The following is a 288,358-nucleotide window of genomic DNA, read 5'->3' on the forward strand; positions in this document are numbered from 1 at the left end:
ACACATTTGTTTCTTCTATTTTTCTTGGGTTCTGTGAGAAGGTGAAGGGCAGAACTTGTTCTACTTTCATTTAAATTATTTGTCACGTTCAATAGAGCATTGCAGTTTTAATTAATCCACAAAATCCTGCGTAATTCTACTACACGTCAGGTGTAAAAAGGCCTCCACATTTGGTTATAATTCTGAAAGACTTATATTTATAAGAGCATATTATTCCAAGCTAGCCATTGACATTAAAAACTGCTATATGAAAATAATAATAATAATAATAAATGCATGGATATATAAAGACAGAATCCCCCAGTCCACCCAACAGCATTTGTGATCCTGGTGCAAACAGCCCTAATTCTACTGAAGAGCTTTCCCTGGAGAGATTTTGGCTGCACAAGAAAAGCAGATACGAACTCTTTATTACTTTTGCTAGAGATAAAGATGTTAGGTAGAATGGACAGCAACAAATTGGCTTATGAGTTCATTACTTCGCTGTTTATTCAAGTTCTTCTAATTTTTCACAAGTACTTTTGTACTCTACACAATGATAGCTAATATCCAAGTTATTTTTAAACGTAAATTAATCAAATAAAATCACCAACAAGCTGCATCTCAGACTGCTTGTTGCAACCATCCTACGCCTGCATGTCTCCTTTCCTCAGGGCATACGTCCTCATGTTTCCACTCTCACGGCACTGTTATACTCTTTAGAGCATAAACTCTCTGATTAATACCTTGTCTCCTCCAATATACAGAGCAATATCATAGCAATTATTGTATGAATCATTAATAATAGTAGAAATGCTACTCTAGAAAGCAGAATGCAAAGCCTTATACAACACTTGCTACTAAAGGATAGCCATTTGATAATAGTGGGTATATTGAAATAACTATTTTCTCCATTCACACTACATTAAAACTCTTCTCCTTCAAAAATCTGTCAAATACCACAAAATGTATACAAAAACTGACATTTCCAACATGCATCTTTCCCAGTCAATTGCCAATCTCAGTAGATGCAACTATAAAAGACTACTGAGAAATTACTCAACTACAGTAGATGTAAAAAGAAAATTAATTCCTTATATTACTTGAAAACAGTATGATTAACCCTTCATATTCTTAAACAATGAAAATTATAATCATTCTTAGGAAACAATACTGAAATAATAATTGTCAGAGGGCCCTCATACAGCTACACAGGCTTTAAATGCAGCTAATTTCTTAAACTTGATGCTTTTAAAAAGTGCAGTATTTGTATTATAAAAACCTGACAGCATAACTGTGTCTGGTTTTCAAGACATTATTCTACACAAATCTCTTTTTTCGGTAGGTACTTTAGACTGCATATCAACCTTTTACATTCTCTTGAGTAACCCATTAAATCAGATTTTTAAAATAATTTCAATATAAAGTACGTTTACAACGCACAGGAATAGTCTTGTAGTTGGTTTTTGATCTTTTATTTTTTTCCCACACACTTCTGAGTCCTAACAAGAAAAGAGATATTCTAGCAATATGCTCCACACATACATATTGCTTGGCAACACCACCATCTTTCCACAACTACTACTTGATATTCTCTACAAATATTGAACATATTGGTCATTTCTGATCTTCCCATCATGTACAATATTATGGTATTGCCACATTCTCTTTTTTATTTTGTTTGATTGGTTTCAGATATGATCTTGCTTTTGACTCATCTAAAATTAATATTGCTAAGGTTTAACGGCATTTCTTAGAAATGATATATAACTTGTATCTTGATGGCATGATTTAGCTTTCATTGAGACTGTAATTTTCTACCAGATACCATCTCCTTCATACAAAAAATGTTTTTGGTTATCGTAAAAAAAAAAAAAAAAGTTTAGTTCTCCCAACATGTGCAACATACCACATTAGGAAAGTTTAACATATGTTGGGAAAAAACAAAGGCCTAATACCCTTCACGTAACAGAACTTCACCTGCTGAACAGAAATGAAATGCCTAGTGATACAAGAATACTTTGTCTAAAAATAAACAGAAGCTTTTTTCCGTGGGGGAAAAAAAAAAATCTGTTTTCAGTGAAACAGAAATTAAATTCAAGGACTCTCCATATCTCAAGGCTGAAAGTGAGAAGACCCTGAGAAGAATGAAACAGAGAAGAGCTCACTGATTGATGCACTTCCACGGCTGTGCAACTCCAACCTAAAAGGATTTGCAACCTTCATCATCAAAGGTAAGGTCAGGTCTCCTACTCTTGAAGCAGAAAATGAAGAAGTGCATTTACAACAACTGGTATACAGTAGTTTATCATAAGAGTGTGTCTTTGAAATTGGATGTGGGAAGCGTGTTTTTTAAATATAGTTTTAAGCATAAGGAATTTTAACGTCTTCACATAGTTTCTGCAGATATTTACTTCTACAACTGGATGTTCTTGTCCTCACACATGTTCCTTAACAGCACATAGCACTGCATTATAACTCTTCTAAGCCTATGGTTGAAGCACAATTTTTCCAACCTACTACTGGAGTACATTTCAATATGGAATCTTAACTAAAAATAACTTGGTATTTATATTTAATGATTGAATGAAAAAATATCTATTTAAGGTACGGGTTGTTGTCTCTACAATGTCAGCAAATAATATTATTTGAAGTGGAATGTTGTATTTAATATTTAATAACACACATAATGAAAGTGGGTAGAATATTGAAATTTCAGAAATGTCCATCATTCAACTGGTATTTCAGATCAGTGATCTATGTTATCATGATTTAGCTTTACCAAGGAATTAAATAACAGTCAGGTATCAATATACTGTATATTATAGATGGTGAATTTAAATTTCAATTGTTTGTGTCAATATAATCCCAAACACTCCAGTGAAATAATCAACATGAAGAGGATGCTTGATGAAAATCAAGTCTGGAATAATCCAATCAGTGTTGTTTCAAAAGTTAGTGAAGTAATCATTTAGTTCAAAGTCAGAAGTTATATCTTCTAACTCTATCAGCCAAGCTTCCGGTTCATCACAAATGAAGTCCTGCTATAGATCTGATTATCCAAATAAGGACTTTTTTTATTTCCTTAAGAGGTAAATTAGAGGTCAAAGGAGATAAAACTTATGGTATTATCTGATCATCCTTAACATACAAAAATAGCAAAACAATGGTCTTTTAAGACCTAAAGCTAAATCCAATTCATATTAACTTATATAACAAATATATTACAAAAGTAAATTACAAATTTTACTGGATAGGATGGCATCCAAATAGGAAACCGGTGTTAGTAGGCCACTTATTTTATAGGTTACTAAGTAGCACCTCTTAGTAAAATTTCATCAGCAAAGGAGAATACCACAGAAGTCTCACAGTATCCTGTTTGATGGGTTCATAGTAATTCCATCAACACACAGAAGTTGTACTGCATGGATGCACAGAAGCACAGGTTGCAGGAAGAAATCCAAATTATCTAGCACAAATCTTCATGGTGCTTGCTCACTGCTTATACTGTCTAAATGCAATACAGTGGCCTTTCAAGTAGCTTTTTCTCCCAAGACCAATTCATTATTTAAAATCCATAAACATTAAATTACCAGGCTATCACTCAGATGTAAATATTTACTTATTAACAAAGGTAAGAGCTCATTCATAAATTCCTGGATTAGACATTACATAATGATATCAGTTTATTTAAGACCTAGCTCCTAGCTACAAACATTCATGCAACAAATCAACAGACACAGAAATTTAAATATCATGAATTCTTAGGCTAGTTAAAAAACTTACTGTAGACTAAACCAGTAATCTGACTTAGTTTTGTGAAACCAACCCCCATAAAAACATGTCTTTCTTGTCTTTCTCAATCAGCAATCAGAATTTAGTCTGTCAGAGTTCTGAATTTAATCTAGAGGGAATATTTTAATTACATCAAAACTATAGTTTAAAAAAAAATAGTTATATTCTTTTTAAAAAGACGTCTTTTTATTATAATTTGTGACATCCACTCATCTAACTTATTTTACCATTTGATGTTCTATATTACATCCCAATTAAAAAGAAGCAAAATGATAAGAAAAATGTTTTCTAACAGTCTTTTCCATTTTATTTTTTATTTTGATATTATCTGTCTAGGTAGCTTTCTGGAAAATGAAATTTTAGGAAATTATACAATTATATAATGATAAATTGTGTTTTAGAGTTTAATAGCAGCTCTTAGCTTGGCTGACCTCCCTCTTGGGTTTGTTTGAATATCTTTGGCCTGAGGGGTGATAACTTTTTTCTGTATAAAAGTCCACTTTGAGTTGGGTTTTCCATGGGGAAATTCTTGTGAGTCATCTTCTTTGGAGGAATTTTTCAGAGCTCGTCTTATCTTCTGCCGTGAGCCAAGATTGTACTTTTCCTTCATGTCTATTCCATGAAGAAAACGTTTGATGATACGATCTTCTAGAGAATGAAACGAGAGGGCTACTAGGCGACCTCCAGGTTTTAGAAACTTCTCAGCTGTCTTCAGCCCTATAAAGAGCTCATGAAGCTCATCATTTACAAATATTCGCAGGCCTTGGAAAGTTTTGGTAGCAACATGTGTAGGTCTCTGAAGCAAGTCTTTTCGTGCATACAATGCTGATGCTGGAAAAGCACCTGTAATACATTTGAAAAGGTATATGTTAGTATTTTGTTATTTCTACACTGCTAATCTGACATTAATCCACTCATGTATGATGAATTGAAAGGAAAGCATACTTACAACAGAACCCTGAGTAGTGAGCTTCCTTCTTTAAAAGATACATTTCCTGATTTGAATCACCTTTAAAACCCTATTAAACTGAGCTGGCTTGCAGTTGGAGTGTTGTTTTTTCCTATAGGAACTGCTTCCTGAAATGCTTCACAAAGTTAAAATGCAAAATGATAGCTGAAACCAAAACAGGGAAAAATGAAGATGGGCCAGATAAATCCTATACCTTACAACTCAGTATAATCAATGCCAATTAATTGTTTGAGGTGGTTTTATTTATGCTTTTAAGACAAGGAAAAAAAAAAAGGTGGACACAAAATTTTAACTTTTGCCTTCTACATTATTATGCACTTATTCACATGCAGAGATAAAATGAATGTTTTACATTCATTTACATAGAAAATACAATGTTTATCTAGTGGTAATTATCTTTCAATTAATTACTGAAAGCTTAAAATAGATGTCTTATTTTGGAGATAATAATTCTTGACCATTACACCTGTGTTCCTTCAAATGATCACAGAAGTACCTTGAGAAATTTAGAAAATGCAACCGATATTGTTGATTTTTCACGTGTTTGTATAGCAGAATGTGTTAAGGTATGAGTTTTTTGAAGAAAAATCACCACCTTAAATAATTTTGACTGGTGGCACAAAATTCCCTCCTCCTCTTTCCCCAAAGTTCCTACGAGTTATGCAAGTCTCTTTAGAGACTGAAATTTTCATGGAAACTTTAATATAGCATTATTTTATGTATTTTATTCTTGAGTCTTCATTATCGGAGTACAGAGCAAAGAAGAGATTTGATGAATCAAAGGGACTAAAGTGCAAGAGCCTTACAAGATCTGTGAAACCCGAATAAACTTGTAATCTATTATGTAAGTGAATGCAGACATTTTATAGTGGCACATAAATGGAAATAATTATTTTTTGAAAGAAGAGAACCCATTAGAGATAAGGCAATTCATCTGGTATATGTGTATTAAAATGCCTTAATACTATGCCAGTGCTAAACTACAACATAATAAGGCAATGGTTTGAAAGAAATGCAGTTCAAAATCAAGTAATTGATATTCTGCATAGTGAAGTAAAAGAAAGGAGCATGATGCCTCTGAAATAAGTTGATTAAATTCACATTTACAAAAGTGATTGAAAAAAATAATAGAAATATCAAAGTTTTTCTATATTTTTGCCAGTATGCTGGCACAAAATATTGTATTGGTGGAATTCTTCAGAATTTTAAAGGTGAGATTCTACTTATGTCAGAAAACATATGTTCAACATCACAAACACAAGTGATCATCACTGTTAAGCAAAGGGAGAAGCCACTAATGATATATAAAATTGAATCATTATTAACAAAGTTATTATCACGTATGCGATGCATCCAAGGTGCATTTCTGCATACTCTATTTTCCCAAGTACATTCCTTCTGCTCTGACTCTAATGACAAAAGTGCCTGAATTAATTGAAAAACCCCACCGTAGCTGTTCCTTCTTACTGCTGAGTCCTTCAAGACAGAAGAGGCACCAGGATGCACTTCTCCCAATGCACATTACTGCACAGGGATGTGTGGCTTAAACTCTGCTTCACAATTAAAATAGATTTAATCTCTGGGAACTTGGCTTCTCTATCAGGTGCGGACTCTAGGAAAAGTTACATTAGCTACCTACTGTCTTTGAGACCACCGTGTTTTGTAACTTATATAAATCATAAAGGAATACTTACTGATGCCCTAGGAAACCAGCTGACACACCGAGTTTGTGCTACCTAGCACAATATCTATTTCCATATTTTTCGTATATCTAAAAACAGGCTCTGATTTGAAAATGAAACGCTTCAAACAGCCACTGACTACCATTTATGCGTGAAGAAAATTGTCTCTTCGTGCATAATATAATGGCATGCCGTGTGCTGAGCAAAATAAACAATTTTCTTTATACACTTAACCAACACCTACAAATACAAGTAATTTGCTCAGAACAGCCATGTTTAAAATTAGTATGTAATGTATCAAAAGAATACCACAGGACATGCGTATTTCCATAGCATTCACTAAGTGACTAAATCTACATAGCTTCATATTCTCCTTAAGCCCCGTCTTAGGTTTCATTTAGAATCAAATTTTTCTTCAGGAGAATTTCAAGTGGACATATCAGATACTTGGGTATCATTTGGATTCAACTACAAAAGCCATGGATTCTTGACTAAAAATGACAGTTCGTGAAAACAATACCACACAAGTCTCTTTCTTCTTCCAAGCATATGTTTTCAAAAAATGAAAACATACCTCTCTCTCCTTCCCCCCTTCCAAAACCAAGCCTATTGCCATCATGTTCACTCTACTGAAAATAGCTGTAACTGGAATGAAAAAGCACTGTTTCCATACAAAATATTTCCTACTAACAAGCTAGTGGGTTAGAAAGCAGTATGGCTGTTGTTTTTGTTTTTTCCCCCTCCACTTCAACTGGTATTGTTCTACCAGCTTTATGCAGAACCTCCTTTCTCTTGCCACCTGCTGCAACATTTACAGTTGTGATGTCAAGAACACCAGTTTTACACTTTCAGTTTTGGGCTGTTACTATCAGGAGCTGGTGTTCACCTCTCAAAGCAGATCCACAGAGTTTTTAACTTTATTAAAAATTCATATTTTAGCAGCCTAAGCATTTAAGCAGCCTAAGTACTTTCTAAAAAATACCACTGGTTTTCCGTGGATAAGCTATTTCTGATATTCTAAGAGTATTCCAGCTTCCAAAAGTATCACAGATACAAATGAAGCCAACCCACAAGAGTACAGCATGAAATCTGGATACAAAACTGACTGTGCTTATTTATTGATTGGAAACCTAGAATGAGAAACATTATTTAAATTTCCACGGCCAATCTCACTGGAACTTTAGTAAAATAGTGAGTTTTATGTTGTATGTCATCAGAATATCTTTTACTAATCTGAATGGAGTTGATATAAATATCTGTTCTATTTCCAAAATGGTTTTGTAAAACCTAAATGCTAATATTGGTCAGATTTTTAGCAGTTCTGATCACACTGATATTTTGCAATTGAAACACTGAGTAAATAAGCTAAAGAAATTAGATACTCAGGCTACCAGCATGACTAGAACAGTGGCAAGTCTTAAGAAAGTTCTTTCAGGTGTCCTGCCATGGATGTTGAGTGTAAAGTCTTTCTCCAATACTCTTCTATGGCAATTAACTGTGCTTTGAAATATCTGTAAAGTAAATTGGAAAAGTGAGTCCTTGTAATACACATTTATGAGAAACTCTGAAGAGAATTAAATAAAAACCCTAATATATTCTGCAAGTATAATAAAACCTTACACGCCTCAGGTGAACGTGAGAAAACAGCACAGGAGGACATATATAATGGTACCAAATACTGGTAAAGGATACCTTAGCACTGGTAAAGGATACACCAGGAAACTGGTGTAGAAATACAGACACTGCAGTTTTATGCAACCAAAAAGACTAACTAAAACCAAAACATCTTCACGTTCAATGGCCTATTGGTCTGTCTTTAGAGACTGCTATTGACTAATAAATGTAATTTGTGATAGGGATTTCTGTCATACGGGCCTTCATCTTTTTATTAAAGTCAGTAGATACAACCTATGTGACAGGGGTGAAAAATATTTCTACCCCACTCTCAGCCCTCTGGTATAGTTAAATAGAAACCTACTTGTGCTTACTGATGAGGCACAAAATCTATCACCCAGCCCCCTCCAATTGTTGCAACAGTAAAAGAAAATCTTTACTGGTAACAGGCTGCACAATGCACAAAAACATATATATATGTATAAATCTGTATGGGAAGCTTGTAAAATGAATTTCATTCATAAAAACACCATGCTTCCAGCTAGATGACTGGTTTGAAATCCCAGAGAGAGAAATTATCATTTTTAGTTTTGGGATGCCCTTATGCTACTTACACTTTTAAAAATCTAATAGATTCACAAGTTAAAATGTATTGAAATTCTTAAGCTTGTGAATGAAATTAGCAACGTGCTGTGCCTGTCAATATGAACTATTAAAGTCTCCAGAGTGTACAAGAGTGGGAGAGTTTAAAAATTAATTCAGATCGTGCACCTGTTTGCAGGAATCCGTCTGTTGAATTAGCATTGCATTTAATAAGTTTCTGTGACGCATCTAATGTCCTTTTGTCTAGGCTCCCTCAGTACAGTGTTAATTCACACCCATCTGAATTTCAGGCAATATTACAAATTCCAAACTGATAATTAAAGTATATCAGTGTGGAACAATCTGAACAAGACTGACTTTACCCATTAAAGTTTTTTAAATTTTTCACAATTCTTTAGTATCTCACCATCAATTCCTTTCAAGTTAAGTCCAAATGACTACATAATCTCAAAATGACCTGTTAATAGATAACATATTTCAATGCCATTGAGAAAAACAAAACTGTGAAAACAAATGAATAGATAACAAGGTATATTACCCACTAGAAGGAAAAATTGAGCAGTAGTACATAAAAAACATATTAAAATTACCGTCTAAAGAATTTCACTATTTCTAACCAGTTTTCCTGCACATCCAGTTAATACTATCATTTCACAACAGAACTCAAGGAGCTTCAGCAATAGCCATCAGGAAGTACTTCTTAATTGACTTCTACACATCTATTCACAGATCTTCAGTAGAGAACCACTGATCTTTAGTATTTACACAGTGTTCATCATTACAGATAGCTGTGTGAAAATTGTAAACAGTGCGTAGAGTTTGATTGAGCTACAGGAAGAGACGATATTCGCATCAGTGAATTAAAAAATAAAAAATAAAAAAATCCTCCTTTCCCCCTGTGTAAATTGCAGGATCCACAGCTTACTCAGAGAGCTCCTTATTTAAATGGCTCAAAAGCATTTTGGAAAACATTTAGAAAAAAATAAGACAAACCTTTTTTTTAATTTAATTTTATTTTGTAGGACTTTATTCAATGGCACGGTAAATTGAGAGATGACTTTCAGGCTTTATGCCAAGAGTTAGAAGGAATTCTTTCATTGAATTGGAACAAAAGACTGTTCTGTTTAACTAAGAAATCACTTGGATACCTGAGTTAGCCCTAAGCTGTTGTAGGCAATCTTGACATACTAATCTATAATTTTTTCAAGCTGTACCTTAAAACTTTTAACTCTCTCCAATACAAACTTTAGAAATGTCTGAATGATCTGTGACTGTTGTAGAGCCTTTTGTTTTACTTAGTTTTGTTATACTTTATTCTTATCTCCCAATCAATTAACAGCAGCAATACACCTTCTAACTCCCTTTATTGTTTGTTTGTTTCCTGGATAGCATTTCCCTTTTCCATTCCAGGCTAGTCCAAATCTAACCTGGATTCATTGGGATTCTGGTTATCAGCTGGAACTTAGCACAAAAGTTTAGAGTTCTGGAAAATCTTAAGCCATAGTAAATCATAAGATTTTAGAGAAATACGGATAATATGTGAATTTTCAGATACTCATATCAGTAAAGAAAAAGACACAGATACCCAGCTTCATTGGCTAGACTGTTTACATGTTTTCTAGCTATCTAGCCACAGGCAAAAAAAATGATCCTGTTCTGGAGAAAAAATTATGATCATATAGAGTCTGTAAAGTCTAAAATGCAAGATTTTATTTTTCTAATGAATATATATACATGTATATATATATATATATTAAGGACTTGACATTTAAGTAATAGGTCATAGAGTTTACTCTGCTTAAGTCTTGAATTAGTCATGGCTTTTTTGTGCTGTCCTATCAAGAGGATTCTGTAGCTGTGATCTCTGGCCCTGTAGCTATGACTTACCTCAATAACTTCATGGATGTAAGTTTGTAGTAGAATATATACTGATGATAAATTGAACAAAATCTATTATAGTTACCAGAAATTTTCTTAACATATTATCTGTTCAAAAACTAGCAAGGATCCACCCTTGGGCTCCTTTACAGGGAAATCAGATTAAAATTGTAAGAAGTTCCACCCAAACAGGGATAAGTATAATAGTCCTAAAATTGTTTTAACTACTTGCATACTTCAAGAAGCACACAAAATACATATTTACTGTCTTAGCAGATATATGTTGGATTCATTTTCTTTGGCGTCTTATCTGATGCATTCCTGATTCACATATCAAGCTGCTCTTCAAATACATCAGAGTTTAAAGTGAGAACAAAAATCCCCTGTTGTTTTCACAGAAAGTGACCGTTAGGTGATGACTCACATGCAACCCATTAAACGTGAAGGGATCTTTGATCAATCTCTTTTATACACTAATAATTTTATTTTTTGAATTCAAGCTAGTTGGCAGAATTATTTTTGAGGTTAGCATGCTGCTTGTTTACAGCATACAACACGTTACATCTTTAGCATAGCAATATGGCTGCTTTAATCTCAATAATGGTATATTTTTAATCAATAGTTGTTTCAAAGAGCATGAGATACATCTGACAACACTAAATTATTACTTCATAAAGTTGATGATAAAGTTGATAAAGTTGATGATCATTTTAGAAATGCAAATTCTTAGGTTTTATTAAAGACTCATATATTCTTTAATATTATTTATTCCCCACATTCATTATCTCTACTACACATTTACAACAGGGGCTTATAATAGCTAGCAGTGTCTTCAGGTCCTGTAATCGTATCAGCTAGACTTTGGGCCTGGTTTAAAGTGGACATTTTGCTCAAGTATTCTGGTTTATACAACTCAAAGCCTTTTAATTTCTTTGTGATCCTAAAGCCATTAAAAGTAAGTCCCTATTAAACTTCTTAAGCTCACTAAGGTAGGCAATAAGATATATTAATCACTAATTATCACAATTATTAATCACTATTCTATTAGTTATCACTAATTATATTTTTTTTAAATAAAGTTACAGTTTAAGTAGAATAGAATAGTTTAGTTGGAAGTGCCCTACAAAGATCATCTAGTCCAACTGCTTGACCAATTCAGCGCTAACCAAAAGTTAAGGCATATTGTTAAGGGCATTATCCAAATGCCTCTTGAACGCCGACAGGCACGGCACATCAACCACTTGACTAGGAAGCCTTTTCCAGTGTTTGACCCTCACAGTAAAGACATTTTTCCTAATGTTCAGTTTGAAGCTCCCCTGTAGCAGCTTTTGTTGTACTTGTGCTTCCTGTCATCGATCACCAGGGAGAAGAGATTGGCACCTCCCTCTCCATTTCCTCTTTTCAGGAAGAATACATATTTTTATGAAAACAATATATTTTTAAAGCCTTCAGGATACAGATAAAATTTGTAACACTAATCTTTACTAAATGTTAAATTAGGATAGCCATCTTAAAGGTCTATAGCTAAAGGAGTCAACAATTTAGGGTATTTTGTGACAAGACCCAGTCATTTTCATTTCTTGGTTAAATTAAAAATAAATAAATAAATAAATAAATAAATACAGCCTTATATTTTAGATTGTTAAGGCACAGTATAAGTATCTTATATTTTTGTTTGAAAATTTTCACTCGAGAACACAAATGTGAAGGTTCTCCATGTGAGCACAGCTCCTGTCTAACTAGATTTTGTTCAAGTTGTTTACAGTGAAGAGCAAGTAAGATGAAGTGTTTCAATAGGCGCTTCAGGCTGATCTAGTTGGCATTCACAAGGTGAAGCAAGCTACGTATTGCTTTACTTTTTGCTTCCTCATTCTTTAAGCAGAGAGAATGAATCTAATTTCATTCATAACTGGAAACTGCCATAGTACTTCCCCTCAAAATATTAAAATGTAGAAATTTAAAACAAAGAGATGCATATGACGTATCTATTTGAATGCTTATCAATAGCTGGGACAAAGAATTCCCTAGGCTGCTGTCACTCTGTGTTTCAACTTCGTTGACAAAATGATAAATCACTTCATGTAAAATCTATTATTAAACTAATCGGTGAAATACAGTATAAGAAGTGGGATATTACGGGGGAAAAAAAGGAGAGCTGACATCAGAGCAGAATAGGCAGGATTAGATCCTGCATGATTTCAAGTACAAATAGATCCCTCTGGGACTTTGGGGATTAATATTTTTTCTCTCTCAGCCACTGTGAAGAATTAATGAGGCTACCTGCAACAATGCTTGCAAGCTGCTGAGTTCTGGTGATGGGATATATGCTGCGTGCCTGAACGATGGCTGAAGCGATTTTCTTGGCGTGCCTCTCCTCCCCGTATGTTCTCAGGATGGACGCAAGTGCCTGTTGATCTAAAGCATTCACAACATCAGCAGCAGTGGGCATGTCAGGGTACCTACGCACAAGAAGAGCCAATTAGTTCACTGACGTCAGTTTTCATTGACAAGAGGTGAAGCTTCATAGCACTGAGACATAAAGTCAAACACACACACTGCATACAAGTGCCTTTGAGGTTTTCAAGTAAGAGACAGCAACCCTATGAAAACAGATCTCGTTTGTACCTTTTAAATCCTATTTTTTGCTACTTTAAATAGTTTGTTCCTTAACATCAATTAAAACAGCTGAAACTTCTAAGTACAATCATAAACTATGCCTAATGAGTTTACAGGAATAAATACATTTCAGTATCACGTTAAAATGGAAATGCTGTGTGACTGTTCCTATTTAGACATCTTTAGAATATAAACTTGTCCCTTCTGGGTTCATTTAGTCACCTTGCATTATATGTTGTTTTTTATTTGGAACTGATCTCAAAGATATTTTCTTTCACATCTCCTGCTATGAAAACAACTGCTTATGAAAACAGTTTAACTTTACTTTTCACGAAAAGGTGTAAGAATTTATATCCAAACATTGTTTTGAGAGAATTCAAATGAGATAATACTGCAAATGAAAGGAACTGTTAGAATTGAAATGGTATAAGTCGTACATATTTATTTATTTTTAAATTGTGTCACTATGCTATTGAAACAGTTCAAAGTATTTTATGAAGATCACAGAAGTGTTTACTAATGTGGAGAAAACATATAACCTACTTAATAAATTCTCTTCTAAAAAGACACTAACATGCAGAATATTTTTCAGGCATTCATTACTCTCCTGCAGTATCTTATAAAAGATAACAAAACTTAGAAATCAGAGGCAAGGAGTACCATAGCAACAACTGTAGCGGAAGGTTTTTGTTATGCCACAAGTAGCCTTTGTTCTTATATACTGTTATACATATGTATCCTCATGATGCAAATACAAGCCACAAGTTCAGACTTTTGAAATCAGAGGGCTAAATCCCAGTAGGATCACGTGAGCTTTTTATACAAACTGGAAAAAGGCAGCATCTTGAAATTTGCTGTGTTAAGACTTAAATGTTAATGTGTTAAGACAATTGCTTAGAAACAGAGGCTTCCATAGTCTTCACATATGCTCTATGTGAATAATGAAAGATCAAATGACATTTCTTAAGACTACAGGTTCATCAAAACACAAGGCAAAGAAATGTTCATTCTCTTAGTAATGCATTATACAATTACTGCCATCATCTATAAAACACAGGTCTTTGTCTTTTCACATGAAAACCACAATGCTATATTAGGCATATATTAGGCCGTTAGAAGATGAAAACTGCTGCATAAGTAGAAAATAACATTATGCCATTGAAATTCGTGCTCTTCAATGAACTCAACACCAATTCTGATCATTTAAATAGAGATCGTTTATTTAGCAATTGATAACTTCACAATTAAGTAAGCCTGATGTGCCTCCTACACAACGTGAAAGGAAACCTCCAAGACTACTAAGGCAAGCTTGCAATACCTAACGGATTTTAACTGGCAGCTGCCTTGAATGGGATTTCTGGTTGCTCTTTTGTTTTGTTTTGATTTTTTTTAAAGTTACTTTATACTCCTTTTGCAGAGAAGTAACTGGGTCAGATGGCCATTGCAGAAAGGAGGGAAGTTACTTCTTCCCTGACAGCGCAACCGAACACGGTCAAGCAGACATTCCACAAACAGAAAGTGTAGCAAAAAAGGAAAGTGATTGCAGTAAAGAATTGTGAGCCTGCAGATCACATAGTCAGAGAAACTGCAGAAATAGAAGGAAGACAACAGGCCTCAACTTAAAAAAAGCATGGTAGGCTTCATAGGAACCATGCAGACCATACCGGTCTTGAGGCAACCCAGCCACACATCGAAGAGAGAAAAAATATATTTAACAGTCTGCCTTTTGCACTCGCTTCCCAATTAAGGGAAAAAAAATTCTAATTAATATTCTAATTTATTTTTTTTTAAGCCTCTGATCTTCCTTGTGAAATTCAATACAGAAAGAGAACAAGGAAATATACCTCAAGGCTCTAGGTAACTCGGTGTCCTGTCAACATATTTGGCAGCTTTTTTTGCTCTCCACAATGTTATCAGAAATCTATGTCTTACAGTAAAAGCTGTCCCTGTAACTGTATACCATACACACTAAAAATGTAAAATTTTAGTGATAGAGTTAAGAAAACATTATTGGTTTAATTAGTTTAATCATCACTGTAACATTCCTCTTATCTAAAGAAGAAAAAGAACTTAACCAGGATTTTAAGTATTAAGACTGAAAAAAAGCTTTGTGGCATAAGATATACAGTATATTTGTGCAAAATTAGATGTGGTTTTATGATGGCCATTCTCTAGCTTAAAAGGAAATGACATGCACACGTACCTGTCACCATCCATCCTCATGTCCAGAGGTCCATCCTTCTGCAGGGAAAAACCTCTTTCAGGTGTATCAAATTGCATAGAAGAACAGCCAGCATCCAAGAGAACTCCATCTAGAGTCCCTGGCTCAACTCCAGATGAGATTAGCAAAGCCTCTGACTGGCTAAACTGTCCTAGAAGAGCTCGAATCTGTTTCCTGTAAGAAAATCACAAATAAAAAGCCTCAATTTTAACAGTGCAGTGCTCTCCTCTTGTATAGCAGCAATTAGATAGTAATGCTCACTTGTCTCTTAAGCAATGGGACTATTCCCAAAGTAATAGTTTAGGTACATTTCACATGCCAGCACGCAGAACCGATCCAACCCACTCATCAGTAGCTGCTTAAGTTTGTCTTCCTTCCTGCTTAACCTCAAAGTACTCCAAATGCTCACAAAAAAATCAGAAACCTGACTTCAATTTCATTTCTCCACATGGGGGAAATCAAAGTGACGTCTTCAACATTTGATGGGAATGCCCTGACCACCCTGGAATCTCCTGCTCTGGGCATGACTCTTAGTTAAGTGCAGAAAAGAAGGTACGTTGCTTGGACCTACAGGAAACGCTGACAAGATGGAATATGACTGCCAAGCCTTGTGGTTAATACTTATTTGCTAGGAAAAAAATCCTTGGTTCTTGCTGTGGGACAAACACTTGTTTAGGGAACATGTTGATTCAAAAACAGTTAGACAAAATTAGGTGCACTGGATCATAAGCAGATAAAACATTTCAGTGTAGGCACCTGAACACTGGTTAGAGCAGAGTTTTACATATGTTTTTGTGCTTTGCATTCTTCTTTCTTAACCTTTAAGGTGTTTCTTGCTTAATATTTCTGTACTGGAGAGAGAAAGTAAAAAAAAAAAAAAAACATCTCTGAGGCGCCCATCTCTTTCTTGCAAGTGTGTCTAAGCACGTGCTTTTGATTCTGGTCTATTATAAGGTGACCTACAATTAAACCACTTATTTACTCATACATTGTCAAAAAAACAATTTCACAAAGATTTAAGAATGTTAACCAGTATGCTACTGCACTTTTAATCAGTACCAGGAAAAAAAAAAAAAAGGGCAAAAAAACCAAACCAACCAACCCACTGACCAAATACATTTCTGCCCCTAAAAAGAAGCCACTGACTCCACATCAGAGTTTTGGTAATAGTTTGAGGACCTGGAGCTCCTCAGCCCCATGGACTAGTGCTCCAATTATTACAAGGCCAGCTAAGTTAACTCACATCATTGTCAGAGTTCCATGGGCAGCAGAACGGATGGAGAGCGCAATTCTTTGCTACAAAAGAACAGCTGCCTCTATCTCTTTTGAGATGTCAACATTACTGTTATTTTGGAAAACAAACAAAGAAACAAAAAACAACCAACACGCTTTTTCAAAAAATCAGCTTCAGTCTAATCCTTCTTTCAGGTCAGTTTAAGATTCACACAACTGGCCTTACGACAACCTAGTTGACTCCAGAGACTACCGTTTTAAGAGAGTGCATGAACAGAGAATCAGAAGTACTTTTGCACACATCCAATTGGAGTAAGTAAGAATATGCTATGAAGGAAAAAAGAGAAAACATTCAATTCAAAGGAAGAAGCTATGAGCACACAACCATATGAAGGAACATTTAGGTATATAGTGGTATCCTCGTTAGAGTAGAAGGAATCAACTTAGCACAGAAACTGGGAAATACCTTGAGTGAATGAATTTCATGAGGGATATCATGATCACACATGCAAATGTCTGAATTGACTACTGCCCAGTACATAATTAAATGCAACTATTCAGCTTAATAAGAACTGACAGTTCCTAAAAAGCACTATTATCTACTTAACATAGTTTAATTTTAGCCAAATAGTTACAGCTTTGAGACTACATTTCCCTTCAATACAATACAAGGAATTTTCTTGGAAATCTGCACTTTGTCCAACGGGGCAGTGTTTCTAACTTTATAACTTGAATGAAGAAATGAACTTTACAATTCTGTATGTGGGAGATGAAAATGAATGAGATCTGGAAAAAAATATAAATTGCCATTGTCTAGTTCCTCTGACAGTAGTCCATATTGGTGGCTATGAAACAGTGCTGTATTGTGCTACTAATCATTCTGAAAAATTATTTTGAACTACATTCATATCTTGCTAGAAATTTGGTTATATTTCTTTAAAGAAATCATGCATATGTGGACTGCCAATCCTTTGTGACTACGAAAAGGTAATTAAATGGGCATATTTGATTTAAGTTGAAATTTACAATTTAGGAGATAGATGCTTCATCTGGAAAATGTTTTGGCGTTCACAAATAAAGACAGGAAAAAAAAAAGATTGACATTTTGATGTCAGCCTTCAGCTGCATGAAAATATACCCTCCTGTTTGTTATACACTTCATTTTGTATAAATAGTGGATACAGGTCTGTTGGTCAATTTAAATCTTTACTAAAAGCAGATGCTTTTCATGACATTATAATGACTATATTAAAACAACAGGTCAGTTCTCTGAATTCCTCTTACTTTGTGAATCCAAAGAAACAACTTTAAACACCTTGGGTATCTCAAAACATTTTAATTAATCGAACCAAGTACACGGGTATGAGCAATCATTTATTACCTTATGAAAACAAATACAGATACCAACTCTTTTTTTCCATAGGATGGTAACAATGATGATAGTAATGATAAGGACTAATCTATTAGATGATGAGCAAGACATTTATTTAAAGAACAGTATTTCATCAAGCACTGAGAAGCATTTATTAGAACATAATAAAGCTCTTCCCTTGTCTACCATGCCTCTGTTCAAATCATAACTACCTGCTATGCACAATTTTCTCCAAAAACGTTTGATTTTGTCAATTCCTTCTACCTTCAGATTTTTGTTTACATAGCCTGTAAGTTTTATTTCCAAAATAGCCTCAAATAAATATTCAAACAAATAAAACTGCATACACTACTCTAAAAAGTGTTTCCTACAGTCACAGGCCTTTGGCTCTCCCAAGGAACGAGGAAATTCTTTACACTTTTTTTTTTTTTCCAGTGGTCCAATGTTTAGTTTGTGCATTAGTGGATTTATATTCCATGACCACACTTACCTAGAGTGCAAATCTGTCCATTATCCCCTTTGTCTTAATATACTGCAAAAACAGTGCTTACTGGAAATAGCAGGAAAGGTAAAGTAAGGAACATCCCTAAATATCAGATAAAATAGCCAAGTTCATGGTTAAGAAGCCTGAGAAAAGTATGCATATCCAAATATTACAGACCAAGACTGAATGGAGTGGGGGAGATTGCAGGTAGTCTTGGGGATACTAAAAAAAGCTGTCAAGACAACAAGGATCACAAAGAGAACATTTTAAGCATTGTAAGTGATCTTAGAAGGTTATAGTCTAACCAAAACCAATTGTCTCTTGCTTAAGAGAAAAATATTTAAACTTGGTACTTGAACACCACTTTACATATTCCAAGTATTTTAGAAACATAAAATCACTATGAAGAGCTTGTAGCCCCAACCTACAAATGGAGAAATAAGATGTAAAAGGTTTAACACTGAGTGACTTGAGTATATTTAGAAAGCAAAGACAATTAGATTGTGGTCTGAGGATGTAAAAAGCAGACAATACTCATCATTTTATTATTTTTTTTAACATAATTGTAAATTTTGGTAAATTTCCCACTGTTGCCATCAAGCAGTCTTCTCAAAATATTCAGCATGCTCATTCTCCAGGAATGTAAAGGAACACTGGGGACACGTGGACAACCTAAGTCAATTTTAAAAATAATAAATTGTTATTTCATCTGCTATGTAAGTTCTTGGGGGCCCTAATGGATTTTATTGCATAACAACCTCAAGAGCTTTCAGATTTCTTGTACTGTTTGCAATAGTTTAAAAATAAGACACAACCTCAGGTTCAAGACCCTTTGTTCAGATCATAACACAGTATTTTATTATTATTTATACTATGACACATAGCATTGTAATTCTGACAGACGGTACTGGATTCACAGTTCTCATTTCTATGAAAGAATCAAATCAGAAAGAGAGAAGAGTTCAAAGACTAACGTATTTCAGGCTCTTCCGCTTTCAGTTAATCTCTGGCATTTTACAATGCTTTATAAAAATATTTCTTATTTCACTCAACTGAGAGGGATGTACGCAGAAGAAAAAGTAAAGCATGAATATAACTTTTACAAAATAAACAGAGAAAATCTTTTCTCATATCTAGTTTCTCTGAGTTGTCCCAGAGGTTGCTGTGACATCAATCACAAGTAATTTCACAGAAAACCGTGATTACGCTTTCATGGTGCTTCAGCAGTTTTTTATGTGCATATAACAATACCTGCTCTTGATCTTTCACCACTGCTACCCTTACAAATTCTACATATGAATACACACAATGGCAGGAAGTGATGAACCCTTGCCTGCAGCAAAAGCTACTGTCTACTCAACCAGAGTAAATGGTTTCTTTGAGAGAACTCAAAATAAATAAATAAATAAATAAATAGATAAATAAACAAACTTTTCAGCTAACTCTCGCCAATGCACAACAGTTGAGGAGACCAATCCGGTACTTTGATTTACTAACTCCACTGAGACTGCCAGCAGGGGTACCAATTAGCACCAGCTGTAATGAGGACATTGGTACAGACCTGGTTTGATAGCATTGACTCACTTCACCTAGGTCACTCAACAGCTGTCAGACAACTGTGAATGACTTCTACTCATTGCTGCTCTGAACCAGACACTTAGAAGCAAAAGATGAAGCACACCATTTGTAAATCCCTGGAACTTTCACCATCCCACCTAGGAATTCTTATGAGTGCTACTCTGCTTCAGTGCAACCCCCCTCTCTGTATATGTGTCTCTATATTCTCTAAAAAAACTTTATATTAACTTTGGAAAATGGAAGTTGACACAGTGTTCATGTTTGCAAACAAAAAACAGTAATTAAAAAATTACATATAGCAACTTATAAAGGAACCTTGTCATTACATTTCCAGCTTTATTGTGTATCTATTTGAGAACTAACAGTTCAGTCTAGGTTGGCTTTTGTATTACAAAACTAAAAAAACAAATCACCACCACTGATCTAACAAAGACCTGAAAATGGGAAGAAGCATGTGTGGAAAACAACTTGCATAGAACCAAGGAAGTTCATATTTTCAAATTTCAGAGAGATAATCACAATTTTGTTGTGCATGTGGTGATCACAGGAATGTCGCTTTTAAGTTTTCAACAGCTAGTGAACATTTATATACCATTTGCTCTGACTTAAGATTTGGGAAAAATTAAAAGATGTATGTACATTGTAGAAGTTAAATACTTCTTTCCATATACATTGAAGACATCACACAGACAAAAGCAAACAAAAACCCCTTTTATGTTAACCTGCAGAACACTCAGTATCTTACACTGTCAAAACTAGTATACCAAAGATGATTACACTTGCTTTTCTCTTTCTTCATGTCAGTTGCCCTTCTTCCACCTCTCATACAGCCTCCTATTCAATCCATTATGAAACTAGTTATTTGCTGCTTTAATTGCTCTCCTATAGCTTCCAACAAACCTTCTCTCCTTCATATCTAACCAACAGATTCCATAAAATGATGTTATCTTGGCTCCTCATGTCTCATTTAATCCAGACACCAAAAATTGTGTCTAATGTCCTCTCAGACATACCCGTAAGAAATTTCAGGATGCCTGAAAACAGATTGCTCATTATTTTAAGGTTCATTTTTACTTTTGCCTAAAGTATCCATTCCACTATTGTGTCCAGCAACACATTTTTAGTCAAAAATACTGCCCAGTATTGAAGGAACCATTAATACTGCTTTAAATAAAGGAAAATATAAATATATTTAAACAAAAGTATATCAAAGATGATTTCCATACAATACATCAGAAATCTTACCATAGTAGACTTTTTTTTTTAAATGAAAGATGATTATATTCAAACCAGTCAAAACAAAATATAAAAAAGTAAATTACTAATGAACAATGTTAATCTCTGGCTAAATTAAAGATTAAGGAAGTAATTTCTTTCAGGGCAAATGGAAAACTAATAGAATAAGACTGGTGATTATTTAAGCAAATTTCAAAATCATATGCCTCACCAAAATTTGAGAAAAATATTTTTATGTTTCTTAAGTAACACAAAGTTTTGCTGAGTAATAGGAGAAAACTATACTATTTTATGCAATTTGCAGCTAGCCAGAGGTAAAATCTTTGTTATAAGATATGTAACTTTTTGTTATGCACGCCACCTTTATTACATAATATACATAAAATATGTAATACGTTGTCATCTTTCAGATGTGCCAAGGAAACCAAACCATTAGAACAATTTGCCTTTCATTCATGGGACCTGACAGTTCAGAGAATAAACTACCAGCCATCAGAAGAATCATAAATCTTTCTCTGACTTTACATTGCACTACCTGGGGGATTTTATTTTGAGATATACTTCAGGTTACCATTCACATCAATCAGACAGCCTAGTTTACAAGGTTCACTGGACATAATGTAAAACCAGTTGAATACCTCCATCATCATCTCAGATCTACCAAACACTCATTGTGACCCTCAGCTTCATTAACACTGACTTTAAAGCTAACCAGCTTCCTTTACACTTCTGCTGCATTTTGTACTAGTCTTCATTCCCTCTCCTGTTTGCCTCACATAACCTCCATGGAACACAGTGCAGCACAAATAAAGAAAAAGACAGAACATGGACTTGAAGTTAGAAACCACTGGCTGGGCAAAACAGTGAATCAGGTGGCCAAAACACCAGATGAACTTTCAAAAATGCTCAGCCACCGTGGTTCTACTTCCATTCCAGCACAAGTGGACAGTATAAAGCATAATTCTGAAATAAGAAAAGACTTACCATAATAATTTTAATAGCCAACAAAACCACACCAGCCCATCAGATCCAATAGGTATTTATTACATAAAACAGTCAAGCTGACTCTTATTTCAGATCTCCTGATAACTATAATTACTTTAATAATTACTGCAAGAAGATTTGATGGTCTTGCAGCATTTCTACTAGCAGTTTACACAATCACTTTTAAAGGGCGAATGCTCATCTCATTACTCAGTTCTATTTCCAAGAGCATTTTTCACTTTAAAAAAAAAAAAGTTAGTAAAGTAACATTTGAATTAATAAATCATCTTACACATTATTTCCCCATTCACTAGAACCTTAGAAAGATATTTTTATAAAACTCTCCTGTCCAGCCCCACAAACCCACACAAAAATTCATGCTTTCATTAAAGACACAATACTGCTTCACTGAACCGAAACAAATTTTGCTACTGGCCTTAGAATGAAGAAAAGTTACATTTAATTCAGTTGCCAAAATCCTGTAGAACATGGAAAGAATTTCTGCATGTATTCCAGAATATCCTGTATTCTGGATAGGGTGATAGGTACAAATCAACCTTAGAAACATTAGAGCTGTGTAGAAACATTTTTTAGCTCATTAATATAAGAATATTTAAAACTGTAGCAAGAATAACTGTAGATACATTTTTTTCAAAATGCATGGAATGAGCAGATCGTATCAACTAGCATTCCCAGTGCTAATGCCCTATCTCTGTGGAATCTGAACCTATATTCAAGGTTTGAGACTAGGGACAAGGGACAGAAACAGTTTTATCACTCAGTGAGGTTTACTGATCAATTACTTACTGATCATTTGGGATCAGCTAAGGATAATGACCAAAATACCATATATTAAATGTTATGGTTTTAAACAACAAGAACTTCTCTATGTTAAACAATTTCTTCAGAAGTGTACTTTCCCTACTAACTGCTTTGCCTCCATGCAATATTTTGGTTTGTGCTGTCTAAATATATTTCTACCCTACCTTACAGTAACTAACTGTTCTCTGCATAAAAGGGATATTAATGAACAAGGCATTTTTACACATAATAGAATATGAGATCAAGTTATTTTTTCTAGCAAAGAAAATTAAATCATTAGTGTTCAGTGCTTTCTCCTCATAATGTGCTCATAATTTCAGAAATATATAGTAATCTGTTCATAAACAAAAGATTATAGAGAAAGTGCAGAATAATTGTGTAGTCAGTTTATAAGATTAGAATATAGCTATCCAGCTTCCAAGAGTATTCATTCATTAGTTGAACAAAAGGTTTTGTTTTTTGACATTTATCTGCATATAAAACATGAACTTGAAGTTAACAGGATGTACACTGATGATTTAAAAAGCAACATCCAATGAACTGTCAAAAAGGCTACTCCTACCTACACCCACACATTCAATTGTTTTAAAATGACTCCTATTACAATTCGATTTACATTTTGTGACTGTTATAAAAACAGAGACATACAGCATGTAAAAAGTATCTCTTTATCCTCCCTGCAGAACCAAATCATAAATGTAACTATTGTTAAATTTTCTTTAGCTAACAAAGCAAATTTACACAAAATTTTTCCACATCATAAATTCTGGCATTCATGGAGAGGGCTTGCTCAAGATTGTGCACAATTGTTGCTTTGACAGACCTGCTGCTACTGATACTTGGAATATATTTGTATAGCCTTTGCCTTGTTAACAAAATATGAGTCTAGACCTTGAGACTCCATGGTAATACTATGACATAATAAATGGAAAAACAATCTGAGCCACAGAAGCTTTTTATTTTATTTTTCTTAATTGTTCAGCAGCTGACAGTATTGGAGCAGCGTGATAAAGCCTTACAGAATTTTTATTTCTTTTGACAAACTATTTCTTTGTTTGACATGGTAGTTTAAACCCTAGAACACTAACGGTGAATACATCTGGCATCAAGAACTGATTACAAATGAAACAAGTAACTTTTTCTTCCCACCTGTCAGTCTTATCTAAGCTATCTCATATAAAAGCATGTCTGCATTCCTAATTGACTCCCTCCTTAAGCATTAAACTGTCTGCGCATCATCCAAGCACTTGGACAGTGAGTGTCACATCTCCCCACTATATATGCCTAATTGTGGGAAGGAGAAATATGAGGAGCATAACCCAAGAAGAATGCAAATAAGGACAGAAGAGATGCAGGGGCATCATTCAACTGGGAATCACAGAAGTCACAAAGCCTTGCTCTTCCATATCTTTGCATGTACCAGATCTTAACCTTTTTGAGACAGGGGAACTACAATTGTGCTTAAGAATAAAAATACAATCATATGATTAAAATGCTGTCTTAAAATACAGCTTAGCAGCAGTTCGTTTTCCCAGAACCTCAACCTTTTCCCCCAATTTAAGAATTTCAATTGCAGAATGTGATCATAAAAATATAACTAGTTTGTTTAGGAACTTAAGATCTTATTGCTCCGAAGATAACACTTGGCTAGCATCCATGTAGAATCTTAACAACAATTCTGTGTTAAATTCTAATTCTGTTGTGTCATGTAGGAAATATCTTGTAAAAAATCTGGCAAATTCAACTAGTGCATTTCGCTAGTGACAATCTTGTCTGGCAATTGCTGTTCCGTGTATTGACATTTTCCCTTCACAAAAGTCATGAGATGCTGCCTTCAAATGGACTTCCCTCCTACACAATGAAGAACCAGAAATTCTGTAAATTATCTTTTAATTGAATATAGGAAATAAGAATACCTCATGTTTTTGGTGAAATTTCATAGTTTCAACCACTTTTTATGTATAGGAACTACATGCACAGTCTAGTTACTCACGGCTTCAGATGACATCACAAAGTCTAAAGTTGTGAGTATTTGGAGAAATACGAGAATATTCAAACTGAATAATATTTAGTCCTGAAAGTATATGTGCAATTTTAAATTACTGCTCAGTTTCTCCTTAATGGGAAAATATATGCAGTTGAGTGGTTTTTTTTTAATAAAAAAATTGCACCATTTGTGAAACAAAAGACATACAGAGGTAAATGAAAGCAGGGTATCACCATCCACCAAGTGTAACAAGGTAACTAAACAATTACACAATCAACAAAGATTTTTTAAGCAGCCAAAATTTATAGCTTAAGTTTAAAAAGTACCACAAAAAAGAACCTGATGTGGAATTATACAAATGTGGTAGCCAGAAGCTGTTGCATAAATCCATTTATACTATCATGAAATATGGTCCTTAAAAATGAATAACCAAAGAAGTATTTTTAGTCAAGTTTCAATTAACCTAGAAATACTATATCAACTTAATTAAATTCATTATAAGTATCCCAGTAAAGGATGACCAAATTCATAGGGAAACAACCAAAGAGAAATGGATGAGTTGAACAGAGTAACATGCGAAACCACGTACTGAAGTGACAGAAGAGAAAACTTGTATGAGCTGAAGCTTGTCATCTGGGCATGACCATGAGGACAAGGAATGTGAAGTTTTATTTGACCATAAAACGAACAGTAAACAGCAGTGCGAACATAACCATAAAAAGGGAAACAAGAACGTACAAGTCAAAAGTACCTTCACTAGAAATAGAAAAGTATTAGCTGTAAGACTTCATCTGGAGTACTGAATGCCATTACGGGAGCCTTACCAAAAAGAGAGCAACTCAAAGTGGAACTGGCACAGAGAAGCTCTTATAGGATGAGTAGAATGAATGAGAGCTATGATTATAAGATGAAACTTAAAAAAAAAAAAAATTTGTATGCAAAACAAGTCTAGAAGGCCAAGAATAGACATCAATATTCTCCATTGAGTATTTTAAGCGCCAGGGAGAGAGAAGAACTAATAGATATTAATCAACTATTAGTTAATTTTATTTAACTAAAATTAAATTAGGTAACTACTATAACTGGAAATTTAAAGAAAGTTTCATATCATGAAATATTAGACTCTGGAATAGCTGGAGCACTGCATATAGAACTCCTAATTACATTTTAAGATAGAGCACAGTGAAGGAGATTAAATTATGCAGTGGCTTGTAATACCAAGCAATTGGATTCATTGATCTAGGAGTCTCTTACAGCATGTTTATATTTGAACAGTTATTGTAATTCTCCATTGTAAAGTTCATCCCAAAAGTGTTTAAGATGATCAGAATACATACACATCACATTTTACATGTGTACAAACATACTCCAACATAACAATAAAGCACCCCTTAGGCATAAACTTCTCATTTTATATTTAGAGAAATGCATAAATACAACACTGACAGTGAAAAGGCTTCTTTCTATTTATTTTTCCCAATCAAAGTGATGACCAGGGATTTTTGAACAAAGCATAAAGTAGATATTGACTGGAAACTTCTATTTTCTGATAACAAACTCAAAAAAACCCTGATTCCAGATAAAATGATTTTCAGTGTTTTTAAATTCAGAAAAGAAAGCAAGTCCCAGAGCCCTCTGTTGCTAAAAAGGATGATTAAAACCCCAAGGTCACCCACTTCTGTTCATTACTGAAGGAAAACCTCAGTATCTTTTTCTCCATAGAGAGCAATAAAATAGTTTAAAGGCATTAACTTAACAAGATATAAAAAGAAAATTCTGCAGTACTCAAAACCAACAACAACAAAAATAATACCCCAAAGCAAACAAAAAGAAGCACCAAAACAAAACCACCTTACTCCAGAAGTAGTTTAATTAGATTTCTTTCCAACTAGAATTAAGGAGGACTGGCTGATCTATAAAAGAACACTTGGAGCTTCAGTTTGATGGCTTCGTATTTTGTAGGCTGTACTTCTCTATGTTTTTAAATACATCTCCATGTATTTCATGTAGTCGCCTGTTCTCCAATTTGACTAATTTTCTTTTGCACTACTAGCTTTATTAGAGGCTAAGATCTTAAAGGTAAAATGATTACTGGTAATTTCCATGTGAAACAGAACGCCCTTTGAGACTGCCAGAAAACAAACAGCATGATCTTGGCAGGCTTCATAAAACAAGTACAGCCTACTTCGGTATTTATTTAAACTGAAGCATTTCAAAACTGGAATTACGTAAGAATTCATTTCATACGCAGATGTTCAGACTGTTATGGAGAACTTTTTTCGAGGATGTCATTGTTTTACCTGAGAACCACAGAATCTGAGAGCGATATGTCAGAAGAGACCTCCAGATGCCATCTAGTCCAATCCCCTGCTCAAAGCAGTCTAATCAGATAGGATTGCTTAAGGACATGTCCACTTGAGCCTTGAACACCGCCAAAGACAGAGATTCCACAACCTCTTCGGGCAACTTGCTCCAGTACTGCCACCCTTATGGCATTTTTTTTCCCTAATAACTAATGGGAATATCCTGCCTTTTAACTTGTGTTGCAGAAACTCTAAAGGACTCCAGCTACATGGTGGCCCTTCAGGCAGGTGAAAAGATTTAATGCATATTGTGCATAAAGTTGGTAAAGGGACTTAAATTATTTAAGTCTTCGAGAACACTATAGATCACTGATCCTGTTTTGTGAATATTTTTCTCAGATATTTACAGATAAACTCAGAATTAAGATAAAGCAATCTTTAGTCCAATTATAAAGTAAGTGTAGTTTGACGCATCCTCTGGAACACTAATTGTTAACTTTGTTTTGTCACTCACACAGCTGAAAAGCTAGTCCTGAATCATTTACATGTACCTTTCAAGCAGGTCTTTTTCTGTATCTGTGTGCTAACTAATAGAAGAGTTTTTGATGTGGAATTCTTGTCAGGATATTTCTCATCATTACCTGAGGACATGAAAATATTAAGAATCAAACTGTACAAGGTCTTACAACCTGTAATTTTGCATATTCTCAAAATAACTGAATTTTACTTAGACGGCTTATCTTTGGAAGTTTCAGTAAATGGAGTTTCATTGCTCTCCATGTGCTACAATACTCTTTCAGCGGAAAATCTGTTACCACATAGCACATTTCCAACTGGGAAAAAAAAAAATCATTTTTGGTATTATACAAATATATTTCTGTTCCTGTTCACAAGCTGAGCTACTGACTCCAATATAACTACAAATACCTGCACTTCAAGGGAAAAAATACACACACACACCTTTTTTTTTTTTTTTGAATAAATTTATCTTTGCCTTGCCAAAACCATGGGTAATCCATTACGTTCTTTAAACGACACTAGATGGCTCCACTGGTGTTCCTACAGCGTGCTCTGGTACAGTTCCAAGTATCCCTTAGGAAATGCTGAATACCTTACTATTTTGTTTCTGCAGTATAATGTATTACTTATTCTCCCCTGAGGTTACATACCATAACATTAAGTATAGCTCTATTTGAAAAACTTCCACAAAAGAAACTTAAAAGACACGGTATTTCCAATAATGAAACATCAAAGGAAACTAAACAAAATTTAACCGAATCATCAAGCAGATTTCTTGAACATTAGGACAAGCATACCTCTGATTTTACTCTACAAAAGTCATAAACTTGGCATCGTAAATTCCATCCCCACCACATATGTTCTGCAATATCAATGACTTTTGTGTTATATTTACATTATGGATATTAGATTTGTTATGCAGCTTATAGTTTCATTTGATTTATAAAAGTACCCCCCAAGCAATCTAGAAGCTATTGTTCCATCTTACAAAAGATTATAAAAAATTTTGCCCAAAGAATTTCCTCTGCAAGGCCGATTGCTCAGCATGCATGTATGTGGACAGACTTTCTACATAAAGCGGTGCTGATGCCATGTTGCTTTTGTCCATAAAACCAATGAGTTATCTGAAAGATGGATTAATAACACATCACTATGAAAGATGCTGTCTTGTGAAATGCAGCTAGGAGGAAATTCTTCACTCAGAAAGCGGTGAGGCACTGCCCAGAGACAGGTTGCCCAGAGAAGCTGTGGATGCCCCATTCCTAGAGGTGTTCAGAACCATGTCGGACAAGGCCCTGGGCAACCTGATCTAGTGGGTGGCATCCCTGGGGGTTGGAGCTAGATGATCTTGAAGGACTCTTCCAACCCAACCTGTTCTATGATGCTGTGATGCTATCAGATGGGTAGGTAAAACACATGCACATTTTGTTACAAATTTTTTTTAACCATTCTTCTTATACAGGAGGAGCCAGGAAAGCATATTATGCCAGACAATGGCTTAAATCATGTCAAAAATGTCTTGGGGTTTTCCCAAAATAAGCTCCTTTAACATTTATCTTTATTGCCTGTTTGCCTGATACTACCTGTTTGTGGATCACTCAGAGGGATATTAAGATCTTGTCTAAAGTTAAGTGAAGAAAAGAACAGTAGAATGATACTCCACACAGTGAGAATCTGGCACATCTTCAATATATATGTATCTTTTATATGCTATATTAACTGACTGTTTTGTTCTGTTTTGTTTTGTGAAAAGATGGTCTTTTGAATGAAATGGGAAGGTTTCTGCTGATGAAGTCAGGGATCTGAACTGGATTTCTCTCATAGCTAGGAAGCTGTTACTCCAAGCCCCCTTATCAGGGGCATATGCATGTGGCAGTTATACACAAGTGTTTTAGACAGGAAAGAAATGATGCTTTTAGACAATCATCTGATCACCTTCACTTACTGGACTTTGGTTTGCATCACAGAATGGTTTCAGAGCACATGATTTGAATTCCTGCCCAAAGACATGAAGATGAGTGCTTGATATGCCCTGAGCACGAAGGAGCATACAGCGCTAATCATAAAAGTATTTGACAGCAAAGATTGTGAAATGAACAAAGTCTGGATGCCAGCTTGAAAGCACCTCCAGTGCTGTTGTGTCACAACACAGCTAACACAGACATGGCTTACCCATCTCTGAAATGTGGATCTGGGAAATCATATGAATAAAGATTTCACCATCAAAAAGATGGTGATAATCTAAGACTCGAGTTTCCAATAGTAACTGGCTCACTTTATGAAACACCTCAAGCAAAGGACATTTTGAGAGTGCATCCTTAATGCTTCCTTGAAGTATACCAATGTATAAGGACCAAAAAAATAACAAAGATATGTACATAGGAACTTTGCTAGAAAAAGTCTTATGAAGCCTGTATTTTGACTAAGAGATTTTTTTCTTTTTATTTTTTGACAAAATTCATAGACTCTTAAGTGTTGGATATACAGCATAATTAGTGTTAGACCTTGACTATTCTACTGAACTATACAGCAAACTAGGAAATTATGGAGATAATTTCTGTAAGCTGCACAAATGGTTTAGGAAACATCAAACCAGTCTGTAGCCAAACTAGACAGTAACCCAACAGGATTTTTACAGGCACCAATCCTGGGCCTGATACAACGGAATCGCTTGTACTTATGAAACAGTAATTCTATTTTATTTTTTTTTTTAAGTTCCAGGTGGCTCTATTCAACAGGATACCCTACATTAGAACATGCTGCTGTTAGGAAAAAGGCAAGTATTTCACAGTATAATGAACAAAAGTCAGATAAGCAAAATGAAGAGTCAATTATTCCACTCTATGCAGAACTAATTAGGTCTCACCTGAAGTACTAGGCTAAGCTTCACAGCGGTTTAAAAAAAAAAAAAAGTATTACACAAACTGACAAAGATCCAGAGACCAACACAAAGGTGGTTAGAAAACATGACTCACATGGAAACACTGAACGTCGTACTTTGTTTTTTTCTTTCTATAAAAAGAAAGCTGGAGGGGATCAGGATACTTATCCCTGTAAGAAGTTGTTAAAAAGATGGCAGTATTCAGTCATTCTGCATGCCAGAGTGAGACCAAGTCAAGGAACACTTTGCAAAAACTGGCAGCAAAGCAACTCTGAACTAGATATTAGAATAAATTCTTCATGTGTAAAACACGCAAAATCACCATTACTGATTATTTATGCAATTCCTGTTACTTTAAGAAGATTTCTAAGAAAGGGAAAGGAAAACATCATTTTAGGAATTCCATCAATATATTTGATTTTGCTTTATATCAAGAAAATCAACTAGATAGTTTCTAAACATTGTTTCAAACCCATGTTTTTAACATTTATCATTTATGTGCTCCAACTTTCTTTTTGGACATCACTCAGGGTTCAAGTTGTTTCATTTCTCTGTTTGCTTAGGAAACCTGCATTTAAATTTAAAATAGGTAACATCTGTTTTCATGTCTTAGAAAAAATGACTGATCAAATTTTTGCCTATATCATTCCATTCTCTTTTCTGTCTTATTTCCTGATACTTCTGTTCAGAGTGCATCAGGGGGTTTGATTTATCCCAGATTTCTCTGTACTAATATAAGTGCCCCATCTCCTATGCCTGCAGTCAACAAGTATGATTTGTAAAGGCAGAGATCACACTGCCCATTCTTTTCAGTCTATGTATTAGTGAAGTGGTACTTTGCATTAATAAACTGGATTTTGGATATATAGAAAATCTTCTGCTCAAGTCTATAAAGTCGTCTTTGACTCTCCTTTCTTCAGTCTCATGAATGCCAAAGTATTCTTGGTTGCTCTAATAAACTACAGTTTATATAAAACATATGTATAAAACCACCTCAGGAAATCACAAGGAATATTAAATAATTATTTAATCTTGGTTTTCATTTTTAAAGAGCTGTAACTTATAGAACCCATATTTCTTTTTTTGAGAGTGTTATTTCATTACTTATCACAAAACTACTTCCTGAGAAGCAGTTATCCCAAGTTACTCCAAGTCATTACCCACAGGACTTGAAACATCCTTGTTTATTTTCTTGTGTGCACACAAAGTGGCACGGGACTTTTTTTCAGAAAATCCTGTCTGGTCAAATACAACCAGAAGTGTTACACAAGATCCTGTAAATGAAAACAGTGGTATGAAAATCTTTAATGTTATCAGACATAGGCAACTATTTCCCATTTCAAATGAGAAACTAAAAACTTTATCTCAAAGCTGGACACAGATGTTACCAAAAACAAACACCCCTCCCTCAGATCCCCCCCCAAATAAAAGGGTGGCTCATTTGCAGGAGACTCCAGCCTGTGCAGAAGAGCCAAGGCTGAAGTGAATTGCGTATGCTGAGAAGTGTTTTCAGTGATCGATTTCATGCTGAAGCGGACAAAGAGGTGTAAAGCTACAGTACTTTCCATGGCAACTGTAAGAGATGGCACATATATTTTGCTGTAGAGCAAAAAATGAAGCAAGACAGAAATGCACTATCATGGAAACAATTTTCTTTTTTTTTTTTTTTCCCCTCTCTAAAAAACAAATGAACTTATCTTTCACTCAATATTTCCACCCAGAACTAGATATCCTGCAGATATATCCTGTGGGCTCTCTAAAGCATCTTCTTGGCTATCTTCTACTTCCCCACAAATTTTAGCTAGTGATGTTGAATGGTCAATCAATATTTAACTTCTGTTCTTTGCCATTTTGCCTGTCACGTTCCACATTTATATCTTTTCCATTAATTTCACCTCTGACTCATATTACTCCTCCTAAAAATGTCCTACCCCCTTCAATCGTGAATTATTCAACACATTTGAGTTTCAGTATACTTATGACTTTGCATTTTTCTCAGCAAACCTTGCACACAGTTTTTGTCTTATAGACTTCCTTTTCATTCTTTGATTGCTGTATTTTTTCAATTGTCCTTACATTCATTATTTTTCTGCTCTATGTCATTTTCTTCCCCAGTTGATCCTTGTATCAATACAAGCCTATAGGTATTCTCTAGAAATTGCAATTTCCGTGTTCCCTGAACAAGGAATGGATGTTTACCACAGGAAAAAATCACTTCAAAAGCCTTTCAAATTTTCTAAGGGAAGGAAGTCTCTTTTAGGACCCACTTCTTGACTTCATTTCTCATTTACTAAGAGATATAAACCAAAGAGTTATGAGCCATACTTCTTTTCCAGTACATCATTACAGATAGAGACTAAATGAAACACTGTCATGTTCAGTACACACATATTCCATTTAGGTAATATGAAATCAGCACAGTTTCACAATTCTGCACAAATGAAGATCAACAGATGAAGCTAATTACCCTTAAATTACAGTTTTCTCAAACTGCAATTGAAGTTAGAGGGCTGAAATACTGAATTGTGGATATGACTCAGTTCTTCGCAAAAAGCTACCGCAACAATGCCTCACCAATCAGACTTTAAATAATCATTTATGTACCTTGCTTCTGTAGTCAATCAAATTCATGATGAAACCGTGAATGTTAAGAAAACAAAAAACTGAAATTAATTTGTGGATCCTGAATATTCTTCTGTTACCTACTTTGTTCATTTCTGTGACAATCTGAAGAGTATACTGTGACTGAATTACAGACATTCAGTTACAAAGGTTAATGTAAGTGAATATTCTCAAGCAGACTGATCTAAAATTCTAATGTACCTGATGTTTTTTGTAAATGGAATACTGAGAAAAAAGGAATTACAACTGTAGTGAAACTTTGCAGCTATCGCCTGTATTATAACAGCGTCTGAGCAAGGAACACAAATATATATATTACAGATAGGGCAATTTCTTTGTGGATTTTTTTTTTATTGAAGAACTTTATTCCATAATTAATAAAAACCTGCATATCAGGGATATCCACCTTGCAGGCATCTAAATTTAGTGGGTTGTAACAGCTTAAACATGAATTTATTTTCAAAAGTTAATCAAAGTTACATTAGTACTTTTCAAAACATTACTCTAATTTCCTTATTCACTGGAAGCTCTCAAATGGACAATCTTGTTCCTGAATCTCACACGTGAAAGTAGAAATTCTACAATCACTATTCAAAAGTGACTGTTTCAAATATCATTTAAATTGAAATATTTGTAAATTACTAGCACTCAGAAAAGAGCATTTTCTTGTAATTTTAAAGCTGGATTAACATTACAGTGTAATTCTTAAATTTGAAATTTGAAGTAGTTTTTCATCTTGTAAAAGTCAACTGAAGTCAACTTGCTACATAGTGAAGATGGGATTGCAATTAGTGTATCTACTTATTCTCATGAACTTTTTTTTTTTTTAAGCAGACTAAGGCTGCAAATCTTTCTTTTAAAGCTAAGTGCTCACATTTATAGTTATCCCTCTGAACAGAAACAACTAGCTATCAAATGGCTTCAAAATGCATATAACCCAATGAAGATAGTAAGACTTAACCACCTTCATGAAGCACACAAGCATGAACAAGTGACCTGTCCACCACAAAAATTCTTAGAAGAAAAAAACCTGAAAGGATTGTAAAGGAAAACAACCGTGTTCTTTGATGGTTCTCACTCAAGCTTCAAAGTGTGGATTCTGTTATTTCATGTCAGAGTGTGCACAGTTCATAGAAAACATTCAGACAGATGCAAACAACATGCACACAGGAGTAGCCAAGAAGGCTGTTCATTTTCTGGCAGACTTAATGTCTGCTTTATACAGCCGCCTGGGCAATAAAACCCTTTCTCCCTCTGTAATTGCCTGCTTGCCTTCCCCAAAGTAACTGGAAACATCTCATGTAGCTTGCTTTCTCTTCCAGCCTCCAGTGTAGCTTTTATCCTTTTTGCATTGATGGCCTCCAAGTCCCTCCACCTCTTAGGCAGTCTTTTTGTCCAGCCCCTTGGGCAAACAAACCACTTCTTTGTCAGTCCTCACAACTACTTTCTTCTAGCCTGTATGTTTCAATGATTTTCTCAGTCACTACACTGAAAGAAGGTTTGTCTCCATTAACTTAATAAGGTCACTAAAGCGGAGACTGATACAAGACAGCAGAGCCTCTGACATGCTGCCTGCTCTCCGGCTGCACAGCACCCAGGACACCCACCCAAGACACAGCAGACAGCAGGCAGGCCTGTCAGCAGCTCCACGCCTGGCCAGTACAACAACTGCAAGCAGAACTTGCAAAATACTCTTTTTCCCCCATGGCTGCTCCTGAGATGGCAGTTCATCCACAATATTGCCCACATTACAAGCAGAAAATGCCTGATACTTTAAGATAAAGCAACCTCAACTCACTTGGAAAACTGGGATGTAGCTGCTGAAGTTATGGAACTTGAGTTTGCAACCACAAGCACTTATCCAACAAATTAAAATTGGTCTTTTAAAAATAAAAAGCTTCAGGTAAGTATTTTTATAGGGAACTTACAACAGAAGCACACAATATTTCTACTACTGATCTAAAGAATACAAGATCATTAATAAAGCGCAACAGCAATTTCTTATATAAAAGCGCATTCTCTTCAAAATTTACAAACGTACAGTGCACTAGTAAAGCAGCACATACGAACAGGTGTTTCTTAACTCTTGTGGACAGGTGACTTCAACATACAAACACCCAGTGCACATTGCCAAGCCCTAGGAGATCACCACCAAATATGACACAGCAAGACAACTTGTCTGCTCTAGATGACGTTTGGACACAATGCCATTTCGTACTTCTGAACACGGACAGGGATACTAACAACCAACAAGGAATATGATGAGATACTGTAACACCCTCTTACCCAGTTGTGCCATGACACTGTATGTAGTCCATGCAAGCACCCTGAAGTCTATTATTGCCAAACTTCGATTTTTTGGGAAAAAAGCCAGCAACAGAAGCCTCGACTGAAATTTCTCTATTACTTTTTTTTTTGGTGCCCCCTCTCCCTCAATTTTCTTCCATTCCCCCTGCATCTCCCTAATTTTCTCTACCTTAAGTTTTCAGCCCCTTTTCACATCCTGCTGAAGCTGCCAGAAGGACCTGCAAGCATGACTCAGCTGTAATTGCATTAAATTCTAATAAAGGCTCACACATTTGACAAGGCAGCCTAGCTTAACCCCTGACTCTGAAATACACACGTACAGCAAGCAGTCAATCTGAAGTGTGGCTCAATAGTATGTTTTGTGAACTCTGAATGCAGTAATTCATATTTTTATGCTGTTGTTTTTAGAAAGCTACATTTAGTAAGATATAAAAAAGATATCTTCCCTTATTTCTATATTGAGAAAGAATCCTAATTGGCCAGAACCAGTCATAAAAATTTAACCATGTTTCTGAAAACACGAGTGCCAAAGGGTAATGCATTGCTAATGGTTGCCAGTGGAATAAATAGCAGTTCTGACGTCAAAACTTTGTTACACTCCAATAACTGGCTCACTTGGGGTTTCAGGTACAGCAAGTTACATGCCAGTTTTAAATAAAGTTATAAAAATAGAATACATGGTGAACCATATTGTCACTATGCAACCCAAAACTACATGATTTATGTCTAATAAAATGTTAACAAGGGTGATAGATGGCATAAAAATAGTATTTTCTGCCTCATAATATCCTCTTACTTCGATATGAGAGGGCAAAACAAGGCAGATGTTATTTCTCTTGCGTTCTTCAAGTGTATGGCCAAAACCAGAGCACACAATTTCAAGTGAAAGTGACATTTTTTAAACATTTACAGTACCTTTACCCAAAAGACAGTCTAGTAAAACTCAAGTTGTAAAAACCTGCACTACAATAGATCTTTGTATTCCTTCTCTAATAACCACACTAAGTAGCAAGTGGCTTTTCCTTGCCTTTCAACTCCTTCTATAGAGCAATTACTTAATAAAATACCTTCTCTATGTTTAATTTTATAAAAGATAAAAATCATGGGCCACACTAGTACAACTAATGGTTTACGGATTCAGTGATGCAGCCACCTACATGAGGGACAAGACCACGGTGCACACGCAGAGCTTAACTGAATGAACAGAAGCTGGAGTTTGCAAACTATGGTTGCATTCACAGACTGGAATGGATAACATGCTTAAAGCGACACACAAGGCTAGAGATGGAAAGACTGACCTGAGAGCAGGTTCCCCAAACTTCTACCTGGGGTCCCACATACATAAGGCTAGCCCAGCCTGATAGGCTAGCCTTAAACATGCCTCGTCTTTTCCTTTCTAAACCAAAGTCTGATCATACAACCTTGCTAAAATATAACCATAAATGACAACATTTTTCTTTTTAGCTGAAATGCTTTGAGGGACTTCCCCAAAAGACATCTATCACATCCAAAAGTAGTTTGAAGAAATATGCCATTTTACCAAAAACTTAAGGATCATCTAATGGAGCACATCCAGCAGTTCACAGTTCTGGAGCTGGAACTAGATGTGTGATGACAGTTTTGTTGACTACTTGGAAGGAGGTAAAAGCTGTCCAGCAATTAAAATCTGGATACAAAATGAATGCTATCCTGAATTCTGCTAGGAGGCCTTCAGCCTCGCCTAGAGGGAACCTGCAGTTTCCTTCTTGTGCACATGGTTCAGCTGTGGCTTACACACTTAAACTGGAGGGACAGGGCTGTATGATCTTCCCCGAACATACTCTGAACTAGAAGTGGAAAGGATTTTTCCTGCCATTATTCCTCATGGGTTTTTGTGGTCAATCCATGGTCCCATCCAAATGAACAAGGAGGCTGGTCATCAAGAACCACTGACGTGGTGCCTCCCCTGTTCCTGTCTGGCAAAACCCCATCAGCTGTTCATCTAGTCACAAGTAACTGTTTTCACGAGAGCAGCAAGTTTTGTTCTTCTTATCTTTTAAAGGAAAAGCTACTACTATATGCTACTTCTCTTTCTATGCTACTAGGTACTCTATGTACTCTACACTTCTGTGCTACTTTGCTACTTCTATTTTCCCTCAGAAAATTTTGGCAACCAATCTTTTATTATAAGGTTTGGGAAACAGAGTTTTAAACTCCGAATGTGCAATCATTTCAACATTAATTTAGATGATAGCAAATAAAAATTGATAACCATGTTAGCATTTAACTCCTGTTCCATGTGAAAACAAAACACATTAGGACAGTTAGTGTTAATCTGAAAAAAGTAACCTGCAAAAAACCTGCCAAAGGGAATCCTTACCTATTGATTATCATGAGCACCCAAGGGGTGGCAAAAATAGCTTACTACATATACTTGAACATTTTCACTGCTCAGTTGTCTAATCCATTTTCAGTACTTGATCCTGAGTGAAAGAAAGCTACTGAGAGCAAAAATCGTCTCCAAGTACCTTTTAAATAGTAAATGGTATCCTATTTATATATCGCAAACATTTTTTTTCAGCTGCAAAATAGTCCTAATTTTCCAGTAAGTTTTTCCCCTCCAGTAAGTAGAAGCAAATGATAAAGAGAAAATGAACAAAAAGCAACAACTATCAAAGTACAATGGACTACAAACACTAAATTTCTTTTGTTAAGATAGGGCAGCTGTTAATCTTTCCAATAAAGTTCATCATTTTACTTGCCTTATTTATCTAAATTGCAGCACACAGGACTTTCTAACCTTATTTTATTTTCTGACACAACAGAATAACCATTACATTATAAACACAGCATTGTCCAAAACCAGGGACCTAATGTTTTTTCTTTGTTTGTTTTTATAAAATCAGCTGGTGCACCTGTCTAGGCTGGCAAAACAAAATTCATCTCAGGGGGGAACAAGTGTGTTTCAGCCACAAGTTTTTGTGAAGAATAAACAGCCAGACTGGTGACACAGTCATCTAAGATTTAGCTTGCCAGGGGCAATGATGAAGCAATGCACATTTGCTGCCTTGGCCATGTCCCCATTTCTATCTGTATCTTTAATCTTGTGCTGCATTGAGATTTCTACTTTTTTTCTTCCCACTGGGGAAATACATGTTTAAATTCCTTTCTTATATGGCAGAAGTGGCAAAATATCCTGTCACTATGAATGACATGGCAAATACTTCATCTGGTTAAAAGCCACTACACAATTACCATTAGAGAGAGCAGAGGAAAGGGAGCTCTGGAGAAGCACATGGGCAGGAAAGGGAAGGCGCGAGTGGCAGCCCTGCATGACACATGTCCTTCCACTGCCCAGTTTTCTGCATCTTTTATGCCACAGTGCGATGCCATCATGTGATGCCCTCTTGCCATCACCTGACGCAGCCCAGCAAGCACTTCTTGCAAGCAACACGGGGCTCAAGAGTAGGAGATTGGCGGTTCCAATCAATGCTTTCAACTCCCCCCAAGTACTTTCCAACAAGAGCCAAAGAAAATGTGTAACAACTTGGGACACTCACTCCTTCATTCATTCATGTAAGACAAATACTTACAACTGAAAATAAAAGCGTATCTTAAAACTCGAAGTGACTCCACAAATTAGACCATAAACAGAAATAAGCAGTATAAAAGTTGACAGAACATCAACATGCTGAACAAAGGAACAGTCCTCTTCCAAGCTGCTCCACTTCAGTCTGAATTCAAGTAAAGATCTTATGCAAGTAGTCCGTATCCTGTTCAGTACATAAAATTCTATAAAAAAAGAGGTTTATTTCTGATATATTAAACAAGAACATCTGACCAGTAGTGTCTGCAGAAGGTTACAAGAAGGTTACAAGATTTTGTGGACAACTTCCAGACTTTTGCAACTTTTCCACGTGCTATAACCTTCTATCACAAATGTAGTTTGTTCGCAACAGTGTATTCTCTCAGATTTATAATATCTTTTAACTATAATTAGCAACTACAGATTCTGTGGATGGGAAATAGTCCTCCCACAATTTCTTTCACATTCTTTGTGAACATTTTACTAACAAAAACAGAATACAAACACCACTCATGTATATATATAATTTTCATTTTATATCTTAGAGAACTTTCACAAGGTAGGAAAAAAAAACATTAATTTTGTTAATAAGATATCAACATTTCATTATCTTAGCATGTTAGCTTTAAGTCAAACATTCTTACATTTTACAAAGCACATCCTGCATCAAGAATTCCCAAAAAGTTTCTTTTTTATTTTTTTTTTCCTGGTAAAAAAAAATCCCTTAAAAAAATATTGACCAAGTTTTCAATACTTCAATACCTTGTCAATGTAAACATTTACTTATAAAGTTATTCTAAGCTAAACAGAATTGAGGGTTTTTTTTTATGTATGTATTCTATTTTAGAGGCCCTACCTTTAGGATAAAACAGGAAAAACATTATTTGTATACTCTACTCCCAAAATCTGTTAATACATAAAAATATTAAGTGTAGCCCACATCTCTGTAATATTTGAGGACAGATGACCATGGAAGTTGATATCCTCAATTCCAGCACTTTCCTTACATTCCCCCCCCAGTGTTATAACCCAATAAATTTCTGTACATCTTTATATAACATCTTTTAATGCTATACTAAGAGGAGAAAGATGTCTGAGCAATTAGAAGTATGATATAGGCACGACAGTACGAAGTATAAAGGGTAATTGACTCATCTCTTGCTTCCTCACTGGGAAAATATTTAAAGAGACACAGGACATTAAAAGATAATATGAAAAGTTATAAAAGATTGCCTCTAAAATTAACAGTGACTTGAAATCCACATCCATCCAGGCAACCTATTTCATGTTTCAATGCCATTATTATTTTGAGAGGTCTTTATGTGATCCTCAGAGCAAAAATAGCGTTACACAATCTTAATTAAATGGTTGTAAGATAATTATTTTTCCAAGTATGGAATTTATGACATTTTACCACTGTGTCTGCACAAGGCCTTAAAAAGAAATAATAAAAAAAAAAAGTCTGAAATGAAAACAGACTTATGATAACATGCAAAGTGTTTTTAAAAGCAGGAAACACTAGGGAAAATGGAGAATTTTCTGCTTTACAATCCTAAATGCCAGTATAACAAGAATCATGAGAAATTCCTTAAAGTGCAAACAAGAAGATGGACCAGAACTTGGTGAAGAAAAGAAGACTTAGCACTCTCTCCTGGAACTGTTTTCATGGCTCACACAGCAAGGATGGAGAACTTGAACAACAAATTAAGAGATGAAGTTTACAAAAACTGAGGATGGCTAACATCAGATTCAGATGAAGAAATTAAGTGACTAAACTGAAAAGATAAACTCAGATAAAGGCAATAAAGGAAGATCTTGATTAATAAATTTAACATAAAATTCAGTTTTCTGCATTGTGCTTTTCTTTGGTAACTACTTGTGCTGTTGGAAAACTCCGTTACGACTCTTGATGTTAATATGACAAAATAATGTGTTTACTTTAAAATCCAATCAAGTAATGCAACTAATTTTCTGAGGGAGGTGAAGTCTTGCTGTTCCATTTCTAAGGGGCAAACGTAAGTGTCTTGCAGTTATTTTTCCATCAACAGACCTCCCATACAAGTGTAGGCCCTCAAGGTCTGAAATTATGATTTCAGTCTGCTAATGTAAGTGCTGGGTTAGCGAAAAGAGTGGCTTCTTGGCAAGCAACAGGAAAATAGGGAAAGATTCTCTCAATTTGTTGAACCTACAAGACTCCTAAAACTCTTGAGCAAAATCCATGATTGACAACATTGTTTTTCTGCACAATAGCATAAAAAAACATAATTTTGCTCATGCTGAAGAGTGAATTTTCACTCTTTTCACTCTGGTGAAAATTCCAGGACCAATGAATCCACATAAATACACAGTAATAAGCCTATGTTTAATGCACCTTTCCCAATCTTTAATAAATGTAAAATGGAACAAAATGATCTATTACACCAGTTTATCTATGATGGATAAAGATAATTCATTAATGAAAGTTACCTGAGCAAAGTGCTGGGAAGCATTCATTTTACAGTGATGAGCCATAGCATAAGTAAAGAGCAGAAGAAACCTTGCAAACAAAGCTCACAGGGTGAGCCAATCCAGCTAAGAAACAGGAACTCCTTTAACTCCTAACAGTATTCAACATTTTAGCATGACACCAGAATGAAAAATAAGAAATTACTTTGCTATGCATTCACTTGACACAAAAAAAAATCATTCAACATATTGAAAATAAAAAATTTGAAATGTATTTTTTTCTAGAAAATCACACAATGTATGATCATGATACATTTGGAAGATGATGTGAAATCATAATATATACTGCATACACAAAACCATTTGAGTACTACTCACTGCATGCAAACTTTATTAGACAGTTCCCATTTGCTTAGGATAGCATGCATCACATTAACAATGTATGCATTTTCTATTAGAGCCACAAGAGCAATTTTTGAAAAACAATGATTGCAATCAGAGGACATTTAACTGCTATACTTTCAACTTCTTTCCTTCTCCTAACTGAGAAAAAAAAAAAATACCCACTGGTTTAGCATTTCAGTCATCAAGACTTGCAACAAGTATAGCCTTCAGAGAACTTTAAGATCAATCAGCATGAGGATATGCCTTTCCAGTGTGCCAAAATCACATTAACTTGAACCTACTTTAGGAATAACGATAGTTGTCATTTTGACCTGTAGGCTATCCAAAGTTTAGTTCAACAATATTAAGACATTCATACCATTACATACATCTCCCAAAGCAAAAGAAATTCAGCTGCCTTACAGCACTGTAGATTAAGGCTCACATACATGAAGACTTCACCCTTGTAAGAGACTGGTGAAAGGCTTAAAAGACACCTACACTGCATTTAAACTTCCAGCAGAAAACACTTAAGCAGTATAGGAGCCTGTAAAAGCATGGGAGAAAACTCAGCACCAACTGCAAAAATCAATATTTATAATCAAATTATATAAGTAACACTATAGGAAATCTGTGAGAAAATTTTGTAGTAAGAGATATGTTTGTCAAAGTTTTGTTCAGGAAAACAGGAATTGCCTATGCAGGGGCATTCTTGGTGGGGGGGGGGGGGGGAGGAGGGGTGGTGAAATGATGAAAATAATGAAAATATATTCCATCATTTCATAATCATCATCATTTTGCCTGTTTAGAAGGTTTTAGCTATTATAGTTAAAAGGTTAAAAGAATAATCTTATTGGTAAGGATCCTGAGGTTTAAAAGGAACATAAGAACACAAGATATTATACTCTTCAGACAGAAACCTTCAACATGGCCACAGAAATTGTGTTGCTTTGTTGCTCTTCTAGTTTTTACAGTATTTGAAGATACAGTGCCTTCCTGCTCTGATGACATCCTTCAAAGAGACTTATAACAGAAAGAAAAAAAAAAGATATATTAGGACTGATAACCACTTTAGTGTATGATCTTGAGAAAAAGTCATACAGCAACATTTGATAAATTGAGTAATCACTGCATTATATAAAGAGGTACGTTTAGGTTCTATATAAAATTGCAACAGAAAAATCATTATTCGAATTGGCTCTTTGTATTCCTTACAATAAAACAAATTTGTATAGTATCAAGTGCAACCAATAAAACAATACTTATTTTGACTTCTATAATTTATTTTTGTTCATCAACATCAATTACACTACAGGCTCCTGCTGTTTATTGTCCTGGTCGATTTTAAGCCCTTAGGTGACTTGTTAGCAAATGATTTGGAAATAAAAAGTGACGCAAAAAGCTGTGTAAATCCTTATTAATCGTTAACTCACTCTACCTTCAAGCCACCTGCAGTACCTCTTAAAGTTGATTATGGGATAGAAAGACGTCAGAAAGCCAAAAGAGTGAGAACATTCTGGTTCTAGTTAAAGGGTGCACATTTTTTCATATAAAGCTCTATTGAAATTGTTGTTCAAGCTTAAAATATTCAAAGAGTTTGGCTGAAGCGCTTTAGAGATGTGTTAAATCTGTAACACATTGTGACTGAAATGAGCATTGCACCAGGGAAGAACAAGCAGAATATCTTATAAAAGATTTTGTTAAATGCAAAAATGATTAAGAAGCACTAGTCTAATAACTTTCTTCCCCTCCATCCTGAATATCATCGACTAAGGGTATGACCTAAAGCAACCAAGGTCTACTTGAGTTTTTTCTTTAAATCACGTAATTCTAAAATAAAGTAAAACTTAAATATCCAGTCCTCTCTTACTCACACAGCAAACTATCCAAAACCACGTGCTACTTTAGACAGGGACTTCACTTCCCAATACAGCACTGATTACCAAGAAGCACTGAACCTTGAACCACTATTTTTTTTTCTCTGAATCCTGCAAAAAAACTTGAAGAAAAAATCTCTCAGAATTTGCTGTTTGAAAAAAAAATTAACTTATAATAATGTCGTTTAATATTTAAGGATGAGGATTTTGTTTGTTTTGTTTTTAAACAAGGACATATTCAAAAACACTTCAAATCTGTCATAGTCATTTGAGGATTTGCTATCCTTTAAGACCATAATGCAGCCAACATTTTTTAAAGAAATAGAGTAATTCCAGAGTCCAATGCCAACAAAAACAAGTATAATGCTTACTGGTGAGTTAAAGCAAAGTTGTCAAGACACAGTTGACTTTAATTAAACTTAATAGATCATTTCAGTAGCTGATATGTTATGCAGGTCACACCATTTCTCCTCAGCAATAGCTTTTAAAGACAAAAATATAAACTACAACTCAGATTTCTCAAAGGCAATTTAAATGTTTCAGTTTTAACTATCAGAAATTACCTCAGGCTACTGGTACAATAGATCAACGTGTGACTTGCACCTCAAAGTCTGGCGACTTTTTCTCCGGTTGCACTGGAGCTTCCTTTCAGAGGGAAAGCTCTGCTTGACCCACCAAAGGAATGGGCTGACAGAAGTCTGGTCAAAGATAAATACAAAGTCCTGGACCTGGGATGGGACAATGCCATGCGCTGGTACCACTCATTCCAGATTTGAGGAATGACTGTTTAGGTGGCAACTCTTCAGAAGAGGACCGAGGGCCTTGGTGGACAATAATGTAAACATGGGTAAGCAATGAATCCTGGCAACATTAAAGACTACTGGGCTGCATTGTGAAGGCAGGCTGAAGAAGTGATTATTTCCCTCTCTTTACTCAACACTTGTGGAAGCCACATCTGGAATATCGTGTAGAGCACTAGACTCCTAACTGCACAAGAATGAAATGGGACAAAGCCCAGCAACGGCCAAAAGATGGGTCTGTAATGACCCATGTGAGATGAACCTAAGGGAATCACGTTTTGTTAGTAAACAAAAGAAAAAGCTGAGGGGGTATCTAAATGTAGTCATAAGAAGTTGCCCTTTATATTCTTGGAGCCATTATCCATGATGTTCCCCCAGCTCTCTCTAACTGAAACAAGCTTTCTTGCAGTGCAGTTTCACAAAGTGACAACACACTTTTTTTTTGGTCTTGCTAGTTGGAAAAACTTCACATACAATTCTGTTGTGACACTTTTTTTTTTTTCCCCTGCCCTCCGGAACATTAAAAGGTACTAGCATAATTTTGTACATTATTAGTTTTTGGATTAAATATTATTCAAATTACCAGAGGGTCACATTTTAATACAGAGCTCCTCAAGTGCTAACATCCACTTCTTGTGTCAGACTGTTGAACTGGGGTAAGCGTGCTCTTCTGTTCCATACTGGGAAGGTCAAACATTGCTTCCCCTTACTAAAGCTGTACTGCAAAGAGTCAAAACGCATTCTGATGCTCAGTCAAGTAAGTTAAATTTTTCTCTTGACTATAATGGCAAATTATTGTTTATCAGGAACAGCTTGCAGTCATGAATAAGTTGAAGGATGATGAGATACCACCTCAAACAAGCAGAAAATATGGTAACATGCATCAAATCTTAAGAAAGGGTGCGAATAGACAATGGAGAAATGGATTAGGCTTTCCCTGGTAACAGAAAAGATTTTTAATGACTGCTCCCTCTGTTTCACAGGAAATAGGTTTCTAGTTTCTTATGAGGGGCATAGGTACAGGTTTTCAGGTTCCCATGTAACCACTGGAATTTTTTTTTAAATATTAATAATAATTAAATAAAATAAAGCTTTCCCAGAGATAAAAAATAATGGTTTAGGGAAAAGGAGTGCTTCTTCTCCTCTTCTTTCCTTCCCCAGCCTGCTTCAAGCCAAGCGTAGGTAGTAGGAGGTAGGCACTGACCACCTTGAAAATTAATGACTAACAGGATTGTCATTATCAGAAAGAATTTGGTTCTGTTTTCTGACTCAATTTTAAAAATTTAAGATTCAGAAGCCTCTAACTTTCTGAGAGAAATCAATGAAATAATGTATAGTAAACAATACTAATATTATAGATAACTTCTGCTGTCAAGACATGACGTTTATAATAGTTCTTAGAAATCTGTGTGCATCAAGAATTAAAGCCATTTAGCAGTCAGTATTGGTCTCAAACATTTGCACCGTTTGGTGGTGACAAGGCCACAGGTAAACTGCATCTTACGTTTTTTTCACCAAGATTTTTAACAGAAATTCTGAAATCTCTCTATCAAAATCTTTACTGCTTGATCAAGCTAAGTTGCTGTATTTTTCAGGCAACCAAACACAAAGCCAGCAATTAAATGTCTGATTTTACTTTCGGGCCTTTGAATATTCTGTACAACACTTGGCACAGCTGAGTCACAAAGGCCAAAATCAAATTAAAATGCAAATTATGTTTATTATTATGACAAGAAAAAAGTAGAAGTACGTAGTCAATCTCAAAAGTAATTTGTTTTAATGGTCTATGTCACTTATATGCATGATCCTAATCTAAGGTAAAAATAATAGTATTTAAAGTACAATGACTCAAACAGAAAAATAATCCCAAGTACAAATAATTTCTCCACATGTATTTCATATTTGGTTAACTGTAGACCTCAATACTGATACAAAAATGTGTCAGCAGATATTTTCACTTAGTTACACATTTTCCTTTTTCTTTATTAAATTAGAAGAAAAACTCATGAATTCCAGACTATCAGTTCTGTTGTTGTTGCTGTCATTACTTAATAAATGACACGTTTAGCTTAAATATCAAGAGAAAGACAAGATTGATTACTGACAAGAATCTTTTTGTCCATACATGCATATCATCTCCAGCTTTATAAGAAAGCGCTGGAATCTTCTGCTCTCAAAAATTATTATCTACCAATAAAATATATTTTTTTCTTTTGTCATCTGATACAAAAAGAAGTATGTCAATACAGTTTGTGTCCTCTAGTCTTGTAGAAGTGCCTCAAGGCTTTCTATTTTAAATATCAAGAAAACCAAGATAATTATACAGCTCTTGACAATTAGCAAGCTAAAATACTGCTGCTGATAAATCTGACGATACCATCATCTCAATAGGATGAAAAGATCTGTAGACAACTAATTACCAAGTGCACAAAACTTCAGATCAGAATCTATGTTCTCTTTCTTCCTATCACTCGTTAAAAAATAGAGAGAATCTGGAGTTTGCTGTTATAAAGAACAAAATAGTTAATTAATTAAAAATTAATGAAGTACTCATACTATCAGTTTCCTTTTTGAGAAACTATTTTAATAAACACCAAACTGGCTTGTTACTCTAAAGAAAACATGCCTGACACAGAACTGTTCAGCTAAAATGCTTTAAATGTTTATAAAAGGTATTTCTAAATATATTTGCTTTGACACACAGTTCAAAATGTTGAAATGAGAATTTAAGTTCAGCAAACAGAAAATATTTTACATGTGTTTTAGTAATGCACTCATTACAAAAATAATAGAAAGTTACCCTAAGCCATCTAAACATCTATCAGAAACTTTCTCATCAAAACCAAGAAGACAGAAAACTGGCTGAAAGGAAAAGTCGATGTCTACTTCATAGATCACGTAAACTCAAAATTTATTTCAGCATCATTATGATTTACTTAAAATACATATATATATGAATACATTTGTTCCTTTCAGGAAAAAAAACTACAACCCAAATAAAGCTGCACAGAACTGTCCTCAGAAACACTCTAAGCATAAGAGCTGTAACATTAAACTTTAAAGATGTTCTGAGCACTTTTATATCACACTGATATAAATGAATTAAGAAGAACAATATAACGTACATCTGAAACTACTGTTGGTTAAAGTAACAACTGGCATTGTACTCTATATGAAGTTGAGCTAGCAGATAGATATAATGTCCATAAAAAATAAATATATGCATATTTGTACTGCAAAGAAATGCAATTTACTCACATCCAGCTCTGTATCCTTAACTAATACATATATACATGTGTTTTGTGGTTTTTTTTTCCCAAAAGCTTCTTATCCCTCTTAACCTAAGAAATAAAGACCCTTTCCCTCTGTAAGAACACTTAGCATTTAATAGTATTCCTAGAAACACTGATGAAAAACTGTGATGGAAGAAAACCCACATTCAACAGAATGTCTCTTGGTTTCTTGATCACTATCTGTGGTCCAGAAACTGTTGTTCCTCTGGCCAGAAGCATAGTCTGCTGGGCCTATACTTGCGCTGTCTAACAATGTCTAACATGATTCAGATTCATCTGCAAGTGATCATATTGACTGCCGTGAGCACAGAGTACCTAAAGCACAGAGTATGAAAACTGATAAAGGGAAGCAGGAATGAATCACCAAAACAGAATCCTTTCCAGTACATTTTGGACGAGGATCCATCATCAAGAACTTTGAGGGAGATGACAAGATGATGCATCTCTCAATTTTAATTTAAATTCTGTGAACAAAAAAAATATTTTCAATTCTGTGAACCAACATAAAACACTATTTTATGGGATGTGACATCATGAACTACCTTTGAATACTCACTACTGCCCACTACTTGGTCGGCACACGGATTTTTCGTTTACTATTACAACACCATAGAAAAATAGAATCAGAAAGTGAATGTATTTCAGAATCCTACTGTGCCTTAGAAATATTCAAGACCACCCACTCACATCAGATTACAATATACAATCTAAACATTCTTTCTATCAACTCTGCCTGAAGCAGGAGGCAGAACTAGATGACCTTCTAAGATCCCTTACAATGGCAATGATTTTGACATTGTGCAAAAAATTGCCTGAACCAAAACTGCCATCCAAATTGGTAATTATCAATTATTCACAAAACTCTAATTTCTGCTTAATATTGAAATGCAAAATGATTCAATAATAGTATCAGGGAAGAAAAAAAAAATTGAGAATAAAGGAGTTCATCATTTTAAACCTGATGCTTGGAAACTTTCTTTCAAAGCTTCAAATTAGCCAACATCTCTTATAACATTTTCCTACTAAATTAATACAAAGATTCTTCTTCTCTCAAGATTACTCAGATTAAAGTGGCATCAACTTGTTCTAAACTAGGAAGATATAAAAGGACTGTCCTGACTTATTTGACTGGAAGTCTCAAAGTCTAGCACTGGCACATCAGATGTTAAAGATCAAAGACAAAAACCCAAGTTTATTAAACGATGTTGAAAATCATACTAATAATTAATATAAACATCAGATAATTTTGCCAGGCTAAAAGAAATAAGCATATATAGTATAAAAAGGATTGATAGGATGTAGTAAACAGAATGAACATTTTCGAGTCATGCTCAACCTCTCCTATGAAGAAACGCTGAGAGAGCTGGGGCTGTTCAGCCTGGAGAAGGCCCTGGGGAAACATCATTGCAACCTTTCAATACTTAAAGGGGGCTCATAAAAAAAATGGAAAGTGACTTTTTGCTCTGAAGGGTAATGATAGGACAAGGGGTAATGGTTATAAACTAAAAGAGGAGAGATTTAAATTAGATGTTAGGAGGAAATTCTTCACTCAGAGGGCGGTGAGGCCTTGGAACACGTTGACCAGAGAGGACGTGGATGCCCCAGCCCTGGAGGTGTTCAAGGCCAGGCTGGATGGGGCCCTGGGCAACCTGGTCTAGTGGGTGGCATCCCTGCCCATGGCAGGGGGTTGGGACCGGGTGATCTTTAAGGTAGGAACCCAAGCTGTTCTATGATTCTATGATTCTCCGAATGTTTCTATTGCTAAATATAAGCTTCAGAGGAAATACCAATGTAACTACAGGCCTCAAAAGAGTGCCATTTTACATAAACATAAAGGTAGCACTTGGACATAGTTACATTCTTAAAAGACACCTTACTACTTTTAAGATTTCAACAGTGCAAATAAGGACTTCGCTTATATAACCAGTACGTGAAATTTAAACTCAGCTACTAATGTTGGAAATGGCCCGTAGCCATCCCACCTCAATGTGAGACAGATCTTGCAAATTAAGTAAGAGTCAGGTCAGGACAGTATTTGGTTGCAACTGAGGCAGAAAAAAAATAGAGCTCTGAAGTGATTTTGGTAAAATTTATAGTGTTTAAATCCAGCAGATAGAGAGAATTTCTTGTCATTCAGCATTAAAAATCTTGTATGATACAGTGCTAAAACAATTCTGTTATGTATAGATGTGAAATGTTGGTACATTCACCAGATCATTAGTCCTTAACATCCTATACCTTGAGCATAAAAAGCTCTGCACCAGCCTTCCAAACATACATATTACCAGTTTCAGTCAATATGTCCTGCCCTCGCTGACAGTTTAAGGAAGAGCTGTTTTCTGGCTTCCTGTGCATAAAACAGTTAACAACTCCTCCTATTGCAGCTAAATACCAGTTCTGTTACTGAACTACATGGACAATACTGGCACATAGCAAAAAAATAATAAAAAAAAAACAGTTTAGCACCCTGTTCTGGTATTCCCCGAATGATGCAGTGGCAACTCACACTTTCATGCACATGACTACTCTGTAAGTTTCAGCATATGAGCTTATCTCTTTTGAGGAAAAGGATAAACATGCTGGAAACTGAATCTGGCCAAAGAGACGCATTAAAACATCACCACAGCAAAAGTATGCTTACTACAACCTGCTGGACAAGGACATGTTCTAGAAGGAAAACTATCTAAAGTTTTCTCACTTAGATTTGGTTACTCTAGAAACAATTTTTCCTTACACCAGAAAACTCATGAACTTGCTTTCCCTTAGGCTTTCCATTCCTCTCATAAAAACATCACTTTTATATTTTAAAGACTATGGATAAATACACTTTTGGCTGAGTAACACAAAGACACCACTGAAATGGCAGGGAGAAGATATTAAAGCATTTAGATAAACTGTTGCATCCAACTCATTCAATCTTCTCAAGCTTCAGGTTGACACCATCTTGTCTGCTAAACCAGTACAGACAAAAAGATTTGTCATCATTTTATGTTACCATCTTCATTGCCTTTTCCTAGTTATGTCTTCCTAAACTTCTAAAACTGAGCTACGTGTTTTTAAAGAAACACATGAATTTCTGTGCTGTTTCTCTTCCACCTCCTTTTCTAAAGAGGTTCTCTTTGCCTACCTGGTTTCAAATCACACTACATTTTGAGGGTGCTTGGGAAGTTTGCATGTAAGTTGATGTATGACACTTTCCAAAATGAAATGTATTGTTCTGTTTAAGCCAAATATATGTATTCTGCTTATGTGAACAGACATATAGACCCAACAGGTGAAAGGTATTCTCCAGAATGCACCCTATTTTATTTTCTTAGGTGACAATCTCACTTATATTTCAGTTTTTCAAATATCCTTTATATAAAAACCATCGACAAAACACAAAAGAAAAAAAAAACTGATTATACAACACAAAAAAACATTGTACTACTCAGTGACCAAACTTCAATCTCTACCTTTATTCCTTGAGCAAAAAAATCTGTTATGCATGTTCCCAAGGACAGTAACTTCCTGTATCCACACAACACATCACAAAAACTTCTGCTGCCCATAGGATACTAGGAATTACATAGGACCAGGCTATGTAACTATAGCTTTTAAATAACAACACAAATTGTTTCTATCTTATTAATAGGAGTTTCTCAAATGAATTGACTTTTCCTGAGCCACTCAACAATGTGTAAAGAGACTAACTGTGGCTGAGGATTCACTAACCCTGCCTCTCCTCTCCTCTCCCATATATACTCTACACTGCACTTCCTCTCTACAAAAACATTTAACTTTTTTTTTTTCCCCGGAAGTAAATATACTCTACCATACTTCTGTATTGTAATGCTCATGTTTTCTGCTGCATGTTTTTACACTATAATTTGGATTTCCCATCTTTTCGCTGTTGTCTCAATTAACATATATAAGAAGAGTTGACAGTAACTGAGGGCAGTGGTATGAGCATGCCAGCACCTTCAGTTACTCAGTGTATATTTACACGCATGCGTATTGTTTTTAATATAAAATTTCAGATACACATTTTTAGAAGTTTTATAAACTATTTATATTCACAGCAAACAACAAATTATTCTGTTAAAAGATTAATTAAGAATATGGTCTTGGTGAAGAAGCATCAGCATTTGTTCCATTATCTCTTGATCTAGCCAGGAAAAAAACAACAAAGTATTAATGAACTGGTCTTATCATTGCACGGTATGTTAGTCACTCCACCTCAGCTCCCTGATCTAAGATCCCTAATGAAAACAATAAACTTGTATTTCACAATTCCTTGGCTGAGATGTATTACTGTTCACTGTGAGTATGACTGCAATAACAATTCAGAGTATTACCACAGGAATGTTAAGTAAATTAAGAAAACAATCCAGTAACATCTAGTATAGCTAGTTGACACTTTCAGTTACATAAGAACTTGATGCTGAGCATAAAATACAGAAACACACATACACACATTGTGATGAACATTTAAAATAAACACTGAACGTTGTACTATGTGTTTCTTATGGAAATGGTTGTAAAAAAAATCCAAAATTTACCAAATTTTATATATATATATATATATACACACCAAATACCTGTATAAATAGATACATATATATATATATGGTGTGTATATATATATATATTTGGTATATATATACCTGTATATATATATATATATACACACACACATGTGTGTATATATATATATATATATATACACACACACACACACACACACACCAAATACCTGTATACCAAAGTTGCCAGGAAAAGAGTTCCCCACTTTTCTTTTTTTGTATTATTTACTACTGAGTATTGTATACTCAAAAAAGAAGAGATGCTGTCCTTGTTAAGCTTACAAGGAACAGACTCAGATACGTTAACTAACAAGTTGCTTCAATGGGAGAAAAAGAAAGAATTCCCTTCACTACAATAAATTTCCCTTAAAGTCAGGCAACCTGTTTTCCTCCTTTGCTCGATTTTAGGGAATATTTACAGGAAGAGGGAAAAGTGGCACTTCTCTTAAGAAATGGATTCCACTATTATGGCTCAGCTGGCTTCTTCTGTCAGCTTGGTTTTATTTTTGCCACAGTACAACCCAATGCCATTGCCCAGTTTTGGATAGAGGGTTTGAGATGCATATCATTAATTTTCTGCTGGGACCACTGAGAAGGAGTTTATCTGTGACAGCAGTACTTACTCTTACGTAACAAAGACTTTATGAACTATCTGATCAGACCACAGTCTATACCTGGTAAAGATTTTGCAGACCATAGAATGATTTAAATCGCTATCATGTCTGCAAGGCAAGAAAAATTAGGAAGTGCACACACAAAAGATTTACCTGCAGTGATGTGATGTTGGCAGTAAAGTATCTATAAGTACGCTACATGAGAAAAGACTTACAACTCAACCTGACAAGAAAGCCCTAAAAAGCCAAGTTTTGAAAGACTGCAAAGAATAAAAAGGGGGTTGGGGGGTGGAACTGTTAAAAGAAGACTGCTGCAAGTGATTTTATATGTCAAGGTAACTTTGAATTGGGCCCAAACTTAAACCAAGAACTCAATGTATTGAAGGTTCAGAACATGGGTATGAAAGCAAAAGTCATTCTGAAACCTGGGCAGCTTGAGCTTCAGCAACAAGAAAAGGAACTTTTATTCCTTGTGCTTTTGCAAGGAAATGTACGTGTTATCCAAACCAACCTTTTAGGGAACAAGCTAAATGACAAAAATGCACTATTCAAATGCAATAGGATCTAAAGGTCTTTTTAGCTCTCTCAGTGACATTTCTCCATCTCCTACTTCAGACAACTCATTTATCTCCATTGCCTGCGTTTAAGAGGCAGCCACATGTTGGCATACATGAAGAAATCTTTAGAAAAAATTACAGCTACAGATAGCTTTTTCTTGCTTACATACAGTTAAGGCATAGTTATAATGAATATGCCTTGATTGCACGCTTAATTGTATTCCTCTGATGCACCACAGTCAAAGTAAAATAGTAACCTATAAAAATAATATGTAACTATAAAAACAATGTATTATACACTCAGTTACAATTCACAAGCACTTAAATAAGTTTATTGCAACTAAAGAAAGTTCTATTTTCCCTAGAACTTAATGAAATCAATTCTATTTTTCCCAGAACGAAGATACGGTTGATGATGCTATCCCACTTTATCTGTAAACTTAGTGTAACCCTGAAAGCAAAACCCATAAGCACCAATTCAAAATTACTTTAGAACTACAGTAAAATATATTACAGTTTAATTATATAAGATTATTTTATTTTATGATTTATACCTACTTATGGGACACGATTGCTTATTCTGTGCAGAGAATTACAAAGAGCATATCATCTCCTATGTGTAGGCTTTGCGTAGGTTTCTCATACTTAAAAGCTTGCAATGATATTGGTTAATTGCTAGATTTCAGCCACCTCTCTAACCTCTGCCTTTCAGTGGGTGTGAAAGGGTTTACTTGTAATATATATTGCTACTGACTGAATTTTATCTTGTTCTCCTGGATTCTCAGCAGCAATTCCCAAGTTAGAGGCTTCCCCAGAAAGCACGTCAAAGGATTCCCACCCACACACTGAATATCTAACAGGCCCTGACCTATTTTCTCCGTATTAAAGCAGCACTACATGCTTTAAAAAATAAAAATAATAAACAGAGAAGCTAAATGAATGCAAGAATTGCAGTGGGAACACTATCCTCTTTGGATTTTAGTTCTGACAAAATCACTACCAAGAAGCAAAGAGACATTTAAAATACAAACATCAAATATATTTTTCCAGTGTTCTCATCCAGTGACTTATTACTCCAACTGGCTTTCAGTGAAGTACAAGGGGGACTTCATTTATTAGTTACAAACATAGAAAAATCTTCTAATTTAGCTATAGTTATGTTTTCCAGCCATTTCTCTGGGCGTATTTCTTGCAACTTGAGCTTTAATAATCTTGTAACTCAGTGACATAAGACATAGGATATTTAAAAAAAATTAAGCCCCAAAGAGAGTAATAGTTGAAACTATACAATTTTACTGAGATTCATGATATTGCCTAACCAGAGTAAGCAACGGCAATTATTTCTGTATATTTATAATTAAAGGTTTTTATTTTTCTTTAAGTAGGATGGACTATAGCAAATGCTACAAGACCGAAGATAGATCATGTAGTTGATATGTTGGAATATATTAACATCCTCAAAAGATCAAACAAGTATGATACTGCATTTGAAGTAGTAACAAAATGACAACAGAAAATTCAACTGATGCACAACTTTCAAATTGCCCACTGCACTCACAATTTCAGTCATATTGGAAATCTGATTTTACTGCTTACAGTTGCATAACAGCCTTTTTTTTTTTTTCCTCTTGTGCTGTCAGCTCCAAAGGAAGTGAAGCACTTGAGTAAGTCAAATAACCTCTCCCAAAACAGAACTGTTAAACAGAGACTAAAAACAACCCTAGATAAGACAAACAATGGAGAAGCTTATGCTTCTGTACTGCAGGTCTTCAGTCAGTTATATCTTTGGCTGTGCTTCTTACAAAAGGGACAGCCCTACTTTTCTCTCAGCTTGCAGCTGCATGCAGCCATTACCATCTTCATGATAGCAAAACTATTTTTGTGTCTGCCTGGTAAATCAAATGAGGGAACTATTTTAACTGACAGTAAACCTGACCAGATAAAGATTTCATTTGGATGAATTACCTGACCCTTGGTGCCAACACAGACTTGAATCAATCCTCTTATCAGAATTTTATCAATTTCTAAAATAGTGCAAAAAATACACAATAAAAAAAGAAAAAGATTAACCATCATTTAATGAATACCAAAAATCAACTTATGAAAGCTCTGAATCTTTTAATATAATCACAATTGATTTGTTAGTAGACCCTAACTCTTATTTGTTACCAGTATACTCATTCCTGCTCCTGCCCTCTTTAAACTTTTTATGCAATTGATATCTCAGGGAAAGCAAATTAATAATGAGAACATATTTCAGATAAAAGAATGTTCCTATCTTAAGATGGTTAATTTAACTTTCAACATTAGTTATCATAAGGAAGATATATTTACCTTTTGAAAATCAACCCACCTGTTCTTTCCAGTGGGAAAGATGCAAGATGATGGAAAACAAGAATACAGCTCTGTATCTTACAAGACACATTCAAGTAGCATGGATTCATCTTTCAGTCAGTCTAACAACAATTTTTTCTAATTTTTTTTTTCTAATTTTTTCTAATTTTTTCTAAGTTTTCTCTAACAACAATTTAACTCTCATTTAAGAATCCACTACCTTTTAAGGTTAACTTGCATCTGTAAAGGCAGATAACATTTATATGTTTGTAGTCCAAATGACCATGTTTAACACGAGTGTACGAATAAAAGCAGGAACTTGAAGAACTACTTTGTTTATAACACCATAGTAAGTTATGTCAACTGTAATAATATATCAGTTAAAGCTCATTTTGCAAGTAGAGAATTTACAATGCCAATCACTGGCAGAAAAATATCTAACATGGAAAATCTTCATCTGTCTGGAAAATACACTTCCTTCACATCAGGTTTGCATAGGACACTTTACAAATACATATATAGAGAGACAGGGAACTGTTCAATATTGCGTTATGTTGTGTGGATGTTTCTGAAACTTTTTACATACAATATTAGCTTTAATCTGGATTCTTACTTTTATTTTTCTGTAACAAAATGAAAAAGGAGGCTTATTAGAGAAGATGTTACAATTTCAATGGCATCCAGTGGAATCTATTTGCAGGCTTAGTTTAAAAAAAAATGGACTTTTTCTTGCATATAATCTCCACACAAATCTGTCAAAAACAGCATTCTCCTGTAATGGGGAAAGAGGAATCCCACAAATGTATAAGTAAAAGCTATATGTCACTTCAGCCCACAAAGAATTGAAAATTTGGAGAAATACATTTAACTGGTCTTACAAAGTCAGATGACTATAAAACTATCTATGCTTTCTTGTCACATGCTTGAATTTCTCCCACTGGGCCTCTGACAATGGCACATGAAGAAAGGAATGCACAGTTAAACCATTCTTAAGAGAAAGTAAAAAATACCTTCTACATTGCTTAAATAGTATTGCTGCCTTAGAACCCCTTTTCATGCAGGGAAACATGACTAACCATGTGTTTCTTTATCCACCTCTTTCACTTTTCTTCTTATTGGAAAGATTTCCCTCGCCTTATGAAAAATCTCTTTTTATATAAATACTCTCGTTACTACTCTCCCTAAACTTAAGTATTAATTCTTCTATATCATTTAGTTTTGTATCTACATATTTTTATTTCCTGGTGAAATTTAAGCAATAGAACTTCCTGAAAAGTATATTCATCTCTACATATAGCATACTTGTGCATAAATGCACTCATGCTCTGACTGGGTTGTTTCTTGAACAAAATAAAGAAACAAGACCTTTGTATAGCTAATAACTGGAATTTAGTCATTGTTCATTTAGCACATTCAGCACTATTTAACAAGAAAATTGAAGCACGAACTAAAGTCTTTATACAGAAACAGTGGCTTATTAAATTGGTTAGTAGCTTTTGAAGTCAGTAGCACAATTGACGCAATATTCAGCAGATCTAAAACTGAATTGTCGTTTAAAAAAATTAATATTCATAGTTATCTATATAGAAATTAAAACATTAACTAATTTTAAAGTATATTATTCCCTCCTCTTTTGTGAAATATTTATTTATTGGCAAAATAATGAAGTATATGTTTTTGCACAATTTTGCCATCAGAATAATCTCAAAGGAAGCAGAACATATGAATTCTTTTTAAAATATAAATTTTATATTTAAAAGTGGCCACTAGAACCACAGTTAAAATTAACAGAGTACAAAATATGCATTTAACTCCAAAAAACTCAGAAAGATTTGCATACAAACATTCATAAATAAATTCAACTGAATCTCCTCTTTAATGAGGTATATACAGACGTAATGTTATGATACAATAATGGGTTACAAACTATATATTAAAGCTTTAAGAATATTGTATATATGACAACACGATACGTGTCAAGCTTATCTCAACCATATTTAAGGCAGGAAAGACAACTTACGGGTAAGCTTCTGAAAGCTGCTGAGCTATTTTATAAGCTGTGGGGTCCCTGTCTAGTGCATACACTGTAATATCGCTGGCTTTCTCTAGAAGAGCTGTAGTATGACCTCCGGCTCCAAACGTCATATCAAGGAAACACTGTGGAATACAAAAGACAATACCATCACCTTAGAATAGAACCATAATAAACTGATGATTTAAAGCTTCTTTTATTCATCTTTCTCATATGCTTGAGGAAAATATACCTTTCAATAGTCCCAAAATGTCTTTTTGGAAATACTTGCAATTCTGCTCAAAATATGAAATCATTTCAAAATAACCTTTCTGGTTGGTTGGGACCCCCCTATCCAACCATAACAAAAGGACAATAATTTGGTACAACCAACTACAACTTCATGCTCTTTGCACATCTTTCCAGTCTGAATTAAGAGGAAAGCTGCTTATTTCAATGCTTCATTGAACTTGCTCGTACTGAAGCATGTAAAGCTAGGTAAGACATGGGGCTATAGGAAGCAATCAGCACCATCTGCTTTGTGAGTCTATCTGAAAAGAGGACTTATGGATTTGTGTACCAATAAAAAAAAATTACACTACCATAGTTTTATACCACAGATTAAAGTGTGATGGCAGTACAGGCGCACATATATCCTGACTGGGACTGACGTGACCAGTGCAGAAAATATCAGTTTTGAAGGCAGTATCATTGATTTCAGGTTCACTGTGCAAGGACAGGGCTATGTATTTAGGTTACCAAAATACGCTGAAGCCCCAACCTGCTTTAACTTGACTACCATCATGACATGCATTAACTAAACACAGAGTAGTACGGGAATGCTTACCTGAACAGCAACCACATTTCAATTGTCAGATGTGAAATACTCTGAGGGCTTAAGTTACACCTTTTGATAAACAATGTCCATTACTGTATTTCTGAGGAATAACTATCATATACCATACTCTTTTTTTTTTTTTTGAACTTTGACTGCGCTCAGACAAAACGATGCACATGTACAGAGAGCCCCAAGTTCCCAGAGAGAAATACAGATTTCATATTTCCACCATCAAAATTTGACGAAAACCAGCAACAAGAGACTTGGTCTCATATTTGAGAAGGGTGATGCTGTCATCAAATCTCACACAGAGATAAGATGACTTCAAAGAACTGGCTGACTCTCAGCCACACTCACAGAAGAGAACATCTGGAGAAAATCATTTGCTTGCAAGGAAGGGAGACTGCCCTACAGTTTCTGTAGACTCACTCCAGAGAGGTTCCTGAAGTCAGAGTCCATTTGACCACTAGGCTGACCAGGAGGCTTTGCAAGCTGGGACACGGCTAGCCACCTTGTAGCAAGGCAGGCTGGGCTATCGGACCCTGCTGAAGTGAGAAATACAAGAAAGCAAGCTAGAATTCAATGGTGTTCTAAGGTTTTTTTGATCTGTAAAACAGCAGTACTGTTTTTAGCAGCTGCCCCATATGCTTTACTCCTTTAGGCTGACAACACTGCTACTTATCTACTTAGAAGTCAAGAACTATTTTGTTGACAGAAATAGCTGGCTCTTCACTTAGCAATTCAGAGGTTATATGACTGCACTTCCATTTCAGATGTATTTATTTCCTTTCTAAATTACTAGGAAAGTATCTATAATTCTATAGTCTAGGGAAAACATACTGGAGTTTAGAAGAGAAAAAGATTTTTATCGTTTTATAACGGTGTATTTTAACCCAAGTAAGAATGAGAATAAAAACATCTTCCCTGGCTTCTCCATCTCTGAATTCCCATAACTGTCTCCTCTCAGTTGATTTAACTGACCTCTGCTGAAAGGGGCAGAAATCCGACTCCATGCAACTAAACTAAACTAGAATAGATTCTCCATATCCTCCAATACAAATTATGGATTTTTTCATCTCAAATTATTTTTGAATACGAAACAGTTTTTAAAACTACTTGTCGAGCAAAATCATATTCAGTTACAAAGAATTCATGTTAACTAAACTTATTTACAAAAATTACACACTCCAAAGCCTTTAAGGGAAATTTTGTGTTCTCTCATAACAAGATTCAACCACAAAGTCCCTTTGGATAAAAAGGGAAATTCAAAGGCAATGAAGACCAGAACGAGGAAAAGCACAAACATTTTTCCAGAAACATTTTTTAGAAAACATATATAAAAGCTTTGTTTAAGGAAATCCCTTGATCTTTTTTTATGGAAATCCCATAATAATAAAATTGACTATTTATGAAATTGTATATTTATGAAACTAACAACCGATATTAAATTGCATCATTCATATGAAGAACCAAAGAATTGACACAGAATATCTTTATTTTTTTTTCTGTGAGCAGTATGTATAAGACAGTTCTGTTGCTCAAGCACATCATTTAATCCCTAAATTTATTGCCACAAGAACTTCAAAATCTGCCTTTAAATGTTGCTCCATTAGAAATAAGAGTAACGGGTTAAAAAATATATCTATTAAAGCACTAAAAACACAGACAAAAAAAAAAACAGTCAAAAAAGCCTTGAACATGATATGCACACACAACCTCCAGTAACTTCAGGTGCAGGGTATCACCTCTGAATTTTCAATCAACTCTGACTTTGCATTACACCAAAGCTAGTCTACCAAAGGCAAGCACCATGGTATTAACAAAGTCCATTCCTTTCCAGAGGCACTCAAAGAAGTTGTCACAAACAACTTCCTGAAGTCGTTACTCTGGCACCCAGTTCAGGAATAGTCTGACCCCAATTCTCTCTCCCCTCAGCTGTGACTAAGGATTACTGCTGCCTTTGCACAGTTTCCAAAGTCTTTGCATGCAAAAAAATCCCAGTGGCGTGCAACAAATTTTTCGAGCGCAAATATGTGCTATGACTACATCTGGCTGCCCAGAGAGGTTGTGGATGCCCCATCCCTGGAGGTGTTCAAGACCGGATTAGATGAGGCCCTGACCAACCTGATCTAGTGGGTGACATCCCTGCCTATGGCAGAAGAGGAAGAGAAAGAAGAAATACTCTTATTTGAAATCATAAGCTAGAAGTTTACCACATGAGTTTCTGAAAACCTCAGCATTGCCTTCCTGAAAGGGAATTACAGTGCTGTCAAGGAAGGCATAGGAAGCGATAAAAGCAAGTAGATATTTATGTCTTCTTTAAAAAAAAAAAGTCTGGAACAACAGTTTTATTCCACTCAAAGTCACAAGTAAGGTGAACTTCGAAAACATACTCTTTCATATTCTTTTCACTGATGTGCTTACCAGTTTGCTTATTGTTTGCACATCTGTTCTTTTTCCAAATATCAAACTGTTCTTTGGTGAACTCTAGAAAGTATTATATCAGTTTGATCCTTTGTGTCTTTTCTCTCACTAGCACGTCTCAAGGTCCATTATTTTATCAAGTTTGAATAGCAGAAAGCACGACAAGTTGGAGCTGGGGGCATTTTTGGCAACTATATATCGAGACAACTTAAATATTCCCCCAAATGAATTTTTGAAGATCTTGTGGATCTTGTGTCAATTAAGAATACTTATCTTTATTTTTGCTTAACAATCTCACCTTTCCTCACCAACATCTGCCTCTGCTTTCACTAATTCTAAATTTGACTAACTTTAAGCTCAGTAAACCCCTTACACATGCTGAATACTACTGAACCATACAGAAGGTCTTATGCAGAAACAGAAAATGAATACTGGGAGTGCAAAGGAGAAGAAAAGAGAGGATATGGACTGTTGTACAATGACACAGTGACAGGCTCTCAATATTGTGACAGCATCTAAAAGCTTTAGTTAAGAATTCATGCAAGCATTCACTGCGAACAAACACATGCTCAAATTATATTGCCCTTTCTTAAAAAAAAAAAAAGAATATGGAAAGAAAACCAAAAACAAAGAAAAAAGAGAAGGAAAAAAGAGATGGGGGAGGCAAAGGGAGACAAAACACAAACCTTTTAGAGGCAACAGCTGAAAACAGTAACAATCTTTAAACTGAGATCAGGACATAAAAAAGGAAACAGCTCTGATTCAAGTGGAAGTGACTGCAGGACTGAATACACAATGCTAGATAAAACACTGCATCACCAGCATTAATAGAATAGTCTCAAGAATTTTTGGCATCCCAGCAAACCTAGCTAAGGCTAAATTAAGTACAGTTTGGCATAACTTTTCAAGGTAAATAAAGACCTTCTATGGATAATCTTTGAACGGTGACATATATACCTACACTAGCAAGCTAGAACTCATGAAGATGCCTCAGTCAAGTTGTTCCACTCAAAAGCAACATTTTGCATCTAGAAACTAAAAAAAAAAAATCACATTAAATAATCAAATAAATTAATTTTACTAGTAACACAAGTATTTTGGAGCATTGATCAGATTTTAAAGTAATCACTATAGTATACTGCTTGATAATTATTTTTAAATATATTCCAGCCATCTTTCATGCCTGAGACAGAAGAAAAATGCTTCATTTTTTTCTTCTCCTTTCTCACCTAGTAGTTTTTAATCAAATAAAATTAAATGACATTTTATCCTCATGGTCCTATAAATACCAGAAAAGATTATTACATGAATTCCTCCAGCGGTGACTCACCATTCCATTGTTAAGTTATGATAGCCCCATCAGAGTTCCCCTTGGGAATTTTATAATCAGTTTGTGACTGTACATTTTAGAAACCATTCGGCTCCTCCATGACACACAGATAACAACAAACAAAAACTTTATAGCCCTCATTTTACAACTAGCTAGCTCGCTCTTGGATAGTTACATAAATACAAGAAGTTCATCTTTCTTATTTTTCATACAAAACTTTTCACTGACAAGCTATCTCCTAATAAATATCTTTTAAGCACTTCATTTTCCTATGACTGAAGTCATCTGCAATTGTACTTCTGATTATGTACCGATTCTAAAAAAATGTACTCCATTACATCTGATAGCCTTTCCAACTACTTTTCCTGTGCAACAAAACGAGACTGGAAAAATATTAGGAAATGTAAACTCAAACATGACTTTCATAAATTGAAACTACATGAGACTTCCCTTAAGAATATGTAAAATACTGGAACTAGTGAGAAAGTTTGTAACTTTTAGTCTGTTTTTTTAAGGGAAAGAGCTTTGTCATGTTCTAAAAGTCGTCTGATCCTTTAGATATATAATTTGTATTTACTGCTAATAACCTTAATTCTTTCAGGCAGTTCATGGTGATGCTGATCTTTCAAAAAATGTTTTGTTTTGTTTTTCTTTCTCTTCCAAAACTGAAATGATCTCAAAGGGACTTGGGCAAATTGTACAAAATATCCAAGATGAGTTGGAATATGGTACAGGAAGTACTATGTCAAGCAGTCTTCTATCCCAGGTATGAGCTCTTCATTAGCAATCTCTCTCTTTTTCACCGACATGGCAGACCAGCCATTTGCCTTTCAGCCCACACTCTCTCAACTTGTCAGTTGACGTGTAGATACCACAGCAAAAAGCTACAATTAACTGGTACACACATTACTGTTTCCAACAGATAACACGAGTTTATTCTAAAAACTGAAAGCCCGTTATTCCCAAAAGAACGATCTTGCAATGCATAATTTTTTCTTTAACCCTCCAGCCCTGTTTATCCCCTTTTTTTAATCTAAAAAACATCTCTGTCCCCTAATGACAAGGGACCATTCTCTCTGCCATCAGCAAGTGTTATTACTTGAACATCTTAATGCCAAGATCACCGATAATAAAATTCCAATCTCAAATCTCAAATTTTTCTTTAAGTGGCAGTCATTCAGATAGAGCAGGATAAAGTGCTTAGCAGAGCATTTCATAGAATCTTAGAATGCTTTGGGTTGGAAGGGACCTTAAAGACCACCCAATTCCAACCCCCATAGGCAGGGACACCTCCCACCAGACCAGGTTGCTCAAAGCCCCATCCAGTCTGGCCTTGAACACATCCAGGGATGGGGCACCCACAGCTTCTCTGGACAAACTGTTCCAGAGCCTCACCGCCTTCATAGGAAATAATTTCTTCCTTATATCTCAACTAAACCTACCTTCTTATGGTAAAGCCATTCCCCTTGTCCTGTCGCCACACTCCCTGACAGAGTCCCTCCCCAGTTTCCTGTAGGCCCCCTTGAGGTACTGGAAGGCCGCTATAAGGTCTCCCTGGAACATTTCAGAGTACATGTGTTGTAGTACCCACCTCACAAATTAAATGCTCTTAAAACTCAAACACAGCTTCAGCATATCACTTGGAAGATTGTGAAGAAAGCTATCATGTCAATAAGAAAGGTAGGCATGGAAAGACATGCTGCTATTACATGTTATTACTGTGCATGACCGCTATACAATACAGAACCCACTCAACTTTGCCATTTGCATTGCACATACCACAGATGGTACAGAGGCAGTTCTAAAGGGAAAATGCTACTCACTGGTAATCCAAAAGAAGGCAAAAGAATCCCACGGAAGTCGACTCTTTAAGCTAACAGAAGAATATACTTCCTGATTTGTAAAAAAGCAAGCCAAGACTACTTGTTTTCAGGATAGAAAACAAGATGAAAACAAGATTTAAAATATGACCAGAAGAAGAAATAACTTGGAAGTGATACATACTTTACAGGTTCGTATCAAAGCTATATATGAATATAATAGTTTAACAGTGATACAAGTCTGCCGTAGGACTTAGCACCCAAAACTGAGCTTCTCAAACAATAAAGAAAAATCACAGAAGTTACCTGTGGGAGGTACAGAAGCGAAATAGATCCACATTTCCTACTGCCACAGCTGGGACCATAGCCCTAGCCATAACAGTCCCTCACCCATCACACTCTACATCCAGAAGAAAGAATAACAGTTACCAAATGAGCATCATTTTAGTGCTTACACAGCATGTTTGTTCTGAAAGTAAATGGCACTCTCTCCACTTCTTACAGTCTTGAAACAAACAGATACCACAAAAAAATAACAGAGTACTGATTTATTTGAAACAAACTACGCAAAGAAAAAGAGAAGAACAACAACTGTCTAGCATCCAAACTATGCTACCTGATTTTTCAGACAAAAAGAAAATGCCTGCTATCTATGGGTGAAGGAAGAAAAATAAAATGAATGAAGGCTTACATGCAATTGAGACATCAAATGTCAAAATCTCAATAATTTTTCTGGACATATTGTTATACTGGCTATTATAACAAAAGTAAGTTCACAAGAACAAATGGTTATCTGACAAGAGCAGTGACATTTGTCCGATACGAAGGGCACCATTCACTAGTATGTTCCAAACCAGTCATGACTGGGTCACAACACCTCTCTTGGCTTCCACCCATCTTCCCCTGAGGGATGACAAGCCAGCATTTGTCACAATAATACAGTTTCTATATTTGAAACGAATGCTAGTGTTTTCTTTTAAATAAGAAAAAAAGGTCAAGCTCCTAGTATGCTTATATTTTGAACCGAGATGCTTGTTATGCCTAACAATAAATATTCAATTTATTGCATTGGCAGGCACTGTTAGTAGGTATCTAAGTAAGCACCTACTCTTCTTTTATTTGCATCTACCCGATCACTTTATGAAAAAAAAATCCCAAGAAAAGTAATATCATAAACAAAATAACCACCACATTGCAAGACATTTTTGCCTATTAATTCTCCTGGTATTTCTATGATGAGTCATGTTTTCTAAACTTGTAGATTTCTGAATTTACCTGTTATTCACAATAGAAATCGTTCATTGTCACAACACAACTTGTTTTCCACTCTGCTTTATTTTTCAAATATCAACCCTAAGTACATTAAAGTACAAATATATCTGACCTCTTGTTCAAACATCTTGAATTTGCCACAGCTTACAATTTTAATACACTGTCAGAATACAAGAACTATTTCATATACATGTAAGGAGAAAAAAGTGAGGAGCGATGAGAAGGAAAACTACAGGTATGTCTTGTTCTAGCAGTATTTTTTTTCAAGGAATAGCTGATCTATTGTATGCTTTCATTACATTTTTAAAACTAATCACTGTAAAAGTATAATTAATATAAATATACTAAAAATAATCTCTGGAGTAAATGCTTCTTGATATAAAGCATATAGACAACTGTTTGGGCACATGTAAGGAACACGGTGCGACAAGGAAGACGCTTTTCTCAGTTCCTTAATCTTTTCCTTCCCTTCCACAAAGTTCAAAATCCATCCCAACAAATCCAGCTCAAAATTGAGAATTGCATCTCAGATCTGATGTTTGTTAATAGCAAACTCATTGAACCTGCAGTTGCAATAGACACAGAGAGAAAATGATTCAGAAATACAGATCTACAAAACGATGCTTAAAGGAAGGAAAAGATATATCCAAACTTTACTGTATTCCTTTCCAAGCCTCTAAAAGGAAGGGTTCTGAGAAACTAGAGCAGAACTTAATCATCCTGGGGAAAAGGACGGAGACCCATCATAGAGATACAAGCAGGCTGGACTGAGAGCATGCAAAATCCTCAGCGGGCTTCTGGCAGGAGCCTGTGGCAAATGCTGCTTTTAGAAGATAGCCTTCCCAAAATGACAGCTCACTCTATATCCAGCCTCTACTTATATAGAATTAGAACAAGTTGTAAGGCTGGCACAGAGAATGAATGGGAACCTCTGGCTGTGAAAGTATCTGTCCTGACTACAACAGGACAGCTGGAGCACACTCACACATAAATACACATACGTATACATATCTCTAATAGCAGGTGTAAGTACCATTTAAAAATTACACTGTCTAATGAAACAACTTAAACACTTAAGATTTTAAATCTTAAAACTATTCTGCTTTGTAGCTTCCTTCTTCCAAGCTAGAAGTATTAGCTGATGAGAACAAACAAATACAGCTAATCCAATACCAAATCATTTTCTGATTGTTAATTAAAGACCAGTTAAAACTTCAGTGAATGGGCATACATTTTCAATTTCAAAATGCAGCTGGTCAGTATTTCAGAACATGGGAGAAAAGGCTCTCTTGCTTTCAAATCTTTAATACTTACTGAAATTATGGAGCAAACACTTCACTCAGACCTTTTTTAAAAGCTATTGACACATTCTTTGAGATACAATAAAAAAAATCATCACTTGTAAATTGTTGAGGTTTTTCTTTGATTCTAGTTCATTTCTGCATGATTTCTTCTATGCAACGTGTAATTACCGTGCACCTTCAAAACCCAGTAATTTATGGGTATGTTCAAGTGCCTTAATTTCAAGGCAACTGTCCAACTGGATCAAGAAACAAAAATGTATTCAGAAAATATATAAAATCTATCCTAATTGAAATAAACCTCTCATGTTACAACACGCAGAAAAATACTGCACGGTAATTCCAGGAACGGAAATGTATTATGACTTTCCCATCCAGCCAACACTGTTTCCTAGAAACATGTACACACAGCAATGAACTATTGAAAAGATACAGTTAAATAATTTTATGTAAAATTATTGCAGTAATGATAAAACTAGCCTTCTGAGTCAATAAAGAACAATTAATCCATTCTATCCAAATTAATTTACAATCATCTCCAAAAATTGAAGTTAACAGTCTTCTCCCATGAACATGCCCACTCTTTACTGTGTACATATATATATTCTACACTGTACAAAGAGAATTAATTCTTGCAGCCAAAGCAGTATCATGGAGTGCCTTAACATGGTGAGGAGTTAGTTTCATAGGCAACAGTTGAGCTGTTTCTGGGACCAACACAATTCAAAGTATTCTCACACTGTCAGAACCACGTATTTGTAACGGAATGTGATTTTTAATCAACAAAAAATATAATTACTTTAACACAACATTATGCTCAAATTCAGATGTTTTTGTAAGAAACCCAGTGAAAGGGGAAAAAAGCTGTTCCATGCAGCAGGGCATTTTAGAAGAGGATAAAAAAGTTTTATTTTCTCTCCCTCAGCAGTGTCTGACCTGAATCTTAATGGCTACTGAAACTGTTCATCAACAGAACATAATCAGTACAATTCTCCTACCCTCTTTCTCCATGTCACCACCTAAGCACATACAACACAGGTCTATAATAAAGATTTCCACAAACCATTAATATTGAATGAAATTATGTCCGTAAACAACCATGCTAAAAAATTTGTTTTGATACACTGACTGCAGTAACTCAAACGGCAAGCCAGCCATGTTTTTATATTCTCCTTTGTATTTATTTTTTTTTACATTACAGAAGGAAACACCTCTCCTAAACATTTATCACGTGTTCAACATTTGCATGTTTTACAGCACCTACCTTTAAACCACTAAATATCTGCTGATTATTTTTTTTATACTAAAGCAGACAATCATCATGTCATCTTCTTTCCCATGTGGGCTGTGACATCTCTCAAAAATTTTAAAATTATTTTCTGTGAAGTACAACAAAACTTTGAACATGAACCTTAAAAAATGTTATTTGAGGTATATGCAGAAAATCTTTGCTCTGCAACTCATCGATTTTGAAGCTCGATGTCAACATCTGTTTGAGTAGTTTTGATAAGATTGTGTTTACTACCAAATATAATGGAAAAGCAAAATGAAATTTAGGACTGTCTTTTCCTAATACACATTTTCAACAACAGTCTAAAAAATGTTAATAAACACCAGGAAGCTAAACTTTTGAATAATTTAAAAGGCACTATTGAGGTATAAGATTGTAATTGGCAACAAAGAAGGAATTTCAAATCTCTTCATATAGAGTTTATCGCAAGTAGCTTTTGGCATTTTAATTTATTCTTACAATTATGTCTGAAAAAGTTATGATAATCAATATGTGAAAGAAATAAGAAAATATCGCTCAAATGAACTTTGACCTACTTCCCTTAATTCACTATGAAAATGTGAATTAAAACAAAACACGTTTCTTTAAAAACTTATTAAAATTGACATGTACAAACAGGAAAAAAGAACTATTAATAGCAGTGCGATTGCACATTTACCCATCATACATAGGTAAAGTCACTTACACCTGCTCAGTTACACAAAACAATCCAAAATGTCGGTGTTGACTTTGGAACATCTTATTATGGTAACAAACAATCTATTTAAAAGAGACTAATGGAAGACAGATCACTTTTCGACTGAAAGACATACGGAGTCTCTTTCCTGTCAACTGAAGTTCATGGCAGGACTCAATTTACAACTCCGTTTGGAGTAACATGCTTAAAAACATGCAGCATGTAGACATCTCACAGATGATCTCCTATCATTAGATAATAGATATGTAGCTTTGCAACATTATAAATAACAAGCATTGGTAACAGTCCTTCTATTAAAATATAACATTATATCAAAGTAGCTTAATGTAAATACATACTCAACTTGATGGTACAACAACAGTCAATATCAAAAAACCATACCATGGTATTCTCAAGGAAAAAAAAAGTATATTGAAAAATGAAGTATTTATTCCCTCACCTCAGGTGGAAGTGTAAATATGAGATCATGAATTGTACACAGCTACCAATTCAACTACACTAACAAAGAAAATGTTTTTTATTTTCATTAGTATTTCATTCAGTATTATTTCATGTACTATTCCCTACTGATTAAGTAATGGATACTTCAAAAGAAATTATACCTTTTCAAATCCATTTCAAACATGTATTATTTTCTGTAAGAGGAATTCAAAAGGCAGCGATCTGAGCATAATCTCCCATTTGTTTTTAACATTATTCATGCAGTAAGCTCATTAACAATTTTGCCAATAACCAACTCAGAAAGTTCTCTGCTCTCCCTCTATGAACTATTGCTTAATTCCATCTGTTGTGGCTCGTATCTGAGCATATTAAAATCAGGTTTCTGAAATTCGGTACTGAAAGCTTTACGTTATATAGGTAACACAGCATTTGCAATCTCCTAAGGATGGTTAGCCCCCAACTCCATGAAGTACTGTTTTCTGCAACGCATATCACTAAAAGTCCATTTGATAAGAAAAGCTTAAAAACAAAATACCTGTGTTCCATATACTCCCTGTCCAGAGAAATCCACCATACTGTGGTATTAGGAAAGTATCTAAACTGCAACCATGCAAAGCATATTTAAACACTCTGAACAAACCTATCATGAAATTGAAGTCTTAGTCAGAGTATGCATTCTGGATAGACTACATTGTTTGTCCTGCCACCTTGATGCTTTCGTTTTCCCATTTCCAATGATTTCATGTGCATAAACTTTAAACTCCTTAGGGTGTTTTTAATTTTTAAAATGCACGCACACATGATGGAATTGGGGAAAAGGAAATCAATGTGAGTCACAATTAATTCTGGTCCTCAGGATAGTGAAGCTCAGCTGACTTGCAAATGAAACATTATATACTCTGTGGCTATTTTTCTTCACTTGTTAAAAAATTACACAGCTTGCCCAGCAAACTCAAACTATTCATCATACTTCTTACTCCACAGGCACCTTAACACCACCACCTGTATCCTTCAGCTCTACCCTGTTACCTGCCCTTCATTTTTAGCAGAGCAGTGCTCTAGAACTGCGGGCTGGGGGTACTTGCAATAAAGCATAACACATTATCAGCTTTCTTTTTGTTGTTAGTGAGCAAAGGCACAGGGGTTCCAGCTTTAGGATCAGTATTTCCTTGAAAAGGTCACACCTGTAGACTTCTTGCTTCCTGCACAGGGTATGTACTGTTCAGTACTGTGTCACACTGGGATACAGCACACAGAGGTGCCCGAGGTGGCCTCTAATAGTAGATGCTTCTCTACTCGGAGCTGTTTGGGTTGATGATTCGAAGGGATCATTAGATGCAGTATTTGAGCCATTGTACAACACATGCATACCCTCACCATGCCAGCTGTTAACCTACCAAGCAGCATTTTCTCCCCTTACAGATTTGTTGAAAACTGAGTTCATGTTGCCCACTTGAGATCATGCAAGTAGGTGGATGAAGTGTTATGACAAGAGATGTTCTACCAAGATACACAGACCGCTGCAGAGGCTGCATTGTCCAGGGATGGGCTCTAGCAATAACAAGGTAGTGTAGACTGGCATGCCCTAAGAGCCAAAGGAGTGCTGGTATCTCCAGACAGTAGTTGATGCTCTGCATCTTTGCACTGGATGCTAATTATGTCTGCTAATATTGTGACTTAGTAAAAGTTTTGTTATGCCATTATGGTAAACTATTTCTGCATGTCATTTTTGTACCATGTTGGCCAACCACACCATGTTTTGGTCAACCACTCCATGTTTTGGTCATGTGAAGATCTACCAGTATCCACAAGTAGATATCTGAGTAGAGAATTGAAGTATCATGAGAAGTCACATTCCATCAATTCAACCATCAGCATTACTTACAATGCTTTCAGAAAGAGAGGAAACTGTGCTGCCTCAAATTACTACTTTATATCACAGCAATATTTGCAGTATGGCAGCAAGAGTGCTAATAAGGTTTATCATTTAGCTGTCACCGCTGAACAGCAGTGAGTTCTTGTACACCTAAGACGTACATCTGGCAACCTAACCCCGGTAAAAGATACTTTCTGAAAACGTCTTGTAGAATTTCTACAAATTTTACAGCATTTTTAGCAGAAATAATCTGCCTGAAGAGAGAAAAGGTAAGTTGGAAGTGGCAATGGAAGAACAGAGAATGCCTGTTGATTTATGATTGAATGCTGGTTACGTTAGTGATCTTTTCATGACAGCAATACAGTATTTTTTGGAACCAGAGTAGAATTCAGGTGTATTTATGAACTACAAAAATATTCTCAAGTTATTATAATGTTTGATTTTGTATTAAAACATCTCAATTCTTTGCAATGATAGGCTTTTAAAAACACTTGTCATTTTATGTATATTTTATGGCAATTGCATTCCATACTTTCAAAATCCCTGTGGAGTTGCTTACAAAGCTAGAGATTGTCTTTCTGTAGCTGAACACAGCCACTCTAAACCAAGCAGCACAAACATAGTACATTTTTCAAGTAATTAGAAATGCAGTGCTACTAAACTTCATAGAGCAGAGAAGATTTAATGACCTCCAATACAACGTAACTTGAGATGCTCACATTCTCATCTACTATGCAGGTACAATACTCTAATACATAATTAAAGAACAGGCAGTTACTGATTTATATTTATGTGAGATCAGCTTTACAAAAAGGAACATACTTCAAACTCATGGGCAATTAAAACCAGATTAATTTCCTACCACAAATATGAGTTCAAATTCCTAGTGAGAATAGTATGACTTACCATTTACTTTAATACTCCTTACTACATTAATACAGCAATCAAAACACGATACAGATGCTGAGAAAATTTCTGTCATTCTCCACTGGCAAAAATAATGAGTTTAAAAACCTTGTACAAATATACCAATTTCATACAATCCATTGATTATTCATGCAATCCATTGATTACAGAAGGCACCTACTCTGCTCTTCAGAGCACATAATCGAACACCAGGAACTTCCAATGTTTTGTTGCAACTCTGCAGCTGGTTCAATACTAGTAAGAGTCTTAATCAGCAACATGTAACTACAGTAATAAAACATGCTTCAAGTGTTTGCAGCATTGACATCAGTCACTGAAAAAGAACATGTATCCATAACTCGTGTTCCGAATAACCATCACTTCCTTTTTTAATGCAAAAAGCACTCTCAATTGTATTACTGAGTTATTTTAACATAACACGCAATGCTGGAAAACATAGCATACAATGTCATAACTAAGCTAGGCAGATTTGTTTTAGTTTTTCTTTTTTCTTTTTTAGAAAAGACTTTCAGATGTTGATTACAAAAAGAATAAACAAGAATATTAAGTATAAACTGTATTTTACGTTAAAGTTGTTAAACTAATTGCTTGCTTTTCAACATGACAGTATAGATACTATCACAAGTTCTTGCCAAAAGCTGGAAAGAAGAGAGGCAACATACCAGACTTCACATCCTGACAGAACTGTATGAGCTAAATACTACCTGTGCTAGCATGTTACAAGAGTAGGAGCTGATTTGTCTCACCTCTGTTGGTTCTTTTTGACTGAATCACAATGCATAAAGCGACTCCATCTAATTTAATTAGCTCTAACACAGTATTAGTTCAAAACAGGATTAAAAAAAAAAAGTAGTGCTACTTAACATGCCATTATCTATTTTTTTAAAAAAGACCTAAAATACACACAGGAAATAAAATGAATTTCATCACTAACAGAGTGTAAATACAGAAGACTTTATTGGTCCCCATTGTCTATGGTTGCCTGCAAACAAATAGTTTTACTCCGTTTGGGTGTAACAATGCTTGCATACCATGATCATGTATTAGAGGCCAAAGGAAAAACCTTTATCAAAACTTCTTTGTTTTACAAACTTTACACACATACAGTTCTTTTCAAAAAGAAAAAATCGCACCTTATTATGAAGTTAAGACAAGATCAAACAAATGAGTGTGACAGACAAAGTAGCAAAGACCATACAGTAACAGCAACAATTTCACATAATTACACAGATTAGTAGTCATCTCCCTCAGAGCAAAGCAATTAAACACGTTTATCTCTAGTTTCATTGACCTCCAAAAGACTACTCATGGGTTTAATGACAGAATCACAGACTGGTTAGGGTTGGAAGGGACCTCCGGAGGCCATCTGCTCCAACCCTCTTGTCTTGGCACTGGGCACCACTGAAAGGAGTCTGGCTCTGTCTTCTTGGCATCCTCCCTTCAGGAATTTATACACAGTGATGAGATCCCCTTGATCCTCCTCTTCTTCAGGCTGACCAGTCCCAGCTCTCTCACCAGGTCATAGGAGAGGTGCTCCAGGCCATTGATCATCTTGCTAGTCCCTCTGCTGGACTCTCTGCGGTATGTCCATGTCTCTTTTGTACTGGGGGGTGCAGAACTGGGAACAGTATTCCAAGCACACCTTCACCAATGCTGAGTACTATTTCATTGTCCAAACTGTTAATGAAAATGTTAAACAGGACTAGACTCAGTATTGACCCAGCACTAATGTTATCAACATGCCAGGAGTGCTCAGCTGTCTCAGAATCCACATGCACAACTAGATGGTTCTCTAAGTTTGACAGTTGTTAGTTTTACCACGCATTCCTATCAAAAAGTTAGCTGCACAAGAAAAATAGTAAAGCAATTATTTTGAATCCTCCTTCCACAAGCACGATTTGAGCCACCAAAGCCTCTTTCTGGATCTTTCCAAAGGAAAGAACTCATTCTTTTATATAGAATATCCTGCTAGCCCTCACTTGTTTTGTTCCTTATGCAGAAAGGCACCAAACGCGTATACGCTGAACACAATACCAAAGAAAGATGGAGTCAGTTCCTGTATCATGTAACACACAGGTCAGGATAACGTAGTCAAGACTGGACAGAAGCAGAAATGTCTAGAAATCCTGACTGTCATGTGAGAGGCTTTTCCAGCAATAATCAAATGCTCAGCATTCAGGCTGTGAATACAGCATCAATAGGTGAAGACAAAACATGCTGCTGAAACAACTGGATGATTTTCAAAACTCCAGTTATTTTCTCCAGTGTTTATTGGCATTGCAATTTTCTTAACATGACGGATCAATGCACTTAGCATGGTCCAATTTGCACCAAACATTCAATCACTCAAACAGAAACAGAAGTAAAAATAAATTATGTTACTGATGCAATTTATTTTTTTCCAAATACCCTCTATATGAAATCTTATGTAATTCTTCAAGCTATTAAGCTTATTTTATACAGGGAGAATTCTTCTCTTTTAAAAATGCACTATATTTAGCCACATACCATCTTAATCCAGGCTGACACACCCCATTACTCTATCACCATACAAACCCCAAAATACAAATGAGAGCACACTAAGCAGCATAGCAGGCCAATCTAAGTCTTCCATTTTTTTTCCAAAAAATGGAATCATTGAAGAATTGTGGTATCTCCTCTAAATACCATAGCTATGTCATCACCCTAAAAATCTTTATATGGAAGAGTTCAACACCTTAATGCAAACCTCAGCCCAGTTACTTCCTTTCTGTCCAATGCTATGACAAACCATCCACGCTACCTTGTATGCCTTATTCAGTAGCAACTAGTAAGATCACAATGCGTCACGGATATTGGTGAGGTCAATTGTACAACAAGGGATTAGAAACACCTTAGAAGTTGTACCGAAAGTTATCAAAAAAAAAAAAAAGCAAGTGCTATTGGGAAATAGAAGGGGACTATAGCAGATTACAAGATCAAGTAAATGTATTTATCCAAATGTAAAGGCAAAGGATAACTCCTACAGGTCCACTGACTATGTCAAACTCCTAATACCTCTGTGTGTGAGCTTTTCTAAAAAGCAACGCAAAAAATAAAGATGCTTTTGTCACTACAGCACAGTCATGACTGTCAGTTTACAGGAAACTTTGGCCATATAAATAATTTATATGCCCATTTTTCCTAGCAATATAACATTTATATAACATTTCTACACACTTCTTTGAGCACGGTTTATTTAAGAAAACTGGAGAATAACCCAGTTCTTAAACACTGAGGAGTGGTATTATGTGCACAAGTGTTTGAAGAATATACTTCATTGAGTTCTTTTTGACACAAACTCTTACATTTCTGGGACTTCTGATGACTGCATTAATCAGTGTTTTGATACAAGCATGCATTTGGCAAAACTTTATCCTGTGCAAGATTTTATATTCCACTAATAAGTAGCACACTTCAAAAAAAAAAAAGCGTATTTTTTTTTCCATTTACCAATCCCAATTTGCTTCCTAAAAATCTGAAACACAAATCTAGCAACAGAAAAGTTTGAAAAAAAAATGAAAATTTTATTATGATGCCTGCACTATTGATGTTTAGACCAGAAAGCATTAAATAATATTTTAGTTAAAAGGTAGTGGACTGCAGGACCTATTTCCTGTTGCAAAGCAAAACAGTCCTCAGGTTTAAAATATGACAATGTACAGGATATCAAGTAAGAAAACTGGATAAAGACTATCAGAATTCTGTACAGAACACAGCATGGAAGGGAAGTAGCTTGTCAATGTCACATGGATGTCATGACATTGTACACATGACTATAAAGGATTATTACTGGTAACAATTCTTCGGAAGAAGTCATGTCACACTACCAGAAAGAATCCACATCCCGTATCACCCCAAACTCTGCAAGTGATTTTTGACAGCTTCAGCCATCAGAAATTTTATTCTTAACTACCTGTTTGAAAGCGGCTCAGTGACAACAGAATGGAGAGAAGACAATTTCACCCTACTCTATTCAACAGATATTACACTTCTGCTACGAAAGTACTGAGTTCTGTGCCACAGTGCAGGATAAGAAGCAGTAGAGACCACCTAGAAAATCCAAGCAATTTGATACAACTTCTGTTTAAGAAATCGGGGAAAATTTTAAAGCTATTAGGTAACAACAAAGACTTCAGATCTCCATACTTAAGTAATATAGAAAATGTGCCTTGCTTTGATGAAGAAATAGGATGTACAGGCACTGCAACTTTATATATCTTCCTTGGGTGGGACAGACTGGTACACTCCCTTAACTGGTAGATAAGCACAAATACCTTCTTTAAGTCTTATGGTCAAGATTTGCAGACTTTTAAGCTAAGTATATAAATAGCAATATGCAGTCAGAAAGGAACATCTCTGAACAAACTAAGTCTGTCAAACTCCTAAAATATCAGTGCATATAATATCCTTTCAAAAAAAGATAAAAGTAAAAAAGAACAAAAAACCTCTGAAACAACTGGTAACAAAATTCAGGAAAGTGCAGAATACAGTGGGTAAATATTTACACCAAAACTTGTCAGCCAAAGAACTTATTCGATGTCACCAATAAAATTAAGAAACTGAAAGGCATTTACAAAGTAAATTTGTTTGAAAAGCAACATCGTGTTTAGTCTTGCTACTCTTTCAACATTAAGATTTGCTCTAATTTCAACACAGACACCAAAATTTAGTCGTTTTTACACGTAAGATATAATGGTTGCTTCCAATAGCAAGGAAAACGGACAGCATGTTCTCACACGTGTCTGATGATAGACATCTCTGGTTTTGATGTTCAGACCTGGGTGCCTCACGTACTGTAGAGAGAGTCTGACCAAAAAACAATTGCCATTACCATCATTTATAATTATTTATATTCTTTTACACAATTTTTTTTGTCATCAAAAATACCCTATAAACATCTTAAAGTGTAGTTTGGCACGGTAACTAGTAACTACAACCTCCAACTTCTAAAATGACATGGATATACATTTATTGTGATAATAATAATCACTGTTCTACAAAATTCTTAATACTTGCTTTGAATAACTGGATGGTTGATTTTTCTAACTTGTGCCTTGCATTCCACTGCCTTGCTGTTAACACATTTTAATATACTATTCTAATCAACGGAACCTATTGCAAACCATCTGACTGAGCTAGGAAACCTCTTTACAAAACCATAAAGACCACGGGGCTGAAAGCATGTTTCCAAGTGTACCTACTGAACTGTTTGTTATATTATTTTAGCTACTATAGCCTCCAAAATTATTCTAAAATTGGTACCTTAATTGTTTGTTTCATGCCTCAGTAGGTGTTAAATTTAATCTTCTGGATTTTCTAAATGCCAGCTCTACCAGGTTCTGAGCACTTACTCTTGCCCACTCAATATAGTCAGGAGAACAAGAGGGAACTTTTGCATAACATTTGCTGAAATGATATCTTAATTCTCCAAATATACTCTACCAGCAGCCAAGAGATTAACAAATACTTCAGGACTGGTGTTTCTGATGCCATTTAATGATTTTTTATTTTTGCCTGCCTGGAAGAATTATAGTTTTCTGGAAGAACTTTTTTTACAACAGTTGTAAAGAATAGCCTTAACCTTAATCTATCATAGCAAGACAAAACCTTCAGCTGTAGCATGCAACATGCCAACGCATGCAGAAGAAAATCCACAAATATTTCACTTCCAAGTTGTGAAGGAAGCATTGTGTCCTACATTAAAAAAAAAGGCATGACTCTATATTAAACAGCATATGAAAATATTCCTGAATATTTTCTCTACCAAAAGCAAATCAAATCCCCACTACTGGTACAATGTTCTGGACTTCTGCACTGAGAAGCAGAAATCCCATTAACAGGTCATAAATCTCACATCTTCACCTCCACTACATCAGTTTGGAATAGAGAGATTTTGACCAGCAATATTCTAGCCCAAAATCTGAGTAACTAAAAACCAAAAACATTAGTACATTTGTATATAAAAACAGCGTGTGGGAAACAGGAAGAGGATAAATTGGAAACTATCACCACCTTAACTCTATAGCCAAGACTGTATGAAGAGCAATGCACTTGTCCAAGAACAAGCCATTGACCAGATATCACATCACACACCTTTGTCACTGAAGATGCTACTACCACTGTTAATATACAAAGAGTATGGCAATTCCCAAGTTAATGAGTTTAAAATCCAAAGCTACAAGACTCCATAGCAGAAAACTTTTCCCAAGTCTTCTTCATGGTGCACTCAACAAACCAAAGCTCAAGCAAAACCAAATCAGTAGATACTTAGGCACAGATTAAGAGTACAACTTGGGGAACACGAAGAGCTGCTAGAGAGGGAGCAGAACTGAATAAATTCAAGGTAAAGAAAGCCAAGAAATGAAGGAAGGAAGAAATCCTTAAAAAAAAAAAAATGAAGACAGCTGAGAATGACCTGCATCAGTAAGCCTTGCACTCCGAGGAGAAAGTTGATGCAAGGGAAATTTACAACATAGAAAAAGAAGAAAATAACAGTCAAAGAACAAATTTCAGAGCTAACTGTATGATCATTTCAGAAGAGAACAGAACACCTTCAGTTGCTGTCGCTTCATAAGAAACTGGGCTTACATGAGGACAAGAAGATAGGAAATGAGCAAAAGGAGTCCCTTAGGACACATCTCTCCGGACCAATACGACATCCAAAGGCTGCAGCTATTTTCTGTGGAGGACTATTAACATTGCTTTTATACAGCTGTAGCAGATGGTGTGATTCACTTATCTCAAAATACAAGAGCTCAGGGAACCTGATGATATTATCAGGCATCAAGTTAGAACAAATAAAAGAAAGTGCTTTTCATGCAAATATTGGAACTATGGGTATAATGTTGAAGGGAGAGGGGTAAAATTTAACACTTTTTTTAAAAAAAGATCTAACATGGAAAAAAGACTTTGACAGTGATATTACATGAGTGCAACCCTCAACTTTTCTCTTCCCCCATGGAACTCCTTAAACTGCTGTCAAAAGCTAAAAGTTGCAGGGTGGGAAAAATTATTTGTTACTGTGCCTTTCTGTAAGACTTGCATTAGCACCTCCTGTTGAACTCTGCATAGCTGGCAGGTCTACTTTGAAGTTGAACCAGTACTGTACTACTGACAGTCTTGTGGTTTAGCAAGATCTTCAAATCTAAAGATGTTAAGAGATAGGACAAACTGATCAAGATAAAAAGAACTAATATGAAATCAAAACATCTTCTACCTCCTCCTCTCGTCTCTAGAAATAAATTTCTTCACCATCCTAGCTTTTTTTAAAAACAGTTTTAAGAACAAACTCAGTCGCACTGATCGCCACAATTCATTCAAGTTTTCCCTCCACAGTTCTCAGCTGGAGAAAGCTGGAGTCGTGCAGAAAAACAGCAACATTTTATATTTTAACAGCGCAAATGATGAAAAATAATATGAAACAAAAAAAAATAAAATCTGCTTTTCTCCCGAGACTCTGAGCAGACTCTGGTCAACCCTTAATGAAAAACAGCTTCAGGACACCACCCCTCTCCCCCCAGCAAAGCTCTTTCCATGACGCATCAAAGAGGCAAAGCAACTGAAGGAGGGAGAAAGGCTCCAGTGATCATCTGGGGGTGATGGCAGGCACTGGGACAGAGAAGCCAATTTTTATTACAAAGGAGGGTACAACAGAAGATCAACATTAGAAATGAAAACTATCAAAATTGAATATAAAACCTGCTAGTCAACACAAAAATAGTATCTTTTAAAAATTTTTTGCATCATGCTTACAAAAGTTTGAGAAGAGGAAAAGTGAGAAAAAATATTCATCTGTGCTAATTTGACAGTTCTTAATGATGAAAACTCAAAAAAAACCTCAAAGGACTCTAAACATCTGTAAATTCACAGGCATGAAAAAGAGCATAATTACTGAATATGTGACCTAACAAGAGAAAAAAAAAAACCTTAATGTTGGTAGTATACAAACCATAAAGAGCATGGATGCTAACAGCAATGGCAGGTCTATTCAACAGAAACAAGATCTTTAAACACCCAAATTTTAACAGCAGAGAACAATTAATGTAAGTTGCCAAACACAAAATACTTTACCAGGATGTCAATCAGTAACACAGAGCTGACAACTGTGCTTTAATTAAATTTGAGACTGTTACCAATTAGTTAGTCTAGAGCACTACAGGCTTCATGCTGCCTATGACTCAGTGCACTGACTCATCCAGTAAAACTTTTCTTACACAAGAACTATCCAGGCACCCACAAGGATGCAAGATCAAAAGCAAAGTAGTTTCATTGACCTTCTTAGAGAAAGTCTTGTTTTAAATTTAGATGACCAAAGGACATACTGACATAACTGTTCAATAAGTTTACCAATGAAAGAATTTCAGGACTAGTGTTTTAATTCCATTTTGAATGAACAGCTCAAAAATCAAACTACAATAAATGCTTTGTACAGGTTGAAGCTGAAGCAGCAGATTTTAAATTTGCTTTTTTATAAGCTCCTCTAGTAGCATTATTTATTATTCATAAAATATCTATCATTTTTCATTGAAAGATCCTGTTTTCTGCCACATGAAAGTCCTGAACAGTAGGAGGCTGAATTTTTTCCGATGTCAGAAGTAATGTCTTCAGCCAATGGGGGATGGGAGAGGGGGGTGACAAGAAGTCCTCAGCCAATTCCCTGGGTAGGGAAGAAACAGGATTGTTCAGATTTTGAAACTCCTACAGGAGTTCTGCCATTGCACTAAGTAGTGCTGGTATTTTCCAGTTCTAAATGAAAAAAAAAAAAAAAAGAAAAGTAAACTAAGGGAGGATAATCCTAGGAGAAAGTCTACTCTATTGCTATTCTTGTGAACATCCAAAAAATTAAGCTAGATTTAAAAACAAGACTTCCCGATGGTTCTTTCTGAAATCTTGGCTACAATGTCCGAGCTGCTAAGCCTAGAGTCTCGGAAAAGACCAGCTCTCTTGCTCTCTCAGATCACACTCGAATAGCATTAATACAGAGGGAGCAATCAGTTTGTGCATGCTGAAGAGCAGATAAGAAGTGTCCTGAACCAATGCATGCAACTTGCTGACAAGCCCTAGAGTACATTTCTATAAACAGACTGACAAACCTATCGCTGTTTGTGAACACAACATGCTGTTCACTATCATCTCCAGCTGTAGCTGCACATTCCTGACACTGCCTTTGCATTGGTCCTGTTGTCATAGGCTGTATCAGCTCACTTATTCACCTAAAAACCACTTACAAGTAAAATAAGTTTTGGTATCAGCACACTCCGTGGCTGCACAATCAGCAGAGCAAGAGAGGAAGCGAGACCATACAGCCAGCAGCAAGCAATGCACAGCCATTTGAGGTCTGCCAAGCCATAAGAAAGGCAGCACCAGACAAAGGTTAGATTTTTAGGACTGGAACACAGGCTGAAAAAAGTACGGTCGGAGGGTTAGAACAATCATGATTCTTGCAATTCAGTAGAAGAGAATCTTAAAGCATGTTTTCCCCAGAACCTACGCTAGGATCTAGAAGTCCTAAGACTGAACATGAATTTTTACCTACTGGAAAAGGCTCTAACTCCATGGGGAACAGGCACACTTCATCTCCTTCTCCCAGTTAAATCAGAATGACAACCTACTGAAGATCTGTATTAAGGTATGGTTTCACAGGACGCTAAGCACCAGGGGCAGTGGGAAAGAGTTCTACAGTAATTTCTCATCAGCAAGTCTTTGCATCGCTAGTGCATTTCTCCCAGAATCGGTGCTTACATCCATAAGCCAATTTAGCTTAACAGCACAGCACAGAAAAATAACTCAGAAGAAATGCTGTGTTGCTTTATGCCATGTCACTGTCAAAAGCAGAACAGGAACACGCAGAGAGATGGGGATGCACGTGGAACAACAAGGCAAGACTTGAGTGGCAGCAAGCCATTTTGGGTGGCTTACTCCTTTGTGCAACCATGACCTAGACAGCCTGGCTCTTCCAGCAAATCCTGTAGCAATCGATTCCCTCGATTTGAAGTTTATCTTCAAAAGCTAAGCGACAATGGAAACTGCAATACTAATACCGGTATTTAAGGCCCGCACTCGGCTGACAGATGAGCACGGCTGACAGATGAGCACTGGAACCTCTACCACACAGTTCCTGTACAACGCTCGAGAGGTCACTGCACCAAGCAGACAGGGCACGTTACTGGCTCTCATTTTTCTGGCTGTCCAACACATACTAAATCTGCTTTCCAGACATGCTGTGGCTTAACAACTGTATGTGGATGTGACTCCAAAGCAATAAACCAAATACTGAAATTGAGATGTTAACCTCTTTGAAAAAGCAGCAAAGGGGCACTTTTGCTTGGACACCAAAAGATCCTTGCATAATTTTGACATTGATGCTTCAGTAACTAAGTTCTTACAGGAGAAGTAATAATACTCTTACTTTAAAGGAAGCTATAAAAATAAATCCTCAGTAATGAATTTGAATAAATATATCATTGAGGATATATGCAATGACTATCTATGAGGAACTCAAATATTGCAGGGACATAATTCACAAAGCAAAACAAAACTCTGCATTCAAAGCAGCTTTTGAAGAGTGAACAGCAAATAAAGACATGTGGCCTTGTGCAAGAACAGAACAACATAAATAGCTTATTCATTCAGCATCCTCTGGCCATGCCTACTTTAGCAGGCCACTAGAAGATTCTCAAATGGCAAAACAACTCTTTTGTCTGAGATGCTACACACATGCCAACGCAATTTATTTCAGATCAAATCTACTTTGGTTCTTTAGGCTGAACATTTTAATAGTTGGAGAATGAGGTGCCCCCCTGGAATACATCTTCCGGCTTCGTCTGAAAGAAACAGTTTATATACTACCATGTGAACCAAACTACCAACAGAAAGAATCTTCCAACAGAAAGAATCAATACACTCTCTCAAAAACAGATACTTTATTACAGAACTAAAATGGTAATGCAGGTAGACCCTAGTGCTAAAAAAAAATTACCTGTAATATTACTGTATATGAATTCAGACATAGCAACCCTCAGTATCAGTTGACTTCAAGTATTTTCTAAGGGGATCACACAAAATATAGAAACAACTGATGCAACCTGGAAAACCTCTCGATGCCATAATTACAACTGACAAAAATTAAAGAAGTTAGTTATCCTCTATTGCATTATTTAAACCCTACAGATGGGAAAAAACAGATTCAGAAAGAAAGACAATTTCATTCCCAGATTCGAACTTTGCTCACATTTAGAATTAAATTAAGACAAAATGTGCCTGTAATTCCCCTTAAAAAAAAAAAAAAAGATTCATGAAATAGTGCAGAGGATTGTATATACTAATTCTTGACAAAGCACATTGCAGAGTTATCACCACTCTTAAAGGAACTATTTGTTCAGCAGATTCTCTGACAACTTTTGCAAAGTCAATCATTTGGAAAATTGTCATGGAAGTATCTGCTTTTCAGTATACCTATCCCAAGTCAACCAGACTCAATTCCTTGAAACTCCTTCACCAGTATCAAACACGTATGCTTAATCATTTAGAGAATGCTTTACATATATTTGATCCATCTCAAACGATCAGCAGCTTTTCTGTGCTACTATTACTGTTGTCAACTCACGACAGATTTTTTTTTTTCAGACTACAATTTTTCTTTTTTTTTTTCTTTAATATAGTGGTACTCTGATATAGATAAGTCAGAGGACATAAATAGTATCTTTTGTGATAAGATACATTTTTCATATACTTAGTTTTATATGTCTTTTGTAATACCTGTAGTACAGTCATTACAGTATGACTGTATAACTCTGGTCAACTTTGTGTCTCTTGAAAGAGTTAAGATCAGAAATAAAATACAGGCCAATGTGTAATTCAACTTTTTTTTTTTTTTCCTTTAAGTCTGCATCTGTACAAATAATACCTATTCAGCTGGAAACCAATGGTTAGACCAGCAGTTGTATAAATACAGAATATATCCCTGATTTTTTTAAAAAAAAGTTTTATGTTTTTTTTTATTTACACGTTTGCTTGAAAAGATATACTTTATATCCCAGTATACCAACTACAGAACTCCCAAAATACTGAAAAAAGTCACCTTACTAAGCACTGTGCTTTTCTATAGGCCAAGAAAACTCAACGTAGTTTATCAACCTAGTGCACTGTTTATGTTTTTATTGTACTAGATCAAATCTGTCTGCAATCCGTAACGATAACTATACTAAAGCCAAGCTCAAAACCGATGAAGAAATTCATAAAGAAAATTATTTATGAAAAATAAGGTAAACTTTTTAATATCTCTCACCAAGAAGTAATTAAAGAAGTACAGCAGAACTTAATTATCTGACAGAGTTTGCAAAATTCCTCAAGACAGGAAATACAACCTGATCATGTCACCACCATAAAATAATCTAGATGAGCCTGAAAAAATTTTATACTGCCTTAAAACACTACAATGAATCACATCTTGGACATCACCCCTAAATGATCCGTGCAACATGAAGGAATCCCACTAGTGTTATTAAGAATGTGTTTATTAGAAAGCTCTCTAAAAAGAACTGTAATATTCAGAAAGAATAAAAACTAACTAATTAAGTGGGAGTTCTGACCAAGTAGGAGTTTAGTACTTCAGAAATAAGTGGTTTACATTCTACTAATAAGAGCTTTTCAATAAGATACAATTTCCCACTTAGAAAAGTTCACTTCGTCATCTGCATACCTTCCCTTGAAAACTGCCTGCTTACAAATTCAATGCCAGTAAAGAGGTCTGCATTCAGTCCTGTTGAACAGTTAGTCATCTGCAAAATTCTTTATTGAAAATAAACATTCTCTACTCAAACAAAATATACACCATCTCCCCCCATTTCATAACTTTCCTGATTTCAGAGAATGATATCTTAAAATTAAAAGTGTTTAATCAGATCATATTTCTAGAACTACCAGAAATTTAGAGCTATTTTTGGTTAAAAAAAATCAATAAAAAGGATTTATCAATTTGAGATCATTTTTTTCTCAATGACATCAGCAGTTCAGTCACCAAAATACTAGCATGTAGCAATTACCCATGAGAAAACAGAAGACTTCTATGAATCTTTCCCCTCTTCTCCTGTCAGTGGGTACACCTGCTGCTAGAAAGAGTGACATCTGTTATAAGAACATACCTCATATAAGCAGAAAGATATACAGCATCTCAAAGGAAGAACTTCAGATGAAACTTGAAATGCGAAGTACCAAAGTCTAGTTGCCTATCCGTGATTAATCCCAAAGCAAATATCTATAAACTTTATGGTTTTTTTTCAGTTCTATTGAAAAAACTACTCTTCAGTTGATTCAAGTTTTAGCTTAAGATGGATAAGGCTCTTCCATCTTCCTAATTTACCCTAAATTTGTTTACTTCACCTACCACTAATACACTCATAGCAAGGATTATCTGGTTTTACACAATGACCTAAGAACTTACGTCTTCAATTCCTGTTAAATATACAAAAATTAAAGAGGCATACTTGTTTTATATGACTGCCAAAAGGCAGGGCTTTTAACATTATTTTAAATAAAATGGATTGTTAAAAAAATGTTGGCACAGTGAGACATGCTATAAAAGTTGGTTACTCATGGGATCATAAAGATTTGTTAGTAGAGAAATTTACTTTTAAAGAAATGCTAGAAGGGTTTTAGTATTTCTCTAAACAAATTAAGAGAATGCACATGCTTAAAATCACAGCTGAAAAAATTATTAAAACATACATTTCCCTGTTATCCACATGCAAATAAGAAAAATTACCCTAGAACTAAGAAAATGAGAGGTCAAAGATACTCCTGCATTTTTATCAGGATCTTTTTATACCACTGCAATTTACTGGGAAGTATTATTTAATCTTTAGCATATTAATAATCTTTCCTTCATCTTATGAGAATATAAAACATTTCACAAAGATATTCTGTTTCATAAGGTAAATCAGCCATCTGTTTTTAACCTAGACAGCATATGTTTTGATTCTTAACTTTTGTTTCAAAACCTGCGTTGCCATACATAAGGGAAAACACTATTACAAAGCTAGAGAACCACACAAAACATAGACACCTAGATAATCTGAAGGCCTTAGCCCCAGTCTTGAAAAAGCTGCACTTTGCATTTGCATTCTGTTACTCCTATGGGGAACTCTAAGAATGAAACATGACTTAGTACTTGAGTTCTAATATCATCTCATCTTCAATAAGAAAAAAAAAAAAAAAAAGCTGTCATCTTTATATAAAGTTATTCAACAAAAAGTGAGAAAAAAGAGCTTCTGAAAAATAAAAATATGTGGCAAAAAGTGATCAAGGTCACCCTCTAGAGTAAAGCAGTCAATTCCAATTTTCCCTGCAGCTGCAGTTCAACATGTTGAAAACATGTGCAATATAAACCAAGTTCTCCAAACCTTTGCATGCACTACCATGAAAGTGATGTTGATGACACTGATATGAAATGTATGTGCAGCTACCTTCTATACACTACACTAAGCCACAGATCAGCAGAGGCGCAATTTCCACTTCAGCCAAATCTTGCTCAAGTACAGAAGAGCTGAACTTGACAGTGAAAGTAATATAGAGGGTATAAAAGGTTTTATGCCTCATGGCATCACCCGTTGAAAAATAAAGATGACCAAAAAAATCTTAGTGTTCTGTAATCTTGCAAATGGCAATATACTGTACCATACACACGATTTTTTCAGTATCTACTGGGGAGAGGAGAAAGAAGCAAATAAAGTACACGGCAAACACCAATTTTAGTTGCTAGCAAGAAACAACTATCATTTCTACCTAGCACAAGTCTTTCATCTATGTACAACGTTACGAGTAACTTCAAAAACGTAAGAACTGATACAACTGGACTGCAATTTTCTTTTTTCCAAAACCACATTATATGATGGCACCTATGAGAAAACGTAGGAAATGATAAAAAGTGGTTTATACTGCAGATCTAGCAATTTACACTACAAAAAGAAATCCAAATAAATACTTGGCACGTTGTAGGAAAACAACGTTCTCACATAATACATCTTATTGACTGCAATATAAAATGATTTTCCAGTACCCGTCTATTCAACAACCCAACACAATGCTGCCATTACTAGCCATTTTTTAAATTCATCTGTTTGGTACATTAACAGAGGATACTACTAAGCTGTACTAGTATAGAGTTGAAACACCTGCAAGATCACAGACTAGGTCTACATATTCAAGCACAACAGTAACTTGCGCTTTCTATCAACAACATTCCAACTACATCATTCCACACAGAAAGGAAAAAACGGTATTACAAGTACGGTATTTTGAAGCTCTCAATCAATCAATCATTCAATATCCTCAAAAATAATTTCAAATATATTTTCTTTGTAAGGGTCCAATCATAAGGGATTGCTAAATAGGAAACAGCAATTTCATAGGCAAGACAATCCTTTCTTCACTTATGAACATGTTATGCATTAAAACAAGAAAAGGCAGTTTACCTCCTCTTGGTTATTGTTTAACCTTCTTTACTAATTTTTAAGACTCCATACCTTTACTTCTGATCTCGATTCTCCAGAACATACCAGAATATTCCACACGCAAATATCAGCAATTTATCTTACAATACGTTATGGCTTTCACGGTCAGCAGCCACAAGTCCTTCGCAGAAGACCAACAAGTGTCCATTAAGTGGTAAACCACGCTGATCCTCAGAGGTTGAGAAGCAAAGAGAGCTGTGCCGCAGACCCTCTGTTGCACACCAAGTGGCATTCCTTGCACAGTGCAAAACCTGACAGCCAAATTCTATGTTTCATGTAACTGAGTCAAACATCCAGCAAGCCACCAGATCTAGTGGAAGGTGTCCTTGGCTTGGGTTGGAACTAGACAGTCTTGAAGGTCCCTTCCAACCCAAGCCATTCTGTGATTCTGTTACTGGCAGGATTTTTTTTTCCCCCCAATGTTGGGAAAAAAAAAAAAAAGAGCACTTCCCCCTTAAATTGGAGGTAAACCAAGCAAACACAAACCACAATCACCTGCCTTTGTCACCTGCTTTTAGAGAGCTCAACTAGGCCTCACTTCAGTATGCATTATTTACTTTACTCGTTTTCCTAAGAGTAATGCTGTCTGGAACGAGATTTAATGACATTATGACTCAAGCACACCATTATTAACATTTCCATATGAAATTAAAATTTGAATCTCTGAATGACTTCAGCTAATCACTAGACTTAGCAAGGCAGAGTTGATTTCCTCAGCTGTCTTGGAAAAAAACTTCTTTCCTCAATTATAACAAAGGAGATATTTAAGATGCAATGAAAATTTTACAACTGCTCAACTGCAAATCTAATCTGTTCTTTCATATTTATGGTCAGTGACTCCAAAAAAGTCATGTAGACATTTTGGATACATCTTGGCTCCAAGGTGCCCACGACAATTTTACCATAGATAATATTAGATAACACAACTTGTTATAAAGAGGGACCCTGGAGCAATATTAGTTGATTTCAGTGTTTTTAAGTATACACTTTTAAAAATACTTTTTAAAGTGTTCTTCCAAGGTGCTGAGTACCAGCAAACACCACTTGAACAAATAGAGATGTGCTCAAACTCTGGGAAGAAGAAAAAATAGTAAGAAACAGACCACACATTCAGATGATTTCAGATACCCATTAATTTTACACATCAAATTTGGTAGTTTAACCTTTGAATTATTTCTTTATGCAGAACAAGCCTGCACAAACCTAATCAAAATAGAATTATCTTAAATAGAAATACAAGAGAAAAAAACTGCAGACCTTTCCCATACTACAATTATGATCTTAAACCCCTAGTAATATTTTGTGGTAGAAAGTCTGTATTCCTGTTTGCAAACCAGAATTCAAATGTTTAATAAGAAAGCTTAGCCAAAAGGCTGACTAAATAAGGCACACAGTACTAGATGGGGAGGAAATGAGTAGCTACATATATTAATTATCACCCTTTCTGGGATCACAGGCTCACTCAAGTTAAAATTTAAAGGGCTTAGATTACTTTCTGGTGAATTTTATTAGTTTTCCCCAAGAGGTGCAAAGACTAATGCTGTCACAACAGAAAAGGAGAGCACACCCAGCGTCATTACAAGCTGAGTCACCCCAAAGCATTGAATCTTGCTTTATTATAACACAGACTCTTAAATAGTCTCCTGAAACACTATCATTCGTTATGCGATAGAGTGATAACAGCAAGCTAACTCAGTATTACAATAAAATGAAATCTGGCGCATCTGTGGAGTTGATCTCAGTAGGCAGACCAAGTTCCCTTGCTGGTCTCTTTGGAGACAGCAGCTGCAGGCTTCCCTTCCCCTACTGCAATAGAGAAAGATGCACAACAAAGTTGGTGAGAACTGTCTTTTTGTTGTTGCTGATGATAACATTTAGATTTGCCTGCTGAGAGCCATGCTGCAGGTGGGAAGAAGAGGTGGTTGGGCGGACATCCAAGAATTATAACCAAAAGACTCTTCCCTGTGCAGCTGTAGCCATCAACCTACTCTTCCCACCCTACCTCCCTCAAGTTTTTGAATTAGTTTCTCTCTGCAGTGCAAAATCTTCAAGTCCTATAGAAACTAAACTCTGAGGGGACTTCTTGACTGTGCCTTGTTCATACCTTGCCATTTTTCAGCCCCAGTACAGGAGTACTTTTCACTTCCTGATGTCAAGGGTCTAAGCACACAGCAGTACCAGCTTCAAAACAGAACAGATGTGCAGCCCTCTCAAATAAATCATGTGTTTTAATTTGCCTGTCATTAGGCAAGTTATGATCCCTGTATTTTTTCAGGACCCACTACAGTAGACAGCAAAGCAAGGAACTCCAGATAATTAAGGGTATGACTGGATTTTCTCCACCTCCTCAACTAACAAGTTACTCATAAATACCATCTCCCAACTTGTTTTCTTCCCTGTCCCCATTTTTCCTCTCAGGATGGAACTCACCCAGATCCAGATACTGCAAAACTTGTATGACATCAACTGCCACTAGATTTTTAATATTCATTCCATTGTCTTACTGCCTTCTTTAAACTGCTCTTCACAGCAATGTGAAGCACACTTGCATCAGTTAAACTTATGCAAATGAGGTCTGTTATTTCAAATCCTTCTGTAAACACATGCTCTATAAGAACAGGCATTATTATTACACAATAACAGGTATTTGGAGAGACTACCTTGTGCATATCTTAGTAGAAATCCTTGGAAACTATTTTCCATTTTCAAACGCTACCTTCAAAAGTGGTGGTTTTTTGGTGAAAGGAATGTTTTTGGTGAAAAGAATATTTTCAAGTATTTTTTACTTCTTGAAGTATAATTTTAGTCAAATATTTTCAACAGTACTCTCAACCCGAAATAGAGATTCATTTAGCAAGTTTCCTATTACACATCGCAGAAAATGTTTCACAAACATACGCGCTCTACACACTTTTTATCACACATTTCCTTACACAGCTCTGATCCAAAACCTGGCTAGTTTTTTTCATAAATTCACAATAAACACAACCAGGAAATCAGGCAAGATAAGAGTGACTGAAATGGTAGATGGTATATAGAACTACACGATCTGCTAAAATAAATCTCAATACCCACAGTAACACTGAAGGACCACAGAAAAAGCAGTCTGTAATTTTAAGAATATTTTCAGAGTATCTCAACATTACATTCCTTGTCTTTTGCAAATCTCAGTGCCTTTTTTCCTGTTTTACAGAAACTTGTCTATATAATCGCTATATACATCATTGTGCTGTTGCCACAGGAAAATTAACCATACAATTTGCATGTGGCAAGATATTTTCAGCATGCTTCCCATGAAAAAGATAAAGTAGGTCTACTGCTTTTTGTCAGTAGACCTACATTCATTTCACAATTCAAGGGAAAAATGGGTTTAAATGATAGAAACAGTTACATAGTACATGGAATGTTGTGCTTTTCCAAAACAAGCATTTCAGCATTTATCTCATGATGTAATGAATACTTTATGCCAAGCTTGGTATTTTGGCTGCACCCTACAAAATGCCTCATACAACTTGAGAACTCAGAATTCATTTTTCCAGGTCCCTTTTCAAACTCCTATTTATCTTGGAGGCACTGCGAAACACTTGAATTTTGGGAGCCTTTACTGTAAATGCATTGTTCCAGCCAAATCATTTGCAGATGGCTTTGGAAGTACTACGATAAGTACGCTGGCCACCAACATAGCCACAGAACTATTTATACACCGTGACACTTGGAAACCCTTCGAACAAAACAGAAGGCCACACTGCAGGGTGCTGTACAGAGGAAGGTTCTTTTTTGTCCTTAAGAGCTTATATTCAGTATAAGGCAAAAAAAGAAAAGGAATATTATCATATGGACATGGATATAAAGAAACTAAGACGACAACTTCAGAAGAATAGATTCTGCTTTTGCACACCAGCAGTCCATCTCACCTTCATCTGATTGACTGTCACCCATTATTTGGCTAACTAGCTCCACGCATTAGGAAGGAAACAACGATGCTCTGGGTCAGCAACATCCAACAGTGGCAACAGAACTTCAGAAAGGGATAAACTACTGTCTTCAAACCAATTACAGAGCTCAAACAACACTTCAGAGATAAAAGATGTATATGAGACTGTCAGCAGTATTTGATATTTCCTTCTTTACTTTAGAAGGCCATGCTCACACACGTTCTCAGCTGAAAAAATATTTTGACATTTGGATGCATGAAAATAGAAGCTGTCACAAGAACAATGAAATATAGACCTGAAAGACTGAAAGGAAAGCTCATGGCAAAGCTGGATGTTTAAGAAATTTGTCTTTTTCTAGAAGCTAGATGTCCCTAATACATTATTTCAACAACAACAACAAAAAGATAGCCCTTCCACGCAAGCTGGGTAGTAAAAACATAAAAATCAAAGAGGGTACCTTAAGAAGATGCAAGCCAAGATCTGTTTGAGGAATAACAACTTTTTTTTTTTTTTTTAAGGTAAAAACAGCATAATATGCTAAAAAGATCATCTAATATTAACTGTTTCTGGTGAGTCACTGAAAGACTGGAGAAAAGGGAACAGGCTCATTCGTTCTTTCTCACCACCAGTTTGATCACCGACCATTTCATTTACAGACATAAAAAGGAAACACTTCCAGAATTGTCATAACTTAAATGATACTCCTAGAGCTTACCATATCTCCGTTCTAGACTATTGTATACAATTATATTTAATGTAACCCCATAGATGTCACCAGATTACAAGTTCTGCCATTAAATCTAAGTAGGGTACGATATTTAGTTTTGTTCTAGCTGAAGTTTAAATATTATACGTAGTGGGGTGTTTGTGCTGGACTACCAAAATAGTTTCCTAGAGTTTTGCAGTTCGTAAGAACCCTTGTTAGAAGACACTCATAAGGATGATTAAAATTTTGAAGTTTCATACTAAAACTCACTACTGTTGAAATCGTCTTATCGCTACAGCTTTATGACGTTAAAGACAGTAGCTAGCAACTGTTGCAAAAGAAAAAATAGGAAAAAGGTGAAAATGAGAAAAACATACTTGCAGATGTACATTTTGAAGATGTTCATTTTGAAAAGGTACGTTCAGTTCTTTGCTACTTTCAAAGCTCAAGAGAACAGGGAAAACTCAATCTGCCCCAAGAACTGCAAGACCTGTGGTCAAGTACGCGTAAAGAATGCTAACAGACTGAGAAGGCTAAAATGTAGTTTAGTCAACAGAGTAAGCTTAAGAGGGAAATTACTGGTGTCTGGATTTACTGCAACAGACTTTTCATTGAGAAGTAAGGTAGATCAGTAAAAACTAATTTGTATAATGTGTTTCCAAGAAAGGACTACCAAACGGACTTTGTAGAAACAAGATCTAAAGCAGTAAAAGGAGACGCAAAGCTAAGTGGAACTACTATTGCTTAAATCCCTGACAGATTCCACAAAGATGTCAGTCAACAGGAATATTCAGTAGGAGGGTACTATCTTGATCTCACTTGTGACTCACTCTTAAAGTAACATTTACCCTCTTAACAATCCCGTAACTAAAATGAAAAACCCATTCACTGATCAAAAGCATAGGGAGAATGTTCTCTTTCTAACTGGACTTTTTATCTATTGGCAACTCCTTGCCTTAGGACATTACAAGAAATAAAGGCCCAAATCAACTTCTTCTCATAACAAAGAATATAACTGTCTTAAAACTGAGTAAAGGAAACCTTTGTGTATGTAGGAGAGAAGGTAGAAAAGCAAAATCCAGGATATGAACATTATGTTTCCTGCTCAAAACAGCAAAAACACATTCATGGCCTTCCTAGTCATGACTTCAACCGTAAAACATAAATTGATGCAACAGTCACAGTTCTACACCCATGTTAACGTAAATTGTACCACCATTTGTGCAATGAAAAGCAGTCTCCATCTTTGTTTAGAATTGCTCCAACGATGCTTGCTTTAGCAAGACTCAGTTGACACACTGTGCCCTTTTGCACACTACTTATTTTCAAGATTTCACTCTTCATAAAGTGCTGCAAATACATCATTTAGTGTCTTTTTTTAGAAAAAGAAAAATTGAAGTTAGGTTTTCATTTTCAATTATGCTAAAAAGGTTAGTCATATTAAAAATACATCTGTTCAAGATAACACACTGGTGTTCTTATGACTGGCATTAAGGGTTAACCACTAGCACAGGAATCTCTGCAAAGCAACATATATACACGTGAAAAAATCCCACCCCAATAATAAGGTATTTTACATTCATAAATATTTAAACACTCAAAAAGCCTTCAGAGACCAGTGTTCTCTAGAGTTTATAAACAGGAACAGTTTCTATTGTAAGTTCAACTCAAAAAAAAAAAACTGTTTTTGTATCAACAACCAAATTTGAATAAATAGTCCCTCCATTAGCATTAATTCTTATTTTAGTACAAACTTACACAACTGAAAAACCTTTACATGTAACGTCACAATTTATACGTTCCTTGTGTGAAAATTTCGTCATAGTTCTAAAGTTTAGTGATGGGGCGTGATTAGTCAGTTTGGTTCTTGGATTCAATGATCTTGGTGGTCTCTATTCCAACCTAAATGATTCTATCATGATTTTTTTAATACCTACATACTTTCTATATCTCTTATACAAAAAGAAGAGAGCTCTTCACAAAGTGACGATATAAGAATTCCATGCTACTGTTAGTAATTAACGCAACCCTCGAAATGCACAAAAACAATTTAGAAAGATTGCTTTTTTGGCCCTATTGGTTAAATGCAGGCATACAGATTTCTATTATTTTAAATAGAAAAACATCATTCAAATTGCAAAACAATTTAGACACTTCAAAAGGTGGAACGGAGTCTTAAAGAGCACCCCTTTATTTCTCTAAACAAGTTATCACTATACTGCACAGATCTTTCTGCTGGATAACTACTGAATCATGGATGCTAATCAATTATTTAACTCACCTGGCCTGACTGTGGGGATAAACAATTAACAACCTCCTCCAGCATCACTGGTACGTGTAATCTTCCAAAATTTTTGCTTTCTGTACTTTGAGACAACCCTTCAGTTTCATTTTTTTGTACGGCTTGGTCCTTTAACTCACAGTCTGAAAAACGTTCTGCTGAAGAATGGATCCTTCTGGTTAAAGTAGCTACCTTTACCGAATTCGCTTTTACATTGCACAGAAACAAACATCTGTAAACTTGGCACAGACGCTGGGATAACATTTTGGAGTTGATCGACCTAGAAAAACAGCAGACGTTGGGAGTTACTTTCAAACAAATATTTAAAACAGAAGGTTTGTTTTTTTTTAAAAAAAAAAAATAAGGAATAAGATAGGTGGCTTTGCAGAAATGTCATGCCAGCAAAGAGTCTTGAGAATCCCTCACTTCAACTTTTATCAGAAGTTTGAAGCTCATCTGCCAATCAATCATATCTGAGCAACAATGGTTTTCTTTCCATAAGGAGCCCCTCCCTCCTTTTCCCTGACATTGCTAGGACTCTAACGGTGTTCAAACGCCTCAGAGATGCTCACACTAAATGACTAACCACATCTGAGCGCAACCAAAACTGGGACTTAGCTGTCATATTGTTCCCAGCTCTAGCAGGCACAGTGAGACACCTGCTCTGCAGGAGCGCTCTGGTTGCTAAGTTCAATGCATTTGTAGTTAGAACAGGCACAGAGGAATCAAAGAGAAGTATTTCAAGTAGTGCTTTAGTTACTGCCACAATCCACGCACGCAGTAAAAAATAAGCTACAAATTGAAACACATTAAAAATCAGTTGAAACATAGGTAACAATAAAGCTTTATTTACAAAACATCGCCCTTGCTAACACTGCCTGCAGTAACATATTTCATGCCCTCACTTGCTGGGCAGAACAACTCCAAACTTTGACGTGAGACACTTAAAAAAAATAAAATAAATAAATAAATAAAACTGCGGCCCTGTATTTATACCGTTAATATTGTAACTGCAGACACGCCACAGTGTAACCTTGAAGAGACGACTTAGGAGCGTTTTACAGCCGCTCTAGAGAACTGACTGCGTGGAGGGCGAGAAGCCCGGCAAGGAGCCCCTCACGCCACCTGGGGCTGCTAAAGCCCCCAGAAGCGTTACCCGCACGGAGGGGTACGCTCGGCTCCCACCCGCTGCTCTACGCAGCCAGGGGACTCCGCTCCGCGCCGCTCCGCTCCCCTCCTGCCCGCGGGCACGGCCCGCACCAGCAGCCCACAGCGCGCGGCCGCGGGGAGGAGCCGGAGCCGGAGCCCTCCCCAGCCCCGCGCGCGGTGCGCGCACCCGCCACGCACTTACCGTTAGCGCCGTCGCCCCGCTGGCGTCACGGCGGCGGCGGCCAATGAGCAGGCGGGGGGGGGCGGGCCGCTCGGGTTTGAATTCGGCGGCCGGGCAGGGCGGCCGTTGGCGCGGGCCTGAGGTGAGGGGCGGCCGGTGGGGACGGGCTGGGCCGGTGGCGGGCAGCGGGCCTCAGGGCAATGGTGCCCGCGCAGGGGGCAGGCTGGAGGCCGGGGTGCCGGTCCCTCGGCTGGCTCCGGGCACTCCCGCGGTCTCGCCTCGTTCCCGTGTGTATGTTTCAACTACCAGACCTTCACTAGATCTGTCAGTTACAGGAAAGATTCAGCTGCTCGGTCTGAGGGAGTCCTGGAAGCAAAGTGGGAGAAAGAAAGGACCGTTGTTATGTCTGCTGCGAAGGAGGAGGATGTCTGTAATCACGTGAAAGTGGTAGTTCGCGTCCGCCCGGAGTCGCAAAAGGAAAAAGATGGCAACTTCAGCAAAGTTGTTCATGTCGTTGACCAACATATGCTGGTCTTTGATCCCAAGGAAGAAGAAGTTGGCTTTTTTCACAGGAAGAAACTGGTCCATAGGGATATTAACAAAAGAGCAAAGAAAGATCTTAAATTTGTGTTTGACGCTGTTTTTGCTGAAAGCTCATCCCAGCTGGAAGTCTTTGAGCATACTACTAAAAGTGTCCTTGATGGCTTCCTAAATGGTTATAACTGTACAGGTAACTTTGCTATTTATCTCTTTCAATTCAAAAAATTCACTGTGTTCTATGAAGTTTCTACCGTTGTATCTATCTGCTGCAGAGGCCTTAAAAAGACTGACATTTAAATAAAGCATTTTGTTTTAATTAGTAGATAGGAGAGGTTGACCCTGCTTATGGAAGATAGGATAGCTATGCTCTCTTTTGAGAAAGTGTTCTTGTTAGGGTTATAACAGACTTCAGAACTAGATCTGAAATAAGCGTGCTTACAAGAGGACTCTTCAGGAAAGAGTTATTTAACCAGAAACTGTTTAGTTGTTTTACTGAAGGTGTTCACCTGTTTTATGAAGTTTTCTTTTCAAGAGCTTGTCTTCTAAATTGGCAATAAAACATTGTAAGGGAAATGCAATAGGTACGTGCAGTAAGTTCATGGTTTAGTGTTAAGAGAGTAAAGAATTAATATTTGTCATTTAAGTTGTCTGTGATTGAACTTTGAACTGAAAATGAAAAAAGAAATGACATTGGAATAGTTTTCTGATGATTATAGAATCATTAAGGTTGGAAAAGATCTCCAAGATCATCTGGTCCAACCATTCTCCTACGACCACTACAATAGCTGTAAAAGGCAAAGTCTAAGTGAGAGATTTGATTGGCTTATGAAAACAGTTGTACAATATGATAGATATGTGAATGTTCATTTGAAGCTTGTGTTCCTGATTGGCTTGACTTACTGGTACAAAGGATGTGTTTTTCTCTTAAAATTCAGTGCTTGCGTATGGTGCAACAGGAGCCGGAAAGACTCACACGATGCTAGGTTCTCCTGAAGATCCTGGAGTCATGTATTTAACCATGATGGCACTTTATAATTGCATGGACCAAATAAAAGAAGATAAAATATGCAATGTTGCTGTGTCTTATTTAGAGGTAAGCCAGCTCCTGGATTTGGTATGTTGCATTTAATAAGGTGTATTTTTGTAAATAAGACTTTTTTTTTCTTCCCTTACTCCCTTCACCCTTCTTATAAACTGTTTTGGAACTTCACAAAATCTGTCCCTGATAGGCCAGGAACTGAACTGCGCTCTGCACATTAGATGTCATTTGTAGGTACCTGTTACTGTCTTACAGAAGCCTTCCCAAAAAGGCCAGTCTCTTCTAGCATACTAATTAAACCATAATGATTCCTGTCTTGCTGATAAGTTGAGTTTCTCTGAGCCTCTGTTAATGTGTACAAAGAAAATCTTGTCAGAGCTATATTTCAGGACTTAAAGATAAAATCCTGTAGACGCTGAAATTGCACAAGTAAATAATATTTAATACTTTTTCAGTAATGTTAATTTCTATGAAGATTTCAGTTCAGTTTTACTGTATCCCATATGAATGAAGTTTTTCAATTAGATCTGCTATGCTACTGTTTAGCTTTCTACAAATATTCCTGTTGTTATTTGCTGTTGGCTTTTCCTTTCCTGTCTCCATCTTTTTTGCATCACAGTTCCATTCTTACAAGCAGCTGTCTTGGCAGTGCTATAAAGCAGGAGTAGCAAAATTATTCCTATATTCTAGCCCCCACAAAGTCATAGTGGAGGAGTAGTTAGTAACAAGGGGGAGGGAGGGTGGGAAAAAATGTGCTATTTCAAGTGCTTCCAAAGACTAAGAATTAAAGCAATTAAGTACTTTAACAGAACTATTTTTGGATTAAGTCTCACTGAAGTGTATATATTATGAAGTGTAGTAGGTGATAATCAACGCTTCATATTCACACTTGGTGCAAAATCATTTTTTGTAAGAACAAACTTTTTTTGCAAATAAAAACTAAAGATTATTTACTAAGAAAGACTCCAACTTCAATGGCCAAAAAAAATTCATGGGAATTAAATAAACAGAATATTCCAAGCTCAACGCAGGAAAGGTATTTAGCGATAATTCTACAGAACTAATGTTACTTGATCTTGAATACATATTAAAAAATATGATTTCTGTTCCAAGTTAATCCTGGCAATTAGAGCAGGGTAGTTTTTAAAATATTTTAAATTCCTTTCTAAAGGTCTACAATGAACAGATCCGCGATCTCCTGGTGAACTCAGGACCTCTAGCTGTTCGTGAAGATACCCAGAAAGGGGTGGTAGTTCAAGGGCTAACGTTACATCAGGTATGTAAATAGATACTGAAACTCTGGAAGCCTCGTAATATGTGAGGTGAAATAATGAAGTTGTTATTGTGGAATGAAAGCTGTATGAAACTTAGCAACTTTCTTTTTTTTGTTTTTTTGGTTTTTTTTAGTTTTCTGTGGCGGTAATAACTAGTAACTTCGCCTGCAAACATAATAAATGAATTATTCAAAATCATGTTGTTAAAAAGCTACATGGATCAATTTCTTGGATAGAAAATAAAACATTGTTCAAAATCATGGCTTTATCAAACAGGCACTGTTGACTTGATGTTTATCTTCAGGTTTTGGAGTGCTTGTTGTTTGACTAATACACCTTAGTATTTCTTAAAGGATGTCACCATCTTCAGTGCTGTCTGAGTACTCAACACCTCAGAAAACCTTGTGCCTATCTCTTAGGATTTTTCTTTTTTTTTTTAAATAATGTACATAATTCATTTTTTTTTTTTTCCAGGCAAGCACAGAATTTTATTTTTTTGGCAAAGTTAGTGTCACAACTTTGCTCTCAAACTGTTAACTAACTCTTGCGGGCTTTTCCTCTTGCAGGTGTTTAGTGCCTGTTACATGTGCTGTAGTTTTCTAGCTTTTGCGTGTGTAGATTAATGATTGAGGAGCAAACAGTCACGTTAGTTTGGCTCATTCTTGGAAAGCTTTCTTTTGAAAAGCTTGGGTCTTTGGAAAAAGAATACTATGTTGCTGTTTGATGCAAGTACAAGAAAGGTTAAAGCCTTCCTAAGACTTTTTTTGCTAACTGCCGAGAACACTTGCTGGTTTGTTTAAATCAACGTGGTTTTTTTGGGGGGGGGGGAAAAAAGCTATTTAAATTTCTAAAGCCATTAGGTAGTTGCTTTTCATGACTTACTGTTTTTAGCAGAGTGTTTGAAGAGCTTCAATTCTAAAACAAGAATTTCCAAATAACTATACCTTTTGAGTACCTCTGGTTTTGTTTGTCGTTCTTACTGTGGTTTTTTTAAGGTGCATGTTGATATATCTTAAAATCGCTACAAAATCTTGTATAGTTAAGACAAATATACTTTTCTCTTTTTCACTATGCTCTACCCTTAAAGCCTAAATCAGCAGAGGAAATCCTTCAAATGTTGGATTATGGAAATAAAAATAGAACACAGCATCCCACAGATGTAAATGCCTCCTCTTCTCGGTCCCATGCTGTATTTCAGGTAAGATGATATAGCAGATGTACACAAGTATTACTATAAGCTTTACTTATTGTCAAAACTTGAATAAAGCAGAAGCTTTTTTTCTGAAACTGTATCAAACCTTAATTTTGACACACAGAGCTAAGTGTCCCAGTTAACTGTTCTTGTTGACTTCTTATCCCATGTAAATGTTCCGGAGTGATTAAATTTTGAAAAAGTAAATTCAATGAAAAGCTCTCTAATTGTAATAGTTCAAACTGCAGACCTTGAAAAAAACCTTTTCTCTAAAACTGTTATTTTGAGCCTTGAATATACTTTCCTATTATAATTTTATACATCAAAAGGCCATTTCTATCCTTCTTTGCTCAGTATTTTTACACAGAGAATATTTTACAGAATATCACTATACATCTGACTATAAACTGAGTGTCTCAAGCAGTACGTAGCAATCTTGCTTATTTTGGTTAATGGTGATTTTTTTCATACTACAAGATTTCATAATGTTTTGGTCTGCATCAAGTTTTAGAACAATTGAAGTCATTTTTATACACAAAATATTTGAGTGACATATTCTTGGACCATCAAAATCAAATGCATATTTTGTTGAATTCTGTAGATGAGGGTTTTGCAGGTGTTCTACAGATGTGCTAGAATTGAAGATTTCTCCAAATTCTCCAAATATTGCTGTTTGCAGACCATCACCTTGTCATTTTGACTTGTCTTAAATACAAGCCATTGTATAATAATGCTTTAGAAATGGGTCCTGTTAGCTAAAAGTTCTTGATCCTTTGATCCTTTTGATTACTGCAAAAATACGCTATCATCTATCATTTATATGTTGCTCTTCTGGGTTGCATAATATTATAAGCAAAAGTCATTACCACTCTAAAAGCTTCTGTTTTCCTATATATGTTAGATTTCTGTTTGAAATTGTCCTTTCTGTTTTTAATTTCCTCTGAGGTCTTGCCCGTGGTCATAAATTTAAGGCAATGACTTCTCACCAAGTTTAGGTCGATAGCTGCATTGCCACTTGCGTGTGCCGTCTTTAATAAGGCACAAAGTGCTGTGCCACAGAAAGATCAGAGCATGAACTGCTGATTTTGTTTCTTCGCTTTGGGCTGAAGTGTCTTGCCTCTCTCACCTTTGCTTGGCAGCAGACAGTTGATTGTTGTATCTGGCAGGCTTTGGATTCTTCTCAGTTTGTTTCTAAAAATGGCAGGCAATTAAGTAAAGTAGATGTTGGACCTTAGTTGTATTTTAACAAGAAGGCAAGCAATTAGGTGAATAGGGATTGTTGGAGAATTCATCTTCTCCAGCCTACGTTCTGTTTACCCTGGCAAATAGATCTCAGCGTAGATATATTTACTTGTTAGCAAAAATTGCTTATTCACCAAATAAAACAAACTATATTGACAGAATTAGTATATTTGTATTTTACCACAAGTTTGTTTGAAAGTATGACAAAAAAAAAGCATTTGTATGCTTAAGCAGACTTCTTTTTTTTTTTTAATTTCATTATTACAAACTAATTCTGGCTTAGAGAGCAGATATAAAGAAGAAATAAAGGCTTGCAGATGAATGGATTGTTTACTGGTTGGCAATAAAAGTCAAAATATAACCAAAACAAAGATCCTGTCATATCTAAATATTGTAGGAGCAGCAAATATTTATGTGTATGTATACATAAAAAATATTTAGCAAGTAGCTTCTTTGTAATACATCGAACAAAAGTGGCGTGTTCATTGAATTTTTTGTAATACCATTCAGAAGCTCTGAAGTAACTTCAATTTTTTGTCTGTAATAAATACACTATAAGCTGGTGTGGTACACCAGAGAACAAATAATTCTTTGAATGTTTACAGAATACTGTTAGAGTAAGCATCTGAGTAGTGGTGGTAGTGGCTAGAAGAGTAGCCTTGATTGCATGAACTGTACTGATTGTCTCTTAATCAGCCTCCATATGCAACTGCAGTCACTTAGATGACGTGAACTTGATACTCATGGATCAATATCTGGATATTCAAATTCTGTCATGAAGTAAAAGACATTTCATCATAAAAATTTGCATTGCCATGGCTTTGAGAAGCATATTCTGCCATGTACTCAGCGTTCATCACTGAAGCACAGTTCATTCACAAAAACATTCGGACTGATTTTGTTCAAGGCTGGCATCAACAGATTAGTGTAGCTAGCAGAAACTTTCTTTGGTGTTCATAGCTGTATTTCTCATCCAATTAATTATTGTAATGAGATAATCCTGAATGCTTGTTTTGTTTATTCTGCCTTTTGAGATGGTCTAGCTGTCAACAAAGGTATTTAATTGTTTTCACTTAAATGTTACTTTCTGTCAAGTGATTAAGTTATTGCTAGAAGTCATGAAGTCATGATTTCTTTTGTTAGGTAATTATATCCTAAATGTATGATTTATGTAAATATCTACTAATAATGTGAGTCTTCAAAGTAAAAAATAAGCTGGTGCAGCCTTTGAGTAACAGCTCACTTAACAATGAATGGGCTTTAAGCATTTTTCACAGAAGTGACTTTGTGCTTGGGGTGAAGGGAGAGGCAGTATGTCACTTATAGGAATTCCGTAAAAATGCTTAATATAAATACTATATCTACATGAAGCACTTCCAAGTAATAACTTTTGGAAACTATATTGGTCCAATGAATGCAACTGGAAGTCTCACGTTTTAATTTGTGTACTGATTTAAGCTATGCAAATTCACAACCATACGCTCTCTTTTTTCAAAGTGGGATCTCAGATAGGCTATCTAATTGAGGCACTTATTAACAGTGTTGACATCTCTAAGAAACGATAAACTAGTCCACTGGTACTACAAGTAATTGCTTATGTTAGTTTGTTGCATCTATCTCCATTGTTTACATAAATCCATTATGTTCTGAAAAGGTCTTAGCTGCTTATTCCTTATTTCCTCTTTGGTTCAACAGATGTAAATGAAGAGAAATCCCTATTGCTGTCTTGGTTCCTCTTCATTTTTAAAATTTACCTTACTTTTAAGGGTTGCTTTTGTTTGTAGAGATCAGATTGTCTTTTATACTGGCTTTGTTTTTTGTTGTTAACTTTAGAGGTGCAGGATGTTTTCTGGAACTGAATGAAAAAGTAGTGAAGCCTTGGCCCAGGACATTCTAAGCTGATTTTAGAGATGCAAGTTTTATCTGCCTGTCTGTCTCACGTTTGAAATCTTCATCTAGGTCAGGCAGTTACCACATCTAGAAGTAAAATCCCAATTGCCACACTGGTCTATTGAAAGTGTTCTGCAGATGGACAAAGAAATAAAAGATTATGCTTTGGGGCGTTTCCTGTATATCTTGAGTTTTTATAAAAGTTTGAATCATACAACATGTCACTCCACCTTTTCCTATGTCACTTGACTTTTCCCTTCACGTTACTGGATTTTGGTCAAGTGCTACTTGGCTAAGAGTTCCTTGATCAAGATAAATAAAGGGAAGTGGTTTTCCTCTTTTTTTTCCTCTTTTGTTTTGTATGTTTGCCCCACTAGAAATAGTACAACAGGGCTTTCTTTTATTGTTTGATGTAGGAACATGGCTATTTGGTATAGACATAACTTGTGTATATGTCTTAAGAAGTTTCTCATTAATTGGCTTCAGTCCCAATACTTGTCATTTTTTTCTATTAGAAATTGATGTGATGACTTTGTTTTGCATAAGCAAAGCTTAAAGCTACTGAACTGTTGAGATATTGTCTTTATTAGGCAATTACCTTATGTATGGCAACACTTTGCCAATTCAGTCTGAAAGTGCATTTATGGAAGTGTCAGAAACTGTCAGCCTTACGAATGGCAAGGTACTCAATGTGAAAGAGCGAGTACAGAGAGAACTGTGGAAAAGTAAAAGCTATAGCTACCGAAGGACAACTAATTCTTAGCGACTGCATAATCATCCTCTGCCTATATGATCAGAAACCTGAACAAGAACACCTTCACTAGCACAAGGAGGCAAAAGTATTTGGTTTCTTGTGTATTTCTTGTATGTTTTCCTTGAAAATTTCTATCAAGAAGGGATGAGGGGGAGCACAAGACTGCAGGGGTCACAGCTCTCCAGAAGACCCTGGAGTGGTATAAATTTCCACAGTAGTGGATGAGTATTATGCTCCTATTAATGATAGCTTCAAATAAATTCAGTCTAAATTTCTGAAAGTCCAGCCTTTTTCCTGCATAACTTATCCCTATATGCATCTTTTCGACCTATTCTTAAAGGTGCCTTTAAAAAATGAACACCTTTCAGAGTTGAAAGCGTAATAGTGTGGTATACATCTGAAGTGTCAAAGAAACAGGCTGGTTTAGTTACCAAATTAATTTGAAGCTCACCAATCTGCCACTGTTGTAAGGCCACAGCCAGTCATTTGCTTATTCCCCCACAGTGGAATATGGGAGATAATCAGAAGGGCAAAGGTATGTGGGACAGGCCACCTTGTGGTTTGAAATAAAGTCATTTAGGTAACAGAGATGCAAAAAGCAAAGTAAAAGCAGTCAGGTTCCACCAACAGTCCGATGTCCAGGTACTCTTCAAGCAATGACTATTTTGGAGAAACACACCGTTTAATCACTGGGAGTGATGTTGTATGGCACGGAATATCTTGCCGGTCAGTTCAAGTTGGCTGTCCTGGCTACGTTCCCTCCCAGGTTCTTGAACACCCCAAACCAACTTGCAGGGCTGCGCAGACAGAGGCGGCCTTGCTGTTGCTGAACAAAACATGAGTGCTTTAGCAACTCTGTTACAGTTGATCAGCTTTCCCAGATTTGAAAGAAAGTAATGCATGGTCCGCTGTGAAGAAAATTAACTATGTCCCAGCCAAACCCAGTGCAACAACACTCAGCTTCTTCTTTTCCTACTAGTACCTGAAGCAGATGAATGTGAGGTAAGTCTTAGAAATAGTTTTGCTGTGTTTTGTTACGCCAAACTGCCGGTTGCTGAGTACAGAAAGGTTTAACTTACATTCTTAAAAGTATTTCAGGGACTATTTCTGAAGACACTTGTTAGACTGTAAAAGTAACTTACTGCTTAGAGTAATAAGAGACTGGTTAGTGGTTACTTCTTAATATGATCTTTTTTTTCCCCCTTGTAGATTTACCTAAGGCAGCAAGACAAAACAGCTAGTATTAGTCAAAATGTTCGCATTGCCAAAATGTCCCTCATTGACCTGGCAGGATCTGAACGTGCCAGTGCTACAAATGCCAAGGGGGCTCGTTTTAGAGAAGGAGCAAATATTAACCGCTCCCTCCTAGCTCTCGGAAATGTCATTAATGCCTTGGCTGATCCAAAGGTATGTACCGATATCTTGTGCAGTATTCACCTCCTAGTGTTGTGAAAACCCTTAATGCTTACTATGTTTAAAAATGTGACAGTCTTTGTGGTATCTTTTTTGACTCCTACTGTATCTTTAGAATTTCTGTAGTAGGATATCCTCATGAAATACATCAGGAAATGTATGTGTAAGGTATATATTTGGGTCTTTCTACTTGTAAGAATCTGTAGAGTTGGGGGGTGGGGAGGTTACATGCAATACACACAAGTGCCTTTAAATGCCTAGTTGCTGAATCACCTGATGCAACTTAACTTTTGTTCCAGTAGTTCCAATGCCAACAGTAACTTTCACTTGAAAGAGAAGCAAGGTGTTCTAAGTATCCTTATGTATTTTCCTTCTGCTGATATTGATGGTTGGAACAAGCATACCTTTAATTAATGGATAATTGATAAGTCAGGGGCTTATTTAAACTACAGGGAGATATTTTTTTCATGGATAAGAATATGGGAAAATGTCTTGGTTTTTGTTGCTTACACTCAGAACAGAAATACTAAGGCTTTACATAAACTTACCTGTTGCGGATTCTGCCTATTTGGGGCTAGTCATTCTGGTGAATAAGGTTTTTTGTTTCTGCTCTATAGTCAGTAAGCCTAGAATTTGTATGGCTATAATTAGAAAGGTACGTGACCTCCAGTTATCTTAATGCTACTTCTGCAGATTAACAAAAACATTTTATGCAGTTAATGAAGGTTTTTCTTTTAGTCATTTAATAAAATGTACTTTTCTCACTTCCTGCAACAACTAAAACTATATTTCCCGCAAAACTAAAACTATAATACTAGAGCTAACGTACAGTATTGAAAACGATGATCTTTATGTGATTTTCCTTTCAAACTCTCCTTGTTGTCAACAAAGTGTCAGGGCATTTTGTCTGCAGCTGACAGGGTGAATTGACATCCTACCACCAATTGAGGTTGTACTGCTCTAAATAGTTACCTCAGTACCTTATAATCTAATCTAGCAAAATTCTTCAGTTTATTAATTTGTTTAAAGAATATTTAACATCTTAAGATAACTCCAGATTATGCATTGCTCATTTATGACATAGAACCCTTCTAAAGACTGAAATCCAGGGAAGCTCTCCTTGAATATTAGGGATTACTTGGTTGACAGTTCTCACTTCATCATTTTCCTTTAAGGTTTCCTTGTGGATTTTCAACATCATCTTTTGGATAGCTGAATGAAAGAAAGCCCTGATGGGAAAGGGTTCTCAAAAATAGTTTTCTTAAGATACTTGAACTCACCTGCTTTCCTTACCCACATTTTCCAAAATCTAGTATGTGTAGAGGAGCTTGCATAAGTAAATCCTGGAAAACACAGATTTTCCAGAGGCTTATGTGCTTAGTTTTAGGGCAATCTGCTGTGTTGGTGAAACTTAGCGTTATGTTGTGATCACCAAAAGTTTGTTTCATGCAGTGTTTTTGCTCGCTTACTGGCAATTTGAACGAAAGATCTCTTTGGTTTCTTGTTTAACTTCTCTTACCTCTTAATTCTTTCTGTTATGTAAAACACAATTTACATGATAATATGAATTAATGGATAGATTCCTAGGCAATTTTTTAACATACTGCTAATTCATTTGAGGATTGACTTTGTAAACTTGGCAGAAGGGAGGTATATTTTGTGTATGAGTGTCAACCTATTAACTTCCAACTTTTAACATAAAATAATCAAAAGTATCCTTGGGATAAAGTATCCTTTTGTGAAAACTTCCTTCTTTTTCCTCACCTCTATTTATAATTAAAGGCTTTCTCCGACTTAATGTGAATTGTACTGTCAACAGCATGAGAAATGAAAAACTGAAATGTTGAGAGGTAGTTGTCAAATATTTCTATTGAGATGCACAAATGCCAGGAAGAGGCTTCATGGACATACTTGCTTTCCTGTTGTTCCAGTAGTTACTCACTTTTGTCATTCTGTATACTTGGATTACTTAAGCAGTTTCTCCTATTTGTCTTAGGATTGGTTCCCTACAGTATATTTTAATACTGCCGCTAATGTTCTTACCTGTCAGTTAAAGTATGCCTTTCTTTCCAGTGTTCTCATCCTCGTATACTTCTGTACATTTTTGTACCTTGTGTACTCTTTCCTCTGTTATTAGGGAGAGCCTTGAGTTTTCTTTACTTGTTCTGTAGAATATGCTATGTTCTTTTCATCTTCATTTTCCTTTTTAGTTGCTTCTGGTTGTGAACTGACCTGCAAGGAGTCCACGCTGAGTCTTTATATTTCCTTTTGTCTTCCTAAAGAATTTTCTGTTTTCAAAAAGCAACTTTTTAAGTGTCCTTATTGTAATATCCTTTTGGGCAGGATCTGGGAAGTACAAGTCATTATTTTAAGCTGAAGAAAAGCAACATGCAAACAAAAAATATACAGAACGTTACCTGTTCAGTACAAATAAATGTTCAGTACAAAAAATTATAGGCATCCAATAAAATATTTAAAGATAGTGATAAGGGTATCTTAGCGGAATTAAAATGAAAATGGTTAAGATGGATGCTTAAATAAGTTATTTAACTGGTTCCAGTTGCTTTCCTTTTTTGTCATTCAGGCCAAGAAAACAAGAATTGGAGGGTGTGTATTACTGTTGGGGCTAGGGAACAAATGTGCTGTCTAGCCAACTGGACAGGAATCTTCCAGATAAACTGCCTTCATTTCTTCCCTAAAATGCGTTCCTTTATCAAAATTTTGTCGTATGTACAGGAAAGCTTTCTTTGCTATTGTGGAATGGTTTCCAAAGGTATGGGTCATACTGTAGGCCAAGCTGTAAGTTAATAGAGGGGTTTCAAGAGAACTTCCTTGTTCTGTTGTCTGCTGGATTAGTTAAATGTGAGAACTGTTAGCAGAGGTATGAAGAGCAGAGTAGGATGTCCCTTTAGGTGATAGTGAGCTGTTAAATCAACTCACTTTCAAAACCTCCTCAACAGTACAGTCCAGTCAAAGGGGTAGTCCTATCAGGTCTTCCTGCCTTCAGATAGTTCTTAGCACTTCCTTGCTGGCATTAGCAGTCGTGAAGCCATGCAATTAAATTAGGAAATGACGTCTTTGTTTTTGGTTCCGTTTGTTGGTGTTTATTTTGAAGGGGTAGAGGAGGTACTCACTGTAGATTTGATTTTTATTTTGTGTTCTTCTACCTGCTTTGTTCGTGGTAGTGAATTAGACTCCTGATCTGGCTCGCCAGCTCAAGGGAAAGAGTGGGAATATTTGTGTGGGAGGATGACGAAACATCCTGAACTTTTACCAAACTCAAGTTCAGTGTTTACAGCTTACACGCCTTGGTCAGCTAGCAATTTCTACTTTCAAATATGCCAGGGAAAATGATTAAAGCTTTTATTTCCCTTATTGCTGCCAGGAAAAGCTAAAGATTCTCCTCACTACCCTGCTGGAGTGGGAGGCAGAATTTAGAGCCTGTACCACTGGCATAAAGATGACATGTTGACTTAGTCGGTGTAGGTGGCTGGTCCTTACCAGCCTTTGCACTGTGAGATGGTTATTCTGTAAATGTGATTTCAAAAAAAAGCTTTATAAGGCAAACTTTGGGTTGCCTGGAGAGGTTGTAGATTATCTACAAGGATAGAGAATCAAAACCTAACTGGGCATAGACCTTGGTAGCTTGCTCTAGCTGATCCTACTTTGAGCAGTGGGATCTTGAAAGGTCCTTCCAACCTCAATCGTTGTGAAATGAAATTACGTGAACTGAAAATAGTTTAGCATAGCCTTTTAGCGTAGCCCACCTCTTCTGTTGATTTCTCACATCACAGAAACTGTTGTTATGTATCCAGATATCAGAAAGTAATCTGGCTAATACTTGTGTTCTAAAGGTATTAAACAGGAGATAACGCTCAAAATAACGCTCAAACAATCCACTTTAAAGGTAATTTTGAGGAAGATGACTTACGTAAAAGAAAAGTTGCAAGGCTGTTTGTCGTATTTAATGGTGTTGATGAAATTGTAAACAAACATTTGAACAGATTGATGTGTAAAATACAATTACTTTAATCCATAAAAAATCATTTCTTTCTAGAGCAAAAAACAGCATATTCCTTATCGAAACAGCAAGCTTACACGTTTATTGAAAGATTCCCTTGGAGGAAATTGCCGAACAATAATGATAGCTGCTGTTAGTCCATCTTCTATGTTCTATGATGATACTTATAATACTCTTAAGTATGCAAACCGAGCAAAAGATATTAAGTCTTCCGTGAGTATATTGATATTTATTGATCTAATTTCAAAGTATTACATATTCTTGAGGGAGGGAGAGTTATTTCTTTCAAAAAGTGATTTTAATTCATTTCTGTCTCAATTTTGTTGTTAGCTCATTGCTGCAGTCTACTCTTCATTATCTGGGTGTTTGTTACTGAGGCAGCTGCTAGTTTGCGAGATCTTGTCTTGTGAGCCTCAAAACTAAAAATAGTATTCATATGGTAAAGTTCACAGCCAATTTCAGTATCTTACTATTATGTTCTTGGAGAACTGTAAAGCACATGCAAGATGTGCTAGCAGTTGTACAAGAGCCAGTCCAGTTTTAACACAACTAGAATTCAGCTGGAGCTAAGAAGCTCAATGAGATAGTATTGATGAATGAAAAACTGCTGCAGCATCCTGTCTTCTGGTCTGTAGTACTCAGACTATTTTGACTTTTTTCCTAACTCCTTGTATTGTAACACCTGAATTTTCTTTACATAATATAGTCTTGATTGCAGTTTCCATTTATTTCATCTCTTCTCCATTTTGTTCCATTTTGTTTATATTCTCCATAATGTAAAGATAACTTGTATAATGAAATCCACAAGGCATTTATCAAATAGTAAAACTAGTCTAAATAAATGCAAAATGCACTTACATCTGTAAATGTAATTATTACTGCTGTTCTGAGGAAAATTGCTGCCACGGGTATGCAGCCAATTACTGCAAAAGCTAAGAGGCTCATAGTTCTCTTGAGCAAGTCAGGAATGTTTTCATCCCTTTTCTCATAGTATAGTACAAATATAATTATGCACTATTTAAACATAGTGTATTTATTTTACAGGGAAGCATGAAGGCACCTTCATCAATTCTAATTTTTTCTTTTCTTTAACAGTTGAAGAGCAACATTGTTAGTTTTGACAGCCACATAAGCCAATATGTTAAAATTTGCAATGAACAGAAGAAAGAGGTATGTTAAAATTTATCGTTAAAAGATTGAAATACTAATTATTATGAGTTGGAGTTAAAAATAAAAAAAAAAAATTGGCATGGTTTTAAACATATAAGGTAAGTATTGTCCTAATGTTCCTGTTTAGGCTTTTGAAGTAAAGAATGTTCTGTTTTTCAAAAAGAATAAAACTTAATGTTATTTATAAAGTATTTCAAGACAAATGTGTAGAAAGATGGTTTAAAAAAAATCAGAAAAATTCTAACTAAAAGGTACCTTTTTGTTTAAGATCATAATGTTGAAAGAGAAACTGAGAGCATATGAAGAAAAGAAAGCAAGTGTTCTTGAAAATTACGATGGTGCAGTACTTTCAAACCATCAGCAAGAGGAAATAAAAAGGTAAACTGATCACATTAAGATCACTTTAAAACTGGAGTTGGCATGATTTATAAAACTATTTGTAGAATAAATGTTTGTTTTAAGTCTTACCCTATTTCAAGTCAATACTTATCAATATTACTATGAAATGATTTTAAGTTTTCTTGAGCTCAGATCTAATTTCTGTTGTTTTTCTTGCATTTTTGGGAGGACCGTCATCTGGAAGTACTATCTTTCTAAAAGAGAACTAATTAAAACTGAGTTGTGTGTGTGTGCACATATGTTTACGCATGCACATGATTGTGTCCTACTAGAGAAAATTAAGTGTTTTGGAAAGTTTTGGTAGCAAAAATATTAAGGGTGAATCTTGTCTGTATCTGTGGGAGATTTGCATATCCTTAAATTCAGAGTACTTGAAAAAATTTATTAAAGCATAGTAAGCAGTAAAACTGTATGAAGAGGATTTTATTGTTAAGCCAACCAAAATTCTAAAATAATTAAGGTAGTGTTTTGTCAAGTATTGACATCATATCAATTTGGGGCAGGGCAGGAAGAGACTGAAGTCAGTTTTCTTCCGTGTGTCAGGAGACTTGGTTTCCCAGCAGTTCCCTTCTGGGCAAAAGGCTTTCTAACTGAGGTTAGTACTACACTCACTCCAAGGTGTCAAATGGCTCTTTCAGATTATGTAAACTGCATTCTCAAAAGAACTAAGTTTCAAAGTCAGGTTGATGTTTCTGACAGGTTTTCTGCATATTTTTGTATAGTGTAAGTCTTTAACGTTAATTTAATTTCTGGTGATTTGTCCTTTATTTCATCTTATGTGAGATGAGAAATAGTTACGGGTAAGGTCTCTGTAATGTTTCTTGAATGTTCTGGATATATTCCATGCCAAGATATGTTGGTAAGTGGATATTCCAAAAATTACAAAAATCATAGAGACACATGCAAGAAATTGCAATAAAGTGGATTGTATACTTTTTTCCTCATAAGGGTCTTTTCACGTTGATCCTACTCAGAGTGTGAATGATCAATTGATTTCCCCACATTGACTTACAGGTTCTGACAGTATTCTGCTACTTTCTCCCTTCTGTTTGGCACAGAGTAGAAAGACTTACTGCAGCTTACTGCAGCTTAGTGTTTCGGTACGTCTTTCTATGACTTCTGCTTCCAGTGTGATCTGGACAAGATTCACTGATTAGTTGCTTCTCCAAACCCAGATGTCTTTCCTGCTCCCCCTGAGTAAAGCTTGGAGATTTGTTGTCTGCCAGACCTTCAAGTCTTGAGCCTGCTGAGGTAGGCAATGCACACTGGCTTTGGAGCTGCCACCTACAGGCCCGTCATCTCTCTGAAACTAGGTAGTCGAGAGATGCACTCATACCCTGGATGTTCTTACAGGATCATTCTGTCACTTTTAGGTGAAGGGGAAAGATGACTCCATGAAAATTATGATTATTGAGAAAGTGAATCCAGCTCAAGGCAGGAATTTTGCAAAGGCTTCTGTACTTGAAACTCTATCTGGGACACAAGGAGTTTATTTACTGGTAACAGTTCTTAACAATGACAGAGTATGGATTGAGAGCCTATTCTGCAGCCTCTCTTAAATTATGCCTAGGGTTTTACTGTGATGGAAATAGAGGATTTACCATCACTTCTCAATTACTGTGTTTCCCAAGCAGATGGGAGCAACCATGTTTCTATGGATACTATAGAGGGAAAAAATTCTCCAGCCACTTGTGCAAGGATTCACTCACGGTGAATGCTTGTATAGATAGCAAAATTGTAGGGTAAGAACTCTGTAATTCTCTGCACCAAGAATATTATAGTCCTTAAAGAAATACACATACATGCAGTGAATTTTAAAGTGTGTGTTGGTACAGATCTTTTCTTATGCCAATACAATAGCATTCTCTGGACACTTTGGAGCAAAACTATTAGTTTTCTGAAACGATAAAGAATAATGATTTTTTTTTTTTAAATGCAAGCAATAAAATACCAGAATAAAACACATGGGGTTATTCAGACATTTTATTATGAAATAAATTGCTACTTCAGAAACACATTGGCAAGAAGCTAAGTATATGGCAAGAATGTATCTTCAACTTGCTTTCTACTTGAGTCTGTGCTGTTTTATGGTATTTGTATGGTATTTTATGGTATTTCATACTAAACACTGCATAACAATCTCAAAGTTTGCACATCTTGAGAACATATGTAAAGTGGTGCCTTCTTATGTAAGAATTCTTATGGTGTCATTTCTGAGGCATACGGTATCTTTTTGGACTATTCTGGACTGCACTTTCAGTGGTCAGGAGTAAAGCAAAAAAGTACCACTGCTGAAACTAACGTTACAATATGGTAATGATGTTCTTAAACATCGGTCTCCTTGGAATATCTAACTACCATCTATCACTTTTTCCCCTATTAGCCTAGTGAATGTTAAAATATGATGTGTGTTCTGAATTTTGTTGTCCTTTTGTGACTAAAATTGTACAATGGAACTCGAGGAAAAACTGAGCAAAAGAAGATCCTGTGTGGTTTTTTTGAGTAGGGTGGGTTTTTTTGAAGGAGATCTTAGGTGTCTATGGCAACTGTAGTCTAATCTGTTTAATAAATCACTATACAAAGTAGAGAATGCAGCTTTTTTTGTATCCTTTGGAGGTAGAGCTAATACTTGTGTGAAGAGGTTGGAGAAGTCTTTGTTTTGAATCCCAGTGTTGTCTTCATAAATATAAGGTTTATTTTCAGTGACCCCCTTATACGTTTCACAGCACGTTTCTAGCTTGAGTATATGAAACACTTACTGAAGCACTGAAACTCTTTAGTGCTATAACAAACTTTGATTTGTCGTCTTTATTTTCTTTATATTTTATTAGCTAGGACTTGCAACTTTACATCCAATGTAGAGGATGATCTTTAAAAAAAAGTCTAAGCAGCTAATTGGATATTCTTCATTGTGATATTTTGCTTCTAACAGATACCAAGAAATCCTTAAAAATGTGTTTGCAAACCGTGAAGAGATCAGAAAAGAATACCTAAAGCTGGAAATGCAACTGAAAGTAAACACACTGAAAATACATTACCAGAAACAATGTCATGAACAAATCCAACTAATGTGCTCTGAAGAAAGAGTAGAAAAGGTGAGTTGTTTGCATCTTTGGTTTTGCTATACTAATATATGAATTTTGCTGAAGTATTTATATAACTTAGTGCTTCTCTATACTATTGAAATGGGACACACGGGTAATCACTTAGAAAACATTTTGAACATTAATACAGAAAGTGTATTTGTTTCAGGTATACTTCTATCCCCTCCATACCACACAAAAAATGTTGATGTGCTTTTCACTGTTAATTGTGAAAACTCTTTTCATCTTAGCCTTATTTAGATTTGTCATAGCTGCTTGGTACCTGACTTGGGAGACTCATCGTGCTTGTGTCGAAAACCAGTGTGTTAATGTGTGGATGGTATAGCCACAGAAGCTGTTATCAAGCTAAGAAATAGATTTTGTCGTGACTGATCCTTTCCATAAGGAAAAACATAAAGCACGTGCTAAACAAGGCAGGTCCTTATTGTTGATGTTTTCAGTAGTCACCATGAAGATTTTTGGCTGTCTGCTTGAGGGCATGTGAACCAAAATCACGTTTCATTGCCTTGAAAAGAATTTGGAACTAAGTATTAACTATTGCTGTTGTAAAGCATTGAATGCTCATGTATTTCTCGAAGATGAAGGTATATACAGTATCTTAATTTTTCTGCTACAATGTGGAACGTATGTTTTATGTAGGTATGGATTTGAGGGTGGGGCTGATTTTGCTTAGTCATAGTAACAGTCTGCATTTGGCTGAAAATGATGGTTTGCCATATGACTGTTTTTTTCTTGATGATTCACATGGAATTTGGTCCTTAGATAAAATGTCAAAGTGAAAATATGTCACATTTTTTGCTTGTCATTAATGAAGATATTTGAAGTGACTAATGTGTTCTAGAACTCTACTTTCAGAGTTTCTGTGGCATAAAATGTTTGTCTGTGCTGCATTAAGTGCTGCTTACAATGCAACACAGTTATATATTCGTTAGGAGGGTTATGCCTTCACACTTAAATACAAATGTTTCTTATGAGCTGATTAAACTAGTGCTGAATGCTAGCGTGCTACACTGAAATGTTGTTGGTTTTGCCATGGGTTAGCTTATAGATGTGATTTACGAAGAGTCAAGTGTCACTGTACAATGCATAAATTATTAACAAGAGTAAGTCGCTGTAATGGTAAAACTTGGTGTCCTTTTGAGACTACTTTGGTTGGAACAAATTGGATTTTAATTTGGAATCCAGTCATTTGATTATCAGAGTGACTGCTCATGTTTCCCTTGTGCACTATAATGCTTCTGTTCTTCCATGCATTTTTACACATTTGCTGTTTTCCTAAATGCCTCTGGGCTTTCTTTCTAAAATACACTGAGGCTACAGGGGTATTTCTCAAATACTAATTTGTAAAGGACAAGTCTTACTTCTAAAGCATTCTGAAGTTTACACTGAATGGTTTGTGCTCAGTAACTAGATATAATAATGATAGGCAAATCAACACAAAGGTTTTCTTTCTTACACTTGAAAACATCAATTTGAATATTTTAAATGATAATTTTAGAAGGAAAAAATAACGTATAAGTTCAGGTTACCTTCGTCTCTGTTCTTCCAAATGCTTTTTGATACAAAAAGTTGGTTACAACTTGCCTTGTGAAGTTCAATCCTGCACCAGTAATGGATGACTGTTCCATTTCCCACATGACTGCACCTACTTTCAGCTTTTTCGGAACTTGGGCACTGAGTATTCAAAACACTGTTTACATACATAAAACACTGTTTACGTACTCCTGTCTAATTCCTGTTCCTCCACTCTGTTGCCTTTTCCTGTGTCTGTTGTCTTTCTGTTCCCTGCTAGGTGTATGGTAGTGTTGTCCAGAAAACCTTTGTACCAGTAGTAGAATATGCAGTCCGTCTTAGTATGTAAACATATAAAGCTGTGCCTCTGTGTTTTAACTACTTGACTGAGTTTAAGCAGCTTTTTACTCAGTTTTGACTTAGTTTATCTTGATACTTTCTGCATTGGTCTTGCAATCTGTTTTTTTCTAGTCTTTCTTTATAAAGGCATGGCAAAAACTGCTACTGTGAGAGGCTTTAAAAAAGAATAGATTTAAAATCACTTCTGACACTATCGTGATTTTAACTGTTATGAACAGGAACGTATTCCTGGAAAGCAGTCAGTCTGTCCTGATTTCCATTTTTCTGCTCGCTGCAGTTGTGCATGCTGAACCTAAAACTACTTGTTGAATATGTCCCAATTCTTCAGTCTGGGAGAGAAAATCTCTTCTCTCATGTGACTTAGGCAATTGTAAAACTGAGTAAGAGCCAAGTGTCTGGGCCAGGAGAATGTGTTTTAGAGGCTGTGCTCTGGCTCAGATACAGCTAATATGCTTAACCATTTTTTTCTATTTCAGCAGAGTAATATAACATGTCCTTTATTGATGGGAACCTATTGGAAGGGTTCATCAAATGGTGGGATATTGTCAATACCACCTTCAGTCATAATACCTCTCCTGCACCATGTAAAAACTGAAGACAAGTATGCAAAACAATGCATTTGGATTTCTCTGTTTGACTGGTCCTGAAAGCTTTCTGCTGGCCTTGCTGGACAGAGGGAACTGTCCAGTGGTCATTGACAACTTTAGTCTGGCACTTAACTCTTCTTCCTGGTACCTTCCCTAAAGGAGCTGACCCCTTACTAAGCGACTCCATCTTGTTTGGGTCCTCTGTTGTCTTTGTTTTTCTTTAGACTGTCTTATCTTCTAAATGAAATTCTGGCCAGAGTCTAGTCTTGGTCCTGGTGTTCACACATAGTTCAGGTATCTTTGCCATGCTGGTTCTGTTGTCGGCACACCAGCTGTTGAAGTAAGCATTTCAAAAAGTTAGCTTAGGAAATGCGTTCTTCATCTCCCCATGGATTTTTGCTGTTTTCTACAGTATGTTCAGAAGGACATCAGATTAATTGGTGTTTTGTGCAACATTAGGAAGTTATGTTCATACTTTTTTTCTGACACCTACGATGGAACCAGTTTGACCTGCTATTGTAAATAAGTAGATTAATTCTGGTCAATGAAGTTAGCGCTTACAGACTTAATTTTGGAAATGTATGGTTGCAGATACATAACTTATATAGTTTCTTAAAAAAAACTAATTGGCTTTTGTATATTCATTTTCATTCAGTGTAGCAAATTTACTTTAAATGCATTTTTAACTGAAGTTTAGTTACATTTGAACTCTGAATGCTACCTGAGGTGGTTGTTCTCTATGACTAGCTGAGTTAAAGTGACCTAATTTAGAAAGTATACCAGAAATTAAAGCTGTCCTCAGAAATTAGAATGATTCTCCTCTGTCGTATTTAGGACTTAATTCATACCCAGACTGCTTTTCCTGTTCCTGTACCTTTCTGTTGGCAGGTTTCAGAGAAGCATCAGAACAATTCAGATGCTCAAAGATAGAGGGTTTTCCATCTGCCAAATATTTTCTTTTGGTGGGCTTCTTTTAGATCATATTGCATTAGGAAAACAAAGCAGATAAAATTCCTTCATCATATTGATGCTTGAGTTACTAAAAATTATTAGATTATCTTGTATCTAGAATTGTTTATGTGCACGTGCAGTTTTCTCAGTCCCTACGGTTTGAGATAAATATGGCCTAGAACAGATATTGATGAAAAACCATGTATTATTACTCTTGAAAGGAATAATCAAATAACTGTACTCTCTATATTCTCAGGGTTTTCAGGGAGGAAAAAAGTGTGGAAACTTTTAAACGTAATTAATTAAAGCCCATAAGGAGAATGTGCTACTTCACTTGTACTAAACAGGCCAAATATGTAACATGTTTATGGACCGTTAAGTATGAATGTATGGAAATGTTTTTTATGTATAGAGACGTTACAGAAGATCGTTTGAAATCTGCTACCATAAACATTGTTTTTATTCATTTTTAGGCCACTTGTAAGCGGGATCATAGGCTTGCAAGGCTTAGAACCTACTGCGCACACATGCAGAAGAAGAAACAGGAAGAGATTGAACGCTTTGAGGAAAATTCCAATTGGCTGCATCGAGTTGAAAACGAAATGCGCTTCCTGGGTCAAGATGGGAGCATTCCAAAGGTAAAATGCCTTCAATTTAAGAGCAGATCACATACGTTGTAGTGAACATCTGACTTGAGCTAAGAATCTTTTGAGCTTTTTTTCTTCTCTCTCCATCACATTTATGACTTTGACTTCAGTGCCAAGGAAGCTCATGGAGCACATAATCTTGAATGTCATCACACGGCACTTGCAGGGCAAGCAGGCAATCAGGCCCAGTCAGCATGGGTTTATGAAAGGCAGGTCTTGCTTGACGAACCTGATCTTTTTCCATGACAAAGTGACGCGCTTGGTGGATGAGGGAAAGGCTGTGGATGTGATCTACCTTGACTTCAGTAAGGCTTTTGACACCATTTCCCAGTATTCTCCTCAAGAAACTGCTTGGCTGCTCGGGGCTTGGACTGGCATACGCTTCATTGGGTTAAAAACTGGCTGGATGGCCGGGCCCAAAGAGTTGTGGTGAATGGAGTTAAATCTGGTTGGAGGCCGGTCACTAGTGGAGTCCCCCAGGGCTCAGTGCTGGGGCCAGTCCTCTTTAATATCTTTATCGATGACCTGGATGAGGGCATCGAGTGCACCCTCAGTAAGTTTGCAGACGACACCAAGTTAGGTACGTGTGTTGATCTGCTCAAGGGTAGGAAGGCTCTGCAGGAGGATCTGGGCAGGCCGGACCGATGGGCTGAGGCCAACCGTATGAGGTTCAACAAGGCCAAGTGCGGGGTCCTGCACCTGGGGCACAACAACCCCAAGCAGCGCTACAGGCTGGGAGATGAGTGGCTGAAAAGCTGCCTGGCAGAGAAGGACCTGGGAGTACTGGTTGATAGTCGGCTGAATATGAGCCAGCAGTGTGCTCAGGTGGCCAGGAAGGCCAACAGCATCCTGGCTTGTATAACAAAGTGTGGCCAGCAGGTCTAGGGAGGTGATTGTCCCCCTGTACTCGGCTCTGATGAGGCCTCACCTCGAGTACTGTGTTCAGTTTTGGGCCCCTCACTACAAGAGGTGCATATTGAGGTGCTCGAGCGAGTCCAGAGAAGGGCAATGAAGCTGGTGAGGGGTCTGGAGAACAAGTCTTACGAGGAGCGGCTGAGGGAGCTGGGGTTGTTCAGTTTGGAGAAGAGGAGGCTCAGGGGTGACCTTATTGCTCTCTACAGGTACCTTAAAGGAGGCTGTAGAGAGGTGGGGGTTGGTCTGTTCTCCCATGTGCCTGGTGACAGGACGAGGGGGAATGGGCTAAAGTTGCACCAGGGGAGGTTTAGGTTGGATATTAGGAAGAACTTCTTTACTGAAAGGGTTGTTAGGCATTGGAATGGCCTGCCCAGGGAAGTGGTTGAGTCCCCATCCCTGGAGGTCTTTAAAAGACATTTAGATATAGGGTTTAGTGGAGGACTTGTTAGCGTTAGGTCAGAGGTTGAACTAGGAGGTCTTGGAAGTCTCTTCCAACCTAGATGATGCTGTAATTCTGTGACTTTAACTAATTCTTACACGGTGGTTTCAAGTTGTAATGTTAACTGGTTTGGTTCTTCTGCACTAAAAGTACTTTGTTCATACAAACATTCCTTGTTCATCAAAGTGTACGATTACCTACAAAAATGCATGTTAAAGGTAAATAGGTATGATATGGCAGAGTGTTTCAGACAGCTGCTGCAAAGTTGATTCTGCTTCTGGCCCCGCAGTTCTATTCTTAGTTCCTGATGCTGTCTAAGCATGTGACAACCTAATTTTTAGCCTGGCCAGAAAAGGTTGTGTTTTTTTTTTTTTAGGGTGCTAGGTGGGAAGGGAGAAAAGTGTGAAGCTGTTACGTTCTGCCAGGTTTTAGTAAGTAGAGAGTCAGTTTGGTGCAGCCTCACACGAGCACCAGAGCTGGTAGAAGGGAAGGGTTGTAAGTATGTGCAGGAAGAAAAAGAAGAGACAAAGAAAGGCAGGGGGTTGTTCCTCCCTACATTTAGGTTTCAATTGTCAGGTACATTGGCTCAAATGGTGGTGTGCAATGAACACTTTGAGTCATATAATAGAGCGCATATATATATACACATGAATGCTTGTAATTAATTTGGAAACACTAAAATATGTTGGTACCTTAAAAGAAGTGAACTTGTAAGGTATTTCAAACAAGATACTGGCATCTCAGAAAGGTAACTGAATACAGTAAAGACTTGTTCCAGACAACATCACTGAAATACAGATATGCAGCAAGTACACGGGAAAAGAGGCAAGCCTGTCTTTGTCAACGCACACATAAATAAACATATATGCCTGTTGGATTCTTAAAGGTAGTTACAGTATGCCCATTGATTTGTCAAAGGAAACCTTCAAAGCAATACTGATGTATTTAAATAAAAATCAAACAATTTGTACTTGATACCATAAAAATAAATAATAATATTGATCTATCTTTACTTTTCAATATAGGAACTTCAATATGATTATTTGTAGGTAAAATTTGAGATTCTCACTTTCAATTTGATATCTAGTTGTTTGTTGTTTATTTCTTGCTAACTTCCTAAGGAACTACGTAAAGATCTTCAGTGTTGCCATTTAAACCTAGAAGCTAAGGACTTGAAAGCACAAATTGAGCACATGATATCACTAGTGTCCCTTCAAGATCAGCATTATAAGCAGACAGAAAAGTAAGTATGATTTCACAGCAGTCCTGGTAAAACTTGTAGTCTGACATTTGTAACCTCTGAATACTTATCTCAAGAATTTAGTTTTAGGTAAAAGCAGAATTTTTCTCAAACTTCTCTCTCTGGGTTAGCATAGTATTTTTTTTATAGAAAGATACAGAAAACAATGATTTGATAAATCTTGGGCTCTGTCCACTCTTGTTTAACAGAAACTATAGCTCTTCTCCTTCACTTAGTATTTCTACTTCATTTCTTTCTCTGTGTAGCGTTTACAAATTGTTAATAGGCCAGGGTGTCTTATTTTTTCCACTTCTGTGTTGAACAATATTCATTTTTTGTGTTTTTATTCATTTTAATTCTCTGCGTTATAGACATTAATTACTTTTACTTGTATTGAAATGTTTACTATTAAACTGGTATATAGGTAGTAAGACTGAAAAAAACAAATTGGCAGGTAAACATCAGCTCTGTTTCTATCACTCTCTTCAAACTATCTGAGCCTGCCTTCCAGGGTGCAAGATGAGGAACGGGAAATAATCACATATGTTGAGTAAATACATATATTAAATTTATAACAATCATTACAAAATGAAACAACCAGCTTTTAGTCATAGTTGGGACAAAAGGCTGTTACCATAAACATTACAAAAACAAATACACAAACCTGCAAAATTGAAAACAAACTTTGAAAACCCCATGTTGTTTGTAATTACTAAGTTTCTTCTTTGTTTTTTTGTACATAGACATCCCCTTGGCTATAGTTTGAACCTACAGTTTAGTCTTGTAACAGAGTCCACAGTTAACAAATTCCCGTGCTCAGATTGGAATTCCTAAACTTTTGCCAGTTTAATTTGGTCTGCAGTTGTGCATGGATCTTAATGTATTGTGTTCTTTAAATAAAGATCCAAGTGTCTAAATTTATTTTGACTGGACTTGCAATAAGGTTTTTTGCACACTCAGTTAAGATATGCTTGGTTTAAACTGTGTTATTCAGTTGATATTCTTCATTTATCTGATACTGAATTTATGAAGTCAGAACTAGAACTCCATGAAGATGTACGGACTGTTTTTGTATGTATTGTTTGAGGTATCTTAAACACTACGAGGAAGAAACTGAAGATCTTGGACACTGATGGAAAACTATACTTAGTAAATGCTTAGAGTGAAATACAGGATTTTGCTGAAGAGAAATTGGTCTACCTAGTCAGGAATATCTCCTCTTAGTGTTACAGTATGCCCCAAAAGTAAACTACACAGCAGAACCTGGGGGCAGGGGAGCACAGTAAAAACATTTGTATTACTAAATTACTAATAGTGTGGCAGCAGTGCTAGTAAAGATCAGATGAGTTGGATTTATTCACATTTGTCTTGCCTCTTGTTATTTTATAGAGTACTAAATACTTTGCTTCCAGTTCTTCGTAAGCACTATCTGATTTTGAAAGAAGCTGGGTTGTCAAATGTTTTAATTGAGACAGAATATGAGGAGGTTGAGCAACTGATTCAAAGGCAAAAATCAGTAGTTTGGGCTGACCAGACTGAAGAAGAGGAACCCAATCAAAACCATGAGCTAGAAGTGTCAACTATTTTTGCATTCCCACAACTTGTGAACAAACCAAACACCCCATGCTGTAAGTATATAATTTGTTCTCTTTTGGAAATATTTTTAAGTATCTTCTGAAAAAGCTGCATGCCATTCTTAGACATGGTGGATGCAAATTTTTGCAAATATTCAAGACAAATGTAAAATTGAAATTCAGGCACGCTTTTATATAAAATATATACCATCCTTCATTGGGTGTGGGGAACAAGTTTACTTTTTCAAAGGCTGGATATTTTTCAATACCTAGACTCTAACAGAAAACTCCTTTATTCTCTTTTTGTAACCTGCCGCGTACATCAATGTTCCTAGATCCTCTAAGTGTTGTTAATTATTTTTGAATCTTTCACTTGACTCAGATGGAAAAGGAATCATAGTGTCAATAGCATTACAGTTCTGTCAAAGTGATTTGAAAAGTTGAGCACCTACCACAGTTTCTCAGTTCAAAGTAATAGCTTTGAGGGGAGTGAGCTTTCCTGAAAGCCATGAGTTGACCTAGAATCAACTTAGTACAGTATTTTGTTAAGTTTATTTTTCAAAGAAATAAAGGATTGAGTGTTTTGATCATGGAGTTGACTCTGTTTGCTGTATCACAATGGCCCCATGACTTTTCTATAACTCTATGTAGCTGTCTTGTTTAGGTTTTCCTACTAGCACTCAACATGCTGGTGCTTTCTGATTACTGGTAATAATCCATAACAATGAAAGACTTCCATAGGTAACAAATGAAAAGCATACTAATAATATTTCAGTTCCTCAAAAGCTGGTTGTAATGGAAGAGCAGTGACCCCGGAGCACTGTGCAACTAGCTTCCTGCTTCCTTTAGCGTTCTTCCTATACGCATCTTGCTCAGGGGTTGGGAATTACTCTGCCAAAACTTTTTTTTACCTTGAGTTCTCGTTAAATGTCTACATGATTTTGCCAAGTATTTATACCACTGATCATACCCACGGAATTGGCCTGGCATATTTGACTGTCTACAATGTGAAGTCAGATGGTGTTGTGTGGGCTGTCTTTCTCAGGTGTGGAGTATTGTTTGTTTCCTCACTTTATGTGAAAGAAAGGAAAGAGTTGGCATATTTACATGCTATACTTCCTATTTATATGCTATACTTCCCACTCTTCCAATGCTAGTCAGAGGTTCATCAAAGTATTATTGTAGATTGTTGGCAAATTTATGGAAAACGATGATGTAGTGATGAATGGTAGTATCTGCATTTTTGTGGTATTGTGTTTGTTAGGAGTCACAACGCATCTATGACATCATACTAATGGAAAAATATTCTGCAAAGCTTTATGAAAGGCTTTAAAATAGAGTACTGATTTTCTTTCTTGTATCTGTTTATAAACAAAAAATAAAATTTTTAAGGTTAGTTTTCTAGTTTATTCTGTCAGGGCAAAGCAGATTCTATTAGCGAAGGGTTTAGAGGTGTTTTGTTGGTTTTTTCATTGTCATAAGTCCTCTGAAAACTGAACTACTGTAAAATCTTGTTTTTGGTGCTAGAACACTGGAATTTTAAGTGCTAGCAGTTGTGCTTACAAAAAAACACCCTACTTCGAATCATCCTTTTGTGTGCATTTATCTATGTTTCTATAGACAGAGCAAGAGACTATTTTCATCTATAATTTTAATTGTGATTATCTGCCTGAAACTTGCAGGGTTTGTAGGACATCAAAAGAAACAAAGAGCATTTAAGATGTTAATAGTGGGTTTATAGAACTGTAAGTCGGCAGAAGGAAAGAAATACAGATTTCTTTAAACCACTTGTAAAATAAGAACTCGACTCGCATGCAGTGAGTTTTCTTTTGGATATCTCTCTTGTAAGTGTGCAAGGCAAACGTGAAACGGTGATCTTAGCTGGTATTTACATCGTAGGCATATTCTTGATATGCTAAGGTCCAAGACTGACAAATGTGTGGCTCTTCTGTTGCGGGTTGGGGTGTGATTTGTGGCAAAATATAGGGGTATCTAAATACGGATCGGGTGAACTTGATAATACAATATGTAACTACTGACTGTAGAGATGGTATATTGTCTGTCCTATGTGGGATACGGTTGTCATAAATTTCAAGTCTGCAGCTTGCTGACCCTAGTAAGATTTTTTAGTTTTTACTTGATCTACTTCTGTACCACCTTTTTTCAAATGCTGTACTATAAGAGGCCAGATCTGTTCTTACTAGGAAATGCTAAAATGATAAAATCACTGCATCAATTTTACAGGAACTTCTAAGGCATTAGCATTTCACTGTGTTAAAATTAGTGGATTTTAAATTGAAGGGTGTCTTGTAGATCTCAAGTAGAGAGTTTCCTAGTTCTAAATATTATTGAACTGTATGTTTACCTAAGTAAAGGGATGCTGTATTTTACAGTTAAGACTGATTTTCTTCTCAGCCGCAGATGGTGTCTTTGCCTAAAGATGTTCATAGAAATCTTGGGTTGTATTTTTATTTTTGTTATTCTGTTGGAAAGGACATGGGAAATTTTCCTTCCCTTCCTGCTCTTATTGGAAGCAGGAGAAAATAGAAATAACTGTCCTTCAAATGGAAGTTCTGTAAGCTTTACAGGAAAAGTTATGGTAACTTATGAAAAGATACATCTCAATTTTCTTTACTCCCTTCGTCTGCTTGTGTGCTCTTTCCATTTGCTTTTGACTAGCTGTATAAATGTATTATGGTGCTACTTAGGATTTTTTCCCTGCTGAAACTCCCACTGAAGCTTTTGAATTACCATGAACAATCAATCTTGCTCTCCTTTTCTCATTGGCAGCTTAAGGTGCTGAGCTAACTTGAAATAAGTTTTAACAGCTTTTTCCCTCAATGCTGCTAATTAGTGTAAGACTTTCTGATCAGCAAGTATCTGTTCTACAAAAATATCTAGACATAAGTAATAGTAAAGAATAAGACGCATTCCAGCCAAGTACTAGTGTACTGAGAACGTATTTGAAGTTGAGGTGGGATTGAATTGACAATTGACTTTGCATACTGGAAGAATTTCAAAAAATGAAGTTCTAAAAAGGATTAATTGGGATTGGGCATTCAATTATTTAATTATAAAGGGGATATAGCAATTAAATAAAAACAGTAATAGCTCTGCTAAGAAAAAAAGAAATGCTTCTTAAACAATATTTTTACATCATCATTTTAACCTTGATGCATTCTTTCCTAAAATATTACTGATATTGGCACAATAATTCCTATGTGTTGGGAGGTGGGGGTGGAAAAAAGCAATCCATTTACCTGCGGGAAAGAAAGGATTTTAATTTTTTTTCAATAGAGTACAAAATATATGTAATGAAATAGCTCTTGAATTTTGTTTGAATTCACTTTTAAAATATTTTGAGCTATTAGCTGATATTCTATGAAGAAATATTTCTCTTGTGCACAATGTAACAAAACTAGGAAAAAAACCACCATTAAGTAGAAAAATAATACATTAGTATGGGGAAAATGTGAAGTAGTAGAAGGGCAACATCCTAATCAGAAGTAGGAAGGATGTAGTAATTTTTTTCCTTTAAAGATGAAATAAATTATTCAGGAATCCAATTCCTTCGCCCTCAAGTCATCTCAGAAGTATGCTTGGCAAATGTTAGCAAGAGCTGACCTAAGATCTTAGTGAACAAATAAAAAGGAAGATTTATACGGATCCTCTCACACCTTTAGCATGTTGATATTTTATGTTTTATAATTTGTTCAAGATGTTGGGAAGTAATGTTTTGCACCAAGACCAAACAAAATAGTGCTACACAGTGGTCATTTTTCTCTTATATAAAAAATCCGTATTTCACATACAGCGATTGCATTGCACTTCAGGTTGGCAGCAGGAAAGAGCAAAACTTTCCTATTATTTCTTGTGATTTTATTCTTTTCACATAAGTTGAGAACAGTGATTTTTTTTGTCTTCTGTTCTGTGTAATTGTGTTACCCTGTGACAAAAGTTTATTTTCCATACAATTTTGGGGAGAAGGGGTGAAAAGTTACTAGGCATCAATGAAATTATTCATTCTTATGAGTCATGAGTCTAGAGAGTTTAAGAGGAAGTGCTGTGTACTAGGTCAGCTGGTAACAACAGTGATGAATTGCTCTTGAACTTACGTTGAGACATTGGCTATTTGCTAGAATATATCTAGAGATTTTTCTGTATGAATGAGATGCTACTCACAGAAATAAGTACATTCTACAGAATGAAATATACGTGGACAATATCAATTCTTCAGTGTAAACTTAGTCCATTATATAACTTTTTGAAGTATCTAAGGATGTATGTAAGATCCATTCAAATAGATTTGCAAAATACAAATGCACAAACATCAGCACTTGAGGAAACTATTAAATGGTGCATGTCATGAAAGGTGAGGCACTAATTGCAGGAACTTATGCTTTTAGTGATACAGTAACTTTTTGCTGGCAATTTTTAGATTAAATCATAACATTGTTCAAATGCAAGTTAACTGTTACTGAGTGTTTTCGCATAAAAATCAGAATACTTTAGGTTAAATAAATAACTTTTCTGCTTGTAAGCGCTGTGTCCAGAAGTCCAAAGGAGTTCAATCATTTTGGTAGATGAAGAAAAGCTATGAAAAGCTGAATTTGAGTGATGCATGAATGTTTTTCTAAAAGACTTTCTTACGTGGAAAAGCTCTCCAATGTATTAAATACTATAAAGTAGTAGTGGGAGAGAAAAGGATTGAGACTGTCTGACCATTCATTCAAAATTATGTTTCTGTGGTCAAATTAGCAAGATAGTCAATTTTTGTGCTTTAAAAAAAAAAAAAATCTTTTGGAGAATACTAGTTAAAGCTTGTAAGCTTTGCCCAGGTCTACGGAGCTTTTCATTCCAACATACTGTATATCTTTAAGGAATGTTTTGTAAAACATGTAAGAAACAACCTTAATCCTAAATATCTGATTACCCTTATCTGTTTTTTTTCTTCCTCCACCCCAGGATTTTAGGAAATAAAACAAGATGAAACACCCTCAAATTTGATCTCATGTGAAACATTTGAATTATCTTAAATTTCAGTTTGTTCAATTTTAATAATTTAATAATACTGAAAAATATTTATCCCACTGAATATAGTTGTGTTATACATTGTTTTGTAGTTATGCATCTTTGGTAGTTTAATTTGTTTTTCTTATGTAATAAAAAAAACAAACTCATTCTTACACCATGACTGAAAACTTGGCAATTTCAGAACGTCTCCTCTTGCTTAGTTTCATTATGAAGCCTTAATGTGAAGTTTCAGTAATATCTAAACAACGCTTTGTACTCTAATAGATATTTTTCTGAACAGTTTTGTGAATGTATATTCCTATTTAAGTGTTTACCCATACTATCTTTATAACCTTAATTATATGTTAGAAATGTTGTGTTTTGGACCTAAGAAGTGCAACCTTGTGAACAACTCAACCATCAAATGAAGCACAAGTTATGAAAACAACATAAGTTAATTTAAAACGAGGTTTATGCCCGTTTTTTGGGGTGTTGCTCAATTGAGAGCTGTACAGGATTCAGAGAGCATGGACTGATAGGTGGAAAGATGACTGTTCTTTGCGAGTATTTCTGTGAATGGGAGAGTTCTTGGCGTTGTTTCAGGCATCCCATTTCCGGAAGCCTTACTGTGCATTAGCATTGAGAGAATGGAATTGATTTACAGGAAGAAAGAGGGGGGGGAGGGCATCCATCACTTTCTGTAGTGACAAACATCCGAAAGTAAAGTCAATTTATTTTGAATGGCAGGAAAAATTGGGGTGTAGTTCTATGTAGCAGATGACTTGATTAATAATAGGAAATGTGTGCTTCTTGTGTATAGGAAAGATTTGTCATATGTTGAGCTGCTTTTTCACACTGTACTGTATGACTGAGTGTTTTTTCTCATGCTGTATAAAATAGTACTGACCACTGGGACCCACTGGAATGCAGACTCGACTTTAAACTTTTTCAGTTGACAGTTGCTTTTTGCAAAGCTATTAAACTCACCTTCACAGGGTGTGAAGGTTCATATTCACCTTTACAGTGAATATGAAATAAATGAAAAGGATTCACTAGGCCTCATTTGTAATGTGGAATTCCATGAGTCAGATGTTAGAATAAAAATATGCGATTAGAATGGGATTAATCGCTGGTCACCCAAAAATGTTGATTGAAACAAGTATGGACCATTTAGCGCTGTTTCTAGAAATAATGCCCTTATACATGTATTAACATCAGTTCTAGAAGACAAGTCTTAGCCGTTATCAGTTGTCTTGTCACGAACTCTTCTCTGTGGCTTATGCCAATGCTGCTTTTCCTGTTAACTCTCATTGCTGAGATATCAATATCTGATATTGCAGTTTCTCTTATGATAAATCTTCTGAGTACTCCTTTGGAACAGGTAATAAAACAAACCTCATACTGTTTGGGTGGTTGTTGCTCAGTAGAGGATGACTTCAGTTTTTGAATTGAGTGGATCTGGTAAGAAAAAATGATAGCTAAGAAAATCTCTGTCAGTTATCCATTGTAATAATCATCCTGAAATTAAAGATCATTAAATATGTATGTGATCTGTTCTCTAAAATATATTGGGAATTATCCTTACTTTTTAAAGTTGTAACTGAAAGTGCTAGCTAAGGAAATACAACTTCTAAATTTATCTTTTACACTAATTCGTGAGGTTAACTGCAGATTTTTCTGCAAAGTACATAGGGATTTGCTTTTGGATAAGAAGTGAGTGAACTTAGTATCAGTGAATCATGAGGATCATCTGATGGAATATATTGAACTGGCCATAAAATTTGAAGCAAATACAAACCATGAACATAACCACCCTGTGTTATTATGAAGTAGGTTTGGAGATTTTCTTTGGAGGTCAAAAGTGTAGTTTTAAGACAGGTTATTTTTGTCCGCTTGCAGTACTAAATTTTCTTAAAATAAGAATTATGTCTATAAATCTTAACATATGCCTCAGAATATCACTCTTTAATAATATTAAATGAACTTTGAAGGTATTAGAAAGTGGAAACTCACAAAATGCTGGAAGTGATTTTTTTAAAGGTGAAACATCTGTTGAAATGACTATTTGAAGTCATCTAAAATCTATAGGATTGTTGTGTTTGTAGCATCTATTGTTGTCAGATGCCATTTTATTTAAACTTCTCAATGGCAGGTATTTAAGTATCCCCCTAAAATTAGTCACTAGCTTCAGTATTACCTTTACTTATTAAGGCGGAAACTGAAACACTGCCGTTTCTTTATTTTGTGGGTTTTAACATTTATTTATTTCTTCTTGCTATAATCATATTTACTTTAGATCCCAATTGCTTGAATCTATGTACTGTAAAACAGTGAGCTAGGAAAGGAGGAGGTATTTTTTTAAACACTAATGACACACTTATGGGTTTAAGTGGAACTAAGTTAAATATGATGTTGCTCGTGATGTCTTAGTTTACTTGTTTACTGTGTTAGGAACAACCTAATGCTTTCACAGAAAGCTTTGAGAAGGGACATTTCTTGAATATTTTATATGCTTTCCACTACTTAACTGGAAGGAAAAGCTAGCAGGTTGTTTTTTTTTTTTTGAACTTGTTCTTAAGAGTTTCATTCCAGAAATAAGATTTTTAAAATAGGTCTGGATTTTTACTAACAGCTTATGTTTGCCCTACATAGAACTGTTGCAATTGTCTCTTTATAAATGCTATGTGTATTACAGTATGAAATGCAGCTCATTATGATGAAATTCAACAAATTATTAATGTTGGCAATACTTTTATGTTCTTTACCTATCTCATTCATGGTTTAAATGCTTGCATTTACAGTTAATTTTAAAATGCTTCCAGTATTTGGTCCTGGAGAAGCTTCTAAAACTTGGCACTCTCACCAAAATGTTCCTCCATCAGACTTCCTTCTTAGTAACTTCAGGACATTAGCAAAACCTCAGTGTCTTACAGTAAGCAAACTCTGAAACTGGAAGCTCCCTGTCATAATGCAACAACAAATAGAATTCTAATTTTTCCCGAAACACACACTTTCAAATGCATATAAGCAGAAGGAAAACGGAATAAATTAATATTTTAAAGTGTCTTAAAATGTTTAATGGATAGTTATTTCATTGACTAGATTAGAATCATTAGATAAAGCTTTTTCTTTTATTTAAGAATATAAAGTGTTATACAAGAAAGCTGTGGTCTCAATTGTTGCTGGTGATGACAATTTTTTTAAAGAAATGTATGTTTGCCTTTTACATAGGAGAAGAATATTGCACTCTCTCAGAAAAACCAAAATTAAAGAGTGAGCAAAACAATGAAGCTTAGCATTATTGATAGTGTAGCAGGAGTATGTATTGAAAATAGTTCATAAATGAGTTTCTTACTTGTTTCCAACAAATCCTGCTGAGTCTTGGAGGGAAAACAGAGTTATCAGCCTAAGTTCGTAGCATTTCAGGTGGTTGCTGGTTATTTGGGGAATGTGCAGGTTCTGTCCATGTAAGAACGACGTTCTGTAGTTGTGGAATGAAATGTAACTGCATTCTACTCTAGCACTTCACTACGACCTTTTTTTTTTTTTACTGCTCTTGAATATTCCGAAATAGGTTAATGCACATAATACAAGAAGCTAATGTCTCAACATTTTGCTGCACTTCATCTGGTGAAGGTTGACTGTGAATTTGACTGAGATGAGTTAGAATTTATGAAAAAAATGTGTTTTGTGTCTTAACAAAAAAATCCCTTAAGTAGTTTGTATATAACAAAATGAAACGTATGTGGATGTACACGTGCATATATGTACACATGGTTTGGTTGTTTCATGTCACTGTCAGGAAGTCTTCTGAGGCCTGAATTTTCCTTGCTTGTTTTGCAAAGCTGAAAGCAATTTAACAGAACCGTAACTGTTTGCGTAACTGTCTATACATCTTTTCCCATAAGGAGTTAAGCTTAACTTAACCTGCTTTTGTTGATTGTTCATTGTTGGATAAGATAGTGTTGTGTATTTGTTGATCAATAGTAGTATAAATGCTTTATCTGAGACTGACCCCTTGAGTGTGGGATGTTTATTTTTCCATGATTGCACTACAAAATAAAGCTAAAGTGATATAGAGTACGTTTGTGCCCTATATGCAAGTATCTAACTTACTTGCTGCTTTTACACACTTTGATACTATCCATTCCATCTTCCCAGAACAGATCTAAGTTTCATGGTAGTCCTCAGATCCTTCTGTATCTCCTCACAACTCTACACAACTCTAATTTATATCTTCTATTGGGTATCATCTCCTTTGCCTGGTCACAAGGAGTCCATCATATGGTATGTGTAGTGATTTGGCCAGGAGAAGATGTAAGGGGGGGGGGGTCTTCCTTCCTTTGAATGCTTTTCTTCAGTGAGCCTCTTATTTGGTTCTTTTTGCTACAGCATATGATGTGACACCGGTTAGAAAATTGTCATTCTTAAGTCTTCTTGTCTATAGCAAATTACGTTGTAACTAGGCAATGAGGTCAAAAATAAACTAGTAACCAGTGCTGAGAAGTGGTAACGAGTCAGAGAAAGCATAAAATCACTTGAGCATTTACTTTTGTAAGAAATCAAGCTTGAGCAAGGAGGATGCAATACTTTTAATACTTAATACTTTTAATACTTGGGGGTGGTGGTACAATACTTTCAAGGTTTTTTTTCCTCTTTAAAGGATTCTTATGGATCTGCTAAAATACCACGTTACGTGAATGATAGAACTAAAGTTGAGCATTCGGAGGAGTTAAAATTAACTTTCTCCTTATGGAGCAAAAGGAGTATGGAATTGAAGAAGAAATAATTACTTATTGACACTGTTATATGAATTACCATAATTAATTCCTGAGTAACTTTCAGCATAGTAAAAGCATGAGTTCTTTTTACAATGCAGTTGCTCTTAAGAATGTAAGCAGTAGGCAATGCAGAAAGGGGAACTATGATACTGTGGCTATAGGCTGAAAGGGGGCCAGTCCATAGAAGTGTTTAAGGATACTAGCCTTTTCTTATTCTCTTCATTTGCAAAGCAAGTTGAATATAGAAGCGCTATGGATTTTGACAGACTTCAACCCTTGATTTGTTTGTGATGACTCCATCTCCCTCCCTCCCTTAATTTTTTGCATTAAATTACTGATGGTTGACTTAAGTCACCACTAGCCTACCCATTTGAACAGTGGTCTGTGATTTTTAAGATTACTCTCCTGAAATCTGAAAGCCTGAATGTAAAGGACCTTTTCTCTCTTACTTTGCAGATTGGTTTTTATTGCCACCTACTTAAAAATAAAAATGATGCATCAAGATAAAACATAAATCAGGATGAATTGTGGCAATGGCCAATTGCTGCTGTATTGCGTAGCTTACTTTTAGAATATTTTAGTTGTTTTTTTAAGCGTATAGTTTTGTTTTCCATAGTTGATGTATCAAGATTAACGTGATCCAGGCAACTGCTGCCTTCCCATTTTGTAAGACAGTGTCTCCTTTGCACTGTCAAAGGATTTTTATTTTTCTCTTCTGAACTTATTCAGTCTTCTGTAACAGTCTCTCTTTCTCCTGTGTGGTACTTGCTAGGAAAAAAAAAATGGACATGATGAGGAGACAGCTGTAGATTACTGTGATGGTACCATCTTAATTTAAGAGTTGTCATGATAATGTGATCATTTTCAATACTCTTACTCTTCCATTCCCTGTTGTAATATCTCATATCTTAGTTGTGATGACTTATATCATCTCTGGGATTAACTATATCAGTCTATGCATATTTATAATATTCTGAGTGCCACAGAACAAATGCTGCCATCTGGACAATGCTGCAAAAGAAATAATGGAAGTTATATGATCAAATTAATGTGTAAATGAATAGAATCATAGAATCATTCGGGTTGGAAAAGACCTGTAAGATCATCTAGTTAGTCCAACCTTTAATAAACAGTATTTTCAATAACGTGTTCATATCTAATAAATGTATTTCAGAAGCGAACAGGAGGGAAAAAGCAGGATTTAGGTAGTAAACATAGGTAAAGGTGCTAACCACTGTTGACTGTGTTGCACAGGTACAACTTCTGGTACACCATCACAAGAAAAGAAGGAAAATACACAACTGGTGGAACTTGAAGTACCGCAACAGAAGAGAACTAGGCGGAAGCTAATGGACTCTCCGGTCACAACTCCAAGTCCTGCTGCATCCAAGTGCTACAGCCTCCCTCATCTGGAGGATTCTCTAAGCAAGGAGGTTCGCCCCATCATCTATACGCCAGAATCTTGCAGAAGACCAGTACAAAGCTGCAGTATACAGACTGTGGTAAAGCAAGGTTTACACCTTTCAAGCCCTCAGGAAGCAAATGAATGCAATACCAATAGGCAGCTGAAAAAGGCCAGTGTTATGGACTTGACATGTGATGTTATCCCAGAGTGTGATGAAGCTGACATGGACTCAACAGTAATTCTCTATGAAAGGACAGGCGAAACAAACGAAGCTTCTGTTGACTCATCTGTAAAGCAGTTACAGCCATGCAGCAGTAGCATTCTGCAAAGGTATTTTCCATTGATTGGGTAACAGTCCTTTCCGACGTCTTGTCTCATTTCTATTTTCCAAACACTTTAATTCTGTTTATTTTCAAAGAGGTAGTTTTTGTCATTGATGTTAATTGAACTTGTAACACCTACTATTATTTTGAAAATCAAACCTTGAACTATAACATGTATCAGATTCAGTTCTGCCATTATTTGAAATCAGTGTTACCGATGACAAAGTTTGTTGTTTTTTTTAAAAAGAGGCAATTTTATCTGACTTAGGTCCATAGCAGATTTTACTAAATATAATCATTTGATTTCAGACTTGGTCTTTCTTCCTTGAAAAGCAAAAATCCTACCTCAGTACTTGAGAAGCCCTCATATATGGCAATGACTTCTGCTGCTGAGAGAAAGCGAAAGGTATTAAGGTAAGGTTAAACTAACTGTGCCAATCCCATGTAAATCAGTTTGTATTCATTTCTCATGTTCTTACTTCAGTTTTATGTTTCAAATCTGAAAACTTGTTACACAAGTCACCTGAACCGACATACAAGATGTTTTGACTCGTATGTTCAACAATTCAGATGCTTCTTTCCTTCTTGGCAAGCTGAGTAGAATGTCGTAAGCTTTCTTTTGGTTTAGGGGCTCTGTTATTGTAATTGAACAAGTACAAATGAACATTGTCTTCCATATTTACTGCCTATTCAGAAAGGGAAGATATACAATTCTGAAAAAGAAATTCCATTATCAACTGAAGATGTAACTTGAAAATGTTAGGCTTTTGATGGAAGGCATTTGACTACCAAAACAGAAAGTACAGAAAATGTTTGACAACATTTGTGTAGCCGGTGCCTTTATTTTTCTGATAATTCATTTACAGTCCCAGTTATTATGACTTCTCTTTTGTGATGTGCTCTTAGAAAAATTCCCATTTTGTTACTTCTCTATTTAGATCCTGAAAGACCTGAAAGGCATTTGTAAGGAGCAGTAGAAAAGCTAGAACTGAGCAGACGTTAAATGGAGTTGTACTACTTTTTGGTTGTTCGTTGTTCTGTTTTTAATTAGTTTTGACTTAGTTTACACTCGAATACGCTAACAATCAGGTCAGTACTGATGAAAGAGGTCCTTTTTTGGTTTCAAAGTCAAAAATAGATACCTTTTTTTTTAAATAAATCATAGTACAACTCACATGTTGCTGCTCAGTGAGTGGAGCTGCCACATAATAGGTCTTGTAAAGAATGTTTTAAGACTATTAGAAACAAGTAGCGTAGGTATGTCACAGGCCATGGAAGAAACGTCAATTCTTGGTAGCTTTGTATCACTGTTTATGAGGAAGTAAGAGGGAATGAAATTTCCTTACTTGTGAAGGAGAAAAAGATGCTTGTGACTTCACAGAGGATGCCTTCTTTCACTTCCTGTTCTTTACTTTTCTTACCCTGTGGGTCTTTGGTGCTTTCCTTGTTTTAAAGTAGTTCACTCCAGGCATTCGTGTCCTACTAACGTTAGAATAAAAATATAAATATCAGACACTTTTTATGCTGTAAATATAATTGGATATGGTCCTACTGTTAGGAGAGAGGAGACAGTCTGTCATCATACAGAGTCTGCTTTTACCAAATAGCATTATATTCTTATAAGCATAAGTTCTCTTCAAAAAAGCATCAAAGACTGTATTTTAGGACTCATACAAGACAGGCATGTCTTTGCTGCTTGCTATGTATTTTTGGTTAGGCAGAAAACTATTAGGAAAACTAGAAGAAGTTAGAGGACTGCAAAGTGAGATAATAGAATATATTAAGGGGATGGGAAAAGCATAGAAACTTGGACATAAATAGAATTAGCTTGTTTATGAGGCTTACTCCCAGAGTGAAATGAGAGAAGTAAGCAAGGGAGGTGCATAAGGCTGTGAGATGACTGATAGGTTCATATTTTTCAGTGCAGATCATCAGTGCGTCACATGAAAGGGTATAAAATACAAGGATGTTTTTCTTAGTGATTTTGAAGCTATAACAACTTTTTGCAGCTTAGCTGAAAAGTATCGTCTGCTGTGAAGCCACCCAGTCCAACTCTGTTGGAGCTTGTAGAAAAATACTGTAGTGATTTAAAAAAAAAAAAAAAAAACTGACTTTTTTGATGAAACCAACTTGGTCATTTCAAGGATTTCATACATACGTCAGTTAGTGTGCAATGACCATCAAACTGCCTTCTGCAGTCTTCCAAAAAAGAAGGGGTGGGATGGAGAATATATATACACATCATAGAGAAATGAGTTTATTCATTGCTTTCTGTTGTGAATGACTAATACTGGCTAATATAATTTGATGTATTTTGCATATTGCAACATCTACATTTCTGTGGAATTGCTGATCACTTGACTGATGTCAAACTTTTTTTCTGGCTGTTTTTCAAGTTCTACGTCAAACACTGGGTTAGGTAGTCTGAAAGAAGAAGTTCCTACAAAAAGTGTTCGACAGGAGATTGTGATAAGCAGTCGAGTTTTGCGAGTACCCAAAATGGCAGGTAAGTGTCAAAATTTGAATATATGACCCTGTGTTGGCAATTATGTTTGTACAGGAGGTCCAAAATTTGGGTTAATACTTATGGTTTGGGCATTTTAACAGCATGATTCCTCTAAACCATTGGTTTGAATAGTAAATCCGTTCACTTAAAATTCTGAATATTGTCTAATCAATTATCTGGATAGCACCTAATCAAAACTCATTATTATTACAAGCTTGGTGAGGAACACCTTGTCCCAGGAATTGAGGACTTGGAGCAAAATTGTGTGCTTGTTGAGATATTTATCTGGTACCGATTTTCTTTGCCAATTGTAATTTATCAAGAAACGAAACCCTTTAAATGTTTTCATACCTGTTTTCAACTGTTTGCTGCTTTTTATAACGCAGCATGGATTTGGTTTTAAAGAGACTTGTGTTTTTTTTGAGATTTACTCAGTATACTTTAACACTACTTTGGGTCAACACAGTATTTGAAGAAAAAAAATAAAGCAATATTTCAGAATTACTTCTGAGCTTGTTTGGAACTATCAGATGGTATTCTGTGGAAATTTATAACAATTGTGTGACTAAGTACATGACATGTGCTTGAGGTATATAAGTGTACTGTAACAATTTCTTTAAAAAACACCAACTTCTCAGCTAAGGGGCACAAAGCTCTTCAAAACTTCAAGTTTGTGCCTTTCAGAGTTCTTGATGCTATCTTGATGCTAAGTTGCTTGGCACCTGCAGTAGACCAATCACGTGACTTTTGTCACTGATGGTACACCAGTTTTACAGTACATATGTGCTTTTGTGTAAGAACCAATGTGAGAGGAAAAAGTATAGATGAATACGTACTAGTGTTGATTCATGGAAAATTGTCGCTGTATTAGAGTAATGTTTATAAAAAGTGTAAATCTGATGCTAAGCTTTGCCTAACCAATAGTTACTTATTTGGCAAAGTACATTCACGGTTATATTAGTATCAATTTCTTCTACTAAAGATTGGGTTATAAGCTTAGCAAAATCGCTCTCTACACTGGTACTACTAAAAACATGTAGTGACGTACCAAATTCTAAAATAGAGAATAGATCTTTAATTTTTGAAGTTTAACTGATCATAAAATACATGTTATTTTCAAAAGTATACATTATAGGAGAAGAGTGAAACATAAAATCCCTAACAGGAAGAGTGACATTCAAATTGAATTAAAAAAAAAAAGTTTCTTCAATGATGTAATATTCATTTTTTGGTAGTGCTCTGTACATAATCAGGATTAATAAAACTTTAATATATCTCTACATTTTTAGATAGACTGCTGTGCCATTTTTATAACATCTCATGTGTCAGTTGAGAGTCCTATTGTTGGACGTAATAGGTAATTAGCACACTGCTTTACTGAGCTGAGTGATTACACTTCTCATATCAAAAATAGGCTTTCAATAAGGGCAAGAAGTGTGTGCAAAAGTTTAGGCATGCTCTGAAAAAGACATCAAGGTATGAGACATTCATCCAATGAACATAAGCACAATTTGACCTATTTGTAATAACATTTTCTTCACTAGGAATTGGAAGAAGGAGTTGGAAGGAAGAACGGGATGTGTCAAGAAACCTTGCTAGAAGCCTTTCTGAAGGAAATGTAGCACTTGGTGCTAAATCAAGGACATCAAAAAATATTCTGCTTCATGTTTGCAAGAAAAAAAATAGGATTTAGCTTCATCCGTAATTCATGCAGGATCAATGTAAGGCAAGTGAGAACAGAGTGACTTTGCTTTCCCTCTTGTGAATTATTTTGTGTTAAAGATGTCTCAGTAATAAAGAACTTTAAAAAAAATCCAGTTATTGGAAATAGGAGGATTTTGTTGGATTCTAAAACCCAATAAATTCATTTGTCTCCTGCTTGAAAGCTTACAAATATTCTTGGTATATTAACAAGTGAATATGAAATTTTATTTCAAGTTGTGAATGGAGAAGTGCATGGGATATCTTACACCATAGCCTTTGAGCTTTTCCCTGTGTGTATGACTAATAGAATAATACTTCATACAGTGCAAGTCTTAAAGGCAATCAGAGGTACTGTAACTTTTTGAAATGACTTTACATTGCTCACCTATACTCGGTCTTAATTTTGCAATAATTTTGTCATACAAAACTAGAAAAATTCTTTGGACCCGCTAAATTTTCATTGCAGTTTAGTAGTGTTACCATGGTTTTTCATTTGGAAGCATGTGAAAGACATTAATATTGAAGTGTATTCATGTTGAGCATTAGGATGCTATTTTACTCTTAGGTAACATTTTTATTGTGGATAGGTAATACCAGTGTAGTGCCAGGAGACAGAAAAGTCTTTACAAAAAGGGTTTTAATGATGTATTATGTCTTAAAGTTTAGCCTGTGTTTCTAACCTTTTCCTTGGTTGTAAATGTTCCTGTTTTGTATTTCAGTTTTGAATTCATTTGTAAATAGGATAATTATGTTAATAACTTGGAATAAACTGAGTTATAACTAAAAGCGTTACATGAATTGAAAAATGTACTACTTCGTGAGTCAGAATTAATTTTGACAAATATTACTTCATGCTGTATGTTTTGATAAATGATTACGCTAAGACAAGTAGGTTTATAGTTACATTGTAACCCTGACCACCTGCCCACCCTTCGCAACATCTTTCTGGTGTATTTGGTCTATGTAAGTGGAGGTGTATACATAAACTTCCCCAAGCTGATTGGAACTAGAGGAAGAAGTCCAGTTACAGTGGAGTTAAACGTCTGTCTGAATTCAGCAAGCATCTTGCAATCCAGTACGTTAGGCAGCATGAAGTATGCTGCGGAAGAAGGTTCTTCACAGGTGGTGGTTGTTGCTGTTGTTTAATCACAAGTTTTCCTTTGGTAGCAGAGAACTGGTTTATGTGATCTAAAAGCTTTTATCAAATTTGTTCCTAAAAATATTTCAGTATTACCACAAGTTTATGGTTTTATACATGTATTTTTGCTCTCTGTAGTCTTTGATATTTAGGCAAACTAATACAAACGTTCTTCTCAGTTAGATCTCTCCTTAGCTGTTATGTGTTGACATGGTTATTGTTGGAGCATTTTCAGAGGACTTGAGAAGAAGGAAATGGTAACTGCATGTATAAACTTTCAGGACCACTCGTGGAAGGAGCAGATAACATTGCAGAGGCTTTCTTCATCAGGAAAGCTCAAAGAAAGAGTAATTCCTTGAAACAGCATTGCTAGTTAAAAACAGAGGTGAGAAATTAAATCCTCTTACATATCCTTTCAGAATGCAAATATAGGTAAGATAAAGTCATTGTGGTGAGCACAGCTTCATACTGATTGCATAATGAGAACTGAGGAAATACTGGCTGTTTAAAAGGTGGTTATGAACAATGTCCTAAACATAAGATAAGCAGTAAAACAAAGTTTGGGACTTGACCGCATCCCAGCCAGATGATGTAATAAATTTCAGTAGAATGAAGGGGGTGGTGAGGAAGTCATTTTAATACTTCTCTACCATGATGAACAACAAGATTTTGGGATTAATTTAAATTTATGGTTCTGGCACCAGGTACAGCTAGAATTGTGGAGACCGATATGTTTTTGATTTGAGTTTTTTTCCCAAGTTGTGTTTAAAACAAAATGTGCATGGGAGCTCTTATTCACACTGCTTCACATCTGCAACAGGCATGTTGGGCTTTGCTTATAAATACAGTTGTAATGCACGTTGCTTTTATGACATGTAAGGCTCAAAATAGATGTTTTGAAGGGTTTTTAGACAAGCTTGTTCATGCAACATCTTGATGCTCACTCAAAACATAGAACTGATGAGATCTTGCTTGTTGGTTGTGTGGTTGGTGTGTTGTTTTTTTTTTTGCATACCCCTGAGTGGAATTGATTTGATCAACTTGCAATGCTTCCAGAGACTTTTTTAAAAAAAAAAAAATAATAAATAAGGTGTTGAGAAAATTAGCACACAGATGTGAGTTGACTCCCGTTCCTGCTCAGAAGTAGTCAACATATCAACTAGATATGTTGACTACAAGTTCATTAGCTGGGTGTGCATTTATAGTTTATAACTAACAAAATGGTTTCCAGCAATTAGAAGATTGAAGCAGGATTTTTATTGTTCAGATGGCTGTTGATTACACATCTGCATTATTAGTTATACAATTGTCATTACATACTATAAACACATCCAGACTTCGTGAGCAGAAGGTGCTTAAGAGTACATTCCACATAAATTGCTGGTACAGGACTTCACAGTGCTTAATAAGTTTTTTTGTAAGACTGCCAACTTTTTCTTAAGTAGAAAGCAAAGAGTATTTGGGGAGCAGAGAAGCTAGCACATAACTCATTTTATTTCCCTGCCTATCCACATTGCTTGTTACCTGTTAGCTTGCCTTTACAAACTAAATAGTAACAGTTCTTTAGGTGACATTTATCTGAAGTATACATTTAATTGATTTCGTTCTGTACCATGCATTGTTAAATCATGCCAGATGGGAGGTAAAGGAATATTGTGCAACATAGAATGACCCAGGCTGAATCAAAATTCAAATTACTTAATTTAATCTTGTGTAGTGTTAATAAATAAATAAAAGTAGCTTAACAGTTCACTGGAAAATGTGCTCCTGACATCTTAGATACCTAATGCACCACAGGTAACGAGTGAATCACCGTACTTGCTGTGAGATAAATGAGAACTTCTGTATGTTTGGAGAGACATACGCAGCAATACTAGCGCTGATCTTGGATAATCTTGTTTTCTTATTTAATACCAATACTTAGTATACATCAAGATGTTTTTACTCAGGCTAATGTAAAATCTAAAATTCATGGTTCTGTCTTATTTAATGGATCCTTCATGAGTTCAGTGTAGGAAATCCTTGTGTATGAACGACCACTTTCTACAAATGTCTTGTTCTAGTGGTTTCTAGAAGTTCATGTGATGAATGAAAGATAAAACCTATAAAATCTGTAGATATACTATATTCCACATCATTGCAATTTATTTTGGGGAAGGGCAGGAACAAAAATATTATACCACTAGTTATTTGTAGAAGGTTTTCTCTTAAATATTTGAGGTTACAATCCACACCTCAAGTGTATTCTGAAAATAAGTACATACATCATTACCATCACACACTCTGTGTGTGTAATTGGTGGTGAATAGTATCGACTCTAATATGGTAGTCTTCACACGAGTTTTATAAATGTTCTTGCATAGCTCCAAAATGAGTACCAAAATAGTGTGCTTATAAAATATTCAGTATTAAAAATAATCATTGGTCTTCCCATCAAACTAAAGCAGTAATGAAACACTCAAAATGCCTGAGAAGATTACCATGCACCCAAAAGTATATTGCTGAGGTTTTCTTAATAGAAAAAGTTTCCTTCTGTGGTCTACATTGGGAATATGTGATCCTACAGGGTTTATGTTTTTTTCCTTCCTGAATGATTGCAATCAACAGGAAACAATGTCTTACAACTAGCCACTGCTTGTTGTTAGTTTAGTCCCTGCTAGTACAAGCTGGGAGCCCTAGTAACTCATTTTGGGGCACTGTCCAGGCTTTTAGGACATCTTGCTATTGCTGGTTTTGCAATGAGGTTATTTTTGAAAACTATTTTACCAAGAGGTGAAGACTTCCCGTGGCAACAGGGCTGAGATGTTTATGGAAATCAATTTGTTGCAAATGTGAAAACGAAGTTTTAAGATCTGGTCCCATCACAAAATTCTTAGAAAAAAATACAAAGGCTGTAGCGTACAGTTTGTATTGTGACTCATTTACTTATTTATTGTTGTTGCAGGAAAATGAATTTAGAGGAGGTATCTGAAGCATAGCAAGATGCTTGCTAACCAGGCTATGAATATTTGTTACTGGATGGAGTTGGTTACAGGCGAAAGAAATGCACAGAAGAATGAGAACAATATGGTCAGTGGGGCTATAGAGACTGCTGAGCCATTTATAATGGACTCATTACATCTTTATACACACTTTGCAAAACAGTTTCCATAACATTCAAACTCTTTTCATAACATTCTACACAGGTAGTAAATTTAGTGTAAATTTAGTCTTTTCTAGTAACTGCCTTTAATCTTCACAATGCTTCAATGTATTTGTGCCAAGTGCCCAGGCATTTTGAAAGATAATCATGTCCATTGATTTTGTAGAACTTTAACAAGGTTTGTTATCCTTTATAGTAAACCAAGAGTTATGTAAACTTTTATCCAGGCACACCTGTAGATTTTTAAAGGTTATTTGAAGAAGACTATCTCCCTCGTACACCAAAACCAAAACAAAATCTGCTGTCCTGTCAATTTGGCAAAGCTCAAAAACATGCTTGGGTTATTAGGAAAAGTCACTTTTGCAGTAGTGGTGGAAGTTTCTGTACGAGCCTGAAGCTTCGTTAAGAGATGTACTCACTGGGACAAATATTTAGTGAGTTAGTCCTACATTTAAAGACTGATTATCCTCTGCTGAAGAAAGGCTCTTTCACCTGCAAGTTTCAGTACTCTGACTGCAGAAGATAACAGGTAGATCAGGTAGTACTGGGGAGCCTGACAGCGTAATATAAAAATCAAGATTGAAGTTAGCAGAGTGGTCCATCTTGAAAATCATTTGGACTTGAACGTAGTTGTATTTCACTTGGATTAGCTTTTTTAAAATGTCTGTAAATAGACATGAGAAAAATAATTTTAACAACTTTGACAAAATAAACGTTCCTAGAAAATTTATCTGCTGGAACTGTAAAATGTGTTCTCTTCAGGAATTTGTAAAAGCCTTCTTAATAGAGAGCGGATGTGTAATGGTAAATGGCCCATTTTATTTCTCTGCTGTGTAGTGCTCTTGGGAAAATTATTCCTGATTTCCCCATTGCATTAAGTTTAATTGTGCTATACATATTAGGTATTAAGGTTTTATGTAGCATGACTATAGTACATTGAAGTACTATAAGGGAGCAAATTAAATATACATATAATTCAATATTAGAAGCTACAGTATGGCAAATCAAGTTTTAAAACCCACAGACAATATAATGGTTTGGGTTGGAAGGGACCTTAAAGATCATGTAATTCCAACCCCCTGCCCTGGCCAAGGACACCTCCCACTACATGTGCAAAGACCCATCAAGACTGGTCTTAAATCTCTCCAGGGACAGGGCATCCACAGCTTCCCAGAAGTAAAGAATTTCTACTTAATACCTAAACTAAATCACCCCTCTTGTTTAAACCATTCCCCCTTGTTTTATCACCCTCACAAAGAGTACCTCCCCAACTTTCCTGTAGGCCCCATTTAGGTACTGGAAGGCTGTTGTATAAGGCCTTTCTGGAGCCTTCTCCATGCTGAACAATCCCAACTCCATAGCAGAGGTGCTCCAGCCCCATGATCATCCTTCTGGCTTCTTCTGGACTCTCTAAATAGGTCCGTGTCTGTCTTGTGCTGGGGCCCCCCAGAGCTGAATGCAGTGCTCCAGGTGGGGTCTCAGCAGAGCAAAGGAAGGACAATCACCTTCCCTTACCCTCCTGGACTCTGCTTTTGATGCAGCACAGGCTGTGGTTGGCTTCCTAGGCTGCAAGTGCACATTGCTGGCTCGTGTTGAGCTTCTCAACAACCGCCATCCCCAAGTTATTCATTATTCACCTCAGGGCTGCTCTCAATCCATTCTCCACCTAGCTTGCATATGGGATTCCCCCATCCCAGATTCAGGACTTTGCTCTTGGCCTTGTTGAGTTTCACGAGGTTTGCGTGGGCCCACCTCCCCAACCTCTCACAGTCCATGTGGATGCCATCCCTTCCCTCCAGTGCGTTGACTGCACCACACAGCTTGATTTCATCAGCAAACTTGTGGAGGGTGCACTCAATTGCACTCAATCCCACTGTCCATGTTGCTGACAGAGATGTTATTAAATAGTACCAGTCTCACTACCAACCCCTGAGGAACACCACTTGTCACTGGTCTCTCCCTGGACACCGGACCTTTGACTGCATGCAGCCCTTTGAGTGTGACCATCCAGCCTCTTCCTTATCCCCTGTGTAGTCCATCTGTCAAATCCATGTTGTGCAGGACAGCGTCAAACACGTGAAATTGCAGGCTGCAGCTGTCTGCCTTCCTCAATTGATTCATTCTACCTCACTAGTAATCTATAGTGAAAATCTGATACCCTTAAAATAGAAGACAATTTTTTTTTTCTGAATTTCAGTTTTCTGAAATCTGTGACATCTATGCATTGTTTTCTGGTGGTGAAGGAGTCACAATAAATATGGAAATAGTAACCTTTGTATCTTTTGTCAGAATACTAGGAATCTTTTCTGTTCTCCCTTCTGTCCAAATGGGAATGATTACAACTAGAATGTTTCCACTTTGTGCCTTTTCCAGATGTGGATGTCAGAGGATGAAAGTCTGACTAAAACAATTTTCACTTTGTGGTTGAAATTTTGGAATGCCAGCAATGGTGGCATTGTTTAAAACTGAATACCTGCAATTAAATTTTAATTTAATTTTTATTAAATTATAATAAATAAGATGATGAAAACACTGTTTTCACAGCTATCTAGCAAATGCATTTACAGGCTACCCTACTGTAGGTTTTGTTGAGACAGTTGGCTCATTGCTTAAAGATACGTTAAAAAAAGAAAAGACATTCAGATAGACAAACTGGTGTTCTAGCTGTTTCTGTGTAGAGTCATTATCCAGAGCTGGGTGCTGAAAGAATTGAAAACTCCTAGTGAATGAGTTAAGCGTATGATTAACATGGAATATACTTACATTGAAATTCCATAGCTAACTTCCTGTTGTTCATCCAATCTTTATTATGACATTGACCTAAGAGAGAACAGCCTGTAAGGAGCAGAGAATGCGATGGGCATTAGACTTGATGCTCTCTTACCTACCTGTGGTTAAGAGGGACCACAGTGCAGATTACACTTTAAGATGCTAAAAACAACACTTGCCCAAGGACTCAGCAGCACATAGGTGATACCTCAAAGTTTATCTATCACTCTGTAATATGCTCACATGGAGCATCCTTAATAAGAGGAAAAAATCCCAGAATAGTCACTATGCTATTTAACTAGGGAAGGGAATGCTAGAGCTGAAGTACATCTGTTAGAAATAAACTGTAGAAGATGCAGGTAAATGGTGAAGCTGTTCATCTCAGGCAACTGTCAAAGCAGCTTTGGAGAGGTGGGAGAGAAAGAGCAGAAATACTTAAAAGACCAAATAAAGGAGGCAATTGAAAATGAAAATACGTGCATTTCACTTCTGGAAGTAAAAGTATGGAAGCTATGTTTAGATGAGGAAAAAGAAACTTAATTTTAAAAACAAGTTTTAGAATAACTTGCTGAAGGTTGGTATTTAATACTTTTCATATCTCTTCCCCAGTTTTTCAGTAAAAAGAGCAGACAAATAAGAAAAGGCCCCAGTGGAGTTGTTAAAGGAGCTCCTGAGATAGGTTCTGTGAGACTTGTTTGTTGGAGTTGTTTTTTGATATGGTGAATTGTCATTTGAGGTGGAAGAGATTCAAGGCACCTCTTAAGTTTGCACAGGCCACGAAGCTGTGGGAGGTGCAGCTGATAGGCTTGAGGGCAGGGCTGCCTTTCAGACCAACAGTAACCTTTGGGGCCAGTGTGGCGGGGCTGGAGTGCAAGAGTACAGGCCGAAGCAGTAGAGCTTGCTTTTAGTTCAACAAAGAGAATGCCCAATGGCAGCCTTGCAGTGTGTCAGAGGAAGTTACTGAGAAGACAGGGCAAGGCTCTCCACTGAGGTGCATGGTAGAAGGACAAGAAACAGCAGTCATAAATTAAAGGTGTTTCTAAGGGTAAGGATAGCTAAGTGCTGGTATAGGTTGTCCTGTTGGCTGTGCAGTCTCCATCCTTAGAGGTTTTAAAAACTGATGAAAAAAGCCCTGACCAACTTAGTCTGAAGTCAGTGTTGACCCTGTTATGAACAGGTGGCTGGAGAAGATGACCTTCCAAGCTCCTTTCCAAGCTGAATGATCCTACATGGGAATAAGATGAATTGTCTCAAACTGAAGAGCCAATAGAAGGTTTGTTATAAGCAAGTATTTAAAAGAGTACTAGTAGATCTATATTGCTAGCTGGAAACACTGAGGGTCAAATATGGAGCAGCTGAATGCGTGACGTGAAATCTATCACTTCAGTTGTCTTTACTATCAATGACTTGGAAAGAGACAAATGTAACTTTTTTTTTTAGCTCAGGGGATCTACCCAAAAGCTTAATGAATGTAAAAAGCAATTTGTCATACTGTAATACAGTCAAAATGTGGAGTAGCTAGACCTATGGGCGGATATAATGCCAATATCTTTCTGTAGAGGAAAGTCATGTCTCATAGATCCATTAGATTACTTTACAAACTCTGAGCTTATGATGAAGATAGAATTGTTTGGTGTAGTCCACTTCCAAAAGGCTGTTAGCAGCTACCTCCTGGAAAAGCTATTAAAGTAACAAAGTTGACTTTGGATAAAGGAGTTCTTCTGGGGGGTTGGTAAGTGTTTAAATGTCAGAAAACAAAGGGCAGGAATAAATGGTCAGCTTTCAGAATAGAAGATTACTGGTATAATTACTCTAGTTCCATATGGTTTAATACATTCACGAATAATTTAAACAAGAGTACAGTAAACTGACAAAATTATTGATACTGAATTATTCAGAAAGTTAAAACAAAGCCTAGGTATAAAGACTTGCAGGAGCATCTCAGTTACTGAGAGTCTGGGCAATAAAATAACAGATGAAATTGAATGTCAATGAATGCAAAATAATGCACAAGAAGGAAAACAACCCAAACTGTACATACATGGCAATGGGTGCTCATAATAGATACTATGACTCAGGGAAGGGACCTTGGAGTTAGGGTAAAAATACCATGAAAACATCAGCTTTCTGGTGAAAATAGCAAGAAAAGGAATAGCGAACAAGTCATTGTGTAAATCCTTGGCATGCCTGTATATTATGAACTGTTGTCCCATAAGTTTCAAATAAATATAGTAGAACTACAAAAGGTATGAAAAGGATGAGAGGAGTGATTAAAGTGCTGAACAACCTGAATGCAAGGAATGATTAAATACTTTGGGATACTTCAGCCAAAAAGATAGCTGATTGAGGAGTTATGATAAAGACGTATGAAACTGAGTCACGGAAAAAAGTACTGGGCAACAATTATTCGCTCTTTTTTTACTGTACAAGAATTTAAGTGCAGGTTTAAGACACATTAAAGTTCTTAACTACATAGTATATTTTATGATAGCACATTCTGTAATTTAAAACTGGTGGATGCCAAAAGTTTTGAGTTCAAAGCAGTTGGGCAATCCAATGAAAGAAAGGGTTACCAGGACCTATTGAACAGACTGTTTTAGCAGATAGAAAGGTAGGAGGGCAAGTATGGTGTCCTTAATGTGTTTGGTTCTTGTATTTCCATTAGTGTCTGCTAAAGGCACTACCAGAAAGGAGAAATTGGGGTCACTGGACTTGTAACTTTAATGAGACTGTTCTGAGTTCTTCTTCCTATCATAGGTGTTCTTCAATGCGAAGAGGCTAGGTTTTACCTATGTAGTCAACAGTCCTAAAGAGGGAGGAAGAGACATCCAGAATGGGAACCAAATTTCAAGTCCTTTGGCAATACATTCACCTGGTAGGCAAGTCTTGTTCCCTAAGGACCTTCAAGTTTGTCACTAAGTATCTCTCTTCTTCCAAGTTTATATTTACTCTACAGACACTGCATAAATTAAGATTGCACACCAATGAAGAAAAGAGATAATGAGGTTTTCAATCTTTTGCCTCAGTTTTCAACAGTCTCTTGAAAAGTTGAAGTCTTTTGTGAGAGTCTACCCTAGCAAAGAAAGAGGTCTAGGAACTATATTGGCCACCAATTGACCTAATATGTAACCTCAGCACTGCAATGACTGACTTAATATAAATCAGGATTTCCCAAGGGGGGGTGGGAAGAGAGAAGGAGCGTGTGTTTGGGGGGATGGGAATGCAGACTGCAGTGAAGAATCCACATGTGCCAAAAATTGCAACAAAGCTTGGAAATAGTCATTTTCACACAACCATATTGCATATTCTGGCTTTTTTGGGGGGGGGGGGGGGGGGGGGGGTCTGGTTCTGAGTTCTTCCTCCTGTTGACCTTAAATCTATGCATTTCTTATTCTTAATATTTTGTGACGATTTGACTCTTGTTCACATATTAGGGAAAACTGAGATGTAAAAGTGTATGTTGGACATTGTGAAAGATACAGAGAGGTTGATTTTGTAATTGGTTTATGATATTTAATCTGAGACTCAGTGAGACATTTAAGATGAAGAGTTTAAGATTTAAGAATGAATTATGTAGCAAGTATTTTGAAACACTGTAAATTCCACTGGGAAGTATAAAGATTTTTTTTTGCCTCCTCGCAGTTTTTACATCCAGAGATGGGGAGTATTATGGAAGTTACGTATTGCATATGATGAAATGGTAAAATATTTTATTGATAAAACAACTCCAATGTACAAGGAAACTGTTTTGCTCCTAGATGGGAAAAGTGTTGTCTCTTTAAATTAGTCTGAAACACATGGAGGATTGTTTTATTGGAATATTTCCCACAGCTTCATATACTTCATACTTTTTCTATCTTCTTCAAAAGGATTGTTTCTACAGGGTCTTACATTTGCTTGAAAATCTGTTTAAAGACATTTCAGTCACCTTGGCTATGTTTAAATTCATGATCTATTTTCTTCTGTTAGTTATTTCCTGAATCTTTTTTTCTCTTCACCCCACTTATCCTTCTGCTAATAACAGCTCCGCACCACCATGTTTGTTCAATTCTTCATTAGGAATTGCAGAAGCTTAAGGAATCAACACTGGAAGCAAGATGTCATCATTTCAAATCAATACAGTACTCCCTACTAAATCTTAAAATGAGGAAAAATGCTTTGTCAGGATCAATAGAAGCTTGACAAGCTGAGTTTGTCAGAATAACATGATATTGTTAAAAGCTTTTTAACTGTCTCCTACGTTGCTGTATGCAGTAAATTTAGCTTAAAATACAGAATAGTCCGTTTAGTTCTTCTTTCTCGTGTATTAACCTGTCTTGCAGTGTGTGCATGACACCTTTCCAGTGGGTGGGTTTATGTTTAAAAACCAAAGTGACATGTGTCAGTATGTTCTAAAAATCATGTAACTTAGCATTGTTACTCTGTACTATGGATATGGTCATCTTAGGACTGTATACAAAGCAGAAAATAAACTTGGTTGGGTAAATAAACCTAAGTGAAAGAAACAGTCATTTTCAAAGTTATCCTCTAAATCTTTCGTTGAACAGCACTGGTAGTCAGATTCCTTAGTTGCTCTCTTGTGTTCTGGTAGTAGGAATTGGGCTACTTTAAAACCCTGTTGAATTGCTATGTAAAGAAGAATTGTATAAAAATAGAAACTATGCAAGAATTAAAGTATTAATTTGATTTCTCTTGCACAGCATTACTCTTCTGTATAATCTCCCTGAATGCATGCATGTTGCGTTGCTTAGAGATGGTTCTTACAGGTTCCTTTTGCACAGTCATGATGCACCTGTGAAGAATGTAAATTAGCTCTCCCCTCTGCTGCCTAATCAGATTTGCTTTTCTCCCCTGGTCAAGTTCAGCTCTTCATTTTACATTTCCTAGTGAAACAGGGTGGGGGCATGGCAGCCAATATGAGTCTTTTTGATAATGTAGCTTGCTACTATGATGAAGGTACAGTCTTGTTCGGTTGGTTTTGGTTGTTTTGTAGCAATTTATTGGAAAATAAACATTGGGTCTGTTTGAGATGACTAAGCTTGGGCTTGGATTTAAGATTGTGTCCTGGTTTTAGCTAGGATAGAGTTAATTTTCCTCCTAGTAGTTGGTAGGCTGCTATGTTTTGGATTAGGATGAGAAGAGCGCTGATAACATGCTGATGTTTTAATTGTTGCAGAGCAGTGCTTACACCAAGCCAAGGACTTTTCGGCTTCTCGCTCTGTCCTGCCAGCGAGCAGGCTGGGGGTGCAGCAGGAGCTGGGAGGGGACAGACCCAGGACAGCTGACCCAAACTGGCCAAAGGGGTATTCCATACCATCTGACGTCATGCTAAACAATATATAGGGGTGGCTAGCCGGGGTGGGGGGGGGGCCGGCTGCTCGGGGATAGGCTGAGCATCGGTCAGCGGGTGGTGAGCAATTGTATTGTGCATCACTTGTTTTGTACTTATTATTATTATCTTTTCTGTCCTAATAAACTGTCTCTATCTCAACCCACAGGCTTCAGTTTTCTCATTTCTCTCTCCCATCCCAGAGAGGGAGGAGGGAGGGTGAGCGAACGGCTGTGTGGTGTTTAGCTGCCGGCCGGGTTAAAACCACAACAGATTGATAGCAGTTATAGCTAAAAGACAAAGTAAAAATTGCAAATCTGAACTAAACATAAAACTGTACACTTTGATAGAGGAGGGAGAGACTGAATGTGAAGTATTTCTTGTTTTATCTCAAAAACAAGAAATTGATAAAGACCAAATTGTCCAGTTTAATGTTTTTTGGTGGTGTTTTTTTATTTTTTTGGAGGGGGAGGAGGTTGGGGAGGAAGAAGCAGAAGAAAACAATTGTCTTAGCCTGAACAAAATAAATGCTCTTTAACTTCTTAGTTTAGCCAATGAATGAAAAGTTGTTTGAAATTCCTTTGATTTCTGCATATTATTAAATTCATATCCTGGACTAATACAGAACTCAATATTTTGTAGGGATGAATACCAACATCTTTCCATTTACAGATAAGAAAAATCATGCCGAGACAAGTGAGGTAATGTGTGAAGCAAATCATCATTTTGGTGACAGGCCAAAGTTTAGAACTAAACTTTCCAGGCTCTCCCCTTTGTGTTTTTATCTGCTAGGCATCTTAGAGCAGTATATGCCTGACTGAGTTGTGAATAGAAAAATCTATTGTGACATTTCTTGAGGAATCCAGCTGTTCAGGACAGTGAATCTGATGCTCCATTGTCTCATAGTCGGAGGGAAATAGCTTGTGAACTGCTTGCTATACCTCATGTTAAAAGAAAAAAGTTACTTTAGATTGAAAACATCAGTTTTAGGTTCTTTATATCAAGGTTATTAAACAAATATTTTAAAATATTTAACAATTTCCCAGCCATAGAACTTTCTCTTGGTACCTTATCCAGAAGGCTTACCCTCTGAGTAAGGTATTTATAAGGGAAGATGCAATAGGTTAGCAGATTTGAAAACAGGATTTCAGGGAAACTTTCAACAAGGAGAATTCGGGCAGCTTGCCTCCAGGAAGCTGACAGGGAAAGCTGAGGAGTGGTTGGTATGACCCGCTTTGGATGCTGTTTCCATCACTGCCATAGGGCAGAAGAGATTTACGTGTGGAGGATGAACTGGAAGCTGCACTGGAGGAGAAAAATCAGCAAATACAGAAACTTCACTGTCTTTATTCTCATTTGTTACTGTACACATAACGTGAATTCAAGTGGAAATCCAGGTCCTACTGCAGAAAATAGAAAAACCCTCGTGTATTTCACTGGGATCAAAGTTTTTTTAGTCTGTGTTTTCAGGTGACAGCTTTTTCGTTTAGGAGCATCATTCTAGTTTCATGCCTTAGTAAACAAGTCTATTAGCCATTGCTAATTATTATGATCTGCCATAGAGAACTATGCCAGAAGTTCCTTTTCACTTGGTCCTGGCAGATGTGTTTTGCTTTTTTTGTGCATTGTACGTGCCTGTCCAGGAGCTGCATGAGCGTGATATAACATTTTACTTCCTCTTTGGTTTCTTCTTAACATCATAGCCCAGTTTCCTTCAGTGAGACCTGTGAAGGCATTAGTGACAAAACGCCAAAATGACAACTGAAACGAGACCTAGAAAGTTAACTTGCAGAAAGATCAATGAACTTCCCTTTAAATATTTTTAAATAAAAGTTCTTTAGGAATTGCATTGCAATAGACTGTCTGAAAATGTAGCCTGATTTTCTGAGGTTCCCTGTAACTTCTTCCCTCTGCATCTGAGAATGTATGAGATGCATACGGTTCTCATACAATATACAGAAAGGCAATAGCATTATTGTTGCTGTGTATAATGATTTTGATGCTTGTATTCAGGTAGGTAACAGCACGTACATATCTAAGTGGATAAAGCTCCTTTGTTCGATCTTGTATGCATAAGAACTTGCCAGATGAGAATCGAATTATTAAGTTTGAAATTTAGGCATTGGGGAAGTCTCTTGCAATGGAATAGCTTTCCAAATTTAGTTATAATGAAATAGTTTTGGGGGAAGAAGATCATTATATTTGCGATTAAACTGTAATTCTGTCTCGTGGCTTTCTCTCTGATGCTGACATGTCTGTATGTTTTCCTCAGTCGCTGCTCTAAGACTTTTTAGTGATAAACACATGTTAACACGTGTTAATTTGTGCCACTACAGCTCTTAAGCCTTGCACACAAGCATCTCATGTAGTTTTCAGTTGAAACAAATCGTATATATATTCTTCTTCAACTTATAGCTCTTTTGGACTTGATTTAGCCATGAGTCACTCATGGAAGACAGTAGAGCTCCACAGGAAATTCATTTCTTACGTAAGGTGGAAGCGATATTGTGAATGACACAAAGGAATATAAAGAATACTTTTGTGATTTTGGCATAAGAGAAATATGGACTTTAAGCCACAGGGTTACTTTAAGGCAATAGGCAACTCATTCAAAACAAACTTTTCCAAGTCATTTTCTGAGTTCTCCATTTGAGACAACTGATGTTTGATCTTAAAGTGTTGAACACGTCCAACATTTTGTGTTCATAGCACTAACTGATGTAACCAGGCTCTTCACTCTGAACATATAAAAAGGCTTTAAAAAATCTTAGCTATTGGAAAACTCAGGTCTTAGGCTTTCAAAATCAGCAAGCAAAACTAGCTGAAATTTCTGACTGTTTTGGCTTTTATCTTAAATATCCCATTCCCCTTGTGTAAAATGATGATAAAAATATCCTCGTACTTCAAAAGGGTGTTGAGAGGACCAGTTCATTAATGTTTTCAAAGAACTCAGATACTGTAGTGAAAGCACCATACAAAATCCCATAAGGAAATTAATAATTTTGTACTCATTGTAGGCTTTAGGTGATAAGTCAGTGAGACATGAGATTATGTACTTTAGTAGAAGTATAAGAAGCAAGAATGGTAGTAGTCGTCCATTCAGTGAATGCTGTCTGCTTAAGACAGTGTGCTAGGAACTGTGCTAGGTGTTGAACCTGTGGAGGAAAAGAGTCAATGTCATAAGGAACGGGTGATGAATTTATGGAGATGAATTTATGGTGTGCAGGCAGCCGTAGGAATGCAAGTTCTTACCTTTTGAGAGTTGACCTTCAAGTGTTCTCTTAGTATAAAATTTAGTTAATGCTGTTAATGTGAATTGTCAAGCAATTGAAATAGAGCTGTTTAATGATGCAGTAAGAGGATCAATAGGATTCTCTCAGGGACTCTAGACCCTTCTATGGTCTTAAGAGCAGTGCTATGTTTTTTGAACTGAACACATTGCATTTCCAATATCTGCCAGAGAGAGCTTTACACAGTGCGCAACAATTGTGAAAAAAAAAAGGAAGCTGGAAAACAATGAGAGGTTCAGGTATTGCTGTGTGTTTGTGAACACTGGGAGGCATCAGAAAAAAGAAGAGATGATCTTGGGTGGATGATGCCATGTCATGGGCAGAACAAATGGATTTTTCATCTGTAAGGAGCTGAGGATTGTGAAGTGATATTTGCACCTGTAAAATTTCAATAATTGAGAAGTCCAAAAAAAAAGAAAAGGAACTTGAAATTAAGGGAAGCTTTTTGATGTTGCAATATTTATTTTTTTAATAGTTAGGCTGCTTCTAATGAACACTAAGTATGTTTACCTATAAACTGTACGCTCAGCAAGAAAAATAGTGCATCCTTATGCATCCATAATGCATCCTTGCCAAAAAACACCATTGGGTATAGGTTTGAGTGAGTAAAATTGAAATGAGTTTTTAATTTAAATTCCTTGTTGGGGGCTTCAATTTTTATTTTAATAAGTTAATTTTTACCAAACTGTCTTAGAAAATGCCTAGAAAAAAAAAAAGCTCTCAATGTTGTTTTTTTTTTTTTTTATTACAAAAGGGAATCCAGGGACAAAAAAGGAACACTTTCACTCACTGTAACAAAGAGAATTAAATCATGTAAGACTCTGCTCCTACAGACTTACTTATTCCTAAGTTATCTCTTTGCTATCATCATCGTCGTTTAAAAACTTTTTTGTACACTAGATGATTTCTTAGTTACTCAGACTATTTTTAAGATAGCCTTTACATCAAGTAATTCACATAAAGACACATTTAATAACAAATAAGCACCCACTATAACACCCAATAAATTCACTTTTAAAAGTTCATGAAATTGGTAGTAAAAGATGATAATAGTAAAAAAAGTTTAAAATTATGTGCAAGAAGTTAGTGGATATCCATAGCTAAGCACTACTGAAAATGTTTAGGTATAACCTTAAGAGTAGACTTGGAATGATGACAATCTGCTACTGAAATTCATAGAGGAAAAAAATATATATATATCATTACTTGATACAATTATATCCATGAGGTAACGAAGCAAGACATTAAAAAGACTACCAGGCTGTCACTATTTTTTTTCAATGCATAATTTACAAAAAGGATGGGTGGTAAAACAAAGAAATAATGCAGGCAGTTGGATGGGGCTGCTGGGAAGAGTTGTGGTGATAAACTGCACAACTGTTCCTGCAGCCCACAGCTACACCGAAAGGAACAATGCTACTGCTGTTGACAGATACCATTCAAAGATGGTTTTAATACTTTCAGACATAAGCTAAGCTATTAATCCATGTTTCCCTTTTTTTTTTTTTTTTCCTTTAGAAATTCACAGGAAACTCTCTGGTATGTTATGGCAGCAGAATCTACTTTCTTCTTTAATTAAACTCATTGTTTGTTTGAAAACAAACTAATTGTTACTGGGGGAACGCATCTTAAATTCCTGTTCTTGCTAATAAATCAAAGACATACTGTCAAAACTTAGTTTCGGTCTCTGGGAGGAAATTTCTTCATGCAAGCAATTAGGAATCCTTGGCTCCTCTGCAGTTCAGTTTATTTTTCTCTGTAAATACAAGTTAACTAAGGTTAGTTAAGGCCACTGTGGCTTTTTGCTTGCTGCTGTCGCAGCATGTGTTGGACCATGAGCAATGCTGTATTCTGATCTCTCTTACGTCTAGACAGATATTCATAATGAAATAGATGTCTGGATAATGAAGTAGACTTTCACAGTCCTAATGGGATTGAAGCCTACAAAGGATGGAAAAAGAGCAACTTGCATTGCACACTCCAGGGCCACTGAATTTCACAGGTAAGATGAGCATGGGCAGTCAGACTGGTTTTCCCTTATAGCCTCGCATTCTCCCCACACACTCAGCCCTACTTGACCTGACTTGTACTCTCAAGGCTCAGCTTTTGCAGGGCTGCACAAGCACATTGACTGAGACAATAAAAAGAAGCTTATACAATGCTTAATCTAGTTCCAAATTCTCTGAAATATAGGGCTTTTTCAAAATCTAATTTCAGTCTTTAGATATTGTGCACAGCCGTGATCTTCCAGTAAATGATGAAGCATGTTTTTACTGGTAAATTTTTATGCTTCTTAGCACGTGGAAATCATTTCCAACCAAAATAAGTGACTGTAACTCCCAAGGCTTGTTATTTTACATATCAAGGGTTTCTTGAAATAGTAAATCAGATTGGAAGATGCTCATGTGATTGCTAGTAGAGGTAAGGAGTGGTGGGAGACACAGACAATTGTTTTATGTTCTTAATAAAGTTGTACAGCTAAAGAAAACATTACACTGATGTCATAAACAAGCTACTAGGCATCTGTTGTCTTTGAGCTTCAGAGTATGACAAAGTTGCTACAGAACCAAATTCCAGTGAGAGAGCAGAAGTCATGGGCTTTGACCTTCTTTCTCATTTATGTGTAAAATTTTTATTCTCTTCCTTGCATTTGAAGAGATCCTGAAAGCTTTAGGAGGTAGAAAAATATTAGAAGAATTACAGAAAACTTTAAGCATTTCCTTAGTGGTCTTACAAAGAGGTAGCTTCGAGGTACCTGGGTTTTATTTTCACTGGATCATCCTGAGCAGAGTGCAGACACAGATTGTGCGTAATTCCGCATGTGCCAAATGCGGCCTCCAAGTAACTCCACAAAGTTAAATAATGTTCGTAGGTCTCTCATTCAAAGTTTCATGGCTCAGTGTTGCCCAACTAGCTACTCTGTACGAGCGTAGTAAACTTGCATATGTATTCAGCAACCATCCATTATGCATTTTCCCTTGTTACTGATGACCTTTCATAACATACCTGTGTGTTGGGCATTCATCAGTTGTAATGTGATCTATAACTCATGTAAATGTATCTCTACAAAGCCCATTAAATAATATATGGACCTATTCAAAAAAGTACAACAAAAGGAGGGGGGTACAGATTAATGGTCTCTTCCTTCATTTTGATAAAGGTAAAAATCTAATTTGTCAACATTTCAAACATTCATTTCTAAAATTATTTTTGAAAGGAAATGTTGATAGTGTTAATTTGCTAAAAAGTACACTTCTAATGTCATTTCATTAAAAGTATTTTTAATATTTACAAATATGGGTATAGCTTTAAAAAAATTGAGGCAACAACAGAATAGAATGCAGACATCTCAGATGCCTTGAATTTAAATGATAATAATAATAATTCAAAAATTAATCAGCATCCACATGTAAAGAAATATGCATTGCCCACAACATTTACTATAAGCATGTGCGTAAAGACAGGAACCTTTTGAAATCTTCAGCTTTACTAATAGCATTTCAGTCAATAGAAATGTTTACACTAGCTGAAATATGCTCTGTGATTAATAGGGCATACAGTGACATGAATTTTCTGATAAGATATATCACTAAAAATCATATGAAATAATATTTACATTTTAGGATACTTTTAGAGGCAAGAAAATATGTCATCTTGGACAGGTAGGCATGAATTCCATACATTTGGCTTTAGAAAAGAATGCAGAAGTGAAACTTAGGAATTTGTATTAACTGTGATTTAGTCCTTTACTCTGAGTTGCTCCTTGGTATGCAGATAGAATAACTGTTCTGAGCTTTTATGGTCTGCTTTTTCTGAAATTGTGTAGGTGTTGTTACAGTATACTTGTATAATAAACTGAATTATATGTATTTAGGCTTTAGCAACATGTAATTTGTTCCAAGATACAATGCTCATGTAAAATTATTGAATGAGCATTCTGCCAAGAATGTTATCATAGAAGTTATTAAAAGCAGGAATGCATTTATTTCATTTTGGGAGAATAAAAGGAACCTCAAGGAAGTCTAGAAATTCAAACTTCTATTTCTTTTTAAATTCAGAAACATGCTTTGTAATGCATGAGAGAAGGACGTGGCTAGGCTTAGCAGGAAGCATAACCTATAGAACAACACCATATATTAAGTAATGTTTAGGGGGCAAATATGTATAGATGGAAACTGGCTGAAGTGCTGATTTATGTTCATCTCTAACCAGACTGAAGTTTGCAGCTGCCATTATGGCAAGAATAGTTGTTTGTGTTAACGGTATTTGTGCATCTGCAATGAGGTCTACAGGCCTACTTTTCTGTAAACTAACAGTATGTAATACTAATAATTTAATTGTGGCTCAATGGTCTATCCTACTCCACAGAAATTTCTAAGGCCTTATTCGTCTCATTAATTTAACTAGAGCAAATTGGATCCACACCCAACTAGGCCAGTTATTTTAGTTTTGTGGGAATCTTACAGTGCTTTGGTATGCATATAAATGACTGATAAGGTGTAAGTACACTGCTTCTGGTCTAATAGCATTTATCACCTATTTTAATCAGAATGTTTGATAATCATCAATAAATTCTTGATAACGCATCAGTAAAATAAACACCTTACTGTATCTGTATCCTATTATTCTTATGGATAAACAACTTTTAACAGTGTTACTGGGTCATCCTTGGGTATTTTTAACTTTGAGAGAAGTTAAAGAACGAATTCAAGCTGAAAAAGGGATTTTACAGTAGCTGTTGTTTACAGATGGGAGATGGGCAATTTATGCAGTTGCTCCAAAGTCCTATGCAATAAAACCCTTTCTTCCCGTTGGAAGGATACAGCTCATACACTTTTTACTGTGTAACTTTGTTGAAATTAGTGCATAACAGCTATACGCTGCAAACTGTAATGGTTATGCAAAAGCCACTGTGATGTTAATGGATGTTTCTGTTTCCTTCTTATGAGGAACAAGTTTCAAAATATTGAATTTTTAAATAACTGAAAGATTGAATCTCTTTTCTCAGTGGACAGAGCAGCAGCTGTGAACTCACCTGATGGGATTTCTCCTCCTGGTGGTTCTTCCAGACTATGTGATTCTGGGGCAAAAATTACAAGCTTCCTTAATGACCCCCCTGTTTTGGGTTATTTTGTTGATGTGTTTGATTTTGGTTTTGAGAGGAAGAAAACATGTAACTTAGGCTGATATATTCTACCTGAATCACAATGTATATTAAGTTCTACAAGCCTCTTAAAAAAATAAAATAAGAAGTTTGTTTCCCTTATGTGGATTCCATGTTAATGTAAGTAAAACAAGATATGAATGCTGTTATTTTTGGAGGTGAAACGTGCCATAGAAAAACTACAGAAATTATGTAAGAAACAGAACATTTAATGTATCACCTATGCCTTTTTGGAGTTTATTTAGAGGGGAAAAAATGAGAATTATTATTCTGATCCTTTTAGCTGTAATTACAGATCTATCATCTATTTGACAAAAGCTGAACAGTTGCTGTTCACTTACTGGTATTTTCTTGTGGTTAGTTAGTTATGTTATGGCCCATGCAAGAAACCTACATAAGTGCCTACCAGCAGCAGGAACAGCACCATAGGAAAGAAGCACTGTAGCATTTGTTTACAAATGGCCAAATACAGGTAGGGTTTCTGTTGCCTTTTGTAAGGCCAAGGTAGGAATATGGGATATACTAGAGGAAAAGAGATACTTGATAGAAATTGAAGTGTGCAACAAAGATACCTGCTGTTACCAAAGATATTAGGAATTCCCCTAGGAGGAAAAGACTTTCTTTACAATGTATTTATTGTTCCTTTTACTGCTGTAATTTCTTGTATTTCTTGTATTAAACAAGAAATTACAATTATTAATTCTTATAATTTACTTGTATTAAACCTTAGGATACATTTCAGAATAGCAAATGTATAAATTCTCTTTTTAAACAATTTGTTATTTGTAAACAGTGCCAACTGTAGTGGACAGATACCTGATTTAGCTTTCAGTAAACTGTACTGGGCATCTTCACAGTTTGGTGTTCATCATGATTCAACTTAGTGTTCTGTAGCTAGGCTTCTGTTTAAAAAAAAAAAAAAAAAAAAACTAGGAAAAAAATCATATCTGATGTTCTTATTAGGCAAATATTTTACATAAGTAGTAACAACATGTATTGCTTTTGAGAATAAAAATAGAAATCAGTGTGTTCCTAAATTGATAATAAGGACTTAAAAAAAAAAAAAAAAGAAAAAAAGGAGAGAAATGTCTGAGCGGAAGAAAACTTGCTCTTTTCCCCTACACTGTCTTTTTAATGCTGGGAAAGGTATACTTAGCTTTGGTTGTGGACATGAAATGTAATTTCAGTCTTTCTAACCTGTGTAAGAGAGGTCAGATAGGCCCTATCCTGAAATTTATCATGCATCTTACAGAGCTGTTTAAAACACTGATCTTTGTCTCAAGCAGTATGCGTAGAAGCATGATGCAGGAGAATCTCATTTCTAGTATCCCAATTAATAATTAAATAACTTGCTGAATGGCTAATCCAGTATATTATGTGTTTACTGTTAAGTTAGATTCAGTGGCTAAAAAAAGACTCGTTCCCACTTGAAGGAAGAGGTCTCAGCTCCCTCATTTGGAGACCAAGTTTCCCGAATGCTGGAGCATTTTACCTGTTACCATTACAGGGCAAAAGAAGGACAATTGCAGCATTTGAAGCTTTTTGCTCACTGGCAGAGTAGCCTTAGGAAATTAAGTCACTAAAAAAAAAAAAAAAAACTAAGATGCATTTTAAAGGAACTTTCTTGGAATTTTATTCCTTTTTTTTTTTTTCTGAGAGACTAGTAAGCATAAGTTTCAATTAAACCTCAAATAATAATCACAGTTTACTGTGCAACTCATATACCAATTGAAGCCGTGCACAAGTAATCAACTTAATCTATCAGAGAAAAGCAAAGACATAATGATTAGTAAAATAAATCCTTTGTGGCTTTCAATTACTATATGCATTCCTGCTAAAATTTAATCAATGCAAACCATTCCAGTTAGCATTTCTGTCAATAAGTGTCATCTTTTGATAAGCTATTTACTTAGCTGCTTTCTCTGTGTAAGAAGATGTCACTCCATAATAAGTAGACACAACTGAGGACTTGTTATTTTTATTTTATTTTGCAATTGAAATTCCTGGACTGGCCATGTGCTATTGCAGAAAAAGAGAAAAAAAAATTATTTATTTTTTTTAATTTGACTTTTCATAAGGCCTGATCTCCACTTGAGGACCTGCTTTTCTCATTGCTTCAGGATTGCATGTGGTCATTTCTTCTCTGGGTCATGCCAGTTATATTTAATTATTCAAACTGTCACAAGTTGAGATTTTTAATATTGCATGAAAGATGCAATAGGTCACTATTTATACCTGAATGTCTGTCCCTAACTATTTGAATAGACATTGACAATGTCAGGGTCCTTTCAGTGTACAGTTATGTTTTAAGGTAGAAATCTGTTCTTTCTACAACACTCTTGATATTTTTAATGACATACTATTATGCCTAAATGATGGCAGTGGCATAACATATGCAAAATCTTTGTGGTCTTTATCTAACGTAGTTCAGTGATTCAGTGGCCACCAGACTTGCCTCTTCATCTCCTGCCAGGATACTTAGTGCTGTCTGATTTTCCTGCTACTCAGAGAAGGAGGAAGAGAGTAAAGAAAAAAGCTGTGACTGCTGAGTTGGCAGAGGTCTGCATGCTCTGAACTTAAACCTGAGCTATAATCTATCTGCTTTTTTATTATGGTGATTGCAAATGAATTTGCTAGCACTTGATCCATGAGCAGGATTTCTGGTTTATATGGCAGTTCTTTTCTGGTTCAGAAAGCTATGAAGATGGGAGAGGGACAAATGATTTTCAGCCCAGGGCAGAGCTGGCTGAGGGGAGGCCTCATGGCGGCCTGCAGCTCCCTCACGAGGGGAGCGGAGAGGCAGGCGCTGAGCTCTGCTCTCTGGGGACAGCGACAGGACCCGAGGGAACGGCATGGAGCTGGGACAGGGGAGGGTCAGGCTGGGGGTTAGGGAAAGGTTCTGCACCCAGAGGTGGTCAGGCACTGGGACAGGCTGCCCAGGGCAGTGGGCACGGCACTGAGCCTACCACATTACTAGAAGTGTTTGGACAGCAGTGTCAGGCACGTGATTTCATTTTTGGGTGGTCCTGTGCAGGGCCAGGAGTTGAACTCGGTGATGCTTGTGGGTCCCTTCCAACACAGGATATTCTAACATTTCCAGCAAGGACCTAACAGCTAAACTTGTGGAGTCAGCTTTAGGACATCTGAGATAGTGTTAGTGGTTTTTGTTCTGCATTGGAAGCCTCCCTCTTGCTTTTATTTTTGCCTTTTTGGAGAGGTAGGCAGGGGAGGCACAGCCTATCTGCAGATTTTACAGGGGTTTCTTCCCTACTTCTGTTGAAAAAGACTTTTTGCATCTCAGAGGTCATTGCACCTCAGAGCTTTTCCCCCAAAGAATGAGAAACTTTACTGCTTTAATACAGTGCTTTATTATTTCTTTTAAAGATGAGGAAACTGATGTACAGTGAAAAGCTGAAGTATTATCTGACTTGTCTAAAATCTCCAAGTCAGTCTGGCAGCATCCAAAATATTACACATTGAAAACATAAAACCTAGTTTCTAATGCTACATCATCTTCCTCAGTTTTCTAATGTTCTGGTATGGATTATGAAAGCATGCTCCTTGAAGGTGAGGGCGGGTTGTACAGTCTTGCTAGAGATTATACATACCTATGGGATATTTATCTATCTCTCTCTGAAATCACCCAAGCTTTTGCCTTAATCTGCAAATATTTATTTTACAAAGCCATTATGCTGAGAGCAGTGGCTGATGTCTCTTGCTTTTTGTTAATTCATATTGAAAAATAATTGATCAGATTCAGGTTAGTGGATTTAGTTTCACTCTCATCAAATGACAGGTATTGGTTGCTAGTTACAACACCTTAGCATCTGATACTCTCGAGGTGGCTAAAGAGGCACTATCTCATTTCTTTTCAGATTAGCATTCAACAACAAATCTATTTCTGTTTCAATACAGAAGATGGTACATTAACCTCCTAGCAATATTTAATAAGATACTGGAGCCAAGGCTGAATCTCTAGAAAGTGGTGGGAGAAATAAAACTTTTGTGTTAATATAATAGAAATATTATGCTCTAAACCTCAGATAAACACTTGGTGATTGCCCTTCCCTAGCCTTATTCTAGCCTGTGAAGACCAGTTTTGCAGTGCCAACAGACTGGCTCTCTGCTGGTGTCAGACCAGCATCTTGATGCCACTGCACAATTGACTGGCCTCAAGAAAGATGGCCTTCTTTGTGACCTAACGGAGGACCTTTATTCTCAATTTTCCAGTACATGAAGTGCAAGTGTGCCTGTCCCGGTTATCCTTATTCTCTTGAAGGAAAACCAAGAACAGCACTGGGATAGTCCTGATTAGGGGGTGTGCTTGTGGGGAAGCACGGACTTCGGTGCAGCTTTGGCTTTTGGATGGGGTTCTGCCCACTGAGGACTGGCAGAGCCCTTGCACCACCACCTGCACAGATGAGAGGAGAGTTTGTCATTGACACTAAATAACTCCTGTGCAAGGCTGTTCTTTAAAAATGTCTTTTTTCTTTTTTCTTTTTTGTTTATCATGACACCTGATCCCTATGTCAAAGATTTGGCTTTCAGCACTGACATGTAATAGCAGAACATCACTGTGTAGGAGTCTGTAAAGCAATTCTTTGAAATAAAAAACAAACAGAGGACCAGTATTTCTCAATGCTAGACTCTTGTCTATATGAGACATTGAGTTCATGAAATACTTTCAAGTGACCTGTAACCTGTACATCTGCTTCACGCTCTGAAAATCCCCGTTCTCCCCCCTGCCTCCCATTTCTGAGCTCAAATGTGTCTGTAATTGGAGCGGACACCAAGACAGAAGTGTTTCCAGGCTATCTGTGTTGACCTTGGTGGTGCATGGATCCTGCATGTTTGGTTGTGATAGCTTTGCTTACCAGCTTTCAGATGTCACCCTCATCCAGTATGGGGAAATTGAGCCAAGATCTCCATTATTGGGAAGAGGCTCTGATTATCTATACAATGGCAGGCATGGCTACTTCTTGGTGTACTGTTTCAAAACAGCAAATGCTTTTTTGTTGCTCTCAAGCACAGTTCATTTCAGTGATATGTGTGCTCCAAATGCTCCTGTGATCCTTTTTCTTTGCACTGTATTCTGAAACAATAAATCTGTCAGACAGGAGGGATGTGTTTATACTACACCTGCTGTTATACTTGCAGGACTGATAGTATGACAACATATCACTGTATTAAGGTAGCTGTATGTTACCCTTTCCTGTGCTACCAAGAAAAGTCCTGCCTAGAGTGTAATAAGCTACAGTTCCGCTGCGATTGTACCATTTGTCATGGATCCATAATTACAGGCTATCAAAGGAATAATGAAACATGATCCATTTTCTGCTAGCACCTTTCTGGCACTCTCCTAGAGTACTTTGTGGATGAGTCTGAAGGGACATTATAATGAGGTGGGCCTCAGATTAGGTGCTACTAATATCCTCATTCAGCTTCAGGCCCTGGATTCCTCAAGCAGATTTTGTGTTTGTTTGTTTGTTTTTTTTTCCCTGTAGGTTGAACATTTGTAAATAATGAAAGTGAGAGAAACCCAATCTGTTAAACTAATAATTTAATAAGTTAGTCAATTTAACATGAAAGAAGCAATAAGAGACAAAGATTCCTTGTACTGCTCAATTGTTAGGTGGTCTTCTATGGCAAATTGTGCATCCAGAAATGTTTCAAGTTAGGCTTATGATCTCAAAAGTACTGCAATGGGCTGTGTGGATGGTCTGCACCATGATTTGATGTGCGCCCAATCAGGTGAGGCACCGAATAAATTTCTTGCAAAGTATTTCATCCTCTGAGTGATCCCTAAACCTGTGATAGGGAAAATGAGGGACTACGATGACACGAACATTTATTCTCAGAAAGTATGGAGAGCCTCTGCAAGTCTTGTGTGTGTAGAAAAAAAGGTCTCTGGCTAAGCAGAACTATGGAGGAAACTGTATATGACAAAAGAGAAAAACTGTTATGGCTGTATCCCTTCAACAATGCAAATACAATCTCTCTGGAAATTCAGATGAAAAGACTTGGTTTGATTAAAATAGCTTCCTCTTCTCATTTAAAAATGCAATTCTATAGGCTAGATGGAAATTGGAGCATAATTGCATATAAATGTAAGGGCTGAGTATCTGCATATGTGCGCATATGTCTGCACATAGGGAAAGAGAGGAATGTAAATAAAACACATGAGGAATTATAATGATTGCTACAATTCTGATCTTTATTTCCATTTCTGATAAATCACTTAATGCTCTGTATCTGCACAGAATATTCATTTAAAGACCCATTTGCAGTTAATGACCATTATAGGCATGAGTTGTGAATTTCAGTCAAGATACAGAGGATCAGTTATGGTACGTACGGTTACGTGTCTGTTGTTCCAGCATTTCTGAGTTTGACGTTCTTAGTAAGAAACTTCTGTAGCTTATTTCCAGGCATGGGATTAATTTTGGTTCCTCAGCTGTAGGAGAGTGTGGCTACATGTTGGCTGCCTTTGTCAGAAATGTGATTGTCTCTCGTTTATCAGGAGTTGTGGTCTTATGCTGGCTTTCTGTCTAACATGCCTGATGGAGCTGGAAGCTACTGGTCAGGATTGTATTTTGTCTGCTGCATAACAGGCAGGCACTGGAGTGTTCCTCATTTGTGTATGAATGTAATTGATTTGTAGGGTTTTCCCACTCAGATGCTGAGTGCGCTTGTGATGCCTGCATCCTCTCCTTACAGTCTTCTCAAGCAGCCAGGATTTCCCCAAGCCCACGTACTCCAGGTTTCTGTCACGTTGCGCAGCGGGTGCAGCCTCCTAGCACTCCCAATTTATATCCACAAAGATTCCTAAAATCTGCTCTCACACTAATGAGTAGGAGGAATTGGTTTCATACAGGCAAGTATGTGTAGCTGACACTTCTGCTCCATGAAATGAGTAAAGGCTATAGTTTTCTTACCTTTTTCTTTCCAACACACAGCATGGCATTTTACCTGAGTATGTGGAGGAGGTAATGGCACATCCATAACGACCAACCAAAGATTAGCAAACACGCACTTTTAACAGGTGCTTCATTTAACTGTTCAGTGCCTCAAGCAGATTACTTGACTTAACATTCAAGTACAGCTCTCTCCTTACAAGTTGCATTTTCCCTAGCTGGATTTGAATAAAGCATCATCTCAATATCGGCATCATAGCATTGTTCAAGTTCCCATTTGGCAAGGCAGAGGAAGGCAGCTCCACAAAAATCCCATCCTAATAGAAATTACAATCCCATATAAATGTATTTCAAATGGAAATCGTTTTCAGCTTAATACTCTGCAGAATCTTAGCTCAAACTATAATCCCTGAGTTCAAATATCTGAGATATAATGGTGAATATTTGAAACCCTAAATGGAAGCCGAGAAGCTGAAGATGAGCTTGACTGCTCTGAGTCTTAAGAACTTTGTAGCTTCAGCCTCTGCTTTTTGTAGCTTTGTGTGCTTCTAATTGATCTTTTTAAAATGAACCTTTGAAACAAGAGTCAATTTTATGAGCTTCCTACTTCCCTAGTAGGAAAAGTGCATTTAAGACTGAAGGATTTTTCTGCAATTTAGACAGTTAAAGTTTTGGTGCCTGTTACTTCTGTTCCAATCACACGCACACACAAAAAATTCACTTCTCTACCAATGTGACTTTATTTTTTAATTATTTATTTATTTTACTTTTACAAATACTGTTTAAGAAAAAGATTTGTGAGGAAAAACATATCAGACACAACAGGTATATTGCAAGCATTAGAGCTTATGTGATAAATAGTTAAAATCATTTAACATCAAACCTCTCAAAAGATTTGTAGCAGCCATTATAATTTTTAAAATACTATGTTTATTCATTTTGGCAAATTAGCATGTGGTGAATAGAAACTACAGCTATGCAGACTTTGGCTACATTTCAGGTGCATGCGTTTCTCTGGGATAAGGCTGCTCAGTATATTCTGATCTGGCATCCTAAACTGCTTGGGTATTTCTAGACATAAAGGCACAGAACTAGTGATTGTCATCTGGTGTTTGTTTTTAATAAGCACCAAATTTTGTGCTTTACAGAATGCCTCTCTACAGGGATTTTAGAAGATTTACAAGCATTACTGCATAAAACTACTTATACTCAACCTACATTAGGGCGTTAGTATCAGAATCACTTTCTGTGCGAGTCTACAGTAAATGATAGAGCGTTACCTATTATCACATTACTGCATCAGTTTGTATTCTGGAAGTCTCCAGTTACTTAACAGTAGACTCCCTTAAATTATTTATTGTTATTACATGTATTTTCTATGATAGAAGCTCCTAGGATCTTTAAACATGGATGTGGACCCAAAACATTTGTGTGTGTGCGTGTGTGTATGCACACATAACAGAGAAAGCCCCTGCCCCCAAATACTTGCAAATTAAGATGGCATGATACATATACAAAGAAACGAGACGGTATTGGGCAGTGTAGCCGGCAGAGGTTATGCACGTCAGCTGCCTACCTTCTGTTTTTGTATGCATAGTGAAAAAGAATATACCTCATGGTAAATGGCAGCAGATATGTCTTAAGTAAATGAAAGCTGATAAGTGAGTAGAGGGGTCTTTAGAGCTGAAAGTGAGCAGTTTAGGTTTGATGCAATGGGTGGAGGTAAGAGGAGCAGCTAGCATGACTCATGCAAAGGTGACGTGACATAGGCAGTCAGGTCAGGAAAATTATCTTGGTAGAGCATTCAGGGTAGAGATGAGTGGGGCACAGCTGCACTTGTGAAGGTTCAAGAGTAGGATGTTGCCATATTCAAGATGGTAACATTTTGGATAAGAGCTTTGACTGTGTGAACAAGTAGTAAAACTCCAATTTCAGAGATCTTATAGAAAAATGATAGATATTAGGTCATAATCCAGACATGAGAATTTAGAATGAGTCTGCCTTTACATTTGGGAAGGAGGGGGAGGGACCATTAACCTTATTTGATTTTTTTTTTTTTTTTTTTTTTTTCCTTTTCCAGCCCCTGCTTGGGAAAGCATGAATCTAGAGTGTTAAGGTACTCCGACTGGAATGACAAGAGTCAGCTTTGTGGCACATCTCAGAATTCTGTTGTTTCAAGTTCCAAATGAGGTGCCAGTTCAAGGAATTTCAGAAGACTATCAGTTATACTTTAAATTAAAAAAAAAAAAAAAAAAAAAGGGACAAAACTTCAGGCAGCCAGGCTTTCAGTGAGTTGAAAAACCTTACTAAAATGTACAGAAAATTAGAAGTGAATTAGAAGGAACTGTGGATTCTTATTTGATAAAACTCTTAAACTTTTAGGTGACTTCTTTCATTTCTTTTGCTGACTAGATATTTCTGAATACTCAAGACTGACACTGTTCACATTGAACATGTTTTTGTGGCCCTGATAGCTGCAGTTGCTTTTTTGTTGATAATGTGTCTTGTCACAAGGCCATAGTTTTGAGTTTTATATTGCTCAGCATACTAGTATCAGTGGTTTGTAGCTAATCATTTTATCACAACTTGGTGCTACTCCTAGCTACAGATTCCCAAATGAATGCTTGGCATCTTCATGGCTGTGCCAGGTGGCTACAAGTGGTAGTAGGAGCATCTTCTACTTCTCTCTATACTTAACAAATGCAGTCTGTTTCACAATAGATAGCATTTTTGCTGCTTTAAATCTGAATAAGTGCTTTAACTGGAAGTTATGGCACCTTAATCTGTAATGAAAAATCAAGCTGTAAATGACATGGTCTCACACTGAACTGATAACAGAACTGAAAACAAAGCATATGTTTTTCCAGATCCAGCTTCATGCAAAACTCATTTACTTGTATGGGCACTTGAAGCTGATTAAGAATATCTGGCTCATTCTCCAGAGTTTAAATAAGAAGAAGCTTAATACTTGTACACATTCCTGCAGGGGCTATTTCCTTGTCTTCCATGCGAAGCATTGCCTTCTCTTTGAGAAAAGCTGTGTTTTTGTTTCGTTTTGTTTTGTTTAATTTCAGCTAGACTATGTACTGACAGTGAAGCACGTTGTAATTTTTGTGTGATTTACCAGGTCAAGTCAAAACCTCACTGCAAAGGAAATTTCACTTCAGTCTAGTGATTCAGCAGGAAAACTACGGTCTGCCTTGTCTTTGCTAGGATATTTACTCAACCGACTCCAGTTAAGAGTTCACCTTTTTTTGGTCAGTCTAGACATGGCTTGAGATCTGTAAACCAACTTCTCGACCTCTGGGGTCTGCTTGCAATTGTTTCATGCCTTCAAATGTTGTAGGTTTACTTTATAAAACATTAACCACTTTTATACACTTCACATCTAACTTCTCTCCAAGCAGACATGATACACTCTTAATCTAGTATCATTTCTGTCTTCTGTACTGGGTTACTATCTGACTCTTGCTTCAGCATTTGCTTCCTAACCTCTTGCAAAGTGTATCAAAATTGCAGTCCAGATGCTTTCCATTAACTATATTTTATTTGTATATGTTACCTTATTCCCACAGTAATCTTAAATTCAGAGCAGAGAGCTACTTTCAATGAGAACTTGCCCTCACATAATAGTAAGTACAGAGCCACTCTTGGGCAGCAAGGAGGAAGAAAGAAAATAAAATTTAGTCATGTAAGTGATGGTTTTGTTCAAAAACACATCTTTGGTGAAATTTCTCAGGCTGGAATTTCTGGTCAAAGCAAAAAGAAAGAAACCTGTTCCCAAAGATCTAACAAGCCATAGTCATAGCACCCTCCTGTGAAGTCAAAGATGTATATATTATTCTATCTCGAAATTGAGTGTGGATGAAATTTGTATTTATTATCCCAGATTTGGGTCCCCAGGTAACTGAGTTTTTCAGGCAAGGAAAGAGGCTCTTTTCCTCTGGAGGCAAAGGAAGAAGCACAAAGAGGAAATCCTTATTTTGGTCAATTTCTGCTGCTGTATTTGTGCCTTCCACTATATTTTCATGTTTGCTTTTTCCACATCTCAGAGGATCTGGACTGTTGTTCCCGAATCTCTATTGGAAAATATCCATATATTTTTACAGAAAATATCAGACACGTTTTTTGGAAGGACATTGTGGAAACTCTGGAGAAGTTCTAAGTCACCCAACCCTTTGCTGTTCATAGTGGTTCTTCTGCCAAGGAAAGCTTGTCCCTTGACCTCCGTTGACTGTGTGGCTAAACCAGAAAGGCAGAACTAGACAAGGAGAAGCAGGTAGGCATCTGGCTTGGAGACAGATTCTTGACAAAGGTAGGTACTAGAAGGTTGACTCAGGAAATTACCATGTGCAGACAGGAATTACTGAAAGCCTGGAAAAAAACAATAGAGGGATATCAGAAACAACATCTGAAAGCAGCAAACATTTCTGTTTGTGGAGCAGGATCCTGCAGAAGTGAAGGGAGATCAGTCATTCCCTTATCCCTTTCTGTTGGTTAGAAGCACTGGGAGGTGGGAAGGGAAGGCAGACTACCACGTTCTCTGTAGTACTCCTTCTGGCTGCCCCCTCAGTCCTGTAACCACATAATTTGAGTATGAGCATGGACTCTGCCATAATTTGCCTCTGTAGTGAGGCTTTACATTTTTGCTTTGATACCATTTTACTTGGAAGATGCGGTAATGTTAACCAAATGCAGAAAAATGTTTAATCTTTTGGGTTAGTTTTGCATTAAGACAGGTGTCTACTTATAAACATCCATTCTCCCTTTAACAAGAAAGATCCTCTTGCCTATAAAATGAAGGTTTCCTCTTGGGAGGTTCTTAAAAGTTGCTTTGTTTTTATAAAAATAATTAAGTTTTGCTCTGTGCCATGCTCTGGGATGTAGCAAAAAGATGACAGAAAATGGGCACAAAGTTCTGAAAAGCAAGGGAAAACAACCATTTAATATATTATCTTTACTTCTAATTGTTGCTTTTGAACTTCCTGAATCTTAATCTAAGGAGTCTATTCATGTTATTTGGGCTGTAAATTATTTATGTGTGTTTCCCCATCTTCTCTGGTACTGTTTCACAGCTTCCTGTGAGATCTCATCAGCTTCCAGCAACGTGCTGAGGCACTGCTAGAATCCATCAAAAAGGAGGGGAGAGAGGGCTAACAAAGTGGCACTCTGGGATTTGTACTAGAATGAATTGCCAAAAATGAATAACTTGAGAGTATTTTCTCTCATTTCTGAAAAGCTCTAGTAGTTTTATGAGAACAACTAATTAACCACCATTTTTATCCTTCATTATTAAAGGATAATTTTAATATTCAATTAATTAATTTATTTTATTAATTTATTTATTAATTAATTAAATTATTAATATTCAATATTAAATATTATCTGTATTTTGTTTTGATCGGTCTTAGCAAAGATCTCTGCCATCTATACATCTTCATGTTAGAAGAAGGCAGTTTCCCAGAGCATCATTTCTGGTATTTTGTTCCATTCAATTTAAAATATCTCAAATAAGGAAGGTAACTCTGAAGGGATGCGAAAGCCAGGCTACAGCCCAGGCCATCTCACTGTCAGGTATTTTTTTCCTGTGGAATTAGCCAAGATAGTCCCCTTTTCTTTGCATTCTATTATTGCTAGTGCTGCATATCTCTTAATACTTCTCCCTGCACTGTATTCACCTTTCAGGCAACTAGAGACTGTTTTTTGACACCTGCAATTTTGCCAAACTGTGGCCAAAATCAGATTGTGCAACATGTATGTCAAAGAGCAAAGGCTGAGCAAACCTTCATAGGAACTGTAACATGCCCAAATACTGTGTGGAGTCCGTGGTCTCCTGTGGTATGCTTTGGCAGTGGTGAGTACAAGCAAGGTTTTTCCATTCGCCTAGCTGGCTACCATTGTCAACTCCTGTTTCACTAGCTCTCCATGTTTCTCTTAGTTCTGTTTGTGTTACTGTTTTTTACTTTTCCTCAGCCACACTGAAAATAATGTCAGTACTTCACTGTTATAAATCCATTTATAGTTGCAAAAAGTCTGCTTAGGTTCTCCTGCAGTTTCTGGAGAAGATCTTCATTTTTATACTGAGATAACTAAGGCAGAACACTGTCTTATGACTAAGAGGATATAAAATGTCACTGATGGGGCTGGAAAGTCTTTTGCAGTTCTTAGAACAGTTGGGATTTAGTTCCTCCTCTGCAAGACATATATCTAGAGACAGAAAGAGATGAGCAACCATATGGGAGTGCTTGGGAATGGCTATCTGTTAAATGGAAATTGTTCTTCTTGTGGACTTCTTCAAGCCTACATCTGCATTCTTTACTGCTGTGGAAGATCCTAAGCTTAGTCCCAAATTTTCTGTGGCTGACTTGTGGTCAGATTTATTGACTAGGGTAAGCTGACTTTCAGAAAGTGTAAAAGACAAAACAGCAACTATGGGAATAAAAAGAGTATTTTTTCATTGTTGGCAATTTCCTTGCTATGACTTTTTGACCTCATCCCAAGGTCAATTAAATACCTCGGAGGAACTGGAGTGATTACCAGTCAACTTGGTCATCATCCATTAGGTGGATGGAGAACATGTCATAAAAATGAAAAAGGGTTTCCAGGGAGACCTTCTCGGTGAGTGACTTGTGCATGAATTGAAGATCAGACCTTTACACAGGGCAATTTACTGGTTTGCTCAAGTGTTCTCGCACAGACGTGGTGCTCCTGGATGTTCCTCTTCTGGTACACTAGTGTCAAGTCAACCATCAACACGTTCAGCGGGAGTCCTTCTTCTTCCTTGGTTTCTCATCCTCTGGTCCAGTGCATCATCTGTTAAGTACTTTGCTGACTCCAGACTGGAGAGAGAAGTCATTATTGGGGAAAAATACTTTTTTGACTGTGGTTGATAAGGAAAGGAAAAAACAACAACAACAACAAAAAAAGAGCACTAAATGAAGACGATCCTGTTGACTACAAGAACTATCTCTGAAGATTTCTAAACAATCAGAAACTTCAGTTTGTTTTCAGCATATGCTCCCAGGGGAAGGTCATCTGATTCATATCCGTCAAATGTTGAAGGGATGAGTCACAGTCAAACAAATCACACTTTTCTAACTTGTCTTTACACATACGGGAAGGAATAATCTCTCTTCATTTAAAAGGAATTTTTTTTTTTGTAGACAACACTCAATAACTTAGCCCCATGTTATCTGTTTTCCTTGAATTATGAATATTTATTCCTCTCCATATCCATAAATAATACATAATGTACAGTTGCCTCATTCTTCTCTTATGACCTTTATACACATCCTGTACATTAAATTAAACTCCCTTATAGTTACAAAAAGCTCTAATTTCCAACTGAAACTTAATGCAACACCCACAAAAAATCTTGTCTTCAAATAATAACTAATATCAGATGTTATATTCTTTACTGCCAGTCAGCTAACATTGGACATGAGCAGAAAATATGCTATTGGAGAAATAATCAGTTTATGCCACAGAGTTTAAGATGTGATAAAATGTGTATGCTCCTGCACATTATGTTACTAATCCTATGGCTGCAATGTTGGTGTAGAGGTGTGGAAAGTTCCCACTGTGTTCAGTACTCTCAACAGGATGCTGTGCAGATGCAGCACCTGTTTTTTTTTTCCTCTAGAAAAATCTCTGAAGAAGATGTGATTGCCCTTTTACTCCTCCTCAGGGGCCCTTCTCCTTGCATGCAACGTGCTCCAGGGTGTGTCACCCTCCAGATGAGGTTTCACTTATAATTTACGTTTCCTTTGCTTTATAAATTCTAACTGTTAAACATGTTTCAAGAATGGCATATGTTGTAGGTATCTGTTCTGTGGTTTCAGCACACAAAAGTGCTTACTGCTGCTCCATGCTACCTTCCAAAACACTTTGACACAAGAGGGAAAACGGCTTCCCATTGCACTGGACCAGGAAGCTCTGTGAAAGGTAACCCAGAAAAACAGATGCTACTGTTCAGCCAAATCCCCTCCTGTCTGGGGTTTAGTTTGCAGCCACCTTTGGGAGGGGGTAGCTCACTCTGGGGTAAGTGTGTAAGGGTACAGGAGTTACTGTTAGGCAGTGATGGCTTGAGCCTGATGAAAAGCTATTTATACATATATTTAAAAAAAAAAAAAAAAAAAAAGGGCAGGTATGCTCTGAACTGAACTGTGACCTGAATGTAAAATAGATGTGTTTGCAGAACGTGTTCAGGAAATGAAATTAACATCTCTGTTTGCAGGGAACTGAAAACTTAGTTTTTGCTCTCCTAATGTATACTAAACTGCCTAAAAAGTAAATCTGAATGAGACAGCTGTTTTAACAACGGTCATCTCTCACTGTTTAAAATACTTTTATTTAGATTTATCCCTATGCATGGGAAACAATGCTCGGTGAACCTCTACAGGTATTGTCTCAGCTACTATACAGTAAGAATCTGAATTGCTGTCCAAAACCTAAACTCTTCTGAGTTTGATAAATATCCCCATTTTGGAGAAAAAGAACCCTGATACACACAGAATGTATCCAGGACAATTAATCATAGGACATATCTGGGGCCAGAGCCAGATCTTCTGACTCACAGTGCTTCCTTGCAGTTGAGAGAAAAAACAACAACAAAAAAAAATATTTTTCATAATTATGTCATACTATTATTTTTAAAAATAGTGCAAAAGAACAGTTAAAAAGTTGATATGAACTTTCTCAGTGTTTACTAATTTTGTTGACAAGCATTTTTTAAACTATTGTATATTTATGTAGTAAACAAATGTACACCTTTTTCTTTTTGTTTTGATATGAGTATGAAATATTTTTAATTACCTTAATATCTTTGAATTATAGCCTATGGGAAATACTAGCTTTTTTTTTGTGTTCTCATGAATTCTAAAATTCCATGTTGCTAGAAGATTGGACCTGTCTGTGAAAGAATGCTAAACTCTTTCCAGCTCATCTGATTTTGAATGGCCATTTTCCAAGACAAAAATTAGTTGAATAGAGATTCAAGATTGAAATGTAACTTATAGTGGTATTAAAATATGAAGGAAAAATGAAAGGAAAACCCTCAAATGTAGATCTGATCATGGGGCTAACATACCGAAATGCAAGAGATTTTTGGCCTTTTTAATGCAAATAGGCAAGGTGCTTCCTTCCAAGGTAATTACAGAGCAGTTTTCCTAACTACTCCCATTTGGATCCTTTGGTCAATTCACGTGAAATAAAACATTATGTCATTTAGACCCATCAATGGTTTTGAAATGTCATCTTTTTCTTAAAAAAATAAATAAATAAATAATAGAATTTAACATAGAATTGTTCTTTGCATATTTTTAATCATTCTGTCTTATCTCTTATGCTTCTTCACTCTCCAAACAACTATAATTTTGTGAACTATAAAAATGCCTGTGCTTATAGTTCTCAGACTTCATTCTATTTCTTGCCCTATTTTTTTTAATCTTCTAGCCCAGTCTTAAAATGTACATCATTTCCTGCTTCTAAATGATTAGCAAAATAGAGCTTTCTTCACCTCAACTGTTGCCTCAACTCTTTTTTTTTCACAGTACTCAAGTCCAAAAGTATTTGTTACTGGTCATTATGCTGTTGAATATAGCCCAAATATATACCAAAATCCAGTAACATGGTTGAGGATTTTAAAACAACACCCAAAAGGTGAACTGAGTTCTATTGATTAACTGTACATGCTGTGCTTTTGACAAAGTAACGCTCTTAGACGGTATAAAATATCTTAGTATCATAAAGCCATATTCTTTGGTTATGATATACCTTATAAATGTAAATTTCTTTGAAGCAGTTGTATTTTAGAAAGACTTAAATAACACTTCAACCAAAAAGGTAATAAAACCAGAATTGTTGTAAAAAGGTACCAGAGTATAATATCATGCAAATGATATACAAAGGACAAATCATGAAAATTTGTCAGAGAATCATAGAACGGTTTGGGTTGGAAGGGACTATCAGTCTTCCTTTGACTGATGCAGATACTCCGTCATAGGCCAGCAGATCGGTCAGGCACAGTTTGCCCTTGGAAATTTATGTATAATTTCAGTATAACAAGCAGAGAAAGCTGAGAGAACTGGGGCTATTCAGCCTGGAGAAAAGGGGGGAGACCTCATAGCAGCCTTCCAGTACCTCAAGGGGGCCAAGAGAAAAGCTGGGGAGGGTGTCTTTGTCAGGGGATGTAGTGATAGGACAACGGGGATTGGCTTTAAACTACAAAGGGTAGATTTATCTTACATATAAGGAGAAAATTCTTTACTATGAAGGTGGTGAGGTGCTGGAACAGGTTGCCCAGAGTAGTTGTGGATGCCCCATACCCGAAATTGTTCAAGGCCAGGTTAGATGGGGCTTTGAGCAACCTGGTCTAGTGGGAGGTGTCCCTGCCCATGGCAGGGGGGTTGGAATTAATTGATCCTGAAGTGTCCTTCCCATCCCAAGCCATTCTATGACATACACAGAACCTTGGTGATATAAGACCTACAGTCCAAATTGCTGGAGTGGCATCTATTCAAGGAAAAGTATTTTGCCCCATGTTTTCAATCTGACTGCATAAGTGATCTTGATACAGTGAATCAATATTTCATTATGTGAGAAAGGTCTCCGACATAAATTCTAAAGCACAGAGAAATTAGTGTTAAAAATAACATTTCTTCCTTTTGTTTCTTTCTTTCCTTTTTTTTTTTTTTCATTTAGAGGCATGCATTGAAATAGCACAAGGTGATGTAATAAACAGACCAAATATCATGTCACATTGCTTTAAAACAATGGATGACTTCTTCTAATGTCTTCACGCTGCTATATTTGCAAGAAACCCTTCTGGAGCCCTGCTTGAGAATTGCTATAATATCAGGTGAATTCACATTGATGGCTAGTGCCTATTATTCATTACTTCCAAAAGGAATGACAGCAACTGGATACTTGAAAAGAAATACTGCAGTTGATGATTTGCGTCATGAAAAATGCCAACACCAGATCCGTTTTGGTGTCCTTGAAAATCTGAGCTTTGAGAAAATTAAATATGGAGTCCAGCACTGTGTCCACTTGCTCCCTGGACAAGGCAGCCCAGGATCTATTTGAGGGTCCCAACAACCCATCTCTATTTCATAGTGGACAATCCTTGACTGACAAAACTCTGGGGGGAAAATAAAGACCATGAACTCCTCCATCCAACATGGCTGGAATTATGAGACCAAGTAAGTTGTTGCTCCATGCTCCTCCTGCACAGTCAGTTTCCCAGGTAATCTTCATTTTTATTTAAGAGAAAGCTTTAGAGAAAGGGCTGGAGGATGCCTCTCTGCTGGTTTCATGAAGAGGATTTAGGCTAATGCATGGTGCCTAGAGGGTGGGATTCACAGGTTGAAATCTTGTAGATATATGCTTTACCATCCGGTGATTTCTCTGAGCACCAGGATTTGTAAGAAAAGAGGGCAGGGCCACCACCCACCTCCTCCTCAGCTGGTGTTGCTCAGAAGAGCGTACTTCTGGGGAACGGTAAAAGCAGAGCAGAGCTGTAGGTCACTAACAAGTCAAAAGGACAAAAGCTTAGTGGGCAAAGACTGACATTCATATGATATAAAATGAGACTTGTGAGAATTGTCTCTAAGTTTAGCAACCATAGCAATTCTCAAGTAGGATTAAGATGTCCAAGTCAAGATCTCTTCTTTATAATTTTAATGATCGCTGGCATTATTATAGAATTTACTATTTGTGTAGGGGTTAAACACAGGGCAATGAATTATACTAAGCAACAATTTTTGCTTGCTTACCAAAGCTTACTAAGAAGAGTAGATGACCTCTCCTTGTAGTGATATACACATTTATATTTTTAAATGGCAAATATCTAGCAAAACCTTTATTATTCATGTTAAAATATTAATTTCTTTCATACTCTGGTCTTCAGATGAGTATTTTGCTTGAAACCTTTTCATATAGTTTATTAGAAGTAGTATATTCAATTAATCTGTTTATAATTCTTTACTATCATAGCAGTTGAATAAATTTTGTAGTAGAATGAGGTGTGAAGATAATTTACTGCTCCTGCATGTGAGTGCCATTTGATTAGATGACACTTCACATAAGTAGCTGTGTAGAGAGATGTCAAGAAATATACAAGGGTTAAGCTAACAAGGTCCCCTGGAGCTGGATAGAGAAGGAGGAAAAAAAAAAAAAAAAGAGGTTTAGGTATAGAATTTAAGTAGCTAAAAACTTAAAAGGTTCTCTTTGTAGACTCAACAATTTGCTAAATTTAAAATAGTTTGAACTCTCATATTCATGGTGTGTTTCCACTAAAAGCTGAGAAGATCAATAAGGGAGGAAAGTATGTTTCAGATCAGTGCACTTGGAATTTTGGGCATTAAAGGCTCTGTAGGTTTCAAAGTTATCCCTTAAAAATGTTACAGAAGCAAGTGAGTCATCCTCCTCTCTCAGGGGAATGGTTGCTTACACTGTTCGCATGGGAGGGTTAAGAGATGGAAAAAAGTTTATAGCAAGAGGATTGTAATAACCTTGGAAAATAGTGAACAGAAATCTACCCCTGTTCTCCCATCATCCTTCCTCCTCCCCTCTCACCCACTCCCCTTTAGCACACAACATCTATAGAAATGTCATTTCAATATGCAAAATTCATTTTGATTAGACAAATGAAAATGTTTTAGAACCTGATTTCAATATTCATACTTAGATATGCAGTTGGACATTCAGAAGTCAGCAAAGCATCACATTATTTTAAGCGTGGTACTTTCAGGTGAATAAGTTGAGCTAATCATGCAAGACATTGAGTGTTGCTGAGAAGGTCCGGGGCAAATTTTCTTCCTCCTTTACTCCCCACAAACGTGCAAAATGTTGTCTGTATGTTCCACATGCACACTATGGATATCCATTGATAAGGAAGTCTATAAGCCACTGTAACATAAACAGTGAGAGAGGACTAATTCTCTTTTGGGTTCCACACTGATAAGTTGTAGATACTTGTTTGTCACTATTGTTCTTTTTGTAATGCTGTCTGGGATCTCCCTTAGAGAATTTCCCCCTAGGAAAAAAAAAAAAAAAAAAAAAACACCACTATTTTGCTTCTACCCTCTGCACATCCGTTGTCAAATTCAAGGATGCCTGCCAACGCAGCTCAGCCTTTTGTAGTCAGAAATTCATTTTCAAACAATGCTTTCCAATTTCTAGCTAATCTGGAGTGTGTTATTCAAACCTCTGATGTATGTAATTTCACAAGGAACAACGTAGCCAAGTACACAGAAGCCTTGAGCTGGCATGTCAAACAAAATGTTCTGCGTTGGAATTGAACATGATTTCATAGTGATTGAATAATTAGTGTTTTGAGTGTTAGTGTCTGAAGTTTTGCAGTGTATTTCAAAGCCTAATTTTAAAAGTACATACTAACACTTCCTGGTTATGACTGTAGAACAGCTGTTTTGTGTAAATTAATGGCAAGTGTAAAAAATCTAGCTCTGTTTAAGTCAGCTGCATACATCTCTGGAGTTTTTTTGGCTTGGGCCTTTCCACCTTCTGCTTTAGGATACAACCTTCTCCATCAGGGTGGGACCTCTGTCCCCACTGATTCCAATAACAAGTTATGTTTTAAATTTGCAGTGAGGTCTGTAGCTAAAAAGGGCTTCTTGACACTTTCTTCTTGGCGAACCGTGGGCCAAGGTCATGTGGTCTGCCAATTCTTGCGACTTCAGTAAAATCCAGCAATCTTCCAAAAAAAAATCTCCTTAAAAAGCTCATGACAGAACTGTCTGGGGAACTGGTAGTCTTTTACAGTAGCTGGTGGGACAAAAGAAGGTCACAGAAGCTAAAGCTTTGTTTTTTACTTGGCCTAGGAGCTTAAGTTCACAACTGCCTGCTCTTCGGTCGGACATTTTGTTTCTGGAGGTGCAGCTGCTCCGGCTGCAAGGCCAACAAGACTGCCCCCATCACATGCTGGACACTCTTCTGTGTGTGCAAAGTCTCACTCAAAGAAATGTTCAAACTTAGAGTAGCCTGTTGCCCCACACTCTGCTTGATTTACTCTGTAAAGTATTACTATGCTACATGATATAAGACCCATTTTCTATGTACATCTTTCCCAGGCCTGCCACCCAACCTTCCCTTTCGAAACAGCAAAGAGAGGGTAGAGATCTACCTTTCTGTACCGGGGAACAGCAGGTAGGTGGAGAGTGAGAGAGGTACAAAAAGGGGCAAGACTGTTCTGATTAGCTACACTACCAGTATTTTATCCTCTGCCCTTTTCAGCCACTAACCTGCAAAAGCATTATTCCCTCATCAAGCTAAGCTGGTGTGCGTGGTACCAAAGTAGGTCTTAATTCAGACAGTGGGGCTTGTCAGATGATACAGGGAAGCAGGATTTGGAGTTGAGTCTGTGATCATTATAGATGGATTATGCACCTTGGGCTAGTCTGAAAATTCATAAGAAGGATTTAGAAGCTCCTGTTACACAAAGCACTTCCTTTCCGTTTTTAAAGAAATAAATATTTTGTTATTACGTGTACTGATAAGGGCTAGTGTTAAAAGTAAGGTTTTCTCTGTTGGGAATAAGATACATTGCTAGGGAAACAAGTGCAATAGCTTGTGCAGTGAAAAGGCTGGTCCTAAACTGCCTGAGAGAAACTTTCCAGTCCTTCCTTCAGCTGTATGACATTTTAATAAATACTTATTAAACACTGCAATTCATCCAATCAAGTTTCAAGGCCATGGGAACTTGTGCAATACACTGAAGTTGAAAATACCAGGAGTTTCATTTCACAGGGAGAAAAACTTACACATCACTCCCTTCTGGAGGGCACCGAGGTGCTGACCCCAGTGCCATATGCCAAGAGGTGGCCGGAGGCCAGCCCTGCTATGCCCTGAGGGGACATGAAGCCAGACTGTGCCCCTGAGGGCCCCCACACCTCCCCAGACCAGGTCCTCACGGTGTTAGAGTGTAGAGCATCACTGTGAATTTCTTTTGCTGTTAAAATGGTCCTCTCCTTGATTATCTGTGTTACAGTAGCACCTAGAGGAATCCAGTGTAGAGGGGCCCCATTGTCTTCTCTTGCATGTCGTACGGCTGAGCTATAAGGCGACACAATCTCTTGGGCATGAAAACCATTTTTTAATTAAGCAGTTAGAATACTGCATTATTTGAGGATCATTCAGCTTCTTCTAATCCTTATTTGATTTAGCTTTATTTCACTAATGTACATTTCGCTGCTTGTTGTTATCTTTCTCTTTGAATCTGCTTAGAAATCCATTTACTCTGGATAATTGCTCCTTCACAAGGCACTTTTCAGTAATGTTCAGCACAATGATCTCATGTCAAAAGATGATGTTAAAATAAAGTGACTGCCATGATAAAGTCTTTTTTAAAAAAGAATTAAAACCCACCATTTGTTCCTGTTTCCGATTATCTTCCATTACAGGTAATGAAATAATGTGAACAAAAGTTATAAGGATCATACTAAAGGGAACTCAGACACCCATCAATCATATCAGAAACTACAACCATAATCTTATTTAGTTATATATATTGCTGCAGTCAGAACTCAGTTGTCTGATTACAAGAAAGAAAGCATCAATATTGTTACTGAAGTCTAAAAGTCATTTTATTCCCAAATTAATATTGATGATGTACCCTCATATAGAGCGTACACTTCCTCTATCAAAATAATTCCTGTGCAGTAAACAGAAGGAATTTGAAACTACTGCTTCAATTTTTTACTTTTTGTATCTAAATGCCTCTTACATAGGGTGAAAAAAGTCCTGTCAGAGTGATGGTTGTACAATTTCTCATTCGAGTCCAAAAATGGAGTCTTGCTTTGTAGACTTCGATGATAATGACCAGTAAAAGCAATGACTTATACGCAGGATGGTTTCCATTTTTGGCAAATGAATGGGCAACTCCTAACTCAGCTGAACTCTCAGATTCAGGGTTGAGAATACCAACCTGCATTATATTTTCATCAACAAGTTAACCTCTAACTTCAGAGGTGAGCCAGTGGCCTTGAACAAGGATGCATGGAAAAGGGGATATGTCATGTTTTATACTGTTTGTTTTGACTAGTAATCATTTTGTCATGTGTTTCTACACAGGTGTATAAAAGTATACGTTGAAAAATATTTAAAAGTTGTTATTAATACGGCTAGTTTTGCAAGATTTTGCTAGCCGGTAGATTAAACTAGAGTTTATCAAAGCATCTTAGTCGCAGTTTACAAAATAATGTCTTTAATCTCAGCCACAGACTACGGTATCTGTGATTAAAATAGGAAAGTCTTACCTTCAACTAAAGTATAAACTACAATTAGAGGAATCTAGGTTGCAGACTGAGACTGGCAGACTAATTCATTTTGTCATTTGTTGAAGATCCTTAATTTGAAAATGTCTGTGATTTTTTTTTTTTTTCCAGCAGGAGTGACAATGAAATATGTAATGGGAAACCCCCAACAGAGACAATGAGGATGAACAGGTAGAAATTGGTGCATGTTTCGGAAGGTGGCAGCTTGTTGAGTTCAACTCATATCAGTTGCATCTGTGATACCGTATGTATTTGCTGCTTTTAAAAATCTGTTAGCTGCCACTGTGGGCCAATAAAGATTCACAGTATTTCAGGTTGGCCATGAAAACCTGCTAGAGATTATATTATAGGGAGAGCACAGGAGGGAAATAATGGCACATCCCATGACCAGCACACTGTAAGTATTCCTGGAAAACTCCTTTCCTTGTTACTGCACTCAAAATGTACCTCTGTCCTTGCTCTGGTATGAGAATAGTAAACAAGGGTAAAATAAGGTCTTCAGAAACATTTTTTTTCTTTCTTGGTGTATTTTTTTTCTTTCTTTGTGTTTTTTTCATTTTTTTTTTTTTTTTTTTTTGCTTGCTTGTTTGTTTGCTGTGGTATTACTCATGCCTCACTCTGGGAGAAGCAGCAGCCAACTACCCTTAAATAAGAGAAACTTGTTAATATAACCATCATCCGATGCTAACAATCCTGATGGGAAACTGTTTTTTGTGAGTGGTCCTAGCTAGGAAAAATGATTGCAAAAGTGTTATGATTAGACTTCGGCCGAATTTCTTAGGTCATTATCGGCTTAGTTTCAGGACATGCTACAATGCAGAGCAAGGTAGATATTAATGTCTGTGGTCAATGATATGCTTGTAATAGCCAAAGTGCTACATGATAGTTTCATGGGAAGATTGATGCTGCTGTCTCTGAGATGTTGCTGACTCATCCATGGCATCTAATGGATGCACTTCCCTGAATTAATTCCTGCTTCCAGTTCCATAAATATGGCTAAACTAAAAGATACCTCTTAGGAAACATCCTGTCTTCATCTTAATGTCACTTACTCCAATGGTTAATTACTCTTACTGTTAAACATTTGCATCTTATTTCTAGCCTAAATGTGTCTAGCATCAGATTCCAGTTATAGCATATCATCCCTTTGATATTTTTGTGAAAAGCTGTTTTCATTTTAGAGGCTTTGAAATTAACCAGTCTTTTTCAGTAAGATTTCAATGATAATATATCAGTCTTTTCAACAGAATAGCTTTTCCCCATTCAGCAAAAGTTTATTTTTACAGTAAGGAAACATTTTGAAATTAATAGATTTTTGTAATTATTTTATTTTTTTAAAAAGTGGTAATGTTTTAACTTTGATGCTTCAAAGAAGTAAGGGAGACAAGGTTTGCAGTGCATGGTCATATGTTTTACAAGACCAATTGTTTCAAAAAAATTGACACACAAACATTCCCTGAGATGACGAAAATCTTTTATGACCAACAGCTTATCTATTTATCAGTCAGTTTAATAAGAGATATTACTTCTCCCTTCAAGTCTTCTGTCTTGGCAATACTTAACAAAAAAGACAGGAATGTTTATATACAGAAGAACATTTAAACATTTTCTATCCCCTAAAAAATCTTTTTGAGAAAATTGATCTGCACAGAAGTTATTAACTATATAGTTCAGCTCAGAGATAAATCAAAAAATTGATAGATTTTCTGACAGGATAAAACTGTTGAACTATACAGAAACTTCTGTTACAGTTCTCTCTCTTGTCTTTCATCACCACAAAGTTTATTAAAGGAAATAAATACCTCTGCATGTATCCAGCAATAAGGTGTTATAAAAAGTTATATAAAAATTCAAATACAGGGAAAAATTTAATAGTCAATCTTTATAATTTCGAACAGTTTTGGAAAATACTTTGTCACCAGCTCTGCTATTGTTGGAGGAGGCAGGAAATTGCATTGGGTGATCAAATAACGTAATTATTCAAAAAAAAAATACTGTTTAAAATACAGCAAAGAGGTGTGGATTCTTTCTCATTCACAACATTTACTACATATTTGACATTTGAGCTGCTATAACTGGGAAGAGATGAATCCATCCTGAGGGGAAGGATGTTATTTCTACAGCTAATTGGCTGGCTGATACCTTAATTCATAAAGCTGTGTGCCTGCTCTCATTTACCATAGCTAAAGATCGCAGCCATTTATAGCAGGCAATGAGGACAAGAATACTTATTTTTCCTGCTTTCTTTGAAGTCCATTCTTAAAAACCACTGAGACGTAAAATTCCTTTTCAAATGATTCTTTCAAAACTCAAGCACCATTAAAAATATATATAATATCAAACTTTCCCTAATAATCTGTCACACAGTGACTGAGAACAACTTCAATTAAATCTTCTTATTAAGTGAAGAAGTAATTTACACTCAGATTTCACCAGATGAGGTTAATGTAATTATACTAGGGATGTTCCAACAATTGACAGCTCCCTGTAGCCTTATAATCACCTGCAAATTAGAAGAGGAAGAGCTCTGAGTTCCCATTTCTTCCATGCACGATGCATATGGAAAGCTAAATAGGGACATTTCCAAAGGAGGCTACAGCTTCTTTCTGGATTTCTCTTTTTTACTTTTTTTTTTTTTTAATGGTAATAGTTGTCCTCACTTTTATTTTGTAAATGCACTCTCTATGCTCTCATTTCCACTTGAGTCCCTTTGCCAGAATCACAGAATTGAGGTTTTGAGCAGAGACAGAGCACAGACAGCTTCTCCTGCTGCTGGGGGGTTGAGCTACTCCCTCCCCTGTCCTGGTGCCTGAGCATCCTGTACCTTTCCCTCTTCTTTGATGCTGTTAGTTAAAGAGAGAAGCATAGAAGCATAGAATATCCCGTGTTGGAAGGGACCCATAAGGATCATTGAGTCCAACTCCTGGCACCACACAGGTCTACCCAAAATTTTAGGCCATGTGACTAAGTGCACAGTCCAAACGCTTCTTAAATTCAGACAGGCTTGGTGCAGTGACTACTTCACTGGGGAGCCTGTTCCAGTGTGCGACCACCGAGAAAGACTGCACCTCAGCCACATTTCCAGAGGTGACATTTCCCACCCCCAAAGACTACTCTCCATTTTCATACTTCTTTTTTTTTTTAATGCAAAGCACTGACAGTTATCATAACTCAAGTGCAGTCATGTTCTGCTTGTTCTTCCACGTGGACCTCTTTGCCCCAGTGTAGTGTTCGACTTTATTTTACTCTGATGTTATTGATTATTACTACGTAATGTTAAGATCCAAAAGGGGATTTAAAAACAAACAAAAAAAAGAAAAATCAAAATGTCAAGCAATAGATGGCTATTATCTATGCACTGTAAGATTTAATTTGTAGTGTTTGTTTCTTCTAGTTAAAAATCCTTTAATTTCTATTAATTTGAAGATCCTTTCAGTATTTTGTCCTACACATCTGATAAAGTAACTTTGTTTCAAGCTTGCACAAAGGTTTTCTAAACTGAGATCTACGTGCAAGTCAAATTATACTTCAAAAAATTATTGGCTTATGATTTTTGAAAAAAAATATGGGCAAAAATTATGAACAATTCACAAAATGAGCAAATTGATGTACACTTTAGTGGTTAAAGCAAAGGTGCCAAGACTGTCTCAAAGAATAAACTGTATGGTAAATTTAAGTCTGGTCCATTCAAGAAATTGCTTTCACACAATGTGATGAAGAATTCTAAAATGTTCAGGGACATATATGCACTATAAATGCTTATAAAGACCAGAGATATTTGTGTGCTAAAATAGGTAAGTGTACAACTTTACAATCTCATGAATGCCTATTGTCTTCTCTTTGTGAAGGTGGAGGATGGAGAGAAAACGTGACAGAGGGTTTTGAAATATTCAGGTATGAATGTTGGGATAACTAAATATTATTTTAAAATTTACATTTTATACTAAAAGTCATTTACTTGTGCATCCATTAATCCATAGATTAGTTATGCGGCATAAGGAAAAATCTAGGCTGAAAGAGAGGCCTTTGAGGTACTGATTTTCTCCTTGATTTCCCTGATGCACCACAGCAGGACTTTTCTTAGTAATATTTTATTCATTTTTCTTCTCTTCTAATTATCTTTGATTTTTCTTTTCCCGTCCTTCCTTCCATGCTATACCACAGAATGTGCCTTTGTGGTGAGCAGAGGGGAATTCCTTCAATATATTTCAGGGAGCATGAAATTCAGCCTGGGATTTTGCTGTGAAGGCTAGAGATGAAAAGTGCTAACTAATAAAATCTGCTGGAGGGGAAAGCGTTTTCTCACTTTCATAATGAAATATTCATAGTGTAGCACTTTTTTCCCCCATGACAGTCATAGGTGAATCCCAGACTGAACTTTTATGATCTCTAGAAACAGGACCTTGGCCGTATCCCTTCTGTCAAGCTTATTCATTTCATAGCGCTGGATGCAAAACGTACTCAACCAGCTGCATGGTTACTGACTCCTACATGTACACTCTGTATTTTGTGACTCAGAGTGACATGCAAAGATCCCTCTGCCACAGGCCTAATTGTCTGGTAACATCCCAGGAAGACACCCGAACCTGAGCTACTCAGCCCGTGCGTGCTTTTGTACCACTGAGAACAGGGGCTGTGCTTACACCCAGCAGAGTGGGAGCCAAGTGCTGAGCGCTGGTTGCTGCGTGTTGGGAATCACCCAGTGAGGTCTGCTGATTTAAGGGACGTCTCCCTGCAAAGGTAGATGACTAGAAGATCTAAGTGGCTTTTTGTATATTTTTTACTTGTTCATTTGCTTTGGGTTTGCCTTTGTAAAGGCAATCGGGAGGAAAACAAAACAAAAAAAAAAAAACACCACCTTTGTTTTGAACTAATGCCAGCACATAACAAAACATTAAAAATAAATCTCACCTGTCCGTATTACTATGCCATGATAAAAAGCTTAAAGAAAATAATTGGTTATAGGCTTTTGAGTTTTGTTTTGATTGTGGTTTAAGCCTGTTTGTTGTTTTTTTTTGCTGTTTTGTTTTTCTCATCTATTTCATTAATTTTGTATAATCAATGTGGAATGTATGGACTTCCCCCACGGCACATCTTCTAGCTGCTGCAGCCCAGCAGAACAGAAGGTAAGCCCGCGTTATTCTAAGGCCTGCCTTAATCTAATTTTCTTAAACTAAGACATACTGAAATAAAGCTACAGGGATGAAGAACAGACACCTTAGCAAAAAAAGATGAATGATATTCTGATGTTAGAAAATGATTTATTAGTCTCATTAGTATTAGACTATAGTTTATTGGACCGTTGTGCAGTGTACAACGTGTGACACAGTTACATTGCATGCAATTAACAAATGGTCGGAATTTCAAAGCTATCCCAAAGGGGCAACATGAATATATTCATTAGCAACCATCAAATACATAATAAATATATTCATCGTCAAAAATAAGTTGTTCCTTTCATAAGCTATGTTTTGTATATATTTGTTAATACGTGTGGAATAAGGGTGAACACAGAAAATGTTTTCAGTTTCCTAGGTGATATAAGATAATCCACAACTTCTAACTGGAAAATCTGCCTATCCTACGTGGGCAATCTCAGGGTTTGTACAAGGAATGGGAATATATACAACTAAATGCTTAGCCAGATCTATGGCTTACTGAACTCCATTCAAGCAAAGAAAATGAAATGTTCCATGCTGTACTTTGAAAGACTCTTTCTATCTGACCTCAAGGAAACAAGTCGACTAATTTTTTGTGGCTTAATTTACGTGAGTGAAATTCCACTTCTATTGAAATCAATGACAAAGCCTCTGTGCTCTCAGTGAGGCTGTAATTTCACATCCATGTGTACACTGTGACTGATGGCCTCTGCCACATGTAGCTCCAGGTAGTGTCATTTATATATATTTGTCTAGTGCCCAAATAGTAAAGGCTTGGAGTGGCTAAAGTGAGCCAACAAGCAGGTAACATAATATAAAAAATAAATGATACCTGATAAACAACTTTGTATAGGAGGTTGTTTGCAATTGTGTGAAAGTGAGATTTATACAATATGAAAAAAAATATATTGTTTAATGACTTTCCTGTTTATATGGTTTTAGTCTGCTGGCAGATTAAATTGTTAGTTCAAAAACAGCATTACTAATTTTCTTGATTCCTCAAGGAATTTAGGAGAGCTAAACAAAAATTATTTTGGCATGGATGTTATCAATTTAACTGAACAAAACAAAAGTGACTTACACATTCCAGCTTGGTTTGTGGTTTGGTTTTGTTTCTTTTCTTCCTGGTAAAGGTTGCTGTTGTCTTTGCCTGGGTTTTCCACTTGTTCCTGTATATATGTAGTTATTTATCGTTCCCAGAAGTGGCAGATAAAATAAGCTGTCTTCAGGAAACATAATGACCCAGCTGAACAGAGCATGAAATGTCTTTGTCTTATCTTTCAAGCCCCTGACCTGTCAATGGACGAGAATCCCAACCAGTTTCTTCACAGGAAACCTTTCTCTTTGGATGACCATCACACCTGCACAGCCTGGTGAGAAAGAGACCCCTGGTCTCAGCTTTGCTCTTTGAATCAATCTGCCAAACTCAAAAGCGAATTGTGGAAATAAGGGAAACAATTCTAAAGCAAACAACGAACAACAAAACCATCCAAAACTAAAGCAGAGAAACAAAAGCACCTAGAGCTATTTATTTATTCAAACCAGACAGACTATATTCAAGGACAAATATCCAGTGTGTTCAATTCTAGACCATTTTACATTTTCTTCAGTTCAGATTTAAATACTCAGCGGTAAGGCAGCTGAAAATGAAGGATGACAAAAATAAATAAATAAATAAATAGACCCCCCCACACACTGCAATGTAGAAAATCACCATGCAGATTTCAAGTAGCTAAAACACGAGGAGGCATCGCAGAGAACATGTTCTTGTTGGTCAGTTATAAAGTGAGATAACATTTGGGCATGCTTTCTTTGTTTTATAAGGAAATTAATTTATCTGCAGAAATGTTATCCCTTAAGTGTTTATTTTTATTATTAAGCTAGGACAGTTTTGTGTAAGCCTGCAGAAATAGACACAGAAGCTGAGTGAGAACTGCCTGTGCCCTGTAAAGAAACAAAATGTTTGTTACCACTCGCTGCTTTTGATTAACATAGGAAAAAGTATATTTTGAGCAGACCTGGATGCTTAGGGTTGTGATTAGGGAGGGCACACATTGCTGTTGCTTTCCTACAGTAACTAGCTACTTGCCACATCAAGTGTCTTATCGTACATACCAGCTACATGTGAGACAGAAACTTCTCTTGGCACAGTAATTTCAGTTACAGGATAAGAATCTTGGAATTTTTTTTTTTGTACAGACAAGAGGCTGCATATGCCAAACCCACTTAATGATGGTGACTGTAATGAATGCTATAAAAATGCTATTTTAAATCTTAAGTGCTCTTGCCTTCAAGCCCAGTATTGCCTTGGGGATTTGTATAAACTATAGTGAAAAAATTGGTATTATAAGCTGTATATATACCTGGATATTTAGTTCTGTAGGTCCTGTAAATTAACTTTTTCTGCAATAGGTGAAGTCCACACTTCAGTGATACCAACCAAATGAATTGCATTGCCTTCAAACTCCTAAGTAGAAATAGAAAACTAATATGTGTGCAGGTAAAAAGAGTTCCAGTGCTTTTCTTCTCTGCAGACAGAAGATCTGACATTGACATTTGCAAAAGGATACTAAGGCCTGAGGAGTATGACTTGGAAATTAGATGAGAACATAAGGAGCTGGGGGGGAGAACTTCGGAAACTTGAAAAAAAGTTACAAGTGGTATATTAATGTCCTTCCTCAAGGTACAATGTTGTTTTACCAGCACACCGATTAGCTGTTTCCAGCCTCTTGTTGTCATTTGTGGCAGCTTTAACCTTATTCTCTAAAATGATAATGCACTAAAATCAAACAGCCTATTAATGCTGCTAAAAACCTACATTGTGTTTTTTTTTCTATCCAATTTAGTTATGTTTAAAGATTTGTCAGTTAAAACAACATCTCAAAAAGACAGTATTTGGGTCTTGAAATTTAATATTGTGAGTGTGTGGAGAGCCATTAGTGGCTGAATCGTGGCACCCTTCATCTTTCATTCCCGTCAGAACTGCGTCTTGTGTCTGCACTTTGCCTCAGTATCTGCCTGGGAATACGACTATTACTAAAACAGCAGATTGCAGCCGCTATTTTCCCCCACTCGAGAACATCCTCCAGACCATCCTAACCAGACAATAATGAAGAATAAATGCCTGATGCCCCAATCTGGTAAATTGGATTAAGCAATTGAGCATATCCAAAGAAATTAAATGTAGCCAAATAACTCTGAATGGCTTGGGAAACTGTAGTGGTGGAAAAACTATAGGATCCTAGTTTAAAATTTTGATGTATTAATTCATGAAATAATATTACCTTAATCCACTGGCTTTAAGAGAAATTCTAAGAAATATGAATGTTGGCACTGGACTAGTATCGCATTTACTACACCTGCATCTCGGTGAGCTCTGTCTGTGCTGATGTTGGCCACCTCCAGCTGTGCCCCAGGTATTTATCCCCTGCCCTGCGCTGTTTGTGGAAGGTTTCTGACTACCCAGAGCAGACAGAGCCCACTCCGAGGAAGAAGAGGACCTGGGCATAGGGGCTGTCAGCAAGCCACCACGATTTCTTGTCTCGGTGTGTCCAAGCCTCATAGCTGTATTCCCGCACCTGAGCTGTTAGGCCGTGCTCTTTGCCTCGGCCGTGCAGAGCCCGGGCCCTGCTGGGAGAGGATGTCTTGCTCTGCACAGACCTTTCTGAGTGCGGTGAGCAGGGCTGGGCAGCCCAGCTTCAGCCCTGGGCTCAGCTCACGCTGCCGCATCCCCCTGCGGGAGAGGTTTCTCCGTGTCCCGACTGCTTGAACATTGCAGACAAAGGCACGGCGGGCCAATTCAGCAGAACTCCCGTTGGGATTTCCAGTGCTTTGCTGAGAAAGGGAAGGAAAAGGGGTAGCACGGTGTGTGTGTGTGTGTGTGTGGGTGGTGGCTCTGCTCTGGTTCAGAATTGCTAAGCATCTCTGTGCCTGGGCTTACAAGAAGATATTTGGAGCTGAAAAGTGCTCTGCTTCTTAACTTCCTTCTTTCCATGCTCACTGGAGGCTTTTGGATGCTGTCTGCGTATCTTTCATCCCTTCTGCTCCTAAGGGGTTATTTAGTCCTAACTGCTTGACATTTACTTGGCTTTGGGTCTTTGAATGAACACAAAGCCAGGCAGGGAAAATCTTCTGGCATAATTTCATCATAGACGTGGTGATGTTATAGATTATCCTATTTATTTTCTTTTTCATATGAGTAATAGAGCAGCAAGAGTTTAGAAAAATAGTCCTGGCAAACAAACTCTCTTTATGTTAAGTAATTTTTAAAAAACTACTTGAGGAGCAGGATTGAAAACATCGTTCACTTAGCAGCTGTCATGTCTTCCAGGTCAGCTGCTAAGCAGTTAGGTAGGAAGTAGAAATAGCCTGTCCTTAGAATGGAAGCAGCTAGAAAACCAAAAGGTTCTTTCACCATTTTGAGAATGAGATGAAATAATATTTTAATTTCTGTAATGTCACTGTTTTTCTTTTTCTTCCTCTCAGCTGTGCATTGCGTTTTTCCTTTCATAGCTAATCTACAAGGGTTTTAACCATGTACTGCAGAGATACTATGTAGAGCTATTTCATGACCTGCTACGTGACAAGGGGCCCACGATGAAGACACTGTTTTCTGAGCTGTTTCAGTGGTAAGTTTTCCGCAGACATAACTGCATATGCACATTGCAGATGTTTGAAATGCTCGAGTCCAGGCTCTCCCAGGGAAGGTCTATTTGGCCCACTACAGCTTAGTGTAAAGTTGCCCAAATTAGCTCCAAGTGAGCATTAAGTCTCATTCATATCCTGGACACTAAGTGCATAGGGTATTAAGTACTTTGTTCAGACCAATTCTCATTCCAGTGTTAGCTTATGGATGTGTAGTGAGATCTCCCTTGGTTGATGCAGACACGCATTTGATTTCTGCCCAGAAGTAGAACATACTGGAAGTTTCAGAATAGTCTAATTTTCTTGGGGGTGGGGTGTGGGGGTGAAGCCTGTATTTGTGATGTAAATACTTTCATTTGCTCTTCCAGGTGATGCTAATCTTGCCAATGTTTTGAATGTTTAAGTCACTAGTCTAATGTCTTTATATTTCAAAGTTTGTCCATTTGACTGGGCTGGGAAGAGGTTGGAAGATGCACAAACAATTTTTATAAATGCATTTTACTGCTAGAAATGTGGCATTTGCATTTTTACCTGGAAACAGATATCACAGGCCTGTCTCACTAGCACATTTAGCTCTGTTTCTTTTCTGAAATCTAATACCTACCTATGAGCTTCAGTAAGTTTCTTTGACATAGCACTAACAAAATGAAGAATGTTCTGACAGTAATTACTTTTTGGGAAACAAATCACAAATGCTTATGTATCCGATTTGATTAAGCATTGATTTTTCCTTTAAAAAAAAGAAATCCTTTATCTCTTGGCTGACCAAAGAAGGTAAAAGTCTGGAGATCCACTGTACTGATATGCTGTCTAAAAGAGGTATCCCTCTTAAAATGTACTGCTCAAAGGTAAAATCAGCATTTCAAAGTTCAGAGTACTTTCATGAATGTAACTTCCTTTTTATCTGTGTTTTCAATGTATTATTTTAGGTATAAAGCCAAAAGTAGAATTCTGCAAGTTTACCTTCTTCAGAAACATTTGGAATCTATTTCTTCAAGAAATCAGCTGGTCATCTGATTGTCCCATTTTAGAGTAGCTTTCTTTAGTTAACACCTCACAGTTTCCAGGCTTTGTTCACCTCTGGAAGTACAAAAGAGTGTTGTTTGGGAGCACACAGTAAGAGAACAGGGTCCTCAGAGCCCAGAGTGAACTAAATCCTCCAATAGGTCAGAAGCATTTATGGCTTATTATATAAACAGTGACAAGGATCAAATAATTTGCACTGTGGGCTTTCACACGCTCTAGGGAAATTGCTGAAATTATTAAAAAATATGGGAAATCCTAGCAAGTAATCCATCACCTTCACAAATGTTTTCCTCTTTGCAGCTAATTCCATGCAGATGTGCAAGAGATAAGGCAAAGATGCTTGTGTTTGAATTTCTGCTAAAAGGTAAGTTCATTTTTTTTTCTTTTTTTAATATTCTGCCATCTATTGGTAGCTGTAGGTGCTCTAGGTGCTGTGCACAGCACTGTGAGGTACACAGTTTGGCAACACAATTCAGTGTCCCTGTCTCTCTTAATTAGCACAATCATTTACTCTTCTTCCTATGTAATTAACTCTGCAGAAGTTCCTACGGCTCATGTTATGTTAGGGGAAGATGTCAAAGCATTAAAACAATTCCACTGGTTTGGGGTTGGCCTGATGACAAAACAAACTTTCAGATTTTGGATTGTCTACCACTCTAGTGATACATCTTAAATTCTGGGGCCTCTCCTACCAGGTCTAATACAAACTCTTTCTGTAATGCTGTGTGGTAAAAACATTTAGAAAGCCAACAACATTTCTGTCTATCTGAAACTTGAGGCATTAATTATTTTTGTTTATGATGTACATTGAAAAGAATTGGATATTCGTTATGCCTGGAACATATTTGGAGAACCCCCTAGTTCTTCAGATATAATATCAATCTTGGTTAGCTCTTTATGTTCAGAAGCAGAGAAAGTTTTTCTTTACCTTGAGGGAACCCTGGGTGAGCTTGGTATTTGCTCATGTTTTTTGAAGATGAATGGGAAAACCTCAGTTATTTTGATTTTAATAGAACATACCACATATGTACATACTCTTTGTTCAGCAATACATTCAACCAACCCGAACACAACAAACTTTTTTCTCATTTTTATTTCTCCACGTAAGTTTAGCGTCACTTTAAAGATTTCATTATGGCAAAGGAGGGAGGGATCAAAGACTAGGACCAGCTGGTTCCTTAGCGTTTGTTATTTGGGGTTAATCTCCCTTTGAAGATTTTTATCTCTGGGTGTGAAACTTGAATCTCTGAAACAGATGTAGGAAGGGTTTGGACTATTGGGTTGTTGTTGGATGTTGAATATCTTTAGAAAACACGAAGGGAAGAATCAGTGTGAGAAGAAACAGAGCATTGGGGCAGGTAAAAACAGGTCAAATTTTCTAATTTGGCCATTAGCCAGGAATTCCAGTCTAGGTATAAGCTGAAGATGTCAGAAACAAAGACACAAAGAATGGTAAAGATGTGAAATAACCAGAAAAGGTGGAAGAGTAACACAGAGTGAACAACACAAACATTTACCCACTGATTGACTCTCACGGGTATTTGTGCATTTTAAAAATTAAAAAAAAAAAAAAGTCCAAAGTGTGACTGATAAGGGCAAACATGGAAACTAGGAGATCCCAAAGCATACAGACAAACAAAAACTCTTTAAGCATATTGGAGGGTAAAAATAAAGGTTACAATGTGACAAGTTGGTTACTAGAAACTAAAGGTGGGACGTAATTAAGGACTGCTGCTGAGGAGCTCATGGATGTATTTCTGTCAGTCTTCTCTAGGGAAGCTGTTGGGAGGTACCGATTTTCCTCAGGCAATAAAGATGACGCTGTCCTGGACTGTAGTGTGGCATTAATACATTCTGCAACAAATAGTTCAGCTGAGGGATAACAAGACACCAACAAGTTAGGCAACAGAAAAGGTGTGGGACTGTTTTTTTTACTCTAAAGTTGTACAAAGTTTTAACACATTTCCATGAGAGTAGCTAATATGCATTAGATACAGTGGCTGTGGTAGATATATTTAGAATGAAAACAAAATAAAGCTGTATTTTCCAGTATCCTCTAAAAGGAAGGATGACCCCTATGAATTACAAGTTAGTGATCATTACTTCTAGGAAAACCTGTAAAAACAATCATTATAAGTAGAAGTCTAAAACCCTTGGCAGTGGAATGAACTGAAAGAGGAAACGAGCTTCTTGCTGAAGGAAAGCTGTACCTCTTTAATCTCTTGATTTTTTATTTGTTTTAATTCACAAATGATTGGTAAGGAAGTAGACAAACCATGAAATGGGAGGTAAAGTGCTATTATGTTTAAACTAGTTAGCAGATGGAAAATAGAAGCAGCTCTAAATTTAAGCATGGCAAAGCGTTAGCTGTGGAACGACACTTGAAGAGATCGGCAGGGAGATTTTGGGGGCTCCTGGCTGTGTAGAGCCTTGCTGAGTAAGCCATTCGGCCAGCACAGGCACAGCTTCCAGCAGAGGGGAAGGTCCAAGTGTCTTCAGGTCATGGACTAAAATTCAAGCATTCCCTACTACCCTTGGGCCTTCCAGCTAGCTACACTCATGAGAAGGGCTTTCTTTCCATGCAAGGCTTTTATTTCAATGGAAAGGCTTTATTTCCACATCATGCAAGGGCCTTTGGTTCAAGCAAACAAGCGAAGCTTCACACAGAAGCAACAAATTCCAGTGTAAGTGCCCAATAAGCTTTGTTTTCTGTTGTCGGCATGACTCAAACCTCTCCCACTGCTCAGTTGCACCCAGATTTATTGCACTAATCTCTGTTCAAGGCCTGTAGTTACCTGTAAGTGCCGGGATTTGGTGTGGATTTAGGATTTCTGTGTTAACTCAGGTGCCTTTTCCCAGGTGGCTTCCATCAGCTTGTCGTTCGTGGAGCATTGTCTTATGGGACTGTGGAAAAAGAGAGGCAAACAGCTTGCTCGGAAGCACCCAGGGGAGCTATGCACTCCCATCAGACCCACAGCTGCCTAGCAGGTAAGACTAGAAAGGGTGAAGTGGACGTGCAAAGCCTCAAAAGGGTAAACGAACAGGTTAGGGAATGGTGCCTGGAAGCTGTTGTTGGTATATGCATGTCACTGAGCATGGGAACTGGCCTCTTAATTAATGAGTTGCGACTGCTCTGCAGGAAGGCTAGTGTCAGTGTAGCATCAAGCCACATGTCAATGCAAGTCTCAGTTCAGTGAAATTCTGTTCAGTATTGAAAAGCCACCAAAAGGGATGAGAAAAATAGTAAGTACATACATCATGTGGGAAAAAGTATAAAAATATGATTCTATTTTACAAATTAGTCATTCCCTTTTTTTGAAAGTGCCATTTTTATTCCTTGTCACCAAAAGTGAAAGGAGACTGCCAGGGTAGAAGTGATTTAGGGATGAAGGAGGAAAATGATGGACTTTCACATAGAAACGTATTCATCTAGAGCAGACATAGCAACAGCTCTGGATACTTTATAAAGCATTTGGAAAGCCAATTGGTGCAGTACTGGGGTAACTTGTAAAGTAGTTCTTAAATTGGACGAGAAGAAGAGATGGCTACCAACCAGCCAAACAAACAAACAAACAAAAAACACATACACAGAGGAAACAAACAAAAAGTTGTGACAAAATTCTTACCGAATTTCCATGAATTAGAAGCTAAAAAAAAAAAAAAAAAAAGAGGAAAAAAATGGCATGAGAGAAACACACCATTTTCCATAGCACACATATTGACAGATAAAGAAAGTACAGACAAACAAAATAGGCTCTGTCTGCACAACTCAATTTACACATGTACTAGCTGTGAAAAAGAAGGGTATACTTTTTAATATTTATTCCTGGTCAGCACGTATGGGTTTATATATTTGTAATAAAGTGAGCAATGTCATCAGCTGGCATTTCTTCCATCAGCTGCCACTGTGCTCTTTGGTCACTTTGTTACCTCCTTTAAGCAGCTAGTAGGCAAATTCCAGACAAACACGTCAGGCTGTGAGTAAGCAATCTGCGATACTTTGGAAAATCACTGAAGACCTGGTCTTGGCTTCATACACAGATGACACTTGAGAAGCTATCAGGATCTACAAAACTCTCAATCTGCTGGTTATTGACAGCTGAAAATATAACAGCAATGATGGATTTGACATGAGTATTAAGTCTGTTGTGACAGAAGTTCATTGCTGCTAGTGTTGGTACTCTTTAAGTGTGATGGTTTGTGAATCCACTTAAAATGTAGATTCACACCCACATGCAGTAAATGTAAACTCATGTCCCGTTTCATGTAGAATGTCCACAGCAGAAAGTGCCTCTGCTGACCCATCTGCCAAACAGACCACACAGCAACTCATTTATTTCGCTAGGGAGGAAGAGGGAGATTGTGGAAACTGAAGTCTGCAGCACATATTTTCCTTCTCAGTGCTTTTCTTTTATCCATTTTCTCCTGCAATTCAAAAGAGTTTGTCGTGGGAGTAATTGATGTAGCCTCTGACACAGATTAACGAGGCCAGTACAGTGTTCATTTAGTGATGGTGGTGGGGCTGATGCTAAACTTATGTATTACCATTTTGGTGGCGAGGCTGTGAGTAATGCTGAAAAGAAACGTATTTTACTTACAGAAAAAGTTTCCTAAGAGCTGATGCTCTTAATGGCAAGCGAGATTAGCGGGGCATACCCCCCTGGGGCCAACCAGGGGCCGTGCTGCAGCTGTAGCTCACCAGCCTGGGGCTCTCTGGAGGAGTGTCGAGAAAGCCCAGTGCGGCTCCTGTGCCAGCCACTCCTAGCCACGGGGCAGAGGTGGAGGGCTGGGAGAGTAAAAGCATGTGTGGGAGCAAACACCCTCCAGGACTGCACTCGGCAGATGTAGAGCAGACTCTAAACATCTCTGAGTGCAGGAGGGGCCAGGGAAGCTGAGGAAAAGGATTGGGTAAATCTCTCCTTACAGACTCCCTAATCCTTCCGTGAAAGGGAGAAGATCAGATAGTCTCTCTATAGAATTTCAAAGCCAGCCTATGCAGTTCGGTTGCTCAGAGCGACTAAATGCCCACTCTCAAGTGAAATAGATGCGTGTGTGAAAGCCTGCAGCCATGTCCCTCCCTGCACTGGCAGGTTTTGCAGCACTGCAGCCTCCTGCAAGTGGCCACGGGCTGTGGGACCGTCGCCCTGGGGGACGAGCCGTAGAGCTCTCGATCCCACCTCTGCTGGCACCCTGCTGGTGCCTGCCCCAGCCAGGCCGCACCACGGCTTGAGGCCACCTCTGGCAGGAGCAGGAGCCCTCTCCTTGATGGATTGGAGCAGGTCTCACCTGGCCATTTTCTCTCAGTGTCACCGATCGGCATCTTTTGCCGCTGCTTATGGCGTGGGTGCTGCTCCGGTGGCTGAGCAGCAAGCACCCTGCTGCTGGCTGCAGGCGCGAGCCTGTGGCGAAGGCAAATGTCTTCTCACGTGCAGCCCGGGCAGCTGGGGCAAAAATGAGCCTCTGCCGTTCAACTGCAGGGAAATTTCACTTGTTTAGGGTTTTCAATTAAGTTTGTTTTTATGAGCAAGCTCCTTGCTGTTGTGCTTTGCTGTGACGTGTATACTGAAGCTGAATATGTCATCAAAGGCCACTGAATGCCATTGCTCCCAGACCCAGCATTTACAGTTCGTGGATAGGACTTCTGAAATTGTAAGTCAGTTATATGATAACCCACCAGGACTTAACTTTGCAACTCTCTTCCTACAAATTAGCTGAAATTACTGTAGGTAGCAATTCAACGTGTCTTGATTGACTGTGTAAACAGTTTACGTACGAAGCAGTCACCTATTTTCAACTTACATCAGCAGATGTAGGGGGCAGCACGGGCACAGTAGCCACTTACAAATGTCTGTACCACAAAAGACTCTGAGTGGTGCTTTAAACTTTGTTCATTCCAGTGAAGTTAACTCATAAGAAGAAGCATATGTGGATTACAAAAAAAAGAAAAGAAAGGTATGATTATATCAAATATCATTCACCCCACACCTTACTTTTCAGAGCCAGAACTTTTACAATCCTTTCTTGTTCAAATCTCACCCCAAGGCTTGTCTCAGGTAAAATTCAGCTGCTAGTTGTCCCTCTTACACTGCTTAAATGTATAAATATTTCTGGCTCCACTTAGAGAAACACCATGAAAGTGTCGTGGCATGGCCCAGTAAAGACTGTTTTTATCTGGCCTTTAGCTTTTTCTGGGTGTAGTTACCAGGGATGACATTTTCCATGCTGAAGACTGCGTCAAGCTGGTTTGTGAATGCATGTGAAAGAAACACGGTGTAACCTGAGGAAGAAAACTAGTGGGAAATAGATTGTTTTGCCATGTTGTTTTTGCCTGGGAAAAACTTGTTTCATTTAGAGTGGTTGAAAACAGGAATTCGAAAATTGGCTAAGCATTATTTGGGTGAAGTAAGCAGGTCTGTCAGCCTGATGTTGGTGATGTGCTTTTAGCCATCTTCACGAAAATCTGCTGAAACCTGGCCAACTTGTAAATCCCAGCCAAATCTGTTTGCCTGAGCTCAGTGCTGTGCGTGAGCAGCAACTGAGCTCCACAGAGCCTGTCAGTGCCGAGCAGGGGGCCAGGATGGCTTCCCTCTGGTTTTCCCTCTGACGGCTGGGGAACAGACCACTGCCGAGCTCTCCTCCTCATGGTGCTTCTCCCATTGTAGGTCCAGAATGAAAGAGTTGTGGTTGCCTTTTATGTTTCCTGTACTGCACTTCCCACAGTGGTGTCTGAACCTGATGAAAGGTTGTGGGTTGCTGTGTAATAATAATAGGAGTAATAAGTTTGAGCTACGCTTTGACGATATGGTAGTTCAAACATTGTCAGGAGGCAGAAATGCTACTGTAACCCAGCAGTGAATGTGCGATACCTGTCCTTGTCTGAGCCAGTTTGACTTGCTACAGGCTGCATGAGCAGCGAGATGAGTTCTGGATTTTGAGCTCTCATCCTTTAATTGTCCATAAGAAAATATCCTAAACTTGTGTTTCTTTCTGGCTGCCTGCCAGGCTTGTAGGTTTTTTAAGGTAGTTTACTATGCCAGTGGATTTTTTTTTTCACAATTTAAATTTTTTTGCCTTCAGTATAATTTTTGAATGGGATTAATTCTTTCAATAGTCATATGAAATTAAACTCAGAGGACATCACTGATAACTATATATTGCAGTGATGCTTATATTAGCTGTCAATGTGAAAAGTTAACTCTGCGATGGGTTTAGATGCAAAACTCACACTCATTTCAACAAGAGCCCCAATGTTGCTGAACAGAACAGAGCACGTTCTTCTGGTTTCCCTCCCCAACAGCTAGCGCAGTTTGCAGGAGTCTGTGGTTGCAGAGACTTGCAGGTGTGTGCAGTTCTCAAGACAGCTGAATATTACTGGGCTTCTAACTGGTTTGAAAAGTATCACCACAAATATTCTCTACACTGTGCTTTACATATGAATCGTGTCTATCGGCATGCCATTCCAGGAGAGGAAAGTGAGTACCAGAAACAGACCAGAATAATAGCAGTCATCCTGTACCACAGTGCAATAATCCACACAGTACTAGACCTAAACGTACATGAAATATAAACAGTCTGGCTAGATTTTTAATCTGAAGAATAAGAGATGGAGAGCCAAGACCGAGCTCTGGACCTCAGATCCAGTCTCCCAAGCAGGCCCAAGCCAGTGGGCTACTGGCCCCAACCTGCCAGGCACCGTTGAGCAGCACTTCTCTTATGCAGACATCACGCAGCACACTGAAGGGGCTCAGAGAGCATGACCGTGAGTTGAGCTGGACAGGTTGGTTTTTGGGGGGAGCTGCTGATGGTGTAGTCGTGATGCCTCTCAGATGCAGAGGCTGCAGGTGCAGCTTTGTGTCCCGTCGCTTTCACTGGTATTTCCACTGGTACCAGTTGCAACTGGTGCTCGGTTCCCAGCACAGTCACAGACTTCCTGAGGGTCTTGAGCAGTTGTATGTAATCTCCCCACGCTTCAATTATCCCTTGTACAATAGGGATGAGAATAATACTTGCCTGCTGTGACCTCCGTGTCTTTATGTGCACTGGCCCTCGCTGTAGGACCCAAGCCTGGCTGAGCTTCTAAACAATTTGGTAATACAAATGAAAATAGATGCAGCCATTATTTACAAAAGATGGTAGGGGCACAGCCACAGACGTTTTAAATCCTCTTAATATTTGCATGTGTTTGTTTTTAATCCTCAGCCCCACAGAGTTCATGAAACAGATGCAGAACATAGAAGAACGGGAGTCTTGTTCCCGTGCACTGAACAAGAGAAATCCAGAAAACTGGGCCTGCTGCTCGGGTCAGTAAGCACTTCCACACTGCTTTACAGCTCCAAAGCACGTACGTTCCCTCTTAAATCAAGTCTGCCGTTTGTCTATTTGCTTGGCAGTGTCCAATAACATGTCAATATGGAGAAATCTAGGGAGGTCTTCTACTGCTCGTATATCTTCTTGCCATCGTTTGAATTTGAGGAATGTCTGAAGGGAGCTGATGGTTGATTCAGCGGAATAAAATAGAATTTTGCGGTCTGGCCCCTTACTTACTCAATTGCAGTTGCTGTCAGCATTGTGAGTTTTCTATTTGTTTCAGCTGACGGTGGAAGCTTTGGGGTCCTTCCTGAGTGATTTACTTTCAGGCATCTCTGCTGAAAAGCAACAGTTTCTTTTTATTTTTAGCTTCTCAAATATTTACAGACAGTCCTGTCAAAAGGAGATATTACCTTTTTTGATGTGAAATACAGAATATGAAACAAATCTGACCTGATACCTTGAATGAACAGATAGCTGTGCAGTACCTGTAAGTGTGAAGATTCCCATGCCCCAAGGAATTCTTGCTATTATGCTGTTTCTTATATAGGGCTACATCCTGCCTTCCTCATTAATTGAACACAACTGCTAAAACATCCTTTACAATAAGCACTTCTTCATACCAGACATATTTCCTGGATCTATAAAACAGCTTTTAGAAAGGGAGAACTGTATTTAAGGAAGACATTAATATAGTTCCACAAAATGATGCTTGCTGACATATGGAGCACTTTTTGAATAATTCACTTTGAAATTAACACTATAATACCATTTACCTTCTAAGTCCTATTTACGGGAGCTGCAAAGAATTGTTCTCTAGAGATGAGGATAACGGCAAATGCCAGTCTTTCAGACTTTCTTTGGTTTAATAAGAACGGTCAGATGATTTCATGCAAAGAAAACCAGCAAGCAGTGAAAACCGTAAAAACTGCAGATGCATGCCAACCCCTACTTCGCCAGTGAGCCATGCCCATCCAGTTTGCTGGCTTCAGCAGCAGACGAGACGTGTAGAGGTCCTGCCCTCGGACGTGTACTCCTGTGCCTCATTTTGCTCCCCCCGTGGCTGCAGTGACACCACAGAGCGGGGCTCAGAGCTGTAAACCGGCTCACGGCAGCAATCTGGGTTAAATTTAATCCTTAGGAAAACAGGGATTATTTCAAACACCAATAAATTCCATGCTGCAGTTTGCAGGGCTGCCCCACAGACACCCTGGGGGCTTGGAGGCAGCAACTGAGTGCCATGAGTCTGGTGCGACTCAAAAACTCCAGCCACCAGTACTGCAGCAAGCAGCATCCCGGACCTCCTCGATGGAGCAAACGTAGTCATTTTAAGTCTGAATTTATCTTTCTTTTCTTTCTTTCCCTTCCACCTTTCTGCTATGGCTGGAGTTCATGAAGTAGTCTACACAGGCAATAAAAAATAAAAAAGAAAAAAAAAAAGAAGGGGCTGCTGGAACTTCTGCCCATTAAAACCAATTGCAAATTTCTTAGCCAAATATACAGAGCAATGTGTAGTCATAATATCATAGCTGCAACTCGATTTTCTTACAGTTCTTTTATTACTTGTTCTTTATTCAATTTTAAGTGTAAATAATGAGGCTCGGTTATTAGGAAAAAGATGGAATCTTGGTGAAGTGCTTTTCTACTGATTTCAAAATGACCTTTAATATGAGTTTCTCTCATTGACAACAGTTACTAAGGATGTTGACTTTTGGAGGAAGAGTGCTCAATTTTTTATTCGCTCAATGCCTGTTTAGCACTACCAGCAAAGATGTTTCTGATATGGTCATTTGATGTTGTTCTCAGTCAACTGAGATGATTCCGTCAATGAATATAGCTCAAGCTGCAGCTGATTTTTTGCTGAGGCAACAGTACAGAGCAGAAATGTACACCCATTTCCCATTGTGGTTCATGCTGACGTTTTTATCTCTTGTTTTGGTTAGCTTTAGTATTGCCAACCTCAAACATTAAAAAAATAAATAAATGTGAGTCAGCTTGCAAAAATATTGAGATTGCTTTCATTTTATGTACCTGTGGGTTTATGGTTTATTTTCTTTAGTTGAGCATAAGATATAAAAGCGTAGGATGTAAAAGTTACTTAGAAATGTGTTGGCTGAGCTACTTGGGTAGTCAGAAGAGTGCAGGAATTGGGACCTTACCACTCCCTGCTGCCACCGCTGCCACCCGAGACCGGGAAAGTTGGCACCACTGCCACGGTCAGCCCAAAATGACCTGTACAGGGTACCTCGTGTTTTCATTGAGCTGAAATGTAAACACACTTACCTACCCTTCCTTTCAGGTATGCTAGTCAAAGCGTACCTAGGCAAGAGTAAGAAATGGTCTGGTTCAGCCCACTAATGGGCTTTCTATTAGAAATTGTCTTCAGTGGGAATCACAAACTCTGAATCCCTGTATGTGTAGAGAAATGAATAATAACATCTAGATTTGTCTGAATTCTATATATCCCAGAGGGATCGAGTTTGATTCCCTCACTTATTTACACTGGTACAAGGAAAGCATTTCAATTCTCCAAATGCTCCCTCATGTGGCTTCTTAGTACTAATACTGAAACATTTATGTGTTCTCGGAGATTACAACTCTATGCCAGGAAATAGGCTGAGACAACATAAGAGGTATTTCATGTGACCTTTGACATTAGAAAATGATGGCTCCGGATCCTACATGTAAAATGTTTCGCTTTTATGTTGTTAAATTAGCTGGAATGCAGGTATATGTGCTTGTGCCCCCATACTGGGGGAAGGGAGAGGTCTGTGCTTTGGTCAGATCTGCACACTAGCTTGTCTGGTCAGATGTCGGGGTGATAGGTAAGGGATAAACATCTGAAAATAATGGAACTTCTTTTGCCTAGAGTCTGGAGAAGTGGAAGTCTGATGTGTACGGCATCCAAGAGCAGTGTATTTGCTTAATGCACAGCTTCATTTCCACGACATTCACGAGAAAACAAATACAGAAGGTAAAGAGAGAAAAGGAGATGGAAGGAGACAAATACACTGTTGCTTTGCAACTGCAGTGGAGAGGAGGATGTCTTCCTCCACCACACTCTGGGAAATGCTCCTTTGAGCTCCGACCTTTCCTGTTTGGTTACAAACATGGGAAGCCACTGCTGAACCTCAGGAAGCAGGTGGTGATGCAATCTGTATATGAAATAGTCTCCTTTCCATTCATCTTCATGGCCTAGTCGTCTAATGACCTGGCATAGCGTGGCTGCCCTCCCCGAAGGACGGCTCTGCCTTCGCCTGGGCTGGCACTGCGTGCCGAGATGGGGCGCTGCTGCCGGCTGCGTTCTGTGGGCAGGCAGCAGCCACGTGGGCACCGGGCTCCGCATGGGCTGGGGGTTCTCCGCTGCACTGCTATTGCCACACTAAACCACAGCTTTAATGAGCAGGGAGTGACCAAGGCTTGGCAGCCTTCGTTGTATGAACATCTCCAGGATGAGGAGCTCTGCATTCCACTTATACCCAAGTGCTGGAGGGACATACCATATATCTCCTAAATTCAATCAGGGCATGGGTTGCCCAGGAGGACTGCTGGTTCACCAGAGACCTCTTGCAGTCATGTAAATGAATACAGGTGGGAGAGCAGGAAGGTACAGAAAATCCCAACAGAAATCACATTAAGGAAAATGTTTTGTCCTTCAGAGCCCACACCTGATGCCAAAGCATTTGTATGGTATGCAAACAAAGGCATATATGCAGGTGTTTTTGTGTGTACTTTTTTTGATGGAGGTAAAGAAAAACAGTATTATTTCAGGTCACTTGGACAATCTGTTAACCTGCAGAGGAGGTTGGTTCTGGAATCTCTGGCTCCTTACCAAAAAAAAAAAAAAAAAAAAAAAATTTGAAGGACCTTAGTATGTTTCATATGGGACAAAATACTTCTCTCCACATATGACTTATTATTTTGAATTTGAGCTTTTTAAACCCCATACAATTAAAAGTCTTTGACTCTGAGAATGTTTTCTTTTGAATCTGGATGAAAAATCTGGGCAAAAGTGAGAGCCGTCTGTGAGCATTTTGGGAACATTGCTCTGAAGTTTTCTCTGATAAAAATTTTAACCAGAAATGTCACCCAGCATTTCTCAGGAGGCTGTGGTAGGTGGCTCTGTGGTCCGTAATCAGATGCTGTCATTGAAAATGTTACAGAAACATACAGTGTTGAAACCTCCACAGTAAAGACCCTTGGAGGACGTTTTGCGGGTAGACATTCAGAAAAATGTGCTCAACGCATACATGCGCATCAGTTGGTATCACTTCTAGCTCTTTGGCAAAGTGAGCCAATGCCAAAAGAAATACAACTGTTTGGGGGATAATAAGTTTTGCTCCATGGAAAAGAAAATTTCCATACTATTTAAAATGTGGTCCTGCATTTCGTTTTGATGAAAACAAGAAAATATCACAGGATATTTTCTTCAACAAATAGATATCTCTTTGTTTTCATCCACATTTCTGACCTGCTCTTTGTGTAGTTGAAGTTTTGTACTCCTTGTTGGGAAGATATCCAGCACGTTTTCTGGAATCTGTGAACTAGGGAAGACTCTTCCCTAGTTCAGGAGTTACCGCTGAACCTAGAGAATGGGGCCTATGTATGCAGTTGTTTTATCTTTGTTTGCAGATACGTGCTGTTCATTGTTAAAAAAAAAATGTCTGTAGTATATTGAAGCTGCTAAAACGTATGGATTGGATCCTGCTGTATGGTAAACTACAGGCAAAGACCAGGCAGAGTATCTGAAAGCACAGGGCAAAGGGTTTCAGGTCCCACCTTGCCTCACCTGACACTTCTTAGATTTGGACTGTAAAATATAAACAGCTCCATGATTAATAATTGGGACTGACCCATTCCCAGAGATAGTGCCAGATTGGTTTATTTTGGCAACTACTGGTCTTTTTTAGCAAGTAGGCAGTAATGTATGAGGGGTCCCAGATGAAAGACAGAATTAGTGTGTCTGATAGAAACCTCAGACAACCTCCAGATAAAATGTTAAGGGAATGAAAGTTAGGCACAAAAAAATGAGTAAAACTCTTACACTTGCTTTAATTAGCAATGACATCTAATCTGGAATTGGTGTTAAGCATAGCTGGATGTGTAATATTCTATAAAAAGTTCCTTTGCTTCTCCACCTTTCTTACCTATTCAGATATCCAATTTTTAGCAACGTTATGAGGTTTTGTTGTTATAACACTTTGAAATCCAGAAATTATATTAAACGTAGTGTCGTTACCTCTGAGCCACAAACATCAGGACTCTTTTCTAGGTCATCACTCAGTTGCAAGAGAACGGGGAGCGGTACTGCACTGCAGCCTTGCTTTCAGCTTGCATGGACAGCCTGGTGCACAGTCAAGTTAGCAAGGTGCCTCGGAGTAAGAGAGTGTAAGAAACATTTATCAAGTACACTGGTATTTACATTGCCCACCCCTTCATTTAGTCATTTCACTTCTGACCTCCTCCAGCCTTCAGCAGTCGAGAGTGACTGCGTGCAGGTACTGCTTCGCAGTGGCGCAGGTGTCGGGGTCAGCCTGCTGCCATCTCCTCCCTCTCTGGCAATGCCACATTTTCCCCTTTTAAAACGAACGCCTCTTCCAGCTGCTTTTCCCAGCCACAGCAATATGGCAGTGCTAACATGCAAATGGCAGGCACTAGCTCATGAGGACGCGCCTCTGAGTGAAACTAGCTGGGAGCTGCTGGTGAACAAAATGCAAATGAAATATGCAAACTCAAGGTTCTTTTGCAAAACAGATAAAGAAATCTCCTTCATTTTTTGTTTAATTGGTCTTAGAAGCCTGTATAGCGTCCTCGTAAATTCACTGTGCTCCATGACCTGAATTCGTACAACTTGCGTGTGAAGTATCCAGAAATTATATGATTCACTGTTTTGTGTTTATTTGGGTATTATTCACACAAGGTCCTTAAAGCGTTGTGAAAAATGTATTTACATTGCAAGAATATTAAAAATAGGCAACAGGGATTCTAATATGGGGAATTAAGAGGGCTCAGGGACTCCTAATAAAGACACCAAATACAATAGAAATTTTAATTACTAAAAAGGCATATGTAATTCTCCATTTCTATAATCTCACATCCAGTGATGCCAGCATGTGTATACATGATTTAGACTACTTAGGCTGCAATCCAAAGCAGCAATACCTCCAAATCTACTATTATTCACTGACCTACTCATGTTTTGCATACCACTTCCCCACTGACAGCAGAAAACAATGTGATTTAAAAAAGAAGGAGGGAGGGGGGGCTACTTTTAAGTGATATCTGTTCTCAAATATCCCAAAGACTGTGCCTTTGAAAAGCTTTCAGCGGTGCTTATTCAGAGTAAACCTCATTTCACCTCTTTAGCAAAGCAAGGGGGCCTTACACCAGCCATAATTTGTATTTATAGCTATCTGAAGACCTCTGCATATGGCTTGGGTGTGCAGAAATATGTTAGTTTAAATGACAGCTAAGACCCAAAGGGCTGTGACTGTTAAGCTGGGATGACTTAGGCTGTGATAAGCAGTGATTTGTCACGCAGAGGTCCATGCTGCCCTTCTTCCCACCTTTGCCAGGGTGGCGTCTCATCTGTCCGTGCAACAGCTACTGCCAGCCTTCAGCTTACCTTGAGGGAAACCATCAGTGAGTGTTGGTTTCCTTGGTACACTGAATTAATTGCAAGCTGGCCATTCAGCAGCTACTCTGTAAGCAGCTGAGACAGCTCTGCAGAGAGGTGCTTGAAGGACAACTGGAGGCAGCAACCACAAAAGCCATCACAGGAGAAATTGTTTCTTCTTGTCATTCAGACCCCTAAGCGTATTTTAGGGAATGTTTGTTGCGTGGACAAACCGTGCCACAAATACATTGCAGTGCTTTAAGTACTAGCCCGAACACGTGAAAAGTAGTTTGGTTACGTAAGGCCATTAAAATGGGTAGAAGTTATGTGGCTGAAATCCTGCGCAGAGAAAAACTTTAAAAGCAGCAACTGCAGTCTGTTGCCTTGTGATTTTTCTTTCTTTTACCAGCTAGCTGAATGGTCTTCACAAAAAAGCCGGTCCAGAGCTGCAAAATTTACCATAATACCATCAGAACGCAGCAAAAATATTTCAAATTAAACATCCACCAAAAGAACCATGCTAATGAAATTACAGAGCATTCAAATATCACCGTGGCTCTTACACCGTTGGGACTGATCTGATGAAATCGTGAGTCAGCTGAAGAGCGTATACCAGGCTCCTAGCTTTTGTCAAGTGTTGGGAGCGAAGTGAGCAGCAGCAAAGCAGCCCACGCTTCCATTCCAGTTGGGCTCCTTATCCCCAGCCAGCTCCAAGGGCCTGTGCAGTGGTCCTGCCCCACAGCAGGGCACCCTGCGGGATGTCGCACCCGTTCCCCATGCCGCCTGCGCCTGCTCCACAAACTCAGACGGGGCCCTCACGCCCACGGCAGCCCGGAGCCGCGCTCTCTCGGGAGAGCGGGCATCCGGTAACTTCACTCCAAGCAGTGTGTTTAAGTCAAGGAGCACAAACAGAGATTCCTCTTGCTCACAAAGCAAATAAAACAGGGCTTTTGAAACAGCAGAAGTGGTGTCTTGGCCAGAGCGCTAACATCTATAAATCACGCCACGCTCCTGGAGTCGTGGCGTACCCTGCTGGAAATCTCTCCAAACTTTTTTTTTTTTTTTTTTGAGGAATTTCAAGCATAACCAGGACTGCAACCTAAGGATCCCAGCTCATCGTTCCTTGCTCTAATCATTAGACAAGTCCTTTTAAAAGTGAGGTGCTGCAGTGGGGTCAGCCCTATACGTGGTGCGTATGCTGTATGGCTAGATGATCTCAGAGGTCTTTTCCAACCTGAATGATTCTATGAGATGTGTATTGAGCTGAGTATTTCACACACTGTTGGTTTCCTAGATACTTTGTGTTTAATTTCAAAATAAAAAGTGTGAACATGTTCTGAGTTCCCCTCTGAGAGCTGGAGGGTCCCGCCTCTCACTGTGCCACCAATCTCCCTCAAAAAAGAGATCAAAAAAAGGGTCCTTGCGGGTCTCTTCCAACTCAGGATATTCTATGGTTCTATGAAAAGTGAAACATTCAGGAACTGCCGGGTCTAAAGTGCTCCAGTTCAGTTCACTTTTATGTCAGCCCTGGCCCTTATTTTCTCCTTATGTGCGTTTTTTTATGGGTCTGTGGAATAAAAAGCTAACTCCAAGGTTAGAGGCCATTTTGTAAACCAGAGACATGTGCTTTTTATCAGAGACACTATAGTACATGCAAATAACAATAAAATCAGTGGCACAGACATCACGGTCTCATAAAACCACTCACTGGGGCTTTGAGTATGGATTTTTCTCTATTACCGTGAGGTAAATCTGGAATAATTGGGAATTACTTGGTACCTTTGAATATTTGATCTTACACTGAACTTCAGGACAGAATAACATTAAACATGTGAGAAATTGAGTCCCCAAAACACATAAAAGAGAAAAGGTGGTGAAACTGTAGTTTAAAGGCAACATTTTTAAAAAAATGGGAGTAGGAAATCTAGATTCTGTATCTGACTTGGACAGAAATGCTGAGTGAGTTTGAAAAAATTGCTTATCTTTAATGGTGGAGTGAGTCTGCTGATTGGATGGCGGGGAGAAAGGGGAGGGGAGCAGATAAAAGCAGAAAGAAGTATTTTGAAGGTAACCTATTGTTGCAGACTGAGCTGTGCTTCTCAAAAGAAACACGCTATAGGAGAGAAAAGAGTTGTTACATGGATGATGCAGAGAGAGGAAGGATGCTGAAGCCTTTCCATTGGCTTCAAAAACAGGGGACAGATGACTCCGCTCTGTTCAAGAAAGGATTTGAATTAAGAGGGAAACTAATACGCTCTTAAGGAAACAACCAACCAACCAACCACCAACAACAAAACCACCAAGTAATAGAAGAATGGAAAACAGTGGTGAGCTAGTTAAGGATGTTTTTGGCAAAGGTGAACTTGTGCTGCAAAAATCAGTCCTGGGTATGGGTCTTCAAGCAAGTGGTGTTGACTGAAGTTCACTATCACATTGACAGCTTCTCGTTATTACTACCTGGAACTGCAGTTGAAAGGGTAACACAGAGATGAAAGTGTTCATATCTTATGATCAGTTTGCTGAACTGCCTGCAGTATGTATTTGTAAGAGTTAATGGAAAAATCGCCAATCTGGAAGAGATTTTTTTCTTTCAGGCTCCTCTGAAGTTCATTCCTGAAGCCTGTTAGTCACGAGAAGAAAAGAAAGCGGGAGTGAGAGAGTGGCCGAGACAAGTCTGAGGAAGGAGAAATTGTGACTAAGAAGGAAAAAAGGAAGAGAATATTTTCAGGATGGTAAAGTTAACAGCTTTCAGTAAGAGATTTTTTTTTCTTTTAAGGTTCTATTTGATTTCCAATTACAAAAATATGAAATGTTAGTATAAATCAGTGTGTGCATATGTGGGTGTGTACAGTGATGATAACAACATGCGCTTCAACATTCTGAATTATTTGTGGTTCCCACTTGCTCCAGTCATGGATCTGGATCCCTACAGTTCCTGCCCCTGTCTTTAATCAGTGACTTGTTTTCTAGACAGAAGACAGATACGTACAACTTCACAAGATTTATAGTATACGCACTTTATATTAATTGACTAGTCAAGCATGTTTTGCTTGGTTTTGACCTGTAAGTGCCATACCTAACAGAGCTTGTCGCTGTATCAGCAACCAGCTTCCACCGAGCTCAACTATCGATTGTTCCCAATAACAGCTACAGAGATTAATATTACTTTTCACCATCCTTCTCTTATAAAGTCATTTAGAAGGAATGTTCTCATATATAGCAGTATTCTGGAAAGCACCGTTCCAAGGTTTCCCTCCAGTTTATACCACACTTCATATATCTGCCGTGACCAGGGAAGGAGATTAAAGTGGTCTTTCATGTGCCTGTCAGTCTCTTCTGTCTGGAGATGTTTGTTTTTCAGAAGGATAAATAGAAACATATTAAAACTTGTACATGGGTCTGTATATGAATGGTTGGATGCTTCACTGGAAAACTTTACCTGGAAAAGTTCTTAGAGATAAAGTTTCTGACATTTGTTACGAAACATAATTCTGATTAATAGCATTTAAGTATATAAATATATATCTAAAAAAATCTGTCCTATTACACAAAATACAAACCACACAAGACAGCTAGGAAATATTATTATATATTTCTTTTTTCTGATTTTTAGTATGTTATAGTAACTTACTTTATCTTTTCCATAATGAAGCAAGATTAGAGAGACAAACAAGCCAGTAACCCAAACAAGAAAACAAATCTGTATTTACTGCACCTGGAAATATAAGTAGTTTGTTGTTGTTATGTTTTGGATTTGTTTGTTTGTTCTTGCTCTGCTTTCATTTGGCTTTAATTTGGTATCTGTGTTTTTATTTATTAACTTCCCATTCTAAACCAAAATAGACCAGCCGTTACATTTCATATCAGAGAAAGCGTGATGGGACTAAATTCTGACATGTACACAGGTGAATTGAGGCATAATAAACTCTGTTACCCTCTGTGTTAGATCATCAAAAGTCTGGAATAATTCACCAGTATAGTGATTTTAGTTGAAATCCTTTTATATAGAAAAATGACATACACTTCTGAAGTTATGCTTGAAACTGTATTAGATATTATCCTTTAAAAATATGATAACTATTTCAATATGACAAGCTTATTTATTTTGCTAAAAGGGTTATTCTTATGGTTACCTAGTACGTTGGCTCATTTGACACCATCCAGAGATTCACTCCACCCACATTGCAGAGTTCAAGCCTGGACGTGTGAAGGGTACAGCGTTGATTCATTTTTATTTTCTTGCAACAGTAAAGGATAAAGTTATTTGATTACTGGCTTTTATTTTGAAGAACTATTTTGTTTTGTTCATATCTTGTTTTATAGGTATGTTGTTTGACATATGGGTTTGGCATCTATTAAGCAAGGTTTCATGAACTTTTATTTAAAAAGAAGTTGAATTTTTAAGCTGTTCTTGCCATTCAAATTAGTAGGCCCTTGCTGTGTATCTTACTATAACCACAGCAAAATCATTACATTCTACCTTCAAAGAAACAAAGCTTCTAATCAGGACTAGGATTTTTCTTTTTTTTCTTTTTTTAAGTAAAATTTATTATATTTAATTTCTCCAGCAGCGGCTTTCCACAAGTCATGTCCTCTGAAGCTTCAGCCCCTCTCCTATACATACTAAAAGCGCCAGGCAGAGCACTCAGAGCAATACATCTCTCCTTAGCCAGCGACAGTAGCCGGATATCCAGAAAAGCAGCAAAGCAAACACTTGCCCCTTTTTCTTCATACAGAATTGGATAAAAATCCCGAAGGCAGAAGGGACTGAAAATGTTGCTTGGCCACAAAAGCCAGATCAGGCCATAAAAATATTATTGAGCAAAAGCTTTTAAATAAAAGCAAATTACACCTACTTCACCTCTGGCGAGACTCGTATGTGTTAATAGCAGCCATAGCAGGACTGCTATCATCCATCAGCACCATGATTAATTAGAAAATCCTTGGAAAAAACATGAGATGGAAACCAAAAATACTGTACTAAGAATGCTTCCCTAGCAAAGAAATGTGCTGCTGAACACCACAATCTGTTTCAGTTTTGACAGAAAGATGTTTCTTGAGATTTTGCATCTGTAGAATGGATTTTAAAAAAAGTGTTTTACTGCTATTTTTATAAGTCTTTTTATGCATTTCCTCTGCAGTTTAATAATATATTAGTAGGACTCCATACATTGAAACTGTTGTGCACAGATTTCTGGTGATATGCAGGGTGGGTGGGTGTGCGGGGGGAAATTCCTGGTTGGATTTTTGGTTTCCCTTGATTCTTAAAAGAGAAGGGAGGCCTGAAAACTCTTCCGAAAGGATATTTTTAAGTGTGTGTTCAACATTTGGCATTCAGGTTGTCTAGCCATTTTTTTTTTCCTGGAAGACTCTATAGATCACTGGGGAGCTATTAGGCTTATGACATCAAAGGTGCCATGGAAACAAAACCCGATTAAGAGTGATTTTGGTTAGACTGTTTTAAGCTCTTTTTTTTTTTTTTTTTTTTTTATGCTAACACCGTTTAACTCAAATGTTTGAATGAACATCTGGAAGAAAAAACCCTACAAGGATTTCCTCCTCTTGTTATGGATTCAATTCTGTTTGTCACCCTAGTTAAAGGCTGCAAGTTTCATCCCTCTACAGCTTACGAGGAATGCCTCCAGAAATCAGATGACATCGAGCTTCCCCACTATGTCTCAAGTAAGCAAACAAAACAGTACCATTGATGTGGCCCAAAACTCACTTTTTTTTTTTTTTTTTTTTTTGTAATTCAACAGGGAGGAGAACCTATTTATTCTCTCAGATTCCCTAGAACAAATGGGCTACATAAACCCTAGGAAGAGACCCTAGTTCATCCCTTGGTAACACAAATTGTGGGTCCTGCTTCTTATCTGGAGCTTCAGATTAACATAAATAGCCTGAGCACCTTCACCACAGAAATCAGTGGGTGCTCTGCAAGTACCTTGGGAGAAATACAGACCTACCTTGTAATGAAACCTTGTTTTCTCCTCACATAACTTTTTATTTCCTAAACATTTTTTTCTAATATTCATGAATACTCAGTTGAAGTATTTGTTATCATTTCTGGTCTGAAAACCAACATCATGATAAATGATATCTGATTGTGGCTTGGTATTTAACAGCCATTCTTCTTTCCTCATGCCTTAGTTTCAGTCATTCTCTAGCTTTTGCCAAATCCCTCTGATGGCGTCATTATAATGCATTTAACTGCATTTATAACCGCATTTGTTCTCAGGTGACTACCATGTACCTGAAACTGATTTTTCTCTGAAATTCAGGTGGTTCACAGATTCCTCTTTCCGTTGTCAAAGTTCTTTCCTTTGGAATTTTGTACATTACTCTGATGCCAGCTTCAACTATCCCTCATTTTCATCCTTTTGAATAAAACACTGAGTTGGTGAAATTCCAGTTTGTTATTCACTTGAAGTATTTAATTTATTTTAGGCTTGCACTCACCAAGTACATTGCACTTCTCCCTGTGCTCTGCTACTGTCTTATACCTTCTCAGTAATGTTTTTCCAGATTGTTTAAGTCAGTGGTAGAGTATTTACACTTGTGCATGCGTTTCTGAATTGGATATCATGATACACACGCATTAAAAGGACTCTGCTGCACGTCCCTGTTCTGTTAGAACCAGACGATGATGGTTACAGCCTATCCCAAAGCCAGGAACCCACACTGAAGACCCAGTCCCAGTTCAGGTTTCACTGTGTAGGTGAGCAGTGTAAGTCAGGAGTATTTACACAGAGATGAGAAGAGTTACACCTGTACAAATTCATCTATGATCAAAACAGAGTATCTTAGAACAAGCTTGATTAATCTGTACAGCAAAATGGCTCTGCATCTTTATGTGGAAAGCTGCTATATTAAAAGGCATTCATTTAAAAAAAATCATAAAAATAAAACCACCCTTCTCTAGAAATTCTCATTTGCAAAATCTTCTGATCATTGTTGTCACAGAAAACCTGTACAGACCCTGTCAGAAGAGTACACTGCATCCTTTCAGCTCCTGACAGCCTGTCCCATATTTATCCATCCTCCTGCTGCAGACAGGTCTCACTCAATGAGCCAGGACTGGCTCTGAAAACACACTGTCCAAAACACCACTGGAGATCTGGATGGAGAAACACGTGCAGAACGAAGACTGAAAATTTGAGCAAATTTTTTCTCCTATGAAAATGCCCCAAAGCATTGTCTGATCCTACCATTACTGTAGCTATATTTTAGCAGCTTTTGTCCCAAGTGTACAAGAAACATTGGCTTCATTAGTTTTGTCAGCTTGTCCATGCTTATCCCCGAGCTTCATGCTCACCTACCCCTGCATCTCTGTAACATTTAGCAATGAGCAGGCAGGTTTATTTGGCCTTATAATTACAAACAATTTTCTTCTTTCTCAGCTGAAAACACTGCTTTGTTTTGTTCTTTTCATAGAAGGGGTTGTGTGACTTCGGTGCTGTTAACAACCATGGGGCTGCAGGCTGGATGGTGTGGGTGACTTTTGAGAGATGGAAGTGACAATGAGGAGGTGGTTTCGATGTGCTACCCCTTTCCTTCCTCCAGTGTTATAAGGGCACTGTTTAGTAGGAGCGATGTCCGGAGCAGAACAGGTGGGGTACCCAGCACACAAGGACTATTAGCAGGTATTGTTCACGAGGGGCCAGCTGATCTCTAGCCTACTTGACTGTATGAGAAGCCTGCAAGCACTATCACCACCCTTACAGGAAACAGGTGTAAGTGCTTGCAGGAAAAGGCTCAAGTATACTCTGTTAACAAAAGTAAACGAGTGCTGGTGGTGGGGACATTCATACATATAAGCAGACAGAGCAGCCGTCCCCCAGGAATGCTCTTTTCTACAAGAGGTGACCCTTCAATGCTTTTAGCATTGCCACCAGCAGGTATGTTGAGCATTCCCTGCCTCCTCATTTCTGTTTGTGTTAGGCTTTCTTTCTTAAACACTGACTTAAGCAGTGAGCCAAAGCTGCAGCCTTCTTTTCATTGCTGGGAGCATTTTGTCTTGACTCCGCTCTTCTATTACCTTAGGGCTCTTTTTTGTTCTTTTAAAAATATCTTAGTCTGCTTTGTTTCTGTGTTCAGCTGTAGCTTGCGTGTGTTTCCCTCAGCTCAGCATTGCAAACCAGTCCTGGCTCTCCTGAAAGCTGTCACTTCTGAAATGGCAGCAGCAGTGAGAGCTGAGCGGCTGTGGTAGCTGGCACGGAGGAGGGACAAGAGGATGTCTTTCTCTCTAGACTTTGTTCAGGCTAATCTTTTATCCGTGCACATTGACCAGTCTGACAAAGTCTGACTGTTCTCTCTTCTACTGCTTTGTTTTACTAAAGTTTTAGCTGTTAAGTAGTGCCTTGACTGGAAGTGAACAAATAACCCCACGTTTTTCCTGTGTCTAGCACCTTTTCATTGAACACAACAAGAAATTAGATGTTATTTGTCTTCCGCATAATTCCCCATGAATGGGCCTATAGTAAGTGTTGGCTATGACCCTAGTCCGCAGTACATGATTGCGAAAGAAGGGAAGACAAAAAAAGGAAACCCATGAAGCTTACTGTGTTGCTTTAATTCTTCTGGTCCCTGAAGAAAATGAACATAGGGGAAGGTGCCATGTGGCCAAGGTAGTGCTGCTAAACCTGTGGCTTAGCTGTGTCCATTGAAGAGTTTAGAGACGTGACATCTATAATGACGACTTCTCTTTGTGTGATTGTTTATTTGTGAAATTATCCTCACCTTTTGCAGTGGTCTTCAGAATTCAGAAGAACCACTGGAGCCATCCTGTTATGTGTTCCTAAAGAGGTCTCCCTGAGGGTGGGGTATCAAAAGATGTGAGCAGAAAAAGAAAGAAGCAGTAGTGGAGAACTAAGCTCCATTCCTAATCACAGGCAGCTCAAAGTCAGTGATACTGCATGAGGTTCAAGGATGTAGGGGTTGTTTTCCTCAACTCCATTGGCTTTGCTTTCACGTGATGTTAGGCTTTGTGTGATGCTAGAGACGTGTGGCCAGAGCCTTTCTTGTTTACACTGCTTGGGTAGTCCACATGTAAAGCCTGTGTGGGGCTTTCTTGGGTAAAGCAGGAATTGCTTTGAATGGCACTTAAACCCATCTGCTTCACTAGAAGGGCCTTTCTTTTAAAGGGTGTAGGATATGTAAGTACATCTGTTTCTACTACCTTGAGCTAATTTGTTTCCCTCTCAGAAGAAGCAATAGGAAACTTCTGCACTCTGGTGCCCTGATGCTCATGTCTTCCTGCTCCCTGCACAGGACTACTCACACATCCCCAGAGGGCTTGGCTGTGGGCACATAGTCCCAGTGCTTGGAGTGCTCTGGGTTGCTCTTGTGAAGCCAGGCAGGCTACAAGTGGCAGCAGGTCTTAGTGCATGCGTGCATGTTGAACATGCACAGGGGCTTGCCTTAATTTTGTCCACAGGCACGCAAGCGTGCGGGTGAGCTGCGTGCCAACAGAGCCCTTCCCACACTAACCAACACTGGAGGAGGAGCTCCTGCAGACATGCAGTGCAGCTGAGATATTTGGCTTCGTGATTTGTGGTGGGAGAAAGAGCCTCAGCACAGTCGCCTACTCATTTGGAGGCTCTAAAAACTGCCAGTACTGATGCCCAAAAAGCGTCTGCCCCCACACCCTCTGCTGCTGGTGTGACTCTTTATTTTCTGCTGGGGGGACAAACAGCCCACTCCAGGGAGTCACTTAGCAAGAGGTATGGAAAAAAAAAAACCTTCTTGGTGACCATAAAGTGCATAAGTAATACAGTAAAATGGGGGGACTGGCTCTTCTGTTGGGGTCTTGGCCTGGGTTTCCAAGCACGAAGGCACAACTCTTCCTCCAGCCTCAGGTTTTCGCCTTGAACCCAGCCGTGATGCAGTCTTGAGACGTTAGCTCACCTGGATAAACCCCCACTTGACAAACACATCTAAAACAGGAGGACCATAGCTTTAAGCCCCCTATATAGTCTAGGGAGTTGCGTAGGCACATCTCCAGGGCATTTAATCCGACTTGGTTTGGGTCACCCTTGGAGCTGTCTCTCTCTCCCTATTGACTGAAGGGAGCCAGAGGCAACTGAATAAAATAAATCAGGATCTTAATCTCCACGCTTAATGAAGACACTAATATTTTCTTTGTCTAGCTTGTGTCTCCAGGCTCTGAGGGTTTCAGGATTGTTGCTGTCCCTTACCACATGGCTGTGGGGGTCTGATGCAGAGCAGCCCCAGCAAGCCAGCGTCTTGGTGCTGTGGCCACTCAGCTTCAGCCTCTGGAGAAATTCCTGCAGGGCTGAAATTAATCAACATAGCAGAGTTTCTGGCTTAGGTGAATGTAAAAGGAACAGGGTAAATAGGAAAAAGAAAAGAGGAAAATAGGTTTTGTTTTTGTAGATTTGGGGGAGCACCTTCCCCTGGCCAGGGTTGCTGAAGCCAGGGGAAGTGAGGGGGCGCAGGCTGGTCCCAGACAGAGCTCAGTGGTATGGGAACCACGAGATGCTGCTGACCATGCGGGCTCAGGACTTGTGGCTGTTCACACATGTCCATTCGCTTGCATTGGTTTGACCAAGGACTTGTAAAGCCTCCCTGCCTCCCTCTGCTTTTCACTGTGTATATGCCCCAAACAGAAGAGGAAAAAACACACATATTTTAATTGGGACACAATTTTGCATGAGCTGCTGGGCAGGAAGCTAGCAACTCTTCTACTTACTCTGATGCTTTTTTCCACCAGGCTCTGGGCTGAAATCTTTCCTGGCAAAAATGCCTGATAAGCCCCTGGGACCTGTCTGTCACTGCACCCCCAGCCCATGAAGGTGCCAGCCACACGTGGGTGCTGTCTTCCAGGGCTGTGCTCCTTCCTCGAACCCTGATACAATGCAGCGAGTTTTAGCTTTTCCCACCCCCAAAAGCTGGAGGAGATTGATTATTTTTTTTATATTTTTTTTTTTCTTCCATGACTCTTCAAAGCTTTTCCTGAAGCGTGTTCCTCAAAGCCCTGGAGAAAGGGGCAGGGTTAAGGGGAATTAAAATGAATATATATATTTCACTGGGTTTTCTTGACATCGATCATATATTTTCTGAATGAGAACTGCTGTATAGTGACATTTATGGCATCAGCATTATGTGTCTGACATCCTACAGAGTAGCAATTCCCTTAGAAAAGGCTTGTGTGTCTGGAAAGCATTTCCTCCCCTTAAACTTCTTAATAGACAGTGTTTGCTTGATGCTTGGGCGTACACATTGAATCCTTCATGTTGTCAGTCACTGGGGAGCTTCCAGAGGCACCAAATAACTCCGGGCACTGCCTCCCAAGCTTCTGGCACAACAGGCCCCGTGTGCTTTCCTGCTAAACAGGGAGATTAGCAGAGCCTAGGCAGCGCTGGCTCTTTCTCCCTGAAAGAGGGTTGTTTTGCACTGGGAAACCAAGTCTTCATGAATCTGTGAGTTTTGGAGGCTTGAAGAGGAAGCTGTGACTCTGAGCTGTCTCCGCTCCCAGCAGAAACCTGATCTTGCGCAGCACACCTCCTTCCATTGCATAATGCTGGTAGACTAGTCTAGATGTGACTCCTTGTTGGCAGAATTCATCTTTGCTCCTGGTACAGGAGGTGAAGGGATAACTGAAGACTCGTCTCTAATTAGAAAAGCCTTCATTTTACTCCCTCTAAATAGACTTCAGGAGAAATCTGGCATTTTCAAAGAGGGGGGAGAAAGAGTCAGAATTTGCAGAAGACTGTCAAGCATAATTAGAACTTGGCATATATTTACAGACGTCAGAGGGATGTTGAGACAGCTTGCAAGCAGCATCCTGGGCCTGGCTGCTGTGAGGCCAAAGACTGGGAGGAGCTGAGCAGCAGAAAGCTGTGGAAGAAGCTGGTGCTTGCCAGCTCCCGGGGTCCGCTCGGGGGTATGTGAGCAGTGGGCATTGCAGCCGGGGAGACCTTCAGTGGGACAGGCTTCTGATGGAAAAGTGCCAGTCCAGGAGAAATCAAGACATCTGATAAATTCGTAGAGATTTGGCTGCCTAGGTCAGTCTATGGGGTTGTGAAGTGGGGAAAAAAATGTTTCATTCTGACAATTCAAAATATATGTCAGGTTTCCTTTAAAATAAATGTTGTTTTTCTTAATTTTTAAATATAGACTTCTTAGCCAGCTGAGGTTTTTATTACTGATTTTAAACATGTACTATAATTCCATTTTAAAAATGATTACGTGGGGTTAACCTGATCTGCAACCCGTATCTTGGGTAACTCCTTGATAAAGCAAGAATTTGTCTCATGCGCCACTGCAGCCGGTTGTATATTTTTGTTGGTTTCTGATTAAGCAAATGTGTGAAATTCAAAACAGGAGTGCTGACAGCTATTGTACCGATCAGGGAATAGTGAAACACACGGGCTCTGAAAATAACAATATAACGTCTTTCTGCACTTGTTGAAGTGGAGGCTGCCAATTGACAGCCTGTGGCCCAGACGCAGCCTGTTCCTGAATGCTTTTCTTCTATTACATCGTAATAGAAAGTTTCTTGTCCATTAAGCTAGTCAATAAGCTGGGCATGCTGGTTTAGCTGGTTGGAGGTAAATCCCAACTTCCTTATGTTGTTTGGTATGTAACTTTTGCAAGTGAGATGGGAAAATACAGGGACGTAATGGCATTAAAGGAGTGTAGAGGAGAGGCCCGTCATGTCTCCAGTTCTGGGCAGCAGGAGCTGCCCCAGCCAGCGGGGCTGGTCACCTGCACCTCTGGGATCAGACGTCCTGATCATGGGTGACGTGCTTAAGTCCCACAGATGCAATATCAGCCCCATTCTCATGCTGCCGCCCACCTGCCAGCATTTCTGACCCTTTCTTAACTCTTCTCAAGAAACAAGCAGCAGGTAGGAAGGGCCAAGTGTGAAACTGCCCACAGCCTCTCCTCTTTGCAAGGGTGCAGGGTCTTTCCCCAACATTGTCCTGGCTGGTCTGGGTGGCAGATGGGGTGGTCACAGCTGCCTTTTTGTTGACTGGTGTCTTCCCTGGGTGTTGGTAGCACTTGGTGGTCACAGATGAGATGTTTTCTAGGCTTTTTCATGGGGTAGGAGCCCAGGATGGCTGCTGTGTTGGCTGCCCGGTTATCGTGGTGTGATGCACCTGGAGCATAAAGCTAGTGATGGGAGGTTGTTGGTACCCTGCCGTACCTGGGAAGGAAGACTTACTGAATACGACCTCTTGTAATGCTGTTTTGGAAGGGATCCCTCAATTTCACAGGTGCCCCAGCCTGCATGCCCTGCCAGGCTGCTCCTTTACCATTCATGTGGTGTGCACATCACACAGCACGCTGCCTTGTGGCACAAACTGCAGCTAACATCAGTAAACATCAATAAAAATTAATCCCTAGGGGCTGAGATTGTAAGTACCATAGGGCTTCTGCCACATCCTGCCCTGCTGGGGTCCCAGGACCTCTAAGGCTGTTCCCAGCACCTGGCCCCAGCCAAGCATCTCTAAGCATCTCTGCCGAGGAAGCAGTGTGGCCCTCACCCCCTGGAGCTGCACTGGCCAGGCTCAAACCTGCTGCTGCGTAAGCAAAAGCACGCTTTAAGGAAGACATTTTTTCTGTGTAAATTCACTAAGATTTTCTGACTGGTTAAAACGAGCTAAAACCATTTCTCCTTTCAAGGTGTTTCACGTGTTAGTGCCCGTACAGAGGTGGGAGGGACCTGCCGCCTCAGCACCTCGGCCAGTGTGTAGGCCGAGCCGCGCGGCTGTGCCACCAGCTCAGCGACAGGCACCAGCCAGGGGTCTGGGCGCACTGTGTGGAGCGGGATGGCCTCTCCTAGAGCACCTGCAGCAGCACAGCCCCTCGGGTGGCAGCAGGCGGGTGAACAGAGCCCAGCCACCACGGTGGTGGCCGCCGGTGCCACCAGCTGGGCCGGGCAGCTGGCCCGCATCCTGCACCGTGAGCAGCCAGAGCGCACGCTACAGAGTTGTGGGGAGCAAACTTTGTAAATGTGCATTGTCATGGAGACAGTATAGATCAGCTGAAGGAGCATATGGTTCTTTACTCCTTCGAGCTATCACTGGAAGGAGTAGACTGGGGAATATATTTAGTGTTTTCTTTTCAGCAGATGACTAAAGATAAGGAAATAAAATTAGTTTGAGAAAATCCTCCTCCTTTTCTATGGGAAGTTGGCTGCTCTTCACTCTGCATTAGAAAAATATTACTGAGATCTCTTGTGTTATAGTTGATCGCTGGCAGGCATTTTGGAAAGGTCATATCTGAGAGCTGCTCTTCATAACTGCCTGAAAAAAAAAAAAAACACGAGTACTTTTTTATTTAAAATTATATGAATTTGCTCTTAAAAGAAGGGTCTGTGTGTGATCTTCAGAGAGAGAAGACAGCTCCTCCTTAAAAGAGGACTTTTGGTCACAACTGTACGTTCTTGTCCACTGTAGGATCACTTCATAGCCTGGCTTCGAGTCTGTCAGCAGCCATGGAGGACCTGATGCTGGCACAGTGCATTGAGCACCAGTCCCGCTGCCTGCCCTATTCCCTGGGGGAAGCCCTGGGCTGCCCCACAGCCCTGCCTGGGAGAGCAGTGGGGGTTTTCCGGGGGGGGGCTGGTAACGTGCTTTGGTGGGGCCGCAGTGGAAGTAAGGAGGCCCTTTGTCCTGCAGGGTTTGACAGAGATGCGCTTGGCTAAAAAAAGATAGTGAAATTGTGGATGATATCACCATTTCTCAAGAAAAGCTTTGTTTTAGGGGGAAAAAGACATTCTTTTAAGAAACATACAAAAGCATCATGCAAAAATATTTGACCAGCTTTATGCACACATTCATGAGCAACTGGGCCACTGTAGATCATACAAGTTGGACAACAGAGATGAATATCTAATTACACTTCTTTAGCAGCCAGCCGTCAGACAGGAACAGCATGAGTATAATTCACTCACTAATTAACATTTCAAGTGAACAGTGGATTATTCTATGCCTTTATTTGTTCTCAGAAAGGATGGCCTGACTGCAGCATCCCAGCTGGACTTACTTGAGGCAAAACCCTTCCCCTTACCAGGCTGAGCCCCATGGCTCAGGTGGAAGAAGAAGATAGGAAATTCCTTCCACCTGGTTGTGGTCCGCTTGTGAACAGTTATAATCTTCCCCATCGTGTACCGGTTAGCATAGTATCTTAGGAATTTCAGGGCTGATGCAAAACCCTCTCTGTCAGGAGAAAATGAGGCGCAGATAGAAGGGATCGGCCGGAGCAGCAGCACACTGCGAGGACTGCAGGGTGGCCCAGCCTGGCCCCGGCTTCCCTGGCTCTTGGGTGACAGACCTGCCTTGGAAATTTTTCCCTGGTGCTCGTGTTCAGAGAGGCAGCGAGCAGCCTCCCAAAGGGAGCAGTGCCTGTCACGGGGCAGGAGGAAGCTGTGTGAACACTTGGGAATTTAATCAGGAGCTGTGCCAGGAAGGGAGGGGGGTTGTACAAGTAGGAAGGGGCTGTCTCCAGATTTTTAGCCACTGCGGGGCTGCTCCCGGTTTTAGGTTGCTGTCAGAGGCAGGTAGAGGAGCTGGAGCTGTGGAAGGGGACGAGGGCAACGTAATGGAGACCTGATGGGTGTGGGGTCCTGAGCAAGCTGCTTCTCTGGGTGAGACCTTGTCTGCCTGGCCGGAGGGAGGAGGGAAAAACACAGCAGCAACAACAAAACAAGAATAGCTTTGGCCATGATTCAGCACATGCAAATCTGACTTTACAGGGACTAAGTGTTTTGGTGGATTGTGACATCTGTGCAACTTCCACCTCAAAACTGTTTTGCACTCAGTCTTTTTTTGGTTGCAAAACTCTCTAGTTCGGTATAAATTGTGCGACAGACTACTAAACCAGAATGCTAAATAAGACATTGATAAGGCTGAGAAGTCAAGCAACCAAAAGAGGGGAGATGCTTGAAATAACACGGCCAAACATTTGAAGTTTGGCCATATTTCCCCACATGTGAAAACCCATATTTTTAATGGAACTTATTGCTTTGTAATGGGTGATGCTATACACCAAACACCATGCATGTATTCCACAATACGTAATGTAATTTGACTGTTTTAACCACATGTGTAATTAGTGATATTGACTTGGTAATGGTAACACTGAGAACTACTTTTTGCCAGCGCTTCGTTACATTAAATTGAATCTTTCCCAAGGAGGAAAATCTAGGAGGCACTAGTCAGTCACTGACTCACTCTCAGCTGCCTCTTTGCTAAACCCTGAATGTATGCCATAGTAAGTTATTTGTCACAGTGACTCAGCATTGTAGGCTCCTTTTTTTAATTTCTCTCTCTCACCACAGAGCCAAGAAAATCTCCCACCTCCCCATGCCGTATGCTACTGAGATTGCAGTTTGTATCATCGGCCAGAGGATAACAAATTTAAGTTTGTGCTGGGAGCCTTATAAGGGCACTAACACTTGCGTGCGGGTTGCACGTCACGACGGCGAGCCAAGAAGAGGTGCCAATAATAGATCCCGGTGTTTGTGCATCGCACAGTGACTATTTGTGCCGTTGGTGGGGAACGGAGCGATATGCCAGACGGCCAAGTGTTTCATTTCGCCCAAGTCACGGGGCTGGTCCCCAGCGAGCCCTGGCGCGGGCGTGTGGCCCCGCTCCTGCAGAGCCCAGCTGGTGGCTGCCGTGGGGAGAGGAGCCCACGCGGGTCAGCCCCGTGTCCTGCCCCACTGGGATACGCAGCAGTGGCTGGGCGAGGATGGTGGTGGGGAGGAAAACAGCCAGTGGTGCCCGCGCCGATGGAGGCACTGGAAGGCAATGCAGCACGGCTGTCTCTCTCTGCCAAATGCTTCCTCGTGGCATCAGTGTGTTTGCTCAGTTAATGACCTGTTTTCCTGCTGCTCTCTCCCTCAGGCCTTATTGGCCACAGGTGTGACCTGTGGAGAATTTGCAGCGTGGGCAAGGCAGCCACACACTGCCATGGTGACTGAGGTACAGGGGTTTGCTTGGCACAGCTTGGTCTGTACCTCGCCAGAGTGAGCAGCGTGGGGACCAGCGTGAACAGCCAGCGAAGTTACCCCATCGGGGGCTAAAGGTGGGGAGGGGGCTCCTGTCAGCAAAGCTGCACAAACTCTGAGTGGGGAATGCTTTTGGAAGATGGGTTTTTGCAGTCACAGCCAGTACATACTACTCAAAGCTCAGTCAGAGGATGTTTGAGTAAAGTTTGAATCAAATCCATCCATCTCCTTGGTGTAACTGTGGCTTTAAATTAAAAATTAACGCAGCTAGTGAAGGAAGACCAAAAACATTCCCACTTTTTGCCCTATGTGATGGGCAACGTAGAAGGGGGAGAAAAGATTAATCAGGTTATAGTAGTATTTGCATGTCTACAAATGGAAGCCTAAAGGACACTGCCCTCTTCCCAAGCTGCTTTATGACTGAGTTGTGCTCGCAGGTCAGAAAACTGAGAAATCCCACCGCAGGCAGCAGCAGCTCTCTCTGCCTGGTCGGGAGAGCCGCGTGCCGGGCGGCTGGGAGCCCTTGAGCTCAGATGTGCTTCCAGCACAGCTGGGAGTGCCGCGCAGCACACCAGGCACTGGCTGCTGTTTCCTAGCCAGAGTTGTGCACAAACAAAATAGTTGCACCTTATGCTCAGCGTTGGGGCTCCCACACTGGCCAAGTGGATGGGAGGATGGTGCGCTCCTCTGCCTGGCGGATGGCAGGGCTTCAGCTGCTGGGGGTTTAAGGACCGCTTTCCGTGTTGGTGAGGATGGAGCGAGCTCTCGCAGGTGACATGCAATCCATCATGAAGCCTCCCAGACCACCTTCGTACCAGGACGTAGTAACCAGGCAGCTCAGTGGAGGTGCGCAGGTGCTGCTTTTCCGCCTAATCCTCCCCTCTCCTTCCTTCCTCATTACTAGCATGTTTATTTAGGAGGATGCTAGCAGTGGGTGCGAAAGTCAAGTGTAATGGCCTGTGGATGCAAAGGTGATGTTTGCTTTGTGCCAGCTGGGAAGCTAGGTGAGCTGTAGGCTGTCGGAGGTGCCTTGTGGTCAGTGAATTCCCCACCTGAGCCTTGTCACAGGGCCGTGGGTTGCTGGGCTCTGCTGAAATGCTGCTTGTAGAGTTCTGAGGCCAGAAGAAGAGTAACTAACCTGCCAGCCTTGAAAACCTCAGCTGCACATGCCCACCTGAATGTCAATACATGTGTGTGTATATAGATAAGTATTTGTCACCACTGCATTTTTTCCATTGTATATGCAGCGCTCTCCCGGTGTCTGTGATGTTGCATATTGCAAGCGTCTGGCTATGCAGCATTGGGTCTGAAGCTGAGAGGCAAAGCAAAACATCTGAGACATGTTACTGAAATAGTGACCAAAACCAAAAAGCCAGAATCCCAGGTTGCTAAAATGTTAGAAATAGTCGTGTGTCAGGTCTTGGAACAGGCTGTTTTCCAAGGATGCTTATTCACGGCCTTCCTGGTGGGGAAACAAGTGAAAATTTGGAGTTTCTCCAGCACTGAAGCGGTATGCTGGCAGGGGTCTGTGGTGTCCCCACCCGCAGAGCCGCTGGCTTCCTCGTGTGCCTGCAAACTCCTGTCTGCCCCACCAAGTCACCTGGCAATGCCGTGGCAACGTCGAATGTTCCTGTCTTTCTTTGCAATTCTCAGGCATCTTATTCTGGGAACTACTGACGTTACGGAGTCTTCTGTGATCAGAAGTCCCAACTGTAGTGAAACTTTCTCATTTGTCCATTTCATCTGATCTTTCAGCTGGAAGTGTATAGAGTTCAGGAACTAGCTGCGTAACCAGTCACCTTGAATACAGAGGCAGCACCACAGGAATTCTCTTTCTGAAGAAAAACAAGACAACGGACTTCACGTTGCTGTTGGGACTTCAAAGGTACCATTGGCTTGTTATTTTTACTATTTTGTAATTTCTAAGCGTTTGTTGGAAACTGTTTTATGTTTTATCAGTGGCAAAATATTTTTAGGATTTTTTTTTTCTCTGATTACTGACTAGAGACCCAGCAATGTTTTGGAAGATAGGGCTCATCTCTTCCATCAGTGAGTGAAAAATTGCATCTCTCTGGTGACGTCCTCAGAAGTAAGATTCTGCTTTGTGTATGTGATGGGTGGAAGTGACCTCTTGGAGAAGTGAAAGTCAAAGTAGGAAAACATTGCACCAAATCCCTAAGCTCCAGCAGTGCTGATGTCTGGGATTTGTATCTATGAGCACGTTTCCATTTGGAAATTTTGATGTTTTTTTCTGTTTACTGATGCTGCCTCAACAGTTGAGGCAGAGCTCAACAAAAACCCGTAAGATTTCCTAATGAAATGGTAAAACTGTACGTGACAAGGACACAACAGAATCTCAAGTCAGTGACCATTCCCTCAGTTTCCTTCTTTTGTCCTCTTTGCTCCCCCCAGGTGATGAACTTCCCATGGCACTGGGAAGGCAATATCAGGAGGCTGTCACTGGGAGCTGCCCTGAGACTCCCAGCCGCTCACCCTGGCCAGGCTTTGGTTCACCTCCTGCCGGTTACCGCCAGCAACGTCATAAGGGAAGGGCACGAAGTTGTGCCGAGGGTCAAACAGGACGTGAGGCAAAGTGCCTTTACCGCGAGGGCGGCCACACACTGCAGCAGGCTTCCTGGCGAGGGTGCTCCTCAGCAGAGGTGGTGGTGGAGGCTGGGTGGGCTGCTGCCGCCTGGCTTCATGTCCTCTCCTGCACGGGCAAAGTGTCTTGGCTGTGCCTTTGCAGCATGAGGTGGCACTTGTCCTGTATTGACGTTCAGCTCTGTGGACAAGATCTCTAAATTAGATGTGCTGTCAGTGTGTTTTGCGATGACAAAACAGGCATCGGCTTGTAAACGCAACCTTGCTTTTGACTTTGCTCTCTGCAAAGAACTGCAGGGCATGCAGTCAGGAAGCAAGGTTTCAAGCTCTTTGTTTTTCTCCATTTGATTACCTGTGCTGTTTTTACAGCGACTGAAAACTGAAATCAAATGGACAAATCACCTGGCCTTAAACTGTGCTGACAGGACACCGCAATGACCGCCTCAGCCACCCTGTGGCCAGGTCCTCGTAGCAGGCCAGGGCTGACACGCCACGGTTAATGCGTGCTTGTGGGCTGGGAAGGCTGGCTGGGGTGTTCCTCCTGAGTTCTTTCCCATTATTTCTAGGCATAGCCAGGCCACAGCTGCTGCCAACAGCAGCACTTCGTGCCCAGCTGAAGGCCTCAAATCAATTTTTGAGAATAAACAGCCTGGAGAGGCGGCTTTTCCACTTCAAAGATTTAGAAACTGAGGCACACAGATAAGGAAAGTCCTCACCTGTGCACATAAGGGATTACAGAGCCCAGGTCTTTTAATTTCCAATTATGGTCTCTGGCCACAAGCTCTTGAGAAAAGTCCATTTCGGCCTGACTTGCAGGGACGGGATGCAGCTGTCCTGCAGCTGCCGGTCTGTCACATACAACATGCTGTGGATGCTGAGCTGTTCTCAAACAGGAAAGTGGGAGGAAGGGGAACGTGGCGAGGTCCGGCCAGGTGGAGCGGTGAGATGCAGCAGGCACCCTGGGATGCTGGCTGGGCAGGGGGACGCTCCCCGGCTACAGCACGCAGGCCTCAGGAGCTGCACTTCTTAATACCTGTGATAAAATGGGCATCCCAACGCTCAAGAGGTGAGATTTCCTCAGCTAGAGTTGAGCTTATGGATGCAGCCCTCAGTCATTGGGCAGCTTTCATGTCGGATTGATTTTTCTGTGCATGAGGCAGGGTTGCTTCCTCACATGGCAGTTTTGTTTGGCGGGCCGTGGGTTGCTCGACCCTTCACCGCTAATGCTGTCACCTTCTAATAAAGGCATTGATTTGTAGCTTTGGGCTGGGATACCTGGGACAGCTGTCACTCTGCCCTGAAGTCATAAATCCTCATGGCCTTCCTCATCTGCCAGTCCTCCGTGATTAAAGCGAGAGCTCCTCTGAGCGATGAATCACCAAGGCTCATAGGCGTTTGCGAGCCGCGTTACTGCTGCAGCCCACTCTGTGTGTTGTCCAGGCACCGTTTGCCTGACACAAACAATAGATTAGATGTCAAACATGTGGAATTGCTCTGGAAGGAAACAGCAATGATCTCCTCAGCTCCAGGTTTCTTATTTCCTTTTAAGCTTGGAAATTAAACGTGGGGGTTCTCCAAAACTAACACAAACGCTCGGGTGGTTGGTAGTTTCCTTTATTTGTGCATATAAAGCACGTTTCGGTGCAGCAGGGGGAGAGATGCCATTAATACCTAATACTAAGCATGCAAATTACTACTGGATTTTGTGTAAGCAATTTAGAGCCCGTTGGTTTTTTTCCGCAGTGCTCCCTTCTATTTATCAATTTCTTCCCTGTACCTCTCTGCTCGCCTGTGTCTTCATTCATCATTCATTTACACAGCCATTCAGAGCATCAGAAACCAATTTCCTCCCTGAATCTGGTCCTGTACCAAAACAAGGCTGCCCCGCATGCAAGTGATGTTATGCAGGTATGTGCTGTTTTGAGCAGAGGAGTGTGTAGCAGGAGGTGGATTAAGACTAAAAAGAAGCCAGAACTCTGTGTTTCTTGGAATAGGTCTTGTTTTGAGCTCAGCATCCCTCCACGACAGAAAAATAGATGCTTTCCACTTTGTTCTCCCACATAGCTTTACAAACTGTCGTCAAGTCGCGCGTCAAGGGAACGGACACTGAAGTTGGACTCATGCTTTTGTTCTCCTCTGGCTCCCGAGTCGCTGGTGTCTGTCTCTGCTCAGACAAGTCACCTGGCCCCAGCCCACCCAACAAGCAGCTGGCGAGCGGCTCCCGATGCCACGCGCTGCTCTGCCGCTGAATCACCGCCTTGACTGAGATCCAAGGGCCCCACTTCACGCTCCCTCTGGGGCGTGCGTGCGTGTGCGTGCAAGCATGCCGCAGGCAACCTGGGCATCAGCCCTGTCTGCAGATAGCAAACATAAATCACTAGCGGTGTTGCACAACAGCTGCATTATACCTGTGCAAATCGGTCGGTCAGCTCACACGCGCAAGCGCTTGCTCTTCTGCCCCACAGATCACGACGCAGCTGGACCCGGGCACCTTGCCAGCATTAATGGTTGCAGCCACCCAGCACCTCCACGAGGTAAGGAGCTTGTGCATTTCCTCGTGTCTTCTTGGAGGTGGCTTGTTGGGGAACTGGCATGGGTTAGCTGTGGAGTGGAGTTTTCCTGGGACGTCCAGGCTTGTGTTGCCTGTCCCTGCCTCTCACTGACACCCACGTCCTCCCCTGGGCTGTGCATGTGTAGAAGCTCTGGGAGGTGAGGGGCTTCCAGGTTTGCACAGGCGTGGTGGCTCTTACATCCTGCACTGCTCTAGGTTTACAGAAAGAAGCACTGTAACTGCTTAGTACTAAACCACTGTCATGGACAATGCACATTGCAATGGCTACGTGAGAAGACCTTTCCAAATCTAGCCATAAATGACTTGTGGGAAATAATGATCATGTCTTAAAATTATTGCTATCAACTTCATTTTTTCTGATGTTGCTTTGTTTCTGCTAGGATTGAGCTAAAATACTGTCAAGGTATTTGTCTCAGGCCCTTCTCTCACGGTCTTTCTTGCTCCTGTAAGCCAGTGAGAGCCGTGCACGTGAAGGGATCAGATCCATAGGAGAGCGTGTCAGAGACGTGAAGTTCTCCTGACTTTTTCCAGCCTATCTCATACCTAATGATCTTCCCAGACACATTCTCACTGTATCACCCCTGTTAGCACTTCTCCAGCATGTGGGTTTCAGATATCCCTCTTTAACTTACGGGAAATGGGGAGCTGAGCAAGAACACCTGCTGTTGCCCTCAGCCATTCTGTAATCTGTATTTCTTATTCCCAATATCATCATACTTCTATTCTGTTTAGTAGCCAGTTTTAGCATGCATGTAAATGCATATGGGTGCATGTAAATGTGTTATTCATGTACATTTTGTGCGTACTGGGGGGTTGGAAGCAGCAGGCCAGCACGATGTCTGGCCTTTCACTCTGGGACGCAATCTTCCCATTTTGTGTGGCCACAGTCCTCCAAGCCAGAGCTGCCCTGCCATCCCCGCAGGTGCTAACCCGTCTTCTCCTCTACCCCTGCAGCAGCACGGCCCGGCATCCCTGGTGCCAGTGGGGACGCGGGGTGGTGACGGGAGCCGTGCCCTGCCTGCCGTCCTCCTGTGAGCGCGTGCCAGGGCTCACCGGAGCACGGCAGCCTCTCCGTAAGGTAAGCCTGGGAAGTCTCATCTCAACACCAGCCTCGACCGCTGTGGGAGGAGAAGCAGGTTGCGAGGGCTGGGATCCAAGCAAGAGGCTCTGATTTCAATCTCTTCCCAAGAATTTCGTTCTGTGCCACAGGCAGCACCTGGAGACGCCTGCTCTCACCTGCGGTCCAGATGTACCCGAGGTGCCCGAGCTTCAGTGCGCTGGTGGCCCCTGCCTCTCCCCAGGAGCTGCTGCAGCAAGTGTCACAACACTCGCCGCTGTCCCCTGGCCTGACCCCCTGCTGCTGGGGCCAGCCAGCCCCCGCAGGGCGAGGGCCACATGCGCTGCTCGCTCCTGGGGGCATGCAGGCGGCTGCCAAGGAACAGCAAGCCATGCCCCCCGTGTGGTGCAATGGTGTCTGGAAGGGCGGGGAGGGCCAGCCCCAGAGCCTCACCCCTCGCGTTTATCTGCTGCACGTGGCTGTACGTAGGCATGGACCTCAGAGCTGCTGGATTTCAGAGCTGGTTATCCGTCGGCACTTTGGGGCTGTTTGTACTGGTAAATGTACATGGCAGGGAATAAGATCTACTAGTGACTCTGCACGGTAGAAACCCTTTGCCATAATAAAGGCTGAGTTGCGACTAGTAGTACTCAATTAGCTTCATTTAGTTATCAGTGCAGACAAGTAATGGCTGGAGTGGCTTGAACAGTTTTAGTTGTTTCCTTCTCCGCTGTGCCTGTGAGAGGAGCAAGGCAGGGCAGACAGATCCCAGCCCGGTGCCACTTGGCTCAGCCCCATGAAACTATGCAGCTGTGTCAATCCAGAGCAGCTCAGAACTCGGCCGGCACTTCTCAAATCGCATTCAAGGCTTTTTCGGTGGCTTTATGTAGTTAATTAACCGTGTAACAGTTGTTTGAATCATTTCGTCTTACCCTTGTTGTTGTGTTTCTCTACTCTTTGAGAAGATAATTTCGGCCAATACCCAAAATATATTTTTGAAAGAGGCTGGGTGGTGAAGGAAGGTGTCACATTAGGATCAGGTGATTTATATGCCGCTGATTAAGTTTAAATAATTGAAAAGTACTGGTATTCTATGACTTTCTTCTTACCTACTTACTTGAGATTAATCATTTGTTTTTCAGCCTACAGTTTTCCTTCTAGATTTTGCTCCCAGATTTTTCCTCCAGAGTTCTGCCACGTACTTTAGATTTACTGGGGATTACTCTTAAGCATGGCATGTCGAAAGATTTGTGAGAAACCTGAGAATAAGATAAATGTGAGATTATGAGAGACAGCATCTTCACAGCAACTGTATCTTTCAGACAGCAATCAGACCCACTGAAAGGCAGGGAAACCTTAGGCCAAGTTTCAGCTCAGTCTCACGTAACTGAGCAGACCTCAGAGACTGAAATTACTAATAATGATAGTCATCTGGAGTTTTCCTGAGAAATAATTTGGAGTGATCTTTGTTGTACTTATCTGAATCTTCACACCTCCCTTCCATGGTACTGTCTGGGTTACCTTCTCCTCACGCTGGAAAACAGGCTCCACGAAAAAATGAGTCACCAGTAAGAGATGGGAAAACATTGACATATATCATCAGCTCTCCAAGCCCGCTCTTTGTCCCAAGTGCTGATGGATTAAAAGCCTGATGGCCGAGGGAAGGCTGGCGGGGCGTGCAGGTGAGGCACCGTGGGGGATGAAGGATGCGTCCACAGCATGGCTGGGCTCGGGCGCTGCAGGCGATGCCTCGAAGGGCACGGGCTGTGGGCAGAGAGCAGGCACAGGGCAAGGAGCATGAGCACCCCTGCTGTGAGCAGAATAGGTGCGCTGTAACCTGTGGGTAAACCCCTAGGGTGGGTGGTGCAAGTCCAAGAGGACTTAAAGCAAGCTGGAATATCTGGTCACTGCTCTCTGCCAAAGCTCTGCATCTTCTTCTGATTTGTGTACGAGTTGAACAATGAACATTGTTTTACCCCCAGATTAATAACTGCTCATTGCCAGTGTTTTGCAGCTAGGCAGTAGGAACGACTACATATCCCTGATATTATGATACAAACACTTTTCCATGGATCTCTTCCCAGTGTCAAGTGATATACCCAGTGGGTACAGGGGAAGAGTCATTATATACTTCTTAGAAAAAAGTGTCGGGACTGCCAAATCTTGACCGGCATTATTATTGTGGGCAAACTGCTCAGGGAGTGAGCTGCAATATCAGAGCCATTTACTGGCAGTTTAAATGCTCCCTGCCTCAGTTTTTCTTATTGTAAAATGGACACCAAAATGTCCTTCAAAGCTGTAATGATCAGTTTGCATTTATGAAAGATCTGAGATCTTTGCATGAAATACAATAACTAGATGTGATATTCTTAACTGATGAGGAGTGTATGCTGTACAGACACAGGGATAAGTTATTTGCACAGTTTTATGGAAATAGGCTTAGTAGTGTGATTGCCCACCAGTAATCAGATTGGTAAACTACCATAGGATGTGATCTAGCCCATACCAAGAGAAACAGACTCATTACATCTAGCAGATTTGTGGTTTTCCCATTTTCCCATATCTCTGTAGTTATGCAATTTTCACTGAAAAATCACAATTTGCAGTTGTGCTTCGAAGTATTTATTCTTAACTATAGGAGCTGTGTTGTTCTGCATTTTATCTTCGTTTCTTCGAGAAAGCTAGTATATGGTAGTTTGTGACATTTCCATTATGAAAGATCCTTAACATTAAGCAGTTATTTAGAACCAAAAGCCCTTGCCCTAAGATACATATGGTTGCACTTAAGCTGAAATCACCACTTTATGTTAGAAAATATTGTTTTCATCATAAAAGGTAAGTGTTCCCAGAAGTGTATTAAAATGCTCAGAGATACAAAAGAAAAATATTGGAATTCAATCTTGGGTACCAATGTAAAAATATTTAAATATGCTATAAATTGCGCAGATCCAGCACTGTTCACTGAAGAGTCTTTCAGGTTATTAAAATACTTTCTGTTCAATGAGAGACACTAAGAGTAATCATGCAGTTTGTGTGCTGTTCAGTGTTAGAAACACTTCTGGATATACCTATTCAGTAGAGTTCTCTGGGTCACAAACAAAAGTTACTGCTGCTCCTATGAGGAGCAATTAGAATAGGAGAGTGCATCATAAATGAAAGTGGGAGGGAAAAGGTGTAGATTGTATTTAATTCAACTCCAGTAGAGGTGAGGAAAGGCAGAAAGGACTTACGTGGCTGAAGTGGATTGATTCACAGTGACACCCGCACACCCAAAGGCTTGCTATGTGCGCTGCCTGTGTGGTGTGGAAGGCATTGACTCATAGAGCCCATGCAGAAGAGCATCTTTAAGGCAAGCAGGCACCCTCACAGGGACACTCGGTGGAAATAATGGCACTTTTTTATTTTTTTTTGCCAGTCTAGCTCTTAGTGTTGGAAAAGCAGAAGCCAGTTGTGTCATGCCTGCTGGAACAGACGAGGTACTAACTGCCGCCCAGCGCAGGCTTTGTTGGCAGCCCACCTTCCTAACAGGTGAACAGGTAGAGCAAAAGGAAGGATGCTGCAGCAGGACGTGGGCTGCAAATGGAACAAAACCAACTTCAAATGTGCGATGCAAATAGAAGGTAGGAGTAGCAATAGCATTTTTTAGCAGCAACCTGTAACACTGCTGGCTTTGATGCCTTTACAATAAAATCCTAAGTAAGCCTGCACAAAATCTTCCCTTAGGCTTGCCTCTGTCTTTGGGCAGCTTGCTTTTGGAAAGGGAGCTTAGACCTCAGCTCTACTGCTTCATGTTGATAAAGAACAACAGATGTAATTCACCACAATAAATAGTGCATATAAGAGATGTACTGTGTTTAGTGTGTACCTGCTGTTCTTTACAGTAATGAACAACCCTAGGAAGAAGTTAGGCAGGCGTGAACAGCGCCATGTGAGGCAGAAAGCGTTGTGCAAATCCTCGAAAGACAACGCACGTCCTCGAAGCTGCATGTGTGCCAACACCCTTTAGCTCACTCCCAGGCATGCAGCTCTGCAAAATAATATTTTTTTTTCTGTGAAAATTCACCCATGCTCTGGCTGCAAGGTCTACCAGCAGGATCTGGGAGCTTCTGATTTGGTCTCGGGAGTCTCACCCAAGTACGCCTGCTTCTTCAGCAGCCTTTTGCTGAAGTTCCCAGCCCCACCTGCCAAAGGCAGACAGAGAGACCATGGTGTCTAGCAGGTGGTTTGCCCCCCAGGGTTGTGTGCGTTTTACAGTAAATGTACCTTGTGTTAAAGGATACTTGCAGGAATTCTTATGTAGGAGAAGCTTTATTTATTTAGGTCAGCATTAACACTATTTCCTGACTGTTGTGAATACCATCTCATGGGAGAATTTGTTTGTCATTTTAGTCAGAAAATGGCAGGATAAAGATATACGGGTCAGTTGCAGACATAGTCGGTGTGGGGATGGTTTTTCGGTTAACTCAGTGCAAGAGCCTGGATGAAGGTTATTATCTTACTAATTACCCTTAGTTCAGTGGTAGCCTCATAACAGCTTCTCTGTATTTCTACTGTCCTTTAGAGTGCTTTTCTCCTACATTACTGTTTCCTCGTTCCCCTCATTCTCTGTCGTCATCTCATTTCTCCCCTTTTTACGCAGGGGAGTTAAAGGGAACAGAGCTATATTTGAAAGAGTTCATCATATAAATGCAGAGACAATGTCAAGGGTCGCCCTTACGCAGAACTCTCCAGCATTCCTCAATCATTCTTGCATGATATGCACCTAATTCCTGGTGCTGTCTGCTAACTCCATGTATAATTTCTTCAGCAGATATTTTGCTCTTAACAATAACACGTTTCCATCATGCTCAAGGCGGTTCAAATACACAGCTGTGGCTGAGAACTCCCATTGAAGTCGATGGGGTATTTGGCTGTAAAGAAGTAGATTAATATGGTTTGGAGATAGTTTCCTTTTAAACATTAACTTAGAAAGGAACTAAAGTATGTGTTTACTTTTTACTCACGAGTACAATTAAGACTAATCCCTCTCGGTTCGGTAAGGGCATTTCTGTACTGGAAGTGCTGGAGTTCTCTCCTGACTCAGGGCTGCACCGAACAGCATTTCAGAATGTGACAAGGTGGTGGTGTAGCTTTTTTTTTTTTTTTCCCCACATTTATCATATATGTTTACTCTTTTTAAAGGAAACTGAATAAAGAGTCAGTTTAAATGTTAAGTTGCCCACAGATGCTTCCCCTGTGGTTACAAGAAGCGAGACGTATTCTTTATTGCTGCAGGAAAGGGTCCCCCACCATGTCAAAGCACCCAGTAATCAGGTTGCAATAGTAACAGATTACGGCTGTCATGTTTCTTTTTTCTCCAGGTTCTGATTTCTCTCCCTATCTCTGGTTTTATTCTAGTAAGAGATACCCGGTGGCTCATTTTGCTCAGGTCATCCAGGAGAACTTACATGGGCCAATAGTTTCCATTACATTTATCTCATCTCCTGTCTTTTGCAGCTCACCTAAGTGAGTGCCACACAAGCAGATGAGATATAGTCCGAACTACATTTGCATCAGTGGTAGTCTGAGGAAAACAAAGCAAGGGCGTTTAATCTGAGTTCTCCCAAATCACGCCTCTTCCATGGATAACAGAAGGGGTTTAAGCAAAACTTTTTGCAGTGGCTGATAATGAATAAGTACTTCATGTAAAGCTTTCAGGCCAGTTCCTCAGTCCTGTCTGTGGTCCCGTCGTGCAACAAGAGCAGTGCGGGGGGACCCAAAGCCAGACAAAAGAGCAAAGCGAAGGGTTTCCCCGGCACGAGCAGACTGGTGGCTGGCACAAGGCTGGCGTCCCTGCTGTCCCCTCAGCCATGCCTCCTCCTGCTGCAGCCTTCGCTGCTGTCCCCACAGCATGGGTGCAGTGGCCGAGGCGCCTGCCTCCAGCTCTCGGCCCCAACCACCTGTGGGGACGGGAACCTGACGTTACCCCGTCTCACATCAGGCCCAGCTTTCCTGGTGGTGCTGAGCTCTAGCCACCGGGAGCTCTTCCCCTCTCTCCTGCTTTTATCAAGTGTGAAGATGAGCTCGGCGCAATTTGTGATTTTTTTTCAAAGAAATGCCTCCCTAAGGCACTGGCACGGGGTGACGAGCAGGAGAGGACATCGCCCCCGCCAAGGCACGTTTGGAGGAGCCCGCTGGTGCAGCATGCTCATTGAGGTGAAAACACAGCAAACGCACCCGCCGCAGCCTGCCTACTCCATAGTATTTCCTGGTATTTTGAGGAGACGGAAAGCAAGCTGAAATGTTCTGGTGCTTTAAAGGAGGACTAAGCATTGGTGGGAGGCTTGTTTAGTATCTGAGTGGGATCATGACTACGATGTTCATCTGCATGTTACCAGCATGGAAAATACGCAATTGGGAGCGGTTTGAAGACGAGTAGGCTCAGGAAGAAAGGGAAACTATTCCAGGGAGGGAGGAGGTAGCGGCTGCTGATGCTTGCAGCATGAAGATCGTGGAAAAGCTGGAGATATCAGACCGGGATAATCTGCAGGAGGAGGAGATCAGGCACAGATCAACACTTTATGGGAGGCTACCCTAAAAGCATTCTGGCAGGATGGCATTTACCCTCGGGGCAGCAGCAGGGCGGGTGCCAAACCCGCCTGTTGAAGCAGCAGGAGGTTACCAGCCAAATGTGCATGCCGTGACCCTGGGGGACCTTTCTTTCAAACGTGCCTTTAGTTTGCTGGCATGTAGAGGAGCTGGCAGCCACGCTTCACGCCAGTGATGATGCAACGTAGCTCTCCTTTCAGAAGTGTCTCCATAAAGCTGACAGATGCTGTTATCGCCTGGTTCTGCCCGGATCGCTGGCCCCAGTGTTCGAGGCGGCTTTTGGGTGATGTGTAAGCGAGCAGGGAGCAGCACGTGCAGAATGGATGCAAGGTGTCTTCCAGCGCGTGCCTAGCAGGGTAGTCATCTGCACGTTGTGGTAGTCTTTCAAGTATGTGAAAAAGCCAACAAATAACAGCTCGCTGCTTCTGCCTGATGCTTGAAGCCAGGGAATGAACATTTGCAGCTCACTTAGGATTTCGGTGTGTTTGGCAGGTTGGTTCAAGGCACCATGACTTTCTAGCAATGCTCCTGCAGTATTCTTCACATTCTTTTGTCTAAGAGAGGGGAAAATGTATGACTGATTCCTGCTTAATTAGGCCTCATCTGCTAAACACTTTTGTCACTATTTACATATGAGTAGTCCCACTGAAGTCAGGTCCAACAGCTGTATACTTCATCTGGTAACAATGTAAATCCAAGATAAACACACTTGGAACAAGAGATGTACATTGCCTTATATGTATGAACTACCTGAATAGAGCAAATGCTGTGTCGTACAATTCTGGCAAGGGCTAAAAGCTATCCTGTTTCAACACCCTGTAAGCAGATCACCTGGTTATTAGTCTTAAATGATGGACCAAACTCTTCACACTAGTGCTGACTTTTACTGAAGAGTTATAACTTGCCAAATGAGTAACTTGGATTAATTGTTTGCCCCTATGATAATATGAAAAATAAAAATAAAAAATACTCCCCACATACTCCCATCAAGTGCCTTTTTGTGGCTGGGTGTCCCATGGCCTCGGGATCTATTCTCCTGGAGGTAACAACCAGTCAGGAATGGGACGTAGGGAAAGGAAACGGCTGGAAACTTGATGGACAGCTGGGTTTAATTCTGTCTCAGCCCCTTTCCTCATTCCTTTCTTGCAGGAGTCTCTCTGAACCGCCTGCCAGGGACCCTTCTCCACCACTGTTGTGCGTTCACTCATGTCCCATCTTTGGCTCTGGTCCCTCAGAGCAACGTGGGCTGTTCTGTCACCAGTGAGTGTCCGTGCGGGGACTGTGACTGTTCTGTACTACCTCCTCCTCCTCCTCTTCTGCCAAGGAATTTTGCTTTTTGGCATCCCATATCACCCTGCCCGTGACCTTTTGTTCTTCCATACACCATATCTCTAGAGTCTTGATTACTGCGCTTGTTTTTTTCATAAGTACTTCAGACTGACATGATTGAGGCAACGTAGAGCAAAATCTCCCTTCAGCAAACACATGCTTAATTTGGTCTGATGACCGCGAGATGGGTTATCAGCTGCTGCCTATTCCAGTGAAATGGGTGGGGTGGGGTTGGATTATCTTAAACAGAAGTGTTCACCAGAAGCTCTTTGAGATAGCTCTATAAATGAGTATTCTTGCATGTTGTTCTGTCAGCATGACCCTGCCTTAGTATCCTTGGCAAAGCTCATCCATTTGCTCTGGAACAGGCCTGAATTGACTGCGTGTCCTGTTCTTGCCGTGGGTCCCTCTTAGAAAGCCTTCTGTGGAAGTTTTTAGTAAGTTTAATGTTACTGTGTCATTATAATACTGTGATCCAGCAAAGTTTCCATCTGGACATCCTTAATGACTGAGAACTTCCTCAGAAAGTGAAAATACCTGGAAGTTAATGATCTGAGAAGTAGGTGAGGAACAGATAGACTACTTTCTTACAAATGATACAGCTAGAATGACTTTCTGGATGAAAGACTGTATTTCTTGAGTTTTGAAGTATGTAGAATTGTTTGTTTGTTTGCTTTAATTGATACTACTTCCTTACTGAGTTGTCTCTACCCACAAGTGCTGAGGACTCCCTGAAGTCAGAAACTTTTAGGGCTCAGATGTGTACTTGTATGACTTTCTGTCCAAAGCAGACCCCACCATAGTTGTTCTACTCCTCGGAGGGAGAGGTGGCAGCTGTTGGCTTAGAAGGTTGGGAGAAGGCATGGTGTGATGCAGTCCCCCTTTGTTAAAACACTTGTGGGGTGTTTTAAGTGGCATTTAAAAAGTGGTGTTCACAACTGGTACTAGCACTATCAGTGCTTCCAACGGTGGAAAGTTCAGTTCCCTGACTGAAGATCAATACTTAAGGATGGGTCTTGGGTGACAATTGACGGGGTAATCTACTGGGTGCAGCCTTACAGCAGCAGCAGCCTTTGGGAGCAGCTCTGCCCGTTGCAGGCCACACGGGCAGCGTGTGATGCTGACGAAGGGGGTCAGCAGTCCTCTTCTGGGCAGGTCGGCTGGAGACCACTCGACGTGCCTTCTTGCACCTTGCCCCCAGGACGGCCGAGGCAGGAAAGTACCAGCTGTACCAGTCTTAGGGCAGCATCTGCTGGTTATTGCATGGATCAACATAAGTGGTTGTCATGGAAGAGGCTGCTGGCTTTGGCTCCCGGGCGGAGGTACCTGGGGCTCGGGCCGGGGGGGCACAGGCTCCGCCGGGGGAACTCCCCGCAGCGCCCTGGGAGCAGCCGCCCGGGAGGGAGCGGCACCGGGCGAGGGGCTCCTGCCTCCGCCTTCCCCCCGGTACCGCCGGCAGCCCCCACAAACTTTGCCGGGGCCGCAGGCCGCCTCCGAAGGCGAGGGCGGGCGGGCCGGTGTCGCCCCCAGCCCTCAGCTGGCCGCGGTGGGGGGGACCCGGGGACAAAACGGGGGACGGGAGCGCGGCGGCAGCGGGGCCCGCAGCCCTCCCGGGGTCGGGGGGTGGCGAGGGCAGAGCGAGGAGGGGGCGAGGTGCGGCGGGGACAGGCCGGGGGCTCCGAGGGAGCCGGTCGGGGCAGCGAGCCGCCTCCTCTTGCGGCGTGCAACAAGTCCCTGGAGCTCTCCCCGCGAGGGCGAGCGAGCCCCGGGGCCCCCGATGGGTACTCACCTGCCGGCTCCGCGCCGCCCCGTGTCGCTCGGCCCCGGGTGCGGGCGGGGAGCGGGGCCGGGCTCTCCCCGGGAACTTGGCGTCCCGCTCCGGCGTGCGGGGGGCGGCGGTCACGTTCCGCGGCGGCAGCCGGTAACCCCTCTCGTTCATTGGGATCACGTAAGAACTCGGAGGGAAACGTGACTCTGAGCTAAGGCGTTTGCGTACGTCTATAGGTTCTTAAAACTCCCTGCCAGCCGCTTTCTGTCTTCTGTAGGCACCAAGGTGGCGGAGAGTTGAAGCTTGCGGATATTGCAAAGGGTTATTAGAATCATAAGTCACACCAAGTGGTGGGCGATCCACTGAGCAAAGCAGAAGTTCTCACATGATGACTTCAAACAAGACACATTACCTTCCAGCATCTGTTGGGGAGACTGGATTTTAAGACACTTCTGTCTCCAGGACAGCAAAGAAACAATGGTGAGTACCAATAAAAAGCCTATTTTTGTAACTGGGGAGAGGGGAAAGAAAAAAAAAAAAAAAAAAAAAAAGGCTTGCGATGTTGCTTAACAACAGTATCTGGTACCACGGGCTGGGCTGTCTGGCACTTGGCGTGCCGGAGGACGGGACCCGCGGCGGCCGGCAGCACGGCGGTGCGGGCAGCGCAACTTTCCCCGGAACGCTCCGCTGCGGGGCTGCGCCGGGATCCCCGCCTCGGAGAAACTTGGAGCCGCCGGGGAGCGGCGCGGAGCCGGCCGCCCGCTGCCGACGGCTGTCCCCAGGCGGGCCGGGGGCCGGGCCGTGCCCCGAGCCGGGCCGGGCCGGGCCGTGCCGGGCGGGGGCCGGGGCGCGCAGGGGGCGCGCAGGGGGCGCGCAGGGGGCGCGCAGCGCCGCGCGCTTCACGTGACGGGCACGGCGGCGAGGAGCGGCCGGGGCGCGCAGGGGGCGCGCAGCGGCGCGGGGCCGGCGGCGGCGGGGCAGCACCCTGGACAGAGGCGGCGGGGGAGGCCCCGCGCCCCGGCGGGCTCGGGGAGCCGCGGGCAGCCGGTACCGACCCCCCCCCCCCCCCCCCCGCTCCTCACCCCTCCTTCCCGTCCTTCCCATCCCATCCCCTCCCCTCCCCTCCCCGCCCGCCGCCCTCTCGCCCCGCTGGAGCTGGGCGAAGTTGAATTCCTAGCGGTGCGGGCTGGAATAGGAAAAGGAGGAAAAAAAAAAAAAAAAAAAAAAAAAAGAGTCTTGCAAGCTCCGGGGGTTGGTTTGACGGTGTCAAGTTTGGGAAATGCGAGTGTTTATCGGCACGATCTAGCCACTGCTTGTGGTGTTAGCTGTGACTAAGGTAAGCGGGAGGGTGATCCCCCGGCGGCACCCCTCTGCCTGCTGCCCCCGTCTCGGTGCCGTGGGGATGGGTTCCTGCTCTTTGCCGAGTTTTGGTACCTTTGTGGCTGGGCGGTGTGTGGAGGCTAGCGAAGGTAGGAGCAGCTTGATGAGATTTCACTACGACTTGAGTTAAGTTGTGCCTGATTTAATCTGGGAATCTCGTATCTCGATGTGCGTGTGCATGCTATGGGCAGAGATGCAACCGATCTTTACCTAGATAAGCAGATGCGACGGATTTTTCCCTAGCCGGGGATGGAAGTTGCTTTTGCATAGCTAAAGAGATGCAGCTGAGCTCTAGCTGGCACTATGCACAACTGATCTCGCATAGATAAAGAGACGCAGCTGATCTTTACCTACATGGAGATGAGCCGGTCCCCAGCTTGAGGGATCGCTGATGGCCCCTCTGTGTGTGCGAGCTACGACGGAACGGGAGCGCCGTGCATGTATTGCTGATGATCCAATATCCGCAGCTACTTTGCTATAATTAAAAGGGGAGGGGGGGGGGGGGGAGGTGTTTGACAAGCCTGAAACCCAAACGCAGCCCCCCCACCTGGAGATCGCTCGGATAAGCTTTCTGCTCATCTCCCTCTCTCTAGTCTCTCCCCCCCCCCCCCCCCTTCCTACGTAGAAATGTAGCTAATAATATTTAGTCTCCGGGCTAAAAATAAGCTCTAGAAAGTCAGCAGTTTGGCGGAGCAGCGGCGGTAGCAGCAGTGCTCGCAGGTAGACAAGCTCCGGGGGTCTCCGGCTGTGCGCGGAGCCCGTGCATTGATTCCCCCCCCCAGCCACCCTCACCAAACCCGGGGGTGTTTTGGGGGGGGGGGTTCCTCCTGCGGAGGGGGGGGGGGCTCCGAGCCGAGCGGCGCTGCCTCGGCGAGGAGACCCCGTCCCCGTGCCCCCCTGCTGGCCCCGAGGGGCGGCCGAGCCGGGCGGCGCCCCCCTCCCGGGCACCGCGGGGGCGCTCCCTGCGGCACAGCCCCGCGGCCGCCCCGCTGCGGCGCCGGGCCCCGCCGGGGAGGAGGCAGCGATGGAAGGAAGGAGGGATGGGAGGAAGGGAGGGAGGATCCCGCGGCCCCGCCGCCCCCGCCTCCCGCCGGGCTCCCGCTCCGGCTCGCACGTAGCGGCGCCGAGGAGGGAACCCCCCGGCAGGCGGGGAGGGGGCGGCATCCCCGCTGCGCACCCGGGGGCTTCCCCCCCGCGCCCCCCCGCGGCGCCGTTGTCACGGCGACCGCCTCCAACCCCCCCCGTGGGCACCGTCCTGCGTGGGCCGGGGATGCCCCCCCGGAGCCGAGCCAAAATGGAGGTGCCGCGGGACGGCCCCGGGGGGCTGTGCGGGGCGGGGGGCTCGCTGCCCGCGGAGGAAAAGGGCCCTCGGCCGGGCGGGGGCAGGCGCAGGAGCGGTGTATTTTTCCGTTTCCACTTTGAAAACTTGCGTTTGCCGGGATGCCCGGGCTAGGCGCGACGGGAGGCGTTTCTCGGCAGCTCTGAGGCGAGGAGGGACTGGTCGAGAAGAGGCCGGCCTCAGGAGTGTCTGTCGTCGGCAGGCTGGAGCGCACTCAAACGCACCTCCTTTGCGGTCCCCGTGTCACTAAATTCGTACCCAAACGTCCTCTGACCGGTTTTCACTTGGGAAGGAGCCAGGTGGTGCCACTAGTGCCTGAACGCACTAGTGTGGTGGTGAGCCCTACCCAAGGCTGTCCAGTCCCCAAAATACACAGCTCTGGTACAGAGGAGGTTGCCAAGGAGCTTCTGTTTATGTGAATTTTCCACTCCGGGGATAATCTTGTATGTCTTCATACACTTTAATTTTACACCCGTTACTTTGTCACCGGCTCTTAAAACCTCTGCGTTCTGATATTGCCCTTCCTGCCTCCGCCGTCTTGTTTGTGCCCAGTTCCGATCGCTCTCTGTGGAGACGAATGGGACGGACGGCCGCTAACAAATGACACGGGGCCGTATTTGGTCACATTTGCTCGCAGTGACTCATACCTTAATCTGCAAGTAGCTTTATTGATTTTAGTACCTAGTATTTCTCCAGGAGCTGTCACCCATTTGGTGGTGGTTCGTCACCGCCGTTCGTCTCTTATGGTTATGATAGTGTAAAATGTCGGATCTCCTCTGAGGATCTCTCCGTCCTGCAAAGCTTTGATGTGGCAGCCTGTCTTTCTCCTTTCTAACAGTTCTCTGTTTATTTTACCTGATGCCACAAGTGTTGTTTTCAGTGGTTCAGTGACCCTCAGGTGTCTGTGTCCAGTCTGAGATGTTTTCCTGTGTGGTATTTGACATAGGCCTGATCTTTCCCAAAGTTCTTCATTCTCTGTACCTCTCCATTTGCATAACCACTTGATTTTCAGAGTACTTCAATAATTTTCTAATTTCAAAATGATCTGACAGTTCCCACTACTTATTTCTAGAGGCCTTCCCTGACAGGCCTGGAGGATTGCATAGCATTTCATTGATCCGAGGTGGCTGGATTTGACTTTGCACAGCGAGTCCTTTATTTTGTTTCTTTATCACGCCAATATTGTCGAGCTCTCAGAAATGCCCAAAGAAAATGCAGGCTGGCTGCCATTTAGTAACCATGCTCTGCTTCCTAAATACGGTGGCATATGATTGCCCAGCCACGAGAAATTCTGGAAAGGTGGATGAATCCCTAGGGAGAGATTTTGCTCAGTGCTGTAAGTCTTACCATGAATCACAGTAGTAAATCACCACTGAGCACTCTAAGATGTAGCTGCTAGAATTTTTTTAATCAGGTACACAAACAAAAAGAGCATCCATAAGGTTTCAGGAGATCTAGTTCATTCCTCTAGCAAAAAATAGTAATTTCAAGTGCTGTAAACAGCATCTTGTGTAAGGAACAGTACCTCTCTGAAAATCAGCAGGTTCCTTCAGACTTGGCAAACAGGCAGGTAGCACAAGCTGAAAGACGTATGGAGAGGTGCTTTCACAGCTTCCTCCCCTTTGGGCTAACATTAGATGGAGAATGCAGCATTTCTTTTGTTTGTGGAAAAAAACCCTTGGATGGAGGCTTGGAAACTGGGACTAACAAAAACAGGCTCATCCAAGTGGCCCTTAAAATGGGGACAATGGCTGTTGGGGCATAAAGAGCTAGAAAGAAGGAGCTGAGGAACGCAGGTCTGGCTTTGCCATGCTTCTTGCCATTCGTGGTTGGCGAGTCCAGCTAGCAATAGAGACCACAGAATATGGGCAGAGTATACATAAACATGAAATACTTTTATGCCTGGAAGTAAGTGTTTTAAACAAATCTGAGCAGCCCGTGTTTCCCTTGCAGGTGGGCTTCCAATTATTTTTACACTTCTTTTCTGCCTCTCTCCCACCTCATTGTTGGGAATGCTGAAGTGCCCTGGCAGGAAGATGTGATGGGACGTCCTGGGGCTTGTGACGAGCTGCTCGGTGCGCAAACCGCCCAACAGCTCCAGTGATCCCTGCGCCCACACGCAGGCAAGGTGCAGTGCAACACAGGGCACTGACTTCTCCCATTCCCTGAAAATATCTCTGAGACATACTCTTGCAAAATTGTAGCCAGGAAAACATAACGACTGACATAGAGTTCATATAACAACTGCCCACCCATTTCATTATTTCACAAATGTGTGATTCGTGCTTGTGAGCTGTCACTGTTAACATTTCCATCTGTCTCAATATTGCTTCTATTCTTAGTTGCTATGTGATAGATGTAGGTGTATGAAAAGGATTTCTCCCCCTTCCCTGTGTCATGAAACAAAATAAACGAAAGCCACATATGTGTATCCATGCCTTTCATGAGGGCAGTAAGAAATACCAGCACCCTGGCGGCACTCCCTCCGTTGGAAGTAGCGGTGGAGTAAGAAACATACGGCTGGGGCCTCTGGGTACTACTGCTAGAACACGTACACAACGGGGAGAAACGTAAGTCAAAACCTAACCACAAAAGAACAATAATGCTTTGATCTGCTTTTGAACGTGTAGCTTTAGAGACCTATTTTCCTAATCACATAAGAATGGGAGTAATTTTGCTTATCGCGTAATCCTAATTGGTGGTTTCGTGAGGCAGCCTCAGAGGGCAGATAGCTGGGACACACATGAGCATTCAAAGGTCTGGGCCGTTGGCTGTGGGGAGCTTTCCAGACCTGGAGCCTCCAAGGTACTTGTTGCTCGGACAGACAGAAAACTCTCCGCATGAGGCAGGCAAGTCCCGCGTTTGTCCGTGCATGTGTGCCAGCGCTGGATGTGATGGGGTACCCGTAAACTCTTGTGGTCTCCTTACAAAATGCACCTTTTGGAGTGGCTAATAGCCACGGCCCACCTCCTGTCCAGCCCCTCGGTGGGGGCTTTGCTGGGGGGCTCAGCCGCTGCGCTCCCCCTGCTCCTCCAGAGGTAAGTGGCTCCCCAGGGCATCCCGTGGGTGGTGTGTGCGGTGGGGCTGTGATCGGCCGAGGTCTCGCCAGAAGCACCTAAATATATACTTTCTCTTCCGCCCACCTCTTAGTGGTCTGGTCTTTCTTTGTTTTTCTTCCCAAAATAGCATGCACAACCCAAATTTAACAAGCATAAGCCATACACGCTGGCCTCCAATTTATTTTGACATTTGGCAAGAATGATTACGCGACGCGTTCATTAAGTCATAACATTTTCACTACTTGGCCATTTCAGATTGTTATTGACTGTCGCGCATGTGAAAATAACAAATTTATTTATTTCAAAATGGGAAGTAGACCACAAACCTCTGAACACAATGTGTTGTTTCTGGATGCAATGTACACAGAGACTTTTAGAGGCGTAGGTCTCACCTGGCTGTAAGAAATAATGGTTCCTTTCTGAAAGGGGTGAGGAGGGGCTTATTATCCCCTGAAATGTTTATAGGGTTGTGCAGTGAAGGAGGTCTAGGCAGACAAGTTGTTTCCTTTTTCTTAAACAGAGCCCCTTCCTCCTGACAATCCTTTGTGGGGCTTATGAAAAATGCATTAAACAGTTACGGTAATAGATAATTAGATGGACCAGCTAAAAGCAATATGAAAGGGGGCTGGTAGCACAAGGATTACAGAAGGTGTGTGGGCATTTTGACATCCAGAAAACATTATAGATCTGGTCTCAGCTACCTCAGTCTCATGATGATAATTAAGAAATGTGGGTGTAGAAAAGCTATTCGCATGGTTAGGTTGGATTATTGCTGCAGTTCAAAACACAATTGGCACAGACACCCACACTGGACATGATTGCCCTTTGATGAGGCAGATACTGACTTTTTAAAGTTGACATAGTTAAAATTATGTCTAAAGTTTATGGGGCCACAAGCTTCTGACTGGATTCCATTATTATAACAAATTGTAACACACAAGCTGAAGCACTTTAAAAGGAAAAAAAAAAATGAGGAACGTTGAGGAGGAAGGGACCCTGGCAGTGAGAATGCTTCAGGACTTAACCCTTCTCTCATCTGTTCAGCAGAGTAGAAGAACATGGGTGATGTCCAGAGGGTTTGCTTCATGTGAGTTTCATATGCATTCCCATACATCCTCCTCAGAGACAGGCTAGAGGGAAGGCCAGCCAGGCTGGTTCCTTGTCTGCTTCATTGTTAACCCGGAGCATAAATCTGGCTCCTCTATGGCTTGTGTGTTGTGCGGCAGATCTTTGCAGTTCTTTCGCCTCAGTTTGTTCATCAGCAATACAGATGTGTTACAAAACTCTTACCCGAGCACTAAAAAGATGAAAAATACCACGGATGGAAAACAAAAAAAAAGTTCAAGATTCTTTATAAGTAGATTTTTTTTTTTTTCAAAGAGATGAGTGCAAATGGAAAGAGAATGATGGAGACTCTCGATGGGGTCTGTTAGTGCATAGGATAGGACATAACAGTATAGCTTGACCTACTCACTCTTGCAGGGTGTTATCTCTCTGTTAGAGACACTAAACGTGTGCAGATATGGAAACTTCAAAATATTGACTTCAGGCCCGATCCTGCTTTTGGGTGTATTTATTCTTTTGCGCACTTGACTTTTTAAAACAACAGCAATGGAAGAATGTTACACGGTGGCCCAGTGGTCATTCCATACTTATCACTTAATTGCCATTCAGTTTTTCCCTGAGGAACCAGAAAAAGCCACGTGTTGATGAGAGAGACAGATCTGCAACAGCACCTGACACTTCAAAATCATCTCTTTTCCAAAATCTTCAACGCAGACTCAGTTCTATACTGTTTGACGCTGTGTTCAAAGAGGCTTTCAATTTTTCCCCGTAAAACTATCATCAAAAACTTACAATGATGTTTGATATAATATTCAGATGCAAGACTAAATTTATAATGAGGACAATGGATTTCAGGCAAACAGGTGGTTACTAAAAGGAAAAAAAAATCTGACAGCAAATACCTTTTGAAAATTGACCAACTCTACTGAGAATGGGATGCAGTGAAAGTCATGAACGGGGTCAAGAGAATGGAGCTGCCGAGGTAGTTAGTTGGCTCTGTCAAATAAATGTTCATTCACATCTGTTGAAAGTTTATAAAACCATCTGAGAGGATATTTGGCTGAGTTTTGTAAACAGATATCTGATAAAATAGAGTTGGCCAAGAAAAAAAAGCCCTAATAGTTTTAAAGCGAGGCTAAATTCTAGTTTTGGAATTTTCCAGTGGATGACAATGTATCTCAAACATCCTTTGCTTCTGTGCATGCCCCTTGCTGTAGCCTGAAGTGTGATACCGCTTATGCTATTGTTGAAATTTTATTGCATCAGAAGGGAAAAAATGAATAATGTATCTATTGGCTATAGAAAGACATCCACACAAGGAGTGAATCTTACAGTATTTCCCATATCAGTCTCTTTCTGTGTCCCAAATTTGGTTTACCAACTAAGTTATTCTAAGTCCTTATACCACACTCATCCTTCATCGTGGTATTTGAACACCTTTCTAAGTGACATGACTAATATCTGCCACATGTTTTGCACTCATCCTTTCCCAAGGGAACTAATGCTTCAAGTCTAGTTTTTTTTCCTTTGCTTTTCTTGCTGTGCGTCGGTCTCTCACAAAGGTCGGGGTGGTGTGAGAGGTAAGAATTTCATCATGGACTCACCCGATTCTTCTCTTTCCCCTGGTGCTTGCCGCTACCTCAGCCGTCCGTCACTCTATCCACCACCTATTCCCCAGGCAGATCTGATTCTCCTGCTTTTCCCGCCCACCACCTGTTGTTTGCCTGCTCCCAAATCCTTCACCTAGACTCAGTCATCAGCTGATCCGACCACAGTCATAGTCCAGGATATCCACTGCTGTTCTTAGCGCTTTTTTTTTTTTTTTTTTTTTGAACTCTTTGAAAGATCCCAGCTTCTCTGACTTCAGAGAGGCTTTTGTTCCCCAGTCTATCGCCTTTGGCACCAAATAGTTATTTTTATCATCCCATCAAAGATCTCCTGCAGCATTCACTAAGGAAAATTCTGCTAGCTCACAATTTTTAGGGAGCCCAAAGCGACCAAAATATCTGACAAGAAGGCTGAGCCTTTTTTTAAGGCAAAGCGAGAAAGTTAATTTTAAATGGTGAGAATGTCATAATCGTTTATCCAGAGGGATTTTCCAGACAAAGTGGGGCGGAAATTCAAGCTCTCACAAGGCACGCGCTTCAGGGCAGAGGAGAGACGGAGAAGATGGACTTTCCACATTTGTTTTCTGCTGGGTTCGCCCCATCCCCTGGCACGCCAGCCTGCCCCAGAGCAGCAGGGCAGGACCGAGGCGATGTACTGCCGCCTCCACCACCACCAGAGGCCATTTCACCAGCTGCTGCTTCTGTGTGACAGCTGCCCGGGGCTCTGATTAGCAGCACGGCTTCCAGCTCGCCTCTGCCAGGGCTGTAAACGCGAGGCTTGTGTGTGTGATGCCAGTTCCCTCTCAGAAACTGAGAGTCGGGCAGGCTTCAGCGCCTGTTCCCCCAGGACGTACTGGGGATGATGCAGACGCAGTGCTGAGCCTCGTTTGGATCTGTTTGCCTCTTTGTTTCCCTCAATTTGCATTTCCGACGTGGTTTTCAGGCTGGGATGGCAGCAGAGCCCACATGTGACCCCCTAGGTGCCCTGCAGGCCAGCCCTTCCCAAGAAGCCCACAGTTGCCTTTGGCTCCCAGAGCTAATTGCAGGGGGCGTTAATGCCCTCCTGCCCCGCAGCAGCCTCTCCCTCTCCAATCTGGCTACAGAGCTGTCAGTGGCCGTGGGTGACAGCCCAGACAGGGAACAAGGGCAGGGGGACTTTTAACTCCTTCTGTAAAGAGGCAACTCTTCTGTAAAGAGGCAACCCGTGTCTCTCGGACATAGGCACTTTGGAGACTGTGGCTCGGAGAGCTGGGACCACTGCAGTGGTGGGACGGAGCTGTGGCCGTGAGCCCTCCCTGTGCCCCCCGGTACCACTGCCATGGTGCAGGCCCACTGGCCGTGCCCTCAGATGGGATGCTCTGCAGCCACAAGTGGGGCAATTTGCCTTGGTCTGCCTCATGGCCACTTGGTGAGGCAGAGGCTACGATAGCACAGGTAGGGAAGGGGTAGGAAAGGAAAGTTATAGGGTTGTATGTGTCCCTGGCAGGCTGGCGCCGGGTCGCAGCATCTCCTGGGGCAAGCCGGCCATGTGGCCGGGGGTGTCCGGACAGGAGGGCAGCAAACCCAGCGGTAAAACGAGCATGTTGTCATTGTGCCTCCCGAACTCTGACAACCACTGCAGGTTTCGGGCAGTTAACGGGGCCTACATTAAGAAACTAATCAGAAACAAGCCCCTAGATTATACCAGTTCTTACTCATTTTCTTTTATCTCAATACAGCTCCTTCAAAGAATATTTTTAACGGATCTTTTAAACATTTCTAGTAAGAGGCAATAGACAAAATGTCATAATTTCCATATGAAGGAGTTTCTGTCAGTGCAATTCCTTTCTAAAAAGCCATTTTACCCTAATATGGTCCCAAAGTTTAAGTAACATATTCTGTCGCAATGACTTTTGCATCAAAACAATTTTTCTGTGTTTCATATCCAAGAAAAAATGTTGAATATTTAAATTCCGTATCCTTTTTGATCTTAATTCCCATCACAGAAGAGCTCTTTAGGCCTCATCAATGTGCTCTAGGTACAATATCAGAGTATATTTTTCATATGATGGGATCTAACCCAAATTAGGAAACCAAAGGGGAACACGCTATACGTGCCTGGAAGGGAAACGGATTCTGCTCCGAGCATAGAGCAGGGTAAAGCATCAAACAGAAACGTAACAAAAATATAAAATAATGGTTTAAATTCCTCGCCGCAGAATCCTTGCTTAAAACCTAGCACTGGGCTCTGTGCTGATTTACACACTTTGCATTCCTGCTGACTTCAGTGGTGTTTATATTCAAATAACCAAAGGCACAATAAGGCCGTGCAGGATGTCATTGGATTGTAATGAGTTATAGCTGATTAAACAGGATAACTAATGGAAAACAAGGAGGTGTTTAAAGGCACCACTCCTTTGCAATCATTTGCTTTTCAGCTGTGTAAACTCCACAAAAAATAAAGAGTGTCCAGGAAATAAATGCTGATAATGTTGTTTATGAGTTTGTACCCAAAACGCATGGGACCTCAGCCTCAGGTGTCCTGCCGGAGCAGGGGCTGGGTTTCACTTCAGCCCTGCACATGGGGGGGTGACATGGTTTCGTGGAGGCCACGTCCTCCCGTTTGAGAAGAGGCATCGGGCTCGAGGAAGGTTATTTAAATGCAGCTTAAAAATTCGCGCTGGTTTTCTGGTTTAGCACTTCAGGACTTTCAGACCTGGAGTGGCTGCACATCTGTCCCGTGCTCCTGTCTCACCTCTGGGCGCCCGTCACCGACAGCCCAGCGCCCGCGGCCGGGCCTTCAGAGCCGCGCGTCCCTGCCATTAATCTCCCAGGCGGAATGCGGCAACGCTTGTACGCCACATGGTTCCAGTTATTAAATTAGCAGAAGATTAACAATCCCAAGTGTTCAATAAACAGAAAAGACAGCAAACAAATGAAATGCGTTAGTTAAGGGAAATTTTGGCTCTAATGCAACTAATCCAGCGTTTGTGTCGTGAACCACAAGTCGCGGTGACTGGGGGAGGAGGAGGACGTGATGTGGTCTAGGTTTTGCTGCTAGGACCCAGGTTTTACTGCTGAGCTGATGATTTTACACCACGATTAGTAAAAATGTCTACTGCTCCTCAGCTACTTCTCTCTTTAATGCTCCATTTGTTAACATGGAGAATATTTTTACCTCCCGAGGTGCTTCTTAGGTGAAATAATTCAATAACCTGTTTTAAAGGGCATCACCTCGGGGCAGTAAAGCTGTGCGGCCCATACCTGGTGAGCTGGGGTCTGATGTCAGAGGAGAGGTTTGCTGCCTAAAGCCAAGTAACCACACAGGGGCATTTGCAGTGTGGCCACAGAGGTTTCACTGAGGTTTTGGGGCTGGCTTACTTTCAGGATGTATCCAAAATAAGCTCTCCAGAGTTACGGACTGAGTAGGGTTTGGTGAGGCAAGTACATGCAGTCAGGTCAGACAAGGTGCCTGGCTAAGTTTATTAAACCTCTGGAATCCGATCCCTTTAAATATTAAAAATAATCCGCTGCATTGCATCTAATTGAAGCACAGTGAGTATGTCGAGGAAAGGAGAGCTGACTCAATCCCAGCACCTTTCACCCACAGGCGCACCACCCGCTTGCTGATCCCCTTCCAGCGCAGGGCTCCAGTGGCTGGCTCTGTCACAGGAGCGTCCCCGGCCATCTCGTCTCACTGCCCGCGGCTCTGGTTTCTCCCAGCCCCAGGAACCACATGCTTCTGGCCTCCAGGGGTGGAGGAGGTTCTCTTTCCCCTTCCCACACCGCCGTGGAGCCTGCCTCCTGCCATTCCTGTCCTGCTGTTGGGGTGGCTGTGCCCGGCCAGGAGGCACACTGACGGGGCACGTGTGCACTGCCACCACCACGTGTGACTCGCTCTCAGTCTCAGCGCCAACCGATGCCAGCAGAGGCACCTGCACAGGGGGGCGAGGCGTGGGCGCAGCAGGGGCGAGCTCCACAGCAAGTACGGTCATGAGCAGCTTAATGCCTCTCCGCACGGCGGGCGCGTGCACTTCCTCGTCGGCAAGGATCTGATCTGCACCTACCACAGAGCTTTGTTACTGCAGCAGTTCCGTGCGCGTAAATTGCACTGAAATCCCTGACTAGGAGGCATGGGACAGGATCCAGGGTACAGATCCCCCGCACGATGGAAAACTGGCATACCTTTAGCAGACATGAGAAGAGACCAATTACTCTAATTGTTGGTTGGAGTTTTTTTAATTTGCTTTTGCTGTAGCTGCAGGGTGACGGCGCCGAGCTATTAGGTGATATTTTCTCCAGAAAAAATGTTGTGGTTTCAGTCCCAGTGATTGAAAGGGTGGATTTTGCTGCTTTGTCCTGTACACACACAGCCTGAGAACTGCATCTAATGAAAGATCTTTGATTTTGCATTCCCAACTTCATTGTTTCTCGTAATGCTTTCCCTGCTAAAACAAGGCTGAAGCACCTCTCTGCGGACGTTGCTCACTGAAGGTGAAATTTCACTTGGTGCTGACGGTGACCACCCCAAGCTGTTGGGGGCACGGCAGCCCAGCCACCTGGCAGGCCGCAGCCACAGGGCCAGACGTGGGGTGAACCAGGAGGCCGAGAGACACATGGGGTCCCCAGCGAGCGGTTGGGTCCCCAAGGGTGCTGAGGGCTCGCTGGTCCCACTGGTGTCAGCAGGGTGCATGAAGGGCTCCGGGGCATGCGCCGTGATCGCTGAATCATCAGAGAGTGGCGTCACAGCTCAGTCACTGTCTTACGAACGTGATATGCCTGCAACCTCCAATCGTGTTTATAACTCATTGCAATTCTTAGCATTGCTTGAGTTGGAAAAGTTTATTTCAATGAACTTTCCAGTCCTTTAATGTGAAAAAATAGCAAAGATAGGTAACTAGGAAACATGAATAAACATAATTAAACATAAAATACTTGTAGTGATATAAGAACTGACCTCAGGCAATTAAAATTATTAATAGAAAAAATACTCTAGTGTCAAAACCCGAGCACATCAACATCATTCTCATTTGTGTAATCAGGACTAGTTTATATTTCCCGACAACCAAGTGAGAGGGAGTCCAAGTTGTAGCTTCTTGACCTTTTTCTCTTCGAAAAACAGGTTGAGATACTGTGTTAATGAAACAGGGAGTGTAAAGATACAGTTGTGGGGGGAGGCTGAAGTGCCTTTTGTGTATTGACCAACTGTGGACCTTTTAAGAAGTTTATTCTTTTCTAATATTGACTTTTTTATTGCTTCTCTTACAATTGCAATGGGGGAATTTAAGAGCCCCACAAACTACTTTATCATACAATTAGTTTATCAGTAAATTCGGACCTTGTGCATCAATCACTATAATGCATAACCTCCACTGAGACAGAAACCAGATGTGCGTGCTTCTGCTTTGCTCTTTGTAGTATCTACGGCATCGTTAGTGCCTATGCTATAGTTTAAATTGAATTCAGCAAAAGGCAATGGTCCTACCCCCCTACAAGCAGTCTGATACTGCTGCAGGGATAAATCAACATTATATTGATTGACAACTCTTAGTTGTACTATTTCTTACTCTTTCTCTGTCGCTGTATGGAATAGGGTGAAGTGTAATTGGTGTATGCAGAAAATAATTTTAACCAGTTAGGTGCAGGAAGAAGAGGCTCAATGTCACGGTGGGCATGCCACGGTGGGGACACCAAGAGGCTCGATGCACCGAATTCACCCAGCTGAAATAACCAGAGACGTGCAGCTGCTCCCCACCGTGCAGCCCACGCTGCCGCATTCCTGCCGAGCACCACCAGGTGCCCACAAAGCCCAGCTGGGGCTTTGCACCCGTGGCCGGACAGCAGGCGTCCTGCAGAGAGAGGTGCAATGGGAGCAGTTGTCGTGGAGCGCCTGGGGACCTCTGATCCTTGCACATGGATTGGGAAGGCGAGGGCTTGTGGACACCTCTAAGCCCCGTGGGCATCCTGTGGAACAAGAAGTTGCGCTCTGACCAGGGAAGTGTCTCCCCGCGAGGATTATTGGTTGCTTCACAAACTAGTGCCACGTGGGCCCAACCTTGTGGGGCTCACTCATACAAAATTCTCCTTGAAGTCAACGTCTAATTGAAAAATATGGAGCCCAGATTGTACGTGCATTAAAATCCAGGCAGATCATTATTTACACTACTTTTTCATTTTCCCAGTAATCAAGCACTGGCTGGTGATAATCCCCCACGGGCTGATTATACCGGCAAGATAGAGCAGCTCTCTGACCACACCTCTTCCCCAGGAAGATCTCGGTACCAGGGCGAAAGGCAGCGTGTTCGCAGTGGAGCAAAATGGGAATTTCAGCGTACAGTTGTCTGGAACTGATGGTTTCCACGTTCTCAGCAGAGCAAAGCTGCAAGCGTGTACCACGGCAGTCCGTAACATGCTTCCTTTCCAGAATTAAAAAACTTGCTCTGATTGCAAGCAGACTCTTTCTGAACATGGGCTGTCTTCCTCGCTCCTGAGAGCCAGTCAGCAGATGCTTCGGTGTCTCTAAAGCATGACACTCGCTGCTGCTCATCTGCATGTCTAGTGTGCGAGGAGACGAGTCCCTCCTCCAGGAATAACATGTGTGCGGTGTATTACATTGCAGCTAATTAAAGTAGCCCCTGCTGCTGTTCAACTCGACTGGTAGATCATTCAAATATTTGCAGGCGTCGTCTTATGAACACAGAATATTAAAACTCTGCCGGCTTGGTCTTCTCACAAGGCAAAAAAGCAGCTTAAAATGTGCAGCCCCGGGTGAAATCAGGCACCGTGGTAATACAGTTGTACCTGGAAAGCTGAACGGTGTCATGGAAGGAAGTCCAAGGCTATAAAACAAAATGCATGCAGCAACTTGGCAAGTTCCAGCTACAATCCTCTGGTTTGAAACCATGCTCAGAGATCTGCCTTGCAGCACCAGTGAGAGATACGGGGTTATACAGGTATATAACGACGGGAAAAGAAATGGCTGGTACTTTCCTAATGTCAGGATTTGAACACTACAGAGGCAGCCGAGCAGGACTGGGCCTGAAGAGCCCCCATTCTTAGCACCTACCTATCAGACAGCGAGAGCTGGGTGCGATTTCCCTGGACAAGGCTGCCAGCAGGGTCTTTGAGAAGCCACCTCTTTTCTTGGGAATGGACTGGCTGTGGTCTGGAAAGCGTGGTGACAAAGAGGTGGAACTGTCTTCCCCACTCGGGGACACTTGCCGTCCAAACACGCGAAACCGAACCCCCAAGTGCAAGGAGGATTGTGTCCTGGTACCCGAGCATGGTTTTTAAAGAAGTTCTTAAAGCTGCAAAGGATATTAACCACCAAGATTGTTTCCCTTAATATATATTAAAAGCTGTTTTATATGGGAGGCCTTAGGTGTACTCAGATTTCAAACGCCTGGGATGTTTTACGACTTTACTGATCTCATAAATGCAGGTGTTTCATAGCAAAAGCACACGGGCAATCAGACCGTCTGAAGGCAGCAATGAGTTGCACACATTTCTCCCAGGAGAAATAAACGGGCGCGAGATGGATGGGCCTTGGGCATGGATTGCATCGAGAGGGCCCGTGGGCGCTGCTTGCCGTGCCCGGCTGGCAGAAGAGCCCGGCACCGCCTGGCCCCGGCAGCCCCGGCGGGGAGCGTGCCACGTCTCTGTCTTTACCGAGATCGGATGGAGCCACTCAATCAGGGGCTGCCATTATTGCCTGCGCCGTGCAGTTTCCACTATCAATAATTCACCGGCCTTGCGGCGCAGGCAGGAGGGGCCCGGGGGGCCGGGGGCTGCGCACGGGGAGCGGGCATCGCGGCCGCCCCTGCCCGTCCCGGCGGGCGATGCCTCGCCCCGGCCCCGTCGCTGCCGCCGTCGTTGTCGCTGTCGCTGTCGCCGGGCTCGGGCAGAGCCGCCCCGAGCCGTGCGCCCGCTGCCCGCCTGCGGCAAGCCGCCGGTGTAGCGTTACCTGTGGCGCTCATTAATAAGCCATGCCTGCCATTATCTTGATTGCATTCCTAATGGGCCAGCCGCGCAGGGGTCAGCGCGGGAGCGACATTTACACGCTCCGCGCCCGGCGCCGTAAACCAACACCCGCCGGTGCGGGTCCCCCCCCCCCCGCCCCGCTCCCCGCTGCCGGCCCGGCCCCTCCGCGCCCTGCCCGGCCCTGCTCGGGGGGCGCCGGGGGGAGCGGGGGCCGGGCCGGGCGGGCGGGGCGGGGCGGGGGCGGCGGCGCGGAGCCTTTAAGCGGGGCAGCGCGGGGCCTGCGGTCGCTGCCCGGAGGCGCCCGGCCGGGGGGCGAAGGCGCTCGTAGGGGTCGAGCCGAGCCGAGAAGCTCCCGCTCGGCGGGCGTCGGGGTGGGGGATCCGGGACCTGGGGTCCGTCCTGCCGCCCCTCGGGGAGCTCCGATGAGACTCGCGAGCCGCCGCCGGTGCCGCCCGTGCTGCCGGGGCGGCGGGAGGCGGCCGGCGGGGCCGGGCGGCGGGCCGAGGATGTGAGTGCCCGCTGGGGAGCGGCCGCGCTGAGTGTGGACGACGAGGTACGGGGCGCCCCGACGGGGGCTCGCGGGGCCGGGCCGGGCCGGGGGGAGGCGGGCGGCGGAGCCCCGCGCCCCTTTGTTCGGCACCTGCCGGCCCCGCCGCCGCCGTGCGGTGCCGAGCCCCGTCCCGTCCCGTCCCGTCGGGGCTGAGCGCAGCGGGCAGCGCCCCGACGGCGGCGGCGGCGGCGCGGGGCAGGGCCGGGGGCGCGGGCGCTGCGCGGGCGCGGCCGTTGGGCGGCCGTTGGGCGGCGCGCGGCGCCCCCTGGCGGTGGGCGCGCAGCGGGGCCGGGCCCGGGGAACCCCCCGGGATGGGGCCGGGCCCCCGCGGGGCGGCGGGGCGCGGGCTCCGTGCCGGCGGCGGGGGCCGAGCGGTGCCGTCGGCGCGGCGGCAGGGGCGCTTCCCCGTAACAGCTGGGGATGACGGGGCGCCCCGGGGCTGCTGCTGCCGCCGCGGGATCGATGTCGTTACTGATTGATGTTTCTGGTAACGCGCACCTAACGAGCGCGGAGGACGCGTCCCGGCAGTGCGCTTTACCGGGCCGGTGTCTGTGCCGTCGCTAATTCCCGGCCCGATAAGTACGTGGTGAGAGCTGCCGGGGCACCCTGCGGGCTGCGGCCGGGCCCCGAGCAGCCTTGGCCCTGCTGGGCCTGCCCGGGGGCTGCAGCCGGCTCGGCACCCCGGGGTGCGTGAGCCCACCTGCGCTGCCCCGGGGGGAGCGGGTGGCAGCCGCAGGGCCCCTCGGGGCACTGCCCAGGGGTACGGGTCCAGAAACCTGTCCCTGTAGGCTGCGTGCGCGTAGGGCTGTGCCAACCGACCCATCGCCTTGGTCTCGGGGCAAGGCAATGGCTGCGTTGGGAGTACAAAACAGCTTGAAGGAGCTGAGAGCGGTTTCATCTGTTTGCTTGCTGAGAAGAGGTATGAGGGGAGCCTTTCTGCAGGGCTCCGTAACTCACAACAATTTTCTGCTGTAGTACTACCACTTAATGTTCAGCCTCATTGAACCTCAGCTGGGAAAACCCATTTGTAAGTAGCATGCCTTCTGTTCAAATTGCCAGTGTGCTCTGCTTTCCAGAGCTGCAGAGTAGGATCCTGTTGCTGTATGGCTGTGAAATGAGGGTAAACCTGGTCAGAAGGATCAAGAACGCTTTATTTGAAAAATCCAGATGTAACAAGGGAGATAGGGGAGGAGAATGGGAAAGGACTTTTGTCTTGGAGGCTAAGCTGAAAAAGTTTAGTTTCAAGCAATGTTCTTTTAAGAGCATGCTGTAGTACTACATATGCTGGAGTACTATGAAACAGTGCACAGATGCAAGGGATCTCAAAGATTAATTAAGATGTGAAAGAATACAGTGGAAGAGGATGATCACTGCTTTTGCTTTAAAGGTCTGTGTGCAATGACAATGCTAACTGAGAGCAGCTGCAGTTAAAAGCCTGCTCTGGTACCTGTAGGGCTTTCTGCAACTGTTGCCCCATCGCTACCCCTAGGAAAACACAGCAAGCTGCACCTTCAGCTCAGCAGTAGTTCTCTGCCAGGGTGCAGGTATGAAAGCAGGTCATGAGAAGCTCATGAGTAGGAGACCATCTCATCATTTCCCTGCATAAGCCGGCATCAAAGAAAGAAACAACTTGCTCTACTGAGTGAACTGTAGAGCAAGTGTGGTCCTATCAAAAATCAAAAGTATTTCCTGTATCTGCCTTCCTGGCTCGTGTGAAAGGCTGAGATGTTGTTCTCTGAATGTGTCTTGTGCTTGCACTAGAAATCGCATGTTAGGCATTGTGTGAATTGGTGGAGGCTCCACTAGAAGAGGATATGTGCTTTGAATAGGTTAATTACCAACTTGTCTTGACCTGTTTGCAAGCATCTGTTGTGAGCACTTGGTTCCTCCTAAATAGCTAAATTGCTGCTGAATTAGGAAGCTCTCAATCACTTAGGTCAGTTCATACGCTGGCATTCTTGGTAATGCTTAGCTGTGAACACCCTTGAAAAGGAAGCTTTGAAAAGCACTGACGCTCAGCTATTTTTGTGTATTGCCCAAGTGACGTGGTAACTCAATAACCTGCTGCCTTCAGTTCCAGGTGGGAAGGCGCTGTGTGTGACCGCACCTTTGTTCCCTGCTGTAGTCTGCTGGCAGGTGGCAGCGATGTGGCCTGAGCGAGCTGCCTGAAGGACAGGCAGGGATGGGGCTGGTAGGCTGTGCCCGCTGCCAGCTCACAAAGCCCATTGTTTCCTGTGCTGGCGCACATCCGTCAGCGTTAGTGCTGACTGCACGTTGTTTGGGGCAGGGATCATCTTGCCTGTCTTCTCTGTGTGCGTGCGGTCCTGGTCCCTGCAAGGACTCCTCACTGCTCTTGTAATGTAAAAATAAATAACAGATCTTGCTGGGCACTAATGCTGGTGACTATGTTACAGTGCCTTAAACTCGCATGTTATTAAAATAAATACTTAGGCTACTTGATTTGGAAACACTAGAATATACAGTAGCAGAAAAATAAAATGCGTTAACTTTGGAGATTCAAGAGTGTATTGGTAGGGTAGCCGTTATATTATGGGCTACATGCTCCAACGTAATCTTAAGTTGGTCACGTTGCTTACAATTACAGGCTCTGAGCAGTCAAATAAGGAACACATTTCATGAGCTTTCCAAGCTAAGCAGGTCAAATAGTCATAGAGAGAAAGTGTAGGTGATCTGTAGGGTTGGAGTCATGTTTTCTCCTCTTCAGCATTCAGGAGCTAATTATCAGTTGACAACAGACAGGTGGAATTCAGCTGCTGCACCCAACTGTAGCTCTCAACATCTCATTGGGACAGCCTGTGGTATTGAAGATGCTGTAGATTTAATGTGATAGGCAGGTCTGGGCAACAAAAGAAAAAGCCAACCCTGTCTCAGACAATTTCTACCGCTTATAAATTGTGAGCGGAGGACTGGCTGGGATGGTGCTGATTTGAGATGACCATAATCCTTTCGTAACACTGATACTGGTGGTAGCAGAACAGCCCATTACAGTGTAATTTAGGCATCACAACTGGATACAGCTGTTTGAAGACAAGTACCGTGGACAACTAGAGAAAGCAGAAGGAAACTTCATTTAGTGAATTCTCATGCCCCAGTGACAGCTGCCATAAGGCTGTAGCAGTTGTATACTCCTCTCGGTAAGAATATTGTATTTTTCAGAGAAGTCAGTTTGAAACCAGTTAATTAGGACAGTTATTTCTGGCCGTGGCATTTGTACAGAACAGAAGGCATGATTGTTCTTATGTTTGTTTCTCTGAGTCCTTTGATCGGCTAGAAGCTCTCGATGCTTTACGCTATAAATTACCTCAATACTTTGGCAGTTCATTTCTTTTCTTGTGTACTTGGTTAGGAAAATGCAGAAATCCTTGTGACTCAGCTTCAGACTACTATAAATTATGAAGAAATGGGGGAGGGGGTCACACTTCAAATTAGGAAAGGCAGTTCTTGGAGGCTGGGAGGAATACTGGTTGCTAAATTTGAGATAAGCATCTCCTGGTATCTCGAAATCTGAGCAGCTACCGCCACCTAGAGCTGCATGACACAAACACGCCGCTATGGCCGGCTCTCCGTCTGCGCCTGGACGATGAAGATGAGTGGGGCTGCTAATCCCAGTTGGTCCTCCTTGGCAAAAGCCACTTGAGCGTGTGCATGAGCGCGGTGCTGAGCCCTGGGACAAGGGTGGTGCCTGCGAATCCTGTTGGGCGATGCAGGTAACGAGTCTTTATGTGCAGTCTTCCTTAGGTGGCTTAGATAGGTAAACAAGGAGGATCACTTTGTGTAAATCGTTTGTTGACTGAACTTCGCAATACACCTGAAGAAGTTTGTGCAAGTCAAATTGCTGCAGGTGCTGGTGAGACTTGGTAGCGTGTCCAAAGCTCTCACTGAAAAGGTGCGATGTAGAACTGGTTCCTTAAGGGTCTGCGCTGGCTCGTGGGGGTGCTTGTTTCCCCTGCTCCCTCAATGAGGTCTGTTTACTAGTGGGCAGCCTGCAATAGATGTTTGCTGGGAAAGAAAAGCTTCGGATATTCTTCATACATTGACTCTGCAGCAATTAGCTTTGTTTCACTAGACCCAGCATTTCCCAGTTTCAAAATTAAATATTGAGGTGAAACTAGATATGTGGGTATTTGTTGCTACTACAGACCTAATGATGTGGAATATGTTTTTTTGTATCTACTCTGCTTAGGTTATAGACTTGTTTTGAGCTCACAACTTTATATTTGTATGTTTTGTACACCAGTTTTTGGCAATAGGAGGCTCTGCATTTGGGAGAGCAGAATAAGCAGCATTGTTCCTTATTTAATTTGCCAGGAACTGCTTACAAGGAGAATCAATGTGCCTTTTTCATTCACCAAACTCATAATCTCATGTGCTGTTATTTCTGCTCGGCTCTTGCGGACACAATATGTTTTGGGGGCTCTTCATTATAACTGCTGGCTTAGGGCTTCCAGAACACCCCGTGAAGTAAGATACCCACCAGAACCAAACCTCAGTGGGAGCTGAGGACTTCCAGCTCGTAGAATCCCGAAAATGTAAGCCCTTGGTTGATAGTATGTACTGACTGTCTTCCCAGGTGATAGTTTTGGTAATTTTTTTTAAATATTTTAAATCTGCCAGTGTCAGGTATATCAGGATAAGGGCTTAGTGTGTTTTCTGAAGGAAATGAGTTTTGCTGTGGGAAACGGAGGAGCTGCGGCACATGACCATTTGCCATTCAAGTCAGGAGGCAACTGCAGGCTGTTTATACGAGGCTGTATGAGGAGAGAGCTTTCATACCAAACTAACACTGGAAAAACTACCCGTGGCTCACCTGGAGCTCAGCAACTAGCCTCTGCCTCTCCACTATAGGCACTGGGCTACAGTTAGGTTTGTAGTCCCTTATATACGTGTACCATAGCAGGAAGGTTCTGGTAAAAGATCAAAGTAGGAGAAATTCAGCGAAGTGCTGTTGTATGCTCTTTAATAACTCAGCATGCAAAAGACCTGAAGCATGTTGCTGCAGCAAAAGCTTAATTCCGTAACAATAAGAACAGGACTCAAGTCCTTTTGGATTTTTTTTCTGAATCCTGTAGTATGTATCTTATAAAAGAGTTAAGCATAATCTTGTGCCAACCCTAGCACATGTTATACCTTATCTAGCGTGATCAAAACACAGCTTTCTTTAAACATAACAGCTCCTGGAGAAATGCAGTTTTGTCTAGATCAAGGAATTAGAGGTTATGATCTCTGGATTCCTTAGTCCGTTATGCCATTTACTTTCTAAGCTTGGTGCAAAGTTTAGTATCCATATGGTTTAGTTTACCTTTCTTTACGCTGGGCATGGCTCTCTGTAAGTGTTCAGTACTTGATACACTGAAATGAAAAGGAGCAAAATCTAAACTTTATTCAAGGGCTGGATTAGCAAGTAAACCAACCTCCCTGTCGTCACAGCTGTCACCGCGCTACAGAGGTGTGTGGACAGTCGGGATGAGCGACGGGACTTGTTTTGTGGTATTTCTACATAATTGTGCCTGCTGGCTGTCTGCATTAAGACTTGGATCTTCACTTGGTATATACATTCCTTTTGAGTTGATAATCCAGTTTGAGCTGTAAATGCCAAGAGAAAAATGTTGTTTGATAGAAATTTGTACTGCAAACCAGTGCAAGTCCAAGGGGGAAGCAAAGCCAGTAACAAGTTCAAGCTGGCAAGGGTGCCTTAACCAGAACCCGTGCCAGGAAACTGTGGTGGAGTAAGAGTTTGCTGCTGAACTTCGTGACTGCCCTTTATCTTTACAATGGGTTGACCCAAAACTAGAAATAAATACATCCCAAGTACTCAATTCTTGCTTTCCCAGATATAAACATAATGGTTTATGTCAATGTCATTATTTTTTGGCATCTAATGTTCTGTATCGGTGAAGAAAGGTTGGTTTTATTTAATGGGAGGCAAAGAAGGATGTTTAACATCTCACAACAGCAGGGTACTGGTATAGTGTATGCAGGTTGCTGCCAGTGAAATGGTGCACAGAAAGGACAGGCAGGTGCTTCTTTGTATCCAATCACAGAAATACAAATGTTATGTAATGCTTAGCCTCAAGCTCAAAAATGAGCTTCCCCCTTAAAGGTTAATGATTGGCATCTGAATTTAAAGCCAAGAACAAAGCTTGGAAGACTCATTTCAAGTCCTGTTCTCTTTATTTTGTATTAATGATTAATTTCTGCTGCCCCTGGTGCAAACCTTTTCTGCAATTTTAATTGTGAAAGTAGCAGTAATGCTCATGATGAGCAAGGATATTTTAAAAGGATAAGTCAATCAATTCCACATACCTCCATTTAAAAAAAAAAAAGGATGGGGTGGCAAAACTACGATTTAGCAAGAAATTACTTAGAGGTCAATGCCTGCAGAAGCTGGCTGCCTCCAAGTCTGATGAGTGGAGATGGGACATCCTGAATTCCATAATCCTCAAACATCAAGTCATATCTGTTCTTAATCAATATTGTTCAACACAGGTATTGTTGGATATATTTTTTTTCCTTGCTCTGACTCCTGTAACTGAGAATTTAAAAATCTTGTGCTTAGAAAGAGCAAATCATTTCACCTGCCTTTGGCTAATGAAAGGACAGCTGTGCAATGACAGCTAGGAAATGCAATAAATACCTTCCATGTCTCCTCTAAAGAAAACACTCTAGAGCAAATTTTCAGTTGCAAGGCACCACCAGACCGGTTAGCATTCAAGTCGTAGTCACTATAAAATGACTGAGGGGGAGCTGCCGATGTTCTGCATACCTTGTCATGTTCAGGCATACTGCCAAACGTGACGTGTGGTTTTGACTAGGACTGTCTGGAGCCATTTATATTTCTAACAAAGAAAATGCATTTGTGGAGATGACACTGCTGGTATACTGAAGCTAGGTTTTCTTTTTTCTCCATTTGATTGTTTTGATTGGGATGAGACCTGCTTCATTCCCTGTACAGGCCAAGCATCTTTATTATGAGCAGGCACGGCTTTGCTCATCTCCATTTTATGCAAGTTAAGGCTGACCTTTGGTTTCTGGCAAGCAGCCTGTTTTGTGTTTATAGGGCTGGTAAATACCTACTTGTGCAGCAGTAGTTTTTCATGGGAATAGGTATTTCCTGAATTTCATAGCAAATTTGTTCTGGCTAGAAGCAGCCTCTGGATGAGAGAGGAAGTTGTGCTGCATTTCACTTGAAGCCTCCTAGAGGTTTTAATGGTGAAGGATGTTTCTGCATTAGCACTATTTGCCTCCTTCTTGTTTTTTGTTATATAATGGTTGAGCCCACAAACTAGAAGCATGAGGCTAAAAGCTGAAGAATGAAGGAAGAAACAAAAAGCCATATGGCGATAGCAGGAGGTCCTGCCACCCCACCTTAGGCTCGTGACAACATGCCCTACATTTAACCTACAGTCAGGAACTAATTAACAACACAGATGGAATTGAGCTAGCATATGTATTTCAAGTAATACCCCTAAGGTTTTAATCAGCTGCCCAGCCTCTTTCTGAGTTACACATGTAAGTTGCCGTAGAGAGAGTTGCAAAATATTTGAATGATGCATATGGTTAAGGTAGCTCGTGGTAGTGGCTGGAGCGAGGGAGCGGGGGCTCCCATGTTCACCGGTTCAGCAGTGACTTGCCATGCAACCCAGGGGAACTTGTTCAGGCCTCTTTATGCTTAGTAGGAAAAGACCATTTCTGGGATGGTTCCTCCTCTCACTGAAGTGTGGTGAGATGCAGTGCTCGCAAAGCACTCTGGAAGCTTTGATGGTCTGTTCCGTAAGAAAAGTAGAAGTGGAGGCTCGGCACTGTGAGTACCAGGTCTCTCTTCTCTTGCAGTGTCTTTGTGAGGTTTTTCAACCTCTCCAGGACTGCTGATCATCTCTGATAAGGCAGCATTGATTTTGGCTAGGATTGCGATTTTGAGGTAATCTATTGAGTTGTGCGGAGGTTTAGGAGAGGGAGAACAACTAGCTGTTTCATACCGAGTCATTTCATGTTTCTCTCTTTCCTCCCCCCACTCCTAGCTATTTGAGGAGAGGCTCTCCTTCCCTGCAGGGCAGTAGCATCTGCTTATGTGAAGGGACAGGTACTGAAGTTTTAATAGAGGAATGTCTAATTACTGAAATCCCATCTATGAACCTACCCTTTGGAGCTTAAGGGCTCTTACAGCGAGGACTGTACACTGGCAGCAAAGCCACTTTGTTCTGTTGGGGGTGTGTGTGCATGAAACAAAACACCCAAATGTGGCATGGAGGGAGGTTGGATTGTGTTGGCCTGGATTTTGCATACTTTTGTTTATAGGCATGTCTGGGCTATTTGTGTGCTTATGTCGGAGGGGGAAGGGAGGAGCTAGTCTGCACACCTAGGAAACTTTTTTTCTTCCTCTTGAAAGTGTAATTATTACCAAATATGCATGTATCCCTGAGGAATCCTGAGTGTGAGGAAGCTGTTTTACTCAAACCTGTCACAAGTTGTTCTGATAGAGCTATTAGCTATAGTGTTGGCCCCATCTGATTTTATAACCACATAAATGCTGGGCCACCTTCACAGCTGGTACAAATCTGTGAAGAGAGCACTGTGGATTGACATTAGGCAGTGACTCTGGACACCACAATCAGGTTCACTGGAATGTACTACTTCAATGAGCCCTAACAGTTCTCATGGAAATAGTTTCCTGTGATGCTGCAATCTATCTCTGCATCTAATGACTATATGAGAAGTCATCAGCCAGGTACATTTCATTTTTAACTGGGGGGATGGGATGGGACAACCCAATGTCAGTGCGTCATGTTGACAGAAATCTGTGTAATACTCCTCTGGGCAAGAGATTAGATGGTTATACAGCTGGGAGAAGGCATAAGGTTGATAAAAACCTGCAGTCTTGCAGGAAAAAAGAAAATGAACTGAAAAAGAACTGAATCCTGATTTCAGACACTTGCATCTTTGGCAGGCATACCACCACACTTCCTATAGTAATTCCTGACTTTTTTCCTCTACAAAACTTACGAAGTGGAAGCAATGATACATGGTGGTGTAAGTCTGTGGGTGTGTGGGTCCTAACTGGCTGGGCAACTGCTGCTGAGCCAGTGAGGCTTGCCCAGGGAAGGCTGGAGGAGGAAAGCTGCTCTGGGTGGTCTCAGCTACTTGCATGCCAGTTACAACATGTGACTGTGGAAACAGTGCTGTCTGTGGAACTTGGATCCCTCTGAATCCAGTTGGAGCAGGCCCCCAGGTTTTTAGAATTGTGTTAGGGACAGAAAACCAGGCTTAGTGATTGCAGAGGTTTTTTCAACATGAAACCACGTGGTGGGAGGGCTAACAACTCTAATGCTTGGAAATCTGTGGTATGCTGCTTTGTCCTAGTAAAATAACAGTGGTGAAGACATCACGTCTTTCCAAAGTGTTTTCAGTAGTTATGCTACTATATTAACATACCTTTGCAGCAACAATGCTATCTCCAAAGATAAAACAGTTGTCACAGCAGGACACGTGCAGGGCTGGTTGCGTAGTGAGATGGATTAGACTGCTAACCCATCCAATGGCATTGATGTCCTCAGTAAGTTAAAACTCTTCATTATTCCATTTATGCAGCTTGAGGTGGCTTTGTGAACCTCCCCCCCCCCTCAAAAAAAAAAAAACCTGCTCCTCGTCTGGTTGTCCCTGTGTTGTATAACTTTGGACTCCAGAAGGTGCTCCTCTGGTACCTCAGCAGAAGCTCTCATGCCTCCTCTGTGTATGGAGGGTATTTCTGTGGAGGTGCTGTGTTAACAACGGGACTCAGCATGTGTTGAGAAGTCTGCACAGGAGGGCGGGAAGCCAAAAGATGACTGATAACACTCCTGGCAAATGCAGGCATATTGTTAATACCTGTCAGGACTCTGACAACAGGCATTTCCAGTTTCTGGTTCATGCACATCACAACATACTGATCTGCTTCATTTCAAGGACTGACTATGGCTAAAAGCAAGGTACTCTCTAACAGCAATGCCACACACAGTCAGGGTCTCAGCTAAGGTAAGTATCTTACAGCAAGTGGGCACAGCCCTTGCTCTCCTCCCTTGCTCTAAGAAAGCACTGCCTGCCCAAACCGTGGGTAACTGCTCCATCCGATGCTTAAGCTTTTTAACCATTGGTTTTCCTTGGCTAAGCTTCGCTTACATTCCTGGTGAGTGCATAATGTTCTATAGGTCCTAGGAAACTTGCCACTCGCAGCAGAGCTGATGGGTGCGTGGGATGTTTTACATGCTGTTCAATAGTTCCTGGGCACTCGCAAGATCCAAGTTTAACTGGTACAGCAGCTTCTGGGTTGTTCGCGGGCTGCTGGACACATGTCACAGTACAAAGGATCCAACACACGCTAGTTTGCATGCAACGTGCTCCATTCTGTTCCTGCTCTCGAATGCCAATTATCCTTAACTTCATGTGTGTGCTTGGCAGAATAGCTTGGTCCTGTGACGATTCAGTGCAGTGTTTCATACCAAAGAGCAGTGGTGAAATGGAAGACAAACCACAGATGCTGCTCTGAGGTCCGAGACTCTGCCCTAATGTTCTTCCACGCACAGGTTGAATTAGTATTAAATAAAGCTCTAGTGGCTATTGAAGCGAATGATTTCAGAGAACTGTAATTATCTGCTGTCATGGAGGAACCAGACAGTATCTTGGCGTGGAGTAATTATTCCATGGAGTGGCTTTGTGGTTGGCTTCTTGTTTTGTTGCTTAGTATGTTTTTTCTTAAATAACCAGTTCTGTAGGTGAACTCTGCTTTCACAGAAGTCATAACTGTACTTCTGAATGAACACAGTAGTGGCATGAATCTGTTGTGACACATACTCCAAACCAGCTTGATGCAGCTTTCTAAGCCTGAAATCAGTTCAGAAGCTGGAATTCACTAATGCTGAGGTCTTAAACTTGGAAGTTGTATCTCTACTGGCCAGTATTCCTGGCATGGCAATACGAGTATCGCATATCTTACCCATTCTACTCCTGCTGATGAACAGAAGTAGGCCTGTTGGTAGCACCTTCTATTTGAAGGGGACTTTCCCCCATATACCTTTATTTCAACATGAGGGTTTGGCAAAAAAACTGTTGCAGTTAAGCGAATTGTTTCATAAGCACAGTGGCACACACACGTGCCCTTCTAGAGCTGAGTTAGTTTGTTTACAGTAGTCCTAGTAAAACCCCTGTGTGGTTTGAGTGCCCCTTGTGTGGGATGCTGCACAAACAGCTGGAAAAGCAGCATGTGTCCCTCGCTCAACAATTAATTCCCATTGTAAAAGTATAAAAATAGTGCACATCTGTTCTCTTCTATGGGTGTTGTCTCTCCAAAACCTCTGATACCATCTGTGAGTTTGGCCTGCTCTTTCTTTACTTGCGCATGCTGCCAAAACCCATCCTGCTTGTTTCCTGGTATGGGCAGAATGGGTTTTAGATCTGTCCGACAGAAATCCTGCTGGGAACTCCTTGTAGTCCCGTACTTGGCCAATTGAAGTATAAGCATGCTTGTAATGATGAGACTGTCTAGTCTACGCAGTAGAGCGTCTGAATTCTTTCTTAGAGCTCTGAAGCATGTGAGTCCTTTGCATGGCTGTTTGGGCATCCAGAAAGGTATGAAGAAAATCTGTAGGAAACTCTGATGCATAAGTTAGTGAAAGATCAGGGTATAACGCTGGGACATTAATATTTTGGCATTCATTTTCTTTGGGTTCTTTTTCACCTGTTTGATGGGAGAAGTTGTGATTTTTTTTTTGCATGTCTAGAGGGAAGAGTCCGATAAACCCCGGTAACCCCACAAACTCCTTGCAGTACTTTAAACAGATGCTCTCTAGAGCCAATGTAGGCACTGCTGGAGATGCTGTGTTCTCAGAGGCTGTACTATGGGCAATGTTCCGTAGCATGAGATCAAAGACAATTTCTTATGTTAAAAGTTGTAGTTTACAAACTACTTATAAATTTGTTTGTAATTTGTCTTAGTCTTCAAAATGGTGCTGGCTTAGTCTCTGCCATCTCTGGCATTATGGTTAAGTAGATTTTATTCCCTCAGGGAAAACCAACATGAGGGAATAAAAATGAAATATTTTTTTTCTTCCTGACATGAAGCACCAACTTACAAGAATACAAATTGGGTGTGGGCGTGCCTGTGTATGTATAGATGGGAGATGGGGGGGCTATATTTTCTGTAATAAAAAATAATTACATAGTTTGCATAAATAGCCGTAAGGATAACCATAGTGCGTCAGACATCCAGTTATGCATGTGTTAAAGGTTAATGCTGTTTGTTCTCAGTACACTTAGTCTTTGCAAATCATGTGCTGACATGCATCCCATTTTGGTATCTGTTCACACACTCCAGTAATGATGCGTAGTGCAGGAACTCATGCCTGTGCCATTCAGTAGTATTTAGTAAATTGAACTTTTGTATAAAGGTCTTAGAAAATGGCAAGGCAGAAAATGAATGTCGTCTTGCTGCTAATTTTATCTTCCACTGCACATTCCTTTCTGGAGATTAAAGCATTCTGAATCTATTCACTACTGAAAGTTGTTTCAACTTCCATAGCACATATCAGGATGCAGAAAAGCAAGTTCATGTTCACAGCTGTTACTCAGGTCTCTCTGCTGGAAATACAACCTGTTAAGCAGTTAGATTTCTGCTTAAAATAAGTAAAACTAATGAAATAAAACAGTTAACTGGTCAATTCTCATTGAATGCAAATACAGAAGTAAATAATACAGATAGGTAATTGACTGCATATGTAAACTAGCTGTAGATAATTGACATGACCTTCAATTTAATGAGCCTCCTTCCCATTAGTGGAGATGACTGCCACAATTAAGTGCCCTTATTCTAGCTGTAATTGTATGGACTTCATTGAAGTACAAACTAGGTCATGTCTTCCTGAGATCTGGTCCATGGTGGGTGACCTGTTTTCATTGCTTTGGCTTCACTGTGCTGCATTAGAGAAAGAAGAATGCTCTTGCAGCCATGAGAGTGGATGGCATTCAGGAAACTTGTCTCAAATGTCATTTTTGACAGACATCTTGTGTGACCCGAGGAAGCCTTTTAAAGCTAGGTCTCAAGAGGGCTGGCATACGTGTATTTTAAACAGCATACACCTACTTTTTGCAAGGTAATAGGTTTATTCAACAGTCCATCAGACAGCAACAGAAGTAAGATTTCTTCTCCTAGAGGAGTCTGATCCAGTGACATAGCTGGGTGGGAGGAGTGAAAAAGAGCTTCAGTCTTCACTCATTGTTCCTGGGCTGTGGGGAGTAGGGATCTGAACCTCCCACAGCTGAGAGGGGAGAGAATGGATGCATGATAGGACTACAAAGTGAGGCCACATCATCAGTGACTGGGTTGTGGTTTTTTTCTACCTGTGTGTGGCCAAAAAGTGGCCACAGCTGCTCTGGCTTGGCTGGCATTTGATGGTATTGGTGTGCTTGGTGCCAGTTGGTGGTCTTTATGCCACAAGTTGGGTTGCTTCAGGTAAAAATACGCCATTTCAGAGCACTGATGAGCCTCTGTGGGAAGAAGTTGTTTAGTCTACTTGGGCAGCATCTGCCGTGGGAGTACCCAGCAGGGCTGAGGCATCTCCAGACAGGGCCTTGCAGTAGCAGATGTGCCCGAGATGGCAAGGGGCAGTACCTTGCTCAGCCTGTGTGCTGGGGAAATGGGCAAGTGCAGCTTTGTCCTGTGTTCCAGCCCGTCTTCCACTTCCATGTGGGGTGACGTGGTGACTGCCTCGTAACTGGAAGGGTGTATGCAGTCTGGTGTGCAGGGTGTACGAGGTGCTCGGTGTAACAGGACGGCCAGCATCTGTAATCTTTGCTGTATAATACCTGTATATTACCTTGACAGTTGGGGAGCAGAAGGAAAAGGATGGGCAACTGCCATCCAACTTGTTTCCAATGACTTCTTTGGAGCTGCATGGTTTTACCAGTCCTGCCTTGCCAAGTGGGAGGTGAACCATGCACTCATGAGTCAACTCAAAAGGAGCTGAAAGGCTGTTTCCAACCACAAAGGGAGGTTTAATTCTTACTCTGCTAGTGCACTAGTAGATTTAGAGCAACTACTACTAGAAGATATGACCTGTAAAACGAAGAGGTTTCCTAGGTGTTCACAGATGACTTCATCCTGTTAACTCACGCGGTATCATTTTGTTGCTGCCCAGAACTGACTGTATAGGACCATGTTAGAAGATTTTTTTCACAGCCTGCTTACACTGTTCAGAATAGTCAAGGACTCTTTTATGAGCAAGTAGAAGTTTTTCTATTTTCTCTTGATAGTGATATTCCACGTCTGTACTGCCAAAACTTACTTTGACATAATATTCTACAGATATAAACGGGAGGGAAAAGGGTGGCTTTTTAGGGGGCCACGTTTACTTGTGAATAGTTGCTATCTTAAAGTGTCTTAAAGTTGTGGGTTTTCAAAGCCTAGCTGTACGTTTTCTTACTACCCCAAATAGTGACAGTCAGATATCATTGGATGGGATACAAATTGATCAAGCTTGACAGCGTTTTCCCTCAGAAGTGGAAGGAAACACTGAATAAGGAAGGGTTAATTGAATGTCAGATATAGAGTAGTGTTAGATCTGGTAATCAACCAGCAATTGGTGGAGGTTGCTGAGGGTATGTCGAGGCCATGGTAAGATAGCTCTACATCTCTCTGCCTTCCCTCTTTGTTCCTTGTAAGAAAGCTGTCCATGCAAATGAAGTTTCACAGCCCCTATTCTAGTCACTTTGGATCCCATCAAGTTTATTGCTACCCTAATGGCCCAATGGTAGTTGTGAGGGATGTGGCTTGTGCCAGAACTCATTGCATCTTTTGCTCACCTATTGAATTGAGCAAATACTCAGCCTTCCGAGGGTGAACTTAGCCGATGTGTGCAAACTTTTCTTAGTTCTCTGCTTGCCTTGGTACCCTGTCTGTTGTGCCCTACCTCTTCTGTGTTGGAGAGCTCTCTGGGGCACTGTGTGCTCAGACGGGATCTTGCCTCCAGAGTCCAGATATTGGCTGGGATCTTTGGGCACTACTCTAACAAAAATAATGGGAACTTGATTAGGAGCCAGAAGATCTGTTTTGTGTTCGTTGCTTTGGTGGTCACAACACGTGATATGGGGTTTGGTTTTTGTCATTTTTCTTTTATATGAAAGAATTCTCGAAGAGGGAGCGTATGATGTTCCACTGGCTCTGTCCTGGTATGCTAGGGGAACCACCCCTTCTCCCTCTCTCTTGTCTCTCTGTGTTTGATAAAGGAAGACTGATAGCCTTCTTCCTTGTGTGTAAATCATGTCTAGTGTGTTTCTTCCCTTCGAGGAAGAAATCTGATATTGCCCTCTAAAATGTTTTTAAAAATCCTAGGATGAAAAATCTGCTAAATATTAATGTTCTGCACAGTTAGAGCAAACACTGTGTTCCTGTGAGTCACAGATGTCAGGTTTGTTTAATCTTAATAAATCTATGCCACAATAACACTTAAACAGGAAGAGATGGAGGGAAGAAAGTAGACTTGGACTGGTGTGGAGATGACTCTTAGCTGCAGTCGTGTTCAGTGGTGGGAGGGGAGGGCCACAGACACAAAACCAAACACTTCGCCCACTCCCCAACACTTCATTAAGTAGACTTAGAGATGTGCATTTTGGCCACTGCCTCTCTAGTACATATTTCATTTTCTTTGTATGGTTTATGATAGATTGTCTTTCCACATTGGAGTCTTAAGAGTACTAGTTTCCCACAGCATATTTGCAGGAGATGAAGTAAGGCTTTTTACATAGCACCCTGTTGGCAAACAGAAATAGCATTTACTCCAATGAGTGCTGCCAAGTATGAGGTACTTCCGAATGAACTTCAAAAGCTTTGAAACAAGCATTAGCTGCTGCTTCAAAAATGTGAACAATGCCATTGCTTTCTAGCAAGCAGAACGGATGAGAGCCGGGATCGGAAGGAGGAGAAATAACAACTGGGCATGATAGATGTTGTAGTAGCACTTCGGATCAGACAGAAAGCATAGCTGTCTGTCACAGCAGGGTTTGGGATGTTCTTGTTTTAATAGTACCTTAAGTATGTACTCCATACTTCAGGGGGAAACAGTCTCTAATCTCTACCCTGAGGAATGTATGATTGCTAGAGACTCAGCAAAGCACTGGGGAAGGAACAGTCATACAAGCCCAAACTGTTCAGAGTGCTGGTACAAAGGAGTTTGCTCAGGCTGGTGAAAAGTTTTCTTACTGGCACTCACCCATGGTGCTATCCCTCCGTGCTCTAGTCAAGTGTACCTATAAGCATCAAGGCACAGCTCATAACATGCTCCAGAACTGGGAGCAGAATGGGGGAAACAAAGAAGAGCTGCTGTGTTTAAATAGGGCAAGCAGGGCTGCTGCCTGGTTGTGCTCCTGGTTGGTTGTGTTGTGTTTTATTTTGTTGTTTGGTTTTTTTGTGTGTGTTTGGTTTTTTTGTGTGTGTGTGTGTTTAAGTAGATACTTTGCCTGCTTGAGGATAGGTGGTGAGTGGCTCTGGGAAAATACGGTACAGTGGTTCTGGTGCTGTTGTTTCAGTATAGCTCTTTATCAGCTCTGTAATCCAGTAAGCCCTTTCCATGGCATTCACATGATGTGAGCAATCTTTCCAGCTCAAATTTAGTACGGTTGCAAGCACACTGTCCTGCACCATTTTCTTGTTCTATATTTGTGCATACATACCTTCTACTTTTAGATGAGGAATTGACCTGCTGAGACCCCAGAGCTGTACAGCGTCTTCCTGTGTTTTGAAGATTGCATATAAAATACAAATGCAATTTATCCTGGTGCTGTTCAGTTTCTTGTGAATTTAACTATTTTTGGCATAGAGAGATCTTAAATCAAATATTTGCATTTGTTCTTTAAATGGAAGTCATACCTTTGACACTCGTGAAGCTGCCTTTTACTGCTCAAATGCTGCATTGCTAAATAGCAGTTCTGCTTCAGTTATTATTTGAAATAGGTGTAATCAGTCAACAAATAAGAGGTCCATATAGTATCTAATCTAATACCACAGAAGGACATTGGCACATAAGAACTCTGACTCACCATTATAAATGTTGCCCAAGTTTTGGCATGTGATTTATGTGAAAATCTAAATCAAAGAAACACCTTGGTACAAGGCTATGCTTTATCACTGATAATGAGTTGCAGCTGCATATGCAGCAGATCTCTGCAGAAAATGCATAATGTCTCATGATAACCCAGATGAATCTTTATTACTTGGTCCTTTGTAAATTAAACACTTTTTTTCTTGTTCTTGTCCTTAACAGTTCCACCAAGTGAGAAGAGTGATGACCATCCTTTTCCTTACTATGGTTATCTCATACTTCAGTTGCATGAAAGCTGCCCCGATGAAAGAAGCTAGTGTAAGAGGACAAGGCAGCTTGGCTTACCCAGGTCTTCGGACCCACGGGACTCTTGAGAGCCTAAACGGGCCCAATGCAGGTTCAAGAGGACTGACATCGCTGGCAGACACCTTTGAACATGTGATAGAGGAGCTGCTAGATGAAGATCAGGACATCCAGCCCAGCGAGGAAAACAAGGATGCAGACTTGTACACATCCCGAGTCATGCTGAGCAGTCAAGTGCCTTTGGAACCCCCGCTGCTCTTCCTGCTCGAGGAGTACAAAAACTACTTGGATGCTGCAAACATGTCCATGAGAGTCCGGCGTCACTCTGACCCAGCTCGCCGTGGGGAACTGAGCGTGTGTGACAGTACGAGCGAGTGGGTGACGGCGGCAGAGAAAAAGACTGCAGTGGACATGTCTGGTGCGACTGTCACAGTCCTTGAAAAAGTCCCAGTACCCAAAGGCCAACTGAAGCAATACTTCTATGAGACCAAATGCAACCCCAAGGGGTACACAAAGGAGGGCTGCAGGGGCATAGACAAGAGGCACTGGAACTCCCAGTGCCGAACTACCCAGTCTTACGTGAGAGCTCTCACCATGGATAACAAGAAGAGAGTTGGCTGGCGGTTTATAAGAATAGACACTTCCTGTGTATGTACATTAACCATTAAAAGGGGAAGATAGTGGATTTGTGTTGTATAGATTATATTGAGACAAAATTATCTATTTGTATATATACATAACAGGGTAAATTATTCAGTAAAAAAATAATTTTATGGACTGCATGTATAACTGAAGTTTATACAGTACAGTGGTTCCACAAACTATTTATTGAACATATCCATGACCTGAAAGGGAACAAAAGTCATTTGCGCACAACGTAAAAAACAACAAAAAAAAAGCAAACTAAAAAGTCTGCATTACATTCCTCGATAACATTGTGGTTTGTCGCCGTTGCCAAGAATTGAAAGTATAAAAAGTTTAAAAAAAAAAGAATAAAATTGCATGCTGCTTCAATTGTGAATTGATGATACTGTCCTCTTTCAGAAAAATAAATTGAACCAAAACATTCCGTTTACATTTTAGACAGTAAGTATCTTTATTCTTGTTAGTATTATATCTGTTTACTGCTTTTAACTTCTGATAGCGTTGGAATTAAAACAATGTCAAGGTGCTGTTGTCATAGTTTTACTGTTTCTCTTACTTTTGAGCTCCCATCAGATTGAGGAAGAAAAAAAAGATAAAAAATCATTACCTTATCCTGGATTAAAGACCAATTTGTTTTTTTGTATGTTGTGAGGTGTTTGCAATAGCAATCCAACTACTGACAAAAAAAAAAATAAAATAAAAAAAAAGGCAACTGAAAAAGAATGGTGATGTTCCACTTCACATTGTTGAACTTCAGGCTTAAAGACAGCACTTATTTAACTGTCTGACAACATGCTTTGGTGTTTTGTTTTTTTTTTTCAGTCACTGTCTTTTGAGACGTGCATTTTCTTATACCATGTTTGTTTGTGTTTGGTTTCCCCCCATACCCCTCTGGAAGGAATTGGATGGTGATCTTTGAAATGTTTCACTTACCATACAACTGGAGCTTGTCATGCAGAAACTATTCTTTAGAATGTTGAGAGCAATGATTGTAATGTAACAGGATCCTGGGCTTGGATCAAATGTCTTGGTGAAGCACAGCAAGAATGTCAATACAAAAGGGTCTGGAATGATTACAGCGAAGCAGAGGGATGTCATGGGACTAGATAGCTTAGTTCAGGGATAAACAACAGTGTTTTGGCTTGACTGCTGCTCTCCAGATTGTAGTCAGCACTGAATTTGGTTCTGTGCGTGCTGCCTGAGAGAAACGGCTTTGCCTTGCGCACTGATGCACGTAGTGCAGCCTTCTGCTCCAGAGTGTGTCCTGCAGCCACAGGCCTCAACGTGCTGGGGGAGAGCACAGTGTGCGAACAGTTGCGGCATCTGTGCCGGAGAGACCCCTCTGCAACAGCAGGGGAGTGAGGCAGAAATTGTCCAAAGCTTCCCTGCCTCTGTTGAAAGCAATTAACATCTATGTGAATGCAGCTCTAACTCTCCTGTCAGCCTTATTCCATGAAACAAATTGGCATTAAAAGTAAACTTGAAGTAAGTGCTAGAGTAGCAGGCTGAACATCTGCTTTGGTTCTGATGAACTTATTTATCCCTGTGCTGCTGCTCTAGCTACCCTGACAGAAGTATTACTAAAACATCAGGTTGTAAGCCTAAGAGTTTGGGCATAGCACTTGAGCTGGCTACAGTGGGTGGGGAGGCAGAAACAGCTCATTAGTGAGCTCACTGAAGATAGATGTGATAATTGTAATCACTGTAGATAAACAAAGATGAAAATGCTGCAAGATATAACTACTGCAGAAGCTGCAACGGTTACGCCTTTCTGTTGAAATTAATTAAAACCTGGACTAGGCAAAGCTTATTTGGAATATCATCCCCCACAAGTATTACCTATGAAGAATACATTTAATATGTTTATGTCACTCCTAGTAGCTCCTAGTAGAAACCAATTCTGTAGGCCAGCAAAATAAGTGATTTCCTCTACTTAAGGTAAGAGGACCTCCCTTTGCAATTTAACGGACTGTCAAAGTAGAGCCATCCCAACTGTAAAATGGAAACTTTCTGTATTGGCTGTGAGTCCACTGGATCATAAATGAGAAGACAAGGTTAGGTGACCCATTTGAACTTCAAAGTTGAGCCATTGCCAATTAATTGTAGGTATGTAGGCTCCCACATAAAAATCAGACATGAAGAAGATCATACTGAAATGCCTCAAAACTTTAGCCAAAGTATTTTTTTATGCAAACTGGACATTGGAGCAAGGGAGAATTTCATTTTGCTGTAGCCAGTACTTGTCTGTGTATTACCCTTTGCGTTTAATGACCCAAACATTACTAAGGCGCTATTCTCAGCAGTGTTTCTGAACTACAGCAGAGAGACGGTGTAACAGTAGCTCCACTGAAAAATTAGGTTTTATTGTTTAGGAAGGGGAAAGGATGATGCTAATGAGTGAATACCAAACAGATCATGTAGAATGGAAAAAGAAACGGTGGCTAGGACATAATGGTGACCTTAATCAGATACAGGAATAAAGTAATTCCGAGTTCAAATAAAATGTATTTCCGAAAGAAGTGTTAACACCTAAATCATGCCAGAAATAAAGTTCCTAATTTCCTGAAGTTAATGATAGGTATATCTTTAACTCAGTCATCCTCACCTGGAATAGGTGAGAGCGTCACTGGTGTTACAGAATTAAAACAGTTGGATGGTAGGCCCAAGTTGTGCCATTAACTTTCTAGACGAGTAAAATAAATAGGTCTACTCATAGAATAGCTTGGTATTTAAAGTAACTCAAAATGATGGCCTTCATTAAAATACAAAATGGAGAAAAACTACTTTTTTTTTTTTTGACCAGGGAATACAAATGCTAGTATATTAAAGCACGAACAACAAGTGGCTTCTACTCTGCTCTGTCTTTTGCAGCAAAGCCACCTGATGAGGTTTCTACTCCTGTTCCCCATTGCCCGTTCACTGACCGTGGTGTGGGGAGCCTTGCAGTACAGCAGTCTGTTGGCGGCTGCACGCCAGACCACTGGAATAATTCCTTTAAAATACACCCAAAGGGGTAAAGTGCAGCCCATGCAGGTGGGGAGAACTAAAGGATGGAGCCGAGAACTTACGGAACCATGTCTAACTACTTCTAGAGTATGTTCCCGTAACACGCCACTTATATGCCAATTGATGCTTTCAACATCCATAACGTGAAACTGGCAATTAAAGGCAGTCCCATGACTCTCACCTGCCTGACCCGCTACGTACACGATCACAGGCTCGGGAGTTTTAGTTAGAGTTGGGGGGTGATGGCTGGGTGGGGGGTTGGTTTTCGTTCATGTCACTTAATTAAAATCTTGCTGTGGTCTGTTTGTGACAAAGGTATATCATGCATGTCAGCAGGCCTAGTGCTGTGTTAAAGTAAAGACTTGCAAATGTAAGTTCATGTCTGTGGCCTTGTTCTCTACTATTCACCTTGTGTAACATAAATATTTATTGTATATTTATATAATTTTATGTTTTTTGGGAAAAACTGAAATTGGCATTAAAATTTAAAAGCAACTGCGTCATATTGTAAATATAATTAAGCTATATTTAAGTGTACTGATTAACATAATATATGTTTAACTATAGAGTTTTTTATGTTTTTAAATATATTTTCAAAATATATATAAAACTTGGGGTTTTTTGGGGGACCATGTGACTCTTTTCTCTAATTGTAAAACAAACTTGAGTTTTACTATAAAGATGTGTGTTCTTTGTTTTAAAACAATTTTTACTTTATTTTAGCAATAAAATCTCACTTGGAGGGCAGATAGCCACCTGTTTCATAGCGGGACAGTTAGCAGCGGGAGGGGAGGGGTGGCAAGAATTTGCTTTCTGCAAAACTTGGGGATACTCACAGAACAATGTAGTACTAGCCTGTAAGTCCTCATGAGACTAAAAACCCACAAATGATGAATGTAAATGATTTTATTCAGCTATGAAGTAATGAGCGTAATGGAAGTGAGTTGGGGGGTCATTAACGTTAATAACTAACGAGTAAGTGAGACACAACGTCCATAGCTGTAGTCTAGTCATGTACTTGATATTTAAGTGGCGTCATGGATATTTATATCCAGTACGCTGAACTTAGTTATGTTCTCCACAGTGTAATAAGAGTGGAATTCCTTGGATTTAACGTACTGTTAGCATTGCTAAAAGAATATGCTCTACTATAGCTGTCAAGCCTTTGTGTATTTAATTATCCCAAACTCCTAGAACAATCAGTAAATCTTCATGATGAATAGAAGACTTTCATATAACTTAAGGGGAAAAAAAGCACAAACCCAAACTCCCTTCGGAAATGCCGTTGCCGTGAATTTCGCAGGAGATCGGTGCCAGCAATGCCTCCGCGAGAACCTAGTAAATGGTGCTTCTGCAGATTCTCGTTTATATTAAACGCACACGCGTGCACGTTGCTTGGGCTATTGTCGTCTCGAAGTAAGCCCCCAGCAGCAGTGAGAGGCGTGCAGGGTGCTGCTGGACGGAGCGAGGGGGCTGCGCTCCCGGCACGCCGTGTTGGCTCCCTGCTGCGGCAGCCGGCGGCCCCAGCAGCTTGCTGCCTCCGCCGCGGGCTCCCAAGCAAACACCAGCCAGCCCCCGGCCCCCTTCCCTTGACGGCGACAGAGGGAGATGAGGGAGGCTGTTACGGCTTATTTTGCTGTTAAGCATTTGGCACGGGTACCCAGGGAAGAAAAGGGGCACCCTAAAATCCTTCTTTGAGGTATAGGGGAAGATGCGGGAGCTGACAGTCCATGCATAGGCTCTACTGAATCTTAGCTTTGTACCCATGAACCATCCGGGAGGGGAAAGGAAAAGGTGTCTCCATAGCTGTCATCACTTAGAGCAAAAGCTAGGCTTTTAAATCGCTCAGCCCGAGAACAATAGCAAAGAGTAAAAGAAGATTTTTGAACAGAATATCAAGGCACCGTTAAAGTGCAATGAGAAGGTGAGGACATTTATCTCAATTTGTCCCAGGTGGATCCAATACTCTGCTTCCACAGGCTACTTCTCCTAATTAAGATCTCATTCAGAAGATACCTTCTGGCAGGGCAATTAAAATGAAAAAGGAATGAATGCGCTTGTTTGGAGTAAATATAAACAGCTGCAAGGCTACACCTTGGGAAGCAATTTTAAAGTTGAGAAAGTTCTGTGGTGGGAGAGGGAAAGATTTTCTCAACTGCTTTTTGTGTTTGTTTTTTACAAAAAGCTTGCTACCATTTGGGGGTAGCTAAAGACTGTGGTATTGTTATAAACCACCGGGGTTGAATTGAAAGGGCTTTTTTGTTTGGTTGGTGGGGTTTTTTGGTTGTTTGTTTCGTTTTTACATCTCCGGGAGAGAAATGCCTGGAGATCTCATGAGCAGGTCCAACTTTTCGAGGTAACAAAAGAAAGATTGGGATTCAGCTGTGGAAATTGAGATGCTTCTGGAAATCAGGTCTTTTAAATCTCATCCTGTTACATGGAGGCAGAAAGCACCCAGAGGTAAGCTGCTGCTTGTTATGCCAATGCTCTGTTGAAAGCAATGACACGCAGCTGCTGGTTTTTCCTTCCCTGTCTGTAGGGTGAGTTCCTAAAGCCTGTCTGTGACCTGATCTGTTCTCTCAGGGGTCCGTACCAAAACCACAACTACCTATACATGCAAGCTAGCTGTTGGTGCTGCTGGTTTGCTGTTGGCAGGGCTGGTGCTATAGTGTTGGCTCTCTGTGTCTCTGACTGCAGCTTGCTCAGGATTTGGTGTCCAGGGTGCAGGGAGAGCAGGTACTGATGTCCGGTCACAAAACCCTCTGCACAGGCAAGCCCCAGGGATGCGAGTGGCGCAGTTACGTGCTGTGCGCTCTGGTCAGGTGCCTGTTGCAACGGAAGGGATGCTTTCAGCAGACTTCTGGGAGGGCAGTATGGGCACAGGTAGGAACCAGCCCCTCTGCTGCAGATCCCTGTTCCCAGCCCCCTGCCCGGGAGGACAGTGAGGGCTCCTCTGCTGCTGGGAGCTGCAGGCAGCGCTTGCCTGCTGCAGGGTCTGCTGGGCTGGGCGGTGCTGGCTTGCAATAAACGCCCTTCGTACTGAGGCTGTGCTGTTGCAGAAGCTTGAGCGGGGCTGGATCCATGTGGCAGGAGCAGCCTCTCGGGTGAGGGGTGTGAGGGGAAGGTGGCGGGCACTGCTGCCAGGACGGCTTCAGAAGCAGCACCTTGTGGCACCATGCAGGAGGTGCTTCCCTGCTGGAATAATCCACACACACACAAAAAAAAAAAAGGTCTGGTCTAGCTTAAGACTATAAAGTACTGGAATTCAAAAGTTAAAGCTGGAGTTCACGTACATAAACTAGGCTATCTTCTCCTACTGTGTTATACTGATTATAACAACCTTTTAAAGGACTCAGACTCTCGATAAGCGCTTAGGTACTTACTGCACTAAATATTCCTTCAACTGGCATCTACACCGAGTATCTTAAATTACCCTAATAAGGTTTCCAATTATAATTTTTTCTGACCTTTAACTAAAGACCACTCTGCTGGGAAACTCATTTTTGCTCTAACCCCAGCATGTTCCTTAATGGAAGCTTCACTATATTTGGACTCCAGTCTTGGGAATCTGTTATTTAAAGACAATGTAAAGTCTATACAGTCATGTTTGTGTTACAGAAATAGTTAGTGCTGCCAACTTTGTCATCTGAATTTAGGAAATAGCCCGATGAGGTTATGCCACTTCCAGTTCTGCTTTCTATTCTCACTTGAATGCACATAATCATGTCCAAACCAGTACAGCTGGGAAATTGAATGCAGGGACATATGAGAGAGCTTTGAGAGAAAGATTCTAGTGGGCCTTAGCAAAAGTAAAGCACAGATGATATGATGCAGGACAGCAACCTCAAAAGTGCTGCCGCCACTGCTTCCTCTTTTGCTAACAGGATGCACAGCTGCACCTGTGTCGGCCAATTCTCTGCTGGAGTGGGAGCAAGCAACAAAAAGTCTGTGCTTACTCCTGCTTGGTTGCAAGAAGTATGGGCGTCTTTTACTGGAACCAACAGCACACAAACAACTCTTGTTCTTGCTGAAACTGCAGCTTTTTTATTATTATTTAATTATTTCTTAAAATAAGCAAGGGAAAAAAAAAAAAAGACTTCATCACCTCACAAACTAATAGTCTTTTGGACCTGTAGAAGCAGCTGCTCCAGAAGGCTGGATCCAGCTATCTGGCAGTGGTGCTGATGTAGATGCAGATCTGGCTGCTGACAGAAAGTCCCTGCTAGTGCTTGGGTGCAGCAACACGCTAGGGCACCGGTGGCTTCTGCTTGCTTCTTCTAACATCACATCGCCTTCCACCTCCCCATCTCTAGGACACTCTTCTCTCACTTTAAACCAATATCAGTCTTAAAGCTGATGTGGGCTGGGTGCCCTTGACCGTTCTTATAATCCTTAGGGGTGCAGAAGAGAGTTGTAGGCGGCCTCAGTGTGACTGTTCCCAACAGCCACATCACCTTGCGGTTTTTCTTTTACACGTCCACTCCTTGCTGTGCTGGTGTGCAATGCTCGCTTTGCATCCCAGGGCTGTGAGCCCAGGCGTGCTCACCCAGCCGTGCTGGCAGCTGCTGTGCCCATCAGGGAACTGCCCCAGCAGCAGAGGACGTGGCTTTGAGGACGGAGGGGACTCTGCTGTGGGAGACAGGGTGCAGGAGGCTCCCCTCTCCAGGCTGCACAGGGCTTGGATAGAAATGAAGTGTGTGTAAAACAAGTTTGTGCTAACTCACTGCCAGATCTGATAAGGTCTAGGGGACCCAGTGTTAGGATTCTGACAACCCATGGGCTTCTCCTAGCACCTCCAGAGGAACGTGCTAGGCTCATGTCTTCAGAAGCCTTGCTGTCACCTAGCTGTCTAATGAAATGTGGAAAGCGATACCTGGCGGTGTGAAGCTACACCCTGCTTTGTTCTCCATAGGGAACTAGGGCAAACACCCAGAAGAGGCTACTGGGAGAAAACACTGCGTTGCATGTTCTCCTGAACACTTGTGGCCTTCAGCTCCCCGGTGAGCTGCCAGCTGTGCCGTGGCCGGGTGCACTGAGGCCCTGACAGCAGCCGGGTGCTGACTCCTGTGGGGTCTACAGGGGCTGTTCCCCCTGGGCCGGCTGGGAAGGAGCTGCTGGGGCAGAGGAAAGGCAGACAAGCATGCGAGACCTCTTTGTAAACCCGTTGTGGTGGTGTGGCATGGCTCCGGCATGCGCCTCTGCCGAGTTCAACAGATTCCAGGCATAGCTCTGCGTGTCCTTACGGCGTCGTAATTGTTGCTTGCATGGCAAGGCTAGAAATAATGAGGGTAGAGTAGTGCACACAATCACTATACAAGCTAATTAGCTCTGCCTGTCACTGAAAATAATACAGTGAATGGGCTGACAACCTAAAGCCTTGCTTGAACTTTCAGGGCAGGAAGTTTGTGTGAGGAGATACTAAAATAAAGCATTCCTGTAGCTCGAGATGACTTTAGGGGTCTGCAGCGCATTACCTCAGCAACAGCCACGTCATAAATTCCCCTTGAGGACCACAGTACTCTCAGTTACGTGCTTCATAACACAGCAGATAGCTGCAGTTTCTAAGAATTGGTGCAACATCCCATATAAAGTATGTGTCAGGTATTACGCATGGCAATATCTGCAGTACACTAAATTATGCTACTGTATAATTTACAGTTTGGTGCAAGACTACTGACATGACCACCTACGCACTGATGTTTGAGCATTTCAGAACAAAGCTGTATGCCTGGATATCTCTGAATCTTTCCATGACTTTTAAGTTTCTTCTGCTTTAAATAAAACAATTTATGTTGATCACAGAGCACAATCCTGCCTCTGAAAAGGACTGTGCCTACCAAATTGGATTTGATGATCCTTGTGGGTCCCTTTCAACCTGTGCTACTCTATGAAAGTGGGAGGCATGAAGAAGGAACAGGAAATGACCCTAGCAGGAGCCTTTGGGCATGGTGCTGGTTTCTGACTGGGAAGCCCCAGAGATGTGTTTCTGTGCTTTCAGAGCACTACAAAAAAGAGCCGTAGTGGCCGGCAGTGCTGGTGCCATGACCCAAGCCACTCAGTGGTGCTTGCGCCTCCAGCAGAGGCTCAGGACCTCACCTGGCCCGGGAGGCTGCTGCCATCCCGGGGCACTGACACTGGCAGGGCACTTCTTCAGCTCACCACGGGGCTGGGGAGCAGCCATGTGCATTGCTTGTGCCTGCTGGGTCGGTCTCTGCGCTCCCAAGCTGTGCGAGGTCGGCTTTCTGGAAAATTAAAGCCAGGCCAGCAGTCTGTTTTGGATTTACATAAACGCACTGCAAATGCCGCTTGCCTTGTGAATCGCGTGGGGATGAGAAATCAGTGGTGCTTTGGTTTTGCCACAGATTTGGTGCCTGGCCTCGGGCACGCTCAAGCTCCCTGGCTCTGCTTTCCCATTAATTTCGTCTGTTTTGTTTTGCTGTGGGTGCTGCTGGTTGCCGTCTGCAGCAGGCTGCTGGAGGCCCAGCCCCGCGCCCAGGCAGATGTGCTGCAGCTGTGGGGCTGGCCGGCAGTCCCCGCTCGGCTTTGAAGCGAAGGCGCCTGAGCCATCCAGTGCTTTTAACCTGGCACCAGGCAGCACAGGCCCCGGGAGGCCCTGCTCAGCACTGTGACTGCCATCCGGGCCTGCCTCAGCGTCCTGCGGTGCTCTGAAAGCCCCCGTGGCGTGCCGGTGGTAGAGCAGGACAGAAAGTGTCACAGCACTGGTGGCTTGGTGTCCCTGCGGGGAGCAGGCCGCCGACAGCACGGTGCTGGGCAGAGGGCCGCGGGCTCTGCTGAGTGACCTGCATTACGAGGGGCGGTCTTCCTGCCTCAGCCGGGATCAGCTGTAGGAGGCCACCGGTGAATCGCAGGGACTTCTGTTCAAAACACAACAGTGAACTGCAGACAGGAAAAACCCTGCTCCTCGCTGGTCGCTCCTTGTCGCCCAGCGCCGTCTGCGGCTTCACACCTCGTAGGCTTGCTCCGGGCATAATGAGCATATGGGAGGAGGACACGGCCCAGGGACCCCGCTTGGGTCAGGCAGTGTCACAGGACTTGGCTGGTGTGGTTCGGAGAAATTTCTCTCCCCTGGTACTGACGGCTGCTGCCTGTGCTGAGATTCCTCGGACCTGCCCCAGCAGCAACAGGGCAGGTGCTCCTGTACCCGGCTGTGGCAGGACTTGATCAGCTCACGATGCTGTTTGGACAAGGATGGCGTGCCCAGGTTTGTGTTATTAACTAATTACATTGATATCTCTAGCATGCTCAAAGAAAAGCATGCAAAAATCTCAGCAGTGCTTGTGCCATATAGTTTTCTCTCTTCTGAGGTGAGCAACATACTCCACAAAATGTTCTGAAGTTTTGAAAAATTGATTTATAAAGATTTCAGCGTCACGAAGCACAAAAATATCCTTTCTGTAAATGCGTATTACCAAGTATTTGTTCGTTGATGTTAAAATATCCACGATATAAATATTTTTATGGTGTAAATATAACTATACATTAAATAACAAAACAAAAAATATGACAGGCTGCGTGAGTCACTAGCACAGACGCATGCTGTATTGGTTGTCAATGCAAAGGTCCACTTTGTAGGTTGATTTCATTTATCAGAATGCACGCATCATGCCAAAACTGGAAATACTCCTACCCACAGGGTATTTAAAGGCTGTTCAAAATACACCCCACCCCACCCCCTGCAAAAAATAAAACTCTGTCAAAGACTGTAGACTCCTCAGGCGCACTTCAAGTTTGAAGTGAAGGAAAATATGGGCTCCAGACGTCGTTTCTGGCCTGGCAAGCAAATGCTGCAACATCTCACAGTGAGGCCCCTTGGTCCTCCTCTGCGTGGGGCTGGGCACATCCTGCAAATGCAGTCTTGCGCTCTGGTGCTTGGACGGGACCCCTCTGCCAGGGTCTGGCACTTTGTGCCTTCCCTTCCTGCAGATATTGGGGCCTACTTCCCAGGGGAAGCGGTCTGAATTGGGTCGGGGGGAGGCCACGCTGGAGGCCCCAGAGCAGTCGGACACGGTGGCCGTGATCCCGATGTGGGGATTTAGATGTGAGCGGCCTCCGCTCGGGGCTTGTTTGTGCTTGCGTGCTGCCGGTGCCTGAAATGGAGGCGCCGCAGTGAGGAGCAGATGTTTTCACCGCGTAGCTGTTACGACATCCTTTGGGGCTCCCAGGCCGTGCGTGCAAGCTGCCATCCCCTCCCACGCCCCCATGCTGAATGCCGTCCCTAACGCACGGTTGTGCAACGGCGTTCACTTCGCACCGCTCCTCAAAGTCTGAGATATCTATAGAAACTGGAGCTAAAAAAGAGAGAAAAAAAAAAAAAAAACCTGCTGCTGCTATAAAAGAATTGACATTTCTGGTTCTTTGGGCGCTCAGCAATCTGTTACTCAAAAGCCCAAATCTGGGATTCCCAATGTGCTGGCTACCTGTCTGGCGGTTTCCTCCAGCCTGGCTGTGGAGCTGATGTGTAAGTAAGTCCCCCCAGGCTGTGCCCAGGCACACATCGCCACCCGTTTCCCCCAGCCTTCAGCATCAGAAGGCAGCTGGCTCAGCCACCGGCTGCCTGGGGGCAAGAGGCGTTGGGGTAGCAGAGAGCGACGCAGGGAAAATCATTCTCGTAAACCGTGAGCGCACATTGCTTTTGTGAGTGCTATGACCAGTTATGAAAATCCTTTTGGAGACCCCACCGCCGTATGCGTGCACGCAATCGATGCAGCAATCAATTAAAACCGATGGTGGAGGCGTTTTACAAAGGACGTTATTTATGCCGCATCCACCTGTAAAGCAAAAAACCATCCCTGTGGGTTTTAGATGGTGCGTGCTGTAATGGATGGCTTAATTAGACAGTACCTGAGGCATAGGGCTGATCTTTTCCATTTTTCTGGAAAAGTCTGTCTCAGTTTCTCATTTATCACCTGAGAATTAACGTCTCGCACAAGCACTGCGGAACGTGGCAGAGCATCGCTTCCGCGCTAACAACATTTTCAGGAAAATGGAGAAAATAATAAGTGCGTGTTTGCTTTTCCTAATGGATTGGTTGGCCTTTTAAGAGATTACTTTTCTCTACTAATCTTTTCTTATTTAGCTATGCGGTTGTGTGGGAACTGCTGCAGTTTCTCATATTTTGCTTTCAGCTTTTGAGTAGTGTTTCTGGCCCGTCCTAATTACTGCCACGGTTTGTGCCTGGGCAGGGATGAGCAAGGCAGGAGGAAAGCCCTTCCCTGGCGGAGCAGATGTTTGCATATTGCCTAGGTTACCATCTGTGTGGAGGGGAAGAGCTTGCAACTGCAGCATCCTGGGTCTTTCCCAGCTGAGTGATGGGCTGTGGAACACATGAGATGTGGAAGAGAGCATCAATAAGTAATAATGCTCTTCCCTGTTGGAGCAGCTCATCCTCCACACTCCTCAATTACAGTTGTCTGTGGAACACTGCTGCGGGGTATGCGGGCGTTTTATGATCAGGCGAGCTTGGCACGGAGTGTTTAAGAGACTTGCTCAAGTCTTGCTGTAAGGTACTGGTGTGGTTGGCTGTGTTCTTTTT

At 39.8% G+C, this 288,358-nt stretch overlaps 4 protein-coding genes and 1 long non-coding RNA gene across 22 annotated transcripts in view; 4 read left to right on the forward strand and 1 right to left on the reverse strand.

Moving 5' to 3' along the window:
• Positions 1 to 464: 464 nt before the first annotated feature.
• On the reverse strand, positions 465 to 96,290 carry METTL15 (methyltransferase 15, mitochondrial 12S rRNA N4-cytidine). 2 transcript variants are annotated; one of them, XM_083838931.1, is made up of 6 exons: positions 96,152 to 96,290; positions 94,801 to 95,080; positions 58,141 to 58,277; positions 15,341 to 15,532; positions 12,802 to 12,980; positions 465 to 4,617 (listed from the first exon to the last, which is right to left on the reverse strand). In XM_083838931.1, exons 2-6 carry the CDS (start codon positions 95,062 to 95,064, stop codon positions 4,172 to 4,174), a joined length of 1,218 nt encoding a protein of 405 aa, XP_083695057.1. In that variant the 5' UTR covers positions 95,065 to 95,080; positions 96,152 to 96,290; the 3' UTR covers positions 465 to 4,171. The 2 variants fall into 2 exon arrangements, with proteins under 2 accessions (XP_083695057.1, XP_083695056.1); XM_083838930.1 differs by lacking the exon at positions 96,152 to 96,290 and adding an exon at positions 95,797 to 96,140.
• On the forward strand, positions 96,143 to 138,917 carry KIF18A (kinesin family member 18A). Of its 2 annotated transcripts, none has more exons than XM_083838909.1 (17): positions 96,143 to 96,272; positions 96,466 to 96,860; positions 97,606 to 97,763; positions 98,881 to 98,985; positions 100,071 to 100,181; positions 105,271 to 105,468; positions 109,532 to 109,708; positions 110,591 to 110,665; positions 110,934 to 111,043; positions 113,997 to 114,159; positions 118,052 to 118,216; positions 120,701 to 120,822; positions 122,209 to 122,447; positions 133,442 to 133,922; positions 134,225 to 134,329; positions 136,312 to 136,421; positions 137,966 to 138,917. In XM_083838909.1, exons 2-17 carry the CDS (start codon positions 96,533 to 96,535, stop codon positions 138,112 to 138,114), a joined length of 2,796 nt encoding a protein of 931 aa, XP_083695035.1. In that variant the 5' UTR covers positions 96,143 to 96,272; positions 96,466 to 96,532; the 3' UTR covers positions 138,115 to 138,917. The 2 variants fall into 2 exon arrangements, with proteins under 2 accessions (XP_083695035.1, XP_083695034.1); XM_083838908.1 differs by having other exon boundaries at positions 96,172 to 96,272; positions 96,460 to 96,860.
• Positions 138,918 to 186,453: 47,536 nt separating this feature from the next.
• LOC310900104 lies at positions 186,454 to 212,081 on the forward strand. 3 transcript variants are annotated; one of them, XR_014584835.1, is made up of 5 exons: positions 186,454 to 188,695; positions 191,835 to 191,950; positions 193,293 to 193,356; positions 195,852 to 195,980; positions 210,510 to 212,081. It is a non-coding gene; the product is annotated as an uncharacterized lncRNA (long non-coding RNA). The 3 variants fall into 3 exon arrangements; XR_014584836.1 differs by lacking the exon at positions 210,510 to 212,081 and adding an exon at positions 201,192 to 201,279; XR_014584837.1 differs by lacking the exon at positions 210,510 to 212,081 and having other exon boundaries at positions 195,852 to 196,134.
• A 2,567-nt stretch (positions 212,082 to 214,648) lies between these two features.
• Positions 214,649 to 279,300, forward strand: BDNF (brain derived neurotrophic factor). Of its 13 annotated transcripts, none has more exons than XR_014584983.1 (6): positions 214,649 to 215,813; positions 226,652 to 226,781; positions 229,963 to 230,031; positions 231,024 to 231,147; positions 237,219 to 241,291; positions 245,484 to 245,665. XR_014584983.1 is itself a non-coding variant. In XM_083838030.1 (2 exons), the coding sequence occupies exons 1-2, from the start codon at positions 241,289 to 241,291 to the stop codon at positions 275,833 to 275,835; spliced, it is 765 nt and encodes a 254-aa protein (XP_083694156.1). In that variant the 5' UTR covers positions 241,268 to 241,288; the 3' UTR covers positions 275,836 to 279,300. The 13 variants fall into 13 exon arrangements, 7 of the variants coding, with proteins under 7 accessions (XP_083694156.1, XP_083694157.1, XP_083694161.1 ...); XR_014584985.1 differs by lacking the exons at positions 237,219 to 241,291; positions 245,484 to 245,665 and adding exons at positions 224,225 to 224,973; positions 231,279 to 231,769 and having other exon boundaries at positions 215,270 to 215,813; XR_014584988.1 differs by lacking the exons at positions 237,219 to 241,291; positions 245,484 to 245,665 and adding an exon at positions 231,279 to 231,769 and having other exon boundaries at positions 215,652 to 215,813.
• A 1,626-nt stretch (positions 279,301 to 280,926) lies between these two features.
• Positions 280,927 to 288,358, forward strand: part of LOC310899743 (uncharacterized protein) — a 28,114-nt gene continuing 20,682 nt past the window's right edge. For both annotated transcript variants that reach the window (XR_014584607.1, XM_083836590.1), the window contains exon 1: positions 280,927 to 281,265. Coding sequence is in view for 1 of the 2 variants with exons in the window: in XM_083836590.1 (XP_083692716.1) it covers positions 281,243 to 281,265 (23 nt within the window). In the remaining variant the exon portion in view is untranslated. The remainder of the gene's footprint in view (positions 281,266 to 288,358) is intronic.

The sequence above is a fragment of the Anser anser genome (genome assembly GCF_964211835.1).
Source record: "Anser anser genome assembly, chromosome: 5".
Classification (NCBI taxonomy): Eukaryota; Metazoa; Chordata; class Aves; order Anseriformes; family Anatidae; genus Anser; species Anser anser.

What these genes read in the sequence shown, in the direction of transcription:
- METTL15 (XM_083838931.1), bottom strand. Translation starts at nt 95,064, where the DNA reads ATGTTATCCCAGCGTCTGTGCCAAGTTTACAGATGTTTGTTTCTGTGC. An exon ending in TATCCCCACAGTCAGGCCAG is followed by an intron (nt 58,278 to 94,800) that starts GTGAGTTAAATA and finishes TGTATTCCACAG; the next exon opens with TGTTTCCTTGATATGACGTT. An exon ending in GCTTGCAAGCATTGTTGCAG is followed by an intron (nt 4,618 to 12,801) that starts GTAGCCTCATTA and finishes AATGTATTACAG; the next exon opens with GTGCTTTTCCAGCATCAGCA.
- KIF18A (XM_083838909.1), top strand. Translation starts at nt 96,533, where the DNA reads ATGTCTGCTGCGAAGGAGGAGGATGTCTGTAATCACGTGAAAGTGGTA. An exon ending in GCAATGAACAGAAGAAAGAG is followed by an intron (nt 110,666 to 110,933) that starts GTATGTTAAAAT and finishes TTTTTGTTTAAG; the next exon opens with ATCATAATGTTGAAAGAGAA. An exon ending in GCGAGTACCCAAAATGGCAG is followed by an intron (nt 136,422 to 137,965) that starts GTAAGTGTCAAA and finishes TTTCTTCACTAG; the next exon opens with GAATTGGAAGAAGGAGTTGG.